The sequence below is a fragment of the Stegodyphus dumicola genome, chromosome X1 (genome assembly GCF_044657685.1).
Source record: "Stegodyphus dumicola isolate Sdum_Otavi_A_Nest chromosome X1, ASM4465768v1".
In the NCBI taxonomy this organism is placed as follows: Eukaryota; Metazoa; Arthropoda; class Arachnida; order Araneae; family Eresidae; genus Stegodyphus; species Stegodyphus dumicola.
The window spans coordinates 42,483,663-42,772,020 of record NC_140780.1 but is presented as its reverse complement, the minus strand read 5'-3'; the positions used below and the strand labels follow the sequence as shown (position 1 = coordinate 42,772,020).

At 33.1% G+C, this 288,358-nt stretch overlaps 1 protein-coding gene across 2 annotated transcripts; it reads right to left on the bottom strand.

Moving 5' to 3' along the window:
- Window positions 1-52,133: 52,133 nt before the first annotated feature.
- Window positions 52,134-254,833, bottom strand: LOC118182722 (synaptogenesis protein syg-2-like). 2 transcript variants are annotated; one of them, XM_085806986.1, is made up of 8 exons: window positions 254,585-254,819; window positions 124,118-124,323; window positions 114,284-114,419; window positions 106,451-106,584; window positions 102,683-102,896; window positions 91,585-91,730; window positions 64,730-64,961; window positions 52,134-52,546 (listed from the first exon to the last, which is right to left on the bottom strand). In XM_085806986.1, exons 1-8 carry the CDS (start codon window positions 254,631-254,633, stop codon window positions 52,470-52,472), a joined length of 1,194 nt encoding a protein of 397 aa, XP_085663112.1. In that variant the 5' UTR covers window positions 254,634-254,819; the 3' UTR covers window positions 52,134-52,469. The 2 variants fall into 2 exon arrangements, with proteins under 2 accessions (XP_085663112.1, XP_085663113.1); XM_085806987.1 differs by lacking the exon at window positions 64,730-64,961 and having other exon boundaries at window positions 254,585-254,833.
- Window positions 254,834-288,358: the final 33,525 nt, after the last annotated feature.

Genomic DNA, 288,358 nt, shown 5'->3' with positions numbered 1-288,358 from the left:
CCCACTTCTGTTGGAATTGCTATCTACGGCCACGACTGTCACTGCTGCCACGTACTGTGCCACATTGCAGAAACTGAGACAGACTATCAATAACAACCGACGTGGCGTGCTGTCACGCGGGGTTATCCTCTTGCATGATAATGCTCGTCCACATGTGGCTGTGGCGTGCTAAGCATTGTTACGTCTATTCCGCTGGAAGGTTATCGAACATTCCCCTTAGAACCCGGACTTCTCGCCATTTGGCTGCCACATCTTCGGCCCACTAAAGAGATCTCTGAAGGAAGGGCGATTTGCCGACGATCATGAGGTCCAAGCTGCAGTTGAAACTTGGTTCCACAACCAACCCCGGAGCTTCTTCACCCATCGTGTCATTGACCGCTGGGTTCGATTACGTTAGGTTAGGTTAGGTTATTTAATTACGGAAAAGCCTTGAGGGCTATCTGCCTAAGGAGAGGGATGCTTTCGTGGAGGACTTTCTAAGGGAAACTGGCTCGTATACACGTTACACATAGAGAAAACCACGAAAACGCCCATGCAGCCAGCCCGTTCGCAGGATTCGAACCTCGGACCGAACTACCAGTCTTCAGTGACTTTACCGCCCGCTGGGACACTTGTTTCAACCTACAAGGTGAATTTTTCTGGCCTATCTGTACGTCTATATTACTTCTTTCTTTTGTATACTAATTTATATTAACATCATTAAACCATTTCTCAAACCGACTGTAGTGCCACTTCCTTTGCACGACACTTCTAGAATGAAAATAAAAAGCAAACTCAAACAAATGACATCAGGACGCTTCTATACCAAATCGAGTTAGCCTTTTACTAAGCAGAGAAGAAAAACAGCCAAAATTACAGCTTGTCGTAATTCTAAGTGTATACAGTTATGCATAGAAAACAACCATTTTAAACCAAGCCAAATAAATTATTTCGTCATCCTGGCATGTATTTAGCAAAAGGCAAAAGATATCAAAAGGGTTAAAAAGGAAATTAAAAAATATGAAACATTTAATTTCCTTTGCGGTCAAAATGACCGCTTTTGCAATTATAATCTGAACTCCAAAGCTTTAGCAATCGGATTCATTTCATCAAACGTGATTAGGTTTCTGATGAAACGTCACAAATTTAGCGTGGTTTTTGGATTACTAGTTTGTAACTATGAGGATGACGATGCATAAAATGGAGTTCAGTGAAAATAGTAAAAAAAGTCTTGCGTTGTTTTGTGAGTTAGGAGGAATAGGAAAATCTGAATCAATTTTATAGAAATAATAGGGATGCTAGAACAAGTTAACATGATAAATTAAGGAGTGGTTTAGTCAGGATTCGAATGACAAAACTTCAAGACCGCCAGCTTGATGTGTTAACGATTTATATCAGAAGAGAACACACGGAAATGCCCTACACGACGTATTACAGTTGTGACTCAAACTGAGTTTCTATTGACTTATGAGTTATTTCCAACTTTAAAGCACAACTATTCTATTACATAGTTTTATAGTACTCGTAAAATCAATGTGTAAGGAAATCCTTAATATGTTCCTTCGTAGTATCGTAACTGGAAGCAGGTTCGGCTAGAATCGGGAGATCCAGTTTTCTAATCCCGGCGAGGATATTACTGACATTTCATGATTTCTGTTTCGAAAATCTAAGAAGAAATATAGCGTAAGAAGAATATTTTTCACTATTTTAATTTTCTTCTTGACACAAATAATTCTTTCTATTACATAAATGCATGCATTCAAATAAGTGAGAAAAATTAGCAATAGTTCAGAAAAAGGTAGAATGAAAATTACTTCAGTCTATAGTTTCGCGAAAGATAAATTCTCCGATAATCCCAAGCGGCTTTATTCTAAGGAAATAAATTCTAAGGAATTATTTTCTAAGGAAATGAATAAATGAAGGAAAAACGAAATTTAGAAAACAACGCATAGTCCATTACATGATAACCAATCATGCTGTAAATGTGTTAAATATTAGGAATTTCCATTAAATGTGTTTTAAAGGAAATATCTCTCTAGGAGTTTCTAGACGTTAAAACGTATTTTACTTTACTCGTAAATTATTCCTTTTTTGAAACGGGCTTTTATTTATTCTGTAGTTTTGATTTAAATGAGAATATTTTGTTTTCTAAAAAGACTTTCTATTTCAAAAACGTGAAAATTGTCTTTAATTATTTAATGATAAATTGCAGATAAATGCTTCCTACATTCATAAATGTAGGAAGGATTTCTCAGCATCCTCTGTCGAATCTTTACCTAAAACGACCATAACATATACTCATTAGCAACACTACATAGTGTATGCTCAGCAATCAGTACGTACTGCTCAATGATAATAGAAGGTAAAGTTTTAAATAGCAAAAACAGATATATGACGGATCCTACATATTCGACTGATCTTATCCTCATCTTTTCCTAAAGTGATAAGCATGAAACTATAAATATGTAGTATAACACAATTAAAAAAAGTGTCTTATATATTTATTTAAATTTATGTCTATATCCATATCTATCTATTGATATACTATGTATTATTATCTATGTAAATATTATTCTCTATATTATGTCTATATCCATATCTATCTATCTGTATGTATAGAGATATATATAACTATACATGGGAAAGATAAAATTTCTGTTTGTTTCAAAATCAATCAAAGAAATTAGAAAAGGTTTAGTAGGACGCATCATTTTAGCGAACTGTTATTAGCCACTTGCTCCAGATAATTCTCATCTCCCAACGTTTTGGCAATCAGTTATGTTCTGCATGTTTGCTCATAGGAAGTAACGAATTTCCAGCAGTACCTGAGTAATGGGAAAAAAACTTATCATTTCTTCTGTGTTTCCCATTATCATCAACTAAGTCAGTGTTATTAAGAAGAAGTTAATTTGATCAGGAACATTAATGCATGTCTAAACAAAATGTCTAAGCTTATTGAGGATGCATTTCTCAAATCAGATGAAGGTTTTCCAAATGTATTTTGAATTTTAAGTTAGATGTAAAAAGTACATATCGTCATTGTTTAGCATGTCTGTCTCTCTGTTATCTCTTCAAACTCTGCCGTTTTTATTGCCTGACATCAAGCACGTCAGTAATTACTGGAGAAAGAATCTCACTTCACAATGGAACTCAAGAATAGTTTGTTTCTTTGTAAACCACCCAGTTGTAGCTAAAGAGCTACCGCAGAAATATATTAATCTGCTTACAATTTTAACGAGCTGTTGCAAACAAATACAAGTCTCATCCTAAGATAGGCTTAACTTAACTGCGTTGTGCATGTAATCTGTATGGTTTTCATACTTTTAAATCGATTCCATATAGTGCTGAGACTCTGTAAATCTCCAGCAGCGTCTGCAATGACACGTTCACCTTGAACATTTCCATCCTTTCTGTACTGCATGCCAGAGTGCAGAATTTCGTAAATGAGGCTAAAAACATGCTTGAACCATCCAGTAAAAAATACATTTCTACTGTGTAAAATGTTAAAAAATCGCTGAGCGCAGAGCTTAAAAGCGATGTCCAACATCTGCCTCGATAGCATAACCAAAATGTGTCATTAAAGACAAACTATCATATTTTTTTTTCATAGCAAACTTGTTTAATAGTAACCAACTGCAATTCGTTTTACATCTGTGACTGGGAAGCTGGCTATAATTACACTTCAATTTTCTACTCAACGCACTACCCACCACCTTTGAAAAGTAGCATACATTTCGTCATAAAATAATTATTCTTGATTATTTTTAACATTTCTAGGTTGCAAAATGAGAGAAAATAAAAGGAAGATTTTTGTGAATTTAGATGAAACCGTAGCATAATATTAATTATAATTAGTATCTTCACATAGATTTAGTAAGAAGACTTGCTTTGTTGACATGTGAAACAGAGGTATGTTCTTGAACCTGGTCAAGATTCTTGTTCTTTCAACCAAAAGCGGTAAAAAAGTCAACTTTGCTTTATCTTTTTATCAAATAGCTGATATAAAAGCTCTGTGTTCCATATGAGAAGAATCTGGTAGCATTGGTTGACAGAAAAGGATCTTAGCATACAGTAAGGACACTAAAGCACCGAACATACACTCGTGTGCAAAAATTAAGGACGAGACGGTTTTTTCAATATAACTTTGTACAAAAGCTTTCCAAATCAACACTAATACTGTAAGATCCCCAATATGTAAGGACATGAGTAATGTAAACAACACTTACTAAAAGAGAAATCAGAGGGATAAAAAGAAGCTCTATTGAAAAAGTAGCATGAAGCGCAATGCGACTGAAGGCCGAAACATCCTCGTGATGGCTGTCCAGCAAGAAACATCCGGTCTCTAATAGGGTATATGATCTCCCCTGACTGCTAGGCAGGTTTCACAGCGTCTGTCCATGCTGAGAATGAGGGTGTCAATAAGTTGTTGAGGCATTGCTGCCCATTCGTCTTGCAGCGCCAATCGAAGCTCCGGAATCGTTACTGGTGGTAAGGTACGAGCTGCCAAGCGTCTGCCTAGAAAATTCCATACATGCTCGATGGGATTGAGATCCGGAGATCGTGCCGGCTAATCCATACGTTCAATATCCTCCCTCTCTAAGAGCTGTTCGGCAGCTACTGTGCGATGACATGGTGCATTGTCGTCCATGAAAATGAACTGCGGACCCATAGCGCCTCTAAAAAGACGCACATATGGAAGAAGAATCTCGTTACAATAACGGGTCCCGTTGACTGAACCTGCGTCGAAGATGTGAAGGTCTGTACAGTTTTGGGAGGCATCATGCTTGGTAGTCACCAAGCATGATGCCTCCCAAAACGAGAACACCGCCACCTCCATACTTGTCCCTTTCAATGATGTTCGAGGGATGATTGCGGCTTCCCCGCTCTCTCCAGATGAGTATGCGATGAGAATCGCTACTCAGACTGAATCTGCTCTCATCTGTAAAGAGTACTCGTCCCCATTCATTGTCTCTCCAATTCCGGTGTTCCCGGCACCACAGAGAACGCCTTCTCCGATGGGCAGGCGTTAGAGGTACACACCGTACAGGGCGTCGTGCAAACAGACCACCACCGTGCAGTCTTCTGGCCACGGTAAAACGCGATATCGGTCGTCCAGTCGCCTGTGTCGTGTGTCTAGCGATTTCTCCCGCTGTCTGCCGCCTGTTTCTTCTGGTCTGTAAGGCAATATACTTGTCATCTGCGGTTGTGGTTCCTCGTGGACGACCTCTACTAAACCCCCGGATAGCTGTTCCTGTAGTTTGAAATTGTCTCCAAAGTCGTGAACAATTCCGAACTCTGCAGCCACACTTGTCACACTGCGGCCTTCCTCCAACTTCCCAATGATTCGACCTCGTCTAAAAGCATCCAGATGTCGTCTAACAGCTTGATTATTCGCCATTTCTCGCTGAGGCAGCAACTCGGTGTGATTTTAACTGCTATACGGCGTGCAATCTCTTTGCCAGAAATACTGATCTTACACCGACAACATGCTTTATACTACTCAGACACTCTCCCATTACGTCTACCTGCATATCTGCGCATGTGCTACGGTACATCACCTTACTTAATCTCCTGATTGGTCTTTCTGTCCGCTCTGCCTCTTCTTTCAGCTGATATGCTAATTTTTCGTCTTCGTCCTTACTTTTTGCACACCAGTGTAAATCAAAGTACCATAGGATCGAGCATGTAGGCATTGAAACATCGAAAGGCATAGAACTTATGTCTACTTCCGTTTAATTAGTATAGCTTCACGACACCAATTTTAGGCACAACGGAGCCGCAAATTTCCAACCAAAGTGTCTAATCAATCAACTTAATAAATAATGAGCAGGAATTGCAAACAAATATATAAGCTTTAAATTTACAAGTAAAATGCTGCATTGTAGCTGGTATAGCTTTTATTAATTTTGCGTAATATAAACTTGAATAATTTCTATTTAAAAGTGTTGTTCGTTTCAACTATCTCATTAATCTTAGAAGTACTCTTAGTGACTAAATGTACAGGTTTGCTGGGCAATAAGAAATTGGATTAAATAGGAATAAGGGAAAATGAAATAATATGAAAAGAAACTTTGATTTTTAAATTTCTGTTTGAGTTCGATAAAAATTGGATTATCAAATGCTTATGTAGAATAAAAATTTCTTTCATTTTCACTTCAATAAAGAGACGTGTTTATGATTAGTAGCTAAATAAGTAAACTTATTCAAACTTCCAGTTCTTCAAGGCAAGCTCATGGAAGAGAATCAAATACTTCCCCGATTTTAAACGATTTTACCGCATATCTGAAATTGTAATAGCACTTAAGTACTATACCGACTGCCGAGTTCTAAAAGCCTCCGGTTAAAATAGTTCCCGAAGTCATTAGCATGTTTGGACTGCAGAGAACGAGCATGGCTAATTACCTATCTGTCTTCTACAACACGCTCATTCAAAGGCCATATTCACTGACTATGGAGCAGTTATCTTGCATGGGAATCATGGCCTCCGGTGATTATCTATTGCACGGTTGTTGAGAATCCAACTTCTACAGATGACTAAATTCACGACAGCAAGGAATATGGAGAGAATCATTTAATGGAATTGTGATAGCTGATTTATCTATTTCCGAAGCAAAGTGATCTCAAAAGCTTCGACAAATATGAAGAGCATATTTCAGAGCTCTTTTGTTAAATATAACTTACATATGAACGTCCCTTTCAAAACTAAATGTTGCAACTGAATGTTCAAAATCCCTCGAATCTTCCACTTGCTGAGCAGTCTCATCACGAGACCATGTAAACGAGATTTCGATAATCGCTTACAAACTCATAATTAATTTGCTTAATATATGCAGCATGTTTTTAATTATCAAAGCAATGTTTTCTAAACAAGATCAAATTCTCTAATACACAGTTCTGAATTAATTATTAACTTCCTAAATAAATGATTCTACTACGTAAAAATGGTAGCTATATTAAATGTAGGAAGAAAATATGTTATTTTAAGGGATGCTAAAAATCAGAGCATGTTTCAAGTATAATAATGCGTTTCGTTTTATCTAATGTTGTCATCTTCAGCTTATTTGTGATTGGAATTTGTAGCTGATGAAAAAGTGATATTCGATGGAATTCATAAATTCGATAAATTTGTTTAATATTAAACTTATATATTTTTAATAATATAATATTAATCTTCTAGATGTCATTAAAAGAGGAAAAAGAAAATTCTGAAGTTCAACTTTTATAAATAACATATATTTTAATTTAATAATAAAAGAGTTATTGATTTATAACCAATTAATTCATATATCAAAAGAACAACGCACCGTCTTAAGAATATCAATTAGTTTGTAGTGTAATTAAGGAAATGGTTTAAAAAAATGGAGAAAATCTGTTATAATTTGTGAAATAATAATAATTTATGAAAGAAATGTTTGCTGTTTTCCTAACTATCAGAGTACTCAGAGTTAATTAAATTCAGTGATTTAGAGCAGCCAGAGTAGTTGAAACTTTGTTTTTCTGCAGAAAATAAGAAGGCATTTGTAATGCTGATAATAATAGTTCCATTATTGCTGTAACTGTATCTTTATTTTAGAGGGTGTGCACACTCTAGACGAATATGATTGATACTTGAATTATATAATATTTATGATACAGAAACACCTCTTTGATTAGTATCATGTAAGCTCGCCCAAAAAGCATTCGTGAGGATGGAAATCAGAGAATCTTTTCACAATCCTATAATCTCTGATTGCTCATCCTCGCCCTTCCCCACGGTATTGCTTCGTGCAGTAGGGTGCATATTGTATTAGGCGAGAAAAGTGTGTTCAGGTGAACTGAAGTGCCGTATGTTTTGTAGCTATTTGGATATGCTTCCAGTGCATCATAAGGGTGAAAACGTTAAGTGTATTCTTTCTTTTAGCAAACTGACGTACTTATTTTAGAGCTAAAATGTAAAATTGGATGGAGTTCGTAGAAAGTGCATACAATGCATGAAAATGCTAACTTAAAATGCCGCTTGAAGAACGCGCTCAAACCTTCTATGTGATTTGTATCATAATTGAACACTTCTTGTACAAAATGCTTGGCGATAATAATTTTCATTTTTTGTAATTTGTCTTTTCCATAGTGTATAACTTGCCTTGCAGATAATATATTAATGATATGCCTTTTGCATTTAAGAGAATCATTACTGTTTGATAGTGGTTATAAACGCGTTAGCTTAAATTTTGGAGTATAAATAATTTAAAACTCTAGGAGAAAATATTATCTTGAGCGAATCAAACCTCAAATTACTCACCTTTCTGACTATTCAATACAAGTCTTTAGCTGGAGAGTTTACAAAACACATAAATTAATATAGCTTGATCACATGAAACATCATTCTATGAGCGCTAGTTTAATGTTATAAAATTCTATGAGCGCTAGTTAAATGTTATAAAATTCTATGAGCGCTAGTTTAATGTTATAAAATTCTTTGAGCGCTAGTTTAATGTTATAAAATTCTATGATCGCTAGTTTAATGTTACTAATCATTACTGTTTGATAGTGGCTATAAACGCGTTAGCTTAAATTTTGGAGTATAAATAATTTAAAACTCTAGGAGAAAATATTATCTTGAGCGAATCAAACCTCAAATTACTCACCTTTCTGACTATTCAATACAAGTCTTTAGCTGGAAAGATTTACAAAACACATAAATTAATATAGCTTGATCACATGAAACATCATTCTATGAGGGCTAGTTTAATGTTATAAAATTCTATGAGCGCTAGTTAAATGTTATAAAATTCTATGAGCGCGAGTTAAATGTTATAAAATTCTATGAGCGCTAGTTTAATGTTATAAAATTCTATGAGCGCTAGTTTAGTGTTATAAAATTCTATGAGCGCTAGTTTAATGTTATATAAGCAAAGCTGTAAAAGAACAGAAATCGTTCATTAAGTGACTGACGTACATTTTATTTGGATTTCCTTAAAGTTATGTATCTGGTTTGGTTTGGTTTTATTAGATTATGGCAAAGCACTCGAGGGCTATCTGCCTTAAGGGAGGGATGCCTTCGTGGAGGACTTTGTAAGGGAAACTGGCTCGTATACACGTTACACATGGGGAAAACCACGAAAACGCCTATACAGCCAGCCGGTTCGCGGGATACGAACCTCGGACAGAACTACCAGTGTTCAGCGACGTTACCGCTCGGCCGCTGGTGGGAGTTATGTATCTGGAGACAATAAGAAATTATTTATATAGATTATTACATAGTGTTTGTCAGTGAACTACAGTAGTAATTAAAACTAATAAATCTTGCACTAATATATAAAAGAAAAGCTGTGATCTAAATAAAAATATCAATTGTTAAATAACAGCAAAAGTATAGAATTATTCTTAAGAGATGAATAATTATTAAAAATAGATGAATAAGTGATTAAAAATATTACACAGTCAAGTAAATACATTTAAGTTGGATGATTAATACTCTCAAACTCACTTAAACGTTCTACTTAATTAACATAAAAGTTTCTGTTAATGCTAAACACTTTTGTAAATTTCAATAAAAATATAGTTCTACTGAAAATACTTAAAAATTTTAATATATGCATTTATTTTAATTAAATTTTATTAATATTCATTCTATTTCTTAAATATCAATACATTCGTAACATGAGTCCTTTTTTGTTGCTAATTATGTAAAAATGCGGGATGCAGTATTCTAAAATACTGTTGTTAGAGAAAAATGTTTTCCATAATGATTACTGTGTACTTAAACACTGTTTTAAAACAGGTTAAACTTCTATTGCTTCTAGCAGTATTTTTATTTAAAAAAAATATACTTTATCAGTAACAGAATTTAATTAAAATTTTACAGTAAGATTGATGTCTAGAATCCTGTGAAATATTCATGCTGATTACGCCGTTAGAAATTAAACTATCAATAATATCATTAATAATCATCTTTCAAAAGTCCTGAAATTCCATACTTTTAACTCTGATGAAAATGTCTTAACAAATGTTTTGTTGTATTTTCAGGATTTAGAATTTTCATATATTATAGATTTTACCTCCATTTATATATACACAATTGCTTTTAGCTTAACATTATTTTTACATTGAAATGTAGAAACTGAAGTTTTAGTCAAATTATGCACTTTATGATAGGAACTCCCATTTAAAAAAATAATCCGACGTCTTTTAATTTGTCCATCATGCACGCTAAATTGTATGTGAAATGTGTAAGAGTACCTTTTGAAGAATACTCTTTATTCACACATTAGAAGATTATTATAGTCCTGTGCTATAGAGATAGCAGGCGATAACTTACAAGACAGTGTAGAAAATTGCAGTTTTATTTACGATAACTTTATTCTACATTCCTTTGAAATCAAAGAAATGATCTAGGTTAAGATTAAAAATATCAGTTAATACGGTAAAGATGATATCTTCTATTTTAACCTGAAGAAACAAACAAGAAAAACAAGGTTATCGTGTTTAGTAATTGTATTTAAATTGAACTAATAAATTATGCAGTATGCAGAGACCTTTTCCTCTATAGTTGCATCAAATCCTTGAAAGCTTGCGTATCTTTCGTAAACAAGCACTTTATCTTCAGAGCAGAATGATGCAAGAATACAAATTTTTAAACATTTTTATCTCTGACATTTGTAAGCAAATGCGCATTTTAAACTCTCATGCAAATTTTTAATGGTAGCTTCAATTCTAATTTAACTGAAACATCATATTAGCTCAGAAATAATCGGCCCACATTAAATTTATGTGTTCCTGTTCCAGTTTTTGTGATCTAATACAACGAGCGTAAAACGAAATGAAACGGTTGCGAAACTCATATGCATAAAAACTGCAGAATTAGCTTATGTCTTTAATAACGATATCAAAAAGAGACAAATACTCTGCCATACTAAGCATTCTTTCCTAAATGGCTGGAGCTGATACTTATTATCAATCCTGGCAAGTATTGATTTTTCAGAGCGTCAGAAATACGCGAGGAATTTTTCCTTCAAAAACTAGAACAAGACAAGGAACAAATTAAATGTTCTCTCCTGTTTCATCATTCTTTTTTCAATTTATTTTATTTTGCAGGCAGAACTATCCTTTGTTCCCAGCGTTTCATTTCAGGTTCCTTTCTTCTGTAGGAAAACTTTCGCACCATTAAGTACAGAAACAACAGTTTAAAGCTTTTATACGAAAATTTTCTCTGGAATGAAGAATAATTTACATCGATTTCCTTTCGCCACAAGACGCAAGAGTGGCAGGTCCTTTGAAAGCAATGCAAATAAAACACCAGACGAGGAATATATATATATATATACACACATACGCACAAACAAAACAAAACAAAACAAAATATACCGTCAGAAAGGCGTGTGAAAAGCACACAGCTGGTTTGCCCTTAGAAGTGCTCCCGCAATACGTCAATAAAGCATTCACTCGCAAAACAGCCTTTCATATGACTATGCGGTTCACTTCGCTTTCGATATGTGTACGTTCTGGATGAAAGAACTACTGTCGAGATGGTTGTCAACATGGAAATTTTATTGGTGTAGCCTCCTACTTCTGCGTTTTTCAAAACTAGAAGACGCTTTGTTTAAGATATGGAAAAAGTTTTGGTATAAATAAAAAGTAGTTTTAAGGTAGAAACTGAGAATCTCAAAATATCAATTTTTTATGCGTATACAACATACACTCTTATTCACGTACATTTCTTTTCAATTTTCCTTCTTTCTTAGATGCTACGAAAATCTTGTATTTTTCACTTCACATCTGAATCTTGGAATAAAGGAAACATGTTATTTGAAATGCAGCTTTGTATGATCTGGTAGAATATACAACCAAAAAGACCTTTCCATGAAAATTTCGAGTAATGTTTTCTATAAAACAGTTGCCATATGTGAAGTAATACGAGAAAGTTTGGTTTCCGTCTGTGCTTTTCCCGTGACTTCTTGTTAATAAGGTTTCATTTTAAGTTTTGAATAAAATAAATTTGAGAAATTTTACAGTGCTTTTTTACATAAAACAAGTATTTTGAAATTTCTAAAATACACTTGAAGGCAGCCGTTTGTAACATTTCGTTTAGAGATATTATAATTACAATCAAAATCAAAACAAATTAAAATATCATATTCAGTTTGGAAAAATGGAAAATGAGTTGGTAAAAAGTTGTAGTCTACTTTATGTAACTACAGCATTCTGTAGGTAATATGTAAAAGATAAACCTAATCACCATTATTCAATCAAAAGAAATCAATGGTTTCTGATAAGCAAACGTCGAATCCGCTTTGCGCAAAATGAATATCCGAGTGAATTTCTCCAATACGGAGTTTGATTTCATTGTGAAAGGCCCCAAAACTGTTTGTTATGACTCCGCAGTGTCATTTATAAGAATTTTCAAAGTGGACAATCATCTGCAGTTTAGAAGCAGGGAAGGCAATCATGAAAGCAGAGAGATGTATAAATATTCCAATATGGGCAGTCTCAACGCTATGGAAACACTTTCAACACTTTAGAACAGTTGTATGGAAGCCCCGACAAAGTCGTAAACGAATAATAACTGCTTCTTACGATTTATATCTAATAACTACCTGTTCTGTGTTTATATCTAATACTACCAGATGAGTTCAGAGCTTTCAGCTGTCACTGGAACATTTGCATCACGGCAAAATGTATGCATAAGTTTGAATTAAAAGCCTGTATGGCAAAAAATAAGGGTATGTGTTTCATTGCCTTCACAACAAAAGAGTGATCGCTTTAATTTGTCCATATAGTATCAGAAATGGAATGAACACCAGCTGCCCCATGTTGTCTTTACTCATGAGTCGATGTTTAATTTAAGAAGTGATTCTAAACGTTTTTCATCTGGAGAGAGACAAAAACCCGAAATCTTCCTTCGAACGTTAAGCAACGTCACTGTTTCGGTACTGCAATGTAATGATATGGTGAAGTATACTAACTGGTGAATGTACACCCTACACGATCTCTGATGTTTCCTGCTGTGACGAAAGCTGCATTATTTGCAGAGGCAACTCCTTCAGAGTGTTGAGGCCAATTAAAATTGTGATGAAATTGAATGTTATGCTCCACAAATGTGCGCTTTATCATGATGGGGGCAGCCTCTCTCCTGATTATATTCAGTAATACGCTTGTTGTAAAGAATTATGTTTTCGATATTTCACAGGGAGTCTTGTAGATCTAGAAATACATTTGTTGGAGATTTGGATTCTTTGAATGCCTGCCTGACTGCAGGACATCAGGACGATTCGAAAGCTCTTCTTAAGTCTAAGCATATTAGACCTGAATGAAGTTGTTTCGCTTTCTTACATTGAATTTGGCTTACTGCATATAGAAGTTGATTTGTTAGGTGTAAATCTGCGCTGGAAATGGCTCTTTCCAGAACTTCTGACGGGACAGGTTTACCGGTTGATATAATTTCGGGTTCTCTGGATCTTGAATTAGAGACTGAATAAAATTACTTGTTCTCTCTTGAAGCCATTAGAAAAACCATTCAGCTGGAGGAATTTATTATATAAATCGCTGAAGGTTTTCTTGTTTGAAATAGGAATAATTTTAATTAAGTATATTGCTAATGCCATCAGAGCTTGTATTTTTTTGGTTTGATAATTTCGCTAATTCCTTTTATTATGAAAGAAATATGATTAGGAGATCTAGGGATACCTTTGTTATTTATAGTAACGTTTTGCTCTGGTGTATCTTGAGAAAGGTCATCGGCGATGAAAACATTTTTCTTGGGTAGATTTCTTGGGTAGATGTTATTCCAGTAGCCTTATTACTAAGATTTTGGTGTAATACTGTTGAAGGAAGTCTTAGCTGTGTTGGTTTAAATGTTTTTTCAAACGGAATTTGTAAATGGCTCCTTATGTATCTTTTTTTTTTTTTTTTTTTTTTTTTTGTGTAGAATTTTGACCAACATTTATTCTTCATTGTTATGACTTTTCTCTTGTAAACTGCTTTTAGCTTCGGATGATTAATATAGGTTGAAATTTCTGTTTCTTGGAAATGGGATTTCTTCATCTTTCTGTGTAATGCTCTTGTTTTATTTCATTCAGTTCTCCTGTCCACCTATTGATATGAAGTCTTCTATTAGATTCCTTTATTTTGTGACTATTCTTGCTATGATATTGGATTACATTTATTATTAGTTTCTCAATTTTATTTAGGATTTGTTAGAAGTGGTGACTGTTTCTTTATGAATAATTTGAAGTTTGTTTTTGTTTGATTATAAGAAAGATTAAACAGAATTCATGGGGTTATTTATTATGAATGAACTGGTTGTTAGAGGAAATGAAACCTTCCAAAAGTTTTCCTCTACGACTGTTTGTTTAGTATCTGCGAATTGTATTAGGAGTATGGAAGTCACCTCCAATCAAGTAATGAGCATTCTTGAATTTGTAACATTCTTGAACATGTGATTATATAAATATTGTAGGATAATGTTCAGATCTTGTATATTTAGTCCAGTATCTTCTAATGGAGATGTATTAAATAATGACAAAATTAATTGCTCTTTTGTATTATTTAATGTTATGAATACAGTATTTTTCTTGAAAAACATGATATTTTGAGTCCACATTTTACTAGTGCATATAATTACACTTCTAACATTAGAATTTTAATTTTAATAAAATTGAAAGCTGTTTCATGTATTTGAGTTACACTTACTTTGTCGCTAATTAATGTGCAATGAGTTCACAAGGACTCCAGCCTAGACCTCCCAAATACGCGCAGAGTGTGCTACCGTTACACCACGAAGGCATGCAGAAAGAAGGAAGAAAATACCTTGTAACGTTGCGCGCCTCCAACTTGCACGCAACCAAGGGGTGACTGTGAAAACTGTATAAAATACAGAGTCTTGTGAAGGGTTTAAGTCCCTTTTTATTCAACGTAAAAATTACAGTTGCGTGCTCTTGACGCTCACAGACTGCGCCAACTCGGCGGTCAAATAAAAATAATAACCTGAAAAGAAACTAAAGACAAGACTCTAACTACGAGGCTCTCTAAAATAACTAACTCACCGCGTTTTACAATACCGCTGCTAATTCAGCAGACTTGAAGCTCACTTGAACGATTAACACTACTTCCCGCCAAGCACATAGGCCGAAACGCGGGGTTCTTCAATTGCTCGCTAACTACCTCCGCGCTCGTAAAGTAAGGGCCCACCAGCGGCCGAGCGGTAAAGACGCTGAACACTGGTAGTTCGGTCCGAGGTTCGAATCCCGCGAACGGGCTGGCTGCATGGGCGTTTTCGTGGTTTTCCCCATGTGTAACGTGTATACGAGCCAGTTTCCCTTAGAAAGTCCTCCACGAAAGGCATCCCTCCCCTCAGGCAGATAGCCCTAGTGTGCTTTGCCATAATTAAATACACACACACGTAAAGTAAGAAATTCACACACCGAACTTGTTTCCTTTCTATTTAAATCATAATACTTCCGCTGATAATTTGAATCCTTGCGCGTTCTGCTCAAATTTACATATTCTGGCATTGGCAGTTCCAGGGGAAAGTAAGGCTTGACAGGAAAGATAGTTTAAACTTAAAATAAATGTTAGTTAAAATAAATATAAACCCTACATTTGCCGCTGCCAGAATTTGGAAAACTTGGAAGCAGGTCCTACAAACGACCTGTTGTAAGTTTCTCTAATTCTGAACTAACTGGCGAGAACCTCGTTTACACAAAAAAAATCTTATGTAACAAATTGTATACTAAAATTCTGTTGATCGTTATAAAGCTCTCTTCTTACAGCAACTTTCCTGGACTTCATCAATCAATCTTGGTCTTTCCATCCAGCATCTGGAAGGAATAAGTATCAGTATCTTTCTAAATACATTATAATTTACACTTTCTTGACACAATAAATTTTTGTTTTTAAACGATTCGTTTTTCTTACTTATTGCCTAATTCACATTCATTCAATTTTTCAAGCATTAATTTAACTTTACCCTGGCTCTCCACCGTGTGTGGTGTCAAACGGGAATATTCGTGTTTTAGTCTTACAACACTTCCCCTAACCACCATGATTTGTTAGAATTCAACGACCAAATAGACACACCTTGCTCGACATTCTACAACTCAATGAGCTACTTTAATATTCTTAAAAATTCACATGTAGGTGGAGAACCCTACAAAACACATTCATTCTAACTTCCCCCTCATTCATCTTTAAACATGCAGGCTTTCGCTCTAAAGCATGACTTTCTCTACAATTTAATACTTAAATTTTGACTTCATTGCTTTTAAGCATTCACTTTTAGCATCTACAATTTTATGCTTCTAGACTAAATTCTACTTTTACATAACATTCAAGTATTTACCTACATTTACAAAATTTTAATACATATGATTTTTACAATTTACCATAAAATGAATAAGAGAAAATAAATTTTTACTTTACTCATTCTTCGCCAAGCTGGCGGCACTGAAACTAAAATTCTTATTAATACAAGAATACGAAGTTATTTTTAATCTTCGGCCAAATTTTGGCTTTAACATAACAGAATTAGTCTTTCGACCAACAGAAAATGCTTGTGTTTAGCTTTTACACTTAAAGAAAATGATACTTTTGCCTTAGCTAAATAAAGTAAAACAAAACTAAGTCTCAACCGAGACATATTGACTTTCGTCAAAACATAGAACTTCGTACTTATGCATAACATTTCGGAACAAAAGAGAAAAAAAAATTTATAGAAGGTTTTAACTTATCTTTGAGTTTTCGATGCTTGAAACTCCGTCATTCGTTTTTGGCAATATTGTTCCCAAGTTAGAGGTTTCATGGATGTCAATCTTCTCCTTATTGACCTCCGAGTGTCGTCCACATTACTTTTTCTTTTGCGTCCTCTACATGCTGGCCTCTTGGCGGAGTAATCGTCTGGTTGTTGGCATTTCCGTTTTCCCCTGGGACGGCTGGTCTTGACGTCCTCCGGTCTGGAGTCCTTCTTGAATTTCTTCTGTTCCTCGTATTTTTGTGCCTCCTGTTGCCGTTTCAGTTTCCGGAACGGCGGCCTTGCTGGCACCTGACTCTGTGGCCGTGTGCGCGTTCTATTTGATGTATAATTTTTCCTGCAATCCTTTGTAGGTGGTGTTTTTCTCTTTACCACGGTTTCTTTACCCGGTGCATCTGTATTTTTGTTTTTCTTAAACGCTGGAGTTTGAAAATTATTTTTTCTTTTTGATACCGACGTCCGGGTTGTAGAAGGGCTAGGTCTCTCTTCAGTTCTCTGTTTCTTGGGTGGTGGAATAGTTGTTGTTGTCTCTGGACCTTCTATTTCCTTTAGACTTGAGTCCTGCAAAAACCTTTTAAGGATTTCAAAATCTTTTGGATTATAGTATTTTTTCACCTGGTCGGGACTTGCTTTACAGATTTCCCCTCTCTCGTTCTTAAGATATAATACTACTCCTTTGATTTCCTGAATTACATAGGGGCCTTCAAACTTTGGAGCTAGCTTTGCCGTAAAATTGTCTGGGGCACTTGATAAAGAAAATTTCCGCTTCAATACTTTATCCCCCACTTTAAAATCTGCTTCACGGCGTTTTCTATCATAATATATTTTCTGCCTATTTCTTGCCGTATCCGAGCTTTTAAGCGCCTGATCAATCAGGTTTTGCACATCCTTTTGTTTAAACTCCTGCTCTCTTTGTTGCACAAAGAATAATTTATCTAAAGGCGTAACTAACTTTCTGCCTAAAAATAATTCTGCTGGAGTTTTTCCCGTAGTATCATGATTTGCCGTTCTTAAAGCATAAGCTAATTCATTTATGTAGCCATCCCAGCGCTTGTGATGTGTGCTCACGTAACTGCAAATTATTTTTACTATGTTTTTATTAACTCTTTCTGCTATGTTAGCCTGTGGTCTATACGGAACCATTTTGATATAGCGTATGCCAAGTCCATTGCATATGTTTTCAAATATTTGACTAATGAATTGTTTTCCGTTATCGCTAATGACTTTTATCGGTGCACCGTATTTTAAAATGTATCTGTGTAAGAATGCATCTGCGACTGTTTTGGCTGACGCGCGTTTAAGTGGAACAATTTCTGTCCATTTTGAAAAATGATCTACTATTATTAAAGAAAAGGATTTTTATTTAACTCGCTCTGGGGGAAGGGACCAAGAAGATCTATGCCTAAAATTTCATTCGGAAATGTAACGCGAATGCTATTTAAGTACCCGGCCGGGCTGTAATTAATATCATTTATTAAGTGACATTGATTGCAGGACCTGACATACGCCGTTACTATTTTGTATAATTGCGGGAAATATACCGCCTCGCGTACCCTTTTTATAGTCTTTCTGACCCCGAGGTGGCCGGCTGTTTTTGCTTCGTGCAACTCCTTCAGAATGCTTAATCGAAGCGAGGCTGGGATGACTGGTTTATACTCAAGAATTTCGTTTGTTGTTTTCGTATAGAATAATAAATTATCTATTATTTCATAGTTTTTTGCTCTATTTCTTATCGCATCGATATCTGTGTGCTCAAAGCTTTCGGGGTCTTTCAAATAAGCATAGATATTTCCAAATTCAGGATCAGCTTTCAGTTCAGTAATAACCGTATCTCTAGAATCTAAAATTTTTGAAGTCAACACAGCGCATTTAAGTTCATTTCCTTCATCGTCCAGTTTTATACGAGAAAGTGCGTCAGCTACATTGTTTTCCTTACCCGGTTTATACTTTATTGTGATATTATATTCTTGGAGTTTTAAAGCCCATCTTATTAACCTGGGCGTTAGGTTTTTCCCCGAGTAAAGTCTACCAACAGCCGCATGATCCGAAAAGACTGTTACTGGCGATTTGCCGAAATAAACTCGAAATTTGTGTACACCCATTAATACGGCTAATGTTTCTCTTTCTGTAGCTGTATAATTCCTTTGTGTCTGATTCAATGTTTTACTAAAAAATGCCAGAGGATGGTTATTTTGCATAAGAACCGCACCCACCGCATAGTCTGACGCATCTGCTGCAATTTCCAGGTTTTCGTCCCCCTCCGGGAATTTTAAAACAGGGGCATTAATAAGCGCTTCTTTTAATCTTTCAAAAGCTGTGTTAGCTTCCGCTAACACGCTGTCCACGTAAATTTACCCCTTTTTCTTTTGATTACTAAGAGTGGTTCAACAATATTAGCGAAATCTTTTATGAAAGATCGATAGTAAGAACATAACCCAAGGAAAGAAGAAAGTTTCTTGGCGGTGTTGGGCGGTGGGAAATTCTTAATAGCTTTTATTTTTGAATCTTGCGTTTCTATACCCTTTTGCGAAATTTTATAACCGAGATATTTAAGTTCTTTAGTTGCGAACTTGCATTTTGAGGCGTTAATTGTAAGACCGGCCTCTTTTAATAATTTAAAAACTTGTTCTAGATCATTAATGTGTTGTTCCAACGTACTACTCGTTATAATTATATCATCTAGATAAATTAAAGTTGATTTTCCTAGGACAGGCTTTAGAACAATGTCCATAGCTCTCTGGAATGTTGATGGGGCCCCACACAACCCAAAGAGCATGCGTAAAAATGCATAAGTGCCCGATTTTGTTATAAACGCGGTTTTATGTATATCTTCGGGTCTCATAGATATTTGATAGTAGCCAGACGTTAAGTCCAAAGTAGACATATATCTTGTCGATTTGAACTGTCTAATGATCTCATCTATAACCGGCAAAGGGTAAACTGGAAATTTGGTAATACTATTTAGTTTTCTGTAATCAATAGCAAACCTCCAAGCCCTTTTATCCGAAGGAAGAAACTCGTTCTTTTTCCTACATAGTACGACTGGACTCGCGTACTCACTATTTATGGGCGTTATTATTTTATTCTTTAACATCTCCTGAATATGTTCTTCGATGATTACGTCTTTTTGTTTGTCATACCGATAAGGTTTAGTCCTACAAGGTTTTTCGGCATTTAATTGAATCTTGTGCGTGACTATTTGGCAGTTTCCTGGTTTTTCTGAAAATAAATGAGAAAAATTACTCACCACTTGCTGTATTGCTTTCCTTTCATGGTCATTCAGATGGCTAAGGTCCACTTGCGGTGTCTCCACAGGTTCCACCACCCTCTGGTCCATCTCCAACACCACGGAACTATCTTGAAAATTTAATTTGGCCCTCGCGGCCCTTAAAAACTCCATACCTAAAATAAGAGAATGTTGCAGATCTTTCACCACAAAAATTAATACTTTGAGACTTTCCTCTTTTACCTGTAAGTTTAATGATAATTTCCCGATGCAGTGACATGTTTTTCCTTGCGCCGCTATAATTTCCGTATTTTTGGTTTTAAATAATCGTACCCTATAAAAATTCTTTTTGAAGAAATTTTCACTCATAAAATTTCCTTCTGCTCCTGTATCGATGAGGGCTTCTACTGGTACATCGCCAAACAGGACTTGTATAATTGGTAGCTGTGAGGTTTTTACGATGACCGTATTTAAATGTCTATTTGAGGGGTTTTTTAAAACTTCCGGGGCCTGGACCCTCCCTTTCACAGGCCCCTCTACTCGTTTAAAGCTTTCCTTTCAATCTGTGCCTTCTAGGTACGCGGATGTTTATTTTCAAATTTTCTTTTTGGGCCTTGACCTTCGAGTTTCGATGCGTTAGCTTGATAGCTCTTTCCCCCATAAGAGCGATTTCCATTTCTGGTTTCCTCATTTGAAGATTTCCTTCGGGTACTTTGAGAATATGTTTCCCCTCTCGCTTTTTCCGCTATTCTGCGATTTTGAAACTTCACCGCCAATTCGAAGAGTTCCTGCAATGTGCTTGGGTTTCTAATTTCAAAGTAGTCTTGAACAGCGGGTAACAATCTTGGTAATATTATTTCAATAATCTCCGCATCGGGTTTCTTCCCATACAGCATATCCGTTAGCTTGATTTTTCGTAGAATAAAGTCCGTCAATTCTGCTATATCCCGTTGATAGAAACTATATAGTTCGGCTTCCAGCCGTGCGCGATCTTTCACTATGGGGAAGGCCTTTACTAACGATTTTTTGAAATTTTCAAATGTATATGTCTGGCTTCCAAATTCCCCTAATAAAAATTTGCCTATATTTTTCCACCATAGCGCGGCCTGTTCTCTTAGTGCTGATGTGGCGATGGCAACTTTTTGTCTTTCAGGAACAGGGTAGAGCTGAAAGTGATTTTCTAGACCTTCTAGAAATACCGCCACCGAATTTTTTTCGTCGAAATGGACGTTTGGCTTGATTGACGCTCTCAAAGTCTGGACCAGGTATCCAAATCCTTCCAACTGATTTGTCATTTCTTGGTGTTGTCCAGCGGCTTCCATCCAATTTTCGGCCATTTCAGTTCGATAAGTGTTCGGGCGCCAATGTAACGTTGCGCGCCTCCAACTTGCACGCAACCAAGGGGTGACTGTGAAAACTGTATAAAATACAGAGTCTTGTGAACGGTTTAAGTCCCTTTTTATTCAACGTAATTACAATTGCGTGCTCTTGACGCTCACAGACTGCGCCAACTCGGCGGTCAAATAAAAATAATAACCTGAAAAGAAACTAAAGACAAGACTCTAACTACGAGGCTCTCTAAAATAACTAACTCACCGCGTTTTACAATACCGCTGCTAATTCAGCAGACTTGAAGCTCACTTGAACGATTAACACTACTTCCCGCCAAGCACATAGGCCGAAACGCGGGGTTCTTCAATTGCCCGCTAACTACCTCCGCGCTCGTGAAGTAAGAATATCACACACCGAACTTGTTTCCTTTCTATTTAAATCATAATACTTCCGCTGATAATTTGAATCCTTGCGCGTTCTACTCAAATTTACATATTCTGGCATTGGCAGTTCCAGGGGAAAGTAAGGCTTGACAGGAAAGATAGTTTAAACTTAAAATAAATGTTAGTTAAAATAAATATAAACCCTACAACCTTATATACTCGCCCTTGTAAACGGATTAGGGGACCCAATCGAAAAAATCCTTTTGATGAAGACCTTCCACCACCGTTTTTAGTTCGGGCGCCACTGTAGAGCCACTAGGTTATTTTTGAAGCGGGAGACGAGAAAAATGCGTATGTCTTCGTCGGGACTCGAACCTAGACCTCTCGAACACGCACCGAGTTTACTACTGTGACGCCACGAAGGTACGCAGAAAGGAGGGAGAAATTACCTTATAAAACATTTTGCAGGTTTACTTTTATTGACGCAGAGAAGGTGATTTTAGGTTGATCTGTAGCACTGAAAACTACTTGTACTTTACAGTTTCAGTGGAATTTGGTTTGATTCTGAGATTTTGGTTTTGCGTTCTCAGCGCTTCTATACTGCACATAGTCTACCCTGAGTATGTTTGATCTTTTGAAATAATTTTATTGTGGCATCTTTGTCTCTTTCAGCATACGATTAATTTCAAATTTTCCCTTTCCTTGCGTATGAAAATCCGTAATATGAGATAATTTTTTAACCACGGCAGGTAAACAGGTGGCAGCTTTGTTTACAGTTTTTGCAGTTTAGAAGAACTTATAACTAGCACAAACAGACTTCATATTTTAAAAGTAGATATAATATATTTCTTTTTAAGCTTCGTCCACGATATTGTTTTCACCCTGTGAATGTAAATATATGTATTTCATTATATAATACATGGAAGCGCATTTTGAAATAAAAACTTTCAAATTTCATATTTAAGATTTATAAAGGAACGAGTATGACTGAACATAAAAATTTTATTTTAAAATAAAAAAATTACACTTTTACTATTGAAATCTTTAATAGTGCTGAGGTTTAAGGAATTAGAATAATTTAAAAAACTTGTTTGTGGTAATACTTTTAATAAACATTATGCTTTTAATAGTGAAATCTTAAATATTTCTGAAGTTTAAGAGACCAAAAGACTAGTTTGGGACTAGTTTTAATGGAGAGTGCTCTGTCATGTATGCTTAAATAGTTTCATATTGTTTAACAGATTTTTTAATATTTTCAAAATAAACAAAAACATCTTTGAAATTATGAAATAATGTCCATATTACAACAATTTAATTCTTAATTAGCGTTTCACGTTTTCAGGATTAGATGGCATTTATATTATCAGGTTCAATGTTTCTTCTAACCTTCTTCGGAAACATACAATGACCTGACTAGAACAAAGAGCTTACTAAAGCTATGTTCACTAATTGTAGTAAGTAGACAGGATACAGACGAAGGGTATACAAAACCCTTTATTTTTTTCTTTATATACAATGACTTCCGTACTTCGGAATACAATGACCCTCCACTCGGGGTCTAACTTAAAAGATATCAAAATAAAACTAAACTCTAATTTAACTTTAGAATAAGATTGGCCTTATAATAACAGAAAGCGTATGTAGCACAGAGACTGTGAACACTACAATACGTTTAATTTATCAAGAGGATTAAAACCTCTGGCCTGGAAGGCAAAGTAGCAACTGCGTAACTTCTAAGGTAAGCGGCCTGCTTCGAACTCACGGCTTCCTCTCTCCTGCTTGGCAAAAAGGCCACACTTAAATACTTGGCGTTCGCCAGACAACTTTGCATAAACTCCTTCACGCTTATAATTCTGGCCGGAAGTAGAAAATAAGAAGTGATAGTAAAGATTTAAAATAAAATAAACGTTAGTAAAACTTAAGATCCTTACATACTTCCCGCCAGAGTTAATTAGTTTGAAACTGAGGTCTAAAACGACCTTGTTGAAAACTTTTAGCTCTAGAAACTAACGCGAGGCCAAACTTTTACAAACGTAACTTAGCTAGAAACTAGAAAATTTTAAAAGAAAGAAATTTGTTACAATAGCAGCTCCCGGAATATACAACAATCTTTTTTCTTTTTCATCTGTACTGCATCAAAACAGGAGCTTTATTCAATTCTGGTTCCTTCCAGAGATCTGGAAGGAAAACTAGTTTAATGAAATGTTACAGAATGACATTGTAAATAACATATAGAATATACTTTTCTTAACATTCTTATTTCATTCATGACTATTTTAATTATCTCTCCCCGTGCTCTCTGACATGTGTTGTAAAAACACCAAACACGAATGTGTTTCTGTCTATGTGTTCAACACTTCCTCCTACAATCAAAACACTAACGTGTTAAAATTCAACATACGAGACCTCTTAACACACCCTAATTTCAACTCTAGACCCTGAGGTACTATTCTGAAAGTGGCTAACTCTAAAGTGTAGCGTCAGAGAGCCTAACTACATCATTCAACCTTTAACACATATTCACCATGATTTAATCTTTACAGTCACACGAATAACAATTTTTTAACATTACTTTCACTTTTACCATATCACGGTATTTCTAAACATTCAAAATAACAGTTCACATGTATACAAGAACATATCAAGATGCCGTTAATTTTACACATTTGAAAACATACATTAGTAGTACATTGTTAACTTCTATTCTTTTCAAAGCAAATGCCAATTCTTTCTACATTGAAATAATACTACATTTCAAAAAGTCTTTCAGACTAAAACTTCTTTCTTGTTAGAATGTTTTAAATAAAATTTATACAATAACTTTTTACAATATTTAAGTCTTTATACAACGCTATTATACATCAACTTTAGTTTTACGCGCGAGTAATTGAAAAACATAATAAGAAAATCGGTCACAACTCATTTCTCGCCCTTTTGGCGATAAAGGTAGACCTCGCATGAGGTAAAACTTCTTGAAATCTGCCACTTGCAGTAAGAATGAAAGATTAACTTAAGTTTGTAAAGTAACATAAAATTTTACTTATCTTTGTAATATTCAGACATCCTTTTCTGGGCCCAGTCTTTAAAGGTGCTGCAGACCGGAGCTTGGTTGATCCTCCTTCTTGTACGGGCTCGCCCTTCAGTGCTTTCCTCTGGAAGCTTCCGTTTTTCACCACTACGGCCACCCTTGAACATCTTCCTTCTGTCCTCTGCTTGTGGTCTTGGCCGTTTGAAGGCAGCTGGTCTTGGTGGAACCGGGAAACTTCTGTCGTGATCCTGCTTGGACCTCGTTGTTGGCCGTTCAAATTTTTCTTGTACTTTTTCCTCCGCCGCTGATGGCCCTTCCGCAGTTCGGCGACTTTTGCTGCGGAGAGTTCTGTCGGATGAGTCAATCTTCCGTTTCACAGCCGGGTTATAGTTGCCGTCCTTTCTCCCGGTCTTTTCCACATACGTCGTCCTTCTCCCTTCTCCATTCTGGGGGTGTTCGTGAACTCTGTTTTTTTGACGGTGGAACGGCTTCTTTTTCTTTGTACCTTCAATTTTTCCGCGGGGCAATTTTCTTTTCACTTGCTTCTGTCTCTCATTGGCTTGCCCTTGTACTTGTCGTTTTCCCACCTCTGGAACTTGTACCTGCGGTGTCTGCCGTACCGGATCCTGCAAAAGATCTGAAAAGATTTGCATTTTATTACGGTCATAGAATGGTTTTATCTGGTCAATGTTTGCGGAACAGGTTTCACCATTTCTTGCCTTTAACACTACAACAGCGTGAGTTATTTTTTCTATAACATATGGTCCTTCAAAGCGTGGAAAAAATTTGGCAGTTTTATCTTCTGGTGCTGAAGAAAGTGAATGCTTAATTTTTAGTACTTCATCCCCTACTTTATAAGTTACTCCCCGTCGTTTCAAGTCATAATACAATTTTTGTTTTCTTTGTGCTACTTCCGTATTCTTTTTTGCTTCTTTTATTAGTTTTTCTATATCACCCATTTTAAATTCTGGGGCTCTTTGTTGCACATAAAATAGTTTATCTAACGGTGTTATAACCTTTCTGCCTAGAAATAACTCAGCAGGAGTTTTGCCCGTTGTATCATGTTTTGCGGTCCTAAGGGCGAAAGCAAATTCATTGACATAGTTATCCCAGCTTTTATGAAAATTTTTAACATAACTACGGATAATTTTCACTATATTTCTGTTGACCCGTTCCGCTATATTTGATTGCGGCCGATACGGGACCATTTTTAAATGACGTATGCCCAGTTTTTGGCACATGTCTTCAAATATATTACTTACAAATTGAGGACCATTATCCGATATAACTTTTAGGGGCGCCCCGTATTTTAAAATATATTTATTTAAAATAGAATCGGTAACTAATTTCGAGGAGGCTCGTTTTAAGGGAACAATTTCGGTCCATTTACTAAAATGATCAACTATAACAAGGAGATAGCGACTTTTGTTTAACTGACTTTTTGGGAAAGGGCCCAATAAATCGATGCCGATTATTTCATTTGGAAATTCGGATTTAATACTATTTAGAAACCCGGCCGGGCGGAAATTAATATAATTAACGGCTTGACATGTTGGGCAGGACTGGACATACGCCCTTGTTAACTTTTGCAGTTCAGGAAAGTAGACTGCCTCGCGTACGCGTTGAGTAGTTTTTCGAATACCAGCATGAGAAGCTAAAGGGTTGTCATGGAGCTCTTGCAGGATATTTAATCTAAGACTAGCTGGGATAACAGGTCGAAATTCGTTGTTGGAATTCGTAGTTTTTGTATAAAATAATAGACCATCTATTAGTTCGTAATGGGCCGCCCTATTTCTTATCGCCACAATATCTTGGTGGCTAAAATTTTCAGGATCCTTCAAATACTCATAAATACTTCCAAACTCAGGATCCTTACCCAGTTCGGTTATTACAGTTTCTCGGGAATTTATTGTACACGCTGTCAGCATTGCAACTTTTACGGTATTACCCTGTTCGTCTAATTTAATTCGTGACAGGGCATCTGCTACGATATTTTCCTTTCCGGGGGTATGCTTGATTACCAGATTATATTCTTGCAGCTTGAGTGCCCATCTTATTAACCTTGGGGATAAATTTTTTCCAGAGTACAATCTAGTTACCGCCGCATGATCAGAATATACTGTTATCGGCGCCTTTCCAAAATAGACTCGGAACTTTTGCACTGCTAACAGAACTGCAAGTGCCTCTCTCTCGGTCGCGGAATAGTTTCTTTGTGTTTGATTTAAAGTTCGGCTAAAAAATGCTACTGGCTGCTGATTTTGCGAAAGTACCGCTCCTACCGCATAATCCGAAGCATCCGCTGAAATTTCTAAATTTTCATCCTTTTCAGGAAATTTCAACACAGGGGCTTGCGTTAATGCTTGTTTTAATTTTTCGAAAGCACTATTGGCTTCGGTCGTCCACGAGAATCTTGCCTTTTTCCTTTTTAATTTTAACAATGGCTCAGCGATAGCCGCAAAATCTTTTATAAAGGACCTATAATATGAACAAAGTCCTAAAAAAGAAGAGAGCTTCTTTGCCGTGTTTGGAGTCGGATACTTTTGTACAGCGATTATTTTTGATTCATCTGTCTCGATCCCTTTTTGCGATATTTTGTAACCTAAATATTTTAATTCAGGGGCTGCAAATTTGCATTTTTCGACATTAACTTTTAGACCGGCCTCATTTAATAAAGAAAACACCTGTCTTAAATCCTGTACATGTTGGTCTAGATTATCACTAGTAATAATGATATCGTCTAAATAGATAAATGTGGACTTTCCGAGAACAGGTCTTAACACAATGTCCATGCATCGCTGAAATGTTGCTGGGGCGCCTGAAAGGCCAAACGGCATTCGCAAAAATGCATAAGTGCCAGACTTGGTTATAAAAGCAGTCTTAGGCACGTCCTCAGGCCTGATCCCTATTTGAAAATAACCATTCGTTAAGTCTAAAGTTGTCATAAATTTGGTTGATTTTATGTTCCTTAAAATTTCTTCTATAATCGGTAACGGATATACCGGATATTTCGTTATGGAATTTAATTTACGGTAATCAATAGCGAATCTCCACCTTTTTGGATGCTCCAAAGGATAATCATTATTTTTCTTACATAAAACCACCGGACTAGCATAACTACTTGAGATAGGCTTTACGATCTTTTTACGTAGCATATCGGTAATATGCCATTCTATAATTTTTTCCTTATTCTTATCATACCGGTATGGTTTTTGACGAACCGGCAATGCATCTCCGGTGTCAATACTATGGTTAGTAACCTGGGTAAATCCTGGAATATCACTAAATAAGGAAGCAAATTCACTTACCACTTGTCGGATTCTATCTTGCTCGTCATTAGGCAGGTGGTCGAGATTTAACCTTGGCGGTTCAACCTTTTCTACACGCACTGGTTTCATCGTCAGCTTAAGAGACGCTTCATTAAAATCCAGTGTAGCTTGTGCGTCTGAAAGAAAGTCTATTCCTAGTATTAAGTGTGCTTGCAAATTCTTTACTATAAAAAACATCACCTTTACTTGTTCGTCCTTGATACGGATGTACAAAGGTACTTTACCTACGCACTTACATTGTTCTCCTTGCGCCGCTAATACTGTTGTATTATCCGCATTATATATGCGGTATTTGCGAAAATACTTTCTAAAAAAGACTTCTGCCACACAGGAACACTGCGCGCCGGTATCCAGGAGTGCGGTGGCCGGGATATTATTTACCAAGACTTCAATCTTCGGAAGAGTTAAATTTTTCACCATTACTGTATTTAACTTGTAGGAAGAGGGGTTTTCGTGGCCTTCGGATTTCCGCACCCTCTCGTCAGCAGAAATCCGTTTTAGTTTAAATTATTTTTCCTTTCGGTGCTTTCCTTCTTTCTCCACTGGCCTTGCGACTTTTTTCCTGGGTTGCTATTGAACTGTCGACGTTCGCCGGCTGTTTTTGAATGCTCGGGTTTCCTTGCCCACTGATTCGCTTTTTCTCCGTAGCCATGTGCTTGAGTTTGCTGTAGTCTTGGCGTACCAAATTGGTTTCGCTGTTGATATTGGCGTCTTCTTTCGACGTCCGCCGTTCTTCTACTTTCAAACTGGATTGCTAGCTCAAATAATTTTTCCAGTGTAGTCGGATTTCTCAATTCAATAAAGTCTTGCACTTGGGGTAGTAACCTCGGTAAAATCACTTGAATTATTTCAGGATCCGGACGGTTTCCATACAAGAGCTTGAAAACGTGAATTTTTCTTAAAATAAAGCTCGAGATGTTTTCTATTCTTTGTTGATATATACTGAAAAGTTCTGTTTCTAATTTCGCACGATCCCTTACAACAGGGAAGGCTTTTAGTAGGGCAGTCTTGAAATTCTCGTAAGTATAGGTGGGACTTCCTGCTTGACCCAAGAGACTTCTGCCGATACATTTGAACCAGTTAAGCGCTTGGCCCCTCAAAGCGCTGGTAGCTAAGGTAACTTTTTGAAACTCGTGCACGGGGTAGAGCATGAAGTGGTCATCCAATTTTTCCAAAAAACTGGTTACCTGTGAGTTTCCATTAAACGTTGCTTCTGGTTTCATCGAAGCGCGCATGGTCTGGACAATATACCCAAATCCTTCCAGGGCGGCAGCTGGCATTTCTGGATTCTGAGCTGTTTCTGCAGGCAGCACAGGTTCTTCTTGAAACTCGGCCATGGTTATTCTTCGTCGGGCGCCACTATCAGGTTCAATGTTTCTTCTAACCTTCTTCGGAAACATACAATGACCTGACTAGAACAAAGAGCTTACTAAAGCTATGTTCACTAATTGTAGTAAGTAGACAGGATACAGACGAAGGGTATACAAAACCCTTTATTTTTTTCTTTATATACAATGACTTCCGTACTTCGGAATACAATGACCCTCCACTCGGGGTCTAACTTAAAAGATATCAAAATAAAACTAAACTCTAATTTAACTTTAGAATAAGATTGGCCTTATAATAACAGAAAGCGTATGTAGCACAGAGACTGTGAACACTACAATACGTTTAATTTATCAAGGGGATTAAAACCTCTGGCCTGGAAGGCAAAGTAGCAACTGCGTAACTTCTAAGGTAAGCGGCCTGCTTCGAACTCACGGCTTCCTCTCTCCTGCTTGGCAAAAAGGCCACACTTAAATACTTGGCGTTCGCCAGACAACTTTGCATAAACTCCTTCACGCTTATAATTCTGGCCGGAAGTAGAAAATAAGAAGTGATAGTAAAGATTTAAAATAAAATAAACGTTAGTAAAACTTAAGATCCTTACAATATAAATTACAGTCTTCTGAAACAATTTCATATTTCTTTTGCCATATTACCAACGTACATTACCAATGTTTTAATTCAGTTATATACACCAGCTCAAAATTTCTATAATTATATAGAAACTCATGAGCAATATTATAAAACAAATGCTTCCCTTCTCACAATCTAATCCTCAATATTTGATTGTTAATCAATTGAGGTAGTACATGTTAACTGACACTGCGAGATTCTAATAAAGAAATTAATCTGTGGATAGAATATATAGAATAATGTCTTTCTGGACACAGCTATGTGTACGTCATTTATCGCATACATGCCAGTAAACTTGTAGAGCGATTGGGAATTTTCTGGAGCAGGAATATACAGCAGTGTCCTTTGCGGGATTCAAACTTCGAACCTCCCGATTGTTTGGCTGATTCGCTTCCAATTACACCACGAAAGAAAACCGTTATAAGTTTTGCAGCTTAGAGTTAATTTGTTAAAATAGTATGTGATTCATTTTAAAACGTAAAAATCATTTTTGCAATAAAAAATAAAAGACTAATTCACAACAGTGTACTTTCATGATCCAAACATTCTGCATTCATGTAGTACGCGAAAATTTGATTATCTTAAGAGTACTAAAATTTTGTTCTGCAAAATACACAATTTGTTTCCTTTTCGAAGCTTTATAAATCTCCTAAGACATGTTATAAACATACATATGCTTTATTGAGCTTCTTGTTGACTTATTTTTAGAATTTTATTCCTCAATTGTTTTGTCAATAATTTTTATTTGTGTAATAATCTTGCATATTTTGTTATTTCTAAAAATGCCTAAATATATTCGCTATTTGCTTTTTCAAATTATGGTTGGCAAAAACCTGTGAATTAATATCCCTTTTGTTGATTTTTAGTTTTAGTTTTTTCCGTAAGATTTTAAATTTTGAAGCTGCGTTATCTTTACCTTGAAAGTTGTCTAGAAAACTACTTGAACTTATACTAAGATAAGCATTAGTATTAGGTAACAGTATATGCGTATTAGCAAATCAAAAATAATTCTCAACTTAATTGATTTTATTTTATTTTATGTTACAGCTTGTCTTAAAACGTATTATCTACTATTACGTTTATATTTCATATTTAGTTTTATTATCAAATGCACAGAGATATTATAATGCTGAAAAATAAGTTACACTGATTTACTACCATAAGCGTATAAGGCTCTCATAACAAATCTTACAAATTTTACATAATGTAAAGAAACTTTCAGTCATGTGACATCATCATGATGGGATGAGATAAAATCTACACTTGCTTACTCTCATTGGCTAATTTCGAGCGGGTGTTCTTGCAATATACAATACTTACAGGGGTTGGACAAAAATATGGAAACACCTTTAAAAAAACCTGTTTCTTTGCTTAATATGGTGTGAAACCCGTTGGCATCCAAAACAGCTTGCAGTCTTCTCGGAATGGATAAATACAGTTCCTGTGTGTTTGCCAAAGGAATATTATACCATTCTTCCTGCAAAACGGTGGCAAGTTCAGATAATGATGTTGGCGGTGGATAACGAGAACGCACTTTCCGTTCCAACGTAGACCACAAAGGTTCGATAATATTCAGGTCTGGTGACTGTGGTGGCTAGGGAAGATGGGACAACTCATCCTCGCGCTCAGAAAACCAGTCCTGGACAATGTGAGGCTGTGTGAACAGGTGCTTTGTCGTCTTGGAAGACACCATCACCATCGGGGAACAAAGTTTGTACCATGGGATAAACTTGGTCGGCCAAAATGTTCACATAAGTCTTGGCAGTCATGTGCCCTGACACAGTTATCATGGGGCTAGCAGAGAACCACGATATGGCTGCCCAAACCATAACAGAACCCCCGCCATGTTTCACTCTTGGCAACAAGCAATCTGTATTATAGGCTTGAGATGGCGTTCTCCAGACGTAAACTCGGCCAGAAGTGGGAAACAATGTGAAAGAAGACTCGTCAGACCATATTACTCGCTTCCACTGCTCTATAGTCCAGGCTTTATGACTTAAACACCACCTCTTCCTGTTACGGGCATTAGCATCACTGATGAGTGGCTTCTCAATTGCAGAACGGCCAGCAATTCCCTGTTTATGAAGCTCCCTTCTAATTGTTTTGGTACTCGCAGGGTTCGGTAACACAACATTCATTTCAGCAGTAACTTTTGCAGCTATGGTCTTCTTATTTTTCGTCACAATTGCCCTTAATGATCGTCTGTCACGATCACTCAGGACACACTTTCGTCCGCGCTGTGATTTAGCAGATGATGTTTTTCCGCTTTTCAAATATGCGGAATAAATCTTCGATACAGTACCTCTTGTAACACTAAACACCTCGGCTACCTTGCTTACGGAAGCACCCACCATACGCGCTCCAACAATTTGCCCACGTTCGAAGTCTGTTAACTGACATAATGCAATGACAACTTCACATAAGAGTACTCCGACAACAACTGAACTGTTTAGCACATTTACGAAGTTGTATAGGTGGCGTCAGTAGTCAAAAACGCCAGCGCCACCTACATATTTCATTAAAATCAATCTTTCTTTTCAAACATGCATTTCACAAGGTGTTTCCATATTTTTGTCCATCCACTGTATATGCCTCCTTGATTTGAACCCGGAGCAATTTCTATGCTAATCACTATGCCATATGAGCGGTTTATTCATATTAACAGTAATATTTCATTTATAATATTTTAACTTTTTGCTGCTCTAACTTGTTGTTATCTGTAATACAGGCATCAGTCATACCACAATTGCATGACTCTGTTTAGTATTTATAAATTTAAATTAAAAAACTCAATAAATAGAATAAGTGAGGTATGTTAAAGGTATTTAAGCTCTACCACACCAATAAAAATAATGTCATCTATCAGTTTTGATTTCTCAAGCATTACTGTTTAAAATTTCTTTCTAGTGAGAACTTAATAAATCGCTGCCGAATTATGTTAAAACATGACTAAGCCTAAATTTTAACATACCTAAGCCATGTTGAAATATACAAATATGTATAGTTAGTTAACAATGCTTACATATTAGCTTTCATGCAACCGAAACATAAGTCAGATATCCAAATGTCCGTTTAATCCGAAAAAACATTTATAATATTATTAACAGTCTTAAATCAAATTAAATAATAAATGTACGTACTGTACATAAATATTTACGTAGCATGTGTTTATTCAGCAAAAAAGGCAGACATTTTCAATAATTTAATTTTAATTCTTGTTTTGAAGCTAAATCATGCCATTTTTCTATAAATAAATATATTATCAATGGCAGATAATCAATGGTTTTACTGTCCGATGTAGTTAATCTTTCATTTTCATAACTAACATGCTCCGTATATGCCTTTTGGAGTTCGTCATTTAAAATTAATGTAATTTGAAAGAAAAAAAATTGTACTAAGCAAGTGCTAGCAAGACAGATTGTACTAAGCAAGACAGGTATGCAACCTATAACTGAAACAAGCTGGCAATTTTCATACTATGATTAGCAGCGTTTTTTCTAGCTTTTCGTCTTGGATGAAATGATATCGTATTTCTTTGTAATGATAATTTATCACACTTTATCGTGATATAGACAACTATTTGTTAGGAATTTTTGAAACCCTCCAAAACACTTAATTACCTTAAACTAAAATTTACAAACCATTGCGCCGTTTTCTAGAAAATTCAGTTACACAAGCGAGTAACAACCCTAGTAAGCAAGAGTGTAGGTGGCAGGAAAACAAATAATAACGAGTAATTATTCCAAATTATTTATTTTCTTAAGCTTATTTTCAATTAAATTATAAAATACATATCATACAGTCAACTCTTCAGAATTATAAAATACGGTGTCCGCCGATAACATCGCGGCAAAAACATCGCAGACGAAAACGTCGCGGAGAAAACAACGCAAGGAGAAAACGTCGTGCTACAAAACATCGTGGGAGAAAACATCGCAAAGAGAAAACAACGCAAGGAGAAAACATCGTGGTACAAAACATTGTCGTCGAAAATAAAGCGGTTCAAAAACTTCGCAGTTTAAAAAATCGTCGTCAAAAATATCGCGGTAAAAAATGAAGTATCTACAAATCATCGCATGACGATAACATCGCAGACATTTTTTTTCAGGTTTTAATAATTGGAAATGGATATTCCCATAATGATTTGTGAGCGCAAGATGTAAAGAAGGATAATTTTTACTTTCACAATTTTTTAAATAATTAATAAATTTTTGCTGAAAAAGTAAGAAGGAAACTTAAGCATAGATAATTAAATGCAACTTATAGCTTATACTTTTCATGAAAAATTACCAGCAAAAGCATTACAAAAATTATTTATTAATGGCCTTTGTTAGTTAACTATGTCGGTTTAAAATTCCATTAAGTGCTATAAGTTGCATTAATATTCTATGCTTAAGTTTTCTTCTTATTTTCTCAGCAAAAATTTATTAGTTAATAAAAAAATATGAAAGTAAAAATTATCCTTCTTTCCATCTTGCGCTCACAAACATTATGGGAATATAAATTTACAGTTATTAAAGAATGTCTGCGAAAAGCATGTCTGAAAAAAGCATATTTGCGATGTTATCGTCATGCGACGATTTGTAGATACTTTATTTTTTACCACGACATTTTCGACGACGATGTTTTTAAACTGCGAAGTTTTTGAACCGCTTTATTTTCGACGACGATGTTTTGTACCACGATGTTTTCTCCTTGCGTTGTTTTCTCTTTGCGATGTTTTCTCCCACGATGTTTTGTAGCACGACGTTTTTGCCTTGCGTTGTTTTCTCCGCGACGTTTTCGTCCGCGATGTTTTCGGCTGTAACCATAAAATACATATCATACAGTCAACTCTTCAGAGGAAATGAATTAAATAAATATCAGCTATTAAGCATTTAGAGTTTCCTTAAGTATTAAGTAATTATAGGTTATTAACATATGCCATTTCTTAAAGAATTAAGTAATATAATGTTGTTAAAAGAAGCAAAAATAATCAGAGGCAGTGTGTGCTTAAAATTAAGTATTAAAACATTTTCTCTACAGGTTAATATCGTGAGAATAAAAGAAGATGTTACTTATACAACTGAAGAATTCATCTCAATACGTGGTAAAAGCGATGAAATTTAAGTTGCCAGACGAGCATCGTGGTGAAGAAAACACGTTCGGGATTTGGTGAAATGGTCAAGCTGCTAGAAAACAGGAAGGTAGCCGAAACAAAATGCTCCGCTTCGCCGTCAAGAAAAAGATGTTAAAGGTGCCAAGATCTCCTTGTTTAGCCGCATCTCACATTGAATATTCGCTGGGTTAAAGGGTCAAGTTTTACCTCTTCAGCTTGATAAATTTAGCTTGACTCCGCCGTCAGAAACAAAGATTAAAGGAACCAAAATCTTCTTTAGCCGCACCTTAGCTGGGTTGCTGTTTTACGGTGTCGGGGTTTAACTCCCCAGCTAGATAAGTTTAGTTTGATTTGTTATTTTTTTTTTTTTTTTTTGTTGTTATTGTTGTTGCAAGCGCTCCTTGAGGGTGACGCAAAGAAAGTGAGCAGTAGAATGAAAGTGCAAAAAGTCAGCTCTTTCCCACTTGCACCCCATTTTAAAGAATACAAATTTACACATTCCAGAAAATGCCACAAAAGAAGAAAGAATTTTCAGCACCTACGCAAAGAGTAAAAACAGTACAAAAATTTATATTTTCTGGTTATTACCGTTCAAGTGCTTTCGTCCTTGATGCCAACCAAGCCGAAAAAAAAAAGTAACACTTTTCACACACTTTTCTAACCCCTCAGAAACCGTATGTGAGAAACAGATTAAACCTCTTAAGTGGGTGACTTTCCTATAAAACACAGTTAAAAAGTAACTTTTGAAATCCCGAAAAATCATGGCTATTTCTAATTAAAATACATACTTATTTGAAAATAATTTCTCAACTAATTAACTTACGTTAACAAATACAACTTCACTAGAAAGACAAGTTTTTACTGTATACTGGACATAAACTTCGAAGAGGTAAATTAATAATTTGTATTTTTAAATTGAATTAATATTCAAAAATTATTTAATATCCATGTGTCTTAACCGAGTTAATCTAAACCTAAAAGCTGAATATCTGATTTTTCAAAATAAAAAACTAACTTAAACAAATTAAATATTAGCATCCCTAATTATAAAGTTACTTAGTCAATTAAAGTATGTAGCTGAATTTGAAATAAGATTTTAATGAACTAAATTAATTTGCCTTCACTAAACGATGGGAATTTGATTCAAAGAAAATGAACCCAATGAAAATACGACCGGCTAAAGCGAATCGGAGACAAGGAGCCTGCAATAAGTTGTAAATATTAATATATAAACAACATGTATGATTTAATAGGTCATATAAATTTATGGTGCTTGATAGTAGAGGACAGCTTATAAAGAGCCAAGGTACATATGTTTTATTGAAATTGCTCAAATAAATTTATGTAGTTGATATTAATGGTTGAGCTTACATTAAGCTGCTGTACATATGCCTTTCTAATGAGCAGATACCATGTTAATCTTATTTAGCCAAGTAATGCGGTGCAAATTTGGATTTTTGTGCTTATTCTTCAAGTAGGAATAAGCGTTCAAATTTACCAGTAATAAATACTAATAATTCAGTGGTGTTTTGTACAAAAGCGTGAATCAAAATGATGGCTTTAATTGTATTTAATTTGAAATTCTTAAATTCATTTAATATTTTAAGATCATCTTCAGAGAACAATAATGAAAACATTGAGGAATACGTATACGCCTAAAAATACAGCGAAATTTATCTTCATTTACTAAACATTTCAAGAAATGCATATTTGTGGTGGAAACCGTATTATGATGTGACAGCGGCGCTTTTATGAAGTTTCCTAGCAAATTATTTTATGAAAAGTACTAAGAATACTAATATAAGTATATCTAAGCTTGTTTTAAACATTGCAATTTAGCTATGTATTACTATTAAATAGCGGAAAATCCTTTTTTGCTTAAGTAATGATCCCATATAAGTTTGCTCTTTTAAGAATGGTTAAGCTTTCTGCTAAAATAAAGCTAAAGCATAAAATAAAATACCTCTGAAAACTTAATATTAATAGCATTTTGGCCACAGTTAACCATGTAATATTATTGCACCAATTCATCTGAGAATGAAATGTGAGAATTAATCTGTGTGGACAGACTCCTTGAACGATTAAACTCTACCTGTATCACATATTTCATCTACAAACTACTTTGCCCTTTAACATGAACAAATTTTATGAGCGTTTACATATAATAAGAAGAACTTTGTCTTTTAAATCATCACTAGACATTTTTTCCATTCTTGACTTCTAATTCTAATCTAAAAATCATTAGAAGTGTCTCTACGCAAGCACAAAAAGCCAATATCTTGCCTTGAAAAAAACAATCTTGCTAACATAAAACACTACAGTACTTCCCATGAATTATCTCCATTTCAGGCACAGAGTTCTGAATAAGGATTTACCGGTACTGATATTAATAAATGTTGTAACACTTAAAGGTACTGTGAGTCCATCTTCATTAATAAACAGCCAGTCTGTAGAAATGCTTAAAAGGAATTTTATTTTTTAACATTCATCTGTTTTATAATAAAAGTGATACGTCAAATACAGCTTCCAAAAACACTTATTCTTCCCTTAATTAATTCTACGCCATTTGCATCCGGTTGTTCGCCTATGTTTTTTGTGAGATTCGAAAGTGTCAGAGCGCGCTTCTTAATCCAAGGGATTGCGAACATCACTAAGTACATTCTATTATTCAGTGTAACTGCATAACAGACTGAAATTATATTTTGCAGTTTTGTAAAAATTACTATTTGGGGATTTAAGACTTGCTATGTCAAAAGATAAGAAAAGGTTTCGGCAAACGAAAGTGTGCATAATACAGTTAATGAATCAAGTTGAAGTTACATGTGGTTTTGAATTTTTAATTGGATAAAGGGTATTCACCTTAGCTATTTTAAGAAATACAACTCTAAACGAGCCATTTACTTAAATCTCCGTTAAATCAGGACTCTGCTAAATCTGAAAACTAAGGTTGACGAATAAAGCTTGAGATTAGTTAAAATCATACCTGTGATGTTCTGAGACTTTGAAAATTTTGCGAATGCTTTGCAGGGTAGGATTAAAATGAAGCACCCGTATTTTTAAGACATATATGATTCTTATACCTTCATGATCTTGGATTAGCTTAGGTTACTGGAATATAGCAAAGCAGTTGAGGGCTATCTCTCTAAGATAACGTATGCCTTCATGGTTTACTTTCAGAGCGAAACTGGCTTATATTCAAGTTACCCTCTAAAACTACCCCTGCGCCAGCCCGTTCACCTAAGCCCAAAACCAGGTCAAACTGCCAGTATTCAGCGGTTTTAACCACTTGATCATTGGTGGAACCTTCATGATTTTGAATCCTGCCTCTATTTGTCTTGAAGATGCTGTTTGGAATGCGTTCTAAATGATAAATATGTTTCAGCAATCTTTCTTTAGAAATATCCATTTAATGTAGCTGATTATGACTTAAGTAAAGTGGAATCAACGTATCCATCCTCGTATCATCTATTTAAGATGAAATATTTCAAACGTAGTTTTCCAAATTGTTGTAACTCAAAATTATTTTTTCTCTTCAAATAATTAATATTTACCAATATTATTAAAGTTTAATGAAATGCCTGTAGAAAGTTGTCGAAATACTGGAATCCTTAAAAAAATGCCAAATAACTAAAGAATAATTTTTCCACTTAAAACTAAATGCATGCAAAACTCATTTAAAAAGTTAATTACATTCAAAATTTAAAATGTATGCAAACATAACAAGTTAAAAAGAGCAGTTACAAAGTTCTACGCAAAAGAGATAGATCTGTCATTAAAACTTTGTTCATGGAATTTATAGATGGAGTTTTGAGCGAGATAATTATTGAGAAATATAATACTTGGACATTTAATGAATCGGTACCATACGGAATCGCGTAACGGGAACATCAACTTTATTTCAATTAGGGACATATTTTAACAACATATATTTACTGTATTTGCGATGATTAAAGAAGGCCCTTTCCGGTCCAGAAGAAAACGAACAATAAATGGCCTGCACTTTCTATTCAAATATATTACAAAAGAATCTCTCTAAAGGCTGATACAGAATAATAATGCAGATTGAGTCTCAAATGAAAATCGTAAAGTTTCCAATCCTTCTTTGTACGATTGGATAGATAGAGTTACTTTTGTCAGTCAGCAATGATAAAATCTTTCTTTACCTTTCTTTCTGAATAAGAAAGCTGGTTGTGTACATATTTCGTACGTTAAAAGACAAGGCTCATCTTTCATCGTCACGGTAAATTAATGTCAGCCGGCGGCTTTGTATAGCTCTTAGCGTTTAGGGATTTAACATCATTTTCTGTTTCTAGAGAACAAAAGAGCGGGTACATCATTATTTTAATTAAAACTGAAGTTTCACTTTTTAGGAAGATATAATACATATGCATGTGCGGAACTTCTCTTCCTTACTTCGTTTCTGTTTCACTAATGCTTCTGACAGGAGTTGAAAAATATTAATTACATCATGAAAAGAACACACCGTGTTGCAATACGTCTTACAGTAACTCCAAATTTTATATTTTAAATACTTTACTCGTGTTTAAGCAATTTCTTTCATCCAAAATTTAATTTTATGTATCCGTCTGGGATAGATACAAATTTTGTAGATGGGTTTATTTAGATTTAAGACTGAAGTAAATGCTAAAGTATTTCTCAGGCTGTTTAAATTCTCAAGTATTTTATGCATCTCTTTCCGTTATAAAAAAAATAAAATCAATATATTAGAGCAGAAGACAAGCAAACATCAGAAATGTTTTTCAGACATAAAATTTGAAGATTTAACAAATTTTTGTACAAAAGTTTTGAAAGAAACATGTCGTTGAATAATCTTAGAATTAGATTGAATTGAATTGGACTATTTCATTATGGCAAAGCACACGAGTGCTATCTGCCTAAAGGGAAGGATGCCTTCGTGGAGGACTTTCTAAGGAAAACTGGCTCGTATACACGTTACACATGGAGAAAACCACGAAAACGCCCATGCAGCCAGCCCGTTCGCTTGATTTGAACCTCGGACTGAACTACCAGTGTTGAGCGTCTTTACCGCTCGGCTGCCGGAGGGCCAATCTTAGAATTAGCATTTTGTTTGTTCGCACACAGCATAGCCATACGAATAAATAATGCTTCATGGAAGTCTCTCTAAGGAAAACTTCCTCTTTGAGTTAGCAGTTCTAAACTTGACGTACTATGAAGAAAACGGAAACACTATATATAATCAAAGAAGTAGTAGTAAGCAGATCTCAGGTAGCCCGTTTTCGGGATTCAAACCTCGGACTGAACTACCTGTTATCAGCGATTTTACCGCTCGGCCGCTAGTGGGCCCTCAGGTAGATAGGAATGTAGACTAAAAGGAAACATATGCAGCTCATCTCTATTTTCAAGAAAAGCAGTTTAACAATACTTTTAATTTAACAATTATTTTCAGCGATTAGGAACAAAACATATAAATAAATGTTAAATTCTTCCTGATTTAGCATTCTCGATTTGGGCATGACTCTTTTATTACTGTTAAAGAAATATGTGCGGTATTTCCCTCCAACTTATATTGCTTTACAGTCTTCCGGAGAAAAGCCTTTCCTCTCATTCCTTTCAAGTAATCTTCAAAAGAAATAGACAAGGCAAAGATTTGCGAAGGGTTCCGATGACAATAAATTTTAGATTCGTAAATTGCATAAACTGTGTCTCAAGTTGCAACATTGTGTTACCTAAGCTTCACAAGTAGCATCTGGTGTCTCAATCTGTTTAAAAAATTTATAAAACAAAAAATTGCAAGGGAAGTTATATAGTTCTTAAAGTGATGGCACAGGCTACAAAACCCTTACGCAAGTGACTTGTGTAGCAAAAGAGTGTGCTTGATGTGCTTGATGCTACTGATGTGCTTGATGAAATTTCACACGGATAAGTATTCTCCTTCTCTAACCTTCACATAGCAATGTTGCTAAACTGAACTATATAAAGAAATTTAAAAAAAATATTTTTGCTATAGAATTGCTTAAAATATGATTAATAAATAACTGATAAATTCAAAGGCAAAAACTGATATTTTTTGCATATATGGTCCTTAAAGCTCACTTATAACGTATCCTTTTTGTTTGGCAATACTCCAGATTCAATGCTACCTTTGGCAATCATTAAATTTTAGTTTAATCGCATCAACTTTCTTCATTAAAAATGCACCTTTCAAATTTAAATTTACGTCTACATCTTTACACACATTTGTAAAAATAATTCAACTCATTATTGATCTTGAGACAGCTCCTAATAATTTTTATCATATGAGTGAATAATTTATTACTTTCTTTATCTCGATTGAGGTTTTGTTAAGGTTTAATAATTTTTAAGCTTTTGAACATTCTAGGCCATCATTTGTGTTATTTAGAAATACTCACATATCCAATTAACATCCATTAACTCTATCAACTTATAGCAATATGAATAATTTTCTCCCAGAAAAGATTACTTTTTTATTTCGCTTTCTTATAATCTTACTTCTTATATTTTTGTAATTACTTTCAGGTCTTATATTTAAATTTGTCCCTTTCAAATACTAAAATGTGCCAGAATTATGTTTTTTTCCCCAGTGGCTGAAAATTTCTTTTCATTATAAATTTTGTCTCACATATCAGTTTTGCAGCTTTCTCTGATTGCATTTATCTTTTTTTCCATTTTTCTTGTCTTATTCAATAATAATGCTTTTTATGCCGCTCTTTTTCATTTCGTATTAAGAATGCTACAATATTCTTCTCGTATCTTCTTTTATCCCTAGTCACTTTATTTTCCAGTGCTTATGTGTCATGTATCTCATTCGTCTATTTGGTCGTATATCTTTTTCAAATCTTTATCGTCATTTTTTTCCCTTCGGCGATCTTTTTTCCATGTTCTTTCATTTCGCCTATCAGTCACTGTGTGAGTATTTGGTTTTCTCTTTTGATTTGATCTTTCTAGCTTTTTATCGAATTCATCATACAGTCAATACATTCATCCAATTAAACCTACGTATTAAATAATATTAACCCATTTCCTGTAGTAGTGGAGACAGATAATTCGTCTTCAGTTTTTTTATATCTTTTCGTTAATTAAACACAGGTGTTGTCTAATTAACAAAAAACTGACAATAGGTTTTTGAGGATATTTAAAGCATTCCGACACATTTTGTATAGATTATATGTTACACATTTTAGCAGTAATTAATTTTTGCAAATTATGTTGCGTAGGATTTTATTTTTCTTTAAGAACACCTTGTAAAACACATTTATATTCTATTTTATAATTAAATCCAGAAATCCCAGAAATTGCATTATTATCAAATATATATTACATGCTTACATTTAAGAATATACATACATACATATATATATATATATATATATAATTGAAAAGCTAATAAGTATTGTGCTGTAAGACCTATTTGGTCTTAAAAATTGTTTGCGCAATATGCTGCAAAAATTATGAAAAAATAGGAAGAAAAATTGTAGTGAGCTCGCTAAAAAGTTACCAGGAGCTGCAGCTCCAATAAATAGTCCAACGCAGGATTTTTAAAATAATGACATTGAAGGGTGAAAATTAGCCTACACGCGAAATAAAATGCAGAATATAAAAACTGTTAAAATCAATCGTTGGAAACATGTGAATGGAAAAAATACAGTAAAAACCTATCGATATGGTAAGTGAAAAATTAAAACATATAAAAAACTGATCGACGGAAAAAGTTAAAACAAAATTAAAACATATGAAAAACACAAAAAATTACAAAAATTATAAAATTACAAAGCGGAAAATGGTAAATTAGCCTAATTCGGCTAATTTACCATTTTCTATAAGAATTTACTAATAAAAGAATTTTATTAGTAAATTTTTATTAGTCCTTGGTGCTTCTATATTTAGTAACTCTCATTTATAAAGTTTTAGATTCATACAGTTTTAGATTGCATTCATTACCAGAGTTTTAGAATGTATATATATATATATATATATATATATATATATTCTTTTATTAGTAAATTTACTAATACAAGAATTTACTAATAAAAGAATCTTATTAGTAAATTCTTGTATTAGTAAATTTACTAATAAAAGAATATATATATATATATATATATATATTCTAAAACTCTGGTAATGAATGCAATCTAAAACTGTATAAATCTAAAACTTTATAAATGAGAGTTACTAACTATAGAAGCACCAAGGAGACCAAAAATATTAATACAAATAGAAGAAGAATATGTAATGAAATGGTGTACTATTGCCTGCTGATGCATTTGAAACGTGACGGTATCCATTGTTGGTTTCCTGCGCGGGATGTAAATGGATTGAAACTCCGAGACATGTTCCCTCTTTGAGCGGTACATAACTATCACACATTTTACTGGAATACTTTCTATCAGGCTAACTTAAAACGAAAGGTAAGGAAACGTCAGTTGATATATTTTATCATTTGTATTTGAAAAAGACTTCATAGAATATGAAGAACTTAAACATTTAAGAAATATTAGGATAGCAGAGGATTCGATAATAGATGTTGGGTAGTCCTTTTTAAAACATAAAAACATGATAAACATGCAGATGTTTGCGTGAAATTATGAAAATATTTAGCCTATGTTATAAACTCTAGAACATCCTGGGGTTTCTAGTTAGAGCTTTCAAGAAGAAATTCCGTTAGTTACCAACAAAACCTTTTGGCTTGTAAATGTTCATCTGAAAGCAAAATGTCATATGACATGAATGCAAGAAATAAACTCATTTTCAGACATTATTTCTTGTAAACAACGACCAGCGTATGCAGTCGAAAACTTCGTATTAAAATATGCGACTTTCTGCCTAGACAGCTATTCAGACATCGGAACTGCTACCGTTAAGGAAAACGAGCAACTGCGCATAGTTGAAATTTAAAATAAATTCCAACTTTATATTAAGGCAAAATGCAGCATTAGAAACTATAGGGAGACATGCATAGAACCCCTCTTTTCAGAAAGCATATTTTCTGCCAAAGAATGCGTTTTTGCTACTTTAATATTTGCAGAATATATTTACTCCGTTGAGAAAAGGAATTCCGTAGCTGTCTCACCCGAAATGCATTGATAATTAAATGAGACCCGAAATGAGAACAACAATCCAAAATCCTAATTAAATTTCAAATTGCCCCCCAGCCGGAATAGTAGTTAGTGAACCTGACTGCTGTAGGGACGGGCCCGTGTTCAAATCCCGGAGAAGGTATAGTTACAACTCCCGTCTCTTCATAAGTTGCAACGGTGGCCGCCTTTTAAGTTCTTCTATAACAAAATGACCACCACTTCCGGCCCATGTAGTGGCGTAAGGCTGATGGCCATTAAATAAAGCGCCCGGCCATTAAAAAATAAAGATTTTTAAATCGGCAGGCTTCATTTCCTTATAAAACCCGTGATTAACTAACTGCAGGTAAGTAAACTCATACCTGTCTATTTTATCTCTCTACAGTATGTTTTATCACAAGAAATCTCGATTATTTTACAAAAATAGATTTTGTAATTAAAACGTGTCAAATAAGACTTGATCTCGCGAAAAGCCCACTGATTTTCTACAGGAATGAACAGCAGGCTATTAGGAATTCCAGAATTATTTATAAAACAGTGTATATTCATCCGCCACCGTAATGTTTCAGTCTGAAACCTAATTCCGCTAATTTTCTTTTATTAACTTCTAAAACTAACTGGCAGCATGTGGAGGTTTTTAAAAAACGTAATTTCCTTTGTACGATGGGGTATGTTAAATTCTCTTAGCAGGATACCTTATATTAAAGTGCTCTAATTTGTCTCTTCGATCTAAAACTAGATTTTTAATGCTATTAGATTAACAGCTCCATTTAGATATAATGCGAAAATAATGCATCGATCCTTTCGAACAATGCCTAGCTAGAGGACAAAAAGGTTCAAAATGTGCTGAAAAAAAGACCACGGTGAAACGAAAGTGGATCATTAATCATAAAATGCCCAGTTTCCCGTCACATGAAGTGCTATCAATTTTTGACCTACTCTTGACTTACAGAGTGTTGAGTGAAAGCTGTTACAGATTGGATAAGCTGTTAAAAGGGCAAAACAAATCAATATAAAATCTGTGAAGGCGTTGTCAGTAAATTTGACTTTTTAATTTAATGTATTTCTTTTTGTTTACTCTAAACCTATATTAGTACAAAATACACTAACTTTGATGACACCTCTTTGTAATTTATTATCGCTGTATATCGTCGCTCCACAAGTAATGAAATTTATTTGTACTCTCTTAAGGACGCTTTATCTCACGGAAAAATAAAACTGCTAATAAGAAAATGAAGTTGATGCTTTGGCGTAAAACTTTATAATAGGAAAACTAAACGTTCTTTCACATATTTATTTTTTAATGTTATAGTTGTACTTCTGTAAATTAGGATAGCTTATAAAATAATTGAGCAATGCATTTTCAACGTTAAAAACTTTTAAGGGGAAACATGATCCTTCGCTTGTATTTTCTTTCCATGCATCTTCAAGTGAATCTATTAAAAACTACTGGCATAGCTGAATATCCAAGAAAAATGCGAGTTGTAGTTTTAGATAGCGATTTCAAAACAATGCTTGACAAATCAATCTCTATTAATTTAAAAGTTGCTGAAAATAAAAATCGAAGCTGACATCCTTTATTTAAACAGTAAACAAATTCCCTGCTAGCCCAGGAAATAAAGCAAAACAATGTAGCGAGTTAAATATAAAATTTGAGTTTCGTCCTATAATTGTAGAGATTCAACGTATGTCGGACTCGATTCAAGATTCATCAGGTAAACTGTACAAAAATTTCAGAAAGCATTTAAAAAGCGTGATTCGAAAAAAGAAAAATGCTGATCAATACAAAACATTTGACTATTTAGAAACCATTATAACATATCAATCCTTACTACATATTGATTTTAAACGCAACAAAAGACTATAAGACTTTCTTGACTACCTAAATTCAAAAGTGATATTAACGATAAAACATAAGACATGAATTTTAGCAACATAATAGTACTGAAGAATTAACTACAAAAAATAAGTTATAAAAATTTGTCGATCTTAAATTACCTCTTTCAATTTAAGAAAGAAATGATTTCTCCACCTTTCTCAGTTTACGAAAAAGATGAGTAAACATTTAAGCAAAAGAAATGGTTTAATCAGTCAGCTGAATATTTATTAAAAGCAATTCTAGAAAAAAAACCTTTCATAATTTATAAAATTATATTGCTTAGCATTTGATGACTGAGTTTATCCTTCCATCGAGTTTCAAATTGAAACCGATTTTCATTCCGAAATGTTGTTCACTTTGGCTCATGTAAGAAGGAACGCATTCCAACAATTCTCATGATTCGATCGTAGCAAAGGCTGAGCCTAACTAGACCGCGGATAGCCGTACCATGCAACTATTGCTTGCTTGGGTCGAATTCCAGTTAGTGTTAGGAGAATTTGCAGTAGATGTGCCCAAGAAGTCCACACCCACGTGCGGAATCTCAACAACTTCACTCATCAGTGTCCGAGATGACATATATTTTGTCCGCATCGCTGTTAGGACTCGTACAGCCACATCAAGTATCCTAGATCAGGAAAATGGATTCTTTATACAGCACTAAATGTCCGGACATGCGATGCAACATCTGCGAAGCTATTTGGTTGTACACCAGGTGATCCTTGTTTCAACTTCTCTTGAAGCTGCAGCACACAGGTTCTTACAGGTTGCACACAGGTTACACCAATGATTTGACGTCATCTTTTCTGACGGAAACCCTTTTTGCTTGCAGTACCATAATGGTCGTATCCGAGTTGTGATGGCATTTTTTGCTTATCATAACGACGTGGTACTTGTACTGATGACATGGAGTGGCACTTCGTGCTCATCCCTCTCAATTCACCTTCACTTATCCATACTTTTATCAGCTACAGCTACATTATTCAGGTGTTAATGCCCGGCTTTGGCTCCAACGTACGAGGGACGGACTCATTCAATCCTTCATTCAAGAGTTCTAATGAACAGAATGCGTTCGTTTCTTTTGTAATGTAGCTTTAAAGATCCGTACGCAGCTGCCCTTTATTCCCAATATACGTTTGCAGGCAGGGATGTTCTGCCTGGTAGTTACGATATGGCTAACGCTGCTAGCTTGGAGACGTTCTGGATGGGTTCATGTCTACATTTCAAGAAGTTCTCTCTTGTCTGGCATAGTGTGTTTTTTCTCTGGGCTGCATTCCCATTCCTAGAACCCAGTATATACGATGTCTACGTTCTCGATGCGTTCCCGATGAGTACTTTCTCGTTCCTAGAACCCGATCTTCGTCGTATGCTTCGATGGGGTTCATTCAGAAATTTCCTCATTACGCCTGTGATCAACCTGACCCTGTTCCATTGTTACGTTATTTACACAAACGTATTAAAACTTCGATTGCGGGTTTTCTTCATATTCATACTGTGCTATGTTTCCTCAATACCCTGGATTTTCAACTTCCTTGCTTGGTGTGTTCTACAGATTCCTCACCAGTTGAAAATAACTATGGACAATGGTTGCAAAGAGATAGCCGCGAAAATACTCGACAACTAGTAGGACAGATGAACTATGGCCTGAACTGGAAACCGCATGGACTGCTCTACAAGTAACTCCTATTCAAGGTAACATCGTTTGAATTCTCAGGAGTAACACCGCTTCTATTTTTTCCAGAGATCGACGCTTGGAGTTCTGGTTATTTTACGTAAAATGTTAATAATTTCATCTCTCCACATTCGTAAAACAACTGTAATTATTCCAACTGCTTTCCTTCATAAAGCAGCAATTTCAACGTTCAGCAGTGCAATTAAATCAGTCTTTCATTATGCTTAACAGTAGCGCTATTCATCGTTGGAAGAAAGCGGATAAAATAACGAAAAACGAACAATTTCGTTTTTATTTTAGTTTACCTTTTTTTTTTCTTTTCCAAATTGAAATATTTCCTTCCCAGCTCTCACAGTTCACCGATTGAATCCCAGTGACTCCAGCAGTGTTCTAATCCAGATAGCTCCATGAAGCAAAATTTTATACTGTTTCCTTAATGTTTGAAGTAAATATGAATTCGTGGCTGTTTGGAAAATTTAGTGAAAAATAAGAGATTTCTAAAATGTTGTCAGAACAAATAAGATCAAAATATGCTTTGGAATAAATGCCCATTCTTCGTAAACTTGGTTTTGGAAAACTCAAATCAAAATAACTAACTTAAAGAGGCAATTTAACAAAGCTATTGCATATAAAGTCATTTCAAAATTTTCTAAATATATTGTTTAGGTATCTTTAATCTTGATGTCCTATGTTTTATTTTAAAATGCTTCTTCAGTCATGATAGTTACAAGATCTGGCCTTCTTAGGTAGCATACAATTAGACAAGAATTCTAAATGACAACTGATGAGTTTCATTGTGTCTTATAAGTACCACAGAAGAAGGAAAAATGTGCAAGAGGCCCTTTATTAATCCAAATAAAGTTTAACAATCGGCATTAACTCATGCTTACAGAAGTCAATAGCTTTGACTTTAAATAAAAGGTAACGTATGTACTAAAACTAAAGAAATTTAAGTATTGCCTAACGGCTATCCAGTAGAATTAACGAGGAAGCTGGTTCTGACTGAAGTCGGTGTAAGCAAGCCTTATGACTAGAATGACTCAATGCCGCAGAATGCTGATAGCTAGATAATCAGAGTTAGCAGCGTGGCCTTCAAGCAGACGGAACACGCTCTTAATTCTCCCTCCAAAACTTTCCTTTAAATACTTTCTTTCTTCTACCTAATTTGAATAGCTCATGCCTGGAAATTCACATTCTTTCAGAAGAATGTAAACGAGGCTGATAAAAAATAAATTGACATAGAATAACTGGTTAGAAACTTAACTGATACTTTATATAGTCATAATAATGATGGTAATAGGAATAGTTGTAAGCACTTGATAGAAACATGAAATAGGATTTACTCCCTCCATGTCGAATGAAAATTATACATGCTGTCCTGAAAATTTTTAATGAATGCAGTCTCATCTGCCGCTATGAATATTATTATTCATAAGATGATTTATGAAATCAAAAAGAATCATCTTTTTTCATACCGTTTGTTCTCCATTGTGAGAAACTAACTGAAGATCTTGAAAATCATTTTCGCTTCTCTGGTTATTGTGTTTTAATTCAGCACTTGAAGGTCAAGTATATGCATAAATGCGCTTGAAATTTATTCATTTTTCCGTAACTAGAAATCAATTTCTTCCAAGAAGATATCCAGGTAGGCGCTTTTGTTTAATGAGATAATCCACAAGTGTTGCCATAAAAATGATCTACTCACTCCGTTAAAAGATACAGATAGAGGTAATCAAGAAACATATTTAAAGGCCAATTAATTAAACGTTGAGGAGTAATTCTAAATGGTGCTTTAGTGCGAGCGTTTAAAGCGGTTATGAGTTTTAAAAACATATGCTTTAAAATTTTGGGGCTTTAATGAAGCGCATTAGATTACAATTTATTTAATCAATTGCATCTAAATTAGAGGCACTCTGGTGTGTTTAAAATCTGAGTCGCATAAACTTCTCTAAAACAATTAAATCAGAGGTAAAATATATGAAAACGTGTGTTACAAATTGTTGTACGTACGTATCCAAAACGTTCCTGAAACATAATGCTGATATCTGAATTGTTAATAAAGTTCTGTATTGTTTGCGCAAACATTTTTTAATATGTTTGTTTTTTTTACTTAATATTGCCACCATAAAAAATTCGTAAAAAGCGGTGCTGACATTATAAGGTATTTTCTTAATTACCACGCTCCTTCGCGATGTAACTACAAGCACGTCTGACTAGCAATCGGTAGGTTAGGAGTTCAAATTCTGATGGTTTTCATTGAACATTTTACTGTCTTCTAATAGTTTCCTGCATTTTCTTATGGTCTCTACAGTAGCGAGAGAACTAAAACAGTGATAGCAACAATTTGTCATCACCAGGATTCGCCAACTATACCCTAGTTTAAACTGTGAAGATGGAAGGTATTTTCACTCATTTTTACATCATGCCGACGTGGTAAAATTGAAAGCACGGCTGGGTAGCAATTCAGAGATCCTCCTGGCTAGAATACTGGATATTTTTCATGCCCTTGCTCCCAAATAAAATGCCCATTGATGTCTACAACCTTATTTAAGCAGCGCGATATAAATAGACAGATTTCTAAATAATAATGTTCAGAGAAGCAGCCGATTATTTAATGAGGCTGATGTTTCAGATATATTTATTACTATAGTGCTGATTCTGCTGATAAAAATTTTTAATTACATTTCACGTATCTAGAAATCGTGAAATTAGAGCATTCTTAGCTTGTTGCTTTCCTGAACTTGTAAGGAAGATATTTTGACAAAATATTAGTTGTTCCAATGAAACTTTTTGTTTTTAAGATAATTTAACAGTTTTACTCCCAATCTACTAGCCGTGATGCAACACACAATCAGTAAACAGCACGCTTGATCATCTTAGATATTCTTTAAACATTAGGACACTTAACTCATAAATGTTGCTCCACCAGTGGCCAAGAAATTAAGATCGTTGAATACTGGAGTTTCGACCTAGGTTCGATCCCAAGCCAACGAGTTGGCTGCATGGGATCTTGGTTTTCTCCATTTGTAACGTGTTCAACTTGGTTCTCGGCGTTTCCTGCACTTGCAACATGAACACTAGCCGGTTTTCTCAGGAAAACTCTCCATCTGTCCTCCCCTCTGTCAGATAAGCTGCGTGTGCTTTGTCGTACTGAAATAACCTAACCTACCATTTGAATGTTAGGTTTGGAATTTAGGTAAATTTCCTTTCTGCCTTAATTTTCTAAGAGACCGCACTTAATGGCCGGAACTATTTGAATATATAAAATATAATCTTACATGGCTTACTGAATTCTTTTATTTTGTTTCAGTATGTAATGCATGTATATATGTTTCTATATGTTGGTGTGCGTGTCTACAGAAGTAAGATTATGAACCTAAACAGCAGTGAATCCATATTTAAGTTTAGAAGGTGGTTTCCACTAGTGAATAATACTAATTCTTTCGTGTGACAGATCAGAGTGCTACATTTGCATGACCTAAAAAACAGCCTTGCTTAGCTTTCGAAGAATTTGTTAATTCCTTCGAAGAAACTTCTATATTTTACATGCGAAAAACGTTGCTTGTGGGCTGTTTACAGGCAGTTCCGTACATGCTTCCTCGCCGTGTAGTGGACCTGGAATTGAAGGGCTTTAGTTTGCCAACTCTTGCTAAATATCTCTTACATTTCAAATGAAATTCTAAGAGAGTTTATTTTAATTTTTACATGTTTAATTCTTTAACTCTTAAAATGTCATGAAAGAATGAATCTTCAGAATTTTAGGACTGAATGTTTCAGTACCAACTGATATACTAAACAACTTTGAATTGTTGATGATTAATTTTATCTATTCTGTAAAACCAAAATGACCGGATTTCTGAAGAGAATTCTTAGCATTAGGATGTAAGGTATTTTCTCTCTCCTTTTCTCATGCCTTCGGGGTGTAATTTGAAGCATACTCGATGCGTTTTCGAGAGATCCAGTGTTCATAACCCGGCGAGAGCATTGCATATTTTTCACGTCTCCTGCTACAAGGATACACCTAATGACTCTAAAACGAGAGAATTATTTCGAACAGATAAGAGAATTTTGTTGTCTGATTACAGAGAAGACATAGCATTTTATTTCACGTCCTTACCTTCCAGATTTGGCAACTTGAAGACTAGTTTTATTCCCTAAAATGAAGGTTATATTAAAATACCCAACTCTGAGCGCATTTGAGAAATTAAGAAATATAAAATGAAGAGAACGTAAAAGAATTCTATTGTTGACTTCTGAGTAAACATCCAGAAATTCCATAGTCGTAACCAAGAGCTATATGAGGTCAGAAGAAATGTATGTAAAGATCTAAACAGTAACAAACTTTCTTTCATGAAATAATTTATTTTATGATGTCAGTCTTAAATCTTTGTATACGCTCTGTGTCTATGTCATGTTTAAATGTAACACGTATTTGCAAATAGGACCAATGTCACAAGTGAAATTTCAAAATACATTTTATGTAATGGGTGCACAATACAGACGTAATCAAGATACAAAGAATGCAGCAACAGAATTTTCCAGAAATTATTTTCCTTCGCAGAATTCACGAAGCATTTATAAGAATGGAGGAAAACGCCAATGCTTAGTCAGTAAATTTTTCTTTACACGATTTGTCCTTCGCAGTTAGATAGAAGTCCCGTTCAAGAAAAACACTATACTATATACAATCAGATTGACTGATTTCTCGTTTCTCCTCGAAAATACGATGATGAGGCTGGAGTCACTTTGAAAAAGGATGCCACAAATACTTTATTTTTTTCGGAAAATCCCGGTCAGCTGAAATAAGTGAATAGCAAACACGTCACGATGGCCGAGCTTTCAATGAGTGTGTTTCCAATGTAACTGAAACCTGAAAAATAAATCTAATTCAAATATTGTGACGTGAGTATATGCAAACAATAATACAAGCACTGATTACAATTTTTGTAGCCCGTATAATAATCATTATACAGTAAGCACAATCCATTAAATTTTTAAATCAAATTAATGTCATTTCAAATTTACAATAGTCACTACTGTATACATACTAACATACGCATATTAAAACAAAAATATACAAATGGAAATTCAAGCAGAGAAATTTAGGCACTCACAAAAGACATTAAACATATATTTAGGTGAAGGAAAAATGCATGACAAATGAGTAATGAAATATTGCATGAAAAATTACTGAAATACTTGTGATGTATGATATTTTTAAAAGACACTTAGGTAGATATGGACTATAAGCCAAAATTTGAAGTACGTATAAATTTAGATCTCCACATCTTATAACTACAGGTAATACAATGAGTAAATATTTCCCTTAAGATATAAAAAGTTGTAATAATTAGTTTGAAATATTATTGGTATAAACTAGGGCTTCTTTCGAAGTTTCCCATGTTGACCTTTTATGATCAAAAACAATTTATAACCCCCTTTACTTGAATAAAGATATAATTTGTCAAATACTATCCTTAATTAGTTTTACTAATTTATTTAATAATTACGAAATATCTCTTAAGAATACAAAATTAACACTTAACAAAAGCTCTGAGATTATATGAATACTGAACGTATTCATATAATCTCAGTATAGGATTTATATTATATAATATTTCGTACAGTATTAAATGTACAGTAAATTTCGTACAGTACAAAATTTATACTTAAATATTCATAAAAGAATTTTCCGCAGAAATGCTTTTTCTACAATCCCAAACACATGTGCAGAACATCAAAGTTTTTAAGTTTTGATATAAATGTTGTTTCTTTTATTAGCAAATATAACCCCAGACTAATGATTTAGTGCACCCATTCATTTTTAAGTCAAAACTGGGTTTTATAATCTTACATTTCCATTTTATAATTCAAAAAGATTACATACAGAGATTAATATATTTATACCTCATATAAAAATTCATATTTATCTCCTTTTTGTTGCAGTTCATTTAAAAACCATATTTATTATTCCGTTAAAAATCGGTGTTTGGAAATACGCGATGTCATTTCTTTGTCTAATATTTGTTAACATAAGAAATAGTTATTAATTTAACAAATCTTATTAATACCAAAAATATTTACAATCTTTATTCCCAAAATCAGTGATTAAACACGCTACTTACAATGCTTAACGATTGGGTTTTCATTTCATAGGAAAGTTTATGATTGCTACTGAAGATTCAACTTCTTCCTCAAACCTTTCTTTTCTTCATAGCTTAACAGGAATGGAAATTATAAGCAATAAAACCTCAATTTTGTAAAATCAGGTTTAACTGGCACAGTTTTTATTTTAGCAGAATCGCTTTGAATGGTTCAACACTATCGCCTTCTTCAGCCGGAACTAAATGGAAAGCAACTATCACAAACGGAAGAGTTTGAAAAAGATTCAAGAACATTCTGATATTATTCCATGCAGCCGTCCGTAATGAAAAAGAAAACTAACGATAGAAACACAGGTAGTTTCTTTGTGTTAACTTACCCAACGAAAATGTACTAGATATATAAATAAAATAAAAGACAAAATATTTATTAGTTTTTGTCTCTTTTTTAGGGCATTTTATGACATTAATATTTTGTTATCACATGTATTGTAACAAATTTTACAGTGAGGTACCTAGGTGAAATAAATATAAAAATGATAACTGACATATGTTCGACAAATACGAAATGAAAAAAGTCAACACTCTCTTTACTTTAGTCCTCGATGAAGCTTGCATTTTTTCTCCATAACTTTTTCTATTAGTATTACATTTTCGTTTATTCCGTCATCTGTTTAAATAGATATATTACATATTCTCTACTGCGCATACTTCGGGGAGAGTAGGTTACTCAAATAAAAATAAGATTTAGATAGTAATGCAGGGTCGAATAGGCGAACTGGTAAAACAACTGCCCTGGAAATTTGTGATTCGACAAGTCACCCGCAAAGGGAGGTTAGAAATAAGTGCAGGAGTCACTTGTTACTTACTCTGAGTAAGTAGGTTAAAGACCCTCATACTAGCTATATAAATCAATATCACGCATTTCCGGAACCCACGGTGCCATTATGGTGCCAATGTGCAATTGCTATCTACTGCAACTGACATCGCAAGGTCTGCCATCACTGGCGGTGTCACCGGTTGTTCCATCTCATGTCCGGGTGTAAGCTTGCGGTCATTTTATGTGAACATTGCTTAGGGTATGACTGAATGTACATCAAACCTGGCCATTCTTACTTAGAGATACAATCCATATACTTAATTTCTTATCAATAAGAACTCGCTTTTTAATGCATATTCACTGGCAGGTCCCATTGAGATTGCAGTTTACAATCAGCCAATTACCCACTTTAATGAGTGTTTTACCCTTTGTTTAGATATGGTTCATTACACATTTTTGTTTCTGTTGAGATATTATAGATCACTTGCGATTTACTCATATTGGTACGTTCATTTGATAGTATATTTAAGTACTTCATAGAATTTAGATGGAGACTAGACGTGATTTGAAGTGTTTTAGTTATTTGCTGTGGCCACTTGCAGCTAGAAATCTGAACAATAACCACTAGGGGTTCTTCTATGAATATTGATTTGGATCGATTTGGGTGGGATCACTTTGTATTAGATAGGTGTAGACCCCTTGATGCGAGAATATGCATTATTGGTATCCGCCGAAAACATCGCGGAACACAACGCAAGGCGAAAACGTCCTAGTTCAAAACATTGTAGGAGAAAAGAAAGCAAAGAGAAAACATCGGAGTTCTAAAACATCGTCGTCGAAACCATGGTGGTAAGAAATAAAGTACCTACAAATCATCGCGTGACGATAACATCGCACACTTGCATTTTTTTAGATTTTTAAAGTGAGTGAGTGCAATTTCGCATAATGATTTGGGAGCCCAAGAAGGAAAGATGAATATTTTTACTTGTATATTTCATATTTTTTAATGAACTTAATAACTTTTTGCTGCAAATGTAAGAAGGAAACTGAAGCATTTGAAAACTGAGAAAAGAAAATTAATACAACTTACAGCACTTAATTTTAAATTTACATAGTTAATTACAAAGTTTATTAATTTTTAATAAAGTTTTACTGATAATTTTTACTAAAAAATACAGTCTAAAAATCTTTAACAAAAGGAAGATAAATAACTGCATCAGGTTACCTCTATACAAGTTGCTCAGTTAATTATCAACTTATTTTCTTTTACGTTTGTTAATCTGTTATTGTTTTAGTAAAGATTACATTTTGTTTTGTTTCCGTTTATTCTTAAAATGTCGTTAACATTTTCAGCCTCTTTCATTTTTGCGCTACCAAATCATTATGCGAAAATGCATTTTTAAAGCTATGTTATATTTGTTTGCTTACAGCATTTGAAGTGGAGTTTAGGCTTAGATACAGGTCGTATTTGCGCCTGCCCCCTAAGCACCTCCTTGTAAAAATACTGATTAATTGATTGATATTCAGGAAAAAATCATGGTGAATAAATCCTTTGTAATCAAAAAATGCAATCAGCATCAACTTAATCTTTCATCTCGATTTTTTGTATGGAAGGAGACGGTCCTTTTCACTGTGCACTTTGTCTTTTTATTTCGGCATCATACTGCAGATATTAGGTCTCAATTGTTACACGTTCATCAGCTTTTACCAAATCATGTCGAAGGTATCGGTAGCAGATATACGTACATAATTTGAAACAAACGTTAGTGCTATAATATTGTTCTACATCGAAGATAATTGTTTTGTACAATGTTTTCTCAGTAAATGAAAATGACTGCCGTTTTGATAAGCAAACGACAAAACAACCAATTTAACCTGGCTGTGACAAGAGTTGAAATGCCACTCTTTTTAAAAATATATTTGTACTTTCAATATTTTATTTTATCATTTGGTCTTTTAATTTGTCCGGATACTTTATGGGTGCACCTTGTGTGTTATAGGAAGGAAGAAAGCGCAGATATACAGAGTTCCAGAGAAAAATTAAGTTGTATAATGCATTCAGGACGCTAAATGTATCACCTTGTTATGGAAATGATAATGGTACACTGCGCCAAAAAAAAAAAAAAAAAGAAATTGGGACAGTTCTATATCTCCCGTTCTACATCGCCAATTGACAAAGTTCAAATTTTTTTCCATGTCTCGAAAGCGAGACTTAGAATATATGTTAGATTTATGTACAGCTTTGCTCTAATATTGGTATTTTGACACAAAAATCGGACTTTTTCTGAAACGGCATGCCCTTTTTTCCCATATTTCTATTCTACGACTCAAAGTATGCCTAAATATTAAATTTTGTAAACTTTGGGGCGAAATTTACGGAGATATTCAAACATTTACCTTGGCGCATTTTTTTTCAGTTTGCGCCAAGAATAATTCACTTGACGATCTTAATTTATGGAAACCTTTCCTTTTTTTCATTGTAAACGAGCCGGAAAAAGTCATTGGTCATTATATCAAATAATTTTAACAAAGTGCGTGAACCACATTTGGCGTTATTTTCGCTTATAATAAATATGCCAAATTTCAAGACGCGCCAATATGTAAATTCTCGTATATCGCAGGAAATTTTGAATAAAAAAGTCTAATTTTTTGCAGGTGCGCTTAGAAATACATCTACTTTAAGATGGTGGTAAAATTTTTATAGGTTATAATTTAAAATTTGCTTCAACAATTTTTTAAAATTATTTTAAAATACACATTCAAAAAATAAATCATAAAAATGGGCGAATTGTATTTGGAATGCACCTAAATTTTGAATTCTGGAAGAAGGAATCAATTAATTTTAATCAAAAAAGAGATATTAATAAATACATATCAAATTCAATTAACATTGTGGAGGCAAAATGTTGAGAGTTAAGTTTTTAAAAACTGCCTGTGAGATTTTTATAAAACTTCGCAGTTTGGCATAACTTGAGCAGTAGGATCAAGTAATGGAAATAAATTGGCATGCCTTTTTAGAAAATGTCCAGATTTGTGTAAAAATGCCTACATTAGAACAATTGCTACATATAAATCTACTACATATCCTAAGTCGCGCTTTCGAGACATTAAAAACGCAAGTCGAAATTTGTTAATCGGCCCATTAGAACGGAAGATATAGAACCGTCCCATTTTTTTGCGCAATGTGCATTGCTTAGTTCAGTCGGTATGTGATTTCGGAGCTCTGTGATCTCTATGATGTTCTGTGAATTTCTGTGCTGTCTCTTTCTGCTAGTCTAATTGAAAGGACAACGTAACTTAGTCACAGGTTTGCATAATGTGTCTCACATTGAGTGCTTAGTTCGTGAACCATTGATGTTACTGCAAGTGACGTTGTATCTTTGATTCATAAAATGGCAGATTATGAAATGGACAAATTTATAGAAGCTTAGCGTTGTTCAAGTATTGTCAAATGCTAACTGAAAATCGTCAAATTATTTCTTGTTTAGTGTTCGACGGTTCCTTGCACGCAATTCATTTCACATGCCATAATAAGACGATTTGATGAGTTTTAAGACTAGAGATCTGCAGACAGAGTACATCGCCGCAAGTAAGTCATGTGTAGTCCATGCTGTCTTCAAGCCGGAAGTGATGTCACAAGATTGTGAAATTTCGTTATATTGGTATATTTAAAATCATAATTTTTGAAGATTATTAGATATTTAAATGCAACACATTTTAAGTGTTTTTATTCTTATTGAGTGTTTTTCTTATGAGGTATCTTGAAAAATCAGACGTGTTCTGGTCAAGAAACTAACCCGAAGCTTTCTATTTGATAGCCAGACAGGAGACAAAAAAACCACAGAAATACACAAAAGCAATACCTTTATTTCCTTTTAGAACTTTTACTTGGTTAATAATTACTCTTTGTTCATTAATAGACGTAATAACTCTGATAAATGTTGAAACAATACAGGTGGATATTGAAAGCATCGCATAGGAAAATTCCCAGTGAACCAGTTTATTTGCGACAAAGGACTATATTATATGTAAGAATCTAGTCACTTCTCTAAAAACCAAGCATGCCCTAAAATCATTACATCTTCATCCATCGAAACGATTCCGGACACAAAAACCTACTTTCCTGCTGTTATCACCAACTCCATTTAAAGAGCATAATTATGACTGCGTATCATCAGCCCAAATGGCATTTTGCCTTTTTTATGTACTAAACCTACTTATACCTATGCTTCGTGTATCAGTAGGTTGTAACATATTGGGTAGCATAAAATTCGGGTATCAGTAACATAGGCAGGCACAAAACCTACTTACCTAATGTTCTACCTATGATACTGATATCTATGTTTCTAAGTTGTTTGAGCTACATGTTTACAGCAGTAAGCAATGGTATAACGAGAAACTTCGGGCTTATGCAACTCATACCATGAACTAGGTGCCGTACTTAACATTGAAAACAACTTCAGTCCTCTTTGTTTGGGATTGTCGGAAATTTTAAGAAAAATATTGCTTTTCAGGTGTTCTGAAATGTGAAAGCAAGTAAGAATAAGGTTTCTGGTGGTGAAAGCAAGTAAGAATAATTACATCTTCCTCCATATGCCTACCATTCTCTATTCCGATTGAAAATCCATAAACTTATTTCTATATTAGCCCTTGCACTTAGAGCATGCTTTATTCTGAAGATCCATTCTGTATCAATAATAATAACTGTAACCCATGGAACAGTTCACAAGCACAGTTATAGCGCTGTTACTCACACTACATTGCTTTTAAAAATTGCATCGCACACACGGTCAGATAGCACTTTTCATACATTATTCATTAATGATACATTTCACCAGTCTTCACGTAATTAGTCTTCCCTTTCTTAAAAAATCCACATGTCATATGTCAACATTATCAGAAAAATTGTTAATTTGCCTTCATTCTGGATATCGCAGTGCATTGCTTAAATAATAAATATAAAGCTATGCCCTTTAAATATACGAAATACATTTTGCTAAATATTTGTAATCAATTAAGATTTCTTTGTAAAAAATTCGCATTAACTTTAAAGAAAGCTTCGAGATCCATAGTCGATCACTGGATTTCCCGTATAGTTTCTAAATGCAAAATATATGTTTAAAAGATTTGTTGCTCAATTGTTTTGCTGTGATGTCAGAAACTTCTGCCCAAGCGAAATAATCTAAAGGTGCCTTCTCAAGGGATTGCTAAAAAAGGTCGATAAATGTGCTTCCTCAAAACCAAACGAATCAATCACTTCCGTGTAAGTTCAGAATCAAGAGTTTTGTAGCTACCATTCAATGCTTCAATGCTTCGTTCATACTGTTACTACTTGATATATTTTATTCTCGTAATTCAAACAATCAAGCTTTTTCTAATTATTTTGCAAAATAAATTTCTTGAAGAATTTCTTTCAAATCGTTCATATATAGCTAGATGCTATGAATATTTTCCCATACGGATAAGTGGTTATTTATATTAATTCATAAGAACTGATTAAGTTCATTTACACTCTTCAGAAGTTTCCTCATTACTAATAAAACAAACAAAAAATCAAATTCGATGTTTCATTAGAGAGAGAAATTAAGCAAGAAGTAGAAAACTAGGCGTTTTTATGATATTAATGCAAGACATGCTTTTGAAATATTAACGTAGGGAAAAGTATTGAATATCTTTAATTAACTCACCTGTGAGTTAGGTTACATGAGCATGGCAAACCACACAATAGTTATCTGCCTAAGGAAATGGATTCCTCCGTGGACAACTTTCTAAATGACACTGCTTTGTTTACTCGTGTTTGAATTTGAGTGCATTTAATTGTAACCCTTTGTCAACTTTAATATATACATAACGAAGGAATAGAACATAACAAATGACTAGGTATGACGATGGAGTAAATCTTTAAGTTAATCCTTTACCAATTATAAAATAAAGATTAGAGTCATACACGAAATGATTTCTAAAAGATGTCTCTGCTTGGAAGTTAGTATTGGAAATGAGTCGGCAGATGGTTATACCTGATCTTCTTGGCGAATAGGAAAGTAATTTAACTGCATATAACACCAAGAGGAATTTGTAAACGCCACTAGCCAAAAAGTCTGGAAACCAAAAGTTTCCGTTCAAATCATCCATGTTTCTAAATATACACTGCCAGAATAATGTCTTGAAGGAAGATTCAATTGAAAATTGACGGAACTTTAATTGATTAAAGAAACATTACGTTTGCATTGAAAGGGAAGATAGATTTATAAGTAGTTTAATATACCTGAGATTATGACTTTTGGGTGCGAATATTTTGACATGTATTAAAAATGAATCCATGAAAACTTTCGTTTTGCAGGTACATTCATATCATTCTGATTAAATAATACAGAACACTAACAATAATATTACAACCAGTAGTACCATAACATAACAACCAGTAGTACAATAACATAACAACAGCAATAACACACAAACTGATAACATTTCCAGCAGGACTATTTCGTTTTGAAACGCTTTTTAAACTGGGAAGTTTAATGTGATGAATTTTAGATGCTGCTCGAAAATTCTTAATGAGAATTTAATTATATTTCCTACTGTCAGCTGAAAAGAGGCTCATTCTAATAATGTTTTCGTATTTTATCCATAAAAATCTAACTTGTATCATATTCTAAAAGATTTTGACCATGGGGAAACAAAAGAACTGGGGGGAATTTTTTTTTTCAAATAAAATATAGTTTTACTCATGTCCATAAACTGATAGATTTTTATTTCTGTGTAAAGGCACGAAGGTATTGCAAGTAGCTCAATGCAGTTTATTCACTCATTAGGCGAGGTTTTCTTTTAACATTAAATTGCATTTTTCAGATTTAGAGTCTTTAGTTTTAATTAAGATGCTCAATGTTTTCAAAAATGGATATCTACGTTTATGTTTTAAATTCTAAGTAGATAATATTTCTTTACTTAAACTCTGAGCAGAATTTTTTTTAATTTAGTTCAACTAACGCTTTTTGTTATGAATGATGAAAATAACTAAATTCAATTTCATTGGAGAAAAACTTATTAGCAAATATTTCATACCATTGGTGTTTTTAAATTGAACTACTTTGCTCGAATTTTCTGCTATTAATGCTATATCCTGCAATAACTTACTCGTATATGAAATGCCATATATATATTAAATAAATATAATATCAGTGCCTAAAACTCTTTCAGACATAATCGGTTAGGCAATATATATTAAATTATCATCGTAAGTGCCAGAAGCACTCCATTAATATTAATGAAACACGTTTCACCTTACGATTTGCAGCCACAGATGGCACACCCAGAGGACACGCTCGCAAATCTTCAATTAGAGGATAACCTCCTCCAGTTCACATCAATTTGTCAAGATTTATAGCAGGACATCAAGGAAGATTTCACTTCTGATATACATAACTTATCTGAAGGTACACAACCATTTTAGTTCGTTTCGGGTAAATGGATGTTGCAGTCTGATCGATAAGTGGCTAAAGCTTGTTTGCAAGGTATGTTATTAGCTCATTGCCCCAATGCACAAATATGATTACAGTGATATAGTTTGTATTCTTTTCATTTCCAGGTATTAGGTTTGGTTCCAAAATATAGTAGAAACTCTAATATCAATAAATAAATTTCAATAAATATAAATCAAATCTTACAATAAATAAAAGTGTGTGTTCATTTCATTAACATACGCAGTTGCTTGGAATAAAGTATCATTGTAAAGGGTATTACAAACGCTAAATTAGCACATATATTTTAAAGGCAAAACTGTTATATTAAATGCGCAAGAAGAAAATTTTCAAATTAGCTATGTATGAATAATTATATTTTTATTATTACGAGTGTTTAACATTTATATTAATTTTACTGTTACAAGTATAAGTAAAGAGATTGTAAAATTTTGTTAGGAAAAATATTCAAGAATTGAACGACGCCTTCTTTGAAAACATTCTAAATTATTTACAATACAATAAGACGTGCAGGAACAATTATTTGACACAGCATAGTTATTGCTAAGACTGTATCTGTTATTTCTGTTCAGGTTCCAAAGATCGTAGCAGTTATAAAAATTCTGAAGGCCAATTTTTTTGTAAAACGAAAGCCTGCAACCCTTCGCAAACGGAAGAAAAATTATATTTTTTCTCTTTTTCTTTTCTGCCCCAGGCAGTGTTGAACAATGCAATTAGTTTCTATAGATCACCATTTGATAACGGTTTATGAAACCGATCCGTATTCACCTAATACGCCAGGAGCATTTCTAAAGCATTCCTTTCATTTAAGAAACTGAAGCCTAAGATGAACAGCATTTCTTAGTGGCACAGATGGTTAAAAGGATATATACATATACAGTATATGATACTCAACTTCCTGTTTCCTAACCGTTAATGATAATAGGAATTTTTTATATGAGGTGCCATTTAAAACCAAAGTCAAAATTACAGCAAATCCTTTGCCTAATTACTAATGTCAATCACTGTAGCTTGTCTTCTAATTAAATTATTGCTCCAGTACATAAATGCATGCATATAAGTGGAAAAAATGTAATTTGTATTATTTGTTAATCTTTCTTTGTTTAATTCTTTGGCTTCAAAGTCATCTCAAACCAGTCAAAAATGGTAAGAAAAAATCATGCACATTCAGTTACTTCCCGATGGATGTACCAGGGTATCTACCTCATTCTGTTCCATAGACCCTCTAAGGTAACTGTTTTACGGCTCAATGAAAGTATTTACTAGAAAAGCTATGCCGAAGAACTAGTCGAGGGTCTTTCCAATCAGAATCAATTATCAGCCTCATGTAACGCAGGCATTATCAATACTGTATAAAATTCACGTTTTAAGCATACGTATTGAACAAGAAAATTAAGATAATTCTGTTAAAGTGAAAGATTTTGCACGGCGAATATGCTTGCATGCGTAAGTGTGTGATAACTTACCTCTACGTATGTACATTAACACAAAACACAGCCCCCTGAAACGCGCAGAAAATTGGAAAATTTCTAGAATGTTCAACATTTCAATTTAAGGCCTTTCTGCATGTATTAAATGCAAACAAAAGATGTATACATATTAATTAGATATTGAAATTATGTTTACAAATGAAATGTCCATAGCTTTAAAGCAAATTTTATAAAACACAGGCAGAAAAACTCTTTCTTTTTGCTATGATTCTAAACCTTTTAGCTTAGTTGTTCAACATGATGCATTTATTTAATTTCGAAATATTATAAGTCTCAGGGCCCTTTATATCCACATGTACACAGTGATAATCGTAAAATTTTCGGTAAGATAATTACAGAAAGGTAATAGTGTACACTACTTAAGATGTGTATATTTAATGTTTCGTTCACTACTTGAGACTTTTTTAAACATGCTGTTGTAACTTTAAATTATGAAAAATATATTTTAGTTTATTATTATACCGGGATTTTAAGAAATCTCATAGACAGACTTTGAGGTCGAGAGTTTAAATGTAAGTCATTGAAATTGGTGGACTTTTAATAGAATAATCTTAAATGTTTTATTATGTCTTGCAAGATAAAAATTATTTCCAAGTTGTGATTCGAACGAACTTTCAGAGATAATTATTCATTTCACATATTTGTTTCATAGGTAATTAAAACTTTATCTTGAGAATGTGTTAATTTTACATATTGTGATCACAACGCCATACATGTTACTTTACATGTTAAAGACTGAATCACAACGCCAAACGCATAGCTGAATATGCATATATGTATAACAAAAGCACATTATCATTACTGCATTAATAAAATAAAAACAAAGGTGCATACGATAAATAGTAATAACATACGTGCATTTAAATTTTCCTATGCATTGCTTATGAATATAAATAAGTTTGAATAAGAATTTTAACGTTTCAGTAGAATTCTGCTACAAAACCCATACGCTGATTTACGTTTGCCTCATGCTTTACAGTATGTGACATATTCAGTCTCAGATACAGAGAATGACACAAAGCGTTAACTTACCAAACAATAATCCAGTTACTTTATATATTCTGTATCGGGTTCAATTTGCTATAAGTTTAAACGCTTACCACTTTCAAACCAGATACCAAGAATATTTTATTTCCAGTCGGTAATGACAAAGAAAGAGCATACCTGCTGCAGAGTTTTCCGATACTTGGGGATTAGAAGTCCTTTGGGGTCCTACTGCGATTGTCTCCACAGTTGTCATTTTAATTATTTTGGCCAAAGTAGCGGTGCATTTAAGTCTCATCTCCTCAGATCTGAAGTGGTCTTCTTGAACTCGAAATCGGAGACCAAGTTTCGTCGATGATAAGCCGTCCGGATATATTGTCGGTGTATACTGAGACAGGAATTCGGGTTTCACCTGAAGTAAATATTAAACTCTCACATGTTTTGCTAGCTGAAAGAATGGCACAAATACCTTCTATTTTTAATAATGAAATCGGAAAACACTGAGTATATTCAAATCACAACAATACCCTAACAAATATTATCATAATCATCAGACACTGTCATATTTCAATAAGACATCTAAATACATTCCGATTTCACAATCCATGTATAGGTTTGTCAAACTAATGTTTGGGAATAAAATTATCATTTTAAATTTTCATTTAACAGTTTGCTACTTTGGCATAATATTATATCACTTTTCTTAAATATTCCACAGCACATTTTATTTTATTACTTATTAAATTCCATTGATATGAAAACCTAAAACAGAAAGAGCAGGATTTTATTTAATCTATTCAATTTACGGCAATAAATGAAGCGATGAGAACCAAAAACTTAAAACTGCAATTAATGAAAGATAAGCAATATGAATAATATTAGAAAGTATTTTAATGCTAAATAATTATATCTTTGAAAAACCGCAACGCATTATGAAACAGGGACTTAATGCTGTTAATTTTGATAATGAGGGAAAGAGGAAAAAGTTTTCAAACGGAAAATGTATAACCATTAGATGCTCTTTAATATGCTCGTAATTCACTTCAAATTACAATATGTTGACAACAAAAAATATTTTGTCACTTTTAGGTATCTGCGATTTCGCACTATTACCTAATTAGTTCAGTTTGGACTGGTGCCATTATGCCTTTAACAAAAATAATCTGCATTTATACATGAGTGTGAATATTCTATTTCAAAAGCAGAGTCCTAAACTATATAAACATTACCAATCAGAAAGTAAATTAAAAAAATATGAATATAAAAATCGATAATTAATAAAAATGTAATTTCTTCCTGCATGATAACATAAAATGATTAGAAATAAATAATTAATTATTAGGATCTGGGATTTCGGAATTAACAAAAAATTGATAATGGTTACATTTATTGTGGAGAAATTGATTTTTTTAGATACTTCAATAAGAAACGAAATTTCTACAGATGTTTAGAAAGACACATACACATTATGCATTTAATTCATAATTTATTGATCAAATATTACTACTGTAGATGAATCAGAATTTGTTTAAATCTCGCAGTTTTATTTATGTATTTATGCTTTATATAACTTTAGAAAAAAATATTTGTGTCTTTGCACTACGGGAGGATCTTTCTCATCACTTGAACGCTTTTGAAAAATGTTTCTGTTCCTTAATGAAAGATATCGCATATATTGATTCTTCCTTTATAATTCGCACTGAAACGTAACTTTAAATTAATTAGAAACAGCCGATAAAAGCTATTATTTTATAATTGCAAATGCATTTTAAGCACTGCAATAAATGGAATTATTGCAATCATTACTTTACCTATCTCTGGAAGTTTTACTGATCGGATTACTGGTTAACTAATCTGAATATTCTTGTACAATGTACTTACCTCATTTGTCATGAGAGGAACATAAGCCACTTTCATTTTTAATGTTTTCTAGTTCATGATTTTATAAGTTAATGACTTAATAAGCCTTTACATCAATACCTCTTGAATATTTGTACTATATAAAAATGTAAACGAGAAGTGAGTCAGAAACATACATACTTTCTGAGACGCTGAACTATCTATGTGTTCGAGGTCCTAACGGTAAAGCTTCAAACACTTACCTTCATTATTTAGGCTTTAAGCAAGTAGAAAGAGGTTTAATTATGGTACGTGATTAAAATTCCTTAACCTAAATCAAACCGAAATGTTTGAGATTCAGTCCAAAGTATTTCAACTAGATCAATGCTATATGGGAATTTCTTGAAGGGAACATGAAAACTGCTTTTTAATTCAGAAGCAGAAATGTGTAAAAAATAGATATTTTACGTCCACCATTTGAATTTTAGAATAGAACTAGATACTAAAGTTTACAGAGAATGTCAATCGATAACTAGATATTGTATTTTACATATAATTATGCAGATTAGTGTATTCGCTTCGCTATATCGCATACTGTTAAAATATCTAAAATTCACTTTTCTGTAAATTAATTATGTATATTAACTTTATTCAACATACATACAAAAAAAGATATATATATATACCAATACCGATTATAATAGAGAACAAAATAAATTACCACTTTATTTAGGGAACATATAATGAAAAAATGTGCAAACGCCCTAATAATTCTATTACTAATAAACGAACCTATTAGTTTTTATACGTCTAATAATGTTCCGTATGCATCAAAATTTCTATAAAAATAATAAAATTTGCCAGAAACCAAATGTGACTCATTTCTGTGCATCGATATGAACATAGAATTTCCCTTTTATAAACATCCATATTTTAAGGTTAAAAAATGCTTAATTTTTCTCATGATTTTTGTATGGATGAATTTTTCATTACTATTTATTCTTCTGGGCATGATTTTCCATTCATATTTTGCGCAATTTAAAACTACTTATCATTTGTAAATTTTAATTATTACTTAGCATTTGTAAGCTAAACTGATTTTAGACTTGTAGGGACATTAGGTATATTTTTTGAAGCAGGAAAGATGAAAAATAGCAACCGCCTGCGCCGGGGATCGAACCACGGACCTCTGGAATACCGGCCCAGCGTGCCACTTCACCACGAAGGCACGCTAGTAAAATGGGAGAAATTTTGCTTTATACTTTCTATAAAATGTGGATTTTAAATTGATTAGATTACTAAACTGTTAATACTGTTCTGCTACCAGGCTCTGTAAACGAAAAATTTTCTTATTAAGATTCAAACAGTTTGGAAAAAAAAACAGGAGAAGAATTAGATACTATAATTTTTTTAATTTACTAAAAAAGTAAATTAGTAAATTAACATAAATTTAGATAATGACGATACTGTAATATAATAAAATGTTGGAAAAATTGTGTTATGTCATTTGCTCTAGAGATTCCTCATTGCAGACATTTCTATTTCTGTACCATGGATTTCATAATATCTGATGCAAATAATGATCCAGCTAAGTTCTAGATACATGTTTTTATCATTTCTGTAAGCTAAGGCCAAAATAAGACTAAAATTCATTGTAGGCTGTGTCTATAGATAAGACTGCATCAGGGATAATGAAGTGAACAAAAAAATTAAAAGTTTCTGAAAGAACGAGCGTATCGCCATGAAGAGTAGCGGTGGTTGGAAACGAAAACCTACGGCTTCTCATAATTTTCTTCAAATCAAGAGACATTCTGGCCGATTAGCCAGGATGCTACTTCTGTGAAAAAGGCATGTAACAGTTGGAGGCTTTATGACCAATATTTTAATGGGGAGGCAGTTGCGAGAGAATTTAACTCTAGATTTTTCTTAGTTAAACGTTATTCATTATTGCCATTTTTCATTTTAGGTTTTCCGAAGCATAGTTTAAAAAAGAAGGTCTTCATGTTATTTTTGACCTCGACTAATTACTTAGAAATTTGTTCCATGGTGTGATTTTAGAATACGTTCTATGCAACTATTTCTGTTTTTCTGATGAAAAATGTATAACTGGCTAATTAATTTTCTTTAAATTTCTTTTGGTTTTTTAATTATTTTCCTTTTATTAGTTTTTGCTTCTTGGTAGCATCCTTGATTTCTATTTGTTACTTTAGGCTTTCACTTTTTAAGTTTTATAGTATATGATAATATTGTGCTTTTGAATACTGTATTGTACTAAAATAGACATTTGCTTACTGTCTTACATTATAGGATTTCTCCCAAATATGTACCTCAACAAAGCTCATTAATACAGCGTTTTTAGAATAAGGATTTTAGAATAAAGTTAGATCACGAGGCGAATTTGACGACCTAAGTAAATGTTCTCTTGGGAAATAGAGAGCCTATTTGTGGTGTTATGAAGGGAATATTAGTATAAAATACCATCATTCAAATGTATAACACTTTCTGATGAATTTGATATATTGACTCTCCACTGTTGATGCTGCAAAACGTAATCGTTACAGGAATTCCGGTATCGCACGCGGTTTTGAATTGTGAGATTTAATTACACGCAGTTCGAAAATATTAATCTTGGATAGAGCTTTAATCCACATAAGTTTAAAAAACGTATTTTCAATTTTTGGACCTTTTAAAAAGGTAAACCAATTTACCAGACTCACGAAGATAAATAAATTTATTTGGTTTGAGGTCTACAAAGCTATTTGCCTCCAGAGCAAGCACATTGCATTGTTGCATGCTGCGTATGTACGTAAGTATGCTTATGTTGCATATGTATGGAGAGATAAGCTTTAAAATACGGTGTCGGAAAATTAACATAAAAATTTAATAATGTCTGACAGAAATTTATTTTACGCTTTACATTCCTTAGAACCTTGCTAGCTATAACATCACTCAGTCGTTAAAAATGAAATATTTTAATAGTATTCAGTTCATATCAGCCGGTTTAAGAGAATTAAATTTACTGCAGTCTGCTTTATTAGAGTTATGAGATGAGTTGTTTCATTGATAGCTACATACTCCATTTTTGTCACCTTTCCTCTGAATAACCCTCAATATCTGGTGTCGGTATTTTACACAAAATTTAGACTATATAAACTCTATAGAAATACAATAATCTAGAAATTATTAAAAGCATATGGAAGGAAAAAATAGATAATATTCAAAATACATAAACTAGTTTGTACAATGGTCTTGAAAATATACGATGTTTAAAATACTTGGAGAGTTGGGAAATATATCTGATCACGATATCTTTTGGGAACTAAGCGCATACTTCAAAATTTAAAAGACTGCTATTCCTAAATAAACGTCTTAAGACAGACTACCTTCCTAAAGCTAAGAGTACAAATTATGTCGATTATGGCGCATCATGTCTATTGATAAGCATATTTTAAATAGTTAAATAAATGTTTTCGTTCTTGTGTACGCGTTTGATCAATGCACATAGTTGCTACAGTATTGAGCAGAAAACCTACTAATGGCAAAAGTCTACGGCTTCAAGTGAAACCTAATGTCTTCGGTTCATAGTAGTTTCATAAATTACCTAGAGCTGGTATAAAACAAATCTTATCTTGAGTTTCTAGATTAAGTTGTCAGAAGCTTTGTCAAAAAGCAGGTGTGCGACAAATGGTGACAAAAGTGCGACAAATGGTGACAAAAGTGCGACAAATGGCTTAAACAAAAATACAAAAACAAAGAAGCGGTAAATGGTAGATTAGCCCAATTCGAATCTCATTAAAGCTCTTCAGGGGAAATTATTTTCAATGACTTTCGAATCCAGATAACTCCATATTGCGTTTCGCCGAAACAGACAATTGAAACTGTATACGAAACACTTTTTATAAATTAATTGAAAAAACTTCGCCATAAACTTTAGTCTCAATTCTCTGTTCCAATTTCCCGACGCGTCCGCTTGAAGAAACACATTAAGGTGTGATAATAACTGTAAATAAAGACCGGTAATGCCAATGTACAAAATAAAATAAATAGCGATTTGCTATTAGTCAAAATATATAAGATTTATGGGAGGACCTACTAGCTTATAGAGTTTAAACTTTGTGAAAGTACCAAAAATTAAATTTAAAATTATAATAAAACAAATAAATTTTATGTAAAGGTCTTGCTAAGACCAAAAATCAATACAAGGGAAAGAAATATTTTTTAAAACCAGACCTGGATCGTCGATGTCCTTATTGCAGTAACGATGCAAACTCAAAAAGGGGGTGAAAGCCTCGAGCAAGTAAGCTGCTAACCAACTAGGCAGTATTATGTAAAAAGGGGAAGAAACGTCACGAGGAAAGAGCCAATGAAAAGTGACCGTTGGCATAAACCTGACTCAGTGTAAAGGGGGCAATGTGTTGAAAAATGCAAAAACTGTTCAAGATGGCGTCATGCTCTACGAGTTTGAAGAAATTTGGGATCGCCCTCTAACTTGAAGAATTTCGACTTTAATTAACAGTTTACTATTTTTCCTTATTTCTTCTTACTTTTGTGGCCATATTTTAACATATTGTTGAATTAGCCATTTCTTCTTTCACTCGCGCCCAAATTTCTTAGAGCTGGATTAGCTGGGAGTTAGATGGATTCGAAAATCATTAAAAGTAATTTTCCCTGAAGAGCCTTAATGAGATTTGAATTGGGCTAATCTACCATTTACCGCTTCTTTGTTTTTGTATTTTTGCTTAAGTCATTTGTAGCATTTTAATTCTAATGTTTTAAATATGCCTTACTTTGATCAGCATATTGCTTACAATTAACACTGAATTTTATTTGTAAATATTCAAGTGTTTATATTGTTTATTTAATCTTCATTACGCATTTCATAGCACTTTATTTTACTTATGTTAATATTTTCACGGAACCACAGTATCTAAGCAAATTTAGCGTACGAACTAGGAATTTTCTTTTAACTTTTTTATATTTTATACATTTTAAATTTTATATGTCATGTGTTTTATATTTTTCGAAAAATATTTTTCTGTATAATGCTACATATTCAGATATTCCAGAAATATATTGTTATATATTACATTTTACTATAGAAATTCATTAATTAGGTGTTTCATTTGACATTTAATCTGACAGATTAAGTGTGCTTTTTTAGTAACACACTTTGTTTCAGTTTTGTGATTTTTTGTTAAGTTTACTATTACATTTCTGATATAAATTCCTTGTGTAAAAAGTAAAATTTCATTCTGTGCAAATAAAATGTATGTTTACTCGCTATTTCAGTTCTAATAAATAAATGTCATATATGATTAGAAGGATTGCGCCAGAGTTCATGTCTTGCATTAAGCTCGGCAGAGGTTTAACAGATTATTTTCTGTAACCTTATCACATCAACAAAATATTTACTCAACGTTCTCCATGCAGAACATTTCAGTCTGTTCCTTGAAGTAATCCAGTTTTTCGCGTCATATTTTTCTTTCATTTTTGCAAGCTGCAACCAACAAAAATTTGATTTTAACTTGTAATCAGTTTATCGTAATCTAAATTATTCATTGAAATTAACAGATTTTACTGAAGACTATAAGACACTGAAATTGAATTTCTGAAATTTTAAAAGAATAGTTAATCTAAGGGAAATTACGGTTGAACAAAGGAACAAAAGAAAACTGCTTCATCAAACGAAAGTGAATCAGAGTGCCTGTGAAAATGAATCATATGACATAACTGAAAGGGAATTTATAGTTGTTCCTTCAAGTAATAATTCTGGAACGAAGAAAAGGGGCGAAGCCTCAGTCATGTATCACAGGATTATAAAGAAAAAGCGGAAAAATTCTAGCTTGGTATAAGAGACGGGGGAAAAATCGAAACATGGTTTGCAATATGTTCAAAATAAAAAATTAGGTAGGTTATAAATTTACAGCATTTGAATAGAAGCGGTAGACTTTTTAAGGACCAGAGTTTGCATTCACACTTTTCATTGCAAACATGAAACCCTACTACGAATGACCAAGAGGTTAAAACCGCTGAATACTAGGAGTTTGACCAGGGTTCGATACCAAGCGAACGGGCTGTTTGCATGATTAATTTTCACGAGTTTCCCCATGTGTAGCCTGAATACTAGACAGATTTCGTCAGAAAGTCCTCCGCGAAAGCATCGTTCAATTACTTAGCTAGCCCTCATGTGTTTTGTCCTACTCTGGTAACCTAACCTAACCTCATCTTAAAAATTAAAAAAAAACTCCAATGAGGTCAATCTGTTTACCGTGACTTGAACAGTCGTCGAGGTAGCTACGTTCAGCAATTTTCTTATTTTGGTCGCCGATTGCCTTGCATTTTGTATTTCCATTCAGTTCGCTATTTGCAGGTGGTTTAAAACAGATTACTGTTTTGAACACCTCTTTTACTGCTCTCATTTGTGCTTTACAGTCAGTCCGCAATCAGCGTATTTATTAGAAGGTAAAAAATGAGTAAAGTATAAGTGTGAAGGAAAGCCCTCACATTTTTCACTCCGAATTACTTTCCGAATGTGGTAACGGATATTGTCTAAAAAGTAGTAGCATTATTAGTAGACCGGTTTTGAAGTTCCCTTCTAATCCTGCCTGTTTCGAAACTAACTGACCAGTCAGGAAGCTGTTTCGTGCTGCCATCTACATTTTACGTGAAACTTGGATTTATAGCATTATTTCTGCTAGAAATGCTGTTTCAGGCACTCCATGACATAGATCAAGATTTTCTAAAAATATCGATAGATCACACGTCACCTTATGATGCAAGTTTGACCATAAAAAAAAGACCTTATACATTTTAGGTATCTTGCTACTCATGATGAAGTCATTCCCATCACGTGTCTTCACTGTCACTACTCATGTAAATGCTATTTGTATCAGGTCTCAAGTCGAAGAAATGCTATCTTAGGCTTGTGATGTTCTGCGGCTCTTCTTATTACCTTCGTCGCTGCTCTCCTAAGAACAGCGCACCATAAAAACCGAAATTTCACGTGCCCTATCGGCCTAATTTCAAGGAACGGGACCTTAACTCTGTCTCTTCCCTTTTACTGTGAGGCTCGCCCGCGTCAGCGAAGGCTTCTTAGGCTAAGACATGTCTGTCGATGTTTTCCCACGGCGGTTCGGCGCCACAGTTTTCATTAGCAACTCGTGCTTCTTCATGTAATTAATTATAGTTATACCTATGAACGTCTTTAATATTCGTTCAACAGCATACGGTTTCCTCGTCGCACACACTACTAGGATAAACATGAATTCGTAAATTCAGATTTGACTCCAGTGGCAAATTCATTACGCCACTTTCCATCGGCTATCGAGTTCGACCTAGCAGCGCATTTCGGTGAAAAAATAATCAAACATTTTTCCATTTCTACCATGTCCTTATAGCAGGCATGACGTTGAAATTAATTGAATGACTTTTGCGCTGTTTTAAGATTTAATTTTCTTCGATGTTCTATTCTTCTACAGCGAACTCGTGAATGTCATTATGTGGCTGGTGTTACCTAGCTTTCTTGCGTCTAAATATATATCTAAATTTCTACTACAACGTTAATGTTCTGATTAAATACACTTCTCACAGATGAAGATTTGGTACTATACAGGGTGATTCAGAATTCATCATCAATATTTGGTGGGGAGGTAAGGAATAGGAAAAGGAGATTTCACATAGGAAAGTATAGGCGCAGATGAACGCATGGTGGTGTAGAGGGCGATGTGTGCATACAACTTCCATACATAAGCACAGCATTTTGAAGTGTGCAGCCAGTTCTCATTCGACTAGGTGACTTTGCAGAAGTAACATGAACCGGTATACGTGAAACGAACTTGCAGATATGCATGCAAATGCCAGACATATTCCAGAAGGTCCGGTTGTCCATGCAACGCCGTTGTGAGTCATGCATTCTAACACATGGTCAGCAGTTCGAGCACCTCTTGTAAGTCTGTAAAACCGATGCAAAGAAATGTTACGTGTAAGATAATAAATGTTTTTTTTTTTTTTTTTTTTTTTTTTTTTTTTTTCTTACTACCTCCTTTTTATGTGTTCTTTCCATTATTGCCCTACTCCATGGCATATGCGCCCATGCATTCCTATGTGAAATCTCCTTCTTTTCCTATTCCCTACCTCCCCACCAAATATTGATGATGAATTCTGAATCCCCCTGTATATGGGTAAGTCAGCATTTATCTTTCATCCAAGTTTGGGTTATTGTACACAACGAAACTACGGTCATAATCAAATTTAAATTATCTCTTCATTCTGGCTTATTTAGTCAGCAAAGCAAAATTAAGTAAAATATCTATTTCTGTATAATTTGTTAAGAATAAGACTACGGTAAAATGATTTTCAGCTTTTTTCGCATTTTGTCCTAATTTTTTTAATTTCCTAATTGCTGTGCGATGCGATGGAACATTGTCTTCCATGCAGACGAACTGAGGATCCATAGCACCTCTGAAAAAACGCGTGTAAAAAAGGAGAATCTCGTTACAATAACAGTCCCCAGTGACTGAATTTTTTAGATGTGAAGGTCGGTAAGATTATCAAGCATTATGTCTCCCCAATCGAGAACTCTGCGAACTCCAAACCGGTTTCTTTTGATGATGAAGGCGTGTTCTCCGCTGTCTCCAGAAGTGTATGCGTCTAGAATGGGAACTCAGACTAAATCTGCTCTCATACGTAAAGAGTACTCCACTCCATTAATTATCTGTCCGATTCTGGTGGCCCACCAGCGGCCGAGTGGTAAAGACGCTAAACACTGGTAGTTCGGTCCGAGGTTCAAATTCCGCTAACGCGCTGGCTGCATGGGAGTTTTCGTGGTTTTCCCCATGTGTAACGTGTATACGAGCCAGTTTCCCTTATAAAGTCCTCCACGAAGGCATCCCTCCCTTTAGGCAGATAGCCCTCGTGCGCTTTGCCATAATTCAATAATCCAATCCAATTCTGGTGTTCCCTGCACCACAGGAAACGCCTTATCCGATGAGCAGGCTTTAATGGTATACACCGTACAGGTCTTCGTGCAAACAGACCACCATTGCGCCGCCTGCTGATAAAACGAAATATGGATCATCCAATCGAATGTTCCATGTGTCTTGAGATTTATCCCGCTGTTTTCTGACTGTTTCTCCTTGCCTAGACCGGTTGTCCGCTGCTGTGGTTGCGCGTGGACAACCACTGCTTAACCGTCAGGTAGCTGTAGTTTGAAATGCTCTCCATAGTCGTCAAACAATGTTGTGAACAATCCCGATCTTTACAGCCACACTTGTCACATTTCCACCTTCCTCAGTCTTTCCAATGATTCGACCTCGGGTAAAAACATACAAATGTCGTCTAATAGATTTATTATTAGGCATTTCACACTGATGCAGCAACTCGACGTCGTTTAAACTGATACACGCCGTGCAATATCTTCCTCAAAATGCTGAGCTCACAGCTCCAGCGATCTTTACACCCCTCCGACACTTCCCCATTACGTCTATTTGCATATATGCGCATGTGCTAATGTATTCGAACCTAGTAGATCTCCTGATTAGTCTTTCAACCCGCTCCGCCTCTTCGTTCTACTGATAAGCTAATTTTCAACTTCGTCCTTAATTTTTATGCACCAGTGTAGTTATCAGTTCGAATATAAAGAAAATAAATTTCACATTTAACTCTAAATCATGATTGGAAGAATTATTTTTAAAAAAATTCCAGGACAGACTACTAACGTCGAGTTTATTAAATCGAGATTAAAATATTGTTTGCTTTACTAATGTATCTTACTAATAAAACATTAACTGCGAAATTTTAATTATGGAAAATGTGCTTGTTTTCGGATTCTGTAATTATTAGCTTGAGAAAGAAATGGGTTTAACACATGAACATAAGATCTAATAATTGCTAAGAAATTACTGATATTTTCCATTGCTGATAAAAGCAAATTGGGTTTCACATGCGCAATGTACGCGCTGTCAGTCATGTTTATCTATAATTAGTAATATAGAATGGGGTAAATAAAAGTAGCGCAGAAAACAGAGTAACTCTGTTCTTCGGGCCTTTTTTATTTTCTCCACCCTCTATATTCACAGTCATAGTCATCGACCAAAATATTATTGCTCATCTACAAAATATTTGTCTCTCTCAGAGTTTATGAAAGCTTTTAAACAGGCACAGCACAGAACATAATTTTTCAGTTTGGTGCTTAGATTGAAATACCTTATAGGGTCACTTCTGACGATCACTTTTAGTTCGAATCCATACAAAATTTTATTTTCGCAATGGTGCTTATCGCAAAAGAGATTGTTATTGTTTCTTTTAATAGTACGAAAAGCACAAAAGGTATTCAGTGCAAATGCTCCTTTTTAACCTGAGAAGTATATTGTTGAACTCACTCTATCAGCGAGGCAGCATTTCCTCTGGAAGGAGGGATATAAATGGATAGAGGTTTGCATTTTGTTAAGTTTTACTAGCATAATATGAAAAAAGAACACATTTATTAAAATCCTGCTAATTTAAGGTATTTTAATGTCTTCAGAAATTTTCTAACGACCACCCCAAATTTCTCGGAAAAGTTATTTTCTACCAATCACTAAACGTTTCTCTAGAAATCTGAACGTGATCCGTCATCGCATAGAGTTCGTGACTTGGTTTTCATGGTGCTCCGAAGGAAAAACATTGTTTTGATCCTGATAAAATCTGGAACGGGGAAATCCCTCGTTCAAAATTCCCACGCATTTGTTTACTGGTGCGTTGTTACATCGGCTGCTGTCACCGAACATCTAGATGCAGAGACCACGTCCCAAGTTGGAGGTTGGGAATTCTCACGGATATTTCTCGAGGCCTGGCAAACATCACACCTGCAAACAAACAGGGGGCTCTCACTACTCAGTGACACTCTGAAAATTTCGGCCAAATGAAAATTTAGAAAGTCTTCTCGACATGTTCAGGAAATCTTGTACGAAAAGGAGAACATAGCTCTAGAAAGGAGTTAGTTAGTTTAGCGAAAAACCTTCTCACTTGTGCTTTTCGTGTTTAAGTTAGTGGCTTTGGTCTGAAATTACTAGTTTGGATTACGAAAAAGCACGTGAGGGCTAAAAGCCTAAGAAAAAAGATGCCTTTGTGGAAGACTTACTAAAAACAGTTGAGTCGTAGCTACATTGCACATGAAACCGCTCATGCGGTTGTCCTGTTCGTCGGGATTTAGAGCCGGATCGAACTAACAGTATCAGAAACTCTACCGCCTTGCCACTGGTGAGCCTCTTAGATTACTGACCAAAAAGATATAAATCAAGACAAGAAGATAAATGTTAAAATATTTTATTCTTTGCTAAATCAGTAAATAGTTATTGTAGTATTTTCAGCTTTTACGGCACTGTAACACACTCTCTTTGCATTTTTATTAATATGCATGAGATTTGTCTCTCACGCTGTTACATAATGTACATATCAGGTGTAAAATTGTTACATATAATAATAAGAAATTAAACGAAATCTGCAAAGAAATTTTCTATCCTGAATCTGATTCTAAAACAAACTGTAGGATTGTCACATATCAAGCCGCTAAGATATCTGTTTTGCAAATAAACACACAGTATTTCATAACCGATCTTCCACTAATTATGTTCTTATGATCAATTAATGTGCTCTGCTAACTACAGATATTAAAACACTTAGAATAGTATTCTTGTAACAAATTTTTAAATTTTTCATTCCGATCATTTAGAAACTTACCCATTGAGCAGGTATCTACAGTATGTTTGATTACTTAAAGTCCCTTCAATAGAAAACGCTTCGTAGAATTTCAAAAGCAACTGCTAGAATCTTGAAACGCTTATAATTGCTTGGCCTGATTTTGTTAGAAGCGTACGGTTATGGCTTCCTCAAGAAAGTCGTATTCATCTCAAGAAAATCGTATATTGAATTCATTAAATACTATTGAAAATGATTTTATTTTTATTTATATTTTTAATAAATTAATTGTTCTTTACTATGGCAAATCACACTCAAGGGAAGGGATGCCTTATTTAATAACGTTTTAAGGGTTTTAAAGGAAACTAGCTTGTATTACCTTTCAAACTATAAACAAGAGAGAAAGACAGCTATGGCTGGCTTCTAGTGGTATCGTCTATAGCAGAGTTTCTTAAACTATGGGTTGCAAATCGAAATTTTTGGGTGGCGAAACTTCAGTTCAGTAGTTGAATTTAAAGAAACAGCCTTCCTAAGACTTTTAAAGAAATTACATTAATTGACATTAATGAGATTAGACTTTTAAAGAAATTACATTAATTGATATTAATGATATCAATTACCTGTTATATAAAGTACAAAAGAATTTGTAAAGCTAGCTAGCTTTTCAAACTTCAAACTTAAGTTTTCATAAAATCCTTGATAAATTCTAGATCGGAGTTAGAACTAGATTTCTCACTATTTCTGAAATGGCATTGAATGTTCTTCTCTCATTCAGAACAACATATTTTTATAAAACTACTTTTTCAGCTTCAACGCTAATTAAATCCAAATGTCGTTTAACGTTGAAACATGTTGAAGATGCTTTATGTCCAGCAGTGTCAAATATCGCACCATTTAATTTGTTATTCCTCATAAATTATCATTTAATGTGTTATTCATCAGAAAACAAGCACATGTGTCTCATTAGAACTTTCTTCGATTTTTTTTGCTTTAAAAATAGATCCTAAAACTGCTTTATGTGTACTGTTTACCAAAGAAGTAAATTATTTACTGGAGAATATTTATTTTTATATCCTTATTTTGTATTTAATATCTGGAGTCACGGGGAAAAATTCAGTAATAGAAAGGGGTCGCGATTGAAAAACGTTGAGGAAGCCCTGGTCTATAGTGTCACAATCAGTGACAAGAAAATAGTTTAAATAAGATGTCAGCGTGTACAATGAATTCATACCTCAACAGCAGTTCGAAACATCCATGTTACATAAGATAGCTACCGATAACATCGCCATTATCAGTCATCAAAGCTATTAGTACAAGTATGAACCACACCCTGAATTTCTGCAATATACGAAGAGACGCAGTTAAAGATCATCACACTAAATGTTTGATAAAATTTCCTTTTTCTTGCATTTTATAGGCCATTATCCAAATTAATCTTCACCTTTCGGCCTTTCCACTCTATTTACGAAAGAAATAAATGAGTTTCGTCGGGTACTTACTTACTAACGAATAATGAGATTTCATAAAAATCTCCTAATAAAAGGGGCCTTGTATCGAGACCGAGAGATATTCATCTCTGGGAGGTTTTATAATTTACAATGACATAAGCAGTAAACGGCGTTTGGGAGAAGAATGCTATTGCTTTTAAGATACGAGAAGACTATCAATGGCAAACTGAAAGAAGATCAGTGACAAATTGATTCCTGTTACCACCAATGTTCCCTTAGTCAGAGATTTACACAAAAGATTTTAAATTCAAAGTGCTGCATAACTTACGAAAGGGAGCATAAGAGTCTCAAATGAATCTGTTTTCTGAAACACCCGAAACAACGTAGCTCCAAAAATGTGACTTAAACCGTGGGAGTAAAAATCTATAACATTGTTACCTAACAAAAATTAGGCTGCGAGGGTACTTCTTCTCAGAATAGTACCATGGACAAATTGTAACACAAAAGAACATGAAATGATAACCTTTCAATAAATCGTTCTCTAATAGTTTGTGAATAGTCTCTGTCTGTAAGTAATATATTTTATGCACAGACAGAGGCATTAGAAGACAGAGGCATCGTAGAGTTAAATTTAGCGTTATTATTTAAGATCTCATTGCTGGGTACCTTATTGCTGGTACTTATTGCTTATTGGTAGTATACATATAAAGTTAGTATCGCACATTGAAAACAAGTCGGAAGAACAAATCTATAGTAAATTTTTTCATCTCTGCCACACGATATGAAGCAGCCAATCACATCAAATCGTTTTTAGTTACTATGCAAAGAGGAAACTAGTTCTCCATTGCAAATGATGGTTGGGGACGGGGTTTCCATGTTGATAAAAACGAACAACTTACATATTTCTTGTTGCGAAAGAAATAAAAAACTCGTACGTCTTTCTTTCAATTGCAAAGCAGATATAAAAGTTACTTAAAACAGTTATTTGTCTGAAATAAATAGATGTGGAATACCAGCCTTACCGGTATACATGTGGTTTTTATGTTTATTAACCAGTTAGTTCCTCACGAAATTCGAGTTTGTAAAATAGTCCTCATAATGGGATTTCATGGCCAAAATGCTAAGGCTGTTTTATTGTCAGTAAGTCAGTAATCAGTAAGTGTAAAAGTTAATTTAACATTTTGTTTTTATTTTAACTTTTATTTCCATCGACTTCTACCGGAATGAAAATTAGTTAATGCATTTAAGAACAGGGTTATTTAAATCGACAGAAAGCTTTTGGCTGCAACGGCTAGTCATCTTGCTGCTACTTCTCTGACTTACTTGAATCGGCTTTAGGTTTCCTAGACGTAACTGCTAGAAGAATTTAAAAGTCTGAGCCAACGTTTATAGACCCTCTTTGTTTTGTTAATTTAATACTTTAAATTTTATTTAAAGCTTTATTTCTGTTATTCCCGCAAGCTATTGAGTATTATTTCCGTTTATACATAAGTTGTGCATCTCTGAGGCTGACGAACTAATAAAATAGTTTATTTGAAACCATCTTCTGTATTGGAGTAAGTATCAGTATGATAATTACTGACAGGTTAAGATAGAGCGATAAGTCATCTGACTGTCCTCACGTATCTACATTTAAAGTAGTTATGATCCGTACACACTTAGATTAGGTCATTAAAGGTGACGACCTGTTCCATTTTGCCGTCAGAGATTTATATAATAATAGATTTACCGAATAAATATAACTCATTTAAGCTGTAGGCAAGAAACAGGAAAGCCACTCACTTGGAGGCAAAAAACTTTACCTTTCATTAATTTCACTCAATTTAACATTTTCTACATACCTTTACGCTGCAAATTTTATGAATATGAAACACATACATTACCTTTGACAGGGAATATTTATTGTAATGTAATAAAAATTACTTTTGCTGCCCTTAATAGATGAATAGTCTAGGATTTTAAAAATATGAACAATTAATGTACGAATAGCTTCATCATAAGACAATTCGCTAAAAAATAAATATGCATTTCTCTTCTCATCTTGCAACGATTCTCAATACAATAAAATGTTGTGATTATATTTTTATCGATAGATAAATACGCTTTTAGAAAATCTGGAAAATAAATTTGTGATAGTAATAGTTTGTAGAGGGGTATTAACTTCAATTATACTAAAGATATTATAACCAATTAGCAGATGAGTATAATTTAAATCAAATTATTTTTACCTTATCAGTCAGGTGTGTAATCTGGAAATGAAATGAAGATTTAAACTATTAAAGTAGGGTTTACTGGTTTGAAACTGCTCAAACTGTCAAGCGGTTATATATTAACTCAGTTTAAAAGATAAATTAGAAACATTATATCCCATAGAATGGCAATATTACTACCTATGTGAAAGAATCGAAGAAAACTCGCATATTTAACACAGTTACAGCGCTTGTTAAGCCGAATTCTATAATAAATGCACGCTAGCATTAGGCAACATAAAACTCCAAAAGTTTAGGAAAGACCTTTATTAAAGACGTTTTTAATATGAAAATAAATAGATTATATACATGGAAATATTTTCTTAGATTGTAGCTCCAAGCAAAAAAAAAATTAGAAGTTTAATAGATAAGCACCAACAAAATACACATCATGAGACAAATTAAAACTTACGAACGTTAAGAACTATGTTTCCAAACAAAATATTTACTTACCTTTTCTCATGATAGAACCCAAGAAAAGCACTGTCGTTTAGCAGCGGCAGGATAAATAATACAATTTAAAATCCATTAAATCAGAGATTGATCAATTTAAAATTGGAAAATTTAAATCCAATTTAAATTTAAAACTGTTTTTACTCAAACTAATCTTTCTCATATTTTTCTAATTTTGAGATTAGTTTATACTTTCTTGTACGAAATGAAAGGAAAGCACTGTCGTTTAGCATCGCCAGTCTAAATAATACAGTTTTAAATCCATTAAATCAGAGATTGATCAATTTAAAATTGGAAAATTTAAATCCAATTTAAATTTAAAACTGTTTTTACTCAAGCTAATCTTTCTCATATTTTTCTAATTTTGAGATTAGTTTATACTTTCTTTTACGAAATGAAGGAAGTACCGTAAATCACAAAAAAATTCTGGTATCATATTTCAACAGAAATATCCTTTTTGACAGTTCCCAAATCCATTTGAACAATTTTTTACGTGACGTCTGTGCGGACAGAATAAAGAAGTCTTTTTTCCAAAACGGATTGCAAGATGGATTTAAAATTGATTCAAAAGGAATTTTTTTCTTGTAACGTCTGTTTCGTAACGTATGTATGTATCTCGTATAACTCGAAACCGATTAGCCATAGAATGTTGAAATTTTGCATTTGGGACTGCTGAAGCATCTAATTCTGCATCTAAGTTTTTTATTGCAATCCGCAGTACCAAACATACACAGCACCTACTCACTTACCGGCTTAAAAGTCCTTGCCCGGTCTTTATTTTCGCAATCGCCGGCCATAGTCATATACTTCCAATTACAAAAGTGTTTCATATGACGAAAATAGTCATATTTTGTCAACATCAAGTTAAAAAATATGAATTTTCGACAAATAACGAAATCTAATTTTCTATTGTGGTTTCTCGGTTCCTATAGATATTTGGGAAAGTTTTGTACTCGTTACCTAAAAACTAAAATTATAAGAGGTTTGATTCCTTTACTAAAAATATTACAGGGACATTCAATTTCAAAATTTGAAATTTTTGATGTCATTTTCAACTTACCTTGAGGAATCGGTTGATTTAGTTGGAATATTTCGAGGAAATAAGTTTAAATTAAATGAAACAAAAAATATGTGTAATTTAATAGGCCATACAAAGAAATCTTATAGTGTCAGAGTTTTTTGTTGCAGCTTTTTATCACATACTTTGTGTTTCCTCATTTAAATCACTTATTGCTTTCTTGCTTATTAATAATTGCGCAAAGACAGCACCAGATGCGAATATTTTACGTTTTTTAAAAATTTTTACTATTACACAATATTTCAATGACAAAATATATATTTTATTTCAGTGCAAGCCAGTCTTTAAACCTATGTAAGAACAGTGCCTTAAACGAAATAGAAGAAAATGATAAAAGCCGTGCAGAGAATTAACTAAGTTAGCTTTCCTCTGAAATGATGATATACAATGTTTTTTAAAATTTAATTAAAATAGTATGCAACATTACAATGGAACCCACTAGTAACTATGATCTACTTTATCAAACACATCACAATAAAGTATATACTACATCTTAAATGACTGTGAAAATGAAAAAGCGTATAAACTTTTAGCAGAAAATAAACTTGTGTTGACCGCAAAACAGTTTATGAATATTAGTGTATTTACCTATTATAAAAAGTAACTGTAATTCAATTTTACAGAACTAAAAGAGCATTCTGATTTCTTCCATTGTTATCAGATAGAAACGTAATTTTAAACCTACAAATTATGTTTAGGCAAATAAGTTTTAGTGCAGATAATTCTTAGGCATAAAGATTCTTGAAATCATATAAAATTATCTTAAATAGGATAGTTCATTATTCTTAATAAGTACCTTAGATAAATGACCCTCGATCAGTAGGAAAAGCAGTCATTATTCAGCTAAACGAAGACATAAAAGACAATAATTATGTTAAAAATCTATTAAAATGTACGACAGTAAATTGCACATCTAGGACAAACCGTTACATTCTGAAAGCGTATGAAAGACATTGCTTCCATTAGAACTTAATTCATACTAAGTACAGTTTCTGTCTTTTAATTATCTCATTACGATTCAGAGAGTTATTAGCTGCATCAATTAGTCTAATTAAAGCATGATAGACATTAATTGAATGGAACATTAATTTAAGCGATAATATGTTTTGTAAAAAATTGCCTTTAATGCATCATTACTGAATTTATTTGCTTTATATTGCGCGAATTAAAACAAAATTAGGATTCTTCCTTTGTCCTGTGAAAGCCAATTTTTAGAGGCTGCAAATATATTAAAAAAGTATAGATTATCAGGAGTCATAATATTTTAATTTAAAAGCTTCGGTTTTACATTTTTATCACGCAACTTATGTTATCATATCGTGGTAAAATAGGAAAACTCTATTCATAGGAACGGAAATCTGAAACTTCAGAAGATATATACGAAATTCGTATTTAGAATAAACAACACAGGTATTATAATACAAGAAATAAAACATTTATTCAAAATTTCCATTTAAATAATTTTATGATACTGCATTCTCCACTAATAACATTGTTTATATTTCGCACTAATTGTATACAGATAGTTTTAAAGTTATCAGCCTCCTAAAAGATTTCAAGATTATTAATTATAAACAAGGTACATGGCACAACGCTCAGTCATACAATTTAATTCAGATGTAAGCAGTTTTCAGGATTCATAGCCTAAGATTTGAAATCTTATTGAATGAAAAAAATGATCCTGTCACACTGTTATTATCCAGGATACTGTTATTAAGATTCTTATGCTCTTTGCGTTCAAAGAGATGAACATAAAATAATTGTTATGTTATGCAGATTATTTAACGCTTTCATTTTCATGCCAAGACAAACACTGCAACGGGACTTGAAAATATCATGTTAAAATAACACTTGCATACAAAAGCAGTCTGCTGCTTTATTCTGTTCCTGCTGAACCGCTGAGACAATATAAAAGCTAAAAGTTTTTATATTCATAATCTGAACGAAAGGCAGTGAAGAAACATTGTGTATTCAAACTCAAAGAATATAAATAAGCCCAGTGTGACATCAGATCAAGAAAGAACTTTTATTCATCGTAAAGCCCCACCTTATTAATTCATAGTACATGAAAGCCAAGTGTTAGCAAAAAAAAAAAGAAATGGAAACTTGTTTGCATTTTCATCTACATTCGGTTAATAGAAAACTTAAAAGCAAATTTATATAAAAATATATTTATTGAAGATTGTAAAAAATTCTAGAAGGCAAAACGCTTTGCAAATTAATCTCTGTATATATATTTTCAAGTAATATTTGCATGCAGTGTGACATCTGCCATCAATAGAGTTTAATATAGATTTGTTTGGACTTTCAAACGAATCGTGTGGTTTGCCACCTTATCATCTTTTTTCAATTTATCATACTAGAAAATATTAACTTGCAGCAACAGCTTGTGCTAAAATACGATAACATTCGGCAATCCTTTTAGTGCAGAGTGGCTCAAGAGATTAAACAAAGACTTCTCTTTTTTCTTATTTCCTTCTTTTTTCTTCTTTTCTTATTTGTACCAGGACATAACTTTACATCAGACCTCTCAATCATTTGTTCCATTTGCCATATCCTTTTCTACGTTCCATTTATTAACGTTACATTTTGTTCAGCAAGCTATCTGAAAAAGATTTTGATTAAGATTTGAAATTGTAAATCCATATGAATCAATTTCACCTAGAAAAAGCGTTTGATTTAAAGGACTAAAAATGTACAGTCGAAACCTTTAACACGTACTTCATTTAAAAATATTTCTTTTGAGAAAGATTATTATTTAGTATTTTATAGCGAATTCTTTGGAATGAATATCACTTTTCACTCACTTTAGCATAGATTTTACAAATTCATTTGCTGTTTTCTGCTAGTTTTTATCCCAATCGTATTGCAACTCGCATTGTTAAGTTTTCTTTGTTAGTAACGTGGTGGTTGCCCATTGTTTTTAAGAAATGACAATACATTTTGCATCACATTAATCACTGGATACTTCAAAATAGTCCAGAGTTACTTTTTAAAATGGTATATAGATCTCAACTGAAATATTGTTACTGCATGTATCGGTGGCATATAAGAAAATAAATCGGTGTTGTTGTCATGTATGAAAATAAAATTTGGCTCCACATCATATTTCCAGACCCTTTTCTTAATATTTCATCTCAGCAATGAAATGGTTTCATAAATCTTGAGTCAACATGGTTTTCAAATACCAAAGAAAGGTTCATTTCAATTCAAAGTTTAGTATAACCACACTTTCGAAACAAACTGGCCGGACAATTACTTCTGTGGCAAGTTTCTTCATAATCAACGACAATCTCATCGAAAGTTTTGGCAAATTATTTTGCTGTTCTTTTTAATATACTGGAATGTTTGGCCCTTAGTCTTATCGCTCAGAGTTAGCTAATCCCATGAATATAATTAAGACCAATTCATTGCACAATTCTTGTAGTATTTCATGTATGCTTTCTTTCAACAACAAAATGATTAATTTTTGAGCCTAACTAGCTGTTATCATTCTACAGCTAATTTTGTAACATTCTTTAGCACATTTCAGTTGCTACTATCACACACATTTAATAGCTTTTTAGTATTACCCGATATTTTTCTTAAACGGAGACTGGTAATTAACACAAATGTTTTTAAAGTTTTGCTCAGTTTTCTGATATTGCCTTACAGGAAGCTGTAGGCCTTACAAAAAGTAAAGTTAGAATATGCTTGCCTAGCACTTTGCGAAGCATTCAGAAGTATTATAGAGGATAGTCTCTCAATTTTGTGCTCAAAATAAAGGTACTGAAAAAACTTTCTTGTTTTTGAAGTGGATTATACTTCGCTTTTAAACAGAAAAATTAATTACCATACTGACAACTATTTAGAGAACGAAATCCTTTCTCACAATAAGCATGTTTAGTGTTCTGTTCGAAATATTTATAGAACAATAGTGTATTATTTAAAATCTCATTTCTCTATTGACATCTATTACCCTGTTTAAAATTTAGTCCTGTCAGTCCAGGGAATTATGACTTTAAAGTTCTATTCGAATACGCAGACGTTTGAAGAATATCGATATCATCTAAAATATATGTATTTTTCGTGCTTAAATAAATTTATAGAGAGTATGTATTTACCGAATATTTTAAGACAAATAATAAAATACATTAAAAGAGTATAACATATATTTAACTTTAATTAAATCCTAAAGCAAATTTAAGTATATGTAGATACAGGAGAAATAGTCAAATTCCACGATTAATGTCAAAATATGACATGTGACCTTAGAAATATACTTCCAGTAAATCTATGCTAGTTATCTAAAAACAAAGAGAAATAAAGCTAGAATCAAATGTATCACATTATATGAGGCAATGTATGATAACATAGGACAATTTATGCGAAATACGTTATCTTTAAGATATTTTATGATCAATAAAACATTAACTGGTTCCAGCCGACACTTTTGACCCTTTGAACTAACAGTGTAATAATACTAACATGCCTAGTGCCCTAAATTCAAATAATAAACTAACGTATTTGGTTTGCATTTTGTATTACATCAACTTATTAAATTTTATCAAAAGCTTTTGTCTTTAGACTACGTGTGAAAGAAAGCCGAGTGCCTTTATATCCGATTCTACAATGGACACTATAAACTTTATAATAATATTTATATTATTCCTTTATTATACATTTTAAGTTGGTTAAATGAAGATTATCTTCTTTTTGTTAAGAGAAATGAATGTCTTGGTTTAAAACTGAACAATTTTAAAACGTGTATCTGCTTTAAGTGTCTTTGACTAAATACTGTTTGCGGTCGTTCAGCAGTTCATAGTTAAATGTTAACAAATCAAAAATAGCTCCTTGCAATAAAAAATTGCCAAAATGTCTGCAATAGAAAATGAATTATAATATTAAGAAAGGGAATGGAAACAGAATTATAATATTAATCCTGAACATTTGCATTAACATATTTTAAGTTATATAGGGTTACCTCACAGTGTAAAAACCAGGCATTCTACATGAAAGGGAATAATATTAGAATTCCAATGTTATTTGTATATGTTAATTGTATATGCTATATGCTACACAATGCTATTTGTATATGTAAGTATTATTGATAACATCGGTCATAAACAATGGTATGCTCTTTTTATTTCTTGAATCTTGAAATTGAAAGGTATGTAGTTTTTAAAATTTATCAATTCGGCAAGATAATGGCTTCGACTAAAAGACTAAAGACTTTAGGAGTCTCAGCAGAACATAGCTGTCATAGTCCTTCAAAACAAGGCCAGACTTTTTTTTAAGCTTGAATAAGTGCTTGCTGATCAAATTCGCCCTCCTGATGGAGAAGTGTTCGGTTAATAACAGGAATGTTTCACTAATGAAAGCAAATTATAATGACTTTTTCAAGACAGTTTTACATAACTGTGGAATAAAGACGTAAGAAATAATGTTTTTTTTAAGTTAATTCTCTATCACCTGAAAGGTTTTGAAAATCTTGAAATATCATTTTTGATTTAGAAATACTAACGCAATATTCGGTTAATCAACATTTTCGTTGCGCCTCTTGATAACGTTACGCACGAGACTTTGGTCTTAATCAACGAACGTGTTATTACCGTAAATCACATTTAAAATTATCCCATGTTGATTCGTAGATGAACAAGTGAAGAAAACCAACCAAGAAAGTATTCGATTATTGAAACAATAAGGATTTTTAATAATTTGATCACAACTTTATATTTTCTTTTCTTTTCATAAATTCTTTTGCGACATTTCTAAGAATATAAGAAGTTCACTCTTTCTAAGAGCATTCATTGACGGATATTTTCCATGCACTATAGTGTTTGCAATTTGTTTTTACGGATTATAATTAAATTAAAACATTTTTGCACAAACCCTTATCATTACCATACAACATAATTTCTCTGAGCATTACAATTTTCTCTCACATTGAGCATTTTCATTTTCAGGCAGAATAATATAATATAACTTACTTCGAGGTTGTACTCTCAAAATACACATTTTTTAAATCAACATCTCATTATTTTCGATCCATCGTTGTTTAAAAGCATTAAATGTTCATAAAATAACTTACCTGCTCTATAAGTATTCAAACTCAGGAAAAAACAAGATTCGAATGAAGCAAATGATAACGTCTTGAATCATTCTACATATAAAATTAGTTAAATCAGAGAGGCCTCATTACTTACCTTTAAAATCTCTTAATGAAGCAGTAGATACATTCCACTTTGGATAAAAATTACCCGTAATTTTTTAATGGTAAGAATCAAATAAAAATTTTACATCATAAAATAAATAATATAAAATTAAAGGACATTTGCAAAATGTTATATGGAATTATCTGTGAGTACACTTAGGTTGTAAGTGATAAGTATGCCCTGTTTGAATCCCAACAAAGAGAAAATAATGTTTCATGTTACTTGCTTCCAAAAATAACTTAATGTCATACCTCTCTTCATTTAACTTTTAAGTGAAATAGGATGTAAGGAAGTATCGCACTCCGTGCATGCTCTTGTGGTTAAGTGGTTAACTCGTCATCCATGTTAGAGCAAGGTTCAAGTTTTTTCTCCTGAAACCCTAATCCTCTCTACGTAATAAGTTTGAATAAATTCTAAAACAATGAATATACTATCAGTAATTTCTATAAGTGAATAATATACCTCCAGAAATATGTGTATAAATTTTATCTCTGGCGTATGGTATTTTACTGCTTACCATTAACTTACCATTAACTTTACACTTATTAGTTCATTAGTTTATGACGCATATAATTATTTATCAGAAAAGTTAAATAATAAAGATGTTTCTGAAATTATTTATTGCATAACTATCTAAACGAATGAAAAGCAATTGCATCCCTTTAGTTGTATTTTCCTTCTTCAATAACTTCAAGTTAATATCCCGTTTGTGATTTTTCCTTCAAAACATTTCTTTGCGACAATATAATATATAATTCAAGTAAAATAGGCGCAATCCAAAAAAGCATTTTGATTGCCTATTTTTATAATGGTTAATGCATCATAATAAAACATGCCATTTGCAGTTTGAATAAAAAAAAGCTGGGATAAAATGAACTTAAGTGCAAAAAAATTTTTTTTGGTTAAGATTTCATATCAAATCTCAATCTCATACTCAGCAATATCATCTTAAGGATTAAATTAACTTCTACTCTTATTTCGAATTTACTGGGGGATGCGAGTAATTTATAGTCATAGTAGTAATTTTGATCAAACTAAAAGTATATCTCTTAGTTATAAAACGCATTATAAATAAAAGAATTTCTGAGACTCGAAATGAAAATAAATATGACTGTTGAAAATGCTCTGTAATATCAGTTTGTTATTTATGTTTTATTCCTATCCCTAGAAAGACTGAAATTACAATAGTTTTTAATTCTTTGAGGAATGAAACGAAGTTAAAAAAAAACTGAAAGCATAAAATAGCGCCCTCCCCCTTAAATACAATTCTTAATACGAAGCTTCTCCAAGACAGGTTCACGGCCCATATCAAAGAATCGCCAAATAAAAGACAGCTTGCTACATAAACAGAAAATATTTGCAAGAAGTAATATTTTGGAACCTATTGTACGAAAATATAACTAAAAGAGTAATGAAAGTTTGAAAATATGATTTTTTAAAGATAATTAGTTTACTTTAAAATGCAATTAATTCGGCAAAATCAAGCAAAGGAAAAACTAAATATTCCCAAATGACTTTCAAAAATTTGTCAAAAGGGCGCAGAAATAAGACATTATACTATGTTCAAAATATCTCTATGCTTGGTCTAAATAATTTCCGAATTCTAATCCAGTGTAGGAGTTTGTTCTTTTAATATCTCTAATGCTCACTGTAACTTCTGTTACCCTCATCTTTTGTGTACAATTTAAAAGACCTAATTTATTTTTCAAAGCAAAATTATGTGAATCTTATTGTCTTATCTGCTATTATTATTTTATTTTTATTATTAATATAACTTTTATTTTTAATTTAATTTAATTTTTTGCCTCTTATATTTCGATAAAGCACCATTTAAAGCAATGGAAACACACATTCTGTAGTCATACTTCCATTTCTTCTCCTTTCTTTGCGGCACCATTTACTTTAGTAGTTTTTTCATAACTTATCACATCTACTAAAAATACGTTTGAGCTTAAATAGTCCTAAAAAGAAGATATACATTTATACTACAGTAAACATTTCAGAAGAGACATAACGAGTCACATTAGTAACCGCATATGTTATGCAAGAAATATTCAAGTTTTTTAATGCATAAGACAAGATAAAATGCAAAGCTTACCTCATTGTCATTGACAAACCACTGTAGTTGGGCAGGTTCCAAAGACCTGGCAGAAGAGCAGTTTACATCTACTGTGTCGCCTACATAGTATCGAGAAACGCTTCCTGTAATACTGGGTCCTTCAAGTCCTGGGGGAACGTGAGGCACTAAACAAAAAAGAACATTTCATGGAGTACAACACAGAAGCTCTGACACTGGAGAAAAAAATATATCCTCTTTTAATATGCAATGTAATGAGCTTTCACGGAGGGAAATTATTAAGAGATGTTACTTTAGATATCTAAAATGTTAAAGTGTTTTTTCTATTTTCAATTTTTAGATTTTTAAGACAAAGTTGACTTCCGAGTTTATAATTTTGATTCGAAAAAAATTTCCAGGTAACATTAAATTTAACGTATTTCTGTATATTGATTGCTCAGTTTCTTAAGTGGATCTTAGAACTACGGAAGAAGGACGGAGAAGCATTAGCGCACAGAAAAGTGATTTTTGAAAGAGAGATTATAAAAAAATGATAATGAAAAGTGATTATGAAAAGTGATTATGAAAAAATTATTATGGAAAATGATTATGAAAAGTGATTATGAAAAAATAATAAGAATGCGATTCTTTCACATTCTTATTATTTTTTCATAATATCTAATGTCTTCAGCTACTGTTACATAGTTAAGATTAAAACAAAGGATTTAACGATTACTATTATTTCCATTCATGCAGGAATATGTCTCATACTAAAACCATTCCTTAGATATTGATAAGACTTTGCTTTCTCTATTATAAGACAATTTTAATGAGACAAAAAATGCATTAACGATTATTGATAAAAGCATGAAAGGTTTCGTCAACTAACTGGAATTTCAGAATGACAATTATTAGCATACTGCTGATCTATTTTAATTAAGTACTTGGTTAAAAACAGCTGGCTCACGTCTGGATAATTGTGCTCTTTGGGACTAGACTGGTTTATTTGTTTACGACAAAGTTATCTTCCTAAACGGAGAGTTGCCTTCGTAGAAGAAGGAAGGAAATTAGAAAAGAACTAAACCGTTCCAAGGAAACTATTCTCATATTATCCTTACACTTGGAAGTACTGATATGAACCTGGGGCGAACTATCTGTGCTCAGGGATGTTTTTCGTTCAGCGACAGGACGGCCACATTCCCTGTGAAAACCTTTCAATTTTCTGCAATTTTCTAAACATAAGATTACACTTAAGAACTTATTAATACCACAAGTTTTGAAGCAAACAGTTACTGTGATCTAAAGATATTACTTATTACACCTCAGAATAATGCACAATGTAGTATATAGCCTCGAAGCATGACTGGTCATAAGCAACGTTCTTAGCTTTAAATTCTTTTAATGTTTAAGGCCCACCAGCGGCCGAACGGTAAAGACGCTGAACACTGGTAGTTCGGTCCGAGGTTCGAATCCCGCGAACGGGCTGGCTGCATGGGCGTTTTCGTGGTTTTCCCCCTGTGTAACGTGTATACGAACCAGTTTCCTTTAGAAGGTCCTCCACGAAGGCATCCCTCCCTTTAGGCAGATAGCCCTTGTGTGCTTTGATTAAATAATCCAATCCAATCTTTTAATTTTTAACCGTGCCACCAACATACCCTTTACAGAACTAAAGAGAATACTGTTTGGTTTGATTTATTTGATAATAGCAAAGCACTCGAGGACTATCTGCCTAAGGAAAGGGATCTTTCGTGGAGGACTTTGCGAAAAATATATAATTTACTTAACAGTTATTTTACTTTGAAGCAGCTTTTCTTATCGTTCTTGCTTTCAGTTCAAACTTTCTTGCCAGAATGTAAATGAGCTAGCCCGCGTATATTCTAATGAAGTAGAAAGAAGTTAGTATTTAAGAGAAGATTTTGGAAGGTGAATTCAGAGCGTGTTTTACCTCCATGAAAGTCACGTTGTTATTTTGATTTCTCTAGCTATTAGATTTCTGTGGCATTGAACGCTTTTTGCCGTTAGGCTTGTTTACGCCGACTTTTAGACGTCAGAGCCAACCTGCGAGTAATTAACCTCTGAAGCCGTTCCGCTAAATTTAACATTCATTTAATTTTAAGTTAGTATTACCTTTGGAGTGTTGACTTTTGAAAGCATGAATTGGTACCATCTGTGAGCTTCAGTCTGAGTTAGCATTCTTTACATCTTTCTCCTGATTATGTCGCTCTTTAAGACTTAAGGAATAATTCCTTAAGCTGTCTTCTGATGTTTAGTTCAGCTTGTAATACCAAAGCAAACGAGATGTTATAACTTTCTAAGGAAATGGCCCCCATTTCACATATTTATAAGATGCAGAAATGAAAAGAGCAAATGTAGTTGAACACTGAATTGAAAAGAAAACTTACTCTATGCCAGTTTATTTTGAAGCTGCGATAACTTTTGACTGTGCCAAAATGAGAATAGTACTTAAAATATATGGCTAACCAATTAGCTTTTCCCTTTTACTTTTCTATTGGGTTGTTCGGAAAGTAATTTCGTTTTTTTTTTTGGGGGGGGGGAACATGAAAGGCAATTTTCGTATAATGAATAAATATTTTATTAAATTATATATTGGCCATTCTGGTCCAACCCCTTTTGCCATCTTTCTGGCAGTAACATGATTCCCCGCTCATAAAAGTTTGGGTCCTTGCTGTGAAAAAACTGATTCAGGTGATGTTTGACATCTTCATTTGAGGTAAAGGTTTTACCATCCAAAAAATTGTGCAGGGACCGAAACAAATAATAATCGGAAGGCGACAGATCTGGAGAATATGGTGGGTGTTGCAGTATGTCCCATTCAAGCTGTAAAAGCTTTTGGCGAGTGACCAAACTTGTATGAGGTCTCATATTATCCTAGTGGAACACTACACCCTTCCTGTTGGTTAATTCTGGCCTCTTCTGTTTAAGTGCATCATTCAATTTGTCCAGCTGATGACAATAGACTTCCGAATTAATAGTTGTATTGTCCGGTAAAAGCTAAAAAAAAAAAGATTCCTTTGAAATCCCACCAAACGGACAGCATCACCTTTTTTTGGTGAATGTTGGCTTTTGAAACGCTTTGAGCCGGTTCATCTTTTCTGCTCCATGACCTCTTGCGTTTCACATTGTTGTATACGACCCATTTTTCGTCCCCAGTAATAATCCGCTTCGAAAATGGATCATTTTCCTGACGTTTGAGGAGGGAATTACACACGTCAACGCAACGACACAAATTTCGCTCCGTAAGAACATGGGGCACCCACACGTCGAGCTTCGAGGTTAAGCCCAGGCCTTTCAAGTGGCCATAAACAGTCGAATTCGACAAATTTAACCTCTCACCGATCTCTCGTGTGGTTATTCGCCGATTTGCATCAACTAATGCCTTTATCGCATCTTTGTCAGCTTCGACCGGCCTTCCAGACCGTGGTGCATCTTCGACATCAAAATTGCCGGATCGAAACTTTGCAAACCAGTTCTGGCACTGGCGTACTGTTAACACGCCTTCTCCATACACATCCGTCAATTTGTTTCTCGCTTGGACAGCATTTTTACCTTTTCTGAAGTAAAAAAGTAAAATATGACGAAAATGCTGCTTACTGCTCTCCATATTTAAAAGGGCACCAACCAAAAACTACTGCGTAGAATTAATAGAACTTTTTCACACACAAGCCTTGTAATATCAGCTCTCAAGACATATAATGGTTATGCGGCTTAAGTGTAAAGTTGGTTTCGAAAAAATGTAATTAAGTCCTCTGACGGGAAAAAGCGAAATTACTTTCCGAACAACCCAATACATATTGTTGCTTATGTCACCCGCCAGTCTCAAATGTATCTAAATGGTTAAGACCTACCTAAAGGATCTTCGACATCAAAATTGCCGGATCGAAACTTTGCAAACCAGTTCTGGCACTGGCGTACTGTTAACACGCCTTCTCCATACACATCCGTCAATTTTTTTCTCGCTTGGACAGCATTTTTACCTTTTCTGAAGTAAAAAAGTAAAATATGACGAAAATGCTGCTTACTGCTCTCCATATTTAAAAGGGCACCAACCAAAAACTACTACGTAGAATTAATAGAACTTTTTCACACACAAGCCTTGTAATATCAGCTCTCAAGACATATAATGGTTATGCGGCTTAAGTGTAAAGTTGGTTTCGAAAAAATGTAATTAAGTCCTCTGACGGGAAAAAGCGAAATTACTTTCCGAACAATCCAATACATATTGTTGCTTATGTCACCCGCCAGTCTCAAATTTATCTAAATGGTTAAGACCTACCTAAAGGATCTTCGACATCAAAATTGCCGGATCGAAACTTTGCAAACCAGTTCTGGCACTGGCGTACTGTTAACACGCCTTCTCCATACACATCCGTCAATTTTTTTCTCGCTTGGACAGCATTTTTACCTTTTCTGAAGTAAAAAAGTAAAATATGACGAAAATGCTGCTTACTGCTCTCCATATTTAAAAGGGCACCAACCAAAAACTACTACGTAGAATTAATAGAACTTTTTCACACACAAGCCTTGTAATATCAGCTCTCAAGACATATAATGGTTATGCGGCTTAAGTGTAAAGTTGGTTTCGAAAAAATGTAATTAAGTCCTCTGACGGGAAAAAGCGAAATTACTTTCCGAACAACCCAATACATATTGTTGCTTATGTCACCCGCCAGTCTCAAATGTATCTAAATGGTTAAGACCTACCTAAAGGAGTAAAGTAAAACTTTAAGAAATGGCGCATATATGACTGACACAGAAATATGCTTTAGCGTGACCATCGTACAACGAGGATTACTTCGCGAAACAAATGACAGCTAGCCAGAAAGAAGATGGTTGAGCAAATTAACCTAAAATTCACGTTAGTAATTTAGTTACGTTAATTTAGCGTTAGTCACGTTAGTGTAGGTGACAGTAAAGCTAAATATCCCATCTGAGTTCTGTTTCAGTGATTATGAATTGCATTTTAAAAATTTTCTTTAAGGTTATATATAATAAATTTCATTTTTCTTTTGAAAACTAAACGTGATGTTTTAAGCTATTTCAATTTCTTTATCAGCAATACTCGTCTAGATAATTTGCTAAATGACAAAAAGCCCCAATATTAGGAAACGCAGCCTAATTTCTAAGTTTACATCACGGAAAATAAGTCTTCATTCATAGCGGAGTATTCTCATTTAATAGGAATAGCTGTGTTAAAAATGCAGCTAAAATATTATAGGAAATTCCATAAGTCGGTTTGCGTTACTTTTTATTCAGTATTCAAAATTTGAAAACAAGCATTCATAGTTAAGACACAATAACACGCCGAATAAATACTAATTCAGAAGTCAAACAACAAAAATCAGCGTTATACCTACAAAATTTTCACAGGACTAGTTTCGATGGTTTTACCGAACCATCATCTTCAGCTGCAAAACCGCAAATGAACAAGATACGAAATAATGATTAGATAAGATAAGAAAGCCTGGACAAGAATAAGCAAGTGGCGCCATCTGTTGGCGAAACCAGAACTAAAACATAATTTCTCTAAAAGCCGAAGGCAAATTTGGATTGGAATTAGGATCGTTAACTAGAACAGAAAGATTTTTATGAATGTGAAATGCCTCTAGAAAATCCAGTTCTCCAATGGAAGATGTTTTTTGAATAATTTTGGCAGCAGAAAAATTGAAAGTGTGATTTTCGGACCAACAATGTTGGTCCCTGTGTTGTTCCCCAATGTTGGTCCCCAATGTTGGTGGACGATACTTTTACCCTGTTTGAAGGTAATAAAGATGATTTAAATAAAGTTCTTTCAACAATGAATTCTATTGATCCTGCTATTCAGTTCACTTTTGAACTTGAGACTTGCAATTCTCTTCCGTTTCTCGACATTCTGGTCACACGTAACACATCCAACTTCAGTACTACAGTTTACCGTAAACCTTCATCGGTTTGCCTTCCACCACACTTTAAATCATGTCATCCGACTAAACAAAAGTTAGCTTCATTTTATTCCTATGTTTTCCGTGCTCTTCAAGTTTGCTCCTCCAAACTAGCTCTTGATGAAGAACTAAATTATTTAAAAGCAATAGCTATTGACAGGGGCTTTTCACCCAACATTATTAATCAAGCAGTTAAAAAATTCTCATCTCAACACACTAAAAGCCACACTCTTATTTTAGGAGATTATAAAAATTCTGTTGTCATTCCCTTCTTTCCATCAATTAGCTATACAGTTGCACATATTTTGCAGAAATTTAACTTTCGGGTTGTTTTTTCTCCCATCAATAAAATTCCAACTTCTATACTCAAGGACCCCATTCCGGATATGAATTCCTGGGGTATTTATATGATTCCTTGCCAGTGTGGTTTAATTTACATTGGCCAAACTAAGAGAGCCTTAAAATTTCGCGTCAAAGAACATGAGGCATATGTTAGAAAAAAGGAAACACAGAGGTCTTCTGTTGCTCAACATTGTTGGTCTGAAAATCACACTTTCAATTTTTCTGCTGCCAAAATTATTCAAAAAACATCTTCCATTGGAGAACTGGATTTTCTAGAGGCATTTCACATTCATAAAAATCTTTCTGTTCTAGTTAACGATCCTAATTCCAATCCAAATTTGCCTTCGGCTTTTAGAGAAATTATGTTTTAGTTCTGGTTTCGCCAACAGATGGCGCCACTTGCTTATTCTTGTCCAGGCTTTCTTATCTTATCTAATCATTATTTCGTATCTTGTTCATTTGCGGTTTTGCAGCTGAAGATGATGGTTCGGTAAAACCATCGAAACTAGTCCTGTGAAAATTTTGTAGGTATAACGCTGATTTTTGTTGTTTGACTTCTGAAGCATTCATAGTTTAGGTAAATGAATTTTATTCCTGCATGCTTGAATGCCAAATTATTTTAAGTATTTAGTAGATTATTATAATTTTAAACCACCGTCTTGTAATTTTCTTGATTGTTTAAAATACTTAATAGCTTAAATTTTAAATTTTAACTCGCTGTTTTGTTATTTTCGAAATTGTTTAAAATAATACTAATAGCGTCTGTAAAACCTACTTTCTTGCAATCATGCATAGGGAACAGTAAAGTTAACCACTTGTGCTGGTAAGAGGACTCTGTACTTGACAAACCGATCTAAGCGAGTTTCAGCATAATGGCACTTAAAATTATTTCCGTAAAGTTTTAGGCAATGTGTGCCTGTTTAGCAAAGGCTATTTTCATAGGAGCCGTGAGGTTTAATTTAATAATAAATATCCGAAAAGAAGAAAGAGAACTCGCAATTCTCAGAATTAAATGAAACTTCAGCCTAAATTTCTAAGTAACAAAAACTTACATCATATAACAGCCTTCTTCAGTAGCCAGTGCCGGTTAGTCACGCGTACAAAGCTATTAGCCAAAAATTTTATCTCTGAATTCAACTGCGCATTTTTTAGTCACTCTTTTTATTTTTTAAAAACACTTAATTCTGAAAGAGAGTTTTTTCAAGAAAATTAATTTTAGGGATTAAAATAATAAAATTAAGCATGAAAAATTTCCTGCAAAAAAGCAGATTTTTCTCTATTTTGTTCAAGGTTATGGTTATTTCTCATAAATTTGTTTATCATTAATAGTCTATTTTAATATAAAATTGTTCGAAACATGAAAGAGTGATATTGGGTAAATTGAAGGAATTTTCATTTGTCACAATTTAAATATATTTTGAAATAAAATTTCTGAAAATTTTCAAAAGCTTGCTTCGAATAACCTTCATGAATATTTCTTCGTCTACAGTGTTATATGAAGAAGAAATTTTTTCTTATATTTTACAAATGCATATGAATAAAACTCTGCCGCTTAATCGAGACCGTTATCTACGAAATATATTTTCCGCAGTGAAGGCAATGCCCGCTAAGGATCGACGGTTTAAATCCCTGAACACAAGTAATTCGACTCGGGTATAAGCTTAGCAAACAGACTGGTTGCGTGGATGTCTTCATGCATAATTTGTAACTTGGATATTAACTGGTTTCATTAGCAAGAATTTTCACGAAGCCATCCTCCATGAGGGATCTCTTAGAGATATAGTCCAAATATACTTTAACATAATCCAGATAAACCCATCTAGTCCACTGTTGGGAATGGAGAAAATGTGCCTCATGCAAACACATGTGTGAAGGGTTAAATTACGATAAACATAAATTATTGGACGCGTTCCAGAAGGGTGTGTTTTATATATTTCTTATTTGTATAATAAATGTCATCTGTCAGTTCTAAGCAAACGTGTCGAAACTTGCAAGAACTTAGAGCAAAAAATTTTAATTGGTATATCAGTAGATTATTTTTAAGCCATTTCTGTAAAACCCTGAAGGATAACTTTGATAACTGTCACTGCTTTTTAATATTCCATTTTAAAAATAAAGTTAAGTCCTTTTTAGTAAGCCCTCAGTTTCAGTAATATAGTTACGTATTATTTCGGATTGGGAAGCATATTACAACACTGTACTTAACGGAATTTTTGTCTTCCCTACTGCGTTCCTCCCTGGTATAACTGGTTGGAAAACCGGCTAGTAGTCGAAAGTTTCGAAGCCAAAGTATAGCTAGTTTTTCACGTCTACTATTCCAAATAATATAATACCACTATAGACTAATTTATGTTTAAAAACCAGAAGACCATACTTTTCGCTTAGGTTTCTGAATTATTTTTACCTACGGATTATACGTGTTTTCCGACTTAGCATACCGTAAAATAAAAATGCATTAAAATAAATAAAGTATAAAATAAAAAAGCGCAACAAATAAATAATGAGGCAATCTCAACTAATTTTTTTCTCAGGTTGCATTATTATCAAATCTCTCTACCAATAATTTTCTCGCGACAGAGATTGCATAGATTAATTTTTTTCTCTTCTTCTTAAAAGAGGTTGCCAACACGAAGCTCTAAACATCATGAAATTTAATGATGGGAAAATCCTCTTTTTTTACAACGATAATGCTTCATTTTTACCACACTCTAATTACGATGTTATGCGCTACTTAAATAGGCAACGGATGTTTATTTAATAACTCTTTCAGCTTCTCATTTTCTTTGCTTTTTTTTTTTTGCAAAGCACAAATATGTTATATTAAAAAAGAAATCTTATTTACTTTTGTTGAGCTCCTGTTACTTTATCTCTAATTGAATAATGCGAGTTCTTAAGACAATATTAATTAAGTAACGTTCTCATAATTTCTTAAAATGTTGTACGTAGTAGAACGCTGATTCTTTAAAAAAATAATTTTGCTTTGTATATCAGGAAAAGTGTGGATCATTTTAACGGCAAGCATATTTCTTAGATTAAAGACTGATACGTTAAAATGTATAACTCGTGTCTAAGTCTTCTAGAGAGCGGACTACTAGATAAAATATATACTTCATTAAGATTTAATATTTACGAAATTGTAAAAATTCACTAATTTTTCGGATAAGCATAATAATTATAAGATAATAGCATTATTTATATTTTATACAAATAAAAAATGAAGTCATGTATAGTTATGTTCTGACTTACTGAAACTCGCATTGGTTGAAAAGTGGAAAATATTAACTTTCAAATTAACCAAAGTCTAAAAATTCATTTTTTTAGAACTTAATGTGTATGAGACCCTTTAATTCAGTTTATTAAATAGTATGACCATAGCCGATTTGCAGCGAGTGATGTGTAGAAATTTAGCTGTCTTTAGGATCACTTCTGACTGACTTTCAAGGGTTGTACACAGGTCTAAGGACTGTCACTTTAATTAAAACCACTCTGTGTATTATTATTTATTATTTATTTAGAAGTCGTTACCGTTTTTTGTCAGATATATTGTTGTTTAATGGTTAATGTTCAAAATACCTTACAACGATAGATAACTCTTCGTAAGTTTAACATAGTAGTTCATATTGTTTTCGGCTTAGATTTTAGATGATTGTATTATCTGGGACTCCGAAATATTCATCATGAATATCAGCAAATCTCAGTCACTAGCAGTAGCTGAATGAAACTCATTCAATTCTAAGGTTTAAAAGATTATTGGAGTAACATTCTATTGTAGCATTTCGCCTCTTAATGAGACTTATCTGTCTCTATGCTCATTTGTTCCATATAGTACTGAAATGTTTTCTTGCTTGCTCTTTTAGAAATCTCTGGACAACGAATAAAGGTACCATGCCCACTCATATTCTATTCTGCACTCAGCTTTTCGAATTATTCACATGAAAAAAAAATTTACATCAGAAAGCAAACGGTACAGCTGCCAACCACATGGAATATAAAAATAAATAAAAAAATTGGTAAAATTTAGAGTGATTTAATTCAAGTAATAAGAGTTTAAAAGTATGTTACAAAGATCGATTGCAATGTATGTGCTCGATTTCCAAAGACCATGTTTTCGGTAACAGTTTTACGTTATTAAACGCAAATAAGAATCTATGCTTGAATGTAGTCAAATTAAATTAATACTTATACAACTTATTATAATACTTTGTTATCTGCTGTTTATTACACTGTCAGGACTTATGTTTCTCTTGATTTGCTTTGGAAACATGATGTGTCCTGAATAGGAACAGGGAGCTTACTCAAGCTATGTTCAACAATGTGTGGAGTATACAACACAAGCAGGAAGGGTATACGAAACCCTTTATTTTCAATACTTTACAGGTACTCCCGAACTTCGGGATACAGAGACCAACCACTTGTGGTCTGAACGTAAGAATATAAAACTACTAACTAAAAGCTAACTTTGAATTAGTATACAAATGCCTAGCACTAAGACTGGCCTTTATTTAAAAGGGTACGTATGTAGTACCCCGAGCTGCTGAAACTACAATATGTTTTCAAATATCAAGAGGGCTAAACCTCTGGCCTTAAAGGCAACCAGCAACCGAATGAAAACTCGTAATACTGCAGTGGCAAGCGGCTTGCTTCCTAAATCTCCTTCTCTCTCTCTTAACTCTTGGCAAAAAGCCACAACTTAAATACTTGGGCGTTAGCAAGACAATTTGCATAAACAAATTAAAGCATTTAATTCTGGCCGGAAGTAGAAAATAAGAAGTGATAGTACAGTTTTAAAATAAAATAAACGTTAGTAAAACTTAGGATCCTTACAACAAAAACTATCATTAATAGATTAGAATACTTACCATGCTGAAATTCAGCTCCCGATATTCCATCAGTAACTATGAGCTCTCTGCTGCTTTTTGAATACACTAAAGATACAGACGCCGTGCACTGAATGCTAAGAGTTCCTTGCCTTAAATGACTGGGGTCTACGATGAAGACAAGACGAGATTCGCTAGTTTCCAGGTTATTTTGATTAATTTCTATAATCTTGTGTCGGACATAGGCTGCTGGTGCCTGAGAAGTAGATATCAAATAATTTTTATAAACTACAAACTCATTGATATTACTACATATGAATTCCTCAAATAGTTAAAATACTTATTAAATTAATTGCGACAGTAAACAAACTTATTAAGACTCAGTTACATAAAACTAAGTTTAATTAATCAAACTAAAATTTTCTTTGGGTGTTCCTTTTCTGTACCAACAACATTCTTCATTAGAAGGTAGAAAGTTATTAAAAACTGCTAAATTAAAAAAAATCATTTCAAATTATTGTTGGCGAAATAACAAGTTAAGTTAAAATCCTAATAAAATTTATTAGGTCACTCAGCAGCTGAAATTTTAGCACAAACTAAAGCGAAGACTTTTTACTTGAAACTATTTCAAAAATAAAGTTAATAAAATTTTCAAAACTAAATAGCTTCACGCCACAAACTGGATACCGTAGCACTGATTTGAGCAAATGTTGTGACACTGAGCCAAGAAATATAGAACAGGGTTTATCTAAACTATAAATAAAATTTACAAATATTTATGACAAAATTATCTGATGGAGAAATGGCATGTATTATAAATTCAGATATGCAAATCAATACAAACTGATGAATTAGTTACTTTATCTTAATAATAGTACTTAAAGTGCACTATTACTAAATTAATTGTAATTAATAACCAAGCAATAAAGAGTAAAATAATTTTAGTTATGAAATGGCATAAATTAATTTCAGAATTAAATATTATTTCCATTTACGAAAAAAAAGTATTTAAAAGTCATCTTTTTTTTTAATTAGTTTCTCACTACTGTAGTAAACCACAGTCTATGAAGCGTTCTAGCTTTATTCCATTTGTCCAAAAGCCTCAATTTACGTTTAGCGAGCAATTTTACCTTTCAAAAGCAATAAGCGTTCCTCTTGAAATAGAAACTAATCTCATTATGCTTCAGTATAACTTACAGTTAAGAAACTGCAATATTTAAACTTATTCTCGCGTAGCTAATGTTTTTATAAACTATCTGAAGTGGACAAACTGTCGTGACGGAAGTTAAGAAGACTGAGAAAAATGTAAAAACTAATTTAATTGTTAAGAAATTAACGTAATTATCACAGCAGAAAATGCCTTGTATTCACTCCAGATGCGAAGAAGGTTACATAAGAATCCATGCAGCTAACTCTTCATTTGACGCAACTAGAATAACAAGGCATCAGGTCACAAACTCTAGTGCGCTACAAATTTAGGGATTAGCGCCCTATGGCTGTTCAGATAATGGTGGAAATATTCTTGCAGAAAATATAATACTCTTGCTATTAGAAACAGTTTTCGACAAATAAGCCATGTTTTAAATAGAAACAAACTTACAGACTATAATTACTAATTCAGAAGTCAAACAACAAAAATCAGCGTTATATTTTCAAAATTTTCACAGGGCTAGTTTCGATGGTTTTACCGAACCACCATCCTCAGCTGCAAAACCGCAACAATATATATATATATATATATATATATATATATATATATATATATATATATATATATATATATATATATAATGGGCGCTAATATAATGGGGCTAAAAATATAATTATAAAAACATAATTTAGGGCGCTAATCCCTAAATTTTGAAAATATAACGCTGATTTTTGCTGTTTGACTTCTGAATTAGTATTTGTTCGGCGTTTTATTGTGTCTTAGATTATAACTTTAATAGTTTTAATAAAAAATAAAAAATAGAGCTAAAGGCATGAAGTTGCAAAAACATATTCTAAATTATGCATGTTAGGAAAATATAATAATTAATCTATGATACTAGACTAAAAACAATTGCAAATGTCTTTCTTTTTTTAAAGAATGGTAAATAATTAAAACAACTGTTCTTCATGCATTAAAAAATGAGAAGTACAGATATGAACTGTAGGTTTGAACGCAACATTATCTTTTATAATTTCTGTGGAAAAATTAGGTGGAATGTATGTTCAGCATAGTTTTGATCTGATATTTGAGATATAGATACATCTGATAATTTCAGTTAGCAGTTATATTTTTGAAATGTAATGCTTTCGTATTTTATTAATACAAGTTTAGAAGTTTGCGTGAAACACTTGGTGTGTAACATGTGGTTTCTTATCAAATAACAGTCCCTTCTAGTGGGACAAAAGGCAAAACATAAATACTAGCGAAAGAAATAGATTATTTTAAATCAAAGAATATGGCCTATATGTTTTCGAAGAGTTATATATTAAATGAACCCTTCCACAGAACTAGGCATCTGTTTAAAATTTTATGATTCACACATTTATAGTTACTTTCAACAGCACTACTACTGAATACGTCGACTTCATTTCTTAGTATAATAAATAAATACAAAATCTTAGCATTAACATTTTTTTCTGAAAAATGATGTTGCTAAAAGAAATCCCATTCTCTTCGTAAAAGACTATTTAACGTCTCTTTTGAAATATTACGTAATTATTTAAAAGATTATATGAATATCACTCTCAATTAAATGCTCAAAACAAAAGCATTTGCAAGTGAAGAAAAACCTCAAAAGGAACCATACATTATAATTTAATTAATAACAAGTTCTGAGGGGGGGAAATATGAACTAAGCAATTGGGTATCACGAAATAAGTATAATATTAATTTTTTTTCCATTAAATAAGTTTAATGGAAACATCGCTAATAATAACTATAAGAATAAATTTAAACGCTAATGTGTAAAATTTTATGATTTACACATTTATAGTTACTTCCAACAGCACTACTACTGAATACGTCGACTTCCTTCCTTAGTACAATAAATAAATACAAAATCTTAGCATTAACATTTTCTTCTGAAAAGCAATGTTGCTAAAAGAAATCCCATTCTCAACAATAAAAGACAAAAGAATTATAAAATCCTATATGAAAATAAAATTAAATTCAATATATATTGGTGAACTTTAATACATATCTAGTATTTTCGTTAACATTTTAAAATACATTACATATCCTTCAATTCTTTAAATTATATGATTCGAATTTTATTTCTCATGCTAATACAAAGTGAATTAATATGGTCTGTCAACAATAAAATGAAATATTGTTTTCAACTAATATATATCTTCCAAATATCTAATTAATTATATTTATGTACAAATAAATTAAGTTATAATTATAATCCAGCTGCCTTATGTATTTCAATAAACTGTTTATTGGTTTTTCAGATTCCAAATATTTGCGGAATAAAATGCTTTAATCCCATCTAAAATGTAAATATTAACTCTAATATACGGTACACATATCTCATCTGAGCTGCTTCACGCTCAGCATACTGCGGAAGACAGCATTCAGTACAAACAGGTAATATGAATGAGGCGAAATACTGCATTGCGCCTCTTGCATCCAAATTGTGCAATGCAAATAAATAGCTTTATGCACACACGTCCACAATAGAGTTTGCACAATAGGATTTCGCTCAATACGGCCTCTTCATTATGTCTAGTGTCGGAAGCGACCATTCAGTTAGTGCAAAATGGGATGATTCAGGTCTACTATTAGGGAATGAATTCAAGAGAGGAACAGAGGCTCACCTTGTCCCCGTTGATGTACCACGCCAATTCTGCCACTGGTTTGGATGGCCCGAAAATACACGTCACATTCACTTCCGATCCAATAGGGTATCTGTTCAGCACACCAAATAGCGTAGGGTCACCTTCAGGTATCACTGAGGCACAATTTTAAAACACTCATCTAGGTTATATGCAGACTGTACATGAAAATAATTAACTTAAGTGGAGTTAATAAAATACATTTTAAGTGCAATTCAGTTTTGATCTATCATTTCTCTCAAGACTTCGAAGTTAGATTAAACTCTGAACTCCGCACGATAATAAAAGTTTCTGATATATTTTCACGGTATTTTGAATTAGATATAGTTCATAATTCAGTTGTTATTTAATAAGAAACTAAATGAAAATGGAAGGTAATGGAATTAATGGGTTCCTCACGTATTTATCAGTTTCTCATAATTCTAAAATTTCCATTTGCAGCTTTCGTAATTTCCTTTCTTTCTATTATTTCGTATTAACTTCGTTTAATCTCTTTCAAATATATCTTTTATTTACGTAGTTAGAGCTCATTAACAACGGTGAATAATTCGAAGTTTTTCGGTAAACGTATACTATAAATAAAAGTTTTAGCTATTCTCTGTCGAACTGTATAGAAAAACCATCATCAAATACAAGTCGAGTTGTCAAATAAGGGGAAAGTTAAATTAAGAGATTATTGCATGATTTTTATTGATGTTATTTTAGCGCAAAAATAAAACGAACGTACATCTGCATATTCTGCCTACTATGATCAATAGTATTTTTTTAATTAAAGAAGGCATAGTTCTACAAGTTAAACATTATTACAATCCTGCAAATGTTAATTCGTTCAAAATTGAACCAAATATTTTATAACATATTTTGCATTCTTACATTACCTTCTCTTAATTGTTCTATTTGGAAATATTAAGAACTGCACAGAAATTCCAAGCAAGCATCTGTGCTGACGGATCTCTCTACAACTCATTCGGATTGATTTGAATCGGGAAACTATTATTCTCCAAATCTCCTCTTCAGCAACAGGATTTCCTAAGTTAGATATAGGAGCCCACTCTCCAAATTACTCGTATCCAGGTGAGCGTCCATCAAGTTCTCATATTCGAGTTCACGTTTTATCTAATATACATTTCTGATAATCCAGAACTTTTGTGACAACAGTAATTGCCTGATTTCCTATTATGCGGAAGACACAGCGATCCTCGTGAAATCTTTATATCTGAATTATTCTATCCAAAGACTCCAATATAAAATCAATGAAATTTTGTGCAGTAAATCGCGCGTCAATATCAAGGCGAGAAAACTGAAATCCTTCTCATCTAAAACAACATAAAGAAACATGCCTACGGGACATTCATGTTTTTGAACAAAATGTTCCCAGATTTCTCTCTGTCGAGTAATTAGGTGTAAAATTTAAGTACCGCCTCACTTGGATTCGGCACATTAAAAACTGTGTCGACAAAACTCTGGGCATTTTATGAGGCTCAATATCCTCCTAAAAACAATTTTCCATTGAACCTAAGACGGAAAAGGGAGGAAATTCTGTTTCTTAGTATTTCAGCCAATTTTTTATAAACGTTCCTAGCTTGGTGAACTGTTTCACCTAAAGACATTTAAAATTACGAAGCTCGGGAAACAAGATACTTCACTTCCTCATAGGTACTCCTTGTTTGTTAGAAACGTTAGACTGGGGCATCGAGCGTGTGCAAAAATTTCAAACAGAATGAAATCAAAGTTCTTCTATAACTCTGGGAACTTTCACAAGCCATACTATCCCAAGAAATTCAGTTGCATAGTTCTTGTCAAAAAGTACATACTTTGGACAATTGCAACTCAGCTTCTTAGAAATCAACTTCTCAGCTTTAAATTTCTCGTTATCACTGCCATCTCACGGATTTATGGTATTATTTTTCTTTACTGTAGAATCAACCGCACTGGACAGAGACCTGGCCACTTTCTTTCCTTTAGAACCCAACTGGCTCGTCTTTGGATTACTCTGCTGCATTCTTCGTATAATTTCCAGCCTTCGATTTGCTGCGGGTGCAAGAAAAGGCGCGCAGAGTGGTGTCAACTCTTGTTTATCACGAAACATCCCTTCACGAGTTTAACGACAGGAATACACGACGAGTGGTATTGAGGATAGAAAGAGACGGGAATTTGCGTTAAAAAATTAAGAAACAAAATGTTAGTTTTATTTTAGGTAAACGCTCTTTGAGGACATTATGTTGAGAAATGATAGATCTAAGTTTCACTGAGTTGAAAAACAATCTCTATAAATTACATAACATGTCATCACTCATTTTTAAATCTGTCGTAATCAGTTGCTGTTAAATGCATATTCAAAACAATTTCTTTTGTCTCAGTTTATTGGTAGTATTTGTTCTAATTATGGATTTTTAACATTAATGAAGGAAATATTGACTATAAGGTAGAACGAAATACCTTTTAATAGGACAGGATATTTTCAAAATACATCACTTTCATTCAAAATAAAATCCTTACAGAGGAGGAAAATAAATTAATTTTGTATACAGTTAGATAATTTCGCCACAATGAATAAAAAAATTTCTCTGAGCATGAAAAATACTTTAGGATATAATAATTTACTTATCATTATTTCTCTTCCTCAGATTATATTATGGTACAAAATTCTTTATATATATATAAAGAACTAGCTATGCTAATAATAAACTAAGTACTTATCACTGTTTGAGTAAAACAGTAATCAATATAAAACATCAGTTTTAGAAAACGATATCTTAGAAGAATTGCTTTTAGATTTCATTTGCACAAGAAATCATCCCATTTTTTGTCTTCTCCTAAAATTTATTTATAAAGTTGGTGTTATTCATGCTAGCTATCAAAGATCCCTGTACTTTATTCGAGATCACTGAAGATACGAATTCTAGATAAAGGTATGATACATAAATGCTTCCAATGATTTTAGTGTATTGCTATTTACACTTAAAATTAAGTGGTAATGTTATTTGAATAACTTTTCTGAAAATCACTCTGGTGATTTTAGTCCATGACTTATAGATGCATTCACTCTATTATATTTCTAATGTGACATGAATGAGTAAAACTCTCGTAGGAAATGCAAATATAGTTGTAAGAATACCACTCATAACTTAATGGGTTTAAATTCCACAGCAAACTCTCTCCAAAATAATGTATAATTGACTACAAATGCAATTTTTGTTTCTTTTCAAAGAGCATATGATGTTTAAAAATTACATATTCATTTGAAATTTTGTAAGACTATTGCAATTAGTTATACATAAAATCGTATTTTGTAATCGAAGGCACTACCTGAAATTTTTATCTCTGCAGTGTATATTTTAATGATTGCTTCAAAAATTATTGCACTTTATTATGCACATTTTAGACATGCAATTGTTAAAAAACCCATCTAGAAACCCGTATTTCCGAAATTTGAATCCAGGTAACAACACAACTTCCATATTTCCAAATTTGGAAAAACTGACGCTCTCAACAGTGGCGCCCGAGTAAGGTAAAATGTAAAGAATCATTGCATTATTCCGCGAGCGTCCTCGTATTGGAATTGGTTTACAAATTCACCTAGTGACTGGGAGATCTATGGTTCTAATACAGGCGAAAGCACTTAGATTCTTCAGATATTCTGTTTTTAAATAACCTGATGTACCTTCATTCTGATCTCGACAATATTTCGGAACTTTTCTAAAAAGGAATCTAAACGAATTTGTCCGTTATTTCGAAATCTACTCCAGCTTACTAAATCCTGGTCACTAGCTACGATATCACTTTAGGACATAACTGTCTGCTGAGAGATACTTTTATCTAACTGAGTTACAGCTTGCTTCATACAGTTTGTATTTAAAATAAAACCTGAGTTTTTTGTCTCTAACTGAGTAATCTGATAGCTTCATTTATGTCCAAAATTAAAATTACAAAGATATGTCTTGCAGTAATTCAAAATAGCTCCCACTACTATTTTTAAACTCGATATCATACAACTTAAGGAAGGGCATAACTAATATAAGCATAGAAAGTTTAAGTAAACCTTTTTCATTACAGCTTCAACTGAGCAGATTTACACAGCTCGTTTAATAATAGAAGACTCCGCTGCTTGCCAATTTAAACAGAAGAAAAACGTTAAATTAAAACTTATGTAATTTAAAATATGGAAATTCACAATGCAATGTTCGCTTGTAAGTTTTGTGTCACACGATTAGCAAAGGCTAAAAACAGTTTAAGTAAATCTAGAAACTGTGTAAAAATAGTAATTAAGACCGTCAGCAGTCACTGAAGCATGTTTTTCATCTTAAGACCTCAGTTTCTATATATACAAGGCAGCGCAAGAAAAAGTGAGTCTAAAGCAAGTGAAGAACCCATGCACTGAAAGGCAGTATTTTATCGAGTGACTCAAGATAAAGCAAGCCGGACATAACAAACTTCACTTGCTTTGGATTTGATTTATCATAAGACACCCTATATTATTTAATTTCCATTCTTCTGGCAGCGCAAAATTTGGATAGACATCATATGTCATATGTATAAGCATGCCTATCAAATTTCGTTTATCTTGCTTAAGGGGACTCATACACCTTAAAACCCATAAGATGTTCGAATAGGTGACTGTCGCAAGAATTGGGATAACTTATTTATTTTAAAAGCAATTACTACCAACTTTTTACAGCTGACTACATAATATAGCTGCTTTCTGAAATAGTAATCAGAAAGTTTGTGTTGCCACAGTTATTTTTATAATTTAATCCACTTTGTGACAACATTTTTCGTCTTGTTTCCAACTTGCGCGCACAGTTTAAAACATTCTGTTTCATAATTTAATTCCATATTTAACATATAGCTTTTATACCATTTGAAAACTACTGTGGACCTAAAATTCTAGAAAATTTCATGTTAAATTTTTATTTTATTTGGAGTTGAGTTTATAAAATGTATTTTATTAAAAAAATTTGTAATGTTTCCATCCATAAAATTTTTCAATACTAAAATATTCATTAGATTGTTGGTTCAGTTAGAAAATAGTGCCCATATAAAGAATTCCATCCAATTCCAAGTATGTACCATTAGCCATTTTTAAAATGTCATGCGCGCAAGATGGAAACATGGCGAAATATTTTGTCACAAAGAGGATTAAATTACAAAATATTTGTGGCAACACAAACTTTCTGGTTACTAGTTTCCAAAGCAGCTATATTATGTAGTCAGCTGTAAAACGTTGGAAGTAATTGCTTTTAAAATAAATAAAATATCTCAATTCCTGCAACAGTCACATATTCGAAGATCATGAGGGGGTTTAAGGTGTATGAGTCCCCTTAAATACTTCATGATGTTGGGATTTTTTCTTTTTTCGTAAATGTACAAGGGTAGGTGACACCCAGAGCACACGCTAATGCTGCTAATGAGTAAATGACATTAATTTATTATTAAATATTTTGACAGTAATTTTCTTTAATTGCCTTTACATAAAGCATCTATAACGTATTCATCTACTTTAAGATATATTTTCCTAAGGGTGAGAGGAGCTCCCCGAAATAACCTTGGAGTTCTAAGGTTTCCATGAGCCGACAAAGGAGGCCACTGGCTTAAACGATGGATTAAGACGGAGAATCGTCAGTAGTAGGTCTGAAATTGTCCATTCTTGAATTCAGTAATTTAGGAATAAGCAGGTATTCCGCTGTGAGCTATCATCTTGATTACCTATTCCATAGAACTTGTTAAAATCAACTCTTCAGGTGTTCAAAAACTCATCAGATGATAAGCAGGGAGAAGAAGCTGATGCGATATATTAGCAGTCAGTGTTACTAAAACTGCGGTATAATATCTGAAAGGACCATCAAGAACTACTGTTTTCTTCTTGTCACCTTCATTAGTAACAGGTACGGACTTATAAGACAACGGTCTATCACAATATTTAGTAAAAATTTAACTAACTATAGTTTTCTTCCACTACACAATTCAAGTGAAGCTCCATGAAAAATTTGCAGGTTCCGACACTGAAATGAAGCCTACGAGAAATATGCTTCTCTGATTGTTCAGCTCTTATCAATCATGCGGAGGAGGTGTCGAAAGACGTTAGGAAAATAATCTGAAGCGCGTGTTTGATACTAGGAAGAAATGTTTACAGATAGCTAATAGAAACCATTCCTGAAAACATCAGTAAATTTTTCTCTACTGAAGAATTTATGAAACAGCAATAAAATCAGCAACTTAGGTTTAAAGCTTGAAGAGATTTATTTCATGAATATGAAATTAATTATAAAGAGGAGTTAGGAAATTTCTCAGTGAACTTATAATTCATTAGGGAAATAAGTTAATAATTCGAATTATGAAATACATACAAACTTGAGTTCTTATTTACTTTATTAATGACTCTTTTATACACTACACATATCATCACTTGATTCATGATGAGCTGAGAAATGTTTGTGTATAATGACATTTATTGAATATGAAAAACAGAGCACTCTCAGAACATGAAATAATGAAATATAGACATAATATGCAAATAATCAACAGATATGTAATATAAAATGCCTAATAAACGGTTTATCTAATATTAAGATTTTGGCATTCATTAATTTTAAAAACGTAACGGCAAATCAGTGCTATGTTCTGGTATCTTGAAAATGATATTAGTTTGGTATTTTGGAAATGTTATTATTTTGATATCTTAAAAATGATCTTATTTTGGTATCTTGAAGATGATATGATTTTGGTATCTTAAAAACGATACGAGGTATAATTCACGAAAAAAGAAATAAAGTACCTCCAATAAGTATTCTTCAATAGATTATGCAGGATAATTTGGTATAACTTGAATATTTGGTCATTAAGAGTTATTTTGTATTTATACGAACAATCCAAACAACTCAGGTAACTTAATGATGTGGATCTTAGAAGCATAAACTCTTTAGAAATAATTTTTAACTCAATACGCACGAAAAGGTTCATTGGAGTTTCAGGAAACATCTATATACACATATACAAACATTAGAAATCAAATCAAGATACAGAAGAACATTGTCTGATTTTGAAAAAAAAATTAAGTCTTCCAGTACCAAATTTCGCTCCGATATTAGAAGGGAAATGAAATTATCGAAAGCCCAATATTGGAGCTTGATTATACCGTATATTAGAATGGGTTTTATACTAATTGCTTTTACATTCTACAGCATAAACCTGAATTACAAAACCTTTCACTATTAGCATTTGATAACAATGCGAATTATATTTTCTAGGAATTTTAAAGAACTTTTTAGAGAAGTTCTTAGAATAGTATCTTTAATTTTTTTTTAATATATTTTGTGTGCAGAATTTAAATTTATTATTTTTCATTAAACTACAAGGCGCTGTCTCTAATTAGAAATAAAGCTTTTGAATAGATATCATATGTCTTATAACATAAATAAAATAGTACCATGCGTCTCATTACATTTTCATGTACCATGATATGAGAAACGTTTATAATCATAAGATATGGAAAGTTGGTGTTGGTGTATTTAATTATGGCAAAGCACACGAGGGCTATCTGCCTAAGGGGAGGGATGCCTTTCGTGGAGGACTTTCTAAGGGAAACTGGCTCGTATACACGTTACACATGGGGAAAACCACGAAAACGCCCATGCACCCAGCCCGTTCGCGGGATTCGAACCTCAGACCGAACTACCAGTGTTCAGCGACTTTACCGCTCGGCCGCTGGTGGGCTAAGATATGGAAAGAGGAAACGACTTTTCATAGCGAATAGGACGGACGAAAGAGAAACTATTATATATATTTATAGTACGTAAAATGTAAAATACTGCTCACCGTATACATAAAGCTCCTTCTCTGCTTTGATTGTTCGGAAGGAAGGTACTTCTGTGGAAACTTCACATCCATACATACCTTCTGTTTCCATTACACTTTTATATAGATAAGCGTGTGTTGCATTGGAATTGTGTGACTAGAAAGAAAATAAGATATCATTTTATTACGATATATATTAGCTCCTATATAAACATGAAATAAAAGAAAAAAGGAAAAATCAGTTTCAGATCCTGTGTTTCGATAAAAATTATCTAAAAGTTATTAAAGAAATCTTTATGAAAAATTATTGGACAGAATTAAAGGGTAACTTTTTAAATTTAGAGATAACATAGACGTTTATAAGGTATTTTCTCCCTCTTTTCCCCATGACTTTGTGCGCGTTCAACTTATATTCCTGGCGGTCCGGAGCTCGAATCCCAGCAAAGTTAATATGGATTACTTCAGTTTTATGATATCGATATACCCAAATGACTCTACAAGTCGTGACTGAATTAAAAAGTGTGGCCGATGATTTGTCACCATCAGGATTTTGCGATTTGGTCCCTTAATCTCCAGTTTCCTTTTAAAAGGGGGAGTATGTAAGGTATTTTCTCCTTCCTTATCGCATGCCTCCATGGTGTAATTGAAAACAAGCTCGACACGTATTTCGGGGAAGGCCGTATTTCTAATCCCTGCTATGTCATTTCGGATTTCTTCAGCTTCTTGACGTACATATAAACTAAGCCACTGTAGTAGTCAATCACACTCCTGCCGCAAGGCAGTTGTAAACTTCTAGATGGCTCTCACAGAGGAAACAGCGAGATGAAATTGTCCTCTCTAGACCATTCTAGACATGCTGTAGAGGGTTAAAGTCAGGAGAACTAGCTGTCCAATCCACGCAGCGGATATCTTTAATTCCAAGTAATCATCGGCCAGCTGAGCTCTATGTCGACGAGCGTTGTCGTCTATTAACAGGAACCCACGACCAATTGCGACCTTGAAAATTTGAACATGGGGCTCTAAAATCTCCTCTCTGTACCTTTTATCATACCTCATAGCAGTCAAGGAGCTATTGCCAAACACAAGCAAAGGTCTGCGACCCTCCAACATAATACCTTTCCAAACCATTATACCTCCATCACCGTAAAGATCCTTTTCCCTGATGAGAAAGGAATGGTATTGTGTTCCCAACTTTCCCCAAATACAGGTACGCCAAGTATCAGTGCCTAAGCCGAATCTTGATTCATCTGTAAAATGCACGCGCAGCTCCAACGGACTTTGGTTCAAGGCGCCTGTTGTTTGCAGCATGCTAAACGTGCTTTTCTGTGTACTGCAATGAGAGGAACGCAGACATCAGGTCTTCTGGCATACAGCCCTATCTCGTGCAGCTTTCAGATAAATGCAGGCAGCGATGCATATTCCGGGGTTCCAGTAGCTGCACAAAATTCACGGGAGAGCTATGGATTTGTAGCAGACTGTGTCGCAAAACGGCAAATGATTGTGACGTAAAGTCAAATAACAGTCCTCATTCATCCTTTTAAATCTCGATCGACCTTCTCCAGGTTCTCTAGATAATCTGTTTAAACAGATTTCAAGTGACAATGGGCGTTACATTGTGCTCTGTAGCCACCTGCGCGTATGACTGGTCTGCCCCCCCATCTCCCCACAATTCTCCATCTCATCCAGTCATCCGTATGTTCGTGGCTACTCGTTTTACCTGATATCTTCTAAAATTTACCAACGTTTGCCAGAAAGACTGCGAATGTTGTGAAGCTGTAAGAGCATACAAATCGCCGAAAACGCTTCGTGCGCTTATATCCCTCAATCTCGAATATGCGCCCACATCTCGAATATGCGCCAAGAGTGCTAACGTTGTATCACAAAGGCATGCTGGAAGGAGCGAGAAAATGCTTTGTAAGGATACCATCTAAGGCCTATCAACAGCATAAATATTGTGACTCAAAATATATATTAATTTAATTCATTCATAAGTGCATTCTATTCTTCATAAATGTCTGTGTAGAACTTAATGTAAAACAGAATGCATCTAAAACAGTAATTTGAAGTTGTAAGGAAACCGGTGCAACGGCATATACCAAAGAGGAGAAGTAGTGTACAGAAACACAATTAGACAAAACATGATTTTTAGCTAAAATTCAGCAATTTAGATAAAGCATGATCGAGTGAGAGATAGGTTTGATTGCCAAGTACGCGAATGCAAACTTTTCATTTTTGAGTAGGGTGAAAGAAGTATATATACAGGGTAGTCGTAAAAATCTTCCCTGATGTACAAACCTCTAGCAGCCTATCCGCTCAATCAAAAGAAATGAAATTTCAGATATTGTTATTTGAAAGTAAGTTCAAACGTGCTAACAAGTTGACACTTGCACGGAAACAACGAGGTGATTTGATTTAGCTGCTTTATCTGAAAAGGGAAAATGCTGCCGAAACAATACGAGTTTATCAGCGAAATCATAAGCTAAGACGAGAAACAGTTCCCTAAAAACTGTATTTAATTTGGTAACAAATTTTGAAGACATTAGATGCACACATGATAGAATGCCATCCTGATGACCGTGGGTTCCTCTTGAAGTTGTTGCGGAAGTGCATAATACGATTACTGCGTATAGCGAGAAGTGTCCCTCGAGATGTGCTGTTGTTGTACCGAAACCCACAGTCCTCAAGCTTCTGCGTTCTTTTCTGCGGGTGTTTCCTTATCGATTCCAGAGTGTTCAGCACGTAAAGATGTTGCCTGGAAACGGGCAAGAGGTTTTTCGTCATCAGATAACATGAAGACAACAGGTCGCCGCTGCAGATATTATGGACGAATGAGACGCATTTCTCCTTAACTGGGATGTCAAAATCCAAAAACTGGGTTCTCTGAGCTTATGAAAACACTCACGATGTGACAGAAGCGCCTTTATACGAAGCTAAGCCACAGTCCGGTGCGGAATGGCAAGCACATCCGTTCTCTGTCCCTACATCTTCAGAATGTCCCTTCCAGAGGTATGAAAACGTACTCCATAAAAAGTGATCGATATACAACAATGATGCAGAATTACGTAATTCCAGAATTGGAACACTTAAATGTTCTTAATGACACTGTATGGATGCAAGATGGTTCTGCTCCACTCGTCGTCCCATGTCTTCGGTAAGTGCTGGAGCAGCACTTTGGATACAGAATCGTCTTCCTTAATTTTGCAATTTCATAACCACAGCGATCTCCCGACCTCACTCCGATGGATTTCCTGTTCTGAGGTTATCTTAAAAGTAAACTCTACACATAAAATAAAGAGTTTTGTCAGAATAAAATATGCCATTAAACGTGAGATTATACAAATTTCTCCTGAAATTTTACATTCGTCAGTGTTATCAACAATCCCTGCTCTAACATCTGCGAAGATGGGTATATTAGGATATTGTAATTACAATGAAAGATTTTCTTCCTCTCCTCTCTTGTGTTGTTCTTAACAATACTCCTCTTTGCAAATATTTTACTCCTGCAATATTTGCCAGAGATATATCGTTACAACGTCATTTATGATTCTTTATTGCGCTGATCAAAATGCTCGGGAAAAAAGTGGGTTTTGAAAATTTCGACTTATTTTGACTGTTATTGTAAACATGAGAGCACTATTGCTACAAATCATCACAATTTGGAGCGCATAACTTCAAATAAAGCATTTGAAATTTCAATTTGATTGATCGAACGGATATGTAGCTACGGGTTATCGGGAAACTATTTATGCCTACCCTGTACTTATGTGAGTAATAATGATAATACAAAATCTGTTCTCATTTATTGTAATCAACAAATAACATGAGTAAAGAACAATAAACTAAATGGGCAATTTTAAAATAGATTAAGCAGCACAGATAATTAACTACGTACGATCATATAAATTTACATGTATGTCAAAATTGCACTACATATTGCTTTAAAAACTTAAATTTTAAGCTGGTTATGTTTGCTTAGACAATTCACATTTTGATCAAAAATAACGGTTTTAACCCGCGAAGACGCGCGCTACTTTTAACTACGCGAGGACGCGCGTCGGGCTCCATAGGCCCGAAGCGTTTTTCTTAACAAAGCAAAAATATAATTGCTTGTGTAATTGAAAAACATTTAAATAATAAAAACAGAGTGTATAAAATATAAATATATACTTTTAATTTAATAAGTCTAATAGAATTGTATTTTAAAACAATTTTAAGACTCAAATTATTTAGCATTAACAATAAAAATTAAACTGATTTCTTTCTGAGCGCAAATGAAATTTAGTAATTTCATAAAATTAGTAATTTATGCAATATTAAATTTTTATAGGAATAATTTCAAAATAAAACTTAAATTTCACATTTTTTTTTTTTTTTTTTGCAAATAATGGTGCTGTGTTTACCATAAACATTTTTCTCGCACATAGCGCAGCAAATTTGTGATTTTCGGTCCGTTACGCGAAGACTGTAAACTTTTTTGCAATTTTCAGCGAACTTTTCAAAGGCATATCTTATAGGAACCAGTTTATTTATTTCCCTTCTAGAAAAGCGATCTCTTATGTCATCAAATCTCAAACATCTCATTAGAAATAAAAAAAAAAAAAAACGTTTGTTAGACATTGTTCGATGAAAATGTCAAGCACTGTTCCGTCAGCCACCCAAAGGTCGAGAACATTTAGGTGAAAAATCTTGTGGAGTCCTCCAAAATAATGAAGACCGATAAATGCTCCGATTTCTGTAATATTTGTGGATCTAGCATCTCTCTATCTTTCACATTTGATGGCAATGGATTCGATATAAATGTTTACACAATCTACTAGAATTTTTACTATTTTTTTATCCATAAGCAGTTGCCAAGAATTCATAGGAGAGGACACAAAAGGGAGAAATTTTTGTATTACGTTTTTGTAACGACCGGGCCTCGCAGGCCCGACGCGCGTTCTCGCGGGTTAATAAAACCTGCATCTTAAGGTCCGAAACACTGTTTTCACGTTGTCATAATTTTTAACACCTGTTGGTTTAAAGGTGTTTCGCTTTATGCCACACTGCTGTCTTCTGCGCTATCATTCTCGATTTCGATAGAATGTAAAATTCTTTTGGAAACAATTTCATTAGTTCCTTTTTCTTCCCACCTATAGGCGTTATTTTGAAATTTCGTTATGTGCATCATATTTTTACACCCGTGTAATACTGAAAGTATCGATATAGTGAGCGATATAATAACCTAGGACTATCATGTCATTCTAGTCTTCCAATGGCTTACACTGTTCCTTCAATATAGCTAACCATTCCCTTTATGCTAACAGTAAGTGACGCAAACGTTTAAGTTCATCTAATAATCGAACCTTTTAGATGAAAACGTTTCTTAATGATTGGCTATAATCATTACATTTCAAAATAAAGGTCTCATCTAAAATACAAACAAAGCCTCACGTCTCCAAGCATTACATTTCACCAAATGAGGCCTCAACACCGCTCAAAGTTTTAATGACTTGATATGCTCGCGCTATTCTGAAAGAAAAAACACGTCACTGGTATTGCGGCACTTGCTTCATCAAAGAACCAGGTTAAAAGTGTCTTTGTGGTAGAAAAAAGTGATTTGCTGCATAAAACGTTCTAATATATCTGGCCCGGCTGAAACCCTTGTCATCGTAAGCATAAATTGCAGCTAAGCGAAGATGCAAAAAATTTCCCAACGAAAGATTTAGTTTTTTCAGATATCAGATTTCCTATTTGGGATCTTCCATCTTTATAACCAAGACATTTCAACAAAGGAAACACCACCAAGAAGCAGGTTATACGTTTGTAAACTTATACGTTTGTTAGGCGTTCGTTTCCTCTTAATTATACGTCGCAATAAGAATGCTGTGTTACAGCAACCCAAAAATGTATACCAAACATTTCATTCAAACGTTTTAGGACTACCCTATCTTTGTGAGGCACATTACTATACTTAGGACTCAATTTGATCGCGTCCTACCTTAAGTCCACGTTGACTATGGTAATGCTAAAATCACGAACGCTACGTAGTCGAATGGAAATTGTTCCATTGTCCGTGTATAACCGCATCTTGTTTTAATTTCCTTCTGTCACAGAATCTTTTAACCTGTTTCACGTACGCTACAGAGATTAAATTTTATTTATTGAAGCCATTTAGTCAATTATTCAATCAGAAAGAAACAGGAAAACAAATTGACCTAGTCTGTCATTTCCTGCCCCGCATTAAGTAGAAAATTTTTAATTTCCATATTGTGCTAAATTTCTTTGGGCCTTATATAATGTAGTAAACGCTTGGGATGTATACATCCCAGCCTCCAGCAAGAGATTTTAAATTAAGAAATCAGTAGTAAAATAAAGGGTATTTCTTTGGCTTCTTAGTACGACTGCAGATTCCAATCAGTTCAGTCTTGTGCTCTGTGATATATTCCATACCAATAAGCATTATAAATGCATAGCAATAAGGATGGCCTTTGCATAAAAACTTTCCATAGTAACAGACACATATGCTTTGCGTGATAAAGAGCGTTTACATAATTAGACATTTCTAACAGTTTACAAACAGGGTATCCAATTCCTAATAAAATGGATGAGCTTCATATTTAACTTCAATCAATACTGTTTCATAAAACATTTTTGAAATATTATTCTGCATTAAAATAAAAACAAATATTGGCTTCATAATGAATTTTCTATTTAATATATGAATTCTTAATGAAATTCCACTTCATGTAGTATTTACTTCTAATATCTCAAACGTTTCATAAAACTGTCTGAAAAACTTAACATAAACAATTTATCGATAAGATTAATCAATTTCTAGCAATAAATTGTTCAATGCATTGCCAATCTTTGATGAATTCAACTTGTTAGTGCAACAGCACACTACGCGATTTCATCCTCAAAATGCCAGGTTGTTGATGCACGTATAAGGTATAAATATATTGGTTTAAATAAAATCTGACTTTGAAATAAATATTTGTGTAAAAATTAGTAGAATGTGTGTAACAAACAGTTGTCGACTCCAGCTAAAATATGAAAATAGAAGTTTTATTTTCTCCTGATATATGTTAAGGTTCTTTATCACAATTATGCAACGTAATTAAAAACTTAAAACATATTTAACTTTTAGTATAAAAGAAAAAGCATATTTTGCTTTGAAATCTGCCTAAGAATCTACAGAGAACGTTAACGAACAAATTATCCGGAAAAACGTATTCAAAGGCATTTATAGTTGTACTGATAAAAAAATTTTATATGCTTTTCGTTCCGAGGTGACTAAAAGTGACTTTTGATTTTTGAGGTTGAGGAAGAATTTTATAAATTTGAGGTCTTTTTGTGGTAAAATTTTATGGAATTGTTTTGTACTCCAAATTGTGTTCATAATTTTTAATTGGCTCAATATGCCTGGCTGTATAATGATATCAAATTAACTTATACATTCTTTTTTTTCCATTTAAAACTAACTATGATTTTAAATAATTTTTTCGCCTTTATAAAAATATCGTAAATTCAAAAATAGATGTTTTATTTAATACAGGAAAAGCGACAGATTCCTGAGCAAATAAATTAAAAAGTAAATATTCTTGGATATACGTTTTCTGTTTTTATTAATAATTATTTTGAACTGCTGAAGTAATTTACCATGTATAAAGTATTACTCTTATCAATTGCGAAGTGAAATTTAGCTACTAAATGGGTACTATTGTGGAAATTCAAAATTGGAATTTGTATGCAATTAAACTGGAATTCTTAATTAAAATGCAAAAATACAGAATTGACCAAGATAATTATTGCTGATTCCATAAAAAGATCCTGACCTATCAAGGGGAGTTGGAACTTCTTCATATAACATCCAACAATTCATGAAGAACGCCTTTCCTCATTTTGTATTTCTGAACAAAATCCCAATTCCAATATTGAATTTTCTATTCAATTTTATAAATGCGAATTTAAATCTTAAAGAAGTTCAGAAATGAGAAATAATTCTTCGACGTCCTGGTAGGCAATTAATTACAATTAATTTCAACATAAATATTGTATTCATACAGAACAATACTTAAACAGAAAAAACGTTAAATCAAAATTATTTGACAAAAAGAAACAAAAATCAACATGCAAATAGAATGAAAGAAATATACAATAAAAGTCTAATAACAATGCACTTTTACGTACTAATTTACTATTTAATAACTACAATTACATATTAATTGCAGTTCTACATATTCATTACAATTACATATTAATTGCAGTTTTACATATTAATTGCAGGTCTACATATTCATTACAATTACATATTAATTGCAGTTTTACATATTAATTACAATTACACATTAATTGCGCTCTTACATATTAACTACAATTATTCCACTTCACATTTAATAAGAGATAATTTTTTATTTATATGTATAAACAGAAGACAATGCCCATCAGAAGCCAGAATGCAATTATTTCCTAGCTAGATCTGAGAGACATGCAGTTTCCATATGCTGATTTATTTGTTTACATGGCGCCAACTATGAGACAGCTGCAGATATGTGGCATTTCATTCGCAATAAACATTCTGAAATTCGTTTACTATGTTCCCATTCATATTTGAAATCTTTTCCATCATTCGTTTATTTCCTAATTTATTTCCTGTCCTCTTTTGACATAAAGCCTAGCCTTGCGTGCTACATTTCACACGCATACTGTACTTTAGACATTCTTGAAAAATCAATGATGTCGTAAATTGTTGGCAGTTCAGAAAACTCAGCCATTTTCCTTAGAATACCAAATCACATTGAAGCTACTTCCAGTAGATAATTCACTGTGTTTTTTGCGACTACTTTCTCTTTAAAATGTCTTACAGTGATTGACAAGAACAGAATTCAGAGCCGAACTTTTACTAAAGCACAAGTAATATTATCTTATGAATTTATTAATTACGAAATATATTATTTTATATGCATATGCTCCCCATATGCATTATTTGAGTAGGTACGCACACAATCCAAAAGAAAGCCAGCTCTTACGCATTCTTTTTACATAACGAGAAAACCCAGATTGTATTCGTCAAATCTGTTCTACGTAAAATGAACAAACCCATCAAATAAAGGAATTGTAAACCATATTATCAGAAAATAACAGAAGTTATGGAATCTACCTCCGTAACGAAACGGTATTAAACCTACTCATTAAGTTAATACTGCATCACTTGCATGAATTGTGGTGACTTAGCTTGTTTCGAATCGAATTCCAGAAATGCACTAGCACGCAATCATCGAAAACAAATCAATTACATAATGCAATGCTTTATCATATGCATGTTTAGGAACAAATTTACCTTGTTCCATAGTCTTTCTATCGTGTTTTATGAATATCATCACTATTCAAAATCTTTCACATGCAATGTTGGTGTTAATCTATATGCCTTTCTCCTACCATTCGTGCTCATACTGAAAACGACAAAGCCATATCCCAAGAGTCTCCTGCGTTGCTACGCAAATACTTGAACGTCTCAGACTTCCATCAAGAGTGTTATTAAATTTTTTTGGGTTAGAATACAGCATTTGCAGTATGGAATATTCAAATGCTTTCATAACTTCTGATGGACTACTACGCGTTTTTTCACTGTTATGAAATAATAATGATAATACAAATGTATTTTTAGTACCTGACTCTTAATACCATCTAGAAATTATGCCTGATATTATCTATCTCGTTAACATCCAACGGAAAGGAGCACTATTTTCTTCAAACAGATGCATAATGAAGCACTACGTTCCTTCTGTACGTGATTTATTAATTTTTCTATCCGTTTAGCTTTTTACCATTATTTTGGAGCTAAAACCTTATACCTATCCTAAACTTTGTACTTACATCGATTAAAACTCCATCTAATTTATACGTTTGGGCGGAAGGTGAATCACCGGGAAGATATCTGTAGAACTCAACATTGTCTTTGTACCATTTGACAGAGTATAGTTCGTCTCCTTCTAAGTCGTATCCACAGTCCAACCATACAGGTTCTCCCTTTAGTACGAACCCTGGTACGCCCAAGTACGCAAAACGTACTGAAATGCACTCTGAAAGGAAAAAAAGATTTATGTCAAGAGAGTATGCTGCTAATAGATATATATAATTGAAAACAAAAATAAGAACTGAAACTGTAAGTAAATATATTCATTTACGCTCGAAAGAAATTTTCTAATATATGACAATACATCCAATAGTTTTACATAGAAATACATAACCTCCTTACGCAGAAATTTGGACGATGCTTCACAGTGACTGTACCTCTAATCATATAATCTAACACTGCTGGCCATTAAAATTTCAACACCATGAAAAAGGAAAATACGAAAAAAGTTATTTATTGTTCGTAAACAATATAGCATGAAGATAAAATGATTAAATTTATAAGCAGTTTGGGATTTTACAGGGGTACAAAATTAATAGAAACAGCTGCCACCCACGGCATCTAAAAAGGCCCTTACTTGGTTAAGCATGAAGTCGAAGTGGGCTTCAATGCCAGGAAATGGGCAACTCATTCCATGCTGCTTCAAGGTCTATGCCACACTTCATCAACCGTATTAGCTGGAGAAGGGTTGCGGGACAGTCTCTCAGCAGCCCATGACCAGAAGATTTCAATGGGTGACAGATCTGGAGACCGTGTAGGCCAAGGAAGTAATCAAATACCCTGTGTATCGAGAAAGGTCAGAACACTGCGTGCAACATGTCGTCTCGCATTATCTTGTTGGAAGATGGCGTTATAGAGCGTCGAAGATGGCGTTATAGAGCCATTACACCAGGTGCAGGGCCCTTATGCCGATATCGAATGCAAGCAAGCGACATGCGGTCTCCTAGGAGCCTATAGACACGTATACAGTCATCAGCATACTGCACTAAGAACCGGAACTAATTTGAAAAGACGACTTTGTGCCACTCCTGCATTCAGCTTTGCTGTTCGCCTCACCAGAGTCGCCGTCTCATTCTATGATGTATTGTCAAAGGGAAGCTGAAGTAATGGTTGTCGTGTTGATAGTCCACGCGGCTGCAAACGTCAACGCAACTTACGAGCGGATACTAGGCGTGCTGCAAACACGCCATTTCCTGACTAATGGCCCGTAATGTGGTTGTACTGTTTTGCAAGGTTGACCTCACAATATGTCTGTCCTCTGGGGCGGTAGTCATAGGAAGGCATTGAGATTCTGCATGCCGTTCAATATAACCCTCAGCAACCCATTGATTCCATATTCGCGTGACAGTGGTTGGGTGTTGTCTAGTGCAACGGGCGATATCACGGAACGATAATCCACCCTCTGGATATCTCAACGATCCTGCTTCTATTGCATTCCGACACTTGCTGGTAAACATTTCTTGTTATTATGCGAGATATAACACATTCGGAGGAAACTCCGACCTTACAAAGCGCTTTCCGAATGAGAAATTCACTACACAACTTTTCTTTTATGCAGATCTTCAGATGTCGTTTCTCCCTCCTGCGTCGTCCAAATGGGCTGAAATACTAGCCATTTCCATATCCCAACCTCTTCTTCTTTTAATGTGATTTTGATGTTCGAGATCATTTCTTCCTGGTGTTGCAATTTTAATGGTCAGAAGTAAAAAAAAATATGCATAATCACATTTTTATACTATGGTCAGTCAAAAGATTAGTTGCACTTGGATGAAAGAAACACCATATGAAACATATAAAACATTTCTTTTATTTGCATGAAAATATATCACAATATCACTTTTTTCTGTTATCACCGAGTTTATCCACGTATTTATTGAAACATGTCACGGGTATCTTTACACTTTGTTTGAAGAATTTCTGTCCAACTTCCGATAACAACTCTTGAGTTGCAATTTTGATTTGCTCAACAGACTCAAAAAAAAGTCACCTTTTCTCGTAAAAAAGGTGATGTATTTTTCGTTGTAGTGATGTTTGATGAAAACGTGACGTTTATTTTCATGTGCACGTATTCATAAGTCCGAATACATGCACACGACTGAGCACAAGATCCGTACTAAAGCGTTTTCATACCTTCCACTGGAAGGTAACAGGTGGTTGTAAGCTTTACTCAGCAGATTCTGTAATCGCTTGGTGTCAGACTACTTTATCTCCATACATTTCATGACACTGGCAATGAATCTCATTATGGGCGCACTTTTTGCCCCACCGAAAATAATTTCCTACGTATGTTTTACAAAATATCTCTTTCCAGAAATGTTCTGCGGTCTTGCACATAGTTACGTAAGAGCAGTAATTCAAAAGTGCCATAGAAATGAGAAGATCTGTCACTTGTGATTTCTTATTTTAATTATGCACTATTCAAGAGTTTGATTCTTACAGCCTATGTTAAGTTTTTTTCTTTCCTTTTTTAATTTAAATCAGTTTAAAGAGCCCGCCAGTGGTCAGATGGATATAAACACTAAGCAATCGCTCTTTGTACGGGGCACATTTCCTACGGAGGCTCACCTCTGGCCAAGTGGTAAAATTTCCCAAAACTGATAGTTCGATCCGATATTCGAATCTTGCGAACGGCCTAGGGCATGGGCGGTTTCGTGGCTTTCCGAGAAGGCAACCGTTCCCTTAGGCAGATAGCCCTCGTGTGCTTTGCCACAATCAAATAAACTGAACCAAATCAAATCTAACGAATGGGCTAGATGAATGGATTTTGGAGGGTTTTCCTCATGCATAACATGGATTTGAGAAGCCTTCATTAGATAGTCCAAAGGCATTTGTGCTGCAATATGCTAAATAGCGATAAATGTAGCGAATTCTATCTTTACATTTAATCAAACATATTGAAGCAAAATGACGAAAGCAAAACTTCACTTATTGTGTTATTTAACCCTTCGGCGAGTGCGAAATTAAGCAATTCTTTCCTCTCAAATACGCGCAATATATGTCAGTCGTAAATTTGTAATGCGAGCACTGTTCTTCGCGCACATTCCAGTGCGTAACTGAAATGTGAGCTGAGCTTGATGACCATCAAAGGGTTAATATATTTTGTTAATATTGACAAAAAGAAACTGATAAATTAAAATAATGGTCTTTTATTGCATGTTGCAGTTTATGATACTCTACTTTGTTAGCAAAGTTTCGTCGTCACATAGTTAGATTATGCTTCTATAGCATTACTTTTACATCAAATTTATAATGCCCGCTCTTTAGAACATCATTTTTGATGTGAAATCATAATTTTTAATACATGTAGTAATCCATAATGAACTTCACATACAGAGTAAGTACATTTCAGTATAGAATGCAAATATTTGTTTGAATTTTTAACAGCAAAACAGTCTTTAAGTATTTTAAATCAAATTGTTTAACAGTGATGTTTTCGGAATATAAGCAGCCGGAGCAAATATATTTAATAACTTCTAAAGTACCATTTATGTCCTTCTTGCATTCTCCTAAAAACGTTCAGGGAGTTTTGTTCGCTATAGAAACTCGGAAGATTTAAATTTTTCTCTTATATACGAAAAACGAAAGTAAAATAGAAAGAAACGAAAGAGGTAAGGGAAAATGGCACATGTATAGGAAAGCTTTCTTTGAAAATTTTGCTTAGAGAAAAACTCTTATTTGCATAAATATTTTGCTAACAAACAGAGTTTAATTCCCACTGTGCATCTGCTAAATGATATTTAAATGTTAAAATATTTTAATAGTTCTTAAGCATTCTAAACTATATAAGCGGACAAATCTTGCATATTATTAAGTTTGGTGAATTTATCATAGTAATATGGCGGACTAGTGAACTCATTCTAGGATTAAAATGGATGTGATACGGTTACATGATATAGCAAAACACTATTCAGTACTTTAAAATTGTTATTAATATAGTACGTGCAGTAAAGCTGTCTTTACAAGACTTCTAAATTGCTTTCCCATGGGGGATTAATTTCAATTTTAATAATCGCGAATGTATATTCATAAAATATTTCCTTTGAATGTGACTTAAAAATAATAGCTAATCCTCACGAAAGAAAGCGCAGCTCTCATTCTTTATATTTTGAAGTTAATGATAAACGAAAGCACTCTGTCTGTAATAATAACAATCAAAAATTTGAGATACGTACTTAAAGTATATTCCTATACATCCTTATTTTTTAAAATGATATGAAAATAACTTTTTAATCTTTAGAAATAAAAATGCACGAAATTTCAAGACTTGGTCATATATTTAACGTGAATTTTACGAAATGTTTTTTTCGCAAGAAACGGCGAAAATAAGCTGCTGGATTTTGTCTTGTAAATGAATGATTTATATATACATTCAGATTTCTAGGAAGCAACAAAATTCTCCTTGTCTGCTTCTCTAAAGCCTGAAAAATCTTTTGTCCTTTGTGAATACAAAAAATATATAGACAGAAAGAGAATTATGAAATACATTTGTTACGCGTTGGATGCAATACAAAAAAAAAAAAAACCCACCAAGAGCTGATATAAAATAAATGCTCCAAAATACATCTGCATTGTTTTGTATGTATTAAAAGTAGCAATATTTTATTCTTCCCTTTATGCAAGGATTTAAATTTCAACTCGCTTTTGATTCCATAACACATTTTGAATATTCCGTGCTTTAAATTCTACTATAATAAGGTACCATACTGTGGATGAAGTTCAAGATATCAAGGATATGAATCAGAAACGTATTACTTCCAAACTGTGTATCGCATCGAAGTTATTCAAATATTAACATGCCAAGAAAATGTCTGATCTTTTTGTGTCACATTAAGGTGGTTTCGATACGTGATCACTTTATGACGCATCAAATCTTGAAAGAATATTCGGTATTTTGCGTTTCCCGCTGAATCGTGTCTCGAGTTACAGTTGCATTAGCTAGATCAGCTTGGTTAAGGGATATAATCTTTAAGTCTAACAGAAACTCAAGTCTAACAGATCTCACCTGGATGCACTTCATTTTGGGAAGTAAATAGTGAAATTTGGCTATGATAACAATATTCGTGAAATCTAATCTAATGGGAGGGATGATTGCAATGAGATTTAAGATATCGAATACTGTTTCCACATCTGCCACTAGGGAAACAGAGAGTATATTGAAACTTATTACCCATAAGCAAATCCGTTACATATTTTGGAGTATTTTAGCATTTGAATGATTTCTAAATGTTTTACAGCTTTCCAACAAGGCATTTTCATAACCCTGCCTTCTGTTTTAGATACCCTGTACACACAGATATTAAGTTTCAATCAAAAATGCTTATTTCGCAAGGATTTACTTCGTATTTTTAGGACTACTTTGTAATTTTGAAACATTTATTTCTTGTTGACAAAAAACTGAGAGTATGTTTCTTGGACGCTTGGACGCTTTTACACTCTGCCAATGATAACCGTATCGACTCTTTTATAGTATAAACATTATTAAACCGAGTGCACCTTCGAAATCCCTTTTAAGAAACATGAAATAGTATAAGAAGATATGAGCTATAATTCTCTGTTGCAATTTAATATATTCGCAAGCGTGAAAATAGTGAGAAACGAACATAATAAATCGTGGAAGCTAAACATTCTTCAACACATTTTAGAATGAGTTTATTAACAAAGTATATGTGAATATCGCAAATGTTCTGATGCTGAAGATGCGACTCGTGATATAAATCATTTACAAAGGGAACTTACAAAACAACTTTTCAGTAACCTGTTCAGTTATTATTACTTTGTTTTTAAGTGAATATATATATATATATATATCTGGAAACTTTTTAGCGAGCTCACTACAATATTTCTTCCTATTATTTCATATTTTTGCAGCATTTCGCGCAAATTTTTTAAGACCAAATAGGTCTTACAACACATTACTTATTAGCTTTTTAATTTCTATTTCTATTTTATATATATATATAATCAATAAGATGACTTGGTGAAAGAAAGTTCCAACGGATTGACGATGGTTCTCTGCATGATAACTTAAAGCCTGATACTGAATTACTGAATAGTTACTGAATAGTTATACAGATGACACTCAAAGACAGACATGCAATAGAAACAAACTTAGAAGTAATAAACAGCAGGAATTTTGATAGCACAGAAATGTTGATTCATAACGAACAGGAGACTGGCAGCTGACGCACATTAAACCTTCATTTTAATTTCAGTAAACATATTACGGTCATAAACAGCTTGGCACATCATTTATGCCTATTTCAAGAAATTTACATTTTTAATAACTTTGCAGCAAGAAGGAAGCAGCAGACAGCAGTCCAGCTAGGCCGAAGAGTAGCGAGCACGCGTGTTATGTTTAGGATGAAATCCTAATTCAGACTGAATTAGTTTTGGTTTTCAAATCATTTTGGTTGGATAATTAGTACTGCTGTAAATTTACTATTGGTTGTTTGAGTTTTAGTTCCATTTACATGAGCAGAATTACGTAAGAGTCATATGACATGGATTAATCTCTAAATTATGCAGTGCACATACAGACTATTTTTAGAATACAAAGGGGAAATTAATTTACGTGGCTAATTTAAATTACAATTTATATTTAACGTATTTTTTTATTTTTCTCACGTACATAAATTTATATATAGAGATAGATATATAGATATGGAAATAGATGTATGCATATCTTAGTTTCCACAAAATGACTTTTTCACTTTTAAGCCATAGTGTAGAAGAAAACCAAAGCAGTAGTTTCTTTGAAAGTCATTAATGTAAATAAATGCTGGTACATTGGTTTTTCCTTTGTATTAGTTTCAGCGATACTTTTTTTTAAAATTTAGGTATGAGTTTTATATAATAACGCATATGAATAGTCAGGGAATATTTTGATAATTCCCCATTGTGATCTGATTTGATAATTTCCCATTATACATCTATGATATAGTCATATGAGAGCTAACAGTTAAATTTTAGAAGGCAAAAAATGATCCGACACAGTGTAAACACATATATATGTTTACATAGCAAACTTATATGTAATGATAATCTCTTTCAGTACGGTCGTACAAAAGCAAATTATTATAATCCAACTATATTTATTTAAAAAATTAACAGCGACGTAATCTGCGCATAGAAATTTGATGATATATTATTATATACGAAACTTAATTTTTACTGCCCCAAGCAAGAAGTTGTTAAGATTATTTATATTACCATTATTTCTCAATTATACACTAGCGTATTGCTCACAGATAATGCCTGAAACAGCCTATTTTCAAAGTGCATATCTCTTAGATACAATTTGTAGAGTCATTAAGTTATTTTGAAGCAGGAGACGTGAAAAATATACCATGCCCTCACAGAGACGCGAAACTGGAACTCTTGAATATGCGCCGAATGTGTTACCGTTAGGACATGAAGGCGTGCCTGAAAGAGTGAGAAAAAAACCTTACAAATCAATGGAATTCGTATTACACACGGAAAGATATTATTTTCCAATAACGCATTCACTTTGCTTTTCTCATTTACTTTGTTTGCATTCACTTTGTTTTTGTTTTCACTTTGTTTTTGTTTTTCACTTTGTTTTTGTTTTTCACTTTGTTTTTGTTTTTCACTTTGCTTTGATTTTTCACTTGTTTGATCAGACAGCTTTTTCATGGTTCTATAGCGAAATATCATATGGCCTTTGATCAGTCAAACGAGATGTAGGTTGTAAATGATTAATTGATGTTTTTGTAATTTAAATGGTATATAAATTTTTAAATACTTTTAATAGCCATAAAATATAATCCATGCACAAATACCTTTCCCACCAGTGTGTTCCTTAGGTGTTTCTACTGCGTTTCAAGAAACATTTTTAAATTACTTCAGTGTCTAAGAAATAAAAAAATACAAATAATCGCTAAAATTCATTTTTATTACAGAAACAATCGACACATCAGAAAACTGCAAGACGTTACATATCATTATGTTTTATGTTCATAAAATAAATTATAATTTATATCAAAATTATAATTTTACATCTTTTCTACTGTAATGTATTCGCAACGGAATTTAAAACATTAACCGTGATCAACTTGTAAAGCAGGAGGCTTTGACTGTAGTGAAGGGTCAGAAACAAAACTATCATCAACTGAAATATGGTTGGTGAAATAATAACTTTGTTCTGACCTTATTATTTAAGATTTAAAGAATAGCCACTGAGCAAAATGAACCACTGATTCTGATTCTGAGTATAATGTGAGTACGCGATAACAGTTTAAGTAAAGTGTTTATCATACTTCTTGTTGCTAAAACAAGCGATAGAAAATGTAACCTGCATTTTTATTGCTCTTTTATTCGGAATAGGAGCATCAGATATATAGTTCCTTCTTTATGTTTTACTTAAGAATTAGTTTTTCTATTTCTTTATTTTCCTTCGTATGAGTATCGAAACACGACAAAAGGATTTTGCTTGCAAAAAGTGTAACAAAAGGTTTCTTAATGTATAAAATCGAATGATAGCACTCTTCTGCTCACACTAAGTGCATATCGAACAGGAGAAAAACGCATCCAGGGCATCTCTTTGAGGGCAATCGACTGTGCGGCATTTCGTATCAACAAGTTTCGATGCATCCTATAACAGTTTGTTGAGATATTTCGGACCAGAAATTAACACGAAGGATTGCATTATGAGCCAGAAACTAATGCTAAGACTCGTATTGGGAACACTAGAGCTATACGTATCATGTTAATCGCATAACGCAGAAAAGGGAAATGTGAAAATTTATTTTAACGTATGCTTTTAATATTCGTGATAGAAAATGGGAATTTGTATGGGTGCATTTATAGTAATAAATTAAAATTTGGACTATTAAAAGTCTGTTTATGCTGTAAAACCATTTTCTTTAATAAAGGTTTTATATTAAGTACTGAAAAAGAACAAGAAATTTTTCAAAAATTGAAAATGGGATTAAAGATGGGGAAATTACATTTACAGCTTGAAGAAGCTATAAAAGTAGTCACATATTTCAAATCAAATATCGAAGCAGTGTTTTATATAATTACATACACATTTTAGCTATGTTGCTTTGTACTTGATTTCACGTGGTTTATCAAATCTGTGAATCGAGAAAAAGTGAGAATATTAGCTATTTTCCTATTTTTTTTACTAATAATTTTCACATTTTTTTATTTGACTTAATTTTAATTTTATTTAATTGTCTATTTTATTATTGTTATTTTTTACACATTTTTTAACAATAGGTAAGTTTAACGTAGAAGTAACTGTGATTTTAATTACATATTTACGTTCACAAAAATATGCCTAATAATCGTTATCGTATATCACTATTTTTCAGTAATTCAAACTAATCTATGTTATAAAAAAAGTTACATTTGCAATTATTCTACTCTTTAAACTGCAAATTTACCTAATTACTTTCAAGAGTTGAAGGAAATAAGCAAGTGCAAATGTTTCAAAGGATTGCTTTTCCTTCGACCTTCTAAATCGCAGCCTTAACAGTTTGCTGCACTTTCGGCCATTTATAATTTGAGATGAAAACCGAAAATTATAACAAGCAGATTTTATACACAAATTAAACAGAAAATTATCAAATCTCAAGCCTAGAAGAACAGGGAATTCTAGTTCTTCTGCTAACAACCTCATTATAAATGCAGTTTAATTAAATAGTGCTTAACCTAGGAGAACTAACTACACTATAGAATCTTCAATATTTTGATAATTCTTTGTTAAACAGAAAGTAGTTTGCCTTCTGTCCAGAAAAAGAAATGATCCTCGAGCACTCGCAAGCTAATAATGCTTGAGTGCCATTTTTAGCTGTTTTTTACTTGAGCTCAAGTTCTTTTCCTAACTGATTTTAATATTTGAGCATTTCTCTAGAGAAAATATCGCGTAGTAATTTCCAGAGAAAAAAGGAAACGAGGACTTGAAATAAAACTATTAGAGAAATAACTAAGCTTGATAGTCTTTTATCTTACATAAAAGTATTTTTTGATCATACGTTTGAAATTCAGCTTTATATTTTAGGAGGCAAGATTCTCAGGAGACGTACAGCACTTCAATAAGCATATTTAAATCTTTGTGGTATTCAGGAAAATGTAATTTAACTAAGACACTGTATTTAAATACAATTTTCAACTCTGTAGACAAAATATCCTTTATCAAAGTTTTTGGTTTGCTACACCTAAGGTATATTACTCGTACATGTAAGTGCTGAACGCATACCTGAAGCATAGAATTTCGAATTCCGTGCAAAGCCAATCGACGCTGCGCCCAATTTGGTATCCACATGTTTCGACGTATCCTGTAACAGTATGCTTTGATATTAGAGCCAGTTTCGCAAGGGTAAAAAAGTAACCGTAACTGAAATTACGCCCTTCTAAGTTAACTGCTTAGATTTTGCTTACTTATAGATGATAAATAACAGTTAGTTACAATCTAGTTCCCAACGCTAAACGTTTTGCTTTTTTTGTCACAGTTCCGTTTTTAAGTTTTCTCTGCATTTGTTTAAGAATGTTCATTACAACTTTATGTATTTAAACACGTTCTTATCTAGCTGTTTTAAAAGTTCAAATTTCCCAGTTTTACCTTTTCGCTTTCTAAATTTAGCCATCTTGACTAAATATATCAAATAGTCCGTTAGAAATATTCAGTCTAGCAGGCCGTGACAAATGAAATAAAGTAATTGTAAATGATGCAGATGCAGTTATAATCTTAAGAAAATACAAGAATGTCATAAAGACCAAAATGATTTTGGAAATAAACAAATTCCAAACAAATATATATGACTAAAGCTGGCTTGCAAGAAATATTATTCGCAGCTATTTTTCTCGAAAAAGTAACTATCTGTTTAAATTTTCATCAATAAAGAAATATGTAACATTTTCGTTGTAAAATCACAGTCCATAGTAGCGCTACAAACGACATTTTACATGCAAGAAAACTATTGTTTATCAATAAGTGTTTAATTTGTCTTCCAACAGAACAATTTCCAAGCTGTATAACAAACAAGTCCCCAAGCTGAATCAATGAAATGTGATGTATATCATTGAAACACCCTTTACTGATGAAACCTGGATCTAAATATTTCCTTACAATTTATTGTCGAATTAACCGCACACCACTGTACCCATTCCTTGGAGATTTTTAAAATTTTAACACAATTCAGTATATAATATTAATTTTAACTTCATAAATGAAATGTAAAATGAAGTTGTGTTTTTAACGTAATTCGTGTTTCGTAGAGATTCTTTTCAAATATTACTAGCTAATTCAGTTTTCTACAGAAAGGAAACTTTATGACTGAATTAATTTTAGGGCTGATTGTCATTTTATGGGATCATATGTAATTAAAATGTTATTATGAGTGTGTACAATGACATATAGCATACAAAAAAGTAAATTCCAAAAACCAAATGCCGCAAAGGAAATTAACATAGCATACAATATATTATTAAATTTTGAGTTCTGATGCTTAGGTTTAAAAATGAATTTTCTGGTAACTCTCTTTTACTTTTACGAAGCACTTTATGGCTTTAAAATGTCTTTCAGAAAAGAACTTTGAGAGTATGTAACCTTCCTTTTACACACTTAAAAGTGATTCTACTGAGAGTAGCCGTATGCACGCTCCAAAATAAGAATTATTTTTTACTTCAGTCACTCACAATTTTTCTATTTTTTTTACAGCTTTACAAAATTTGCTTCATTTATTTAACTTATTTAAATATCGGGTCAGCTCATAAGTTCTATGAGTAAGTATTCCACGCATTAAGAGTATGCATGGAATTCACTATGACGCATTTACTAAATCAATACAATTTTGAACCTGTTGAGACTTGTCATCGTTTGACTAACATATTATTCAGTTCATCATCAATTTCGTAAATATCGAACGCATTTTAATACCCATAAATAAGGAATATAGATAATCAGTACAAACGTGCTGTGCTACATTTTTTTATTTTTGTGTGATGAATCTGCCAGGTTTGCAGCGATAAAAATTAATAGTGTACATGGTGAACACACTATTAGTGTAAGGACTACCCAGAAATGGTTTAAAAAATTTAAAGTTGGAAAAAGCAGCATTGATGATGAACCCCGTTCAGGACGATTTGAACTGTTAGAACCAAATCAAACGATTATTCAGAAGTTTATAGTGCCGTCTAAACTCAGAATTGATCAAAAAACGCCCACTATTGTTGAATATCAAGAAAGAGTTGTTTCATCATGATAACGCTAGACCGCATGCGACTCGAACAACGCTACAAAAAGTTAGTGAATTTAATTGGGAGCTTTAGTCACATCCTGCGTACTCCCCAGATATTGCTCCAAGTGATTTTCACTTATTTCATGCCTTACAAATTTTTTTACTGGGATAAAAAATAAATTCTAAACAGGATGTAAACAATGAACTTTAATTTTTTTTTTTTTTTTTTTTTTTTTTTTTTTTTTTTGCATCAAAACCAGTCTTTCTACAGCAATGGCATAAAAAAGCTGCCTGTAAGATGGAGAGAAATTGTAGATAATGGAGGAAAATATATAATTGATTAAAATGTTAAATTGTGTTTTTTATATTATTTAAAAATTTATCAAAAATTGCGCACGAATTTATGAACTGACCCAATATATTTGTTGTTTCAATATAAACATTTGTGTATCATTTTGCAAGAAAAGTAATATTTTAGTAAGAAAAATTTTACAAGTTGAAGTTTTTTTCATATAATGATCCTTTGGAATCAATACCTCTGGAAAGAAATTCTAATAAAATCTATCTTGAACATTTTGATTTAAATCTTTAATGAGCATTTGCTTCATTGTTAACCTTTGCTTCTAACATGCCGATTCATCAGAAATGCTACCACATAGTTCTCATTTTTAGCACAACGTTTTGCTTGAAGGAGCGAGTTTTAAATAAATTTTATTCCAAAGATTTATTTCATAGAAATGATTTAAATGTAACATGTTCACTCAAAAATCAGATGAGCTATTTAATGCAAACACAAGCTAAAATTTATAATGTTTTTAATTATAATTAATATCAAACTATCTCACAGCATTTCTAGTTATAGCATCAATGCACAGCATATTAAGCATCAAATCTGAAAAACTTACTAATTACTGTGCTAACCCATTTAAATTCCTCTAACAGACCCATTTGGTAGAAGACGTCATATAACGACATTTTTCAACTCCCATTCAATAGTATGACCTGATTATCATTTTTCTAACCAAAGATGGTCAGAAGAAGTTCCACAGCCCTTTTAAGGCTCATGAGGTTTCAATTTGCTGTTGGCTTGTTGCCGGTGCATTTTCATTCTTTTTGCCAATAACTTTCTATATGCAGAGATACAGTTCAAACACGAGTAATACAACATAAATTTGAAAAGCGAACTTCGGTGAACTTGTTGCTTCGTATGAATAGTTCTCATTAATTTATAGAGCATTAGTAATTTGTAACTCTCTGTAAAGCTATTCGAAAAGGTATTTATAAATATTTTGAGCATGTTTTTAAACAGAAGGTGCCTATTACTTCAAAGCGCATGTCTGAACACTGAGGAAAAAATATATCAAACACCCACCACATCAGTTTTAAAGTAGTTTTTTATGTTTAAAAAATGCCCAAATATATTTTAAAGTACTTAAAAATAATTAAAATCAAACGTGTTTGAAGACGTTACTGTTTCGAATACATTTGGAAATTTGATTTTTGAATCATTTTACTTTAAATACTACCGTATTCTCTCGTGTATAAGACGGACATTTAATTACAGGAGCAGGTAGAAGTCGGCGGGATACCAGAATATCATTATTGGTCGTATAGGTATAGTGATGCCGCACTAACAGTGAAATTGTGCCTCAATTTTGAGGAAGTGCTCTTCCTCAAAATTGAATAAATTTGGAAATTTGATTTTTGAATCATTTTACTTTAAAATTTGGAAATTTGATTTTTGAATCATTTTACTTTAATTACTACCGTATTCTCTCGTGTATAAGACGGACATTTAATTACAAGTGCAGGTAGAAGTCGACGCGGGATACCAGAATATCATTATTGGTCGTATAGGTATAGTCATGCCGCACTAACAGTGCAATTTTGCCTCAATTTTGAGGAAGATCACTTTGGGAGGCGGTCCGAGGATATCCAATCCCTCTTTATTCGCCTTGCCATATATTTTGAGTGCCCACTTGCTGCATAGACACTACTATACGCTTACAAACATCCACGCCTTCTCCGGGATTCGAACCCGCGCCCATTGGTTCGACACTATACCTATAACCACTATACCGACGCATAAAAAAGGAGATGAATAGAAATGGGTACATAGAAATATGTGGCAACACAGCAGAACATATTTAATGATTGATTGTGAAATGCATTGCTCTTCCGGGAATGTTACATAAAACTGTACATTTTAGTTGTGATTGCAGGTGGTTTGATTGAAAACGTCGGAGAAACGATTTACTGCGTTGCGCATTTTAAACCAACATTGACAATGAATAAGAGATGCTAAATACAGAAACATGTTCCTTTTAACCGGTAATAAAAATTTTGTCTCAATATGTGGTAAGTACTGTTTTCATTCTAGCTCCTTTAACACCTCCCAAAATGGAAAAAACTATTGCAGATGGTCGGCAGGCTGTTCCCGGTTTACCCTCTAGAATTTCTTTTAATTAAAATTAGAGATAAATATTAAGGGTGAGGATTGTGCATGCGAAAGTATGGTATGTTAACACATTTCATTCAGATTAAAATTGTTAAACGAGCTCAAATAATAGGTAATACTATATATGCGACTATACAAAGAGTGAAATAGACTAATAAAATATTGTGTTCAAAAAATGAAGCGTTCTTCTGTAAGTTTACTATATATTTAACAAATATATGTTAATAAAATTAGAATGGTAATTATTATGTAATTTTCCATTTTTCAAACGTGGTTATAAAATTAATTTGAAAACATAGTTATTAAGAATAATTCCTATATAGCCACTTTTTAAAGATATCGATGAAAACCTATTTGTACCTTTAGAATGATATTTAATTGTTGGAGCTAACCAAATTTTATTAAAAAATGTTTCAGCCACTTTCTTTATATTACATTGATATTAATTCCTTGAGTGCAATTTCGTTATTTGAGTTAATTGCAGTTTGATACATTTCGCATTTAAAAGCCATCTCGATTCTTTGTAAACCAATCGAGTATCGATAAACCCTAAACTACGATTTTAATGAACCATCTTTTATTCGATTAACTGCTTAATCTTAATGAATTCAACTTATTTTATAATATTCATATATTTTTATCCGTTTCTAACAAATTAATTGTTCTTGCAAACTTGAAGAAAAATCATCTTATAGAAAATGCTATAAAATTCAAACATTATATTAATAAATCGTTTTCATTTATATGTGACAAAATATTGTGATAACCTCACATTTGTATTAGTACATTCTTTATCTCGGTACGTTTTCCATTGAGAGAAATTAAGATTATATCTTTATATCAGGCAAACATAATATAATTTTAACAAGTTGCCACGCCTTTCAAAAATTAAAAAAAAATTGTTAATTAAGATATTCAAAAATACTTTGCACTAATTATAAATTAAAAAATTTTTACTGGACCTTTCCTAATTCAGTACTAATTCCAAGAAATACTTTATTTAATAGAAGCCAATTTTGCGACTATTTCATGGGAGACACAAAAACAGACATCTGAAAAACTGCAAAAATAACACAGAGATTTGAATAATCAAATCCTGCGAGAAAGACCATTTCGTTTGAGAGACTCATCAACACCATCAAGTTCATTTTTTTTAATCTGGACTAAAGTAAATTATATTTTATTAGCAAAACATTTTAAAGAAATGTTTAGGTCAGACATAGAGTGTACTATCTTTTCATGATATAGAGTTTAATGGTATTTATAGCATAACATGCAGGCATTTAAAGGTGATCCAGATGGAAAAAAAGTCAGGAAACTGTAACTTGTTCTAGCTTTTAAGCGTAAAAGAAACAATGCTTCTATATTTTCTACTACTTAATCATTCCGTAAGGGACAAAAAGGCAAAATATTATCTACAGGAAGGGAGCTACATGAATACTTTCACTTAGTGAGCCCTAATTCCTTATTCTGATTCTAGGAAGATGTCATTACTGTTTCCTAAGAATGCATTAATCCTAAAAGCCTGATGGACTTGCTGCATGCAAGAGTTCTACAGCCCGCTGGAGATTTTCCTTGCTCCGACGGAAAAGTGTTTAGAGCTAAAGACTGAGCAAAGTAAACTGCTTCAAAAAACACAGGTAATAAATACTAGATGAATGTATAAAACCGAAAAAGGAATTGAGTTCTTAATACTTGTCATACATAGTAAAGGAATCGCATTTAGTAAATGAATTGGTACATTGTTGAAAACTATATATTTATTAAACGAAGATAGAATTTTACAATTATGGATGAGAAAATAGTATTTAGTCAAAAGGGAGAATATTTAGAAGTTTGCGGAAGGGATATAACCAATCTATTCATTTTAATTAGCTCGATGCGTACCTTTTAAAACTTTCTTCATTTTTGTTGAAATTCTTATGTTATAATTATAAGCTGTAAAAGGAAACTGAGATCTTTGACAGTTAACCTCAGAAACGTAGGAATCGTTACTTGTGAATTTTACAATGATAATCTGACTCAAATTTAAGAATAATTTGTTTCGGAAGAAATTCATCGACAATGCAAAATTATTACCAGTAAACGAGCTAGATGCGTTTCAAATAGTGCTTTTCATGTTTACTGATCACTCATAAAAGCATCAACAGTTACACAATTACTGCAGTTATCGGTACAATATTTGTATAAACTGTAAACCTTTTGTTTTTTATATAATATATTTAGCGAGAAATATTTTGGTTATCGAGGGAAAAATATTGCGTATTTCTTTTATGGCAAACTTGGTAATAAAATTAAACATGTGTAATGAGATGTAAAATTATGTCGCTAGGATAGCTTTCACTCAAACGGCTGACGTCCATACGGATACGTGACACCATCTTTGCGGATAAAATGCATATTCGGCTGTATGGGTATCTGGGGAAGATGAAGAGCAAGGATGCAACTAGTGGGTACATTACAGTATGATACAGTGGTGCAAATGTGAACAAATACACGCTTCAAATCATTTAAAAGAATATAATACATATATCTAGGAATAAAACAATGCAGAAATAATGTTACATAATCACAGTACTATAAATGCGCAAAAAATATTCCTATATAAAAATGCTATTTATATTCAAAAGCTGCTGAATTCATTCTATTATTATTGAATTAAAACATATTTATTCTTTTTAAGCAAAACATAAAAGCTGACCGAACTTTGTACCTGAAGAAAGAGATGCTTTCGTGGAGATTTTTAAAGAAAACTGGATCGTCTCAATATGGGCATGGACAGGCATTGCAATGCGGTAATGAAACAAATAACCAAAAATACATAAATTAGGAAATTAAACCTTCCTCGTGATATTTCAACATCAGATCGCTAAGCGATCACTTTCATTCCAATGACGTATTTAGTAATGAAGAAACACTCATTTGTCCTTCTACCTAGAGAAAAGATCTCCACCATGATTTGAAGATATTTTAATGGAACGCTAGTTATATACAGCAACCTCTGGCCCTGGAGATGGCAGCTAGTTACTTTCTCTGCTGCTTTGAAAAGACATTCAGTCTTCTAAACTAATGGTGCACCCCACTCTTTTCATAAATATCCTCTTCACTGTTGCAGTTCCAGCACATTACTGTTAATACTGTTTCTCTGCACTTCGGACGTTTCCAAACCTTGAAAGATTTTCTTTAACTTTTTTACCACTTTCATCATTGGGTCCTTGGTAATAATCCTAGCAGATCGATAATCTTTTCTGCTGCCGTTCTGGGAAGTCATGGATGCACAGCAACTTTTTCGAATATTTATTACTCGTAGATAGAAAAGATTGTTGTAAATCTGGACCCCCTAATAATGTAGATGAAATATTGTAAAATTAATGTGCTTTAATTTCACGGCCGCAAGCTGGAATGACAGTTGATTCAATTTTTCGATGCCTCTTGCTAGTTCCTGAAGGGTGTCCCCTGCCTTTTACATTGCATTTTTTATAAATTCTGTGATGATTCTCAATAAAGTGAGAGCTTGAAAATGGAACGAAATGACTAAATAGTAATTATTATTAATAGGAAGATGAGCTGCAAGGTCAATCACAGAATGTTGAGCTAGGATGCAGTTCACAGACTGAGACATTTCCAGAAATTTCTCCCATAATCTTATGTTACTATCTCTCGTGAACCACAGACATTTCTTTAACAGAGGATTTTGCATTATTTAATACTTTTTTTAATGTTTCTTCTATAGCGGCTTTTTTATCATTACCATCATTGACAATTTCCCCTTTAACAGCGACAATACTTTCGTTCATGTCTGAGATATAGCTAAATTTCATTTCGACATTGCCTTCGGTACAGTCATATCGCGGAAGGAGAAGTTCGCAGACCGATTCAGCCATTTTCGCTTACCTACTCCTTCATCTCGGAGGCATTGCGCTTCCATTAAGTCCCTTATATTTCAGGTAGCTTCTCTGCTGCTTCTTCTCGACTGGTGATAAACATCTCCCCAAATGGCCTTCAGCTGTGCTTCCCTCTTCTTCTTTATAAGCATTCAACGAGATCTTCAGTTCTCACACCAATTATTGAGTGTTACAAATTCGTAGAGATCTAACATGCATAAAGAAAACAAAGCAAAAAGAGAGCTAAAGAAAATTGCCAGGCTGGGGCACACCCAAAAAATTCAATCTGTACAAACAGAAAAATTAACTGGAAAAGGCCTTATAGGCTACTATAGGTTACTTTTAACCTTCTGTATTTATACTAGATGACACCACAACACAAACCAGTCCATACATTTTAGCCATGTTTAGTTTTTAAAAACCCTAATTTTTCAAATAAATCTTCCAGTTTTTTTTAGGACATAAAAGGAATGTTTGAAAAGAAACTTCTATGTTATTTTCTTGGCTGTATGCTGATCTCTTGTTTTTTCCTGTATTCGTTTTAAATTTTTATCTTGAAATCTTGCCAAAACTCGAAAGATGAACATCTGGTGTTCCCAGAATGGGTTCACTGAAACCCAGGGCCAGACCAACAACTGTATCTTTGTTTCACTGCAATATTTTCTTCGATGAGCTTATTCACAACAGAAAGGTGTTTGCACATCTGCATTTCATTTTCTGTCTTTTATTGTTTGTTTTGTTTTTTGGAGGGGAGGTTTGGTTAGTAACTAAGAAATTATTGGGGGTGTTTATCTGAAGGTCAGGGATAATTTTATTCATTAGCTCTTTGATTTTTCACTAGAGCAGTTCTCTTTTATTCTTTCGCTTTATTTCAAAGTTTTGATAGTTTTGAGTTGTAGATGTTTATTTAATTTCATTTTATAGTTTATATTTTCTTAATTGTAGATATTATATTATTTATTATTTTCTGATTTTTAATTATTTTGCAAATGGATCGGAGAAGGGTGATTATTTCTAAAGCGCTTTAAATTGCTAAACGAATTGCCTTCAGATAGTGAGTACGATACGGATCCTGGTACTTGTGCAAAACATGCAATTTTGGGTTTTGCTTTTCCAAAGAGGGTGTCACTTGTTTCGAAAAGTACCACCATAAAAAAATAGACGAAAGTTTAAATATGAAATGTAAATAATGTAAATATCATATAACCAAGTTTAATTTTTTTTTTCATTTATACGCATGTAATTATCATATAACCCAGAAGAGCCTTTTTAGGGAGGGTGTAGAATAGCTGGCCTCCCCATGGTGCGCCCTGCGTAATGCTAAATCTGCTACGGTAATCAGAATCTAGTGTTTTTAAACGGTAGGCAAAATCTTTTACTCTGGTATGCGCTTCCCGGCAATGCTCGCTTCAGCGCTCTTTTCGATTTGGTTTGGTTTATGCAATTACGGCAAAGCCTCGAGGGCTATCTGCCTAAGGGGATGGATGCCTTCGTGGAGGACGTTCTAAGGGAAAGTGGCTCGTATACACGTTACACATGGGGAAAGCCACGAAACCGCCCATGCACCCAGGCCGTTAGCGGGATTCGAACCTCCGACCGAACTACCAGTGCTCAGTGACTTTACCGCTCGGCCCACTGGTGGACTCAGCTCTTTTCGAAGCTCTTATTCATTCACTTAGGCAGCTTCAGGAACACCCATAGAAATAAAACGGTAAGTACTATTTTTACAAACTTTTACCTGTGTACTCCTCTAGGCCTCATTAGATTGCCTACCATTTTTTTTTCTTGAAATTCCAACGTTAAAAGGTAGCTTGCCGGAAAGGTTTTTCGGTGTTTAAGGGCTTTTACTATTATATACTCTGCAGAAGTATTTTATATGTAGGTATGTGTGTGTAGTGTGTGTAAGAATATATAGAGAGAAAGAGTGTTGGCAAATTTGCATTCCTCCTTACAAATGTGCAGTGCTGAAAGGGCGAAACATTCAAAACTATATATAACCGCAGTAAAAGCCAAGGAATGTATGAAGACTCGGTGTTGTTCCGTTGCGCCTATCCGGGGTGTATGTCATTCTGGTTGTCGACTTCGCCAATGATGTTATTCTTTCCATCGTGGTGGAGGAATGTGATGCATGAAACATATCTGCTGAGGATAAAAACCAGAACTGAAATCTAACAATTTACTGGTCAGCATTTACTATGAAATTATGCTTGGAGTTGTTGCAGCCAAGTATCTGCCCGACCTAAATGAATACCCAAGTAAATTCTATTGACATAACGTAACAGGTTATACCAGTCATCTTAATCACTTGTTATCCGTCTTTTTCTTTTCACATGCCATAAGTTTACTTACCCTGTGCATCTATTTTATCAAGCTCAAGGAAAATAACATTAAAACTCATGTTTCACTTACATCAAGTATGCTTTTTTGGTAGGCAACCCCGTTTTCTACTACGTATTACTGTCAACAACACTAAACACTTGGCAATACGCAGAGACACACTTAAGCACTTAAGCTTTTGCTGCCCCCTTCAATATCAGTGATATTAGAGCTTACGTTCTGAATATTATTTACTATGATTTAAAATTTGATAATTCAACAGTTAGCCTTGTTACATACATTTTCCAAGAATTAGTCAAAGAGAAAATCCAGGATCACCAGTAGCAATGGAAGCAACAAGTTTTTCATTTCAACTTACGTTGGGGAGAGAACGTACGCTGCATATTTATAAGCACAAAGTAGTAAGAGAGGACACACTCCAATGATCCTTAGGCAGAAAATTCCCAAGCTCACATCGTCCACTGCCTTAACCACCGAATGCGTAATACGTATATCATATCCTAGCGTAGAAATTGCATTTATACATTCTATTGGGTCCGCCTTGCGATAAATACATCTGCTATCGACATTCATTTCTTCGAGTATTGTATTACTAGAAATGAATCGGTAAATGTTTATCGGAAATAATCTATCCAATCAAAACATTGAAAATGTTTTTCGAGTTAGTATTTTCTCGATCCTTCCAGCATGCTTTCGAGGTGTAACGGTAGCACACTCGACGCGTATTCGAGAGGTCCATCTTCGAATCCCGGCGAGGGCATTTCTCTTTTTTCCTGTCTCCTGCTCCAAAATAACCTAATAACTCTACAGTGGTGTCCGAACTAAAAAGTCGTGAAGTGGTGTATGATAATTTGTCACCACTAAGATTTGGCGATTGGGTACCCTAATCGCCAGTCGCCCTTAAAAGGGGGAGTATATAAGGTATTAGAAGTGGTCGCACCACCTAGCCAAACAAGTTGGTCTTATGGCCATAACAATCCACGCTGCAGTATATAAGGTATTTTCTCCCTTATTCCAGCATGCCTCCGTGATGTAACGGTAGCAAACTCGGCGCGTACTCATCGAGTCCTGGCGAGGGCATTGCTCATTTTCATGTACTCCTGCTTCAAAAACGCCTGATGACTACAAGTGTAGCTTAAAAAATCTTCGAATATATTCACTGGACAACCATTGATTATAATCATGTATATCTCTAAATACATTTTATATGCGCTTAAAATAGCAGTATTTCAATCTTTACAATATCTTGAGAATATACAGAGCAATAAACTCTTTTATACGTGTAGAAATGATAAGTTCACGAATATGGTAGAGAAGAATAAAGTTTTTGATCAAACTTAACAGCGTGGTTTCATTAATGTTCTTAAATGAGTATGCAGTTTCTTAACATATTAATAACTAATATTTTATCATGTAATATGTGTATATAATAATGTATACGTACAGGATTCTTATTCTGAACGTTTCTGTATTCAACGTAATAAAGGTTATATTCATCTCAGATTCACGTACTTATTTTCACAACACAAGAAGATATAAATATATAATATAAAGTAAATGTCAAGAAACTTTATATAACATACAATCAACATCAGTCATGGATGTGAACTGCCAGGTGTCGACAGGAACAGAGGAGTAAAAATGCGCAACATGATTTGTCTTCGTTATTTTTTTTAAGCCCTGTACATTCAATTCGCTTGTAAGTGCTTTTATTCTGAAAAATATAGGGTATGTTTTCATAGCAGTGAGATTACTTTAAATTTATTATTTATTTAATGTATGAAATAACGGAAAACATTCCATTATTTATCTACTTGAATAAATGATTTATGTTTAGATAGGATTCGTTTAAATATATATGTCATCAGGGGCCTACTTCTGCACATTTTTAAAAGCAATTTAAACTAAATGTTGTTTTCGAAGACCTCACTTTATGTATTACGTATTAGTTATATGTACGTATATATGTAATCTCTTTGCATGAATAGTTTATTTTAAAATTGTTTCAGCTGGTGATTTGTTCTTTGTCCCAGAAGAATAAACAAAAATTTAAAAGGGTCGCATATGAAATTTTAACTCATTGCCAACCACTTGCCATCTTAAAATCACAGAAAGAGAAGACTAACTTTTAAACATGTTTCAAACCAATATGATTATTAATAATATTTTGATACTTTTCAGTGTTAAGAAGACTGTAATAAACAATCTGTTGGCTGAAAAAAATATTTCATTTATGACTGTAAATATCAGTAGTAGGGTTCCTTTTTTTTCAGCATGGTCTTAACATAAGAATGAGGGAATAGGAAGCAGCAATACACCGTGTTTCTAAAACAAGAAGTTGATTTACTTGTCTAGAAAACAGCTACAAATCAAACATTTGGTCACGTCACTTAATAGGGAAAATTAGAAATTTACTTCTCATTCATCCTGAGAGCGCATTTACTGTAAATCGGCTTGCATTAAATAGATAATGAATTTATTGCAATATGTTATAACAGAGCCAGAATTCATGCATACTGCAATAATTCGGGCTAAAATTTCGTAATCTGTGATGGATAAAGGCAGTAATATTTCAATACAATAAGTGTTATTAACTTGCCAGTTGCCACCGAAATAACGTTGTTAGTCACATGCTGCCCACAGATCATTTTGTTTTGTTTTTGTTTCCACTGATACATGTGATGCATATGTATGGATGCAAAGCTTTAGGCATTTAATTGCAATTGGCCAAATGACGTTTTTAACCTTGCATTTTAATTTCCAGCCACTTTTGCTTTCCCATACCACAGGAGGTCTTTACACATTTTTAGAAAGATATCGATAATGATTTTAAAAAGCAAATTTTTATAATACCAATTTCTTGAACTAGCTTATAATTTGAAATGACAATTAAGAAATTTCCCGAAGTGGACAACCATATAATAAGATACGGTAAAATTAGAATATAATTAATATAGAAACATATGGTGTATATGAAAACGCGAAGCAAAGAAGTTTCCTCGAAAGATATAAACAAAACGCTAGAAAGGTTTCATATTCTCCACATTGTAATCCTGGATTATAAAATTAATACAAAACACGTGATGTAAAATATATTGCAAATGGAAGCAATGCAAAATTATTCTAGAAAAATTTTAATAAATTTGCGAACTTAGACAAAAAGATTAACCATGTGGCAGACACAAAATCTTATAATGTTATTCAAGCATAAAAGACAGAAAAAAATCTTCTTTGCATGGATAAGAGGAGTTAGTCAGATTTTTGTATAATGAACGTAGAAGTAAAATCAATAAGTAAATAAATAAAAAAAGAGAACGCTATCGTAAATAAACATGAGGATTTTTTCCTCCATTTAAATTTTTACTTTCACAAATTTCTTCCAAATATATTCGAAATTCCCCTGTTAATATTATTTATATTTTTACTTCCTCTGCGTTTATAAATTAGTAGTTCCGATCATTGTGATTTTTCCATTCTACCTTCTGTATAAATACAATATCTATCCTTTGTATTCGCATTCAGAGCTGAATCATCACGTGCACATACACACGTATAGTATGCGTATCGGAAATTTTCCTCTTACTTGGCCTTTAGCCGGCCTATATTCAATTTCGACAGCCCAGTGTAAAAGACAGTGACATAAGCGCAGGTGAAAAAACCAATTAGTTAGTGTGTAAGGGGTAGATGGAAAACGATTGTTCCTGGACTTCTTTTCCTTTCATAGCCATTTCTTTTTGTTAAGTGTGAAATCGAATGAGAAAATTATTGTAGATAACTTTATATAGAGTGGATCACTAAATCATTTATTAAGAGAATGGAAAATTTTCACAATAGAGATTAACAGCCCCAACTGCTAAAGTTCAGAATTTACGTTGGCAGACTGCCAAAAACACACATTACTTCACATAACGCTCTGGTAGGTTAACAAAAAGCTAAAAAAGAAAAGAAGTCACATTAATCACATTATGTATAAATTAACAACCCCCTCCTCAATGATTAATCCTTAATAAAAGAAACTTACTTTGAGATGCATAAAAACAATGAATTAATACATAATATTAAATTAGACCTTTAACATAATTCAAGGTGTCGCCTAAAATGTTTTAGTTTATTTTTCATTAATGGCTTTGTTAAAATATCTTCAGTCATTTCTCCGCAAAAGTTGCGAACTGTTCGGAACAATGTTGTACTCTTCCGAGTTTTTGAATTTAATAATATATACCCAGTTTAGTGACTATCATTTTCTGTATTTTGATTTTAAATTGATTTATAATATGTTGTATAATAATGATACTATTACAACTGTATTGCAATATTATGTAAGATAATATTTAGATATCTTTAAAGACAAAAGGAAACTAAAAAATAATGATTCATTGCCAAGCATTTTAAATGTATTATAATAACAGTACTTTCATGAAAAGATTAATCAAATCAAATACAGAAAATTGTAAAATGAACATATGATTAATTCTTGTGAAACTACATTGAATAAACAGAATTCCATTATTAAAACCTTTTGTACTACGGTGAAATCTTGAATGACTGAGTTAATAAATAAGTTCATATTAAATGTTGTAAATTACATATTAGCGTTAGCACTGAATTATTTAAATTATACTTAAAGGATACTTGTGTATTGTTGTTTTACTTGTTCATCACTGAACATAATGTTTTTGGAGGCACTTCATGATTATGATTTATGGCTTTAAAAATTATTGCATATCGTATTACATCTAGATTCTTTTTTTAAAGGTTCATCATTGAACATAAGCGTAAACTATATCCATTGTTGCATGCTTATGACTCATTGTTCAGGGCATTAGACTGGCAATATTGTTTTTCAATATTTATTTTATTAATTCATTACTGACAGCGATATCAGTCACTTTATGTCAAGATTTGTTTGTATAACTACGTTTAAAGGGTGTCTGATGTCACGCTTCAGCATTCATTTGATCCTAGTTACCCAACGTTAGACATATATACAACGAAATTAACTATTTCATGGGTTTATTTGTATTTCTGTATTAACCCACTTAATGTATGATCTATTGTATTAACGTCATATTATTTAGATATTCCCTGTTTAATGTTTTTAATAGAAAGAATGCATTTAATTTCTTTAATTAAAGAAAATCAAATTGAGGCATTTTTTTTCTCCGAGAGGATAAGGAATACTGGGTTCGTAAATTTATGAAATGAAGATTTCCAAAATCTTATAAATGAGCTGTGATTTCAAGTGACTTAAGACTTGAAGACAGTTGATTTACACAGTCTGTCTAAAAGGTTTTAGGAGTGGGTTCATAAAAATGAGTGCAGTAAAAAAAAATGCTTGTACTAATTATTCTACATATAACCCTTGGGAAGTTATACATCGGCTGGCGCGATCCAGAAGCTATTCCATAGCGTGCTGGAAATCTGGTGGAATGCCTCTTAGCTCCCTCGTAACGTTTTGTTGGATCGTCTTCATATCGTCAATCGATTGCCTTTCAGTTTTAGTTTCACCTTTGAAACCAAATCGTAATGTGATAGTGATAAGTTGGGGAAATAGGGGAGGGGGTTGTAGCACAGTTACATTAGTTAAATTTGTTTTTCCAAAAACACACGAAAAACAGCTGCATTATGGGACGGTGCATTCCCGTACAGCATATACCAGTTTTTATTTGCATGAAAGTCCGAACGCACACGTGCGATGCGTTACGGTAGCCGGTACACATCTGTAAATTTGGAAAAGTGTCAGAGAGCTTTCCTTTTTGTAAAGTAAAAAAAGAAACCTTTTATTTCAATTCATGAACTTTCGAATAGTACGGATGATTTTTCTTTATTTTTTTACCCTCCGTTGATTATTTTTTAGGAGCTTGTGAGGAGTTCTTTTACCGGTACCTAAGATTTTTCTTCTCTTCTTGCTTCTGTTTAGTTCGGGTTCTTCCGGCCGCCGTTCAATTTCGATAGCCTCCTGAAAAATCCTGTGACAGAAGAGTTGAAAAATAAACCGTTAGCTCGTGTGTAAGCGTAGAAGTGGAACGGCAAAAATACAACTGTTGCTGCGCTTTTTGCAACCATTTCTTTCAGCGCACATTTAATTGTGAAAATGTCAAGTAACAGTTTGTTATTTATTTAATAGAGTTCTTCTACGATGTAAAAGAAGTGTTATGATATCAAGGATCTTCTCTCTTCTATTTTATTAAAGACCTAATGTGAAAATGCAGTTGCACAAAAAACACTCTTAAACATAGCAGCATGTTTCCTTATACTGTTTATTACCGCAGAAGGAATACTAGAAATTTATCTATTGCCGTATTTAAATAATTGTAAAACTGATTTCGTTTCCAAACTTTCCTAGCATTATATTGAAAAAAAAACAGTCAAGATTACTTTGAAGTCTTTTCTTCATCCTTCAAGCAACATTCACCTTATTTTTAGGTTTTCCTTCAGTCACCTCATAAACGGAGACATGGCTTCGAAACGTTTGTCGCCTGAGTGCACTTTTATTATGCTGGTTTTGGTCAGAAATGATCTATGTTCGGGTCTCAGTACTAGCTGAAAAGCAATGGCAGCAAGCGGCAAATATAAGGGACATACCATTTGCCGACCATCACTAGTGCCATCTACTGGGAAACATGGCCATCAAGAGCTCCCAAACCGAGCTCTTCAGTGATTTTGATTCCTCAATCTGAATGGGACTATTACACTCAAATAAAGTCTAGTAGTGGTTACAATATCATGTTACCTTCAATCAATGTGTTATGTAACAACATCATGCCTTAAGATGTTTATGTACTACAAGTGAAAACCTTGTTTCATCACTGTAAATAATGTCTTTTAAAAGAATACTCACTTTGCGAAAGTATCTCCTAGGTCAGCTGTTACTGCTAAAATGTCAATTTTTCTGGAGTAATTCTAAAAGCTGTGCGCCACAAAACCATATGATCATATGAGTCCAGAAGATATGAAAACTTGTTCAATAACATACCTAATTATTAAATGCTACTACTGCGCACCAAATCTCTGACTTTAATGCATTAGAAGAAGGTATACCATAGCGGGGTATATCTTCGACGCATTCTGTGCTTTCTTTAAACATTTTATAATTATCTTACCCCTTTGAGGACAACGTATTGCTGTTGCCTTATGCAACATTCCAAATTCTTCGGTAACACAAACTCAATTGCTAAAATAAAATTTAATATTCCTTGCTGAATTCCTTTCCCCTTTTGGGGAAATCGCTAAAGAAAAAATTTATTCATTCAAAATGAAATTGTTGGCTAATGTTAAAAGAAAGAGAATTATGGATTTTTCTCATATGTCAATGAAAGACGTCATAACTTCTGAGAAACTCAACAACTGATTTTTTTGTCGCATTATATATTAATAAGTCCGGATACCTTTTGAACGCAGTAGAACCACAAATATGCATATGTGTGTAAAATGAAGCAAAGTTGTAGAGAGTTATTATGCTTTTAAGAACAGGAAATATCAACTGTATCTTAGCCCGAATTCGAACTACGAATCTTCTACTTAACTACCTGAACATGCTGTAAAAGCACGAGCTACGAGAGCACGCGCGGCAGAATGCTCTAATTCTTTGAAATTATTTATATGGGAATTTATGACATCATGCAGCAAATCGAAGTAATGAATTAAAGAAATGTGCATTTTCGCAAACACTGACAGACGTCGTTCGCAGATTTATAATTTACCCAAAGAACATGTTTTAAAAGAACATTTTTTAAATTTCTTTAACGTCTGTATTCAAAAGAAGTTGAAATGAGTGCTAAAAGAATTTCAGTTTTTTACCCACCTGCATAAAGTCTTAAATGAAGAAAAATAAAATGCCGTTTCTGTTTTAATTAATGTGAAAAATACAAATGCATCTTAACCTTTATTTCAGTGAAATGTTTAGAATCGTTTTATCTCAAAGAACATCGCAGTTGAGATGAATGTATTTCGTATTTCTTTCCCCTTTTACACGTGACTTATTAATTTTAAGTTTCTTTCGAAATCATTTGTTTTCTATTGTGCAATCTATGTATCACAAACAATATTTTATTATTCCCCTTATTTAATTTGGGTTATAATAATAGCCCGCGTTTCTTTTTTTGTCAACATCATTCATCACCTAATAATTAATTCCCATGGAATGGAAGAAAATAATCAGCATCTCTAGCGTATTGCAAGAAGAATAACTGTAGCATAATTACTTATTTAATTTGAGTAAATTCTATTATGCCATTGTTTCTCTTAGTTATTGAGAACATTTACGCTAAGAATTATGGGTGATGAGATGTTCTTTTCGCCGTGTAATCAGTATTTTTAATGAAAGCTGCAAATCAATAGCGCAAAACATTCATAATATGCTTAATACGACAGACTACCTTTTTAATTGTGTAGCTTCCCATTTTTTTATAAAATAATGTAAAATTAATATCATAAGAAAGAAAATGATATGTAAAACGTGTTATAATAATAATTTAATTTATTATCCTATTTATGATATTTGGTTTCCCTGCTTCTAATCTAAATTATAATTGGTGTTATTTGCATTTACTTACATATCTGAAATTTCACGCTTATTAAAAATGATGGTAAGGAAATGATAAAAGCTTCTAATGTCTAATTAGAAAAATCTAAAGGTCAATTAGGAAAATCTAAGTCATTTGGAAACTCCGTATATCTACTCAAATTTCTGTCTTCCACGAAAGTATAAGTAGATATTAGGAGATAGGAAACTCGTTCTATTTCCCTGGGAATGGACAAGAAGGAATAAGCCTTTACAAATGTTCTAATAAAAAGTTTATCTTTCATAAATTATGACAAATGAGTTCTGATTTTGAATGAGTTTTGATTTTGAATTTGTTCTGAAATGTTCTTTTAAAACATGTTCTTTGGGTAAATTATAAATCTGCGAACGACGTCTGTCAGTGTTTGCGAAAATTCACATTTCTTTAATATTTTATAAAATGCAAACCAAAAAGCAATAGCTAGTATTAAAAGGAGCAATTCTATTACATGTATCAGCAATAACAATGTTACTTGATACTTAAACAACATATTTTTAAATGAAAGTAATTCTGCAAAGTAAAGAATAAATTGTTACAATTATTTCGTCTGTACAGCCTTTCATACAATTTATTTTTATAAATTATCTAGGTAAATTCTTTTCACTGAAATTTCCTATCTCTTGATTGACATAGATTTACTGCTTTAAATGTATTACAAGCTACTAATATCAATTGAATCTTGAAGTCGAACTGCTGCCAAAACACTTTAGAGCTCTAAACCTTGAAGTAAAAGGTGCACAAACTGAATTTTGTCTCATTCAATTACTACCGTAAAATTCTTATAACTATTAATTTACGTTTATTGGTTTTGGAAGTCATATATATTTAAGATAAAAATTGAGCAAAATATAAAATTAAAATGTTTGAATTCTACCTAAACTCCCCATATTAAATATACGCATAAAACTACCCTTATATTAAATATACTCAAACATCCGTTAACATTTGCAAATTCAATAATTTACGTAGAGGGGTAAAATTCACATATGTGCTTGAAATTATATGGTGTTTAATTGAGAGTAACAAAAATATCCACCATATGGCGCTGGGCAGCAAAATATCAGTGATGCCGCATGAGAATCGTGTATGAAATGAGCTGTAGTATGAGAGGGAATCGGTCCCCTCATAACTTTGTCACTTTTCTATCCTAGCCTCCGGGTGTTGGTGTGGATTTATCACAGTCGTGATCGGACCCTTTTTCTTCGAGGAAATGCGTGGTTTTTCTATTCAAACTGTGTGGGACGGGTGCAAGATACGCTGATATGTTACATAATCGCATCATCCCTTGTCTGGCTGAATAAATACCTTTTGGAAGGTATGACTTTTATGCAGGATGGCGCTCCATCCTATATTGCTACACGTGTAAAAGATATCTTGAACACATCGCTTTATGAGGATAGCGCACTGAGCTACCACTTCCGTCATGCTTGGCCTCTCAAATCCCCAGATCTCAAACCGTGGGATTATTGGTTACGGGATTACCTGAAATCGCAAGTCTATTGCAATCGTCCGACTACATTAGGGATGCTAAAATACAACATCCGACGACAGCTTTTCATAATACCTACAGATATGCTGTACAGTGTTGTTCACATCATTGTCCCTCGACTACAGGTATTGTTGATGAATGAATGCCGACATGTTGAATATTTCTTATAAAGAACATAATCTTTGCTAAAAGTCAGTTGTCATGCTAAGTATTGCTTTTGTTATCATATGAAGCGGCATCTGTTGGTCGTGTTAAGCACTTTTTTTTTGCTTACCATGACCTTTTTTGTCAGTTGTTACCTCTCTACCTACATTATTCAGTTAATTATTGAAGTTTGAAATGTTAACGGATTTTTGGGTCACCGGGTACATAATTGTGACAAATATATTTTTTCCATTAAAACTTTCTTTAAAAATTAAGGTATAGATTCAGTAAAGCTTAATTTAAGATTCAGGCTCCGAACGGACTTTATAATTTCGTTACATTTAGTAAACCGAACGTACTTTAACATAAATTATTCATAAATTATTAAAATCCAAAGTATGTTTCTGATATTCTCATGAAGTGTTTAATCATAAACTGATAATAGCGAAAACAATTCATCAAAGTGAAAATTTTCTTCAATTTTAATTAATGGAAATAATATTTCGAGTTGACTATGTTCCGGTACTGACGCCTATATACAATAAGCAATACGCAGCCTAAACAAATCTCAAACCCACCACTTACCAATCCTTATAAACGCTTATCAATCGCCTCATCAACGCAAACACCGTCAACACCCTAACTCCACTGCAGTGTGATATAACCACCAACACCAATTATTACTTTCCCATTGTTTGGTAATTCGTTATAATAATGAAGTATTTACTTATTAAGCTCGATTATGTTTATCCACTTTATAAAAAGGATATGTTTTGAAATTTATTAATTTTAAGAAATGCATTTGCGTAACTTATTAGCCTTACTGAAGATCATGTTGGTATCATAAAAGAGGGATCTCCTCAATTTCGTAAGGAGTAGCACCATAGTACTTGAAATAATACCAAAATAGCTGACGGAATATTGCCTCGTAGTTAAAGCCTCGAATTTGCTTTTGCTACTTTGTACTTGCTAAGTAGGAGAAAAGATTTTATGTCATTTCTTTCGTCTTACTCGTTTCTTTACGTAAGTCTGTTTGATATAGAACTGATTCGGTTTATTTCATGGTACCTATTGTTGCGTTCTACGGGCTCGTGGATTCGGAGTGATTGATGACAATACTTGAAGAAGAATCTAAACACAATTTATTCACCAGTATTTTACAGGAGAGTTCCATAGACATATTTACAATAGTCGAAAAACTGCGATAAACACGCTGAAACAATCAGCAACACAGCCTTCCGGCTATCAGGCTATAAAGGTGAAGACAGCTTCACGGCAAAACACTATACAGCTCCCGACTCGGTCGATCGCTCACGGAGCTCAACACACTCAAGATACTTTTCACGATAAAACTCACGATAAACTCGACGATACAGCTACTCCGCGTACAAGCAGGGTTTATATAGCTTTTTGGCCTGCCTTCGAGAACATTTTGGGGCAAACCCAAAATGTAACAATTCGTTCAAGAAGGCTCTATCTGCGTCAGTGGCATATCGCCAAATGGGCGATTTATGGCAATCCTGCCTTTCCTTGCTATTTTCTGGCAACCCTAAATCCACTTTACAGGAAAGCTATTTTACCGCGGCTGGGTTTTTCGTAACAGTATGACTAAATTTTCTGCTTCTCTTTAAAAGAACATTCGTTACCAATTTCATTATTCGTGATTGACAGGTTTTCATATTGTTAGCTATATTGCGCATATTGACATTATATTCATCAGCAGTGTTTAGTCGCAAATATTAGATTTTTTACATTTTGACAAGCAATTTCAAATACTTTGACTTAATTGTTAAATCAAAGAATTTTGTTTGCAGCTTTATCTGTTACATTTCAGCCTAAGTTCTTATAAAATAAGAAGTTCATTTCACAGATTTTAAACTTTGCAAACGTGTATAATCTGTGAAGTACTTTTAGTAATTTTATATAAATTCTGCTATACATTATTCTTTTATCAATTCTTCTAGCCGACATACTATAATTAAACTTTTTTTTTAATTTCAGAACAAAAATCAGCGTTGCTAAAATTTAGATTTCTTTGTAGAAAAAACAATAAACAAAATATTTTTCCATTGAAGATTTTCATTTTTTTAATGATTATTATATAGTATTTTTGGCATCTCTAACTTTCTGCATTATATCACCTGAATATCATGTTTTCTAAATTTTCCTCATGTACTTAGTTCTGAAAATCAAAGTTTTATTTTTTTCTAATACTAGTCTTCCAATTAGATTCGTTTAAAATGAAAGAAATAGAAACCCACATATTGGAAAAAATGGAATTTATTATTAATTACTTCAAAATTGCTAATTAGGAAAAAAGGTTTCATTTCCTGTCTTCCATCTTACTCTGTAGAAGACTGGATCTTGAAACATGAAAAATTTGATTAACCACTCTTTTACCGTTTCTGGTTTCAATCTATTAATTACATTTTAATGAGAAATCAGGAAATTTTCCACGTCAATTTATAACTCAAAACGCTGTGATTTTAGTTTATAATCAGCACAATAAAATATCTAGAATTTATCACCTCTGAAATATCCAATTTTTTGAGAAATAATAATTTACATATCCTCATGTTAATTCTTAAAAAATCGTAATGATAAACTTCAAGACTTTAATATTGCCAGCAACCTTCTACCACATTACACATTTTACGAATTAATTTGCAGTTATTTAATTATACTTGAACAAGACAGTTAATGCCTGTTAAATTATGTCAAATAAAAAATAAATTAATTAAAAGTCAATAAAGTTCGAAAGTTTCTCCTAAACTATATTTTGATTTCAAGAAAATAATTTGAACTTTAAAATATTGGCAAAAATTACAATGTTCCGCTAATATCATAAGAACTGATACTTCTTCCGAGAAGAAGAAATCTATTATTACAAGTCAAAGATTAAATCTCAAATCAAACTTTATATTGGAACAGTTTTTCAAAAGAGTCCTTTTTAAAACATCTTCAATGCTCAGCTCTAGAGTTGAAATCAAATTTTATTACAATGGCCAAACATTACCTGTAGCATGTTATATTAGCATTATTTTCCTTTCATATATTCAAACAATTGCAATACCTAATCATATTACTGATGATACGAAAAGTCTACTTTGCTGTACCTTTATTGGTGTTATTAACCCAACTCTGAATCACGCCTGCAAATGTGCGACGCGTCATATACAATGAATACAGTTAAATATATAAATAAAATATCATACCGAGCTTTCCATTATATAAGATTCTATAAGTCAGATACAGCGGCAAATCTTCTGTTTTTTTTGGGGGGGGGTGCGAAATCATATCACATCCTAGAATGTAAAATAGTATCTCTAATTCTAGTTTCTCTCTTACTATGCTACTACTAAGGAGATTTTTTTTCCACTGTCTTAACTTCATTTTCATAGCAGAAGGCAACGAAAACGTTCATGATTTATTTTAAAATCAGCACGTATACAAAAATAAGTACAAAAAATACATAATGTTTACCAGAGCTATGAAAATGCATCTATTTTGAAACATTTTAAGCAAAAAAGAAAGGAAAAATGAAATTTTCGTAGATATATAATAAAAGTAGAGGCAATTTTGAAAAATTAATGAACATTGTGACTTTTTATTAAATTTTAATCCACAGGTTATTCATGCATCCTCTTGTTTCCTCAACATAAAATGAATAAGTAGTCTTAAAAATCCCTTAAAATGTCTTATTTTTAAATAATCTACCTCTACCATTTTTAAATTCATATGAACTATATGAAGTTTTCAGCTACTTTCTCCTTCTTTATTGTGTACCTTTGTGTATAGTTGGAAGAACGTCAGACTAGCAATCGGGAGGCCTTGAGTCGGTTTCGCAGAGAGCGCATTTCACATTTTTCATGCTCCCTGCTTCGACAAACCTAATGGCCCTACAAAGTTTAAAAATTATTATAAAAATATGTAAATTTTAACGGGATTAGGATTTAAGCCTGAGACTTCTATCTGCATCAACCGCCGTTATACACTTTATGAGGACATTTCTTTCGAAACCGCCTTTGCTCAACATTTTAATTCTTTATAACATAAAATTTTTAACACAGGCCAAGAATTCAGTACTTCATAGCATACTGTATTTTACTGAGATGCAGTCTTAAACATTTGCTTTGACCAGACCTAGAATCAATGACCTCAATAAACAGTCACAATCATTTATTCTTATGTAAAGTAACCTAAACATCAATTAATTTTGCAATAGTTTAGGCCTTGTACAAATCGAGTAAATAAAGTAAACTAAAAGTCATTTTCCAATAAATAATATTTAGTGTACCCTTCTAAGAAATTTCATAAATAATGATATAACTTTCTTTTTAACAACTGCGAAATAAAAATGGTATTTAGCACCCAATCGTTGGGAAAAAGGAATCATTTGAGATATTCGTTTCACACAGGTGATAGATAAACTTTAGAAATGAACTGAATATATGGAAATTAAATATTTGCACCCTACGTAAATCTTACCCTCTTAATGTCATAACGAAATCTAATTCAATCAATTTACTACCCGGCAATCTTCTTCCCACATGAAAGAACACAATTGAACGAAAAGGCTTTGCGTGAAATAATTACGTTACTTGAAATAAATTGAGAGCATTTCATTATGCATCATTATTTTTTAACCCCAAGTCTCGAGAAAACAGTACGTTCATTAAACACAATGTTCTACTTAATTCGACAAATGAGTAAAACTATCTCAGTTGATGAGAACTGAATACACACATAAATTTATAACACTTGCTTAATTCCAAGATAAACCTAGATCATTTTGACAGGAAATTCTGAGATGATTAATGGGAAATAATTAGTTACCAATTAGATGCCAGATAAATGTATCCTGCTTTTCACCGTTTATCTCCATAAACTGATAGGTAATTAAAGATGGAAACTTAAGTATCGGTCAGTTTTAATGGCGATTCAAGATAATTGTATTTCTAAAATATAACTATAGGAACTGCGCAGTTTTATTATTTCCATGGTTGACTTGAAAATTAATGTTTTGCTTGGGATACATGTAATTATTTTAATACTAGGTGTATCAAAATAATGAATAAATACGAATTCATGCGTTAGTTAAAATGAGAGAAATAGATATCTATATGGAGAAAAGATATCTGCTGAAACATCATCACTAACTTAAATGTACCTGCAGGTGATTTATTAGGCCTGACTTAGCAAACCAAGTGTTATATGAGAGACCAATAATGCTATGAATAAATTCTTAATAATCCTTTATACATTATAAAAGGTTCATAAAAATCTGTATAGTTTTGTTATACTAATAATTAAGTCTTTTTTATTTAAGCATCTTTTAAAATTGCAGTAATAGATAAATATGCTTCCTAGGATTAGGCTTCTTAGGATTAAAGTACTTAGAAGGAATTCTTAGGCTTAAACTGAAAATATTTACGTTTTGGGAATCAAATTTTAATTACCAAAAACACAGATATGTCTGTATTAAACGCAAATCATGTTTCTGTATCCTTGCCATTATGAGCAGTTTTATAATACATAACAAAAATATCATACTTCATGTATCATCAAGTCTGTGAAAAGTATGAAAGACCCTCATTATTATTTTAATTTAAGCTATCTCCTTTTCCTGGCTTTGACTAAATGCTTGTAGTCCGATAGATACTTTTCAAAAATCAAACAAAAAATAGCGATATGAAAGAATATGGTTTACAACTAGCGATTTTTCTGCCAGTTAACGATTCATACTATTCTCTTGCACAGTATAAATGCGTATTTTCAGGTAGAAAACTAGGCTCCAGAACTTCTTAATCTATGCGTGAAAGGAACTGTTATATAGGATGATGTATAATGTTAGCAAATATTTAAGAATATTGAATTTCAGTAAATTTACAGTGTATGGTGTATCAGACCACATAGAAATTCATAAAACAAAAGAGTCATAAAATTTGATCGTAGAAATATTTTAATAACAGTTACATTCATTGGAGGTATATGTACCTTACAATCCTGAATATATTAATATTAGGCTAACTGTCAAGTACAGTATTGTTAGTAATACGTAAGGAAGGCAAGCTGTGGAGGCAATCATGCATTGTTCCATGTTGCTTCTGTTGTAGTCAGTTCCTACTCTCAGCTTTCAGAAAGAAACGAACAATAAGGCGTGACTTTGAACATGTAGGAATTCAGATCTGGAGACCTGAAGTGTGACTTTTGAAAAACGGAATGCATGAACCACAGGTATACACAATCACCAATGATACTGGCATTATTTATATTTTACAGACATGAACCAAAGCAAATATGGTGTATTTTAACGCGAATTCTTTTCTGAAATGCATCGACACTACCTTCAAAGTTCATACATCGCCGCGTAAAAGAGATCAGTAGTTCATCACTATATCCTCGTTAAATTCATTCGTTGGACAAGGTTTTTTATGTTTGGCGTCAGAAATATAACACAAATGTTTTCCACATTTAAGTATTCAGATTGCTAGTGTGTAACACACTTTTTGTCATCTCGTTGGTTTAAATTAAGACTTTCAAAAGTGTTATTGTTCGGAATTGCATTTTGATTTGAGACCGGTTACGAGAGATTTTACTGTATTTTAAATGTTAGCTATCTTTTGGATCATACTATAGTTGCATATTTGTTTTCTGGCGTCAGAATTAAAACTTATGTCGTCAAAATTAATTCTTATGTCGTCAAAATTAATTCTTATGTATGTCGTCAAAATTAATTCTATGTCGTTATCTCGTCAAAATTAATTCTTAGGATTATAATTTACGTCCGTGATAGATCACGGAATTTGTGTTCTTAGATATAAATATCTACCTTTTCCCTTAGCACTACTAGAAATTTTAAAAATAGCAAAAAAGACTGCTGTAACCTAACCTGTGCATGCATTTTGAGAATGTAGTTCCCCTTTTGAAAATTAAAGTCCAAATATGATAAATATTACAGCATTATTGAAGACGAATAAGTAAAAACTCAAAATATTTTACAAATATAAAGTATCGTTGTTGTTTTATATATTATAGGTACGAAAACTAGAGAAAATTATAAACAAAAAATTTGAACCCATTAAAACATTTTCTGGTTGCCAATAAACAAATTTTAGATTGAAGACATATAGCAATTGAGATGGCATTGGAAAGTATTTATCTTAAGTTGGTTAAAAACATCTCCTGAGCGTAATATTCACAAGCTGTTAAGTCCATTCATTAGATTTATAATAGATTATAATAGTGTAAAATTATAGCTTTACCCAACTGTACTTAATTCAATGTTTTCTCAGCATTTACCTTATGTCTTGGTTTCGTTCAAAAGTTTTTATCGACTAAAACTCCGTTGAATCAGGTTTTTGCAATCTCGAGGCTGGTTAAGGTACTGTTACTGACTGTTCATCTGTTTCTGACTTGTGCTCGATCACAGGGCGTTTTATCGTTCCAAAAGATTAACATTTTATTTATAAATGCATTAATAGAAATAAAATAAATCTTATACTCTTTCCGTAAATGAGTATAATAAGTAGCCTGCAATTACCTCTCAGTTCCTCAAAATTATCAGAGCATTATTCTAAGCTAATCCGAATAACGTTGCAGATCATTTTGCATGATCGGTTCCTTCGTCTTCCTCTTCGAAGCGGATTTTCAAATTATTAGTATCAACGAAACGAATGAACTTCGCTTGCCATTTTCCGCTGTTTACGCTGGTAAAAATTAGTTTCAGAAGCATAGCATGTTTACAAGTCTGTTAACATTTCCGTATGACTTGCATAATTCTCAGAAAAGAAAAAGTCAAAAAATAACGTAACGGATAATCTCATACTATCGCAAACGGATAATCATTCTTATCGCAAATAAAGTGATATCTATTAGCTTAGCATTATTTTCTAAAAGTCATCCATTTTGTTGCAAATTTCAAGGTAATATTCCTAATTTTTAAATTTGAATTTTGAACAACGTGCAGAACTGTTTTAAAACGGTGTATTAATTAAACAAGCTTGGAATTGTCATTACTTTTAAAAAATGGTTCAGATGCTCAAAATACATCATGAGATATTATTTGACAGATGTATAAAATAAATCATGAGATGTTACCAGACATTTGGGTAAGCGGTGTATTGCTTTTTGTATTACAACGAATTTATTCAAGTATAATCTTTTTATTTATTTCAAATACCGGCGATTTTCTAAGAAATTATATTATTTACATTTAGTGGTAGAACTAGAAACTTTCTTTACCCTTTATACTTATTCTGAATAAATATAGTCTTTAGGAAAGAACATGACCGGTGTTTAAATTAGAAACGTGGCTTGTTAAATATAACCTGATGTAAAAACAGAATTTTTAGGATACCATACCATTTACAGATGACACATTAGCTCAGAGCCATCGATAAGGTGAAACTTTTGAAAATAAAAATTTTTATTTTCACCTTCAAACTTTTTTATAATACTGTGTGATATGAGGGAGAATCTGTTATGACCTGAAAGAGTATGGTAGCAGGTAAAACGAGCAAGTATCTTTTATCGATACCAGAAAGAAGGAAGATAGATATTTGCTCAACAGCTAATTTATGGAATTATTTTATATGAATTCAAAAGCTAATTTATAGAATTACTGTACAGGAATTCAAAAGCTAATTTATGAAATTACTTTATAGGAACTCAAATGCCAATTTATGAAATTACTTTATAGGAACTCAAAAGCTAACTTTTGGAAGTTAATTAGTATGTAAGATTCTAGCTAAATCAAAGTTACTTTTGTTGGCTAGATCTTTACTTGATCTGTGAAGGGACTGTGTCAGTTCTACTGTGCCAGTGTCAGTAAAGGATGGAAAGACCCTTTTATTCAACTCAAGAAAAGTATTTACAGAGTAAAGTACTTTCTGATGCTCACAAATCCTCGCCCTACTTTTGGTGGCAACTCAAACTCAAATCAAAAATGTAAAATTAAAACTAAATCAAAAATCCGCCGAAGCTGCATAGAGATATTTTAACGCGTAGATGGATCTTGGCCCAACCACCGACGTAGACTAACCGACGGCTTAAGTAGTAGAGGAACAACGTGGCATAAAGGCAGAACCCTCTGTGACTGAAATAATTCAGACACCAGCTTAAATACTTTGCACCCTACTTTGCATAACACGAAAAACTGAAATCTCATTCTGACAAGAAAGCTTGGGTTGAAAATAAGAGTAATAGGTAAAGTTGCTTCAAAATAAAATTAACTGTTGAGAAATATTAAATAAAACCTCCACAAGTATAATGAAATAAGGACTTTCGAACGGTTTCATATTCAGCAACAATTTAAACCTAAAATCACTTTAAGAGGAATGAATTCATCCCACAGTAAAATTAATTTGCCCGACTTTAAACTTCCGTATGAGGGCATAAATGATGCTTAACACCCTCCACTGAAGTAAAATCAATAAAGCAAAACCATAAAATGAGACCATTAAAGACAAATGTAGTATCAAAAACAAAGTCCAACATTAAGAAAAACTGCACAAATGTTTTAAAAATTTACGCTGATTCTTAATGTTGGACTTTGCTTTTGATTGTTATTCAGCGTGATATATAAACTAAATTAAATGTAGTATATTTAAGGCTACATTTAAATAACTGTAACAAGTTTCAGTGAGTATGGAAATTTTAAAGAAATATGGAAGATCTGCTGCAAGAGCATTTTGCCTCCTTTGGAAAAGTAAAAGTTAAATACATAGTGAAAAGTTCAATTTTTGTAAGAGATGGTAAGTTTCAGTCCAATATTTAAGTACTTAATGTGAAGTTTCAGGTTTCTCCTAGTTTGATCAATGCATAATTTATTGCTTAACTAATATTTCACTTTGTCCTATATTTGTATACATCTTTCGGTGCCTTTTCCCTTACATCTACCACTTCAACTATTCAGATAAAAATGGCAAAGTAAAATTCCACGTTAACTATAAATATTAATAGACAAACATATTTCTAGTAAAAGAGGATTTTATAAGTGAAATATACAGATACCGGGTAAAATAAAAATGCATCATTTTCACATCTGCTTCATATCGTAGAATTGGTGTCCGGTAACATTTACACTAATGGGACTCAGTACATCTTATAATGCATTTCAAAATATACGTCAGGTTTGAATTTGTATCGATTGATATGTATTTAATTCGAGAATGAAAAGTAAAGGGATATATATAGCGAAAAGATTAGAACGTCATTCAAACCAGTTTTATAAACCCAAATTAACATTGTGCTATTTTGGGCTGATTGGAGTATTTTCGGTTCTTTTATTTTATACGTTATGACTTAACGGAACTAGTTACTATAAAGCTCTCTATCGTTATTTCTAATTAATACTTTCATCAACTGATTCACAAAAAATACCTATTACCAATTTTAATGCGTAATGTAAATTCGTTATCAATCTCAAGTTGTAAAATACATTCAGATTTAAAAGTGCTGTAATATTAAAGTAAGCAATTTATTTTCAGCATATAGTTAATATAACTTTCAGCTCATTTTGGCATGAAAAGGACACCCTCCCGTATATATATTGAAATTAAGGATGGAATTTCCAGACAACCTTAAACAAATAAATCAAAAGTGACAAAAATATAGCATTTCTTCCAAAGAATTTATTCCAATTTTTCTTACCAACTTCCTGCAAATAAATTAGTGTTTTTAAATTTTCTAGAGACAACTGATCTTTCAGACGTCTTATCATAAAAATTATAAGAAAATGGATTTTATCAAGACGCAAATTGCTCTATGCTTCCTTGAATGCTAATTTTAATCCTATAAAAGAATAATAGCCTTCTTCGTAATCCCTGCTTTACTATTTGTTTCATCTAAATTCCCCCGTTATTGCTCTACAGCAGCGGTTCCCAGCCTATTGTACGGTACGCGTGCTTCTGGAGATATGCGACAACTTAGTTGGGGATACGCGAAAAACTTAGCAGTAATGGCGGAAAACAATAAATACATATCACAAGATGTAACACAAAATTGAGAGGTTGCAGCTCATGTATCGTGGAGCTATTGTTGCTTCCGCAGCCAGTGTCTATGGATTCCAAATTTTGGAAGTTTCTATCTTCAAAATTCTTACCGGAAATACTCAGCAAGTCTGTAAAAGTTATGAATTCGTTAATTCCAATGCAACAAATTTCAGATTGTTCAAGGCATTATGTGATCAGATGATTTGTTTTGTTTTATTTTATTATGAGAATTTTAGATCTATCTCCTTAATGGGAAGGATGCCTTCGAATCCAGGCCGAAATACCAGTGTTCAGAGACGACAACTTGGCTATTGGTGGGCTGTGATAAGATAATTAGCTTATATATTACACAAAGTTTCCTTATAGAAATAAAGTCAATAGGGAAAATACTAAATATATTGTTAGAGTTAAAACACAAAAATAATTTTTAAGACCCTCCATTCCATTTAAGCTTGGAAATTCACAATAATGAATGGCTTCAAGGGCCTAACATACGTATCTGAAACCTTTTTAAGAAATAAATAAACTCAACACTGAGTTTAGAATTACATTATAGTTCCATCACTGTATTCAAAAAACAGAACTCAAAATATGTCTTTAAAAAACAGAAAAAGATAGATAGAGTGCCTCAGAAATTGATTTTATGATCAAAAGGATTTTTGGGTATCACAAAATGAACTTACAAATGAAGTCAAAAAGAATAATAGCCTAAATCAAAATGACTCCAAGTGTCTTTCGAGTATTACTTTCCCAAGCGAAATGAAGACAGCTGAATTTCAGATAACTTCAATGAAGAACTTACTCAGAATTATCATTCTCTGAGAAAGAACAGTTTATTGAGCTTTCGCGTGATTCCACCTTAAAAGCCGTCTTTAAAAATCTTTGTGTCACTACCGTTGGGACTCTATTAAGAGAAGCATATAAAGAAATAAGTGACAAAGCATAAAGCTCTTATAGTCGTTTAACAAACACTGAAATTGAGAAAAACGCGTTTTCATCTTATATGTATATTAAAAAAAAATACCGTAACATAATAGATGCTGTTTCAATTTCATTTTGACTTGACAATGTTGAGCTCAGCGTTGCAGATTGAAGGGTAAGTTTAGTAAAGAGTTTCAAGCACCAATTTTTAAGACCTTTATAAATAAATTAAAGTTCTTCTGTGACTGACAATCGAGTTATCGCTTCGTTTAAAATATTATGATAAAAGTTTATGGAAGGTTTTTAAACAATGTTTTTATTTAATCTTAAATGAATAGAAAGCACAAATTGTGCAAGCAAACGCCGCCACTTGCGTTATTTAACCTAACACAAGTACAAATTTCAAATTAAAGGTAATTTAGTCGGAGACTATACAAGTTGGTCTACTTAAGCTTTGGTTGGATAATTTTAATAGAGTGTTTTAAACTTCGGCTAGCGAAGTGGTTAATGCCTAAATAATCACCAGTAGAACTGGACGATATAATATAAACTGCAGGCGACACTGTTAAAATGCTATAACATATTCAAATCCCTCGACTTAAATACTCAATTAAGTGATCTGCATTTTGGCAGGACTGCGGAAAGGAGCCATTATAGCAAAGGTTTAAATCATAATAATTGTTTAACATAAAACACTCTACAAATCCAAGACTTCATTACTAAGGTTGATGTTTAATAGTTTGTGGTTTAGCATGTTTTAGTAATTGTTTACGTGATATTTGTGTATGTAATTAGTAATAAATTTTGATTTAATTACATCTCTCAAAAATATGTTGCTTGAAATAATATATTCCACAGACTAATTATTTGGTTTGTGGTTTCTGAAAGTAACGTTCAGTGCCTTTTTTTCCTAATTTTCTGTCGTTAACGTACTTTTGACTAATACAATGTATGTAAATTCAGATTCTGAACACATACAGAAGTTAGTTGATAGTTTCATTTAAAATCTTCTGTCACAGGAAAGAATTGGCTTCCAGACTAAACACATATACCTTGAAAATTAACTGCAAAACACATTGCCTGCGGAAATTGCCAGGAAAGATAAAACCTGATTTGTCTGTTGACAGATACTGGACCTGAATTCCTTGAGATTCTTTTTTAATTAATGATTATCGCTTATGTGTCTAGTCTCTCAAAACCCAGCATCACAATAAAAATATGCGTATAATATGTAACATCTAAGTTATTAATCAAGAACGTCGTGACTTTGTATGATCTAACCTTTTTAGCTATCATGTAATGTAACTAGCTATCTCAATGTCCAGCCTGATGACTTCTCGAACAAGCGTAAATTTGAACACAAGGAAAGTGTGTAAAAAGCCCTTTTTACACACTTTATAACAGAAAGACACGGTCTTTATAACAGAAAGACACGGTCTCACGTGCAGTAACAGCACCAACTACTTACGGGAAAAACTTAAAGATATTTTAACAATAAATTCAAAATGTAAGAAGTAGTGTTAGACTAGACAATTTAATTTAGTCTAACAGGCTGACTCAGCAATCTGCACCAGCGATAGACTAATTAAACGGCCAGAATACGTAGTTGCTGCTAAGATCAGGCTGGAGGATAAAATAGCAAACATGCGCTACACTAGCGAAATCACGCTCTGTCTAACCTCCAAGTTCCTCTGTTATGCTGGAATATCGTGCAATAGGTACGACGTTGTCCAGCTCATTTGAGATGGTGCCCTGGGGCGCATGATTAAATTATTGTTTCCTTAGGTGTGGTTCTCCAAGGAGACAGGCAATAAGGGGATCTATCTAACCTTCTTGTTTCACCCGTTTAAATACTCTTGTTTACCTACTTAATTTGCATCTTGGCGAGAAAATGCGAGGGGAAAATAAGAGAATTCAGAAAAGGTACCAAAATTAAAATAACTGGATAATGAACTAAGGAAAAACCTACAACATGCTGAGTTATTATCTGGTTAATCTATGTTTCTGTAATAAATACATCGATGTTATGCTGTTATCTTATGTGTTATAGATTACTGTAATGTAAATTCACTCTAGTCTCAGTTGTGTTCTTTTTTTTCATATGAACTTCGTAGAGAATTGTAATGTTTTTCTTAATTTCTCTCAAACATTTTTACAACTGGTATGATTTTCTCAGAATAAGAAAGGTTGCAAAGCTTACATTTATTAGCATGACATTTTATTTATTAAGGTAAAATACTATTAGAGTTGGCAGAACACTTAAACTTATTTCTTAAAACTTTTTTATATTTGTAAAGTTGGGACCTTTTGCTATTTCTTAGTTTAGAATTTTCGATATGAAGAGTTGAATATCGGGATCTTGCATTTAAACCGTGAAAATGATTGCTGAAAAAGTAACTTCTACTGCGAAAAGGAAGTGAAGTGCAAGCAGCTTCGAGAAATAATTCTTTTTCCCTTTGCCAGCCTTTTACAGTTATCGCTAAAGCTGCCGTTTATCGCAGTTTAGTCATTTTTCTTACGATAGTATTAAGAGTACGGGAAGTTAAGGAAGAGATCGAAGAAAGTTTAACTCGGTCGAAATGAAGGCAACATAGAAACGGAACTGAATTTATTTATATTTTAACTAGATTTATTTCAGAATGAGGCGCAAAGATATTGTTGGAAAATTCTTAAAAGCTTGGAAAAGTCTTCAGCAATAATGGATTAAAGTAATTAAGGATTTAAAATGATTCAAATAAGGAACTGCTTTCTTTTAAAACTAACCGTTTTTACTTTTTTTACTTTGCATTGAATTCTACAGAGAAAATTAATCCATTCATAAAATAATTTTCTTTTATTGCAGTGAAATACACATTTTATCACATAAATAATATTTTGTCTATTTTTTAAGAAAGTCAACATAATATCAATTTTACCAATTAATTTTACCAATTAATCGAAATTTTTACCAATAGTTTTACCAATCGTAGCAAAGCCACTTACAGAGAAATTAAGAGATAATGAAACAACTTTGTTAAAGATGTGAAGAAAATAAGCATATCTTCTATGTAGCAATGGAAATATTTTCTTGATAATAATTTTGAAAATCCCGTTCTTATAAATGTGCATTGTTCAGAGAATGCTCATACAGGTCTCTAATATAGAACAAAAGATTGAAGAAACAACCTTGGGTGTGCAATATTTCTTAAACATTATGAGCAGAAATTAATGAAGGAGTCCCAAGGTCGTGCATGGAGAGGAGTATTTATTTTTTTATTTTACGTGACAAAAATTTCCAGTTTGTAAAAGATTTATCGTAAAATAAAGCGTTTCAGCCTTATACGAAATGTTTCATTTTTTCACAAAGAAAAGAAAATAATAAAATTAAGTAATTAATGACTTTTTATTTCTAATTATATTGTATTTAACAAAATTCGTGAGGAAGTGCTCAGTAAAATATTTTATCCAAAATGTAGCAGGTAGATACAAATTTAGATATAAATGCTCTTCACCTGAAAGAAACTATTTAGCATTATAGTGAGCAGTTTTGTAGCTTATAGCTAAATTTGTTTTCAGTTTTCTGAAATTTAATTTAAGCTCGGGGACATACATGAAAAATAAACTTGCTTACGTTAATTCGTCTTTGAATGTTTCAGCGAGTTTTGACATAATGTAATTGAATTCTTTCTTTATAATTTATTAAATCATAATCAATATTTCATTAATTTCTAATTGTAGTTTGCTGAAATTAGTATTGAAAGTTAATTAATTTTTACAGAACATTCCCCACTCACCTTAGTAAATACATTTTATAAATTATGCATGTTGTTTTAAAAAATTTCGCAATTGAAATTATATGCCTTGAATCAATTTTAGGAAGTAACCATCCTTTGGAAGCGTCCCATTTCTCCGCCACTCAACAACATTTCAGAAAACGCACTGCAGATAAAAAATGAGGATTAAATCAATAATATAAGTTCAAGTACTATAATGAAAGCTTTAAATTATTGATTGCAACTGTATAAACTTCATTATATAGCTGCAGGGTATTTTTTAAAAAAAAAGAAATATGGTCTTTTCACTTTTTAAAGGGAAAATACTTTCCATAAACTGCCTAAAACTATCAATTTTATCATATTTATTTCCTTTCATTTCTAACCAATTATTATTTCCTTTTATTGTACATTAAAATAAAATCTAATTAATGCTTGTGATATTTGTAAAAGTCTCTTTCTCTAATAAGGTCACTACTACTAGTTATTTCGCTTCGGATACAGGTAATAACTTACAGTGCTTCAGATACAGGTAATAACTTAAACCTAAAACTCACTATTATGGAACAACATCTGTAATTACACATCTGACTCTAAAATACTCTCTAATAGAATTTCCTAGTGTAAAATTAATTTAACGGCCTTAATAAATAATTTTTCCCTTAGATAAACACCCTTTTAACCATCTCAAAATAAATTAAAAACTTCTTCAAGTTTATTTTCCTCGGTTTATATTTTCAATATTACATAAACGTGTGATACTATGAATCTAAACAACAAAAAGTATAGCTTTCTATATTTAATTAAAATGGAACGTTAGAGTGTATATTTGAGGCAAAAGAATTATATTCTTTTAGAACCACTATTTCTGATCAAGATACATCTATGTGCATCTGGAATGTACTTGAGAAAAAATTTCTGCTCCGAAACCCTTGAATACTAAGTTCCGAAAATGAAACAATATAAAGATCTTGACACATTTCATACCTTTTGTAAAACACTTTGTCTAACATGAAAGAGCTTTTCACTTCCTCCTAATGTGTACTATGTAATCGTATTTCTTCAGTATAAAAGTTTCTGTAAAATAAAATAAATTTATCAGTTTATGTTCCCTTCAACGAATTCTTATGCTTGTGATATTTTAATTTATCGACATTTAAACCACTATACGTATTCCTAGCACGGTGAGCTTTGATTCTACTTTTTGTTATTTGAGAAGAAATAGATAGGATGGTCAAATAGGTTTGCGAAAATCGACCATTGTACTATATCAGCAAACGTCCATGACCTTCAAGAAGCCGTCTTTTGTTGCTGTTAGGCTGAACGGAGCCTATTTACCTCAGTACTAAATTATGAGCTCCATGTGGACAGTCGGTTACTTATCGCCTCGTTTTAATCTTCCAATGAAAGTAAATCTGAACTCAGAAGAAGGTTTAAAGTAAACCTTTTTATTAGAACTTCAACTTAACTATTTACACAGCTCATGTAATTTACAGAATAAAAAACCGTGTTTTGCGGGATTTAACAGGACATAAAAGTCAAGGCAAAACTGAAGCACGTTCAATATAAATTTTTTAAAAAACTTGTATTCGACTGTAAGCTTTGGCTTGTGCTGTAATCACCCGAGCAAGAAACTTCTAACAAAAGGCTAAAGCCAATTCAGATAAAGCTAGAAGCTTAGCCAAAATAGTTCGAAGAAGATCATCGGTGGCTGCAAAAACCTCTCCCTTAATTTTAGGAGAACTGTTCTTGTACATGTTACCTAATTTGCATATTAGTGTGAACCGCTGAAAGTAACAGTAAAGATAAAAATAATAGCTAATAGCTTAATAAACATAAAAACTCACCAAAGTACTAAATTTCTGCTAGGAGAAGAACTCGAACAGAAAATGGTTGTTCATTGATAGATTTAAATAAAAGAAATCTAGTTTCTCTTTCAAGAAAAGTACAAGATAATTACACATACTCATATAGTTGAGACTAATTAGTTGTTGAGCGACGGTATAAGGTATTTTCTTTCTCCTTTCTTCATCCCTCGTGATGTAACGGTTAGCACACTCGGCGGGCACTCAAGATGTTTAGGGTTCGAGTCCCGGCGAGAGCACTGCTTATTTATCATGTCTCCTGCTTCAAAATAATCTAATGACTCAACAGTGGCACCCGAATTACAAGGTGCTGGATGGTGATTCTTAACCACCAGGATTTGGTGATTGGGTCCTCTAATTCCCAGTCGCCCTTTGAAAAGAGGAGGATATAAAGCATTTTCTCCCTCCTTTCTGCATGCTTCGGCGTGTAACGGTTAGCACACTCGCCGTGTATTCGAGAATTCCAGGGTTAGAGTCCTGGCCAGGGCATTGCTCATTTTTCATGTCTCCTGCTTCAAAATAACCTAATGAGTCTAGAACGGTTATGGGTTACTTAATGTGCGGTGATACAGAGAAAACAAAGATTAATTAAAAGTAATTATTTTATTAGGATATTAGGACTTAAGAAGCAAATGAACACTTGAAAAGTTTTTATTATTTTATTTATTTATTTATTTTTGTAAAGATATGCATTCATATGAATAGTCTTTTACACTAAGTGAAATATTTTCTGTTTCGGTTCGTGAGTACTTTAAAAGGTTATCCATTTTGGGAGAGGGGGAACTGCATAAATCATATTTTGCAGTATTCCACAATAAAGTTCTGTTCAGCTCACTTAATTACATAATTTGCACACAGAACACTGTTAAGCTTCTTTATGAGTTCGTAGGATTCCTCACAGTGTAATGCTGAGTTACTGTTGTACGTGAAGAATTTTAAGAACTGATAAGTGAATAATAGCTTGGGTTCGTGTGACAAGAAACAACAAGATAGAAGGGTAAACTAGCCCTTTATTATTCCAACTAAAATTTAACAAATTCCATCTTGGAGTGTACAATTAAGCCGACACTCGGGCTTCGAACTTAAGAGACTAAGAATTAAACTAAAATTAATCAAAACTAAAAAGAGATATAGCCAAAGCTATCAAGATTCTATCAGAGTTGGCCCCTTAACGCTAATAGACTGCGAAGCTATCAAGGGCCTAAAGTACGGCCGAGCGTAATAATAGCTTACAAGAGAATAGCCTAAAAAGGCGGACGTGTGAAGACAGAATACCTGGTAACTTTCTCGCTAAGACCGAATAACTTCGTGGTTAATACATAATGAATAACCCTTTTTATCTCATTATGTATTCAGACGTGATTCTAAAACTACGTTCTGGCCGGAAGTAGTAAGTTGAAGTTAAGAATTGACATGAAAGGAACTTTAAAATTTAACTGTTAATAAAATTAACATAATCCTTACAAGTTTTATATTATCATGCGTGCACGTATTTTCCATAACGAGACTTTATAAGCTTCTGACTCATGCAAACTTGATTAAGAGAAAATAATTCTGTTTAAAATAGAATCGTGTGATATATCGCTTGTACAACGTATGATACATCGTATGATATGCGCAACGTATGATACACTTCAGCATCCATTTGCATTTAAAAGCATAATTTGTTTATAATGGAAAATTTTAATTTATTGCTCTTCCTCCAATTATAATTTAAATATTTCTTTTTATGAGAAATTTAATTACAAATATATGCTATTAATACTAGTTTCGTTATATCAGTAAACATGCGGCCCTTCACTAGAACCAGCCACAAGACATTTTAACTCAAAATAATATCATTATACACGAATATATTACATCTAATACAATTATTTATGAAAAAAATTAATTTTAAACATATAATGATTCAAACTTTAGGAACTCAAGTGATATATTTCGACTCAGAATATGCGTCTGCATGATCACATGCATATGTAAGCGCTTATTATTACGTCCTTCGGAAATAACTATCTGTGGAGGAAAACGTCATAAACGAGACCAAAACAATGCCCCTTGCTTTATATAATTAAATTGCATGTTTGCCCGCCGAAATTTCAATTGGCTCTTCGCTAGTCAAAGGCGAAGAGATTTATTTTACACATCCTAGTATCCTTAGGGAACCTATAATTGCAAGGCTTTAGAAAGTTTACCTATATAGTAGATTCTCGATTATACGAGATAATCGGAACATAATTCCAACACTGGAAAATCCGATTAATCGAAATTCTCGTTAAATCTAAATTACAGTATATTAAATAGAAAGGATCCCAAGCAAGCCCTCTTGCCATGGTATATTTTCAACAGTTCAGTTACTGTAACAAGAGTTCATATTAAACTACACTTAAAATCAAGTACGATTATTTTTGCATCATTGTGTAAGAAGAAAATTTTTTTCAATGATTCGTCATAAATATTGTCATAAAAATATAAAAGTTCTTAATGGATACGTATTTATTTTTCCATGTGTATATCAAATATCTTTTTTAAGAATTTTCTTGCTAATTGCAGTTTTAACTTTTCTTTAAAATTGTACTTTTTAATTTTTTAAGTGCTCCATGCGTTTAATTTTTTTTTATTTTTTGATAATTTTGCTTTCTTTTTATTGAAAATTATAAACAGAACTTAGGGGGAATTGCATGAAACTTTGATTTTTAATAAATATTTCTTTTTTTACGCATGCCTAAATTTTGGACAAAATTTTGCATTTGGATAAATTATTTGTTTTTTATCTCCTTTTTAAACTCGCGTTCTAAAATGCACACTAAGTTTGTTAATGTGTAAATAGAATTCTAAATTTCAAATTATAATCATTTTGAACAAAAGCTAAAGCGCATGGAGCATTTTGAAGATCCAATAATCACACAAATTTCATATTGAGAAAAACACGTTTTAAGAATATTTTTACACTTACCTTTAATACTTACTTCTCAGTACATCCTGATGAATGTTTTTATTGAGCATGCAGTATTTTAATGCTATATATTTCTGGACGAGTATTTTTATTAATAAGGTAATATAATGGTAAAAAAATACTTCAATAATGTTTTGGGAATTTCCTGAAACACTTTGGGCTAATTCAACTAAATATTTATTTTGAATTTCAAATCACTCTTAAAACTTCCAGTACCATAAGTTTACCCTTATTTGGTGACCGGAAAAATTCCCACGGGAAAAAGCCCACAGGAAAAATGCTCACAGAATAATGCTGACAGGTATAAAAACTCACAGGAAAAAAACCCACAATGAAATATGCCCACATAGAAGAAAGCTCACATGGAAAAATACTCGCTTAGAAATATGCTCACAAGGAAAAACCTTTCAGGGGTGGTAAATAAAAGCATGAAAAGTGCAGTAAAACTTTGCATCTATTATGAATGTTTTCATACATGTAACGAGAATTGAGATAGCCTTCTTTATATGGATTTAGGATTCCGATAACGTTTACTAATTGCACGCATAACGACTGCATATTAATAAATCACATTCACAAGTAATTTTTACCAAAATAAAAGAAATTCAGCAATGAAACAGTACCAAAAGTACATTCTAGTCCCTAAAAGGCTTTTTATAAATCGAACAAAGATAAATCGACGAAAGAAATAAGAAATATTGATAAACTAAAAAGTGACGTCTTAAAAAATGGAAACACAAGTGAATAAAAAATAGTTACAATTATAACTAAGGCAAAGGTTTACAAATAGTAAAGGCATTGAATTCAGAAATTAAAATATCGTAAAATGATGTTTCTTCAATGCTTGCTTACTTTTCTATGACATTCACGAGAAATATGAACAAACATATTAAAGTGTTTATAATGTCTTTAAAAATACTTTTACAAACAAGGTTTTTTTTTTTTTTTTTTTTTTTTTTTTTTGTAAACGATACAGTTACATCATGAGAACAGTATTACATCAAGAATGTTTTCGACAGTAGTTGGTCGAATTTTTCCTATATTCACCGTGCATTCGCCACGTATTGTAACATATATTTAGTATTGTTAATCATTATTTTTCAGTGCTAGTAATGATTATTGTTTTTCTTATTTCCTATTCCTAAAATGAGCTCTAGTTACGTTACATGAGACAATATTTTCGCAGATTACAATCAAAAAACGGAAGTAAAACATGCAGTCATTTTGCCATGACTACTCGAGATTGAATTGCTTCATTGAATTGCTTATCATTGAATGCTTCTAATTCAGTTATTAACTGTGATATTATTTGACAGTAAAGTGGCGGATAAAACATGATCACTGGCGTTATGAAACTTTCTCTGAATTTATTTTCCTTATTGTATTACAACACAGTCAAACCCATAGTGATTATTTTAAGATTCGGCAACATGAGTACAGATAAAAGTAATTCGGCAAGATCAGTACAGATAAAAATAATTCGGCAAGATCAATACAGATAAGTAAGTTTAAGCGGTTCACTTTGTAGCATTTGAAACTTTCCAAACCAATTCAGAATGGTTCGTTTAGGACTTACTTCTGCTCTCAGAAGCTTTATAATTGTTTTGTCTGTTCTCCTTGCAGGCCTTCCTTATTTAAACTCATAGGGAAAAATAGTTCTTAGTTGATTTACTTTACGCTTGATTCTATCCCAGTTATTTTCACTGTTAGACGTTTGCGAAAAGAGTGCTATTATTTCATCACTCATGCGTGTATATATCTCGTATTATGAAATATTTGTGTAAACTACATGCCTAGTCTTTGATCAGCAAACACAATTTTTAATACTTTTCATCGGCATTTCATATGCAGTAAAGTACTTTATACATTCGAAAATATCAAATAAAATATAAAAATGACTTCTTATTTACTTCCTTTCCATGGTAATACATTTCACTTTCTAAGCTATGTCTTGTTCACTAAGAATATGTCAAGCACTGTTTTAGGACTGAGCCTAATATAATACATATTTGTTATAATTTTATATTCTTACAGATCCATCCATTTCCTAAAATTCATTTAAAATTTATCTACAAATTTAAGCATTTGAGAAATGTCAGCTTTATGTGGCTAATGATTTTTTAATTCGTCATTTTTTGGGCCAGTAATTTGATAGCGATTATTGATATTACTGTTGTAGAAAATACAATTTCTAATTTCGATGTAATATGCAAACAAATAGTGAATAAATATCTATTAGTAATAAAACAAGAAACTCTAAAAAAGCCTTTATTACTTTTTAATTTTTTTAAACCTACATAAAAGGATAGCCATTTTTAATTATAGATTTGTACAAAAGTATTAGTGATCTGTGTTCATAATCGTGTACTGAATGCTCTAGAAAAGCAAAGAATATTCTATTGAGAGGAAGACTAATTTGCAAAATTGTAAACTTCCTTGTAACTTATTAACTGTTTCTTGATTTTTATACTCTTTCTTACTTCAGAACATACCAGCCATATAGATTTTACTTACTAGTGTCAGCAAAGCGTTCCGCATTAGTGAGTAAAATTTAAAATAATTTACGTTTGATGGCTCGTTGTTGCGGTTTACCAGTCTGACAACTGAGTCGTGAGATTTATTTGAAAACGTAAACACGAGTTTCCTTTTTCAATAAAACTGGCATTTATGGTATATCCAGCAAACATTCATTGATTTTCATTCATTTTAAACGTGTCTCTTTCATTAGCATCAAATCAGAATCATTTGGATCAGATCATAATCATTTGCAGAACTATCTTTAATATCCAGACATATGATATTTAACAGACATATGCAAAATAAGATAAAGTAAGTCACTGCCAAGCGCGTATAAATGCGAATGATGAGCACTGAATAGAAAATTGTAAAAGTAAGCATGTAGGATGGGTCTTCGAGAAAAATTAACATTATCAAACTTAAAATGATGCAAGAATGTAACAGCAACTCAATATAAAATAAAGATGCAAAGATGTACACTGCGCAAAAAAAAGGAGGAACAGTTCTATATCTCCCGTTCTACTGCGCCGATTGACGAAATTTAATTTGCGTTTCTCATGCCTAGAAAGAGAGACTTAGGATATATATTAGATTTATATACAGAATTCTTCTAATATACGTATTTTAACATAAAATCGGACTTTTTCTGAAATGAGGTGCCAATTTTGTTTCCATATTTCAATACTACAACTCAAATTACGCCAAACTCACAGTTTTGTAAAAATCGCACTAGTAGTTTTTAAAAAAGTGGCTCTTAAAATTTTAGCTCCTCATTATTAATTGAATTTGGTACATATTTATTAATCTCTCTTTTTTATCATTAAACTTATCTGATTCTTCCTTTCACATTTCGAAATTTAGGTTCATTCCAAATAAAATTCGCCCATTTTTGATGATTTATTTTTAAATAATTTTTATGAATTTTTCGAAAAAAAAATTATTTGAATCTCTAAAATGTTTACCATCATCTTAAAGTAGATGTATTTCTAAGCATACCTACAAACAATCAGAGTTTTATATTCAAAATTTCCGAAGATATACGTGAATTTATATATTGGCGCATTTTGAAGTGTGGTATAGTTGTTGGAAGCAATAATAATATCAAATGTGGTTTAGGCATTTTGTTAAAATGATTTGAAAATAGGAACGATGTGACCTTTTTCCGGCTCATCCACAATGTAAAACTGGAAAGGAAAATAGGTTGCCATATATTAAGAAGTTCGCCAAGTGAACTATTCTTGGCGCAAACTGAAAAAAATGCGCCAAGATAAATTTTTTAATTTCTCCGAAACGTTTGCAACAAATTATACAAAATTTAATATTATTTAAGCATAATTTGAGTCGTAGAATCGTAATATGGAAAAAATTGGTATGCCATTTCAGAAAAAATACGATTTTGTGTAAAAATACCTATATTAGAACAATGCTTTATATAAATCTAATATATATTCTAAATTGAGCTTTCGAGACAGAAAAAATGCAGTTCTAATTTCGTCAGCTGGATCAGTAGAACGGAAGATATAGAATTGTCCCTTTTTTTCCCGTGCGCAGTGTACATGTGTGATTTCTTAGATACTCATATAAACCAGTGACTTATCCTTCAAATGTAAAAGGAATTAAACTAATCAAGCCAAGAAGAGGCTAGAAAAAGGTCTAAATTAACAGAGTGAGACAAATTTTTAATAGAATGTTTTTGGATATAAAGAGATCTTAGTAAGCAAATTGTAACTCGCCGATATCTCGCTTACATAGGTTAGGATTATGGCTTTCATCGGTTGTTATTGCTCATGCAGAGAGTTACAACCTTGGTGCAAATGGTTCATAAGCCGTAAAAAACCATCATCGTAAAAAACCGAAAAAACTTGTGAACTTGGTGAACTTGGTGAACCGTAAAAAACTTGGTGAACGTTAAACAGTCTGGAAGTAGAAGGGCCAATCGTGGATTGCACGAAATCAGTGTTAAAGTTAGACGAATCGAGGCTCAAAATATAACGATTAAACATCCTCAGATGGATACGATAAATAATAAGGGAAAAGGTCCTACCACAGTGTATTACCCTCACAGTGCGCGTTGGAAAAACAGTGTCGCGCTACACAGCTGCAATTCATAGCTTAGTTCGAGGACATTAGTTTTTATCAATATAACCATGCATCTGGGCAATATCAAGATGCTTTAAATATTTGTGGTTCTAGCTTGTATATCCCTTACTTGATAATATGAATATAGATGCACGATACGCCAACATATCTCACCAATACTGAAATCTTGTTAAACATTTCCCGGAACTGAATTGTATCGTCCGGACGAAACTCATCGGCAGAGGAACAAAACATAACTACTGGTTGCGTCAAAGGCCTAAGAAAGGAATATTTCACTTGAAATCTACAAACAATCTGCAAAAAGGGTGGTGGCCGTCAAAAAAATCTAAAGGCTTCATTATAAATTGTTCATAAAATCAAGCAAACATATTTTTATGTCTTGTTATTCAGTTCTGGTCATTTACTTAAGGACAATCGCTTGAAATAAGAATTTACCAGTTTTCTAAATAGAAGATGCATATTAAATTACATCTCACCTCAAATTCTCTTGACCTAAATACATAAAATAAATGTGAACCAAGTACCTGAACTCTGATACTATAAACATTAGTGCAATTAATTACCTCATAAATGCTCTAATGGATTAAAATACTGAACTAAAATGAATTCAACAACTTTCTTTGACTTAAAATCACTGCCTCAGGCTGCTCATAAAACAGTTTGATGAGAAGGCTCTTCCGAAAGTTCCTGTACTGACAGAACTGCGCCGATTCTGTTTTGCCTGTGAAGACAGCTTGCACTGAGTTTTGTTAATGCTGTTTTGATTTGATTTGTTAAGACCAGAAGTCCATGAATTTTACCATCGCAAGGAGAGAAGAAATTTCTCTGTCGTTGGCACTTGTCTTGAATACCCGATAGGTGATAGTACTAGTTCCGTGCCAGTTTTAAGAGAGAATCATATCGACGGACAGGTCCACAGACTTCCTACCTCTCTTCCCCACCACCAAACCATTCGAGGAGACTTTCAATTCGCTGCGTATTTAAGTTCCGTCTGCCGCGCAAAGGCACCATACTTTATCTCCAGGATTCGAACCCCATCCCTAGTAGAACAGCCAGTAACGCTAACTACTATATAGATTAAGTTGGTGATTTGTTAATGTGACCAAATCAAACGTGCAGTCATGAGTCGTTTTCTAGGTGCAATAGTCGAATTCGACTGTTACAGCAACGGATGAAAAGGATAAAATATTAATTACCAGGCAAAGACTTGTTATTGGATTTTGGATCAAGTTGCACAGCACTGAGCAGAAAATGTTTTAGGTGATCAAATGAGCGTATAGCAAAGAACCGCCATATATAAGCAATGAAAATAATTTAAGAACCGCAAATGCAGTGTGCCGGATGAACCGAAGCGTGAGCGATTAGTAATATACATGAAAGGCGAGAACATTGCAAAATCAAAGTTATTAATAATACTGTTGAAAGAAGACACATTGCCGAAAGAATATCGACATTTATATGTTCAGGAAAAGGCAGCTAAACTTAAGATTCTTGTAGCTTTGATCGGCAATTTTGTTTGTCGATCAAAGATTAGACATGTAGTTTACGCAAATATTTCATAATACGAGATATATGCACGCATGAGTGATATAACAATAGCACTCTTTTTGCAAACGTCTAACAGTGAAAGTAATTGAGATAGAATCAAGCGTGAAGCTGATAGTAGTGCGTATATATTATTATATATATGGAGATATTATATATATGGAGATAGAATCAAATGTGATTGAGGTAGAATCAAGCGAAAGTAGTTGAGATAGAATCAAGCGTATCAATACTGATAAGAAGCGCATGAAAAATGTCTTGTATTTTTGCGAGATTGCCGCCATGTTCATGAAATGAAGAACCATCGTGTTCAGTATTGTCAGGCATACCTTTAAAAAGTGAAAAGAGATCGTGAGTTTGGTGAACAGTATAATAACCACTGACCAGTTGTAAGTAAATCAGACGTTATGATCCTGAATTCAGCGCACAGAAACGCAGCGACTAAACACCTATCTCCCAAAACATATGAGTTTATGGTTCCTTAAAAAAGTTATTGTTGCGTTTATTTATGATTACTCATGGAATTGAACTACAGAACTGGTTTTCAAAGAAACAGTTGTAAATGGAGATTATTATGTCCATCTGCTATGATTACCCATTTATTATGATTATTGCTTCACGGGTTCATTCGAAAGAATCACTTCTTCATGAATAGCTGAGCCTTTTTTTACGAGAAATGGTTTCTCTTTCGAAATAAGGATTTCGAACAGGTAATATATGGCCCGACAATCCGTAGAAACTTTGTGGAAAATTAGTTCACATTTTCTAGGCCATTCAATATACATCCCAGCTCCCATAATTTAAGAGGATGGAAGTTAAACACATTTACAGTATCACACCAACTCCCAGAAAATTGTCTACAACATGGTTTAGAGCAGCTAATGTGTCTCTACACACGTGTACAGAGTGAAAACACCATTTCTATGATAACAAAATCCAGACCAAACGTCTTTATGGGATTCAATTACTGATATATGTTCAGAAACCTTCGGAACTGGACTTATATTATATAATATTTAAGATTTAAATGACATTTTGATAATTTAGTAATCTGACGCGTTAACTTTAAATCTTTCTGTGTCAATTTTCGGATGACATTCATTCCTAATTTAAAGTTATTAGAAGACCTTGGCCAACCAAACATGAAAAAAAGCTCTCTTTTGCTAACAGACATGAATATCTTTCAAGAAACATAAAACTTCCTCTTTTTTTAATCTGAACTTAATTATTCCTGTAAACATATACGTGCGTTTTAGCTTTGCAATATGTAAAATTTGCAGAAAAGAAGCTGAAATTTTATAGTTGTAGGGTCATTAGGTTTATTAATGCAGGAGACGGGAAAAGTGTGCAGTGCCCTCCATAAGACGGAAATTCCGGACCTCCCGATTACGTGTCGGACCTGCCCTCAATTAACCCCGAAGACAGGCATATACTTTAATATTTTACATACTCAACCTTTTAGAGGGTGACTGGAGACGAGGATTCGCCAAATCCTGGTGGTGACGAATTATCATTCCCATCTTATAATTATAGTTCCACTCGCAGAGTCAGAATTTTTTTATATCAGGAAACTGAAGAAATCTGCATTGCTCTCCTTGGGATTCAAACTTCTGACCTCGCGATTACACGTCGGGCCGTGCTTCCAGTTACATCATGAAGGCACGCGGGGAAAAGAGAAAAAAATGTCTTTTAAATTATTAACGTAATAGCATTACACATAGGGAGGTATCACTTCTTTCGAGAATCATTTCCTTGCGCTTTACATTCTATACATCATCGCTAAACTTTTTTCAATAAATGGTTTTTTTTTTCTAATTTCTCTATCTGAAAATATTGTTTACATTAGTAAATTTTTTCTTTAAATGAAGGAGCTCCATTTCAAATATATTACGTGTGTAGACTTAATCCTAACACTTAAATCAGAAGATAATTAATTTTATCCCTACAGCGTCAATATAAATCTCTTCTTAAGCAAAAAAATGCACCTTTCTTTTCACTAAAATGCCTAATGTATACTGCCAGTAATTTTATTATAGAATATTCTAAACACTAATCTATTCTACATGTCTTTCAGTACATCTAAAGTGGATGCAATGCATCAGACGTTCGCATCTATGCTTAAAACACTAAAAAACTACTTGGATATGCTTGCTTTGCCTGACATACAGTTTGAAATGAAAAGTTAGAGCAAGATTTTCTATGGCTTTTAGAATGTTTAATGTTCTGCGAAGTAATACAAACAGAGTTTACAGAGGGCAGGAAAGGGAGAATTTTCAAAAATTATAAAGTTTTATGACTGTGCTATTTTACAGACGTAAAAAAGTAATATTCATACGTTACCGTTCTTTGAACAAATACATGTCACCCTATTCTCAGCACTAAAGTTTTGCTTTTCTTTTTTTCCCCTGGGTTATAATTTACAACACGAAATAATTTTGTATTGAATTTGCTGCTAAAAAAACACAGCCGTTTATCAAGGAAAGAGAGAAGTACTGAATGGGTCATCCAGTCTTTATTTGCATTATTGAATGCAATGTTCCATTCATTAATGACCCTTTTTTAGTTCATAAGACATCAGAATAATAAAATGTATATCATAACACAAATAAAAATAAAAAGCATTAAAACATTTCGAGAAGCAACTTGAAAAAAAAAAAAAGTAACGCTGAAAGCAAAGTATGTTCTGTGTTTGAACAAGAACATCATCACTCACTTGGAATGAAGCCTCGTACAATGAATATTGGAATAAATACAATAGATTAGGTGAAAACTCGCTGTGAAATAAACGCTAATTCATTTATTACCTGGTCTGTCAGGTTTAGAAAAATAATTGTTTAGGATATGAGAGTGACAAGACTTTTTTAATGATGCAGTTATGGCCCATAATAATAGTAACTCCCATAACGGTTTTTTTCTTCAATTTGAATATTAAAATCAAAATCGAGAATATATTCCACTTAAAGATTGGCATAAAATAATATTATATCCATGGAACATAAACAACTTGTGTTTGTATACCTACTTGTAAAAGCAAGCTTTTACACTACCACTTTGATGAAATTAAATCATCATTGCTAACCGCGAAACCATAAAGTCGGCTCGAACCGGTTTTGTAACGCAATATTCCGCGGAGAGTTGCAAGGGACGAGAAGCATTTTTCGTTTCGCCTCGTCCCCTTCGCCATTTTCTTTCTTGTGCGCAAGTTGAAGTGAATGTCTTATCGATATATTCTTCAGATTCAAAATTTTCTACAAAAGCATGATGGATTAATAAACGAAAAATATTCACTGCTTGATTTCCAATGAAAAGTTGAGATAAAATGTTACAGGAGTCTGCAGTCAGCTTCAGCCGTCGTTCACCATGTGCTGCAGGTATTGTTAACGCATATGTACTGCCTAAATAATTCTTCGTACATGCTAAAAATATCATTTGTGATTTGAAGAACATATCATCCGCCGCAATGTGTCAACATATTTTGTGTTTTCTTAATTAATTAATTCAGATGTTTAAAGATATGTAAATGTGCACGTGCAAGCTTGGAAACCAACAATCAATATGTCATTCCCTTATGAACGATAATTATGGTGTAATGATAAAATGATATATAGATATTTGTTCAAGAAATTAATAAATTCAGACAGTAGCTGCTGATTAATAAAGTTACCAAAATGTGCAAAAGTATGTTTCTTGTATGTTCTTAAGTTAATGAAGAGGCACTATACTCGTAAGTAACATGTTTAAATATTATTGAATACTTAAACATGTGGATAATAGTCGATAATTTGGTAGATAGTCTATAATTCTGGTATTTTAACAGTTGGGTTATTGCAGCCTCACAACGCGTTGAGATATATCTTCTAGTTGAAATACTTTTGTTCATTGGGCACATTTCTTGCACTTTAACCCTTTCCGACACGCTACCTTTTAAAGTCGGAGTTTTGATTAAAAAAAAAAAAAAAAAAGGTAGGCAGTCTAATTAGGCCTAGAGTAGTACACAAGCAAAATTTTATGAAGATAGCACTTATTGTTTTAATTATGCGGGTGTGCCCAAAGTGGCACACTGATTGAATAGAGCTTCGAAAAGAGTGCTGAAACGAGCATTGCTGTCAATGAACTGACCGATGAGATGCGGAGAAACAAAGAATACAGACTCTCAGTTGTCCTAGATTATCGGTGAGCCCGGTCTGGGCACACCTTGGGTTCGCCGTTTGATTTTAGGCAAGATTTCAAGGTAAAAATTCAAAACTAATATAGAATAAGGAGATTAGCATACAGCCAAAAAATTAACATAGAAATTTCTTTTCAAACGATTCCTTTTATACCCTAAAAAATGTGGAAGATTTCTTTGAAAAATGAGGATCTTAAAAAATTAAACATGGCTAAAATATATGGACTGGTTTGTGTTGAGCTGACATCTACTATAAATAAAGAAGGTTCAGAATAACCTATAGTAACCTATAAATCCTTTTTCATTCAATTTTTGTGTGCGTACTGAAGGAAATTTTTAGGTGTGTCCAGCCGGACACACTGTGCCGCAAAGGGTTAACCGGCATTACATGGGATAAGCCGCTGAACACTGGTAGTTCGGAATAGAGGTTCAAATACCGGCGAACGGGCTGACTGCATAGGCGTTTACGTTGTTTTTGCTTTGTGTAACGTAGATACGAACCAGTTACCCTTAGGAAATCCGTCCACCTGGCATCCCTCTCTTTACATATAGAGCCTAATAAACGTAATAAAAGAAAAGAAAAAGATAGGCTTATCAAATGACTTTTACACATACATATGATGCAAATATGTGAAGTGAATATAGAAGTACCAAAAAAAACGGCAGAAACTTTCTTGAGGGAAAAAACACATAGCATTTACATAAGTGATAATATTTATTGATGATAGAAAACCCTACGTGCTGCATTATGAGAACAAAAAGAATAATACCTATATAGAAATATCACAATAGAAAAAGCTTTGCTATAACTTTTAATCGAACGTTTACTCAGATATGAATTGAACTTACATCTTGACTGATACATCTGTCACTTAAATAAAAATTAGAAATAAATTAATTGTTAGTTATGGGAATCACAACAATTTAGAACAGGTATTTTAATTTAATCGACATCTTCATCATAATGGTTACGTTAGCGCATTAAACCGTTTTCTATTCACTGATGCTAATTCTACACGCTGAGAAGAAGCATCACTGTGCAAAGAAATTACCTTCTGATTGTAATTTTTTAATGTATTAACTGTACTTTGAACTTTAACTGTATTTTGAAGTAGATTTGAAGACACATTTTTCACATTTCCTGTTATTCGAAAGAGATTTTGCAATATTTAGTAAACGGATATTACTCTCTTGCTTTCCTAGCGTGCCTTCGTTGTGTAGTGGTTCCGCACGCTGGGCCGGTATCCAGAGGTCCGTGGTTCGATTCCCGGCGAAGGCGATTGCTCATTTTTCATCTTGCTTGCTTCCAAAAAATACCTAATGTCTCTACACGGTTAACTGCAAAACTATTCAAGATTATAGAATTTATACCATATATGTACATATATGTATATATATAAAGAAATATAAAAATAGGCTAAAACTTCGAATTAAAACATTTTTTTAAACCCGTCCTGCGCCATAGCTACAAGATGGAAGTAGAATAAACTTAAAGCATCTAAATTAATTTAGTAAATTGGGATAAAAGCAAGGCAATTCCTCTATAATATAATAATTGCAACCGTGTATAAGAGGTTTAACACTATATCCAAACTAATCCAATTAAAGCAAGAATTTGTAGTAGAACAATCTCGAAAAATAAAAATGCAAAAGGGAAAATGTGGAAAATTATACAAATAAAAATTAATCTCCTTTTATTGAAAGTCCAATTCAGAACTCATCAGAGAAAAATGAATTAAAGCTTCATAAAAGTCGATTAATATGTTTCGTTCTCTCTTCGTTCTTTGAGATCAAAAAGCGTAAAAAAGATTTCATCAAATTTTATTGAAGACTTTAAAATTTGTGTTCTTGTGTAGTTAGTTGGATGATCTAAAATTTAAAGAATTGGGATTAATTCAGAATATTCTTTTACCTTTTTTTTAATTCCAAATGCTTACCCAAGAAACATAAGAAAGAAACCTTATTTTAAATAAAATTACCAAAAACATAATTAACCTTTGTTTTTTATTATTTGTTACCAGAAACGATGAAAATCTCTGCTAGGACAACAGAGATTACAAGTTACTTACGGAGATATTTTGTGTAGAGGAAAGCATAGGTTTTTATGTTTTTACACTGGAGCTGCAATAAAGGCTACCATATCGGTTCAAAATGTGTTCTTCAGTTAGAACTAATAATATTAATTTCTTTTCCATGAGAATGCTTTGGAGCATGTAGATTCTGAAAGAGTGCTATTACTTTTTCCTTAGTTCACCCCACAATTTCAACAACGCAGGTTCAAACGCAATTTAGGCTTAATGCATACTATTTTCAACTCAAAGAAAACTATGAAGAATAGAAATTTATTTTTGCGTGTGCATATTCTATCCTTTTACATTATTTCCCTTGAGCGAAAGAAGAATTTTTGAATTAAAGTTTTTAAAGGAAAAAATCTATCAGGTGTGTAAGGCTACGGCTACACTCTTTCCATTAGGATCTGCGTATGTTTAGAATCAATATCACATGTTTAGTTCTTACTAATATTATTACCATCAATAAAACTGAAGTGATCTTGCAGAGTCAACGGTAAATCACTCCAGTCTCGGTAGAACTCACAGCAAAAGCTAAAGGATAACAAAATGTATGCTGCAATGGCACATAACGATATTTTAAATGCGATGTTTATATAGCAAATTCTACAAGTTTTGAATCTGTTTTAAGAACATGTGTTTTTAAAAATGTACATAATTTTCGAAGAACTACAAAAAGTATGCCGAAAGGAAGGTAAATTGTCTTTTTTTAAAGTGGAAAAGTAGTAGAAACAAAATCAGGAAACTTGTATAAGATTTGTTTTCAAAAACTTCTAATGAGCAATTTGGAATCAGCATCAAGGAAAATTTGTGAAACAGACAAAATTTCATATCAGAAAATAGTTGAAAATATTCATTACATCAACAATACGCAATCTTTTCTATTTTTTCCAAATCCTCTTATTAAAGAAGCAAAGCTCAAGATTATTCAATTTAAATATTTATTTAATATCTATAAGTTAAAAAAAAGGCTTGTTGCATATAAAATTTTCTTTCAAAAAATTAATTAAACTTATAAATATAAATTTATGCAATGAAGTAAACGAAATTAGAATATTTGTTGAGAATTTAATTAAAAATTAGCTTAGTTAAACGATTAACTAAACAGCAAACATTTACTTTGGAAATTTCATAATTTTCATCATAATTTTGAGAAATTGTTTAGACTATTTTACTATTGAGAAAAACATTCTTTCCCAAAAAATATATATTTACATTCAAAGTCGTGCTGCGTGGGTTGTGATGAAATTTTTTTCATACTCGGAAGAAATATATTCGGAACTATAACCTTTCTAGTTCTAAGCTCTTTTGGCAAAACTGTTTTAAGTCTCATGAAGAGAGACTATGTCTGACCACATTTGAAATCAATATTAAAAATTTATACCCATAAAAGTTTGCTTTTTTGTTTAATCTTAAACAAATTACTTGAGTTTTATTTTAGATAGAATATGAGCTTTGTCTAATTTATCTGCTGTTTAATTCTTATATTCTTCCTCAATTTGTTAAAAGAGGTACCCACAATCGTTCACGGAAGTAATGACACAATCACCAAGCAAAATGATTTATTTCTTCATGAAAAAATTATGTCCATAATTTCCACTATCCAATCCAATTCGAATGAACTGTTGTAAAATGCAAGTAATGGTACGAGTTCATAAAAAGACACGACAAGCGCTTTGCATAAATTTCGCTTTCCATTGAAATTCTGAAGTTCAGAGTTTGATATTAGTATTTACAGAGTCCAAACACTTTTTTTTGGCTGCGTCATATCATCTGGAAGCATCTTCATTTAGAAGCACGATGAAAAATTAAGGAAATGACAATCAGTCTGAATCAAGATAACCAGACTCATCCTCATGGAAACACTTTTTAACTCTGGATCTATTGCTACAAAGACGGGAGAAAGCATTAGAAAAGGCATTACTTTTTCAAATATATTTCTGGCTTAGAACTGCCTCCACAACAGCATCGTGACACCTGAAAACGAAGTCTGGAAGACAATGGTTTGGGCTTCACCGACATCACAACAAACGACGACATGCCTGTATTGTTGCAGTCAGAGCTGCAGTTAACATAAATTGGTTTATGTTGTCTTTCTAGCAATAGCTCTTTCTAGAATCTAAACCTCGAGTCTAGATTCAGCTTAGCATCTAATTCTAAACACGTTTACGTCTGGAAGGAACCAGGGACAGGAAATATAACCATTAATATTAATGAAAATGATTATTACGGCAGCGTGGCTGTATTGTATTGGTACGGGAAGGAACAAAGATCAATGGATGGGAGGCTCTGTACATGCTGATAGAAGGGTCTCTATCTACCCGAAATACTGAAGTAAAATCTTACAACCACAGATACGACTTTTTAGAGGTGCATGTGAATCTGTCTTTTTTATGAATAATAATATGCATCGCATCGAGCAAAGAGGATTGATAAATCCCTTGAGAGCGAATGAACTGAAGGAATAAAACGTCCAGCCAAATATCCTGATACCATTCCTATTAATAAATCATGGTAGACCCCCTAGAAGAGTTGTTGCGTTAAGGATGTATATGTTGCACTGCGAAATTCTTCTTCTAGACATCACAATGCCTTGAAGATCTTACTAGTGGTGAAGTCAGAATTAACTACCCTGAGCTCTTAACTAATTTCGTTACTGAAAGTCTGAAATTGCTCTGCAATATGTGTGCGCGGATTAAGAGAGGTCACGTTCCATTATGATGTCGATTATTTCTGACATTTGCTCTTTTATTAGGCCCGGTGGCGCAGTGGCTCGCGCACCAGAGGCCCGGGGTTCGTTCTCCGAAGCTGGGCAAAGTTGACTTAGCCTTTCATCCCTTAAACGGGTCGATAAAATAAGTACCAAGTTTGCTTGGGAACTAAACACCGGGGGGCTGCGACAGGCTGACCACTTGTTTAGGGCATATGTTCATGTACCCCAGGGTCCACGGTCAAGACATCAGATATCAGAGAAGTCTTTTATTTCTGTAATTTCGTTTTCACCTATTATTATAAACTTGTTTGTTTCGTGGCATAATTATACGTTGGATTTCTTTTTAGTTTCTATTTATGTGTTACTCCAAATTAATTCATTTCCTTTATTCAGGGGTTCTTGGAGAGAACGTAGTTGTGAGCATATGAAATCGATTTTAAATATTAGTGTGATTAATGATTAATGTGAGCTTTATATTCTGAAATTGTTTTTATCGCTATTCGGGGCACATCAGATTCACTGTTCAAATGGTCTCAGAATCCCATTGTTTTATATCTTGAAATTAATATCTCATATAGCTATAAGGGGTATTTAATAAAAAAATGTTACATAATGTAATCACGAAATCTGTAACATAATGTAATCACAAAATCTGTTTAGAGCTTTCTGCCATACAGCTTCGTTAAGCCTATTGCTTGTTAAGACTATTGCATTACCAACACAGTAGTCATTCAGGTTATCAAAGACAACATTTCATAGCTTCATTTTATTTTACTCGCTGGCACAAAGTGTTCAGAATTGGTGTAGTAAATGAATTAAAACTGGCCCTCAAACAATAAAAGTATCATAAGTATTTTAAAAACTTAGAATTAATACTCACTGATTTCTAATTTCAGATAATATTTTATTTTATCTCAACAAAGGCTAAACCTTTCATATTCTAAATCAATTTTTAAATATCATTACAGTTAGAAATAAAAAAAAAATTAACATAATCTTTAACTTTATATTTACCTTTAGTTTAATGTGATTTAAACCATCGAACTAGAAGGCAGAAAAATGGGACTTCTTGCATTACATAATTCGAAACAGGGAATGTCTCCTGTTCAAAATTATACAGTTCAAGAAGTCGCAAGAAAAAATGTTTGAACTAACTCGAAATACGGGCACAGATTTTGGTGAAGATATATATATAGAGAGAGAGAGAATAAACAGTACAAGAACATTTTGTAAAGATTGTATACAATAACAAGAATCTTGTAACGGTCCCAGACAGCGTTTGGGTCTGCAGTTTTAATGATGATCATTCGAAGGAACTGGTGAATGAATGTTGGAAAATCGTGTGTACCTCTTTCTAGTACATTAAATTCAAATATAAGAAAGAAAAAAGAGATTTAATACTCAGAGTATATTTATATTTTATAGCCACTAGTTTTTTTTCATAATTTCGGGACATAAATTGCAAAAACTCTTTCCTTAAAACTGATTTTTCTTTCACTGCACGGAGCTCGTTTGCATAAAAACCCTAAATAAAACTAGGCGTATATATGCAGGGAGTATCAAATAACGGAGGTAAATTTAAAAGTTTGCAATTTTGTGAACGAGTGACATTAAAAGTTACAAATTTCAGATTTATAGTAAGTATAAAACCAGGCTTTTTTAACATATAAAAACAGGTAATTAGTTCTAAATTTTAACTTAAGTGGAACATTTTTATTCATATTTACATAACCTGTATTTAAGAAGTTGCTCAATGTAATTGCTCATCTTCTTCTGCTTATAAAAAGCAAGAAGAGAATAACTTTCATGACAACCACACATAGTAAACCTCTAGAAACTGTCAATATTTCACATTCTACGGCATCAGCTGCGGAGGTTATGAAGATAATTTAGAATTTGTGATTAAAGTCCACCATAAACGCGCTTGATTAAACTAGAAAGTTACAAGTGTGAAATCTAAAGAAAGAGCTAAGACCATTTTCTTATTAAGGATTCTCTATCTAATATTACTTAACGAAAATTTGTCTTAACTTTTGAAATTTGAGATAACAATTTATTTTGCATGAAATTAATAGCTGTCAGTGCACAATGATGATGGTATCTCTTAATTCTTCCTTACATTTAAAAAGCGTTCGCTGTAGTTTTGAAATTCAGGTATGTTTCCTACTCAAAAACTAATGACAGGCAGTGAGTGATAAAATAAAGCCACAAGAAGCAGCAATCTTCGCTAAGAAGAATATGGTTTTTAATATACGCATGATATTTCTTCGTGTTCTGCAATTATAAGTCTTCACACAAACGTGTTAAAATATGTTTAATTAGTCCATAACACATTTTAAAATAAAACATATTCGTCTACATTTTGGGAAAGCACTGACGTCGCTAATGTTCCGTTTTTATAAATATTGTGAGCTCTTGTAATCACGCTACCTTTCAGGTGTAGACCTTCAAATTAATCATAAAACGAGGTCAAGCAGACGAATGGAAAAAGACTGAGATATACTGTAGGTCTAATCAGCATTAATAAAACTCTTGGTTGAAGCTGCACTAATCGAAAGCTTTACGATACCATCTCTAACCTGTTCTGCTGCTTCAGTCTTTACCACGAAAATAACGGTCTTTTGTTTCTTGGTACAATCTTCTAGCCTTATCGTTTTCTTACACCTTGACAAGAACCTGTTCAATACCAAGACTGAACTTTGTGTGTGTGTGTGTGTGTAGATGTGTTTTTAATTTTATTGCATTGGCACAGACTTAGTCATAGAATATTCAGTTTTTCAGTTTTGCAAAGACTGATGTTTTAGCAAGAAGAATATGGTCCTCGAACAGGCTAATTAAGCAACACAAAATCACAAAACGTTCTACAAAGTTCTTAAAATTTAGAACTTTCCGTAATTTTGTCTGTGAGTATTCGACTTCAAATTGAGTCGAAATAAGAAAAGCAATAAGCAGCCCAATTAAGAAAAGCAGCTTGTGTCGTTAGTAGTTTACGATTAAAAAGCTTTTAAATTATGCAAAACTTTTAATACTACCACACACACACATGTATATACGTATATATTGCTATAGGGTTGAATGTAACTCATTCAAATCCAACAACCTCGAGGGGCTTAGGCGAATTATCGCCGTCACAACTAATGACTGAAGTTATTAGGTTTGTCACTCAGCAAACATTCAAGAGAGGAAATGAAACTGTATTCTACAGCGTACACAGAATGAAAGCGTATAATATTTATCCTTCGCCTGTTTGCGAACTGAATCAAACTAAATGCAAACTTCAGCAAACATAAAATTAGCTATGCTTAGAACCATTAACTACTAATTCTTATCTCTCACCAACCTGCTTTTATACTTTAACGTGCTCCCAATAAGTACCAAACTACCACTCTGCAAATCTGTGACTAATACATGTTTGTCTATCATTAAGAATTAGAATATATGATAAATAAAATAATATGTCAAACAAAATATGAAACAGCTGAAAACAAACAAACATTTTCATATATTCCTTATTTTTCGCTGTCTCAGTGAAGACATATTATGTTTGTCTTGATGTTTCTTTGACTGGAAGAGAAAACATTAAAACGATTCTTATCATCCTTTTAATTTCATTCTTTTTTATTCATTATTAATTGAGTATTTATAAGCACAAGTTTAGTATTTTTCTGTTTATCACAATTACTTTAATGTTCAGCCCAAAGGGCGTTAGGCCGGAAGGGCTATTATTTTCGTTTTGGCATTTTGCGTTGAAAACTTTAAATGTCAATTCGTTTTTCAAACCTTTGCCAACAAATATTATAGCCCTGTATTATACTTAATGAAATTAAATATTGAAGAATCTGAATAAATGTATGTATGTTTTCGCTCTAGGATAAAACGAAGGTACCTAGAGCCATCAAATTTTGAGTAACATACGTTTCCACCCGAATATGGGCATCTTGTAGCCCAAAGTTGGAATTGGGAATTTGTTTTATTTCCTATTTCATATTTTGTAAAATTTTAACGAATTTTTGATTAGCAAACACAACGATTTCAATTCGAGCAATGACAACACTGCACCAAAAAAAAAAACATTTTAATCTCTGCAGCGCGCGAGACTGTGTATCGGAAATTCTAAAGATATGCTCATTTCAAAATTATTTTGCGATATTGCTGTTGAACTAAATTTTATGGTTCAAGTGCGAGGAACATGATATTTAATAAATAAAGGTAAGCCACAAAACGCTAAAAAAAAACGCTCGTTTGGGCGTAATGTAAAATCTGAAAACTTTCAGATTTTTTTTAATTTTTTCAAATCTGTTTGCCATAGTTTTATTGATGTATTTTACGTACGTAGCTATGGTGCGTGTACGTGCCATATGCCATACGATGTGGCCAACATAGAAGAGCCGTTTATAAGATCATTTAAGTGTTTCGAAAGATTGTCTTACATAAGAATAATGAGTATTTTAATGTATCTGTGCGGAGAATAAAGGGAATTTTTTAAAATACTATTTAAACTCTTTTTGTGCCACATAGTATCCCACAAGCCTTACAGAGGTAATTAAAAAATTACAGCAGCAAAACAGGGAATAAAATTAAGTTACGAATTCTCAAACGAAACGTAAGAAATGAAAGTACGGAGAGGTATGCTATTTTATAATAAACAAACACACAGAGAGAGGTAGGAAACTCAATGTTTAAACTTTTAACTGAGAAATGAATTCTCTTTTCTTTTTTCCTTAAGCTATGAACAGTAAACAAACAAACATTCAGTAACTTGCCCTTTCCCAAAGCTACAGGATCTGTATGAGATAGCCAAAATCTCTTTAGATATAAATTACAGTTACCGGATTAGAATTACCGAATTAGAAATTTAGTAATTTCAAAATTACAGAAAAAATATTTATTACTGAGCGTGTGAGGAACAGAAGGAAAAAATAATTTAGCGAGAGAGGCAGTAAAATTGTTTCTTTGTACTACATTCCACTTGGAAATGCCTTAGTCCAACTTTGTTTCTTCAAGAATGATTTGGGCAATGTCACTGTGGAATTAGCTTGAAGGTTTGGAGCTTGTTTTTTAAACCATTCAGCTCTTTAATTTTCTAGATTTCTTGCATGGCCACGTAAATAAGAGAAGATGACATCAACACAGTAATTCGGGTTGGAAAACATTAAATTCATTAGAAAATCTAAAACTTTTATGTTCCAGTTCAGAAACATAACACAACATAAGCTAGTTCAAATCGATTATTAATTTAATTGTTATCTGCATAATACGCAATTTGGAAATGATCTTCAACGAAATTTTCGTAAATTACAGTTTCAGTTCGCAAATAATCATCAGTGTGCGGAGGATCCTCAGACAACACCTTGGTGTCGGTCATAAGTTTGCTGATTCGTCATAGCGCGGCGTGGTTCTAGTAGCCCAGCGGGTAGCGTCCTCGGGTACGCTGGCTAATGTCCCGCTGCGATGGGCAGCCCGAGCGACTGGTAGGTAGCAAATTAACGACCAGTACCGTCTGGGAAATCGGTTCCAAGCGGTGCGCCTCTCTCTCTAAGGGGCTAGAGTGGAGATTGAACTTCTGCGCCTGGTTCTGAGGAGTTGGGAGACCTGTAGTGCGGATCATTTAAAGGCACGCGGGGCAGGGCATGCTATTAAGTTGGTGTTGTTGTTATTACCTTTAAATTCTTTGTCATATAAGACATACTACTACTTTGTATGTCTGTCGCATACTACTTGGTATTACAGAGACTAATTTCATAAGTTCAAGGTTTCATGCAGGAAAAATAACTGGATAGTCCAAATAATATATCCCTTAAGCTTAACTTAAGCATTAAATATGCTTTTTAAGGCACAAAATAAAGGATAAACGATAAATTATCTAATTTAAATTTGAAAATTTTTCAGATGTGCATATAAGCCGATTGCGATTTTCAGGCAGGATTTTTAAAGAAAAGAATGTCTAAAACTTATTTAAGAATAAATGCATGTACATATAAATGTACTGATGGACAACGAAATGCAAATGTCTAGGTAGAAAATCAGTTCAGAGGAAGGAAATGTAAGCAAAGTATCTGTATGGGTAACATATTTATTTGATTAATATTTCAAGGTCATAGGCATTCAAGGTTAAAGTACATTGAGAAGGTAAAGTACATATAAAATGGTGGTAAAGGGTCATGCATTGTGCCGTACAGGTACTGTGTGTTACTTTGTGGGATGGTGTTACATGTCTGTTTTCACTCTGTCAGTAAAAAAAACGAGTCCGTGGTGGTTGTGTATAATGCTAATTTTCTCATCCAATCATGTCCCATACGTCCTCAATAGGAGAAAGACTGGGTGATCTCGCAGGGCAAGACAGCATATTGACACACTGTAGACCATGATGGGTGATAGCAGCATATGAGAACAAGCGTTTTCCTATTGTAAAACTGCTGAATAATGGCAGCACATCCAGTGTAGTCACCAGTCTAATGTACAAGTTTGCTGTCAAGCTGTGTGGAATAATGACGAGAGTGCTCCTGCTATTTTAGGAAATTGCTTCCCAGATCTTACTCCTGGTATAGGTCCAGTGTGTCTATGCTGTAGATAGCTTGATTCCAAACTCTGACCTGGACCACTTCTAACCAACATACAGCCATCCCTGGCACCAAGACAGAAATAGCTCTCATCTGAGAATACAACAAATCCACACTCTGTCCTCCAGTTAGCTCTAGCTTGACACCACTGATATCGCATGTGGGGGTAATTTTGAGTTAATGGTATGGCCACTACAGAACTTCTGGCTCGGCCACTTCTGGCTGTTCTGGAACTCCGACCACTTCTGGCTCGCAGCTGTTACGTCTGCTAAAGATGCAATGCGATGCGCTATAGCCATGCGGTGAATACGGAGATCTTCTCATTGAATGGTGACACGTGTGCAGCTGGACCTCGGCCTTCTTGAGATAGTAACTTCCCGTGACCACCGCTGCCAATATACATACACAGTGGATATATCCCCGCCAAGTCTTTCTGCAATATCGCGAAAAGGAAATCTACCTTCTAGTAGCGGTATTATACACCGTTGTTCAAACTCAGTGTACTGCTGATACTGCATTCTTCCCTTAAAAAGCATTCTTTTGACTGAAATCTCTCTCAGTCTGGAAGTGCCCAGTCTGGAATATCAATAATTCATACGAAATTTACATCGTGCATTTAACACAAACGTGATTCACAGTTCACAGTGGCGCTAACAGCACCGCACTTATTTGTCAAGCGTGAAATTTGAATAGATGTCATCTTTCAGATGTCAAACACGCTTCTCGAATTTCGTTTATCTTAGACACGCTGCTTCTTGGTGCTGATTTCATTTTATATTCACTGTGTATGTATATATATAAATATATATATGTATGTATGTATGCTTAAAAAAACAAAAAGTAAAATAAAATACATAATTGATTTTTAAACATGCATAAACTTGATTTAGTATAAAATAGTTAATAAAGATTTACATTTACTCATTGAAGCTGAAAGGAAGTGTTTAGTAATGTGAAGTTATTTCATACAAAGCCAGTTTGATAATTATAAAATGAAGGAAAGCGTGAAAACGTACAAATAAAAGGTTAAAAAAGCTTGCAGTTTTATCCTAAGTATTCCATTTTGTTTCGTAATTTGTATTCAAACACTCAAACACGTTTTCCCTTATCGTATATCTTCTATTCGCGTTTTTACACATTTTTTTTTATTTTCATTTTGTAATTAACTAACCTGGATTTACATAAAGGAAATTCATGTCATTACATACTTCCTTTCAGCTTAGGTAAGCAAGTTTAGATCTCTCTTTCTCAATATATGTATGCGTATGCATAAAAAATGAATAAATACAAAATAAAAAGCTTTTCAAAATCTAATCCAGTCACACGCTGAAAGCTGCAACAAGCGGTGATAATGATGCAAAATATATTAAATTAAATAATGCGTTTAAAATTTATCCCATATTCAATTCCTAACAAAACCATATGCAAAAATAAAGAACCAGAAACACAGTGGCAAATTTGTAAGAAAAGGGTTAAAGCATGCCAAAATCAAAAAAGAAATTTCTACATCTTTCACTGCATCGTTATCAAGAGGTTGTGCTACGAGAAAAGTAAATAAATCATCCTGTTTCTGAACTATAAAAAGACACAAATTAAGTTTTTAAATTAAAGTAATCTCAGCAAAATAGTCAAACTAATCTGTGTCTTTTTAATCTACATCCACATATATACACTGGTGGACACAATTAAGAGATGGAACACTTTTTCCCAAATAATTCGAGAAATACTGGACAGAAATAAATTAAATTAAGTATGGGTATAGCTTAATAAATTACAATAATGTGTGCACAACATGAATGAAAATGCCATTCATTAGCATGAGTTCTGGCCAACAGTCCTATGTTGTCCAAACTTGGGATTGAAATATGGCAGTGAAAATGTGGCTAGTATGGTGTGTGGTCGCCTCTGACAGACAAACAGCATGCACAACGAGTATCAAAGCTGTTAAGAAGAGAGTTCAGGAGTGCCCTTGGAGGTCACACCCATTCCTTCCCCAGAGGAGTTTTTAACTCTGAATGGCTCTAATCGGGCTTGGCATGTTGCAATAGTCTTCCCATGAGACTATTGCAACATGCCAAGCATGTTCAATAGGATTAAGGTCAGGAAGTGTGGCTGACCAAACCATTCGATGAATATCCTCGCTTTCCAGATACATATTAACAGGGTGGAGCTTATGAGGTCGGGCAATATCGTCTATAAAAATACAGGGCCAACAGCACCTCCGAAAATTCGCACTTAGGGCTGTAGAATCTTCTTCCTGTACCTCTGGAAATTCACGGAAACAGCATCAAACACCTGGAGTGGTGTGCAGGTATCTTACATGATCCCTACCCAGACCACCCCTCCTGTACCACCATAATGATCCCTTTCCATGATGTTGCTGGGATGGCATTGGTTCCCAGGTTCCTCCCATATCAATAATCGCCGAGAATCAGGTTGTAGAGTGAATCTGAACTCATTCATGAAGATAACATTAGTCCATTGAAGCTGTATCCAGTTTTGGTGTTGTATGCACCATTTTAAATGCTTTCTTTTGTGGGCGTGAGGGAGTGGGATGCAATTAGCGAGCTTTCTGGCATAGAGTCCTGTCTCATGGAGACTTCTGGCAACTGACTTCCTTGAAATTGATGTTTCTGTGGCGGTTAGCTAGGTCACAAGACACTTGAGTGGTTGTAGGCGTCCTCTAGCGCTTGGCTGAAAGTACCAAATACCGGAGTCGTTGTGGGTCTCAGGCGACCTTGTCATAGTCTTCTGGCCACTGTCTCACTGTTTTTAAACTGATTCCAAAAATTAGAGATGACACTTGGTGTTACGTCTAGTTCTCTTACAACCCGAGCTTGGCACTGCTCTGCCTCAAGCCTACCCACGATTCTCCAACTCACATCTTTGTCTAAGCGATGATGTATACTCATTTCACTTAAAAACTCCAAAAACCAACAAGATTATTCAAGAAAGATAATAATAAAAATCACTACCGTGTTGCAGAGCGGAAAGCGTTGAGCAACTGGACGCTACGCCTCCTGATGGCGTAGCAACGCCCACAAAAACACATAAATTCATCTGAGTGACACCAGCGCCAGTGTGACATTATATAGCTGTAAAGACATTAGGTATTTTTGGAAAAGCCGGAGAGATGAAAAATTAGCAATGCCTTCCCCGGGAATCGAACCACGGACCTCTAGAATAACGGCCCAGAGTGCAAACCACTAAACCACAAAGGCACGCTAGGAAGGCGGGAGAAATACCTTATATGGCAACCAACTGTTCAACATTTGTGTGGTATTTTAGGAAAAATGTGGGAAAATGTTTTTCATATGTTAATTTTGTCCACCAGCACATATATTAATTTGTGTTAATATAGTACATAAGAACGTCAATAAGGTTACAAGACTGCGAAATTTTTGTGCTGCTGGAAACATACTTATGTAAATCGAAAGTAAAATAATCCTCAGATTATGAAATAAAGGAGAAAATCTCATGTGTTGAAAAATGTAAAAAAGGGAAAAATAAATGAGACATGAATAAACTCAAGTTTAAATTTTAAAATAATCTCAGCTAAACAATCGAACTAAGCTGTGTCTTCTTAATCTAATAAGTATATGTCTGAATGTAGATATATATATATGTAGAGAGAAATAGATTTCTCTATCTATATATAGATATATATATATAGATAGAGAGAGATAGATCTCTCTATTTAGCTATGCATATAACTATATATTAATTTGTTTAAAAATGATACATAAAAACGTGAATAAGTTTGCAAGACTGTATGCAACTTTTGTGCTTTTGGAAACATACGTACGTAAATCGAAAGTAAAATAATCATCGGAATATGAAACAAATGAAGAAATCTGATTGATGCCTTGAAAAATGTAAAAAAGGAAAAAAAATAAAAAGGCCGTAAATAAACTTATATTTAAAACTCAAAATAATCTCAGCAAAATAATCAAACCAAGCTGTGTCTTTTTAAGCTAATAAGTGCCTCGCTGTATCTATCTGCCTATCTATCTATCATCTATTTATCCATCTATCTATCTGCCTATCTATCTATCATCTATTTATCCATCTATCTATCTATCTATCTATCTATCATCTATCTATCCATCTTTCCATCTACCTATCCATATATATATATATATATATGACATGGTATGGCTCATTTAGAACTTGGTGATGTCGTAATAGATGCCCAGCGAAGAAACTTAGCAAGGCAGACATCAGACTCGGCCGGATTCAAGAGAATTTTATTATTGAGGAAAGTAATTCTTGATTCGCAATATTTGGTTCACATACCAGCGAGCATCTTATGCACCTTACATTTTTTTAGCTCAGCACATCTTCAGTCAACAAAGAACTTAGCAGCAAAGTGTCGCGCAAGAAGGAAAGCGTAAGCCAAAGTGACGCAGCAATTCAAAAGAAGAACGTAGAGAGTCAAAAGTTTCAGTTCGGGTTAAAAAATTGTTTTTAGTTTTTGGTTTACAATTTGGTGATTGGTCAAGAGGTATCTGCAATAAGCGTTGCGTAGGATCGCATAATTAATTTGGAATACGCAGTTTAGATTTATAGCGCTATTTTTAAGATAGAGAGAGGAAGTCCCCAAATTAAATAAAGAAATAAGAGGTTATAGCCAATTAAAATTAGAGTTTGCTTTCGTATTTTTTTATTTTACACACACACGCATATATATATGGGTTCTTTAGTTTCAAAATCAAAATTCATGTTCAAACAAAACACATTTAATAAAATATTAATACATCTATTAATACAACATATATATCATCTTACATCTATAAAACAATATCTATATCATCTTACATCTATTAATACATCTATATCATCTTACATCTATTAATACATCTATATCATCTTACATCTCTTAATACATCTATATCATCTTAAATCTCCTCTAATAAAACAAAGTGGCGAGAGTTCTTTCAATTTCACTCGTGCTAACAGCTAAAATTTAGACAGCGCGCGAAGAAAAATATTAAAGATTTAAAATTATGGATTTAAAATCCCACATTTATATATATATATATATATATATATATATATATATACATTGCTGGCCCCTAAAATTGCAACACCAGCAAGGAATGATCTGACGAATGACGTCAAAATCACATGAAAGGAAGAAGGGATATAGAAATGATTAGCATTTCGGCGCATTTAGACGACGCAGGAGGAAGAAACGACATCTGAAGCACTGCATAAAAGAAAAGTTGTGTAGTGGATGTCTCATTCCGAAAGTGCTTTGTAAGTTTGGCATTTGTCCAGAATATTGTGTTATGCCTCGAATAAGAAGAGGAAATGCTTATCAGTAAGTTTCGAAATTCTATAGAGACAGGATAATTGCCTATAGAAAGTGTAGATTACCGTTTCGTGATATCGGCAGTTGCAGTGCCAACCATTGACAAGCGACCATTGACAACCAACCATTAACATGCGAATATGGAATTAATGGATTGCTGAGGGTCATACTGAACGCAATGCAGGATCTCTACGCCCTCCCGTGAGTAACCCCAGAGTGGACAGACATATTATGCGGTCAGCACTGCAAAACCGTATGACCACATTATGGACCATTAGTCAGGAGCTGGGACAGTGTAAGACCTTCCTCGATACACAGGGTATTCGACTGCTACCCGGGTCTGCACGGTCTCCAGATCTGTCACCCTCTGAAAACATCTGGTCATGGGTTGCTGAGAGACTGGCCCACCACCCCTCTCTAGTTAATACTTTTGATGAAGTGTGGCATAGTCCTTGAAGATGCATGGCATGTGTTGCCCATTTCTGTCAGTGAAAGTGAAAGATGAATCAGTGAAAGTGCTCAGAATGTCTTCCAACATGTTAATATTTTTTTCTGTATACTATGGCGTATTTGTTCAAGTTCTATAACAGCAGAGTGTAAAGATCGTCACGTGAAATTTTTTCATAAAATCTTAAACCAAAATTTCTTTTTTAGTTTCCCAGAAAATAAGATCACTGGCATGGTTACAGTCATCTAATATTGTACTATGTTTCTTTGCTTTTGGGGGCGGAGGGGACAATTTAATGTCGTTTCAAAAATTTAATTTATCAGAGTCCACCAACTAGAACATGTTTTTTTTTTTCATACATTTCGTGAGGAGTATCGGGGCAGTGTCATGCGATATGGTTCGAGAAGAATAGTATGGAAATAATTTTTCTACTAAATTTTTCATGATGGAGGGCACTTGGAGCTTGTTCTTTACTTTATTTAATCTGCATTTTATCCAAACTGTTTTTAATTGTGCGAATTAAAAGCGACTCCCCTTTTTAAAGTAACTAAAATTATTCTGAATGGCAAACAAATTTTATTTTTCTGTGCTCAAGCTAGTGTTTTTATGCAGTAGTTAATTTATGCGCAGTTATAATGCTTAATGTTTTAAGTTTGGGTTAAATCAAGAGCTTTTGTTAACACGCGTTTTTTTTCTTTCATTTTTAATCATATCGCCTTTCAAAAAAGCATCAGATATAGTTTAATAGTTATATTTGGAAAAAGAAATTCCCGAACAAAAAATGTTGTTTTAAAAAAGACTTTGAAAAGAATGTAGAAAGGTAAATTTTCTATAATTGCACCTCAGATATTCCTTTATTCCAAATATGTGGCATTTCATTCCCTTCCAAATTCCTTCCTTAAATGAAAATCCACACATGCACCATTTAACTTTTCCATTTAAGCCAGCAGGTAAAATGGCTTTAGAAAGCTAATTCGTCTGAATTTAACTGAGTTTCCTTACGCTTAATTTTAATCTGCGACTCTTCCATATATTGAATAATCTTAACTTTGGTAAACGAATTTGAAAGTATAGAGTTTGGCATTGTTCCGTAAACTCCTTAGAGCGAAGAAAAAGATATACAAACTTAGATAAATAACAGATAATGTAATATATTTAAAAAATAGTTTTAGCAAGTTCACGGTATACACTTTTATAAAGGATTACAATAAATTCTTTTCCCAATGAAGATTAGAATTCTTAACGGGATAAAATTAAATGCATTTTTAATTCTATATTTTATCTTTTTATCTAATGAAATGAATTTTTTCTAGTCTTTCAGTATAAGAGGATAATAAAGATTTCAAATTTTGGGGGTAATTTTCTTCAGTTCTTCCATCGAGCTTCAATGCAGATCTAGTACTGACTGTTTTCTAGGACCTATTTTTTAAAGAAGGGGGGGGTTTGTAGTCGGTGTTTTAAATTGCGAGTATATCAGACACGAATGTAGGCAAATCACGATATTTAACCAATACTTCACACTCCATTTAAATTACCCCAGCCCAGAGTTATTTTCTCTACTTGCTAAAGTACTTCTCGATACGAATATATGCGAAACTTTTTTTGGGTTGAACACCTTTTAATTAAACATGTAAGAAAAACGCACCACGTAAGACATAAAGGCGGAATCGCGTGCAGACTAATCAGCATACTTGGCGAGCGGGCGAGTTTCGTGATCTCAAGCAAAATGCCTATTCCCTAAGATTTGACGAAGATAAATTTTAACGAGAGCTATGCATTGGCTCTAGAGATTTTGTGCTCACGCTATTTCCTCGAGCTGGTGGAATAAAGTCCCATTAAGTAATTCTGAGAAGGTATTAAAGCGTGAACGTGTAACATTAGGAATTAATGACTGAATGTAGAGAACCACTCTCGTTTATCGCTGGGCTATTGTATTTTGTAAAGTTCAAGTTAAATTCAAACCTAATTCTGGGGCCACTCTAGAAAGCCTCAGTAAGCCAGCAGTTTTATAATTGTTAACTCCGTGTTCCTGCTATGTTAATTTCTGTAGAGAGCGACGAAAAGGGAATGCTTAAGTAATCTTACAAACACTTCCTCTTACCTAATCTCTTTTAATAAACTAATCTGCGGTTAGTTCAAGGACTTATAAAATGCTAGAATGTTTTACACTTCAAAGCTACGTAAACGAACAGCTTGAAACTTCTTTTCTTTGTCTTTTCTTGGCTACATTTCCTTTCAGTGACATGAGTGCATCATTAATCTGAATATAAAGAATCCTTTTTTAAAGAAATAAGAAGGTATGAGATAGCTAGGGATACTACTTCACAGGAAGAACTAATACACTAATAAACATTTGAAGGAAATCGCAGTAATAAGCATTAAGTATTATTCAGTCAGTTTCACATCAACCGTTGGCCGAATGGTAAGATCGCTGAACCCATTCACTTGGAATTGAAGCAAGCTGGAAGTCATAAAGCCTTTTATGCTTAACTTAATCAAGTAGCCGATTATATCAATTGGTTTCGTTGAATGAAACTCATTTTTTTTATTTTCATAATTTGAACACGTTTGAAATAGATTAAAGAATTCTGCATTTAACTGAAAATGTTAAGTGATGAAGTAATGTAAGTTTTGAAGTAAATTTGTGAAGCGCAAATCAAAAATCTCTGCGCTAAAGGAATACCAAAATCTGTGATTACGTTTGAACATGAGTTTTGCCATAAAAAATACTTAATTCATGCATGCGCAGCAATTGCTGAAGGTGCTTTTATTCTGGACTTGTATTTGGATGAGTTAACTTTAATGGGTATGAAATAACACCCTGTGCTTTTTTTTTCAAGTTTCTAAATTATTCTCAAAATGATACCTTTCATCAGTCATCATTAAAAAAAGAATTGCCTTTTTTACTTCTGTAGCGTTAGTCAAAATTTATAAACTGTTAATGAAATTGTATCATAAGCAAATAGCTGTTTTTATTTATTATTCTTTACGTAAACAGTCTTTACAGGAACGGCATTTAACAACAGTGGTTGAATATGTTTCTGTCAAAATATTGCTGCATTACACTGGTAGTGAAGGTGTAATTCAAACACTTGTCAGTGAAAATTATTCAAAAATATTGCAAAATCCATTTCCTTAGTTACAGATGCTGGTAGTGAACGTGCATCCATCACAATTCCTTCAGTGCATAATGCAACTATAATCAAGATCAAGAATGTGCATCTGTAATAAAGCTCCTTACATACATTGTGCCCGTTAAAAACTTTGCATCAAGGAGGTTTTGGAAGAAACATTTTTGCAGAGATAAATTTCGCCTTATAGTGATACTCCCAGCCCCACGCCCTAACAATCGTTACTTTTATAAACGTACCTATAACAAGATGTTTACCGCACACCTTGGGAGACTGTATGGATACTAAAGGAAGGTATCAGAACAAAATTCCGTAATATGACAAAGACCACATTAAAACAGTAACTGATAAACAGTAATCCTCACACTACTATTCGACATAGAAAAGAAACAATTGTTCGCTTATACTACGGTTTTATTAATAGGATCCAAATTTTCTACATCGTATAAAATATTTCTTTTTAACCCTTCAAAAGTAATTTTTTTCTCTGCAGTAGAATGTGTCATCATTCGACCAAGCACATGAAATATCTCCTAAAATGTAGTAAAATTATTTCCTGTGTGTTTCGCTCATATACAAGTCTAGGTGACAGACACTTTGATTTTCTGCTTATTTCGGGAGAGTTGCTGAAAATTTATCAATAAAATAAACGACTTTGAATTATCTCTTTTACTTGTCCTATGGGTTTCCGACTTTTAGTATGCTTGACCATTTATAATTTACATAAACTATTTTCAGGGTCTTTTTTTTCAGTGTATTCCTAGTGCGTGCATGTACCTTTTGAATTATTAAAACTGAATTCATGATTTCTAGTCAGCACTCATTTTTAAAGATTTACCAGGAAATTCACACAGTAAAATCATCTATTAGCTTAAACTAGATAGAAAGGATGGCTGGAACTAGCTGTTACAGTACATTTGAACTGTAATCGATAAACTAGTTAAAATGAAACAAAATTGATAAACATCAAAACCATGTTGCGTTGGTTTTAATTTGAAAACATACGGCCTTGTTTCAGAAATGGCCCCTCTTAATAAGAAAAGGGTATTTGTTAGCGCAAAGACTGAATCGCGTATTTCCTTTGATTTTCCTTGAAATGTATTGAACCATTTCATAAACGTATCTTATTATAAGGTTGATAGCAAGTTTTAGTAAATGCTGAAGTCTATTTCCGAGTTTAATAAGAAAAATATTTACTACGTCTACGTGTTATATTTGGAAAAAAATAGCACATACTGAATTAAATCTTATCTTTTCAGTAATAAAAAACAGATGTGAGAGGCAGATACGAAAAACAATGTGAAACCTCTAAAGCAGAAATTTTTTCAAGTCGAATCCTTATTAAGATTTCTTGTAGATATTTTACAGTTCTAAATATCTGTATTTATTTATATTCAAATAATTAAATTTTAATTAATTATTTGAATTCAGAGGCTCAATTGCTTCAGATGTTATTCTTTCCATCGTTCCTTTTCATCGGTAATATATTGTACTTTAGCTAACATCGTTTTTCTCTTTGGGTTTTCTGCAACAAATCTTTAAATAAATCTGTGATCTTCATAAATATCCAATTAAAGTCGCGCATGCATTCTGCATTTCATTTTTATATGCTGAATGTGGGAAAAAAATCAGAAGAAAAAGCGCTGAAATGTATATGCTTAAGATGTTAGTGCTTAAATTTCAGCGCTTTTTCTACTTTTAAGCTGCAATGAATACAAGACACTCCTTATCATATGTCGTTGTAATCGAGTAATTAGCTTTTTTTTACAGCAAGTTGAAGGTTTAGAATTCGATACTAAGAGCATTTCTGTTTATGTTCAGGAAATAGAGCCTAATGAATGTACAGTTTATGTTTCTGTTTACTATATGTAGTATACTATGAGTTGCGTTCAAAATAAAATTTTATTTTTGTTTTTCTATATTTTGACCTTGTGTTGAAGGTAACTCGCCTTGACACTTTCATATCCTATGCTAGGCTGTTAGGTGGTAGAGCTGGCAACACAATGTTTAATTCTTAAAATATTGATGATCAGTTGCTCGGAGAATCACTGTAGACTTATTATTCGCACCTACTAAACGCATAGTAGCATACGTTCAAATAGAATTACCCGATCAAATATAGCAGCGAAGGAATCTCAATTACATGCATCCTAGAATTTATTGAGGTTCCTATTTCTGAAAACCGTTTACGATTAAGATATTCTATTTCGGTAGTGGCTATGCTGATCCTAAAAATCGTTCAAGAGGACTATAGATTCTATTTTTGTAAAGCAATTGTTGATTAATTCTTATATTGGATTCTAAAATTAAAGATCTTGAAGATGAAATAGCTGCGTCAAAGGTCTTATTAATACTGTCAAAAATATCGTAGACTTACAAATGTGCATAGATTATATGTCAGTTCATTTTATTAGAAGCCCTGACTGTGAGACTGTGAGAGTAATTTCAATCTTCTTTCAAGTGCAGGTAAAGAGGATTCAGTTTGCCTTAGTAAGTCCTTCATGAATTCATCTCTCTGCTTAAAAAGATAGTATTTCTGTGTTTAATAGTAGTTAGAGGATTATTTCTGTAACGGACCGATGAAAGTTTGATGATTTTAATATTATACATTATATTTCATAGAAAAGATGTTAGAAAAATTTGCCGGATATATTCGTCCTTTTTTTCCATCATCCGTGGAAAATATTTTAAACATTTATACAAATTCAAGTAATTTTGATTTAGCCTGTAATTGGTAAAAACTTTATGGTTAACATATGAGTGCATATATGATATTATGTAACCATATATTTTATAGGAATCGGTAATTATCAAAATAATTTTAAATTATGTAATATTCTCCTGAAATAATGGATTCTGGTTCCATAGAATTAATTCTGAAGTAATATGTGTTAACACATGCTCCTTTTAGAAGTCTCCGTTTGTCTGAATGCTTTCACATAGACATAAATCCACCATTCTTTTCAATGAGCAATCAAGCATTGTCTACTAAGAATCTTATTTTGTTGTACATAATTTACTATCTTAACTGATACAAAACATGGACATAGTTTTTCATTCGGCCTCTCGTTCGGCCTATTAAATAATTACATTACAGATAAAAAACATAAATAAAGAAGGAAATACTTAACGCGATTAACGGCTAATACAGTACTTCTTTCTTCAGCATCTGAGTGAAGAACAAAGAAGTTTCACTCTTGAAAGAGTGTAGGTAGAAATTGCATGTATTACGCAACCTGTTTTACTTTTTTCATTATTTTTAGTTATTTGTTGTTTACACATATTTTATTTTTATTTATTACGCAGATTTGGTTACTTTATTATACAGGAGAACTGTCCTCTTAACTAGTGACAGATTATCAAAAAGCATTTATCTCGGAAGATCAAAAGAGGAAAAACTGTCTGGCTAGGATCAAACGTAGGATCTATCACAGCACCAACAAGAATCGTCATTATCTGACCCAAGATCTTGCTTATTTGATGGGAATTCCGCAATAGCCTAGCTATTTCAATGATCTCACATTCGTTACGTCAGCGAATTGAGAATTTATTTTCACAGTTCATAATGCATGCATGCATACAATTCGATAGGGTACGAATATCCTGAGAACATAGATATTAAAAGATGCGCTGCATTGTAAGTTCTCTCATCCTCAGTAATATTATTCAAGATTTGCTGGTGTTACTGCTAGAGAAATTGCGGTGTTGTCAGATCTTTCATTTTGAGGTATTAATAATTTTCTGCATGCCCTTTCAAAATCTGAAACTAATTCCCTACAGAATTACCAACAGATTCTTACCAGTATCAAGATATCTAAAGTTTCGATCTACTGCCTATGATTACATATCATTAAGTTCAGTTTTCCTAAGAAATCTCTCTCTCCTTAGTAATCTTTAGACGTTCAAGAGCATTCTATTGTTGTAAAAGAAGTAATTCATTTGTAATAGTGCGCAATTCTTTTGTCACAGGAAAAGTAACAATTCATATTACAAAAACTAGACTTTAAGGTAAGTTCATTTTTGTCCATTAAATCGCATTTCTTTTTATTTCTAATATAGTTAGACGTTTCCATAGTAGCACATCAATGTCATTTTCAGCAAATTCAAACTATGAATTTTCTTGCAATTACTACTGATGTTCTGTAGGTTGTGGTTATATACATATTTTACTATCGTAATATTTTAATTTAATAATGCTTTGCATATGTTCTCTGTTACAAGTAATCTTTAATAATTTAAATGTAGTTTTCATTACACTGGTGAAAATATTTCTGGTTCTACTTAACAGTTGCTTCAAATTTTACAGTCCATGGTAATGAAAGAAAATATGACTATGGAAAACTATATTGTATTCAAAGACTATATTTTTGAATCTCACATTAAATATAACATTAAATAGTTTTTTAACGCAATTGGTTCATAATTTTGAATGAAAACTGCATTATATTTTAAGAAATTCAAGTCACATATTTCAACGACTTTTCTTTGCATTTCCTAACACTAAACAAACAACGCTTTTCGAGATTAAAGAGCACATTATATAGTTTTAGAGAGTAACTATCTGAAATTATCTTTTTAAGAGATCAGTTTATCCATTACATTAGCATTTTCTCATAATAAAATTTGATTCCGTAATATTTTCTTTACGCACGTGACATGATTATGATAAGTTACACGACTTGAAGAATGCATGTTAAATACATTTTGTCGTAGTAACTGATGTTACATCAACCAAATAAAATAAAAAGTAACTAAAATAGCTTATTCACAATGAATATTTATGCTGAAAATTAAACTAAACAGTATATAACCAAAAACGTTTTTCTTTTGCACGAACAAATTTTATATGCAGAGCACAGATCCATTCACATATTAACACTCTTTTTCTTCATACGTTCTCATTTTTTTTTTTTTTTTTTTTTTTTTTGCTATCATTAATACTATGATCTTACAATCTAGTTAATACACATTTATTACTACTGCTTACAAAAATTTTACTGAATTTATTATGATATATTAATTTTGGCATATCTCTTTCTGCAAAAGTAAAATTATTTCACAAAACAGGTGTACGAAAGAAATGTAAAAGTGCACAAAGAGCCACGGATCGCTGAAACACCGGCTCAATGTGCTGACCTCTACACCACGAAGGCACGCTAGAAAGGCGGGAGAAATTTCTTACATACTCTCCCATTTAAAGGGCGACTGGGGTTTTTAGGGGACCCCAATCGCCAAAGCCTGGGTGTGGAGAATCATCATCCATGACCCTTTTAGTTCGGCGCCACTGTAGAGATATTAGGTATTTTTTCGTAGCAGGCAAGATGAAAAATTAACAACGCCTTCGCCGGGAATCGAACTACGGACCTCTGGAATACCGGCCCAGTGTGCAAACCACTACACCACGAAGGCACGCTAGAAAAGCGGGAGAAATACCTTACAGTTTTAGCGTGACGACTCAGCAGATTTTATCTTGAAAATAAAGATTTTTACTGTATACTTTATTGCATTCTTTTTTCAGAAAAAAGCATTTTAATGGCTTTTAACTAATAATTATTCTTTTTAATGAATTATTTTTAAAATTTTTTATCTGGTATTTTATATACAGATTTCAAGAATTAACGATAATTCAGACATAATTCAGAACTTGGCTCTGCTGAAAATTCTTTGACTGCTCCTTCGCAGACACAAAAGTATTTTCAGCAATTTGTTGCAATATTTTTATTATGCAATCTTTTTTAGCTGTTTCGTTTTTTATTTCGGGTTAGACTGTGAACTCGCTATTTTAATCTAATTATATTTCTTGATATATATAGTATATATAAATTAGATTGCTTTTATTCTTTATTATATTATTTAATTAATCAAAATAGTAAATAACTGTAGTTGAAAAGTAAACTAACATTTACTTAGAATAGTAAGTATTAAAGTTATTGTTTCTATAAACAATAAATTTCCCATTGACAGGTGGAATTCAGTAAATGAGAATGTGTTACAGTCTATGAAATTACATTATTGTAATTAAGGGTTACTTTGATTTAAAATATCCATATTAGAAGATGAAACTAGTTAAATTGCCGAAACAAACGCCACCTTATTGAAGTTTGTATCTTCTGTGACTTAATTATAGCGAAACACTTCTCTAAAAAGCAATTTCGTTGTAAACTATAGTAATGTGAAATCCACCTGTTTGCTTCTATCACGGCAGGTGCACTACTAAGAAGATCCTACATTTTTCAAATTTTTCTCTTGAAATCCTTTTCTACCTTTTAAATATTAATAGGATCGTTCATCGATAATAAGTGTTTGTGCTGCGAACGCTTTACCAGGATAATACATAAGAAGGCCATTTATGAACTGTTGCTATACTGCTGGGAACACAGATTAGCCTTCGGGACTAAATATATCCAAATAATGAAATAAACGGTTCAGCCTTCGCAACGATGCCCTTTCTATAGAATTTTAGCAAAAGTATCGAATTTTATATCAAACTAAGATTAAAAGCTAAGATGTTGCTATAGCACATTTGGTAAGATAACTCCTGCCCGACGTTAGCAAACTCAGATTCGTCCACCTTAAAAGAAAGTTTTCCAGGATTAGCTCTGAGCTCTCAGCTCCAGCTTTCCAGGCTTAGCTTATACATATCCATACTCAGATCGGTGTGGCGAAATCGGTGTGGTTGCACGAAATTAACATTTTATGTGCTCCTTCAGTACCGTCAAGTATTGCAGGGCTAAAACCTTTGCAGTAAAGAACGGTCAATTTTTTCAAAAAATGTATTTAAATTTATGCATCTAGAAATACATAAGAGTAAATACAGTAGCTTCTAATTTTGAATAGATAATCGGAAAAAAAATTTCAAGGCAAGTGGGGAACATGTTGACAAACTTGATCAATAAAAATGAACTTACCAAAGAAATCTAAAAATTTTATGAAATTTGTAAACCAACGTTGCGTCACCAAATATAATAGATTTGTGCATTTTCAATTTCCTTTTCACACCGATTTAGCAATGCACTTTTGTTGGGTTGGTAATTAAGTGACTTTGGATTTTGTTGACAGAATATTTTAACACATTCTTTAGTTTGTTAGCGTATTCAAAGCACTTAACCTATAATGTTTTCTTGTTGCTTGCACTTCCTCTTTTAATTAGTAAGAAAATTGTATCGATTAGTTACTTATTTTCTTTTTTATCCTAATTTAAAAATAGAAGAACAAAACGCGCATTTCAAACATGCTTTATTGCATTAGTTCCGAAAAGCCAGGAATGAATCGCAGGCATACATATGGCTTATATGACAATGAAGCCTTGAAAGAAGGCAGTCTCAACAAACGTTCGCCAAATTTTGTGGTGATGTTTCACTTAAAAATGCGCAATGATCTGGCCGTCTAATTAAAGTTGATGAGAGCCATATCAAGGCCATTATCGATTCCGATCATCATAGCACAACACTTGAAATTGAAGAGAAGCTCAATGTATCACAATCATGTAATTCAAAAAAATTAAAACAGCTTGGCTATGTTAAGAAACTCAATTTATGTGTCCCTCATCAGGTTAAAGAAATTCAATTTATGTGTCCCTCATCAGGTTAAAGAAATTCAATTTATGTGTCCCTCATCAAGTTAAAGAAATTCAATTTCATCAGGTTAAAGAAATCAATTCATCATCAGGTTAAAGAAATTCAATTGACGCAACGCATTAGCATCCGCTATTCACTTCTCAGACGCAACGAAATTGATTCATTTCTGAAACGATTGATTACTAGCGAGAAAAAGGGGATATCAATTGAAACCCATCGTGAGTCAAGCAAGATGAACCAGCCCAGACAACATCAAAAGCTGAGATTCACCAAAAATGGATTATGCTGTCTATGCTGTCAGTCTGGTGGGATTATAAAGGAATTTTGCACTTCGAACTTTTACCAAGGAACCAGAAGCTCAATTCAAACGTCTGCGTTCAACAGCTCACCATACGGAGGAATGCAGCTCAAGAAATGTGACCCATTATTGGCAAATAGTAAGTGGGTTGTTTTCCAACATGGGTTGAAATATGTTGTAACATTCACCACATAGCCCCTTCAGATTTCTATTTATTTCGTTCCATGCAGAAGAACTCTCTAAATGATGCAATTTTTAATCATTCTGATGGTGTTAGATCTTACTAGCATTTTGATGAAAAATTCAGACGTTGTATGACGATGGAATTATGACACAGCCTGAAGGATTGAAAAAAAAAGTCTTCAACAACAAAATAATTTAATAAGGTTATATGTTCGTGAAAAAATTTTATATTTTTGATCTTATTTAAAATCGGCAATCACTTAGTTATACAAACCCAATAAATGAACAACAATATTTCCGATGCCTTTAAACCTTTTTTTTTGTAGAGCAGTACTGCTGTATTTCCTGTAATTTCATTTTTTATAGTCAATTTTCCAATAAAATAGCAATCTCCAGTTATTTAAACTCTGATTGTATTTGGAAAGAAAACATAGTTGAATCTAATTCTCAAAAAGGAAGCTGTAAAATTAACTGCTAAATTTCTATTAATGCAATAAATATTTTTTTTTAAAATATTAGTCATCAAAGACAAACTTATTCTCAGGATTTGCTATAAAAATATAAAACATATATACAAAACATATCTTTTTTCAATATTTTTCCACCTTTTTAGATATTCTAGAAAAGGACTGAAAATGTAATTTGATTACTGAAATTTATTAATTATTTTATTTTATCTTTGAGTAACCTTATCAGGTCAAGATAATATTCACGCAACGTTTGCCTTGCAAAACTGTGCAGTTTTGAGGTTAATAATATTCAAATGTTTTTCTCTTTATTTATGTTACCTTATATATATTAATTTTAATACAGATTCCACCTCCCTGATTTTCTTTTAAACGTTTCTATTTTTTTGCAGACGGATAATATAACTTTCAGTCAACTTGATTGACAAAGCCTGAAAATAAGACATAATTCTAAATTACTTCTTTATACCGTGGTATGATACATGCATTATGTTCAGAATGTTATTTAAAGATTATGCAGCAGACATATTTACAGATTTTGCCTAAGATTATGTTAAACTGAAAAATCTGATTTCTGAGATTTTAAGACTATTAAAGTCCAAGGGAAATTCTGGTTGACCAAATGGTAGAAGAAATCCTCGTCTCACCATCTAAAAAGACTGGTTCTGAAAATGACAAAGATGATACATTAGAACGTGAATTTACAGTTATTTTATCAAATAATGAATATGGAACTGAAACGGAAAAAAACCCGAAGCCTCAAGCATGTGCAACAGGATAATAATAAAAGAGCTCTAAAATACATGAGCGTAAACATAAGAAAAGATTAAAATAAATCTAAATATAGCGTGCAGTTTGTTCCAAACAAAATTAAGAAATTGGAAGGTTTACGCTTTTTTAAGAACCCTTTTAAGAGAAATTGTTCGTGTTCATGTCACCTACAAGCAAACAAAAGCACGAAAACTGCCATGCACAGTCCGGTCAACTAACTATGATCACAGATTTTACCCATCAGCCGACATTGGCCTTGCGATTTTTAAACTTTTGTAATTCAATTCAGTTCACTAATTGCAACTGGCGTAAAACTGATTCTGTCATTTTATTTTATTTCACTTTGCTATTCAATCCGAAATAAGCATATTTATTATTACATAAAGTGTGTATCATTTCTATCGCTTTAAATGCTTACAATACAACATATCTTCGTACAGTAAAATTATTTAGTGACATACTTTTGAAGGATTGGGTTTCAGTCAGTTGTATCTTTTCATGTTAAATTTGTCAAGTTACTGTTTTTTGACAGACAAAATATGTTTCTTTTTAACTCTTCATTAATGATTTTGTAGCTGCACAGATCGATCACTTTGGCTACCTTCCATATTTTTAGCCTTCATATTGATATTTTTGAATGTTGTCAGATAGCATTGGGCGGCCAAATCTCGTTAATTTTTACATTTTTTATCTGCCTACCTATAGAATATTAACAGATAATCTTTTACTTTATGCATTTCCAGATAAACAGATTCATATAATTTTTTTTCTAGAAAAATTGATACCTTTCAGCTGTCTGTAAGATACTGGTACTGTCTTGTATTCTAGCAAAACTGGGAAATTCTCTAGTGAACGTAGCAGCCAAAGAAATTGATTTTCATAAGTCATGAACGTTCAGATTAGATTTTTGATTTTAATTGCCAATCCGTTGTATTAAAGTCTTGATACTGCTTCTACTAATCTAAAACTAAACTCGGGGCGCAACAGCACTATTGAGCCATGGCCTGTAGTGCCCCGACATCTGCTTTCCTGACCGTGGGCTCCGGGATGCATGACCATATGCCCTGGATAAGTGGTCCGTTTGTCGCAGGATCCCGGACTTTAATCCACAAGCGAACTTGGTACTCATTTTATCGAATCACTCAAGGGATGAAAGGCTGAGTAAACCTTTGTTACTGCTGTTACCAATTGATTTGCTGTAACATCAACTAAAGGTGACTGAAGCAGTTGAAGCCAAACAGCAATTCCAAAAACAGACATCTAACAAATACAGGATCCAAACATAGTAGCAATCTGAAAATTAAAAATGAAATGAAAAATGCAACATACAAATAAACTTAAAATTTAATGCTGACTGTGGTTTCATTCAAATGCAGTAAAACACGTGAAACAGAAATTGTAAGTAACACGTGAAACAGAAATTGTAGGTAACACGTGAAACAGAAATTGGTGTTCAAAATGCCCAAAAAATGAAGTGCTTGGTCAAAAGGTCGGATTCCTTTGAAACTTCACAAATTTTCCTTCTAAAACAACCTTATTATTGATGTAATCACCATTTCATTCTTACGTTTTGAAAAGCCTATTCTATGATCGAAGTCTATTTTTGAACCAAGAATTTCACTTTTTGTAACATAAAACTGGAACTTCTGCTAGATGTGTTGTAGAGTCATTAGGGTTTTTTTTTAAGCAGGAGATGTAAACAATGTGCTGTGCCCTCGCCAGGACTCGAACCTAGACCTCTGGTATACTCGCCGAGTGTGCTACCGTTACACCACGAAGGCATGCTAGAAAGAAGGAGAAAAAACTAAAGGTGACTGAAGCAGTTGAACCAAACAGCAATTCCAAAAACGGACATCTAACAAATACAGGATCCAAATATAGTAGCAATCTGAAAATTAAAAATGAAATGAAAAATGCAACATACAAATAAACTTAAAATTTAATGCTGACTGTGGTTTCATTCAAATGCAGTAAAACACGTGAAACAGAAATTGTAAGTAACACGTGAAACAGAAATTGTAAGTAACACGTGAAACAGAAATTGGTGTTCAAAATGCCCAAAAAATGAAGTGCTTGGTCAAAAGGTCGGATTCCTTTGAAACTTCTCAAATTTTCCTTCTAAAACAACCTTATTATTGATGTAATCACCATTTCATTCTTACGTTTTGAAAAGCCTATTCTATGATCGAAGTCTATTATTGAACCAAGAATTTCACTTTTTGTAACATAAAACTGGAACTTCTGCTAGATGTGTTGTAGAGTCATTAGGGTTTTTTTTTTAAGCAGGAGATGTAAACAATGTGCTGTGCCCTCGCCAGGTCTCGAACCTAGACCTCTGGTATACTCGCCGAGTGTGCTACCGTTACACCACGAAGGCATGCTAGAAAGAAGGAGAAAAAACTAAAGGTGACTGAAGCAGTTGAAGCCAAACAGCAATTCCAAAAACAGACATCTAACAAATACAGGATCCAAACATAGTAGCAATCTGAAAATTAAAAATGAAATGAAAAATGCAACATACAAATAAACTTAAAATTTAATGCTGACTATGGTTTCATTCAAATGCAGTAAAACACGTGAAACAGAAATTGTAAGTAACACGTGAAACAGAAATTGTAAGTAACACGTGAAACAGAAATTGGTGTTCAAAATGCCCAAAAAATGAAGTGCTTGGTCAAAAGGTCGGATTCCTTTGAAACTTCTCAAATTTTCCTTCTAAAACAACCTTATTATTGATGTAATCACCATTTCATTCTTACGTTTTGAAAAGCCTATTCTATGATCGAAGTCTATTTTTGAACCAAGAATTTCACTTTTTGTAACATAAAACTGGAACTTCTGATAGATGTGTTGTAGAGTCATTAGGGTTTTTTTTTAAGCAGGAGATGTAAACAATGTGCTGTGCCCTCGCCAGGACTCGAACCTAGACCTCTGGTATACTCGCCGAGTGTGCTACCGTTACACCACGAAGGCATGTGTGAGAACATTGTGGCTACATCGATTCTTGTATCGTTATCACGCGCGAGCACGTGCGTCAAAAGGTATAAATACTGGAAGGACTGGTTTGTCTCTCTCTCTCTTTCGTTTTTCCCCTCTTGCTGCCTGACGTCGAGCTTAGCGGGTGTGTGGGCCCACACACATACTCAGCAGTCGCCATTTGTTCCTGTCTAATTTTGCCGAGAAAGAAGCAGAATGAAGAATTCCAGTACTTAAAGTAAAAGTTTGATTTGTGAATAATAAAATGTACGCGCAAGTGTGTGGAATTTGTGAATAAAATAAACGCGCAAGCAGAATATAAGTAACTGTTCGACTTCAAGATGTGCTGGACCAGCAATGGGTCACCACGTGCGACGTGTGTAAAAATCATATGAATGTAAAAGGAAAAAAGAAGAGCTTATAAGTGTGTAACCAGACAGCGCGATAATATGAAGATAGAATCGACTACGTTTCAATCGCAAAATTATTCGATGGAACAGGATTGCGCGAATAGTCACGCGTCGGCACTCCACGGACATTTCATTTGAGTTATCGCATTGCGAGTATCTAAGTTATGATATTTTAGTATGTATATGTGTGTGTTAAATGTGTCTTATTTAATCCAGAAAGTATGTGTATTAAAATAAATATGAGATTGGAAAAAGATAATATTCGGCTCATGCATGCATCAGTGGGTAAGTCTTGTTAATCTATTTAGTAATGATTAAGCAATGTACTAAACACCAAATTTTAGTTTAAGTATTTACGCAAAATTAATTTGTACTTGATATTCTTAGTATCGACACTTTATACGATCACGGCCAGCAACACCACATTTATGGTGCCGTGACCAGGATTATAATAATAAAGGCACATTATGGTGCCGTGACAAAAAAAAAAAAAAAAAAAAAAAAAATGGGAAATTAAGTTTTAACTGTTTTATTTCAGGTAGAGAACCATTTTATGCTTATGCCTAAAAATATAACTACACATGTGATTCCAGTTTGATAATTGCTTAAATATTTTGAATTTTGTGATGATGTCTGATATCAAATAGGTGAATATTAGTAATGATTGGATAAAATTTTGAATTTTGTGTTTATCTGATATGAATCATTAAGAAAAAGTTGAAAATTGCATATGTAAATATATATATATATATATATATATATATATATATATATAGAATTCCATATGACTGTTTCCTGCTAATGTGAAATAATTTAATGATAAAAAATAGATATGTGAAAATGGTAATATCAATTCAAAATTGGTCAGTATTTAAGAAATTATTCCTGAATGTATATCATATTGTGTGGTAAGGAGTATGTAATAACTTGTATCCATGTGAAAAATTTCGATAAGTTACAATAGTGTATTTATGAATGTACTATACTTTAGAAGTAATAATAATAGTAATTTAGAGTGGTACTAAAGTATAGTAAATTGATTCAGAATGGCTAAGAAAAATAATGTAATGAATATGAGTCTGGCTACTGCTCTGCCTACTTTTTCAGGGGAGCATGACGAAAATATAACGTTTTTTTTTAGATCAGTTATGCCAAATGGCAAATTTAGAGAACTGGAATGAGAACAGAAAAAGTTTGGTGTTAAAAATTCAATTGAGGGGTAAAGCATTAAAATTTGTAATTGATAATGAATCGTGTAAAGATATGTCATTTGATGATTTAAAAGCATTACTAAGTAAAAAATTTGCAAAATCTCAGTCATTTGACACAATTCAAAATAATTTTAACTCAATTAGACAGACCCCAGATCAGTCAGTCGAGGACTTAGCGGAAAAAGTGAATACTTATGCCACAAAATATTTTGGGTGCTATCCTAGTTCGAGTGAAGAGGTACATAACCTCACTCAAAAAGCAGTGCTTTCAAAATTCTTAGAAGCTCTCAGACCAGATTTAAGACTAGATGTTAAAAAACTAGGACCTATTGATTTTGCTACTGCTGTTAAACAGGCAAAGAACATAGAAAAAGCATTGGAGGATGCTGGTAATAGCTCACAGATACATAATTTTTCACCTGAATTAAATACATTAATTATGCAACAAATGCAAAATAATAGAGCCATTGAGGATTTGTCAAAAAAATTCAATGAAATTTTACCTAATGGTAGTGTAAACCATGTAACTAGCCTAGAAAATAATGCTACACAAAGTAGTAGTAATAGAGAGTCTTGTCATATTTGCCAACAGAATCATTGGACTACAGAGTGTCTTTATTTTCCTTCAAACAATAATTTTCAATATTATAGACAGGATAGAAACAACCAGAGAAGAAATTTTTATAGGGGTAACTTTATCAATAGAAGGAATAGATATAATAGTCGCTATGCTTTCACGCAAGGTAATAGACTACAGAACAGTAATAGAAATAGGCCACAATACAGAAAATACAATACTCGTACAAATAATTTAAACTAATGGCGGGTACTTGCAGATCTCCCAGATACACAAAGTATTACTCAAGTGCCCATAAAAAAATTTGGGGGAAACAAGACAAAATAAAAAAAATAAGGAACTCAAATAGGCCAAATACACATGAAAGATTCCGACACAAAATTAAAGAAAGTAATGAACAAAAATTGGTAGCTTCTTGCCAGACTAATAGTATCACAGAATTACCAGTAATAGAAATCAAATTTGGCGACTTTGAGGTAGAAGCATTACTTGATACAGGTGCAAATTTAAGCTTAATACAGCCAGACACCTTGCAAGTAATAAAAAATTATACTAAGATTCATTACTTAAGCAGATCTGTAAGAATACATACACTAAATAATGCTACTATCCCATATGTATCTGCTGTAAACTTAAAATTTCGTTTAGGAAATAAATGGCTTGCCAACCAATTTTTTGTTACACAACATAATTGGAACACAAATTATCAAATGATTTTAGGGTATGATTTCATTCAAAAAAATAAGATACTTATAGATGCAGATAAAAGTCAGTTAATCATTGATAACACATATTTTGATCTTTTGGACAAAAGAAAAAACTGTACTAATATTAATGCAAAAAAGGTAGACAAGAATAGTAGACCAGAGGAGTCGGGTATTGTAAGAGTAGTATTGAATACCAGAATTGCGCCAAATACAGCAGAGATAGTAAAGTTAAGCATTCCAATTAATATGCAGAAAGAAAAGCAAATAATGTTCTCACCAGACAGGCGAAAAATGGGCAAGATGGGTGTGACTGATTCAATTCATGAGATAAGTGACAGGCAATATATATTCACCATAATCGAAAACAATTCCAATTCCACAATTATTCTAAGAAAGGGTGAAAAGATTGGTAAGGTATATAAAGTCGAAGAAAAACAATTTGAAAAACCTAGAGAGCAACAAAATTTGCAGATTAACCATATAACATTAAAAGAAATTAAAAAATTAAGAAAGGAGGAATTAAGCCCAGATGATTTTGATGTAAGTCATTTAGAAGCAGAACAAAAAAATAAGATGATTGAAATGCTCATGAAAAATTCAGCTGTGTTTTCAAAATCTTACACCACTCTGGGTGAGACTGATGCTGTCGTGCCACAATTTAATTTATTACATAACTTTCCAATTCAAACTAGACCATACACTATTCCTCGCATTGCTAAAAAATATGCCCAGGAGGAGATAGCCAAATTGTTAGAAGCAGGTATTATAGAGCCATCGACATCGAGTTACAGTTTTCGAGTAATTTTTGTCAAAAAGAAAGCACCACCTAATACTGATCCTAGCAAATTAAAATTTAGAATGGCAGTAGATTATAGATTGTTAAATTGCATAACTGAATCATATCAAATATGTCTACCTAAGATTTCAGATATTTTGCATAATATAGCAGGTAAAAGTTATTATTGTGTGCTAGATCTTAAGTCAGCATTTTTTCAAATAAAGTTAGATCAGAAAGATAAAGAAAAATTAGCCTTTTGCACGGAACTTGGCAATTTTCAACCAACTCGGTTACCTTTTGGTGCAAAAAATTCATCTGCTTATTTCCATACTCTTAATATCAAAATGTTTAGGTGAATTGCAGGGTCCAAATTTACAATATTTTCTAGATGACATAATTGTTGCAGCTAACAATATAAATGAATTAGTAATTATTTTACAAAAGGTGTTTGACAAGTTAAAAAAATTTAATTTAACATTAGACCCAGCCAAATTGCAGTTATGTAAACAAGAGATTACGTATTTAGGTTTTTCGGTTAATAAGAATGGTTTTGCTCCTTCAGAGGAGAATATTCAGAAAGTAGCCAAATTTCCTAGGCCAAGAAATGTGAAAGAGGTTCAAACATTCATAGGCATGGTAAATTATTTTCGACACTTAATTTTTAATTATGCAGAAATTGTCAAGCCAATAGTAAATTTAACAAGAAAGAATATACCATTCGTGTGGAACGAGAGATGCCAAAATGCATTAGATAAAATACAAGAATTAATTTTAGAAAAACCCACAATAAAAAACATAGAAAATGATAAACCTTTATATTTAGTAACCGATGCTTCTAGATCAGCCATTTGTGGCATATTAATGCAAAAAACTGATGAAAAGTTTTTCCCAGTACAATTTTACTCAAAAATTTTAACACCTGCTGAGGCTAGATATCCTTCAATTAGGAGAGAACTTTATGCAATCTTCAGATCAGTAAAGCAATTTCACGAACATCTGTATGGGAAAAAATTTATAATATTAACGGATGCTAAACCTCTGACTTTCCATATTAGTCTTGACAAACAGCCAGATATTGTAGCACGTTGGTTGTTATATTTACAGGAATTTCAATACACGATGGAGCATATTCCTGGTTTAAAAAACCCAGCAGACTACTTGTCAAGAGTTTCAGAGGATGTAGTGGTAAACAATGTAAATATATTTAAGACCAATGATAATTTGTCTATTCAAAACATAATTAGTAAACAGCAAAGTGATCCAGACATAAAATCAATTATAAAAAAATTACAGGACAACCACAAAGAAAGTGTAGAACAATATTGTATTGATAGTCATACAGATGTAGTAATGATAAAATTAAAACCTGTAAATATGAGAAAGAAAGACAGAAGTATCCAGAATAAAATTCTAATTCCTAAGGCATTAATTAAAGATGTATTACAGACAGTTCATGCGCCTCACTTTGGTATTCAAAACACATATGAGTTTGTAAAGGCAAAGTATTATTGGAAAGGTATTTACAGCGATACGAAAAGTTTTGTAGAAAATTGTTCAGATTGCTTACAAAATAAGTCTAGACCTCACAACACTCTGCCACGTCTAATTCCTAAGAAAGATCTTGCTCCTGGAGAGATGATAGCTATAGACATAGTTGGTAAACTGCCAAGATCCATAGATAATAAGTTTTATGTACTCACTATCATTGATCATTATTCCAGATATTTGGAAACAGTTCCGTTAAACAACTGCACTTCTCAATCCATCATAAAATCTTTAAATGATTATTTTGCCAGATTTGGCATTCCAAAAATTTTGTTATCAGACAACGGTTCCTATTTTTGTTCCACAGAATTTACTCAATTTTTAAAATCGCTTAAAATAGAACACAGAAAAAGTTCAATTTATTATCCACAGTCCAATGGGTTGATTGAAAGAGTTCACAGGGTAATGAAAGAATCAATTGCAGCAATATCAAACAAAATATTTGAATGGCCACAAAAAGTACTGATGTTTAAACTGTATTATAATAATGCTAAACATTCTGTAACTCAATTTTCACCAGCAGAACTATTTTTTGGTAGAACATTAAATACTCCCATAGATAGCAATGATCCTCTTAAATTAGCAGAAGATTTCCAGGAATATTCCAAAAGGATAAAGGAACAATTGAGTAGAGATAAGCAACAAGTAAAATTAAATGAGGATGAATACTTTAATTGTGCAAAAAAATATTTGAAAGGGAGAAAAATTCCAGAATTGAGATCAGGGGATAAAGTTTTTATGCAGGAATTTACTGATCGAAGGGTGCTACATCCAAAATACAAGGGGCCATATGAGATCATTAAAAAGCTACGAAATGACAATTATATAATACAATTAGAGAATAAAACCACTAAAGTTCACGTAAGTAAATTGTTTTTACAAAAGCCTTCAAGAGTAGATTCAACACAAAATGAGGATTAGGAGTATAACACAATTGTTAACTGTAGATCAGCAAATCAAAAAAAAAAATGTAAAGACGTGATTATGATTAGAATGTAGCATGTGTACAAGCTAGATAATGAATGATGATCATGTGTGGTATGGATCAATTTAGTGTAATAAAGCGCTAATTGCACGATTTTGGTAGAGTTGGCTGGTCCATGTACCAGAAGAATTGAATTGTACTATGCAGGGTCTCATTGATTACTAGGTAGCAAAAAAAAAAAAAAAAAAAAAAGAGTGTGGTTCAAATCTCCTTGTCTTACTGCTGAATCAAATTGAAGGTATGTAATTTAGTAGTGGATCTAATACAAATGTAGCTTGTAACAATGTCATGACATATTGGTATATGAAATGTATATGTAAAATGAACATGATCAAATGATAAAAGTAGCTATGTAATGAAATAGTGAATGTGATTCTAAAATGTAAAGAATGAAATAAGGTAAACAATGGTGAAGAGGAGTTCCATCAAAATTGATAATGTAAATGTTCTTTGTTTAAGTGATTGATTGGATATTTAATCATATGTGAATTGTAAATTATGTGTCTTAAGTGCCAAATTTTCAGTGCCTGGAATCGCATCTGTGGTGATATTTTAGGAAAGAGTAGACATGCATGAGACGTAAAAGAAGAATACTAATGTAAAAAATATATATCACAAAATGTTTAAAATGCTGTGTTTTTTTTTTCAAACAATGTGAAATATTAACGTGAAATATGTATGATAGTGCATACAAAGCTCAACTATGTTCATAGAATGAGGAAAGTATGGAGTGCCAACGAAATGATAAACTGCAGTGCCTTTGCAAATGATGTAAAGATTGGTGTGAAATGCAGACGAAAGTTCAAGTGTGTCCAGCAGAGAGGGATTTCATTTTTTTTCTTCGACCGGAGGGAATGTGAGAACATTGTGGCTACATCGATTCTTGTATCGTTATCACGCGCGAGCACGTGCGTCGAAAGGTATAAATACTGGAAGGACTGGTTTGTCTCTCTCTCTATTTCGTTTTTCCCCTCTTGCTGCCTGACGTCGAGCTTAGCGGGTATGTGGGCCCACACACATACTCAGCAGTCGCCATTTGTTCCTGTCTAATTTTGCCGAGAAAGAAGCAGAATGAGGAATTCCAGTACTTAAAGTAAAAGTTTGATTTGTGAATAATAAAATGTACGCGCAAGTGTGTGGAATTTGTGAATAAAATAAACGCGCAAGCAGAATATAAGTTCCACGGACATTCCATTTGAGTCCATTCCACGGACATTCCACTCCACGGACATTCCATTTGAGTTATCGCATTGCGAGTATCTAAGTTATGATATTTTAGTATGTATATGTGTGTGTTAAATGTGTCTTATTTAATCCAGAAAGTATGTGTATTAAAATAAATATGGAGATTGGAAAAAGATAATATTCGGCTCACGCATGCATCAGTGGGTAAGTCTTGTTAATCTATTTAGTAATGATTAAGCAATGTACTAAACACCAAATTTTAGTTTAAGTATTTACGCAAAATTAATTTGTACTTGATATTCTTAGTATCGACACTTTATACGATCACGGCCAGCAACACCACAGCATGCTAGAAAGAAGGAGAAAAAACTAAAGGTGACTGAAGCAGTTGAAGCCAAACAGCAATTCCAAAAACAGACATCTAACAAATACAGGATCCAAATATAGTAGCAATCTGAAAATTAAAAATGAAATGAAAAATGCAACATACAAATAAACTTAAAATTTAATGCTGACTGTGGTTTCATTCAAATGCAGTAAAACACGTGAAACAGAAATTGTAAGTAACACGTGAAACAGAAATTGGTGTTCAAAATGCCCAAAAAATGAAGTGCTTGGTCAAAAGGTCGGATTCCTTTGAAATTTCTCAAATTTTCCTTCTAAAACAACCTTATTATTGATGTAATCACCATTTCATTCTTACGTTTTGAAAAGCCTATTCTATGATCGAAGTCTATTTTTGAACCAAGAATTTCACTTTTTGTAACATAAAACTGGAACTTCTGCTAGATGTGTTGTAGAGTCATTAGGGTTTTTTTTTAAGCAGGAGATGTAAACAATGTGCTGTGCCCTCGCCAGGACTCGAACCTAGACCTCTGGTATACTCGCCGAGTGTGCTACCGTTACACCACGAAGGCATGCTAGAAAGAAGGAGAAAAAACTAAAGGTGACTGAAGCAGTTGAAGCCAAACAGCAATTCCAAAAACGGACATCTAACAAATACAGGATCCAAATATAGTAGCAATCTGAAAATTAAAAATGAAATGAAAAATGCAACATACAAATAAACTTAAAATTTAATGCTGACTGTGGTTCCTCTTTTAAAGGACGATTGCGGATTAGGGCACCCAATGTCCAAATCCTGGTGGTGACGAATTATTATCCATCACCTTTTAGTTCGGGTAACATTCTAAAGTCATTACGTTATTTTGAAGCAGGAGACACAAAGAAATGAGCAATGCCTTTGCCAGGACCAGTTAATTAACTTTTATGTAAGTTACTTCCCTTATAACAATCAGTCTATCAGTCTATGAGATAGGTTTTTTTCTTATTTTTAGTAAGGTTATTTTTTAGTATAATGAGTGGAAGAATGTGCTTCGTTTAATATCAGCTATTTCCTTTGTTCCTATCTTAAGCAGCCAATCTAAATTCCACTAAAGGATTACTGGATAATTTTAGTCATACACTGTAAGTTACTCAATTTACTAGTTTTCTTAAAACGACGAAAACCTTGTTGAAGGCAAAAGACATAATAGGAATTATAAGCAATTCCTTTGTTAATCAGAAAACTTGTGTATAGTTAAGATTAATTGTTACAAACTGCTTTGTTAACAGAATGTCGCTTATCAGAGATTAAATTTCAGAATGCAAGAATAAGAAATTTTTAGGAAACGTTATATAGCAGCTCAATTTTTTAAAGGTTAATTTGAAAGTAAAAGTTTTAGTTTGTTAAGAGCAAGAAATTTAAAACGATACCGGAAGAGATTTTCAGTTAGAAATAGAAAAAAAGGAAAGCTCTTTATAGTTTTATAAAGCTGCACTGGATAATTAATAATGAGATTTCCTGAATATTTTTCTTAAATTCATTAAATAACAGTTTTAAATGAAGCATGCATGCATTGAATGAATTATAGACTGACGTTTCTGACACATAAACTCTGTATGCAGTCAAAGTGAATTAATACAGAAGAACTGGCGATAGTGCCAGCTGTTGTGACTAGTGCTCATTATTCACTTTTTCAGTGATTAGATATTAAGACAAAATCCATTATTAAAGTTAATATAGATAATAGCTCCAACAATGGAAAGGATAAAGCCGACCGGTTAGATCATCTACCTAAACCGGGTAACAAATTTTCTTTTTCCTTTACTTATTTTCTTTTTTACATATATTTTTCAATCCCTAATTTATTAATTTCGTGACAAGAAAGGTGAAACACAGGAAACTAAATTCTTTAATTATATGAAAAGTATATCTAGTTGTAATTGAAACAATACTGTAAATTGTCTTCGAACAATCTGAAACGAAAAACTTTAATACGTGGAAGGAATTTAATCCAAGGAATTAAGTAAAAATATCAAGCTGCAATCCAATTTTTAAACCTGATAGTTTTACTTAAAAAATAACATTACCTTCCTTTTAGCGATTTCCCCAAAGTACGCATGATTTTCTGCCAGTTATTTTATTTCAATTAGCATCGACATGTTTTCATAGCAAAGCATGTAATGAAAAATAGCGCAATATTTCTAAGCAAAGAGAAAAAGAGCTTGAATTTGGAAATGTAATTAAGTTAAGATTTTAATTTACATTGAAAATTTGGTTATTTTCAGAGAAAGTACATCAGTGAATATTCATATACCTGAGCGCAAATTTGACTTCAATGCAGATGCAGTTCTAATTTCCTAAGGTGCTTATAATATTGAATTATGTAGTACTGCAAAATTTCTCTGGTTTTCATTTTGCCTCAGTTTAGCTGTTTTATTTTTAGCATTTATAATAATCCCGATTTTTTAAGTACCGTACGGGAAAAAAATGATACTTTTTTAAACGTAGAACTAAATATTAATTTTGGTGTATCCAAATGATCCAGAATTAAAATTGTATTCTTACTTGGAAAAATATCAGTATTTTCTTAAATGCAAATAATATAAAGACTACCATTTCCAGTTGTAATTTTATTAATTGATTCAGAGAAATCATTTCTGAGACATGTACATTAATGCAGTGATTTACTTATCTGAGGGATAAAGTTATATTTCCAAAGCCCTACTTAACATATAAAGTACTCTCTGAAGATTTTCTGAAACTTCTTTCCATGATTTTACTAAGTATTCAATAATTCTTCACGGAACTCAAGCTAATGCTGCAGTTAATAAATAATTCATGTGTCTTCAAGTCAATGATAGTGTAATAAGAGACGGAAATACTAAGATCGCGAATTCATACGGACTAAGGTATAAATGCAAATCTTACGAAATACGTCTCTCGTAAAATTTAAAAAATATAAGAAAGCTTACGAAAAAAACATTTTTAAATGTAATGCATATAATCGATAAAATTCATAATTTCATTTCTTAACTGTGTCAGTGCTTAAATTGTTAATTTTCAGTCCTCCAGTGTTACTTTAGAGCTCTGACAACAACCAAATTTTAAAACTGACCGTTGATCAAATGAGAGTTAAAATTATTCACAACTAATCGCACATTTTGTAGGCAACTTTTAGAAACCGGTAATGTAACATAGAAAATATAGCGACCTTTTTATTATTATCTGGGGAAAATGTATAGAGAGAAAACCATAGATAAAAAAGAAACAGAAAAGTAAGTGAGCAATTCAAATACAGTTTATTATTTTAGATACATTTTTTCTCAGTACGAGATAAGATAAAATTGTTAGTGAAGCATTTTTATTTTAAATGAGAAAATTTTCGATACTATAAAGATAAGCTACATTGTTATGCTGACATAAAGAACGATAAGTACAATAATGAAAGAGTACCGATAATGCTTAAATTCTAGTGAACAATTTAAGTCGTTTTAATGAAACTAGTGGAAGCTCAGCGCTTTGATTTAATGAATCGAAATTAGATTTAACTTAATGATTTTAGGACGACAATTAAAATAGTTAAAGAAATCATGTACTTAATTGCAGCAAAAAACGAAATATTTCATTAAAAACAAGTCGGGTTGCTCTTCTAAGAAGTTTAAGTAAATATATAATTGCTCATTTTTCATAAAATAATATTTCAGTTTGGTATTATTGCATTAATTTGTAAACGAAATGCCGGTATACCGAAATTCCTGTACTTCACTATGTACGTCATTAAATGTTTCAGACCGCTTCAATTTAAAAAAGAAAAATACATTAACCTCAGACAATGTGTTTGACACTGAATTATAAATTTTGCCCCCTTCACTATGTTATTATGTTATATAATATAATGGAAGGCTAATTTTCTGTGAAAGTAGTTGCAACCAAATGATTTAACTATAATAAAAGACAAAAGCAATAATGCATTTGCCAAAAAATACATCTTTAAATCAAAAACGTATCTCCAAGTTTCTCTTTAATCTAAATTGCAAACCTCAGTAGCAAGAACGAACGAAATGATTGAAAAGTGATGGTAGTTGTTTAATAAGAGTTTCATGGTAAACGCATATCAAAGAGAGTATTAAAAAGCGTGATTCTTGAGCGCAAAAGCAACTGTGAGAGAGGGATGCAATTGTCGAAACATCTATGGTTTATAAGCATAACTTTACTTTGGATTGTTGCTCATTATGAATAAACAGTAGAATACCATAGTTTGGTTATGACAAAGCACTCGAAAGTTATCTGCTTAAGGGAAATGCCTAAATGCCTTCGAGACGGAGTTCTTTCTAAGGAAAACTGACTTGTATATACGTTACACATGGGAAAACCATGAAATCTCACGCGCAGCCAACTCATTCTTTGCCATTCGAACCTGGGTCGAAATAAAAGTGTTTAGCGACTTTACCAGCCTACGCGCTCACAGGAACTATTCATCAAGGGTAAAGGGAAGACAGATCTGGACAAACTCACGACCACCATCAGTGAAATTCCAGAATTAGAAACTCATTAAGTGTAAGACTGCCCAGGCCACCCAGGCGTACCATAATAGTATTCGGTGTGCCACAAGACATTACAGCAACAGATATTACAGGGGCTTTCTCCAACTTGTTCCCAAGTACCACAAAAGAGTTTATATTCCCTATCGTTCCTACCTAAAGGAGTGTAACACATGGGCTTGTGGTTGTTGCAAGAGAACAGGCCGAATAGTCATTAGAAAAGAAAAGAAGCCCCATTTGACTTAGCACCTGCAATTTCAAAGAATATCTCCAGGTGAAACGGTGTTACAACTGCCAAGAATTCGAGCATTATAGACGTTACTGTAAGTCGGATACATCCTCTCCAAGTGTGACAAAGGACACCCGTTAGAAATATGTGACTCAATTACAACTAACTGTGTCAACTGCAGCCTCGCGAACGAGAAGACAGGTACCTTAAAAACGCAATAATCAGCAAGCGAATTGAAATGTCCATGTTACAGAAAGAATTAGCCGAAATGAGCTTATCCAAGGAATCTAATCAGTAACAGAGAGTTATAGCAGAAATGTGTCAACATCAAATTTCACAGAGCAATCTCCAAAGGGCAAAGGCATCCGCACTCAATATCATGGAGGTGATGTCTTCCAGTGCAGCAGACTTGGCAATCTTACAAGTACCATACATGAGCGAGCACAAACTTCTTGGCTAACCTTCAACAAGAAAGTCTTCCGCCTCTGGTACGAGAATTGCAGCCAATTTGTATAACGGCCGTCTAAGCCCTTTGCTTATGGAAGCGACAGATAACAGAGTAACAATCTTGACTGAATCCTCCAACATGAAAATAGCAATTACTTGTGTTTACTTCCCCCAAGTATGCAAATTGAATGCCTGCTACAAGAATTAAACAATTAAAGCCAGCTTTACTACGAACATTCCAGAGCACCATAGTGGTTGGTGACTTTAACGCCACCAGTTCCTTATTAGGAGCACAGACAGAAAATTGCAGAGCCCAGAAATTGTTAGAATACGCGACAGCTCACGGACTAACGGTAATAAGTAAAGAAGACTCTCAGCCAACATTCGACTATGGGAAAATCAAAAGGCTGATCAGATGTCACATTTGTGTCGTCATCAGTGTCCGCATACATAAACAACTGAGAGGTAATAGGCATGCCCTCTCTGAGTGATCTCGTACAATACAGTATGAGATCAATAGCAGACTCACGTACCTAACAAAAAAGCAATTCAAAACCTACTACGGAGGGCACAATCCTTTATAATATTACTTCAGGCCATGGGTGAGCAAAATCGTGTAACATCTCGATAACTACGACTCTCAGGAGGAGCTTGACACTACGTATGACTTCATCATAAATAAATTGACCCAGGTAGCAAGCGCTTCCTATAAACTTAAAACTGTAAATCCGAAAACTTTTACTTTATGGTGGAGCAACCGCCTCAAGGAACGAAAAAGCGAAATAAGAGCCCTGAGAAGGCATGTGCAGGCGGAGAATGATGAAGAGCAGAAAATATTAAACTCTCAAGGAATTAGCTCAATACAAAAAATCAAGACTGTGAAACAAAAGCCATGGCGTAAGCACTGTAGTAACGAGCAAGCAACCTATGAAACATTACAGGAAATGGCCACTAATATTGTTTTCCAACCCCTTACAACATACCGTTAAAATAAACCAAGATGCAAAAAGCAAAACAGAAGTTCTAAACACAATCCCAGAAACAATCTTTGCCAAAAACAAAATGGAAAATGATTTAGTGAATCACACAGAAATAAGACAAACGTTTAATAGAAAACGCTGGAAGAGCAGCAATAGAGATAATTCTCTTCCTACAGACAGCAAGTGCATAACATCATCAAAGCCCTAGTAAACATAAAAGCACCAGGTCACGATGGTATAAATAATACCATTGTTAAATAAATTCACAAAGAATTCCCAGAGATGTTTCCGAAATTATGCAGAGCCTGCTGGCGATTGGGATATTTCCCTAGAAGCATGAAACTTGCCGACATTGCACTCTTTCACAAGCAGAGCAGAGACCCGTCAGACCCGGCATCATATAGGCGTATGTGCTTACTGCCTTCAATCAGTAAGATTTTAGAAAAGGTAATACTACAAAGCCTTAATTTTCACATGTACAGGAACACGGTTAATACTATAAACGAAAAACAATATGGCTTCGGCACAGAAAAGTCCACAGACAATGCCTTAAACAATTACTAGATAACGTAGAACAGAACAACAATTTGAACACAGTGGTCATATTGTTGGACATAAAAGGAGCATTCGACTCGTTATGGTGGCCAGACTTAGTATAATGCCTAGACACCATCAAATGCCCAATAGAAATCCTGAACTTTATATGCAGCTACTTACAGGATCTTTGGATACAGGTTACAACGGACAATGATATACTCAAACTCAAGTTGGAAAGAAGGTGTCCCAAGAGTTCCTGTTTGGGACATACGCTTTGGAATCTTGTAGGGAACACAGCCTTCGCACTTTTTGACAAACAACAAGGAGTGGATATCCAAGCGTACGATTTTCCATTGGTCATTTCTGGTAGCACGGACAATAGGCTAAAAGCCCAAAACGCGATCTATACTTTTACAAGCTGGATAGATCAGCAAAAATTAAATATCTCAGCAGATAAAACTAAACAACAGTTTATATGGATCTTCTCGAAACATTTCTAATAACACGTTTCTAAAAACCTTATAATGTATTTCTCCCGCCTTTCTAAGATGCCTTCGTGGTGTAGTGGTCAACACACTGAGCCGGTATTTCAGATGTCTGTGGTTCGATTCCAGGCGGAGACTGTTGCATAATTTTCATCTTGCCTGCTTCCAAAGGAATCCTAGTGTTTCTACAACCTCAACAGAAAATTGCTTCCAGAGAATCAAAGCTGCTCACTTTAAGGTAAAATTAATGGAATCCATTTAAAGAAGTACTATCGCCAAAGAATGGCTCTGCGTAATAGTTGAAAATTTAACTTATGTACTATAAATACGCTTTCAAATAATGATGTTTTTTCCAGACATTATGGGAATATTCAAAGTCTTTTGTTACCCTTTCCTGAAAAATAATAAAAACTGCCAAATTAAGTCCTAAGTCTTCTATTTCATCTGTAATTTTAAAATGTCACCTGTAGCCGAAATAAGAAAACGATGGATTGGAACTGGCTTTCTCTAATATATTACAAGAAAGATAAGCGTTCAGATTCAAATTATTTCATTAAATACAAATTTATCAAATATATCTCACAAATTCATCAATAACAGCGCAAATAAAGTACTATAACAACTTATCGGTTAAAATGTGCGTCAGATATTTCTAGCCAATCTTACGAAAGGATGCAATTTAGGAATTAGAAATTCAGTATATGGATCGTTCTAGAAGTATGGAAAGGAATAAACCTAAATTCAATATTATACTCTTGATGTCTTGATTTTGAATACCTCATATAATATACTGGTGTGCAAAAATTAAGGACGAAGTCGAAAAATTAGCATATCAGCAGAACGAAGAAGCAGAGCGGACAGAAAGACCAATCAGGAGATTAAGTAAGGTGATGTACGGTAGCACATGCGCAGATATGCAGGTAGACGTAATGGGGGAGTGTCTTAGTAGTATAAAGCATGTTGTCGGTGTAAAATCAGTATTTCTGGCAAAGAGATTGCACGCCGTATAGCAGTTAAAATCACACCGAGTTGCTGCCTCAGCGAGAAATGGCGAATAATCAATCTGTTAGACGACATCTGGATGCTTTTACCCGAGGTCGAATCATTGGGAAGTTGGAGGAAGGCCGCAGTGTGACAAGTGTGGCTGTAGAGTTCGGAATTGCTCACAGCATCGTTTCACGACTTTGGAGACAATTTCAAACTACAGGAACAGCTATCCGGAGGTTTAGTAGTGGTCGTCCACGAGGAACCACACCCGCAGATGACCGGTATATTGCCTTACAGGCCAGAAGAAACAGGCTGCAGACAGCGGGAGAAATCGCTAGACATACGACACAGGCGACTGGACGACCGATATCGCGTTTTACCGTGGCCAGAAGACTGCACGGTGGTGGTCTGTTTGCACTACGCCCTGTACGGTGTGTACCTCTAACGCCTGCCCATCGGAGAAGGCGTTCTCTGTGGTGCCGGGAACACCGGAATTGGAGAGACAATGAATGGGGACGAGTACTCTTTACAGATGAGAGCAGATTCAGTCTGAGTAGCGATTCTCATCGCATACTCATCTGGAGAGAGCGGGCAAGCCGCAATCATCCCTCGAACATCATTGAAAGGGACAGGTATGGAGGTGGCGGTGTTCTCGTTTGGAGATGCATCATGCTTGGTAGTCGTACAGACCTTCACACCTTCGACGCAGGTTCAGTCAACGGGACCCGTTATTGTAATGAGATTCTTCTTCCATATGTCCTTTTTAGAGGCGCTATGGGTCCGCAGTTCGTTTTCATGGACGACAATGCACCATGTCATCGCACAGTAGCTGCCGAACAGCTCTTAGAGAGTGAGGATATTGAACGTATGGATTGGCCGGCACGATCTCCGCATCTCAATCCCATCGAGCATGTATGGGATTTTCTAGGCAGACGCTTGGCAGCTCGTACCTTACCACCAGTATTGATTCCGGAGCTTCGATTGGCGCTGCAAGACGAATGGGCAGCAATGCCTTAACAACTCATTGACACCCTCATTCTCAGCATGGGCAGACGCTGTGAAACCTGCCTAGCAGTCAGGGGAGTTCATATCCCCTATTAAAGCCTGGATGTTTCTTGCTGGACACCCATCACAGGGATGTTTCGGCCTTCAGTCGCATTGCGCTCCATTCTACTTTTTCAATAAAGTTTCTTTTTATCCCTCTGATTTCTCTTTTAGTAAGTGTTGCTTACATTACTCATGTCCTTACGTATTGGGGATCTTACGGTATTAAATGGGTTGATTTGGAAAGCTTTTGCACAAAGTTATATTGAAAAAACCGTCTCGTCCTTAATTTTTGCACACCAGTGTATATTGCAAAAAAGCATCGTTTAAAATAATCTCGATTTTAGATGCAAAATAGACTACGAAAAAACTCATTTTTATTTTATGCAGTCATATACTAATGCACATTAGTTAGGTATGTGCTATAGCAGGAAAATACATTAGCAACCATGTTTCATATTTTTGCAGAGATATTTTCTTTGTTTTAAGGTAGTAAATTCTACAGGTAGAGCATATACAGTTAAGCGCTTTGATGTAAAATAAGTAATGATGCTTATGTTTTATGTGCGCTTCGTAAAGTGGCACAGAAATAAGACATGAAATATCTCAAGCATTGGAAAAAAATTGTGTGGTTAATTAACATAAAAAAATTCAATTTTTTTTTTTTTTTTTTTTTGTTGTTGTAAAAACATCATGTTCTAAATTTTAAGTTCTGAGATCCTGAGCCTCCTCTTATCCAACATACGAGTAATATACTATATTTTATTTTAAGTAATTGTCAATTATTTAAAGGATTAAGCAATAAAGTGAGGTAAGGCATTAATATTTTTATTCTAATTAACAGAACTCGGATGCTGTACATTGTACTTGACTTATGAATTCCGGTTTCTGCCGCATTTTTCTTAACATGCTATAACGTACCGCCTACAGGACCTTTAAGAAAGGTAAGCATGCGGAGCTTGCTTTAATTTACATTTAAACAGATATATTTAATACAAATAGCAAATATACTTTTAAGCACTTAAATTTTAATATATTTCTAATTACTATTTAAAATGGAGAACTATTTGCTGAAGATACTGAGGTCTTGCGAATACTCTTCATACTCAAAATGTATTAATTTCCTCTTTTTTAATTAGAGAAAGGCTGTGGACCATTCTTTGAAAGATGAAAAATTAATATATAGTTTATTAGAAGTCGCATTATTTCAACATATAAGTATTTTAAGCACTTTCTGTCTCCACTGCAAAGTTTGCATCGTTTAAATTTCTAGCAGGAGGACGAGGCTTTTCAATAATTAGAGCATCAAAGTCCTCATTAGTTTTTTTTTTTTTTTTTTTTTTTTTTTTTTTCAAGATTATTTATTCATTCTCATTTTTCAAGGTGATTTTAAATGACTCAGACATCAAAATTGTTTCTTCTTTTTCTTAAATTTACAGTGATAAAGGTACAAATCTCACTCAAGAAATTAAACTATTATTATTCAAGTTGAGTTTAATTAAGTATGCCTTTATAAGGTAATAATTATAAGTTTTCTTTCATAACATTGAATAAATTTTACGTGATTTTGTAGAATAGTTAAGTTGAACTTTTCTCAGATCCTAAATACATTAAGCAAATTGCAATCACGCAGGAAAGAATTTTGTATATGAATCAAATCTAGAAAACAGAATGTGTAATTTTAAAACAAAGAGATTCCTTTTTAATGTTTTATATTATTTACTTGTTTACTCTCAATACGATTCATCAATTAGTACATTTGCACTAAATGGATATTAACTGATAACTGAAGTTTTGTCATAAATTTAAAATACCGGCCCAAAACCGATAAATACGGAACGACGAGCATATGAAAACAGTGGAAGATCAGATATATTGCATGCAATGTATACAAAACATATAATACATGACACAATACGCAATAATATTTCCAAGATTCATTTCAGAATTTATGCTTTAATTAAATGACACTTTTAAAAAGATCTATGAAGGATTTATAGAGTTCAAAGCCGAATTTACAGCTGCATTCTTGTTAAATATCTACATTTCCAAACCGTTTCTCCTTAAATTATCACTATTCATTGATATTAACTTTGTGTAATACGTAAATATTAGTATCCCATGGATGAGATATTCTATGAAATAGAAATTAAATTCTAATATCTCAGAAAATTCGCCTCCAATTGTGTTTAAAGAAATTTTTCTTGTCAGAAAATTCTCAAAAACTTAGCCCAGAAATTTTTCTCTTCATTCTCACTGATTGTCTGGTAGAGTAAGATGATACTTCACCATACGGGAAAAAAGCATTCCCTGTTTAATATGAGAATACCACATTTTTAAGGGGTATCAGAAACCCCTATACCGACAATGTTAAATTGGCCATTTTCGATGTACCTTTTCTCAAAATCTGCTGCAGATACAAGCTTGAAATTTTTATGTAATTAAAGTATACCTATCTGATTATACTGAAATGAGATTTTGAAACATTTTGAATTTTAGAGTAAATTACAAAATATTTTGTTAGGCATAGTAAAATTTAGCACTGTTCTCACACAAAAAAATTAACAAATTTTTTTTCTAAGTTTATTACAAGAAGCTCATTTCAGTAAATATTAGCGAACCTAATAAATAAGCCATAAAAAGTTTAGATACCTGTGAGCAATAGTTCCTGAGAAAAGGTACATCGAGAATAAAAAAATCACGTTTGGAGAAAAACGCGTTTTTATGTAAAATTTCTCATTGATCAAAGCAGTAGATGACAAATTAAAACTAGATTTTTTGAAGTTCTAATATTCATAGAGATTAAAGAATGGTATTTTTAGAAAGATAAAAGTGTAGAGAATTTGAGAATGCAAAAATCCGAAATCACAATTTTTTGAAGATTTTAGGGTTCCAACACCCCTTAAGTATGTTTTTCAGCGATGCTTGAGAGACCATAATAAATATGACGTTAGAGTGATAAGTGAGCACAGGAATTCCGTAAATCAGCAGACTGAAACTTAATCTTACTTTACGGAAGGAAAAGCTATTAGCCTATTTCGGCCAAGACATTGTGTTTATCACAGTAATTTCTTTTCTTGTTTCGGGAATGAAAGAGTATAGAAAAAGCTGTAAGCAGATTGCTCCAGATAATTCTTTCTTGAATAATTCTTCGTGACGTAAATATATTAAGTCACCTGTGTTGATGATATTTATGAATGACAGCTGGTTAGTGATAGCAAATGTTTATCATAGTATTAACTAACCATGATTGATCTTCTAAGTACCGATTATTCAAGTGTCATCAAATCACGACCATAAATTTGATACCTAGTTTATAACTAAGATCATTAAATTCTGATACTGCACCTTACGGAATTCTAATACCCTGATTACTTGACAAATACTAACGAAGACATATACAACATTTTTTGCAAGAAAATTACGTAAACCTTAAAGCTATATAGGATGTACAATTTTAAATAGAGAAGTTTTCCGTGCAGTAGTTGCTCTTCTTTAAATGGGTTTCTATATTAGCATTCTAAATGCGACTTTTGAATCAATAAGTTTACAATACCTTTATGCTCGGTTTACATGTACCAGATTTTATCTACGTACATTTTGTATTTCTTTAATTGTTTCTGGCATATTGTCTGTTTGAGGTATCACGTTAGTTAAAATATATTATATTATATTATATCAGAGTTTTATTATATCAGAATTATATTCTATCAGAGTTTTGTTCTTACATCTTTTATTCTGAGCAACATCATCGAACGCAAATACTTAAAACACATTCTAATAGTCATTAAAATGAACAATAGTTGAATTGAACACTTACTATAAATCTGTAAAAAAGCATTAAGTTAAAACATTCTATAGAGCCAGGATTAAATATGATGTTTAGAATTCCATTCCAAGTGAATTTTTGTAATTTCTAATTGTATATCCTTAATTGCTTACTTATAACGCGATTCGGAAAACAGCAGAAATATAACAGGCTACACACTGAAAACATTCCTTTCATTTAAATCGAAATACACATATAAGCTTTCGTTGCAAAATAATGAGAAAATAATGAATTTACTAGCAATTTTCCATTATTAGGAAGACATAGGATATTATTCTAAACTATCAAAGCATTGATGAAAAGCTTCAATTTTAACTGATACATCCAAATATTCCCAAGTAGCAAATTACGTAGCAAACCCGTTGCAAATTGGTCCGAGAGGTTGCAAAATGATCTTGGCAACGTCATTGCTACGTCATGTGCTACTTGGGTTGGATTAGTTTTGGTAGAAATCAAAATTATTTAAACTTTGGAATTTTAATGACCGTTTTAAAAAAAACTTGCCACAAGCAATTCGTTAAATTAATTTTTCGTTCTTTTCAAGGAAGTTTTCTTTTAAGGATAAAAATTCATAAACTTTGTAAAACATAAAAAACGAAACAAAGAATTATTATAGATTTCTGAATTTCTTAAAATAATAAAGGCATAGTGAAGAACCACGTAAACCTTTTTAAACCAGAGTCAGTAATTTTATGCAAACGAAATACAGCACGCACTTAAAATAATTTTTTCTATAAATAAACCAGAAGAATTATTGAGATAATAAGCCATTTTATTTAAAGCGTAAGGTAGTTAACTTCGTCAAACATCACAATTCACAAATTTTGGGAGATTAATAATGTAATTAAAATTCATTCAATATCTTTATACGGGGATATATTTATCTCCATTTTAAGTAACAAAAAATGCCTTTTTAATTACTTCAGCAGCTCTTTTAATGAATTTAAAAACTTTAATTATCTAGACATACAACTGCAATATAGATTTAACCTGTCAGTGAAAAATGAGACCCTATTTCTCAAGAATGATTCATTACACATGATCATTATATCCATCATTTAAAAAAGTGAGAGTTCAAAAATTTGAAAATGAAAGAACCTAAATCATATTCTGGCAAGTAAAACACATGTGTATTTAATCTGTTTGACAAAATGAAGACACGTATTTTTATCAGTGATAAAACATGCGTATTATAATTTTGATTCGGATATAATGTGTTTTAACTGTAGTCCAACCCCGCTGGTACGATCCTGGTTTATAACGAAATGCACACATAAAATTATTTTCTTTACACTTAATAATAATTTATATTGCTAAAGCGAACTTCCAAACTTACAAAAATCAGATATAAAGACCAATATGGATATTATCCATCGATACAGTTTTGTATTTTTTCCAAACTTAGCGAAAAAATTACCAACCCTTAAAACAATCGACATTTAAGATGTTAGGTCCCACGTACCATATTTTATATGCGGAACAGGTGAATTTAAGAGAACTAGGACATAATAAACAAATCCTAGGACAGCATGTGAAGATCTTTGACTCTGCTGTACGTAAGTGGGTTCTTCAAAGCACATTCAAATTATTTGACTAAATTGTCAGACAAGCGGACACTAAAATAAAAATTTTGAAATTTTCGTTATTCAGAGAAGGATAAAGTAATGTATCTGGTGAGTTTAGGTTATACAGTTGATTCCTTTTTAGGGAATGAAAATTTTCTATCCATACCTTTTTTGTTTTTGATTTTCATTTGCTTAAGTATAATTGCTTAAATATTATCCAAGCTCTGTCCTTCGAATTGGGGCATACATTCTTTAGATCTTCTGAAAACCATAGGACCTTCTTTACCGAAATTATTGAATCTTTCCCTTTGCAACCAAACATATATTAAGTAAAACATATATTAAGTAAATTTGACAATAATATTTTTTGTTATTCATTTACATACAAATAAAAAGGCATCGTTTTTATATTTTTGCAAAATAATCTACTTTTCTTATTGAGTGGGACAAGCTGAACAAAACATCCGTTTCCTTTAATTTCTTTATGGCTTGGTTCGACTATACATCTTCCAATATAGCAACATTTCATCAAATAATTTTTAGAATTTCATTGATCATAACAAAGGTTTACTTTTTAAACAAAACTTTAATTTTGCTTAGATAAAATATCATGTTCTGAATCTCTTTCTTGATCTGAGGAAGTAGTGTTTACTCCATTAACATAGAACAGACAGCCTCCTTTTCTTTTTAAAATGTCTTAATTTGAGTGCTTTATCATATTCTTGTTGAACTTTTATTATGAATCGCGGAAACCAGGGTTCGCGAATCAGATTGGCTTATAATAACAAAAGCACTCGTTTGTTATTGTAAGTCCACTGGTCTATAATAAACAAACGCAGAGTTTCTTTTGCTTTCCGCCTTTCCTTCCCTTGCGTGTATCCCATAGGAAAGGACGGAAAAGGTAAGAACTACGAAACTGACAAACACGTGTCTGGAAGGGAACGTGCGGAATTCGAGGCACTTCTGCTTAGATTTTTTTAATCTTTGTTTAATCGATTTTTTCCGGTATTTTTGCACATAACTTCGCTTAAAAAACAAAGGATTTCACTGTCTGTGCAATCTGATAGAGCAGTAAATATTTTTAGTGAAGTTTTTTCAAAGACTTTCAACGAATTTTAGAGACATTTGTCTGTTTTTCCAAAATTTATATTTTCTTAATCTTTAAATTCGGAAAATATATGATTCATACTGCTTTGAAATTTCCTCATGCGACGTCAGCGAATTCTAGGCCCCATTTCCCTTTAAATTTCCCACTCAGTTTTTGTTTTCTTAATAATCTCTTTTTTTACGCTATAAAGGATTATTTGCGAAGAAATTAGGTTTAATTTTAAAGAACTCTTTTGACATTTCATAAGTGCACTGTTCTTAATTACTGTTATATATAGCATTATGTTTAATCCAAGATATATATTAGATTTAATTTTCGATTCAGTTTATTGATTTCATTGTTTTTCTTTCTGTTATTAAGCTTTTTTCACTTTTATATGCACCTATACATTTTCTTAGCATTTAAAAGTTGATTGTTTTAGTTTTATTATTACATAGAACATTATATTCTTTCCTCTCCCAGGTTAGATATCTCATTTGGTGTTTATTTCTTAACTATAAATCTTAATTTTTTCATGCTATATTTTGTCTTCCGATTTAGTGTGTACAGTGGATTTCTAAATCATCTGGTAAAAATGCAAAAGAAGGACAGAGAAAACCAAAATAAACCAATTTTGTAATTCGCACCGAAATGTCGCGCTAAATTGCTGGCACATAAAGAAGGTATGATCAATAAGTCATTAAGAAAGGTAAAATTTTTAAAAAATAAGTGTTTTTATGATTCATTTTTAATAACAAGTGCTCGAACTTACGATCACCAAAAGTAATAAGATTCACAATAGCAGCGCATTGATTAGAAGATTTTAGCAAGGATATCAAGTACTTCACGCACATTTCCAGCAGCAAACGACAGCCTGGAGTCTAAATCTTCACTCGATTAAATGGAACTTCCGTAAACCATGCTCTAAATATGAATCATCTGAAACGTAATCTTCCGAAGAAATTCATGTATATCAAATCGGGTGGCCAAGAAACAGGTCTTCGCTACCGATTCAATGGCATTGGGAGGCGTAAACAGCGTCGAGGTAATTTCTAACATTATTGCTAACTTGAGTTGGCTCTCCATCGTGCTATAACCCCATTTCTGCCCGAACAGCTGGAGGAATGTTGAAAGGAATTTCTCGGAAGATATATTGCAGAAAATTGCCGTACGCACGCCTGTTTAAGGAACGAAATGGAATGCGCTATCTTACTGTAAACCATGCTAGCTTCAAACATCAATGGCGAATGTTTCCTGGTAGTCATGCTCAATAGTGCGATATATCAGACTCCCAAAACTGGGAGATTTGGGTGTTAAACATACGCGAAAGTTACAACGTCGTCTTATCAAGGACTAAGACGTGCAAAGGAAAATCGGGATTTACTACAGACTGCAATGGGTATCAGCAATAAAGTTATTACGAAGAGACAATTGTCCGATTCAAAGCCTAAGTTCTTTGCAAATGATACCCGTCCATTTCTATTTCACTTAATGTCCTCCAAACAATTCACTAGCTGGCACTGAGCAGCACTTTCAATGCATATACCTCAGATTTTTGCAAAGCAGAAAAATCGACATCCTTCCCTGTCCATATCTTCCCTGCCAGCACGTAATGGTGCATTCTCGCAGAGCTCCCCGTTATTATGCTCAAATGCTTGGCAATTAGGCAAATGTTTGGCAATCTTCTCGGACATCGTTCTTTGGACTGCCTTTAACAGCTATTCTACTTCCGTCGGCAAAACCTTAGATAAAATACCTGTTAGAGAGCTCCAAGTTTGTGTGGCGATATCGCTTGGAAACCGTATGGTAATGATGGTTTAAGCCAACGAATTGTTTTCACATACCGATCTAAATAGCTCTCTCTACCTCTTTCAACGCACCATTTATGCATACATATGCCATTTTAAAATCTTATTATTTCAGTTCCTCTACCTAGTTTCACTTTGCTAGATATCGCCCTCTATATCTCTAAAATTTTATGAACAAGAGCAACACAAATTTGCTTTACGAACTATTAACTATCGAAGTGTTCTTCTGTACTGTTTATTTGTCTCTTTAGTGTGTACATTTCATTAGGTGGCGAGAAATGTGACGCTGGAAAAAATTAATCTAGGAACAGTGATTAGATTTTAAATTAAGATTCAAATTTTCTGTTCATTTTATTCTCTTATTAAAATCTAAATCAAAAATTGTATTTTAATCCTTTCAGATTTAATGCTTTTTAATCATAAGTGTAAACAACACAACATACTTTAATACTCTGCTGAGTGTTTTTTACATGATTACATTTAGCTTAGTTTGTTTGCTTCTCTGTTTGAGTAAAATCTTGCTTTTATTTTTTACTTCCTTCTACAGAGCCAATTTTCATTATTTGCGTTAAAAGGTCAATATTGCGCAGAGTTTTGCCCTTTCTTTCTTTCTTTTTTTAGGATCTGACATATATCTTTATTTATTTAACACAGAAGATTTCACATATATCTTCAACATACATGTACTAACCATTTTAGAATTTCAATCTTTGCATAATCGAATAGACTGAAAAATATTTTTCCAAATGATATTTTTGGAATCCTTGTGTTCATTTACCAGTTCTTGAGGATTTCTAAGAATTCATTCTTATTTTTAGCTCTCGTATGGCTTCTGTAATGCCGTATTTTAAAACGAGAAGATTTTATCCATCCTTTTTTAGCAGGCCAGTGGTTGCGGAATCAGATTTCTAAATCAAACCGAAATTGAAATAAACTGAATATAATCTTTCGCCTCTCGAAAGACCTTGAAAGAAATGTAATGCCACGTACTTCGTTGTTACGCTGATTAGAAAAGAAATAGTTTTACAATGGTAGGTGGCAGTGATTATCTATGTTATTTGTTTCATTCTATGAACGAAAAATCGTAAAATAAAATGTAACTGTAAAAAACATTTCAAATTACGCAGTTTTTAGTTAAATGCACTACAAAGTTTAAAAAACGTCTTTAAATATAGCAATACAATATTCCATGTCCTTTGCGACTATACATAAAAAACAAAGATTGTGTCCGGATATTAGCACAGTTTCAAGGAAGTTAGAATTCACAGCACAGAACTAACATGTATAATAAAGGCACAGACAAGAACGATGTCGCTTTTTTTCAGAAGTTGAATGATCTAAGGTTTAGTTACATATCACCAAAAATGTTGTAGTGACTAAAAATTACTTTTTTCTCTTTAGTAACTTTTTTTAATGTACTGAAGGATAAAAAGTTTATGTGTATATATTATATTTTTTTTAATCTTTCGTTTTATTTGGTATGTCTACGGACTTCTAACACTTTATAATTTTTAAGAAAATAGTTCTTATTTTTGAAAGCGAAGAATAGATACATTATTAGCATTCCACATAATACACTTTGTCCTTCATCCTAATGAAAATTATTATTAACTTTTGACTTCAATTTGTCACGAAGTAAGATGTAAATTTAATATAATTTATCAGTGGAACTCTTTTTCTATTAAGATATAAAGAAAACTAACAAAACAGAAAAATATCTTAGATAGTCTCTGTCTCAGATCTTAAATTTGAGCTCCGTCCAAAGCATACACTGAAGTCCATTAAGACAGAATATTCAAGATTTGACAGTGTGTGTCTCGTCTACTTGTCTGTTGCTTCTAGGCTTTGATATGTCTAGTCATCCGGTTTAGAAACGGAATTATAGAAGCATATAGCAAAAATTTGACAAAGGAAGAAGGTAATTTCTTCTCTTGTTAGGTAAGTAAACGCCTGAAGTTGCGATGGAATTGAATTCTCCTCTTTAGATATATTTTCATTCAAACTTAAATGAAATCAACGAACCGCCTAGATCTTTCTTTGAAATAAATCTCTGAAAAGCTTTTGAATGAAAAAAAAAGTTTCGACTTTTTTAGGGTAGAGTAAATTTAAATGTTTAATTTGAACCTATTTTTGTAAGTAAATGGAAGAAGTTAATGCAGTTATAATAAAGAAGCTAGCCCTTTTATTTTCAAGGTATAAATTAGTAATATTTTCTACGCAACAAGTACATCAGAAATGACTGGCGCTGGCAGTTTGAAACTGCGTTCTTACTTTAGACAGGAAATACATGTTCTAAATTATAAAATGAATAGTAAGAAAGAAGTATTTTTGATTAGTCGGGAGTACAGAATTGCCAATTACCCTTTGCTTATATAGATACTTTATAATGTTTAAAGTCATATGAAACCAGAGAAAAGTTTAAATAGGTATACAAAAATTTCTGGTATACAAAAATTGAAATCACGTCAGAAAAAGGAGCTGATGCATAGGAAGTGGAAGCTCTGTTAGCAATTTCAGCTTTTCTAAAAATAGCTGGGAAAACTCTACTTAATTTCTGCCACAGTACTTAAAAATATTTGGTTACTTAAGTGATGCCTCCAGTTTAACTAATGTTGCACACAGCGAATGATGTTTAAAAGTTTTGTATAAGAAGTGTATGTAATTTCAACCTGAAACACTAAAAAAAAATAAGTGAAAATTGTTTTATATTTTAGTTAAATTAAATTCTACAGTTTTGATAAATTACATGCATATGTTCTTGAAAAGGAGTTTTTTAACAATTTGTTTCATTTATGTTAAGAAAAATTTTGTTTCGCTACAATTCTAGTCTGAAACACCCTTGATCTGCGAGCGAGAGCTATGACTATTGCCATAGAGACGCTTAGTCATATTTAGTTACTTGTCCTGGAAAGCCCTCTTCCCTTGATAATTTGAAGGGCTATGTCTCGTTTTCTGCACATCGCCACCGTAAGTTCTAGTCTGTTTTTTGAAGTATAATATAGCAATGAATCTACATAAGCTAATTGTCAAAAGAGAGATTTTCGTTTTTGGGTAGTAATGGAACTGAACGCTTCTTGCCTGCAAATGTAGATTTTTGACTAAAACATTATCGAAACTGAAATTCGAATCCCTTCAGAATTTTTATATGTTCTAAAGCGCTTATACCACTTACAAATTAATAGCTTTAGTTCTACTAACTTCCAAACCCTAATGGCATCATTTCACACGAAAGAATATCCTGAATATTTATTCTTGATTTAAAATGAGCACCATTCAGCTCAAAGTTTTAGCGCAGAAAATAATCTTCGTAAAGATGAAGTCACATTGCAGTCACATGTAATATTTACTTTGATTCTTGATTGAATATATTGCTCTTTAAAAATCGGCGAGACGTGAACTTCTCATACATTGTGTAACTAAGTATGTTCCTTGGAACACATTTCAAGGAATTCAATCCCTTGACACTCATTTAAATAAGTTGTCTTCCTTGATGTTCATTTCATTCATAAGAAAAAAGACGGCTGGTCAATTCCTTTTTCTAAAAAAAAGATAGCTCATAGGATTCGAATGACTGCATGATGGAAATTTTTCATTTGAATTCTGAATTATGCAAATCAGTTTAACTCCATATGAACAAATTACAAATTTTTTTCTTTTTAAGATTTTAAAGTGTTAAGGAATTCAGGACTCAAGAATTAATATTTTAAAGTTTGCTTTCTCAATATCAGTTTTTTTTATTTAGACATCGTTTGGAAATTAACTCGTCAGCATTAGTTAAAATAATTCTCAAAGATTTCCATGCAATAATGGTATTTTCCAAAATTTGCTTAAAATTGCCAAAACGTTTAAGTAAACTTTTGTATTATGAGCGCACGTTTTTGATATTTCTTTTACATTGGTACGATTTTTTCTTTCTTCTCCACGTTACGTACGTACGAGGTTCGTGCGGATTTGAAGTGAATATCGACAACACTTGATAAAGTATCAAAACACACTTTATTTAGCCAGTATTTTCAGGACAGCTCCAAGTTCACGTTTTACAGTCATCGAAGAACTACTATAAACACGATGACACAATCAGCGACACAGCCTTCACACTATCAGGCTATAACGGTCGAGAAAGCTTCACTGCAAAGCACCAGAGAACAGCTCCCGACTCTTCTCGGTCTTTCTCGGTACTCCAGGCCCACCAGCGGCCGAGCGGTAAAGTCGCTGAACACTGGTATTTCGGTCCGAGGTTCGAATCCCGCGAACGGGCTGGCTGCATGGGCGATTTCGTGGTTTTCCCCATGTGTAACGTGTATACGACCCAGTTTCCCTTAGAAAGTCCTCCAGGAAGGCATCCCTCCCCTTAGGCAGATAGCCCTAGCGTGCTTTGCCAGAATTAAATACACACACACTTTCTCGGTACTCCACGTGCTCTTGAGTCTCTCCACGCTACAACTCGCGATGCCCTCGACGATACACAAGAGTACAGCTCTCGACTCAGCACAGTCCAAGACAAAACTCGACGATACACTAACTCGCGATACACTAAAAGACCCTCTCGATGCTCTCGACGACCAACTCGGCGCTAAACTTCGAGACACTCGCTCAGTGACTGATTATCAGCTCGCTAGACGAGGCACACTAACTGACTGCGGACCAGCAGGGTTTATATACCTTTCGGTTTGTGTTGGAGAACATTCTGGGCTAAACCGGTAAAAATTCGCTCCAGAAAGTTTTCCATTCGTCCATGCATATCGTTAATTTTAATGCCGAATGGGCGATTTCTCGCCAAATTTGGCAACCCTGCCTTCCTTTGCCATTTTATGAAAACCCTAAACCTGCTTTGAGGGGAAGCTATCTTACCGTACCTGTATATTTCGTAACAACATATATAAAGTACAGGCACATTACAAAGATATGCTACATACAATATATGCTATATATATATATATATATATATGCTTTTAAACGTTCCTCTTACTTCTAGTATATATAGAAATATATACTTTTGAATAACATCCAAAGTACCTACTTTCCAAACATAAAAAGAATTTTAACTATTTTTAAATGCCGTTTACATTAATCGTTAACGATGCTTGTCTGTACTGCTTTCACAGGGTAAAAAAGTCTCATCTGTTCCAAAAATTACATTCTTTCAAGTAACTCGATATGAAATAAGTTGCGTATTTTTTATTCTGCGAAGCATTTGCGACTATACATGGTCATGATATTGCAGTTATACTTGTGTGTTCTTTGTAGTATCCCGACCAAAACGAAAGAAAAACATGATGTGATTTCTACTGTATATTGTATGCCTTAAAAATACATTATTGTGCAAAATTAAGAATATTTGCACATTATGTGGAGTTTTCCAAAAGCTAATTGACAGATTTTAATGAAATTTGTTATGAATATAACAGAAAATGAGATGTTCTATTCAAAAGTCATTATATGTACGCGTGATTATCTGTCAAGTCCATAATGCAAACAGTCTAAAATGCATATTGTGATATCGAACTGAAAGTGAGTCTCATATAGGATATGATTCTCTCTCACAGCCAGACGGCAGAGCGACGGCGTAGTAGTTGTCTTGTGGCAGTCAAACCCACTCCTACAGCAAGGCAGTTTTCAGCTTCTGGGTGGTTCTCGGAGGGAGTTGACAAGAGGCAGCTGCCCTCACAAGAATGTCCGAGACATGCAATGTATGTTCAAGGTCAAGATATCTGGTTGGCCAAATGCGACGAATATTCTCACTTTCCACGTAATCATCGACCAGATGAGCCGTATGTGGACCAGCTTTGACTTCCATTAACAAGAACTCGGGACAACTGCGCCCAAGAGAAGTTTGAACATACGGTTTTAAAAACTCCTCTCTATATCTCATAGTAGTCAGAGAGCCTTTGTCAAACACATGCAGGAGTGTGCTGCAGTCCAACATAATGCTTGCCAAAATCATTATACCTTCACCACCGTAATGATCCTTTTCCTTGATGAGGGAGGGATGGTATCATGTTCCAACAAGCTCTCTCCAGATACAAGTATGCAGCGAATCAGTGTCCAGGTTGAATCTCGCATCATCTGTAAAAGGCACGGTGCTCAGCTGAAGTCTAGTTCAAGGCGCATGCTGTCTGTACCATCCTAAACGCACTCTCATGCTAAATCATGCTAAATGCACTCTCTTGTGTGCTGCAGTGATGTGGGACGCAAACAGCAATTCTTCTGGCATACAACCCTATCTCACGAAGCCTTCAGGCAACTGTTGACCATGAAAGTGGGGCTCCAGTGGCAGTATGCAACTCACGTGAGAACTGTGAAGCTCTAGCAGTCCTATATTGCTACTCTGAAAGTGCCAGATAATGATTCTCATTTGTCGTTGTGGATCATTTGTCGAAAATAGCCATGTCCCAGCGATATGGATAAGGTGTCCAGAAACTGTTTCCACAAACTGCATATAACACTGAGAGTTACACTGAGCTCCGTAGCCACCTTCGCTTGTAATTGGCCAGCCTTCTATTTATCGACAACGTTTCATCTCATTCCATCATTCGTAGGTTCGTAGTTACTCATTTTACATGATAAATTATAAAGATTACCCAACGTTTGCGGAAAACACTGCGAATGTTGGGATGGAGATGCACCTCTTGTGCTTAAATCCCCTCCACACTCACAGATCCGCAGACACGCACGTGTACGCTTACGTATTCGAGTTTAAACAATGTCATGAATCTTTGGTGACATAATTAGTACCCTCGGTTCAATACTGCTGGTAAAAATAGACATAACTTGCAACTTATCTTAATTTTACACACTAGTGTATAAGACGAGGCAGGTAAGAAAGTCAGTCTATTCTTTAGTGAAAATATAAATAATTAAAAGAAAACATGTATGCTACTTGTACATTAATAGGCTTCCAAAATAGAAGTCCCTTTTTTCAAGCATTTGCTAAAAGGTGTATAAGCATTCATTACATTACTGTAATAGCAAAGTAACTTCACTGGTAAAAAAGAGAAAAAGACAAGCGTAAGAGACCTATTTCTGCGGCAAAATATATATGACATTCCTCAGTATCTTACTAGTAAAATATGACACTTTTCCTTGTTCTCAAAAAAATGAGCTTTCATTTTTTCTTGCACAAGCGCTTCTTTTGGCCCTAGACAGAATACGCAGTTATACGAATACTTTCAACATATTATTGCTTTGATTCTCGTACATGAAGATGTTAAAAACAAAACAAAAATTTCTATAAGGAAACTTTTATTTAAATCTCATAAAATAATTAATGCGGCAAGAAGAAAAATAATTTAACATGCAGTTTTTAGGTAACAAGAGATTAAATAATTATCTTTGCTAAATTCATGTATAATTCAGTATCACGAATAATAATAACGTCGAGCTACAACAATTTATAAACGTCATGGCTTTTGAAAATGTAATTACATTATCGCATATCGATATGTGGGCACCCACACTTTAATTTTTCGTACTATAAAATTATAGATGAATTTTTTTAATGAGCGCTATTTAATCTTCTGTTTCCATTAAAATATCTGATAAATTATTTTTCTTTTTTAAACTCATTAATTATTTTATGACTTAAATAAAAGAAAAACTTTTCATTCTTTTTTTTAATCTCAGTATCACGTTATCAGTTAAGTTATTCAATTGAAAATTCTGTTATTTCAAATAGTCGAAAAAACTAGAAATTACATGAAAGTTTCATATAAATATATATCATTTAAAAGATTTTTTTCTGTTCTTTTCAATTGTGCAAACTGCTGAGAATTCGAGTTTGTTGGTTAAACGAAGGCATACGTCAAAAATAGTTTGAACATTAAATTTTAAAATGAAAAAGACTTTGTAACACCGTATTCTCATCCAAAAACATTGTGTACAAAATGTGAACTCGTTATCTTGCCAGGAAGCACTTTAAAAATCGATGAGAAACGTTTGACCATAACAACAAACACAATGAGCGAACTAATAAAAGCTTATAACAATAACAGTTTCATGTTTTCCTTTTCGAAAGGAGCAGAAATGATTCGTTTGAAATAAAAAAGCACCTCGCGAATACACATTATGTCATTAAAGACATTTAGTTTCCACTTGAGCCTATAACATGACATTTATTCTCCGATAAAATATGAATTTCTCAACTGCGTAGAGAAAAGTTTTTAAAAATTAAATTGATTGTTGTAAACAAATTTTGAAATGTCATTTTAAGTTCTCTAAATTTAAGTAATTGAGTAAAAATGTTCTGTAAATAATAATAGTATTCATGCAACTATACATTTCGTTTCAAACATGTTATGTAACTGAACACATTGTGTATTAATGAAGAAAAACTGGCCCTAAATGAGTAAAATTATTTTTGAGATTTTATGGAAGAACTGTAGAGACAGTAGCTTATTTTGAAGCAGGAGAGAGGAAAAATGAGCAATGCTCTCGCTGGGACTCGAACCCCGGACCTCTTCAATACGCGCCGAGCGTACAGACCATTACACCACGAAGGCATGTTAAGAAGGCGGGAGAAATACCTGATATACTTCTCCTTTTAAAGGGCGACTGGAGATTAGGGGACCCAGTCGCCAAATACTGGTGGTGGAGTATCACCATCCACCGCCTTTTTTAGTTCGGGCGCCACTGTAGAAACTATAAGGATATTTTTTAATGCAGAAAACATGAGCAATGCCCTCGCAGGAACTCCAACCACGGACCTCTCGTGCCGAGCGTGCTGATCATTACACCACGAGGGCATGCTAAGAAGGCGGGGGAAATACCGTATAAAAATCCCCATGAAAATTTGTATGCAAATTAAAATATATAAACTATTAACAAAATATTCTTTCAGCAAACATCCGGTCTGTCTGCCGTGCAAACTGGCAATCAACTAGCGAATTATGTTAAATTTCCTTTTTCTTTAAAACAGGTAAAAATTTTATTTCTAACTCGCAACTGATTCCTAAATCTATTTTTGTGAGAAAAGTATCACGCAGATTCTAGGCAAAGCAAGTTGAAAGCTTTCATGGGGCACATTCATTATCTTAAGGCACAAAAATACAATTAGGAATCAAATTTAAATTCAAGTTATCATCCTTTTAAATTTTTGCAACATTAGAAAATATTCTATTTATCAAGCTTTGCCGTTATCTTAGCTCTGACGGTTAAGTTTAGGATTTAAACACATTTTATCATGCTTATTGAAATTTAAAACGGAGAGAAGTTCCTATCTAACTCAACATTTTCTGAAAGTGTTTTCATTCCTTTATTTATTGTATTAATATTACCTCTTATGGTTCTTTATGTAAGTATTTAACTCATATTAAATTATTACCAAATATTTTATTAGCATAAACGATCACTAAACTTTATTCTGATTGCTTCCGGCCTTTAAAAATAATTTTGCTATCAATTAAAAAACTGTAAAATAATAAACCCTGAACTTTCTGTTATTTTTAAATGCTTAAAAACTATTAATACGCAAGTTTATAATTTTATCTTGCTAAAATATATGAAATTCAAAGTATTTAAAGAAATTTCTACGGAAACAGTTTTCAAAACTAATTGACAGCAATTAGTTTAGTCCGTCCACTTTAATGTACTAAACAATTACTTCTTCATTTATTTTAAGGCACCTTTCTCTTAAAATTAAAATGCGGTCTCTTAGAAATGTTTCAAGCATGCTTTCAGACCATCCATAATCCGTAAAATAAAATATTCAAAATATACTATAAGTATATTCGAATATATTTATTATATATATGAATATATTTATTATATATGTCAATATATTTATGATATATTGTATAATAAATATATTCAACTCAGGAATTATAAATTCGCTTTTCTACACCACCATTTGAATTATTTTATTATACTTTTATATTTACTTATTTTATGAACAATTTATATACTTTTATATAAATTGTTCATAAAATAAGTAAATATAAAAATATATAAATTGTTCATATATTGTAAGTAAACAATTCTATATTGCTCTATTCATCTAAACAAAATTGGAGCAAAAGATATATTGTACAGTAGCGTAATTCAGTTTATAACAGAAATGTTATTTCACCTAAGTCTTTCATATCAATAATTAAAACACGAACCTTAAAATCTGTTGTTAAATCAATAAATATTTGCTGCTATAGAAGAAGTATTCTCATTCGAAAGGTAACATATTAATTCCCTTATTAATTTTATTAAAGTATTTAAGTCAGCATAAAAATTGAATAAATGAAAATGAAATGAAATGAATGTTTTGAAAAAAAATGAATAAATGAAAATGTATCTAAAAACACGCAAAAAAGTTAATGTAAATTTCAGAAACGTTTAACAGTTCATAGTACAATAGCACAGACGATGATTTTTTTCTAACACAAAAAAATATAGAAAGGAGTAGGCTGTGCGGAACTCGTGCATATTATTAATTTTTGCCAAAGAATTCATGAATTTAAAATCCGTGATACCTTAAAAAAAGTTCAAGAAAATGAATACTATTTAAATATATTCTTAAAAAACCTGTGTAATAGCTTTGTTAGTTTTGGTATAAATATTGAAACATTTTTAGAAATTAATTATATTCAGTTTTCAATTTTAAAGAATATATGTCATTATTGAGAACCATCCGAGCGTAAATAAATTTAGTAGCCTTATATATATTTATTGCTCCTATGTGAGACAATGGATTTTAGACACAGATTTCAAATATATACTTTTCTTGTTTATCAAAAACTTCTGCGAAGAATAATAATTCCATTTATTACTTTTTCTTACCTTTGAGCAAACCTGCAAACAATAGCATACTGACAATCAAAGCTTTCATGTTCTCAGTTCACTTTTCCAAATAATCCTTCAACTTAAAGTTACATTTAATCCATGAGTCGGGACACTCCGGTAACGAGCGGTGGCACCGCAGAAACTGTTAGTATTGCTCAGACGCGTCCTAATCTCCAGGATCGCACATTCTCTTCTACCGGACTATAATCCGGCAAGCACGAGGAAGAGAAACGCACGCCTGGCGCTTGTAGCGCCGCGTGGAGGTTACGATGAGTATTCGCGGGAACACAGTTTTCGCGCTCTGCTCTCATTGGGACACTGAACAAGAAAAGGAATATAAGGAAATACTCAGAGGAGTAAGAATTTCCTGCTTTTTATCTTATATTCATAAATAATTCAGGCTGTAACTTGTTTGTTTTAAGAGAAGTTATTCTAACTAAATACTCAATAACCCTGAAATATTTTACCTTGGATTATTTTAATGGCAGTTAAATAGCTCACAGCAACTGCAAGTTGGTTATTTTCAAAAGCAACTGCAAGTTATTTCTAAATGGTATTCTTTATTGCGTCGTTTTCTATTCAACAAAAAAGTAAACGGGGAAACTTATCTCTTACAGTTAATTCCTCTGTAAATTTATTTATAGTTAGAATTTTCACCTGGCTATATATTTTGCATGGTTTTCAATGCGAAAGACCGGTAAAAATAAACAAAATATAAGTTTTTGTGGATGGCAGGGGGTTCTTGGAAAATGTATTTAAATTTCCATTAATCTCTGCGTTTCTTTCGAAAGAATACGTCATAACCACCAGCTTTGGTTAAACTGAGCATGATTCCGTCACGTGGGTTAGAGTTGGAAAGTATTCTGAACTAGTTGCTCGTTAAAACAGAAGTGCATCATGAGTTGAATATGGAGAACAATTTACTGTACTGTTGCCAAGAGTCGAACAGGATGGTCTTCGAAAATCTGCTAGGTAGACCCAAAATCACAAGAACAGGCACACAAGAAGTGCCTTTAGTTACAGTTTCGGGCCTAAAATAACTTGTCTCTAGTAGCCTGCAAGAATAAGTTGGTACTGATAGTAGCGTTCAATAATCGCTTTATCACTGAATCGAATATAACGCAATTTAAATGTTAACCAAACTTTTCTAATAGTTAACTAGCAGGATTTGTGGTTTATATAAACTTAACACAATTTTTTTTTAGCCGCTCGGGCTAAATTCAGAACATGCAGTCTTCTGTCATAACTCCAATGAACGGAGAATCAACTTCTCTCGTGAAGGACAGCACGGAATAGAAGTAGCGCCAATATATTTTAATACAAACTAATGCAAGCAGTTTTGACTTACAATAAACAATCATTGGTTTACAGTAACTTTAATAGAAATCCATCTCTAACCTTTATTCCGCGTAGGCTTATAAGGTATTTCTACCACTTCTCTAGCGTCCTTCGTGGTGTAGTGGTTCAGCACCCTCGGCCGGTATTGCAGAGGTCTGTGGTTCGATTCCCGGCGAAGGCGGTTGCATATTTTTCATCTTGCCTGCTTCCAAAAAAGTCCTAATGTCTCTACAGGCTAATTTGTATCTTTTTCTGGTGCAAGATCTTGAGAAACAAAAAATGGAACAAAACATTAGAAATAACTGTGTACAGTGTTTTAAAGCAGGTGTATTGAATCAATTACATTTTTTAAGTAGAAAATTCGAAAACACATGATGCCCTCACCGATATTGGAACTCCGTATTTCCTGATGCTAACCTGACGTGCTTCTAACTACACCACGAAAGCAAGTGGTAAGGATGGAGGAAAAAACCTTTTAATCTTCCCCGCTTAAAGGACATTTGGGGAGGAGAGGACCTAGTCGCCAAATCCAGGCAGTGACAAATTGTCGTCCACCACATTTTCGATAATTTAGATCTAAATTTTTAAGGAATGTTTTAATTTTTGCAACTCCTGTGGAGAGGAAAGAGAGATCAATATTTTTTACACTGGTTCGGGTTATGTTTGGCTATGTTACTTCAATGTGACAGAGCATACAAGGAATATCTCCATACTGGGAATGTCTTCGTGGAGGACTTTCTAGGAGAAAGTGGTTTGTATTTATTTATGTTACACATGGGGAAAATCATGGAAATGGACCATAGAGCCAACCCGTTCTCCTGGGTATGAATTCCTAGTACTCAGCGGTTTTAACCACTCGGCTACTGATGCCGACAACGCCGTTCGGGTAATAAACACAAATAACCATCAGCTTCTATCACAAATAGTTGATCACAAATAACTATAAATTTCTATTATTATTTCTACTATAGTTATAAAATTAATACTGAATGACTGAAACAGCAAGGAACGTTTATCCAAATTTATGATAAAACATAAAAAAGGTTTTAGAAATTCATGTGTAACTAAAAATATTTAATTTGTCTTATAAAGCATTATATGGAAAATCTGTACGTGCGCACTCATACTATACGTAATAAATAAGAATCTAATGCTTTACAAGAAGTTGATAATACAACAACCCGAATGTAACAAGCTAAATAGATCAAACTGAACATTGTTCTACCCTATTAATTATCAACAACTTGCATTTAACCCGTCTGGAATATAACACTGCCATGTGTTATCTCCTAATAGTGAGCAAATACATGCGCAATTTCACTAATTCAGTCTAATCTGAACTAATTCAGTCTAATCTTAACTATTTCGTCTAAGCTCCTCTAATCATTTTGTATAACGATTCAAAAGACCAAGGGTCAACTACATCTCTACAGCAAGGTAGAACATCCCAGACGATGGAAGCTCCTAAATTAATGAATTGTTGATTCCTGAGATTTCTGATCTTCTGAGTTAAATTAATAAAGCAAGGGTCTTTGTTGACAGGACTAATTGGAATGGATAAAGTAATGCCAAAAATGCCAGAATCAAGGATAATTAAAATTTCATGACTGCTATAAGGTGAAAAGGGGAGCATCCATATATACCAAGGAATTTGAATTAATCTATAACTTAAATTTTTACTGATTGGTTTTTTTTCATGCAGTTTCAAATCTTTTCTTATTATGTAAAATAACGTACTTTAAATCTAAGGCATTTTATTTAAAGAAGCTTCAGTGTTTTTCAAATAATTTTATCAGACTTTAAAAATATTTTTAATTATATAGCATTATTTAAATTAAAACGTAGATGGATGGCTCATTCAACACACCAGTTTGTTTCGATTTAATTTTAAAATGCTTTCGAACAAATCAGTTTACATAGTGACCTTATTAAAAGAAATTTTAAATATTACATATTTTATTATGTTACCGCTGAAGTGCAGAAATAGATATTCTGCAAATAATCTAGCTAATCTGCAGATTAACTAGGGTGATCCGTTAAAGCGTAGGAAATTGTTTCATTTCTCAAATTCTGGTAATCTGCAAATTAGCTAGATGATCTGCACATTACCTACTAGAAACAACAGCAACATTTCTGTACGCTTAAAACAGCTACCATTTTTAAATTGTTGATCGGGTAGGATTTCAGAAAATGTTACTGCAAATTTAAACGTATCACAAATAGGTGTGCTTGTCGAAAAGTCCAGCTGTTACGTAATTCAAAGTGCCATTAATCTTTAGATTGCACTAATAAGTGAGCATAATTTTATCATAAGTTTTGCGAATTCATTTCCATAATTGTAATAGTATTTTAAATCGTTTTATTTGTTGTATTATAGTGTTTTAATTGATTGGTTATTGACTCTGTCAACTAATTTGTTGATTGTTTGTAAGTATCAGTGTGATTTTTTAGATATCGAAAAATAAGTAAATAACATTATTAAGATACAATAACACGCCGAACAAATATTAATTCAGAAATCAAACAACAAAAATCAGCGTTATATTTTCAAATTTTCACTATGGAAATTTGAAAATTTAACGCTGATTTTTGTTGTTTTACTTCTGAATTAAATAACATTATGTTAATTTAAGCGTGCAGAAACGTTCCTGTTGTTCCAGCAAAGATCTTATTTTCAGTTTAACGAGCGCCTAGTAGGCAATATGCAGATTAACGAGCGAGTAGTAGGTAATGTGCAAGTGGGAGGGAGAGGGAAATGAAATTAAAGAAAAAAACTTTTGGAATCTTAACGATACGGAAGACACTAATGTGCACATTACCTAGGTAAAATGCGGAAAACGCTTGATTCCGCACTTTAACGAAACAATGCAGCTAATCTGCAGCTAAATGCAGCTAATCTGCAGCTAGCTAAGTACACATTAACGACTTTCGCGCTTTAACGGTAATGGATATATTTTAATGATGTTATTAAAGCTATAATATTACTAAATGGTATAATTATAATCTAAACTCAATCAATAAAAATGTTGTCTGAAATTTTAAAATAAATAAATACAGATTGGGATCAGTATATGTCGGCTTATGATACAATTATTAACTAAAAGCCCGTTAAATTTGTTCATTAAATGAAATTGAAAATAATGTATAATATTTTATTCATATAACAGTCTGAAATATCTTTTAAATTATTTTCTTTCTTTACCTAAAATAATTATTTCATAGTTTTCAAAAATTAAATTTTACCATGGTATTTAATAATAAAATTTCAAGTAAATTCCTTATATTTAAGGATCTCATTTCAAACTGTTACTGTGCAATGTTTCAAAATGTACTTCCTAAAACCCGTCATCGCTGGAAAATTAAATTCCTATACATGGGCTATACATTAACAATTATAAATTCATTTCTTAATTTTGATGTTTTTTTTTTTTTGCCATTTCAATTAAGCTCTTGAAAATATGCGTAAAATTTTAAAGTAGCAACTGATGTAGCAAAACGACGTACTTGTAACTAAGATCAGGATTTCAGTTATAAATTTAGTAGATAATTTCCGCTTATGGAAAATGAATTCCCATTCTTCCTTAAATTCCAAATTAATTTTTTTTAATTTTTAATGCTATACTCAGTTTAGCAAATCAAATTTATTTCCCAATAGCTGTCTAAACAGTATACAGGATCGATATAATAGCATTACTGCATGCATATACTTTGTACTAGCAAAAATAAATTTACTAAAGTCTGAGTTCTTTTCATTAGAATGCTTTATCGAGTTATCAATCCCCTTTCTATTTATAAGTTTTTACTTCTGTTTGAAATAAAAATAAGCTGTATAGTTATGTTAAAATTTTAAATCTTTTATACTCTTCTAATCTAATTGATTTGATTGATTAATTTTTTTAATCATGGCAAAGCAATCGAGCGCTATCTGCCTAAGAGGAGGGATGCCTTAGTGGAGGACTTTCTAAAGGAAACTGGCTCATATACACATTAGACCATGGGAAAAACCACGAGTAACCCGCATGCAACCAGCCCTTTCGCCGGATTTGGAAACCCGGACAGAGCTATTGGTGTTCGGGGACTGCTCTAATCTAATATCGCATGAGTGAAACCCATATTATGAACAAATATGTGCAAAAATAAATTTATAAAGCACAAGTAAATAAATTTAATCTCTTACTGTGCATGGGCTCGAGCTTCATCCTTCAAAATACAAATTTCAAGAATCTTCAAAGTAAATATTTTCTACTGGAAAAGTTCTTAGCAAAAGCGATCATTCGCTTATGTTTTCAAGACCTGTTTCTGAAAAACGAATGGAAATCAGATTTGAGCAAATTCTCCTACTGAATTAAGTAATATGCCTTATTATGACCAGACTCATTTTATACTCCCTACACAATACAATACTACCTTAAGATCATTTAAACACGCCTCACATTAGCATATTTTAACTATTCTAAAATAGGGTATAATTCAAAGTATTTTAGAATAGAACATGGTTTTGAAGTTTGCCCTGAATAACAACCCTCTATTGATATTTTTTCTTTATCGATTTTCATATCATAAAATATTTTCTCTAATTCTTTCTACTTGTCTACATATCGATCTCCATTTTCTTTTTATTTGTTTGCTTATTCCTTATTTATCTGTATCTTTCCAATGGATCAAAAAAGACTCTTTGATCCATTATTACGGTCGTACATGTATGCAGGGGGTGTTTTGTATGCCTAAACAAGCACAGTTGCATTATACACCATTCGGGTGAAAACAAAATTGCAGTAAGTTAGAATGCTAAATATTTCAATTCTTAAACCCAATTTGTTTTCTTACATTAATTAGTTTACAAACCTCAGTTTTATAGGTAAGTTTTCGTTTATTCGATTATAGCAGTGCACGAGGGTAGAGATGCCTTCGTGGAGAACTTTATAAGGGAAATAGCTCGCACCTACTTTACGCATTGGGAAAACCACTAAAAGCCCGTGTGTCCAACCGTTCGCTTAAAATCGCACCCATGTCAAACCACCAGTGCTTAACTACTTTCGACAAGCATTTCGACACACGGCTATTCATAGGCGCAGAAGAGGTAAGAAAAATGTGAAAATTAGTATCTTCAGGATTTCTAAAATAATATTCTAAGTTTAAAGGTTACGCAATAAAATAAGCGATTTATTTAAAAGTAACTGACTAAGTTAAGAAATTAAAGAAAAATTAGAATAAACTTGCAATAAAATTAAACGACAGCATTATTAAAAAATGCATCTACACAAAATGTGCCATTTTTGTCCTTATTTCATTATATATCAGTTTTACCTACCCTCGATGCACTTTAAACTATTTACTTTGTAAGGATTATGTTAATTTTATTAACAGTTAAATTTTGAGTTAAACTTCCTTTCCTATCGATTCTTACTTCACCTTACCACTTCCGGCCAGAACGTAGTTTTAGAATCACGTCTGAATACTAATGAGGAAAAGCGGTATATAACCGCGAAGTTCTGCAGTCCTAGTGAGAGAGATACCAGATATTCTGGCTGCACGCGTCCGCGTTTTTAGGCTACTCTCTCGTAAGCTATTATTACGCTCGGCCGTACTTTATACCCTTGATAGCATCGCAGTCAGTTAGCGTTAAGGGGCCAACTCTGTTAGAATTTTGATAGCTTCGGCTACATCTCTTTAGTTAAGATTAGTTTAGTTTAATTCTTAGTTTCTTAAGGTCAAGCCTGAGTGCCGGCTATATTGTACAACTCCAAAACGGAGTTTTGTTAAACTTTAGTTGGAATAATACAGGGTTATTTCACCCTTCTTACTTGTTGTTTTCTATCTCACGAACTCAAGCGATTATTCGCTTACTAGTTCTTAAGGTTCTTCACTTTCAACTGTAACTTAGAAATACACAGTGGAGAATCCTACAACTTATTTATCTTCTATATTAGTGGATAGCCAACAGTGATTAGAAAGATTAAAATAGATTAAATTCTTCCACTAACAATAAACGTAAAATCCTGAGCTCAACTACTCACCAATACAAAAGCCTCTCAAAACGTTCTTAATATTTTCTTATATAATATATTTACTGTCATTTTAAAACAATCCTTCGCAGTATGTTAGCTACCAAATGCAAAAGGTCCTGTGTCATTTATAAAAGCATATTAAGCATCTTCTCAGTAAAAATTACAAATAAGATGCTACAACGAAAACATTTCAAATATTTAGCGCATATATCTTTTACTAAGTTTACTAAGATTTTCCGTGAGGTTGAATGGAAAATCAAATAATATTTTTTGCTAAACTACATACATAGTTTTTGTGTTATGTTAATCAACACTTGTAGATACTACAATCTCACCATACCAGGAGCGTGATAATAGCAATAGGCATCAACCTAAGGCTTTTGTAAGAATTATTACAAACCTTCTGCTCAAACCTGCTATGAAAATACAGAATTTTGTATCTGTGAGTTTAATACAAATTTAACTAAAAAATTACTATCTCGTTCTTGTAGTTCTGTAAAAATTCAGTATCTTGGAATATGAATCACGTGTAATTAGATTTTTGAAATAAAATAATAAAAAAACTTTCAGTAAAGAGAAATAATAATAATAAAGTAGAAATTTGACAAAAACATATTTGTAAACGCTGCCTACAAAACCTTTTTTTTTTTTTTTTTTTTGGACAGGCAAACAAGACGTCAAAAAAAACTGAATTGTCAGAAGTCTTACAATTCAAAGAACAGCTACCTGAAAAACTTCAGTGAAGCTTGAAGTATTTTATAAGGCATTTACAATGGGCCATTCACGTGGGACTGGATAAGAGGAAAAAGTGCCTCCGAAGCTAGAAATATAATTATGTCTGGCAGGAGAAAACCAGAAGCAGAAAGAAAGCAGCGATTCCATTCATGAAATACATTATTCTGGGAAACTTTAGAGAAGTTACAAAATAATGAAATGGAAGGAGAACGAAATGTTTCACATGTAAAAAAATATACGATTAATAGGAAAAGAAGAAATTTCTTTCCAATACGAAATTTCGATTATGAATTAACTTGCATAAAGAAATAAATCCTTGAGCAGTCTGTTAAGAATAAGATTAAAAAAGGTCTCTTTCTCTGACCAGCAGTAAATTGCAAATGAACTCTCCAATTTGCTTTTCCTGGCTTTCTGAAGAAAGACTGAAGTGATTAATTTACTTGACGCAAAAGAAGATGAAAATTAATAAAATAAGTCATAATCACCAGGACTTCTAAAACGTTTTAATACTTTTATTTCAGTAAAGAAAAAATAATAATTTTCCCATCTATATAATAACAAGCATATGATGTATGTAACACTGTCAAAATTTGGGGCAGAGTGCATAAATAGCAGAAACTTTGTTTAATTCAGATATTTTTAATTCTTTCTTATATGTTCTTCAATCCAAGTTCACCCAACCTCAAAAGGTTATCAATATCAACAAATGAAACTTTCTTTGGCAGGCGTTATTCTGCGTTTTGATCTTTTCAGCAGGATTCGGTTTTCAGAAAAGAAAGCAAAATGTTTCATAAAATGGTAAAAATATTATTTTAAAATTTTGTTTTAGTTCCTAAACTTTAGCTGAATATGCTTATAGCAGAGCGAAACATTTATTGCGTTCGATCAAAAAGAAACTATCACAAAAAAATGCGTATTAATCTAAGAGGCAAATTTTCCTGTGTCATGTTTTTTCCTTTTCAGTGAATTACAAAACCCGTATATTTTAACAGTTTATGTTATCAATGTAGTTTCTCAAATAGAATGCTCAATTTAACATTTTCTGTTTTTTAATCTGGTTAACGTTTCTGTTTTTAATCTGGTTTTCTGTTTCTGTTTTTTAATCTGGTTTTTCTGTTTTTTAATCTGGATTTTTCCAATAAATGCTGTGTCCACCAGCGGCCGAGCGGTAACGTCGCTGAACACTGGTAGTTCGGTCTGAGGTTCGAATCCCGCGAACGGGCTGGCTGCATGGGTGTTTTCGTGGTTTACCCCATGTGTAACGTGTATAGGAGCCAGTTTCCCTAAAAACGTCCTCCACGAAGGCATCCATCCCTTAAGGCAGATAGCCCTCGAGTGCTTTGCCGTAATCTAATAAACCAAACCAAACCAAACCAATAAATGCTGTAAAAATAAAATTTCGCGTTTCTTGTTTATTTTCCACAAAATCCCATCAAAATTGTATCCGTAGCTTTTATGGGACTCTCTTTATCTAACTCTCATAAAGTTATCATAAAGTTAAACAGATCTCACTAAGAAACCTGGCGACTTCTCGCTCAGGAGTGAAGAATACCAATTTATTATTTGTCAAACTCCTAACACAAATGAAAGTACTTCGTGCTTAATATAACACCGAGGACTTGCGGTGGAACTTGAGAATAATTTTACAATAAATTCAAAGATAAAGCATACTGGACTAACAATTAATTTTTGCTGGACTAAATATTTAATTTAAGGCTAACTAGGCTAACTCAACAACCTACCTGGAAATCCTTATTAAATGGCCAAAAAAGCATATCAGCAACTCTGCATAACAGCAAGGACAAACTAGTAACGTGCGGTGGCTAGCCTGAATAAACTTGTAGTTTCGTTTGTATTTATACTCACTTCACTTGACTTTAAATTTTCATTCTATCAAGGGAATGCGAGGGGAAAATGAGAGGTTCAGGAAAGGTACCAAATTTAAAATAATTTGTTATGAAAACTGAGATAAGCCCTACAAGCTACCTTCAGGAAGACTAATCAAAATGAGAAAATATAGATAAATCTAGATAAGAAGAAATAATTGGCATATCCTTGGATATTTTATCAAAGGAGTACCTGTCTTTCGCTGATTACAAAGCTCTTTATTTAATTTCACCTTTAAAGTGGTGATAAAAATTTTCATTTCTTAAACTCAGAACTATCAGAATAAAGATGGCCACTTTTCAGATTAGGTAGATGTGATAACCCTTTCTAAGTAACTAATCAATTGCGCATCATTTTCATAATTTATTTCTGAGGCAGTAATGTAAAGATATTTGCAAGTATTAAATCGATTACTCACAATGCGGTGTTATTGGGAAAGAACTCGCATAAGCCGGTTAAAAAGTCATTGTTGGTAGTTCTTATTGCTTACTAAAGTATAAATGAAACCTTCACAAACACAAAAAGTATTTTAAAAGCAGAACATTATTGTATAATGTAATGTTTAAATTAATATCTTGAAATCATAATGGAAACGTTGAAAATAAAAGGAAAAGTTTAAATCGTGAACCCCAAAAAAATTTCCTATTTTATACTAAGAGCATACATTTATAATAGAGAATTTCCTGTCATTCAATAGAATGAAATTTGCTTTAGTATAAATGCCGAGAGTCGTATCTTCGAGAAGAGTGCCGTATAAGATTTCAGTTACAATCTGCCATCAAGTGTGCATATAACGCTTCCTTTGTGCTTGGTTTCAGTACTTTTTATGGACTTGCGAAAATACTTTATCTTGCTCTTCGCTTCTTCTTTATCACCAAGGTTCTCTGAAGCGCAAACTAAATGACAGCGCAACAAATGGAATTAAACATTCGTGTTACAGCCAAGCCTTTTGAAATTATCCTCAATTAGTTGTGTCCAGTTTTCTTTCTTTTTGTATCCAAAAAAAAGTTTTTCTTAACAAGAGCAAATGAAGACCAGGCACGTGGTGGTTCTTTTTATAATTCTATCCTATAATAGTTTTAAGTATCAATAATGTTACAAAGTGTGATGTCCTTTACATGATGTACAAGTTGCTGATATTTTAAGGTCACACTGGTGAAGAATATTCACTGAAGTAAATTTTCGAGACCAAGTAAAGGTAGCACATTTCCAACAAATTTAATTTAAATATTAATAATGGACAATACTGAGTAGCCTGACTTAATTAGGAGGCAGTAGACAGATTATTGTCATAAGTATCAGATGTAAACTATTTACATATGACTGCATTTTTTAAGATAAATCTCTTAGTAGTAGAGTTTGAAGTCTGTAAGAATTTGACTCTAATCTCTGTGGACCATAGTCGGAAAGTAGATGAATCTATTTTTTAAATATTAATTCTTGGATAGCCTGGACAAAAAAGAAAAGAAACAGAATATTTCTATTTAAATAAGAAAAATTAGTTTTTTCATTTTTCTCCTGTTAAATAAGTTTAATAAATTTTAGGATATTTAAAACTTTTTACCTCAAAATTCACCTGTATTTAATATCAAATATGTTTCGGAAAAAAATCAACTTTTAATTCTGTCACTTTTGACTGCTTACGAAATATCCTAAAAGTGAATACTGCAAAAATTAGAAACTTTATAAAAGTTTTGTTTGTTAAAATCATACATAATAATCTTTTATAAAATGCAATATAAGTAGGGTTTAAAATGTTTTTGGTTTTGTTATCTTATCGAAAACATTTTATTGCATATACCAGTGTTACATCAGGGATACATACGTTAAGTTGTTTCTGTTACAACTTATTTTATCAAAAAACATTTTATTACATATACCAGTGTTACATTAGGGAGACATACTTTGCGTTGTTTCTGTTATAGCTTATTATATCGAAAACATTTTATTATATATACCAGTGTTACATCAGGGACACATACGTTGCATTGCTTCTGTTATAACTTATCTAATAATAACATCACTTGTCAGATTAAATCCACGATTTTTTATGGCCGAGAGGCATACGTTGTGCCTCTCATTAGCTTAGGCTTTGGGCACCTTATAAGCGTCATGACGAATTTGTCCCCCTCCGTCCCATTTTGAAGGAGAACTCTTCATGGGATGGATTCTAGGGTCTCCTATCCCTCTTCCTTTTCTCCTAATCTCTCGTGAAGCCTTTCGGCTCGACAGCACCTTAAATGAGCACCTTAAACAGCACCTAAATCCGTTCTTTCTCTGGGTTTCGGACCTCAGCCCAAGCTCATGGCAGCCTGGTCTACGTTATACTAGAGCTAGGTATCAGTATTACAGTGATGTTTGAATTGTGAATGGCAATAAATTACATTCCCTTTACGTTTCGAATTATCATCGATATCTGGTATATAGATAAGCTACCTTTATTTCTAGCCACAATGCTTTCCCAGTTCAAATTCATATAAAAATTGTATAAATACATTTTCTTTATTACATCCTTCCTTTATTCTCGTCGAACATTGCTTTCTTAAAATTTTTTGTTAATGTATTTTCAACATTAGAAGCAACTTTCGCTTCATTTAAAAGAAAAAAAATATGTTAACTATACAGTATACAACTAATATAGATTGAAGTAGCATAGTATAAATATATTATGTACATATAGAATGTATTATATTTGAACAAGAGAGGGAGTGCAAAAATTCACTTTTCTAAAAGATGACGGATGCGTATGTTTTCCAAAACGTGAGGAAGTATTCCCAAAGATATACCCAAAAGCAACTAATAACAATAAATTCTAATTATTGAAAATCCATTTCACGCTAAATATTTCTCTTAAAAAAGAAACACAAAACATATTCTCTTAGAAATGCAGCTCTACATCCGAAAGTCAATTGCAGACGTTTCAATGAATAGTTAGTAACAACTGAAAGAGCAAGGAGAATTCTGCCTTTTGTAATAATATAATAAAGAGATGCTACTTAGGAAACCCGACACTTAAAAAAATTTTGTTTCTAAAAATTAAAAAAAGAATTCTCAAGTTAATACCATGAGAATACTTCACATAAAAAATTAATAAGAAAGAATAAAATCATTCAAGCAGTCGTTAAACAAATTACAAAAGAAAAATTACCTATGGAAATTCTGACATATAATGGAACGAAATGAAAAGAAATAAACGAAGCAAATATATTACCTGAAAAAAAATTCAAAGAAAATAAGTGTAAGTAAATAAGTCATAGACTGAACATATCCCCTCTTTAATTAAAGGAACTCAAAAGCTTCATTTAGTGCAATATGAACGTGAAAGAAAGTGAAAATCGATGAAGTTTTAGCGACGGGAAAGGGAGTCACATTTTTGCTGTTTGCTGAATTATATTGTGATTACCAATAAATACAACTGCATATGCGCGTTGGAGAAAACTAAAATAAATGTATTAACAATTGAAAAACCAAATAAGTTTATTCTGAAAAATGAATTTTTCAAAGTGGTATTAAATGCCCAAAAGGTATTTAATAAACATACAGCTGCCTGTTTCTAAATGAGAATTTATCTAAGCTTAAACAGCACATAATAGACTTTTTATCTAACACATGGGGAAGCTGCTGGTGTTTTTCATTTCGTGTTATTCACCAACTAAATTAATTCCTCGCTTTACTCTCAACAAAAATACTGATAAAAATTCACACCCTGCATTCTTTTGAGAAAAAAAAATTTCTCCCCTCCTTCAAAAAATAACTAAACTAATGATGACATTTGCAGTAGTTCCGTTTGTAATACAAAAATAGGAATGAAAATAATTTTTATGACAATAACTGCAGTCTTCAAAACTGTGGAATCTTTAGTTATGAGGGAACACTGGTAGTCTGATTTGGGTTCAGTTAAAAATGAACGGACTGACTACATGTGTGTTTCTTCAGTTTTCTCCATGCGCAACGTAAATACGATTCAGTTTCCCTTAAAAATTCTTCCTCGAAGGCAGACTTGCACTTAGGCAGATAGCCCTCGCGTGGTTTGCCATACTCGAATAAATCAAATTTAATTATAAGATAAGTGTTGTTTTATCGAAAGATTTTTAACTCATCTCTGAATTGACTAATCCAATACGAATAAAATCTTGACCTTCGTTGAAACTTTGAGATCATCACCCTGAGTTAATACTATTAAGGAAAAATATAACATGCCTTTAATATCATTGACAGTACTAACCTAAAATCCTCACTGTTAGGATTAAATATCTCAAATTCGTTTCCAAATGCAGAACATAAGGAAAAAATCTTGAAAATACGCTTTAAAAGCAATGTCACTTGTCCAAAGTCGCACCAAAAATGACAATTTTACTGAGCTAAGAATTAAAATGAAATTGCTTAAAATTTCCATTCACTTGAGATATTCTTTTATTTCTTTGAAATGATAATCAACCTAGTATCTTTAACTTACCATCTTTTAGCATATTCGAGAAATTTTTAAGTTGTGGAAGCATAGGGAATTTGACTGAGCAACTCTAAAGTACATACTTCAACTACAGAAATTCCATGTTAATGATTTGAGCTATTTTTAAATTCCTTTACATTTTTGGCTAAGTTCGTCAGATGTCGAATTCTGACAACTTTAGTTCCACTAAAGCTCTTTACAGGCTACAGGCTGCATATGGCCAACTGGGACTCGTTCCCTTCTCTTCAGTCTTACTTTGGCTGGGGAAGAATGTAAAGAATTTTGGTTTCGTCAACTACGCTCTCTCGATGTGTAACTGATAGCAAGTCCGGCTAGCAATCAGATCTGGAGTTTGAATTCTGGTGAGGGCACAGCTAATTTTTCATATACTTCAGCTTCGAAGAAAGAAATCAAATAACTCTACAGCTAGGCAAAAATATTAACAATAAGTCAGCTATTCGCATAAGATTTGGCTTTTATTTCTTTTTCTGAATAATTCCTTAAGTTTAGAAAAAATTAAAGTATTGATAAAATGTCCATGAAGTTAGGTTTTGGATGAAATACAATCAGTTGGTGAACACGTTATCTTTTGTGCCCTAAAATTCGACATTTTCGTTACTCATTACTTTCTGAGTCCACATTAGGTCTAGTTCTCAGGATTCTGCTGTATTTCTTTATTCAATTAGATTTAAATATAAAATAAAATTAATTAATTTTTCCTCTTTACCATGACTTTAATACTGCTTAAAGTAATCAGTTCTACTATTCCATAAGAAGCACAAAGATATTAAGTATATCTACAATTTTTCTACAATACTTCAATTTCATTAACATTTACCAACTGATTTACATCAGCATTATCTCCAACTATTACGATCTCTTTTTTTTTCTACTTAAATTTTTCTCTACTGTTATTTGGCTCTCGACACAACATTTACTGTAAGACTTTCAACTATTCCTTTGAACAAAATATAGAAATCCTGTCAATGAATTCTTAACATATAACTGTAATATTCTTCCCCATTTTACAGTTTACGAAAGTCTATGGGAGAAACATGCATCTAAATATACAGATCTGAAAACATAAACATAAGTTGACTTTGGAAAGATACAAAATATTTGTTTTATTTATTTTTATGAATCAATAATTTTCATTCACTTTTCCCCCTTTGAAAGAGAAAGCAAGAAAGAAATCAGAAATTGTGACAAACTTGTTTCAAAAAACTATTTGACTTTTTTCCCAGGCGTAAAAACCAAATTTAATATTTCGAGGCAATTTTTGAGCCCATCTGTTGAATGATGAGGATAAGGAAATAAGATTTCGAAAGAAATATAAAAATCGCAAGCGTGTGAGCTTCTTTTTCCCAATGCTATTTAAATTTCTTTGCTGCCTCAATGTCGAAGGTACTTAGAAACTCTATACTGTTCATTCATCAATATATTCTTAACGGATATTTCATAGTGCCTCTGCGTATAATTCCTAAAAAGGGAACTTTTTCCTGTATCTTACTGCAGCAAAACAGCAAGCAATAAGTTTACAAATATAAACTAAATTAATTTCTTCTGCTTTCTTCCAGTTAATCTTTCTTCTTTCCGTTTTATTTATAAATGTTATTATATAGTCTAGCTATGCATATTTTACGCCGGTATCTACCTCCTAAAAGTTAAATCTCTCTTATTCAAATTTACCTAATTACAATTTAGCTATCCAGTATCTAACGCTGAATCTGTGTTGTCAGTTTCAGGCCTCTACAGTTGTCCGTTTATTTAATTACCATCTATATATTCTTCCTCTAACCTTTTCCAAAATGTTATGTAACCTTTTTATATTCTGAATGTAATATTAAAAATAATTTTCTAGAGTTTGCTATGTCTATCCCCTATAAAATTTCTTTCCCGTCTTTCTCTTCCTATTTATCGACACTCTTTACATGAATAGCTCGATATCTCTTTATTCGATTTATAATGAAAATATAAAATAAAAGTGATTTACAGTTTGTAAATTCAAAAATTCATGAAATAAATGAAGTAAGAGTAGACTTACAATGAAAATGAAAATTCTGAAAACTGTAAAATTTAAAAATCCATTGATAACGCAGTCAATGAAACTGTGTTTTAAAAAATTAAAAATACACTTCATAAGAGTAAGAATCTAATGAGGAAACTTAATTTTATATATAATTATAAAGAGTGTCAATATATATATATATATATATATGTGATGTATTAGCTTTAGTCGTAGCTTAAATAATCAGACGATAAGTTTAAAAAACAGGATCCATTTATTATTATTCAGAAGAAATAGCAGTTACAAAAATCAGATATCCGGAGTAAATAAAAAGAATTACTAATAACTTTTTGTATGAAGTTTACTGCATCGTGACATTTAAGAAAAAGCCCCGATATTCTTTTGCTAGTCTTTTTATAGCCTCTGGAAAGGCGGAGCTTCCAAGAAATGACGTCAGCCTCGTCAGCCAATCCAGTTCGCTTTAAATATCTCGAGAACATTCTATAACTGTACGTGTAGAAAAGGCGGGAAAAAACAACTTGACTACAGGGCTGTAGATTTAATTCCACGTACTTTCAAATAAGAGAACGTCGCCATTAAAAATGAAAAGAACATACAGTTAGAATTTCAAGTGTATTCTTGTCTATGGAATTTTATTATTACATATATATACACAAAACAATTCTTTTGAAAACAAAACACAAACATGCCACATTAAGCTGCTGATAAATTATCATTAAAGACATAAATTAAGAAATTTAGAACTAATGTTTCACAAAGACCATAAATTGAAATTCATAATTAAGAAATTTCAAATAAAAGTAATTATGGTGCTAGACTAAATTACAGTAAAGTGTATGGAGGAAAATTGTAACCCTTGTCTTTGTGATGTTAGTTCCTTTCTCTAAATTTGTAAAACTGTTAAAATAGTATAAGCGCTATTAGTTCTAAATTTCTTACTTTATGCTTTTAATGATAATTTTTCCGCAGCTAATGCGCGAAAATACTAGGCATGTTGATAGAGTCTGTCTCTCTTGTTGAACATAAACTAGAATAAACCCTATAATGACCTGGAAAATTATAGCACCTCGCACAGGTGTGTGTAAAAACTACTGACTCAAACCAAGGGTAAAAATAACCCTTTATTAATTCAAACTAGTTAACAGAAAGGCACGAACTTCGTGCGTTACAAAAACACCGTCAACTTGCGGTAGAAACTAAAACGTAGAATATAACACCTGAAATAAATAGTGCAAGTCAAACCTGAAATAAATAGTGCAAGATCACACTTAAGTTACGCCTAAGAGGTGGATTCATAGGAATCTAACCGGAGTAATACTAATTTGATAAGGCCAAGAGGTTTACTAGCGTGACCGCGAAATAGCAGCGAACGTGCGCTTGGCTAGCAAAACACGTTCTGAATAAACTGAGATATTCACACGTTTAAATAGCACTTCACTTAACTTTAAATTTACATCCTGGCGAGAGAATGTGAGGGGAAGTTGAGAAGTCTAAAACAAGTATCAAACTTAAAATAAATTTGTTATGCAAAATAAGGAAAACCCTACATGTTTGTGTTTTGTTTTCAAAAGAATTGTTTTATGTTTTTGGAATACAATGAGCAGCTATTAGCGCTTATACTATTTTAATAGTTTTACAAATTTAGGGAAAAGAAATATCACAAAGACAAGGGTTAAAGGTTTCTTCCATAAACTTTACTGTAATTTAGACTAGCACCCTAATTAATTTTATTTGAAATTTATTAATTATGAATTTCAATTTCTGGTCTTTGTGAAATATTAGTTCTAAATTTCTTACTTTATGATAATTTTTCTGCCGCTTAATGCGCGAAAATACTAGGCACGCTCGTGTTTGGTTTTCAAAAGAATTGTTTTGTAATTATCGAATACAATGAGCAGCTATTAGTGCTTATACTATTTTAATAGTTTTACAAATTTAAGGAAAATAATTCTTAAAATTTCATTGAGAATTATTAAATATTATGCTTTTAAAATATAATTCCGAAAAATGAACTTAAACTTGGTGATTCTTTTGTTACGAATATGAAAAACTCCTAATATTCCTCTTCCCCAGGTACACAATTCAGAATTCTCTGGTTTCTACGAGAAGTGGAGTAATTTCAAAACTACATTTAGTAATCCAATATCTAAAAATATGCCGCCTAACCGGTATAATGGTTAGCGAAGCTGACTCCTTTACCGAAGGGCATGGGTTATAGTCCCGGACAAACTCATGGATGTTTGTAAATGTATAGTATCCGTGCGGCATTGGGGCACTTTAAACATGCGGCGAGCCGAAAGTCCTCTCGAGAGATTGATGGTAGGAGAAGAAGAGTAGGAAACCCTCAGATCCCTCCCGAGTTGCTCTACATCAAAATTTTGGGCGGAACTGAGCAAAGTGGTACTATCATTTGTATGGTGCTCTTGCCAACGATAGGCGCTTGTGCTCCTTGCCACGATGAATTTCATAAGCTTGTTCTGTTGTTACTATCAGGCAAGTGAGATAAGTCACAACATATATAAAAATATTCACTTAACAGATGCTAAAAAATGTTTTTATTTACACGCTGCGCTCTGAGGCCAAGTTAACGCAAAGCTCGAATGACAGATATCAGTTATTATTTGAAGCATTAGAAGACCATTACAAGAACAAGAGAATAATAGTAGACACTAATGTTCAGAATATTATAAACAACCTCAAACTTAGTCAAGAGTCGTCTAAAGAAATTCAAGAAATGCTAGATCATGTAAAAACGAATATACGGGCATTGAAATTATTAGATTATGACAAACTTTTCGTTATATTAATAATAAATGTTATCATTCTGAAACCTGATCGATAGTCTAGAAAGCAATTTGAAATGACTTTCGCATCATATGACATTCAAGAATTTGATGCATTTTTTTCAGTTTATTGAAAAAGAAGTCAGATGTTAGAAAGATTATCGTGAAATATGCCATTTAAGGGTGTAGACAAATAAGAAACCGCGGAAAAATCCGTCTCATCTGTCAAAAGGTCTCGCAGTTCCTTTCAAAATTATCTTGTTTTATGTGAAACAAAGGGCATTTCATGTACAAATGTTCGACATAGAAGGATATGAATAATATTGAAAGATTTGGTACTATCAAAAAACATAGACTTTGCTTAAATTGCTTATTTCCTGTCATAAAGTATCTCAATGTCGGTGAAAGATCACTTGCTCGATTTGTAAACTTGAACATCATACCTTATTGCACAGGTAATTTAGTAAAGATTCCAGTTTTGACTGAATCTAAAACTGAAAATGTGCAGGCAGACGCCAAGTTAGTAACTCCCACTCAGTCGTTAACAAAGGTTGTTAAAAAGTAAACAGTTTTGATGTGTACTCCTTCGTATTCAAGCCTTATTTTAACCTAAACATCCTGCGTTTGCTATACTTTGCGCAGCCTCTCATATAATTTTATAAGTGTTGAATGTTCTAATTCATTGGGATTAAAACAGCAAAAGATTTTTGTTCTTAATTCAGAAATTAATAATTCCGTTTTAAATATTAAATCAAAAATAAAAGGCGAATTATCAGGTTTAAAGGGTAATTATAAAAAGTATTCAGATTTTTTTTTGTCATTCCAAAAATAACTGATATTATTATACCTAAGTCAACTTAAATCAGCTTTGGAGACATCTGGAAATCAATCCAAAGAGTTCATGCAAGAATATGAAATATTGTATAATATGGCTGAGATTGAAGATGAAGCTAGTTCGAAGATAATTTACTACCTACCTCCCTGCCAGGTCTACAGACCTAACAAGAGTACCATTCGACTGCTCGTGGTCTTCAACATTCATACAAAACCTGATGGCGGTCAGACCCTCGATGACATTCTTCTGAAGGGCTATGTCATATAACCAGATCTTTTTTCTATCATGCTTAAGTTTAGAAAGCATCTTTATGCCTTCAGAACAAAGATATTGATTCTCCAGCAAAGGCCTACAGTCTTCAAAAGGTTACGTTGGAATAGCATGTGCTCCATTCTAAGCCCACCAGACACTTCGTCACACAGCTTTTGATGAAAGAAATGACTTTGCTTTAGTCTCAACCGTAGTTTTAACCGACTTCTACATGGACGATGTCCATGCAAACTTCGAAGTTTATCATGGAGTATAATCATTGGAAGTACTTATATGCAGGATCCCAAACTCCTCTTAGCAGTGCACGTCAAACGTTTTGGCCTATGAGTAGTAGAAATTTGGCAAAGCAGATAGTTCACGAATATATAGAGTTGGCTACCGGCTAAAGCCCACCACTGCCTTGTAACTAAATGGGTAACCTTCCTTACGAACGCGTAACTCAGATTTCACTTTACTAATATAGGAATTAATTGTGTTGGCTCTTTAGTGTTAACTATAGGGTGTCCTATAAAAAACATATATTGCCATTTTCTTATGCATGTCTAAGAAAGACTACGTTTTGAGATGGTGTCTGATCTAAAAACCGAAGCTTTAATTGCAACTTTGAAACATTTCTTTGCACGGCGAGGCAAAAGTTTCACCATCCAACTTCAAAAATGTACACGCGAAACTGAAATGTTTTAAAACCTTGTAAGAACTCCTGATGATAAATTATGAGTTTTTCTGATTTCTGAAAAAGTAAGACATAAATTTCTCCGCCCACAGCTCCAAACTTCGGAGAGCTCTGAGAAGCTGGTGTTAAGTCTTTCAATCACCATCTAAAAAGAACAGTTTCAGAAACCAAGGTAATTTTAGAAGAACTGCTAATTACTTCTGCTCCGATTGAGGGCATTCTCAACTGGAAACCCCCTACCAAATGATTTTAAATGATTTTGAGGCTTTTATGCCGGGCCATTTTTTTGATAGGACGTCCGACAAAGGTAACTCCAGAAACAAAATTTTTAGACAGAAAATCAAACATTTTCCAACAAGTCTACAAAAGATTACCCAGCGATTATATTAACCATCTACAACAAAGAACTAAATGGCAGTTTTCTAAAGATAACGTTCCTTCTGGTGCTGTTACATTGTTGAAAGAATGCAATTTACTTCCCTACAAATGGCCTATCTGTCGAACGGTTACAGCCGAAAACATCGCGGCAAAAACATCGCAGACGAAAATGTCGCGGAGAAAACAACGCAAGGCGAAAACGTCGTGCTACAAAACATCGTGGGAGAAAACATCGCAAAGAGAAAACATCGCAGTTCTAAAACATCGTGGTACAAAACATCGTCGTCCAAAGTAAAGCGGTTCAAAAACATCGCAGTTTAAAAACATCGTCGTCGAAAATATCGTGGTAAAAAATAAAGTATCTACAAATCATCGCATGACGATAACATCGCAGACATGCTTTTTTCAGGCATGCTTTAATAAGTGTAAATGGATATTCCCATAATGATTTGTGAGCGCAAGATGGAAAGAAAGATAATTTTTACTTTCAGATTTTTTATTAATTAATAAATTTTTGCTGAGAAAATAAAAAGGAAACTTAAGCATAAAAAATTAATGCAACTTATAGCACTTAATAGAGTTTTAAACCGACATAGTTAACTAACAAAGGCCATTAATGAATCATTTTTATAAAGTTTTTACTGGTAATATTTCATGAAAAGTATAATTAATTACATTTAATTTTCTATGCTCAAGTTTCCTTCTTACGTTTTCAGAAAAATTTATTAGTTAATAAAATATGTGAAAGTAAAATTTATCCTTCTTTACACCTTGCGCTCACAAATCATTATGGGAATATCCGTTTACAATTATTAAAACCTGAAAAAAGCATGTCTGCGATGTTATCGTCATGCGATGATTTGTAGATACTTTATTTTTTACCACGATGTTTTTAAACTGCGATGTTTTTGAACCGCTTTATTTTCGACGACGATGTTTTGTACCACGATGTTTTAGAACTGCGATGTTTTCTCCCACGATGTTTTGTAGCACGACGTTTTCACCTTGCGTTGTAGTATGAAATTTCGCCAAGTTACCAGAAGAGACGAACTCCCTCCTACGCAAATGGAAGTGGATAACATCATACGTACTCTGGCACCCAAAAAAGCTCCAGGTCCGGATGGAATTGATAATATCATCATTAGAGAGATACACCGGGAATTCCCAAAACTATTCCTAGCGGTCATTTCAGCTTGCTGGAAACATCAGTACTTTCCTAAAAATATGAAGTTGGCAGAAGTGGCGTTATTCCTAAAATCAGGCAAAATTCCGGCAGAACCTACATCTTACAGGCCAGTCTGTCTACTGCCAGCGCTCGGTAAGGTATTGGAAAGAGTAATTCTTTACAGATTGGACTTCTTCCTGCAAAGGAACAACGCTCTGCATCCCAACCAATATGGATTCCGAATGGGCAACTCAACTGAACATGCCATAAAAGACTTAATGGCCACTATCAAACAGAACAAGGATAACAATTTGCACTCACTGACAATAGCCATTGACATCAAGGGAGCCTTTGACTCCCTTTGGTGGCCAGACGTAATAAATTTGCTGCACAACATGGCGTGCCCAACAGCCATTATTACCATCCTTCGCTCGTACCTTCAAGATCGAAGTGTACAAGTAACATCAGACAGCGGCATTTATGTCAAAAATGTCTTTAGAGGATGCCCACAGGGGTCATGCCTTGGACCAACACTGTGGAATATAGTGGCAAACTCGGCATTTCGTCAGTTTGAGAGCGTAGAATACGCTCGAATCATAGCCTATGCGGACGATTTTATGCTAGTTGTAGCAGGAAGGAGTAACCTCGAAATGAGATCTCAATACTGTCTTGATCTGTTCTCCCAATGGGCCAGAGCACATAAGCTTCAGATTTCGGCAGAGAAAACTAAAGCTTTGCTCATAGGACGCAGCAGGCAGCTAAGACGCAACCCAAGCATTAAACTCCATGGGATACCGGTAAAATGTTTCCCCCAATTGAAATATCTTGGGCTATTACTCGACAACAGACTTTCTTGGATGCCACATGTCAGGAATCTTAAGACTCGAATTAGCATCCTAAGCAACAACATGAGACGCATGACTTCACATAAATGGGGTATCTCATCTAAGCTACTAAAAATTTGGCATAGAACCATTACAGAAAGATTAATAACTTATGGAGCAGCAATCTGGGGTGGCGAACTTACCTCTCATATGAAAAGATCCCTGCTCTCTATTCAGAGACAGCAGCTACTTCAAGTATGCAGGGCCTACCGTACCACGTCAACACTAGCCCTACAACAACTAGCAGGAATTCCTCCCCTAGATTTGATAGTAGAAAGGGAGGCAGCTATCGTAAGGGTTACCAGACTGGGTCAAACTTCAACACTCTGGGGTCATAGTTATCACCACTCGGACTACGAGGAGCAAAACAACTGCAATAACTTTCATCCAGCAGCTTTTAATCTCTCTGACGGTATCAGTATAAACGACCAACCAATTCAGAGGTACAGTAATAACCTTTTCACAGATGGCTCCAAAACTGAGAACGGCACGGGCAGCGCCTTCTGTAGACTAGAAAATGGAGTTGTAACATTCGAGTGGAAAAGGAAATTAGGCTTGAACAACTCGGTATACCAAGCAGAGCTTCTAGCTATCAGTGCTGCAATTAGATATGCGAACACATGTCAACAGGAGAAATTCTCCATACTCAGCGATTCTGCATCAAGTCTAACGGCTATCGCAAGTCAAAACAGCCGTAGTCCGTTGGTATACAGAATTCAGAAACAGCTTCTGACAATGCCTATTTCGCAAAGACCCACTTTAAAATGGGTTCCCGCTCACACAGGGATTCAAGGCAATGAAGCCGCTGACCTACTGGCCAAGCAGGCAGCCAACTGTACGGATATATTAGAAAGACCAACTAAACTTCCTTGGTCTCATATTAAGCGAACAACTTTGACAAGTCTGCTACAAAATTGGCAAAGTAGATGGACAGAGGCAGAGGTAGGACGAAGGACATTTCGCTTACTGCCAAAAGTTAACATGGAAATAAAGACCAACTGTGCTAGCCTAACACAGTTCTTGACAGGTCATGTACCATTCCCAGTATACCTGAACAGATTCAGACTTAGGGATACTCCTTTCTGCGAATGCGGAGAGGAAGGCGACACGGACCATTATTACTTCCATTGTGTACATACAAGAACCTGGCACTTGAAGAAACCAGCGGACTGTGCCTGGGCAATGTGGACGACTAACACACTCAAAAACAGAATAGCCCTTGATAAAATAGAGAAAATCTCAGAACACTGCCTAAGCAGAAACAACCGTGGATAATATTATAATGTTTCAAAAGTTCAGAACTTAAAGCAGATAACCAGAATAACGCTTAATGCCTTGCAGTTAACAATATGTAAAAACTGTTATTAGTTTATAATATTCAACCTTGTTACTCTGGAGTCTTCCCCGCCGTGATGGTATATAATTCCGTTTGGTTCATGTCCGTGGTCGGAAGCCATCATAGCGGTGCACTCACTCACTCACTCACTCACCTTGCGTTGTTTTCTCCGCGACTTTTTCGTCCACGATGTTTTTGCCGCGATGTTATCGGTGGACACCCTGTCGAACAGAAGATATAATATCTGCTTCTGATGGTAAAATTCATACGGTGATCTTAAGAACAAGTGATACCATTAAAAGATGCATTTTAAAATTTTATATACCGCCTGTCTAGTGATAGACTTTTCTTTTGTTTTATATAACCTTTTCTTATCCTAACTATTTACTAACTCTAAACATATTATTGCGTACGTCTTACTGTTTAGAAACTGAGCATTAACATGTTTACTTTAGAATTCTGAAACATTACAACATAGTGCTGAAAGTTGGAGATCGTTACACTGTTTATTCTTTTAAGGAAAGTAAAAGATTTTCTTTTCAAAACTGGCAATATTACAAATCCAGTACACTACCGATTATCCGCGAAATTGGGTGGCGCGACTGCCGCGGATAACAAAAATCGCGGATAGCCGAAAAAAGCTAAAAACGGGTATAGCAAAAGAGAAAACAGTTATTCCAACTTTGAAAAAAGTGTATGTACAATAAAACGTAAGATAAAAAAAGGAAATGTTTAACTAACGCTTAATATTTTAGTATATCACTCAAAACTAACCTAAAATGCATTTTGTTAATGAAAACAGAGAAGTGCTTTGTACTTACGAGAGGCATCAAGGATACACAGAAAATTTAAAACATATGTACTGTTTTAATACTGTAATGTATTATGTAATTACAAAAGCATAACTGTAAAATCAGTAAGATTAAGTGAGACGTATCAGTAAGATTAAGACGAGAGAGGGCCGTGGAGCGGGCACTGCAAGGATGAGTAAGAAATCACTTACTTATCAGAAGGAAAGGTTCCGAGAAGGCCGGGGATATTTTTGCTATAAATAAGCACGATGTTTAGCAAATTTAACGTTTCGCTCAGTTTTGTGAACATTTTTATTTTCTTTGCTTTACGCTTGGAAAAAAAAAAAAAAAAAAAATCTGAAATGTTTCAGATTTTAAATTACGTCCAAAGGGGCGTTTTTTTAACGTTTTGAGTGTTACCTTTATTTATTAAATATCATGTTCTTTGCACTTAAACCATAAAATTCAGTTCAAGAGCAATATCGCAAAATAATGTTAAATTAAGCATATCTTTAGAATTTCCGATATACACAGTCTCGCGAGCTGGAGAAAAAAGTATTTTTTTTTCTATATAACGTTGCCATTTCTCGCTTTTAAAGCATTGAGTTTGTAAATCAAAAATTCGTTAAAGTTTTACAAAATATAAAATCTATAATAAAACAAACTCCAAATTTGGGATTTCAGATGCCCATATTCGCAGTAGGATTTCGTCATTCAAAATTCGATGGCTCTATGTACCATTGTTTTATCACAATGCGAGAAATAGACAATCATTTATGCAGATTTTTCATTATTTAATTTCTTCAAATATAATGCAGGACTCTAACATTTTGTGGCAACAGTTTGAAAAGTGAACCGACGTTTATGAGTCCGACGCAAAATCGCAAAACGAAAACAATAGTCCTTCAGGGACAAAGCCCCTTTGGACTAAAAAAAAAAAAAAAAAAAACCTTTGTGCGGCAGGCGCGGATAATCAGGAGTCTACTGTCCTAAAGATTTAACGGTCACTGAGATTTATTATTAGAGTAATAGATTTAATTATCATTTGTTTTATAGCTCGAATTCGTATAAAATAAATTACTTCTCAGTTTTTTGCTATTAGAAGCATTGTGTTCCTCTTTATTTCTAGCCCATAATATTTTCTTCCAATTTCTAAGTTTGATATTGTATTTGTAATACATAGTATCAAACACGAGTTACTGCTAAATGAATATAGACATAGTATTTTGCCCTAAGTTTAAAATTAACAGAATATTATCAAGCCTTACACTAATAACATGCCGTATTTCTTTTTGAAACTGAATCGCATTTGTCAGTTTTGATTTACTTACTAATAATATGGGGCACTCAACTCCCGATTAACTGGGCTGAGGATTATCTCGGTCTTGTCTAAAAAAACTTTGTAAATTACATTATGTTAATTTAAACTCTTGCTATCCCTTCTCTTTCTGTAGCTTTAGAAAGGATGCAAATTAGATTGAAAAACATTTGAGTCGTGGATTTAGAATGTTTTAGATACCCAGCTCTGACAGTGCTGCTTCTGGCTTTATGCTATTTTTGCAAGCCATCGTTAATATACCCAATTTGAGGTCATGAGCTATAGCTTAAGTACGCTAATTTGTGTACTCTCGTACTACGATAACCTTTACCTTGAAATTTGCTCTTAAATTAAATATTGCAAAGTGGCAAAGTACGCACCAGTTACGCTTTCAGGTCATTTCAAGAGTTAATAAAAAGCTTATTTAAACCTTAATACTTTGTCATCATATTTTAGATGGAGAAATCATTCGCTTATCAGTAAGTGGTGCAGGACTTAATTCCACATAATTAGGACTTTATAAAGTTAAGTTTTTTATTACGGAAAGATGGAAAAATTACTATTCCAAAAAATCAGACTGAAGTTTCTAAGGCAAATACAAAATGCAGAAGTAAATAAGGAGTGTAGCAGCAGTGATAGCAGATGCTGTCAAAATATTTAGCAATTATTTTTATCCACAACAATTCTTATTTAATTACACATAATTTGGAATACTAAAACGTTGTTAAAACTAAATCGTAAAAATTGAGCAACCGTTAATTTTATGTTTCTAGTTAACATGTATCCAAGTACAAGAATAACATAAAAAAACATTGTTTTTTTTTATGTTTTTAAGTGTTTTTTTATTTTAAATAATCGTTTAACGTTAACTTAACATAACCAACTAATTTATTCTCGAAACGAAGCGGCTTAAAACAGATAAATTATTATTAGTATTCTTTTCTTAATTATAAAATTAGTTGTTTCCAATTCCTCTTCCTTTTATATTCTTTTAACTGCTGTCAAATCAATCGTGATTTAGTCTTAACCGTGAAAGATGTTCGCGGCATAGCTGCGGTTAATCTGGAGTCTGCAGTAGTCCCAGGGTTGCTAAGTGAATATCTGAGATTTCGCGAATACAAGAATTTTGCACAAACGTCAAATAATTCGGCAAATTACACATTTTTTCTACAATTTGTTTTTTAATTTCCGCTACAGCTACTATCATTTTTGATGTTTAAATAAATTTTGCTTTCCATTGGAACTCAAGCGAAAAATGATTCGCAAAGTAATCTTGTTTTAAAATCAAAACGAGAGCTTCGAACTTTGAATTATACCCCAATTTTTGCTTGACTTTGAGAGTTTGCTTATTCGCTTAATCGATATATATAGGCAAAGCATATTAAAGCTATCTGCTTAAGAGAAAGGATGCCTTCATGAAGCATTTTCTAAAGAAAAATGGCTTCTATTCGCATTACACATAGAAGGAACATCCATGCAGCTAACACTTTCGCAGGGTTTAAAACCTGACCCAACTGCCAATATTTATCTAACGTATTCACAAATAACACTAGTACCGAATACGAGAAAGTACCATTTTTAAAGTGTTTTAAAGTCTGTCAGTATCAAAAAACTGCTTCAATGCTAAGTGATCTTTTTCTAAATTTAAAAATGTGAATGCTTAGTGAAGAAACTTTCTGTCTATGTACATGTATGCGAGTACAAAACACCAAAACGTCCTTGTCCGTCTTTTAAATGGAAATCTAGAACTCATCTAATGGTAGTTATTACATTGTAAGACTCTGACTGTCGCTATTAAGCCAAATCCAAGAACCTTCATCTTTTGCTGAGTACTTCGTTCCGTTTCAATTTTCTTCTCTTTGTTCTGTATTTTATCTGATGTTCAGTTGCCTTGTAACGTGCGATTAGAAATAAAAAAGTATATATATTTTCTATGAGAGTTTTCAGTATCTTATATTGTGCTACAAGAAACAAACGTGTATTCTGTGAGACGAAATATAACAGCATGATTGTGAATAAGTCATACCTTGATTTTTCAATAAATCAATCGTGTGCCAAATCTTAAAATACGTTTGTGTCTAAACAATAATTTTTCAGATGTATAGTGTTACCTGATAAAACCTAAATTTCGATTTAAAAAGTATAATACAATGCTTATTTAGTTAGAATCTAGCTATTTTAGTTACTGCTTTATTCTGGTAGTTTTATTTCCCTTGAAATATTCAAGTAAATCCTCGGTCACAAAGATTGTCGCGAAACACTAATATTGTAAATAATAAGCCGTGAAAATTTCGCTACTTTTTCCGTGATAGCCACCCCTTTTTTTAAAGATAAAAGTTTTCCCATACTTTTTAGTAACGCTTTACTTCACTGATTTCTATTCCTCTCAGATAATGTACCAATCATTCTTAATACAGTTTACGGTTTCTAACATTTTGTACCTTTTAAAACTGAATCGTTAGTCTACTTAAATAGGCCATTTGCAATTTTGTTGATTATTTTATTATATCAATAAAAAAGAACATTACAAAAAGAAAAATGGGAGAATGGGAGAATTGCAGTATTTTGCTGTTGAGGTAAGATACTGAAGTTTGCTCTTGGGCATAATAATGTCAACATTTAAGGAAATAAAACATTTGTTAACTTACTGTGAATCAAAACACCGACAGCTAACGTTAAGAATTTATCTCAAAGATGACTACTTTTGGAAAGGCAGGTGGCAAACATACCTTTAAATTCAATTAAATCCTAAAACAATTCATTTTGGGGAATTCTTAATTGCTTTAATGAGCTAGAATTGTACAAAAGTTAAAAGCTTCGAAAAAAGAACTGCGAAAATTCAGCTATGCTCTCGCCGGGATAAGAACTTCGAATGTTCTAATTCTTAGCTATACATGCTACTGCATATACCACGGGAACATGCAAATGGAAAGGTATTATTTATAAAATTAATAAGTATCTATTGCAGAAGGATCAACAGTGTCAGCTACTCCTTAATATGACCACAGAACTTCATTTCAAAACTTCATTCATTCAAAAAGAAAATTTTTCCAATTTGAGCACTATGGACGAATCTACAGATATTAACTGCTGCTTGGTTTCTGTTCTAAAAACATGAAACAACAAGTTAAGTAATTTCTATACCAATTTAAACAATATTTTGTAAAACTCGGGTATGATTTAATTAGTATAAACATTTTATAACACATCTAGACAACAAATATAGATACGATCGCGATGTAGTTTCGCATTATGATAAAGCTACAAGTTGTGCTTATTTTTGTTTATGAAAACCTTCATTTATGGAGTGACTTTTTAAGCTTTATGTAAATATAAGAGTAAATGAATACTGATCGTTTTTTCTACTTGTTTGTGATTGTGATTGCTAGTTGGAAACAAGCTCTGCAACTTCTAAAAAATTCGCCACCCAGACAGGAAAATGGTTTGTAACTCTGACTATGGTACCGAAGGGGCCGAGTCGAATTCTGGAGAAGGCATGGATTTAAATTGTCTGTCCCTTCATAGGAAGCAACAGTCACCCACCTATTAGGCGCCTGCATAATAAAGTGATCACCGCTTCTGGCGTTAACAGTGGCCAACGCGTATAACGGCTAGTACCTGCCATTGGAAATAAAAAAAAGGCTTCTAAGAAATTATATACACTTCAAAACACAAAGAAAAAACAACACACTGTTAAGGAGCCCTTGAAGTAAGACAAAATATGACGCACGGAACAATAGGAAATACATTTTATTCCGGATCATTAGATACCGCAATGGCCGGTCTTATAGGGAGATAACTAAGAAGTAAGGCCACCATCTGAGTGATACTATATTTAAATATGGATGACACACACATTGAGTGTAGTCCAGGAATGTTGTATACCACGTGATAAAGGTTTAATTGTTCAGTTCATCTTCCTTGCAAAAGCGTTGAAAAGTACCCAATGATAAAGAGTAGCTCATGGAACTATCAATTATCATTCAGAAGCTCTCAGTTGGCGAACGTTCTGGGCATTGAGTTGGCAAAGAATCATCTGGACACTGTAAACTTTATCCAATCCCTGGTATAATCAAATGCAAACATCTATAATAAAAACTAATTAAGAAGAAGTCAAAAATTTAATAAAGATATTTTATATAATAAAATTTAAGAACACTCTCTAACTTCTGTCACCTTTCAAACGAAGAAAAATAGCGAGTCTTTATTAATAAAAACTGTATTCTACGTACAAAAAAATTCTGATTTTAAGTAATAAAAATAAAATTGAGTAACAAAATTTTATCATAATGTTTCAATAACTTATTTTAAATTATTTAGTTTTAGGGGTGAGTGACCAAATAGTGTTCTATTTCAGTAAAATACTCAGTTGATGTTGTTTACTTATCTGAGAATGAGTAACGCTAGCTACATTAGTGCTTCTTTTTAACGAGCTGTCGTCACTCTGTGTTGCTACAGTAACGCACACAAAATTCAAACTTATATTGCAAATGAAGTTGTTGTCATGACACACGATACAAATTCCCAACAGTTTTAGCTTCTATCATGGCAAAGACAACAATAACAGAAAAATTTATTGAATGTTGTATACCACGTGATAAAGGCTTAATTGTTCAGAAAAATTTATTTTCATAGTAGAACCATTTTTTAAATTTGTTTTTGTACTTTGGTGCAGAGGTCTTACACGTTACGTAATTCGTAAGACTGAAACACACACAACTTGACGTTTCATGTAATAGACTGTTTCCCTTTCATGTATCAAGGAAAAATACATACATGAGAATACGGTTTCTGAAAATAATTTCACGACGGGAAAAAATTTGCTTTATATTTCTAAACGTTTCTGCCTAAGAGTTTAACAGGCCTTTCAGAAGCCAAGTAGGTAAAAGCACTCAGTTCTTATAGTTTATAACGGAGTTTTCTCTAGTTTAACACCATACAAGTCAATTTCCTTTCGACAAATACTTGAAATGAAACTCTCTTCGGGAAATAGCAGCTCACTGCTTTTCCGTTATTACCTAACTATCTTGAAAAGATAAGAACTTAACTATCTTTAAACAACAATTAAAACATTTTAAGCTGGATAAAGCCGCTAGTTTCAAAAGATAAAATATTTTCCAGAATATTTAAGTAGCATAATATTCTTAACATGAAGTATGAATTTTATCCAAATTGTAGATTTCTTTAAAATGTTCAATTCAGTTAAAATAAGATTTTTAGTGCAATGTTTCCTCTCATAAGAATTTATTTAGTTTATTTGGTGCAAGCGTATTGCTTTGCAAGATTAAAATAAAAAAGGTAGAAAACATAGATTTACATCCTATTTTTAACCGGAACTTATTTTTTATTTTATTAAATCGGAACCTAAATTAGAAACATTAAAAATACTTAAATTTTTATGCTTAAAGTTAGCATACTTCTTTTTTGGACATATTTAGGGAAAGTGTATTTACCACATTCCTTGTATTTATTTCTTTTTCTTAACACAAGCCGAAATCTGCTTTCAGGCATTTGATGTTAATTTTTTTTTGTCAGCCTTCGATTGATATAGCGATTAATTTACTATGGTGAATTTAGCTAAAAATGCAGAAGCTCAGACAAAAATGAAAAGGAGAAAGACAAATTATCAGCTGTTCCTTGAATTGATGATTACGTTTTGGACATTCCGTTTATTTGTATATCTTGATAAAAAAACAATCTCATTACTTTCATAGAAAAAAAGATTAACACAAGATAAATTTTGTATCTTGAATCTTTATTTTTGAAGATATTAATTAAAATTGCATTTCGCTTGAATAATCGATAGATTTGAAATAACGCTATTGAAATTGCATATTTTAAGAGGAAGACGTGAAAATTCTATTTACGTTACTATTTTACGTAATATTACATATTATTACGTCTATTTACGTTACAGATGTCAGAAATGTCTAAACGGACATCTGTGTACTAATCAGCAGCCACAAATTTATGCAATTTTACATGCATAAACTGATCATTAAAATCTAAAATTTGAGATGATTAAAAACAGATGTTAAATGTACATCAGTCTCCGAGGTGAGGATATTATACTCACGTCAGTTTTTATTTCGAACAGAACAAACATTATTCGAAATTCTTGAAAAAAACTGTAAGGAGCTTCTTTTTTCTTTCGCTTATTTTATTTTTTCATGTAACAATTACTTGTTAACTTTCTTCATAGATGGGATCCTTCAGGACCTTTACTCTTCAGATTTCATTTATTTAAACGATCTGTCATTAGTTATGACGAAAAATGACTCTTTTTCTTAGTAATTGTTAAAATGTGACGAAAGGCCGGAGAAGATATTCTGAATCCTGGTTGAATCAGGAAAAAGTATTTTTATCATGAAATGAAAGTCTAATTTTTTTTTTAATTTTCATAAAGTCGTATTTAGGTGCATTCCGAAAAACATACTAGACAAAATTACTCAAAATTAAGTTTTTGAAAAGGATAATCGACTTTAAATTTGCATGTATACATTTTTGAACTCGAATTAATTTTTGCAATTTCCTGAACAATATAATTTCATTGCAGTTACCAATTATAAGGAAATTTTGTTATTTTGAAAGAGCACTTAAACACGTTTATAGCGCAATCTTCTGCTAGTTATACGATTCATTATTGTGCTGCAAATTACCATGATTTAGCAACTAGTGTGTGAGCTATAAGAATTCCACCTCTCATTACCAGTACGTTTTGTAGCTGACTTTACTTTGCGCAAAGAGCTTCATATTAGATTTTCATATAAGTCGGTTTTATATTTAGTAAATTTTGACTTTATCGATGCATACTGCGAAACGAAAGTTCAAATATTTGAAATACAGTTCCTGCCGGCTTCTGACTAAGATGAGTTATAATACATTTTTTTC

What these genes read in the sequence shown, in the direction of transcription:
- LOC118182722 (XM_085806986.1), bottom strand. Translation starts at nt 254,633, where the DNA reads ATGAAAGCTTTGATTGTCAGTATGCTATTGTTTGCAGGTTTGCTCAAA. An exon ending in GTTTGCAGGTTTGCTCAAAG is followed by an intron (nt 124,324 to 254,584) that starts GTAAGAAAAAGT and finishes TTTTCCTTTCAG; the next exon opens with AGTGCATTTCAGTACGTTTT. An exon ending in ATCGGAAAACTCTGCAGCAG is followed by an intron (nt 52,547 to 64,729) that starts GTATGCTCTTTC and finishes TTTATTTTTCAG; the next exon opens with GTTTCAGTTACATTGGAAAC.